At 41.4% G+C, this 288,358-nt stretch overlaps 13 protein-coding genes and 2 long non-coding RNA genes across 28 annotated transcripts; 7 read left to right on the forward strand and 8 right to left on the reverse strand.

The window, feature by feature from the left end:
- Positions 1 to 2,838: 2,838 nt before the first annotated feature.
- Positions 2,839 to 41,336, reverse strand: epha2b (eph receptor A2 b). Of its 4 annotated transcripts, none has more exons than XM_034590623.1 (18): positions 41,325 to 41,336; positions 24,978 to 25,111; positions 24,062 to 24,141; positions 21,903 to 22,551; positions 11,804 to 11,959; positions 10,880 to 11,218; positions 10,543 to 10,673; positions 9,985 to 10,156; positions 9,794 to 9,890; positions 9,083 to 9,138; positions 8,858 to 8,983; positions 8,027 to 8,212; positions 7,858 to 7,919; positions 7,491 to 7,700; positions 7,225 to 7,374; positions 6,913 to 7,106; positions 5,080 to 5,235; positions 2,839 to 3,704 (listed from the first exon to the last, which is right to left on the reverse strand). In XM_034590623.1, the coding sequence occupies exons 2-18, from the start codon at positions 25,060 to 25,062 to the stop codon at positions 3,596 to 3,598; spliced, it is 2,958 nt and encodes a 985-aa protein (XP_034446514.1). In that variant the 5' UTR covers positions 25,063 to 25,111; positions 41,325 to 41,336; the 3' UTR covers positions 2,839 to 3,595. The 4 variants fall into 4 exon arrangements, with proteins under 4 accessions (XP_034446514.1, XP_034446513.1, XP_034446512.1 ...); XM_034590622.1 differs by having other exon boundaries at positions 9,794 to 9,893; XM_034590621.1 differs by having other exon boundaries at positions 7,858 to 7,922; positions 9,794 to 9,893.
- A 3,904-nt stretch (positions 41,337 to 45,240) lies between these two features.
- Positions 45,241 to 72,277, reverse strand: spen (spen family transcriptional repressor). Of its 2 annotated transcripts, XR_004614372.1 has the most exons (16): positions 71,818 to 72,277; positions 69,067 to 69,387; positions 62,091 to 62,705; positions 58,014 to 58,171; positions 57,654 to 57,854; positions 57,412 to 57,563; positions 57,161 to 57,286; positions 56,936 to 57,049; positions 56,732 to 56,845; positions 56,543 to 56,643; positions 48,619 to 56,416; positions 48,129 to 48,473; positions 47,831 to 48,025; positions 47,439 to 47,597; positions 47,122 to 47,311; positions 45,241 to 47,081 (listed from the first exon to the last, which is right to left on the reverse strand). XR_004614372.1 is itself a non-coding variant. In XM_034590006.1 (15 exons), the coding sequence occupies exons 1-15, from the start codon at positions 71,898 to 71,900 to the stop codon at positions 47,180 to 47,182; spliced, it is 10,614 nt and encodes a 3,537-aa protein (XP_034445897.1). In that variant the 5' UTR covers positions 71,901 to 72,277; the 3' UTR covers positions 45,241 to 47,179. The 2 variants fall into 2 exon arrangements, 1 of the variants encoding a protein (XP_034445897.1); XM_034590006.1 differs by having other exon boundaries at positions 45,241 to 47,311.
- A 2,245-nt stretch (positions 72,278 to 74,522) lies between these two features.
- tmem82 (transmembrane protein 82) lies at positions 74,523 to 79,372 on the reverse strand. Its single transcript, XM_034590884.1, has 6 exons — positions 78,509 to 79,372; positions 78,336 to 78,408; positions 77,984 to 78,179; positions 77,382 to 77,796; positions 76,994 to 77,181; positions 74,523 to 76,436 (listed from the first exon to the last, which is right to left on the reverse strand). Exons 1-6 carry the CDS (start codon positions 78,600 to 78,602, stop codon positions 76,431 to 76,433), a joined length of 972 nt encoding a protein of 323 aa, XP_034446775.1. The 5' UTR covers positions 78,603 to 79,372; the 3' UTR covers positions 74,523 to 76,430.
- An 884-nt stretch (positions 79,373 to 80,256) lies between these two features.
- On the forward strand, positions 80,257 to 81,940 carry LOC117764462. Its single transcript, XR_004614392.1, has 3 exons — positions 80,257 to 80,706; positions 81,109 to 81,273; positions 81,591 to 81,940. It is a non-coding gene; the product is annotated as an uncharacterized LOC117764462 (long non-coding RNA).
- A 998-nt stretch (positions 81,941 to 82,938) lies between these two features.
- Positions 82,939 to 86,947, reverse strand: mad2l2 (mitotic arrest deficient 2 like 2). Of its 2 annotated transcripts, XM_034590259.1 has the most exons (8): positions 86,489 to 86,921; positions 86,108 to 86,226; positions 85,942 to 86,013; positions 85,758 to 85,858; positions 85,541 to 85,635; positions 84,851 to 84,924; positions 84,608 to 84,700; positions 82,939 to 83,852 (listed from the first exon to the last, which is right to left on the reverse strand). In XM_034590259.1, exons 1-8 carry the CDS (start codon positions 86,526 to 86,528, stop codon positions 83,814 to 83,816), a joined length of 633 nt encoding a protein of 210 aa, XP_034446150.1. In that variant the 5' UTR covers positions 86,529 to 86,921; the 3' UTR covers positions 82,939 to 83,813. The 2 variants fall into 2 exon arrangements, with proteins under 2 accessions (XP_034446150.1, XP_034446149.1); XM_034590258.1 differs by lacking the exons at positions 82,939 to 83,852; positions 84,608 to 84,700; positions 84,851 to 84,924 and adding an exon at positions 84,961 to 85,395 and having other exon boundaries at positions 85,454 to 85,635; positions 86,489 to 86,947.
- Positions 86,948 to 88,118: 1,171 nt separating this feature from the next.
- Positions 88,119 to 91,464, forward strand: LOC117764926 (DIS3-like exonuclease 2). The gene is given in 2 exon segments (XM_034591093.1): positions 88,119 to 88,174; positions 88,176 to 91,464. Coding segments are annotated over 2 exon segments (3,045 nt in total). The 3' UTR covers positions 91,165 to 91,464.
- Positions 91,465 to 93,337: 1,873 nt separating this feature from the next.
- On the forward strand, positions 93,338 to 100,369 carry LOC117764460 (solute carrier family 25 member 45). 2 transcript variants are annotated; one of them, XM_034590257.1, is made up of 7 exons: positions 93,338 to 93,344; positions 95,853 to 95,909; positions 96,010 to 96,053; positions 96,137 to 96,208; positions 96,317 to 96,499; positions 98,850 to 99,084; positions 99,953 to 100,369. In XM_034590257.1, exons 2-7 carry the CDS (start codon positions 95,873 to 95,875, stop codon positions 100,231 to 100,233), a joined length of 852 nt encoding a protein of 283 aa, XP_034446148.1. In that variant the 5' UTR covers positions 93,338 to 93,344; positions 95,853 to 95,872; the 3' UTR covers positions 100,234 to 100,369. The 2 variants fall into 2 exon arrangements, with proteins under 2 accessions (XP_034446148.1, XP_034446147.1); XM_034590256.1 differs by lacking the exon at positions 93,338 to 93,344 and adding an exon at positions 94,276 to 94,294.
- Positions 100,370 to 101,625: 1,256 nt separating this feature from the next.
- LOC117764463 lies at positions 101,626 to 102,528 on the forward strand. The gene is made up of 2 exons (XR_004614393.1): positions 101,626 to 101,948; positions 101,984 to 102,528. It is a non-coding gene; the product is annotated as an uncharacterized LOC117764463 (long non-coding RNA).
- A 198-nt stretch (positions 102,529 to 102,726) lies between these two features.
- On the reverse strand, positions 102,727 to 110,677 carry LOC117764459 (solute carrier family 35 member E2A-like). Of its 4 annotated transcripts, none has more exons than XM_034590251.1 (9): positions 110,376 to 110,677; positions 107,916 to 108,359; positions 107,201 to 107,336; positions 106,920 to 107,047; positions 105,755 to 105,875; positions 105,629 to 105,682; positions 105,475 to 105,547; positions 105,138 to 105,283; positions 102,727 to 103,915 (listed from the first exon to the last, which is right to left on the reverse strand). In XM_034590251.1, the coding sequence occupies exons 2-9, from the start codon at positions 108,193 to 108,195 to the stop codon at positions 103,672 to 103,674; spliced, it is 1,182 nt and encodes a 393-aa protein (XP_034446142.1). In that variant the 5' UTR covers positions 108,196 to 108,359; positions 110,376 to 110,677; the 3' UTR covers positions 102,727 to 103,671. The 4 variants fall into 4 exon arrangements, with proteins under 4 accessions (XP_034446142.1, XP_034446144.1, XP_034446143.1 ...); XM_034590253.1 differs by having other exon boundaries at positions 107,916 to 108,379; XM_034590252.1 differs by having other exon boundaries at positions 107,916 to 108,382.
- A 2,122-nt stretch (positions 110,678 to 112,799) lies between these two features.
- Positions 112,800 to 121,999, forward strand: LOC117764054. Its single transcript, XM_034589478.1, has 9 exons — positions 112,800 to 112,981; positions 114,858 to 114,954; positions 116,122 to 116,296; positions 117,448 to 117,593; positions 119,178 to 119,354; positions 119,996 to 120,112; positions 120,233 to 120,319; positions 121,228 to 121,375; positions 121,616 to 121,999. Exons 1-9 carry the CDS (start codon positions 112,968 to 112,970, stop codon positions 121,633 to 121,635), a joined length of 981 nt encoding a protein of 326 aa, XP_034445369.1. The 5' UTR covers positions 112,800 to 112,967; the 3' UTR covers positions 121,636 to 121,999.
- An 840-nt stretch (positions 122,000 to 122,839) lies between these two features.
- On the reverse strand, positions 122,840 to 145,033 carry nadka (NAD kinase a). 2 transcript variants are annotated; one of them, XM_034589473.1, is made up of 12 exons: positions 144,884 to 145,033; positions 143,946 to 144,111; positions 140,036 to 140,119; positions 131,349 to 131,478; positions 130,190 to 130,298; positions 129,964 to 130,049; positions 129,612 to 129,714; positions 129,340 to 129,482; positions 127,602 to 127,701; positions 126,822 to 126,979; positions 126,394 to 126,476; positions 122,840 to 125,372 (listed from the first exon to the last, which is right to left on the reverse strand). In XM_034589473.1, the coding sequence occupies exons 2-12, from the start codon at positions 144,095 to 144,097 to the stop codon at positions 125,225 to 125,227; spliced, it is 1,296 nt and encodes a 431-aa protein (XP_034445364.1). In that variant the 5' UTR covers positions 144,098 to 144,111; positions 144,884 to 145,033; the 3' UTR covers positions 122,840 to 125,224. The 2 variants fall into 2 exon arrangements, with proteins under 2 accessions (XP_034445364.1, XP_034445365.1); XM_034589474.1 differs by lacking the exons at positions 140,036 to 140,119; positions 143,946 to 144,111; positions 144,884 to 145,033 and adding exons at positions 135,974 to 136,004; positions 136,204 to 136,345.
- Positions 145,034 to 146,010: 977 nt separating this feature from the next.
- On the reverse strand, positions 146,011 to 180,557 carry LOC117764053 (guanine nucleotide-binding protein G(I)/G(S)/G(T) subunit beta-1). 2 transcript variants are annotated; one of them, XM_034589475.1, is made up of 11 exons: positions 180,042 to 180,557; positions 158,874 to 158,980; positions 157,709 to 157,747; positions 157,330 to 157,436; positions 155,460 to 155,523; positions 154,675 to 154,837; positions 153,291 to 153,357; positions 152,165 to 152,366; positions 151,442 to 151,658; positions 148,871 to 148,986; positions 146,011 to 148,217 (listed from the first exon to the last, which is right to left on the reverse strand). In XM_034589475.1, the coding sequence occupies exons 2-10, from the start codon at positions 158,928 to 158,930 to the stop codon at positions 148,880 to 148,882; spliced, it is 1,023 nt and encodes a 340-aa protein (XP_034445366.1). In that variant the 5' UTR covers positions 158,931 to 158,980; positions 180,042 to 180,557; the 3' UTR covers positions 146,011 to 148,217; positions 148,871 to 148,879. The 2 variants fall into 2 exon arrangements, with proteins under 2 accessions (XP_034445366.1, XP_034445367.1); XM_034589476.1 differs by having other exon boundaries at positions 148,843 to 148,986; positions 180,042 to 180,441.
- A 6,500-nt stretch (positions 180,558 to 187,057) lies between these two features.
- On the reverse strand, positions 187,058 to 239,030 carry cfap74 (cilia and flagella associated protein 74). Of its 3 annotated transcripts, none has more exons than XM_034591099.1 (38): positions 238,965 to 239,030; positions 238,766 to 238,829; positions 238,318 to 238,464; positions 237,366 to 237,464; positions 237,159 to 237,263; positions 236,650 to 236,823; positions 236,317 to 236,427; positions 235,198 to 235,300; positions 234,292 to 234,449; positions 233,897 to 234,101; positions 233,634 to 233,786; positions 231,347 to 231,505; positions 231,026 to 231,144; positions 220,866 to 220,932; positions 220,331 to 220,420; positions 219,779 to 219,964; positions 219,454 to 219,568; positions 217,756 to 217,862; positions 216,248 to 216,370; positions 216,019 to 216,140; positions 208,073 to 208,201; positions 202,432 to 202,519; positions 200,138 to 200,311; positions 199,645 to 199,778; positions 199,196 to 199,472; positions 196,538 to 196,672; positions 196,215 to 196,348; positions 195,596 to 195,730; positions 193,928 to 194,037; positions 193,763 to 193,818; positions 193,072 to 193,191; positions 192,670 to 192,825; positions 192,399 to 192,537; positions 191,776 to 191,930; positions 191,333 to 191,465; positions 189,834 to 189,961; positions 189,126 to 189,260; positions 187,058 to 188,581 (listed from the first exon to the last, which is right to left on the reverse strand). In XM_034591099.1, the coding sequence occupies exons 1-38, from the start codon at positions 238,972 to 238,974 to the stop codon at positions 188,477 to 188,479; spliced, it is 4,860 nt and encodes a 1,619-aa protein (XP_034446990.1). In that variant the 5' UTR covers positions 238,975 to 239,030; the 3' UTR covers positions 187,058 to 188,476. The 3 variants fall into 3 exon arrangements, with proteins under 3 accessions (XP_034446990.1, XP_034446991.1, XP_034446989.1); XM_034591100.1 differs by having other exon boundaries at positions 219,460 to 219,568; positions 233,634 to 233,789; XM_034591098.1 differs by having other exon boundaries at positions 233,634 to 233,789.
- Positions 239,031 to 244,136: 5,106 nt separating this feature from the next.
- Positions 244,137 to 266,541, forward strand: gabrd (gamma-aminobutyric acid type A receptor subunit delta). The gene is made up of 9 exons (XM_034590477.1): positions 244,137 to 244,567; positions 255,041 to 255,156; positions 257,224 to 257,291; positions 258,634 to 258,854; positions 260,036 to 260,118; positions 260,264 to 260,401; positions 262,451 to 262,606; positions 263,947 to 264,158; positions 265,579 to 266,541. Exons 1-9 carry the CDS (start codon positions 244,500 to 244,502, stop codon positions 265,900 to 265,902), a joined length of 1,386 nt encoding a protein of 461 aa, XP_034446368.1. The 5' UTR covers positions 244,137 to 244,499; the 3' UTR covers positions 265,903 to 266,541.
- A 5,035-nt stretch (positions 266,542 to 271,576) lies between these two features.
- Positions 271,577 to 276,012, forward strand: LOC117764583 (transmembrane protein 26). Its single transcript, XM_034590479.1, has 3 exons — positions 271,577 to 271,812; positions 274,072 to 274,216; positions 274,868 to 276,012. Exons 1-3 carry the CDS (start codon positions 271,619 to 271,621, stop codon positions 275,597 to 275,599), a joined length of 1,071 nt encoding a protein of 356 aa, XP_034446370.1. The 5' UTR covers positions 271,577 to 271,618; the 3' UTR covers positions 275,600 to 276,012.
- Positions 276,013 to 288,358: the final 12,346 nt, after the last annotated feature.

The raw sequence follows: 288,358 nt of genomic DNA on the forward strand, positions 1-288,358 counted from the left end.
ACCACATCTTAACCATAGCGTTGTCACATTGTAAGAGGGTTATTTATTTATTTTTCTACGGGGATGTTTAACAGTTTATCTGTAGCGTATCTCCTGCCACGGATTTGCTTCTTGAGTTGGAGGTCTTGTTGATTGTTTTGCATCGAGGTCAAACTGACCGCTGACTCACACTCTAGTGTGTAAAGAAGAATTTAAGAATTAAAGGGCCATTCCAGTGTATTATAACCTGTGTATGATTTGTATCAATTTTAATTGTACAGTACATGATTGTACTGAGAACCAACAACACAGAATAAACCAAGAGATTAGCTAAACGTTGGATGCTAGATATTGGCAATAATCATTATTGCATGAGAACAAATATGTGTGCACCATGTCACAGATTACCCAATGAGTTCATCTGTAAATTTGAATAGATGTTTACCACAGATAGTTTGAATAATCTGTGGATTTATATGTAACTCATTTGACCCGCTCATTAATCATTCATCACTTACAGGAGCTGATATTGTGCACGCTGGCTCACTGTCACACTGGCATTAGCAACACCAGTGCTTTACAGTGACAATTATAGTATGAAAGGTCAATCATGACCAAAACTATAAAAGTAAAACAAACATCATAAACCATAATTAATCTTTACTGTGGGCAAAATACAGACAATTATTTTATAACCGCAGATCGACATTGAGGTTTTTGAAGCAGTTGGAAAGCATGATCAGTGAAGCTCGACATGCGACACCATAATGACGTAATGTCTGGGAAATTAAATAACATTTCTTGTCCCTATTTTCCTTCTCATTAGTCCAAAGTAAAGGGTCTTTAGTAAGAGAGAAATTCGGACCTCAGTGTTTGATAGAGCAGAGGAGTTCATGAGAGAGGAACATCTGATATCACGCTGGAGGTCATTTCCCAGGGCAAGAGGTGTCTAATGGCAGATCAGTGTGATCTCTGTTTAACCAAGACAAACTCAAAGTCAAAGTCAGAATTTTAGATTTTCAAGTTTACTTTTATCTCATAGTTTAATATTTGTTTGATTCAATTTGAACCCAAAAAGCATGTAATCCATATTGTAAAGCAGATAATGTGTACAGTACAGTGTGTGTGTGGTCATGAAGCTCTTGCGTGTTTTTACAGGTTCTAACAGTGGATTCAGCAGCATTACGGGGATATCCAGGTGGAAGTATAAACATCCTGGCACCGTTTAAACAAACATGAGCTTATCTATGGTCTGTTCTGTGTCAATCATACAGCAAGACATTTCATGTAAGGCTTTATTGCTCAACAAATGCACCAAAGGCAATGTCAGGTGAATAACTCTGCAATAAACGGACATTTAAGATTTTTTTTTTATTATTATTATTATTATTAAGAATGAGAGAGAGAGCAACCTTCAGTTATAATCCCAGCTCAGTGTTTATCAGGATAAATAAATAAAAGTAAAAAATAAATAGACTATTAAATACAGTATAAAACAACAGGGGAAAAAAAAAAAGTTTGCTCTTTGATGAGGGAACTCTCAAAATGTTTGGAAAGACAGCAGAAGTAAGAGACATCTCTTTGGAGGAAGGTGATGGGAACAACATAAAAAAATATTCAGTTTGGTTATATGGCAAATAGTGAAATCATACAAAATGTACAAAGTGTAATTGCAACCAGTAAAGCAGAAAACAAAATCCCTTTTCCGAAGATGGGTCTATCAGCTACAATAGAATCAAAGATACAATTGAAAACAAATTAAAAATTCAAGTAAAGGAAGGTGCACATCAGTAACACAACGATTTGCAGTCATCAATTAAGAGAAGGGGGGGAGGGGGGGTTGAGTTGTGTGTGGGAGCAGACTCCTGCTCCCACACACACACTCCTCAAAATGTCTTCAAATGTCTACAAACAAGTCAAAATGCTTTATTGTCAAAGCTTATAGAGACAATTTCTGTTTAGTTTCATCCACTCACCAGAAAAGATGAGAAGCTTCTAAAACATTAACATTGAAATTGCAAAACCAAACTATTATTAAGTATGAAATCATTTCAACCACAACAAAACTCATTGTGATTTTTTTTTTCTTTTTATACTGGAGGTAAACTTCCCCATCTGCCTCTTCATTACCGGCATGCCAACACATGTGCTGCACTCTAATTGAAACTTGTTGAATTTCGCACTTCAGCTGCTCTCAGACAAGCACTGAACTCCTGATAATCTCCGGACATTCGCTGGAGGGGCTGTATGTGAGAAGTTTCTCCTGCCAGCCCCCTAGTAAAACCTTTGGATAATGTCTGAAAAACCCGATGTGAGAAAACAGCAGGAGATCCTCAGGAGGATTCACCATGAGCGAGTGGGGGGGGGGGGGGTGATGACGTTTCTAGCACGCGACAGATGCAAAAATGAAAAACAAAAAGAATACAAATATCTCAGGATAAAAAAGCGGTGGCACGCAGAAGACGCCGACGAAGAGGTCAAGAGTTTTTGGTTATAAGAGACGACGTCGGTGTTGATGTGTTGTGAACAAAAACACGTGATTTCCGACGTTACCTCCTGCCACCTGCTGCACCAGCCCTCACCTCCAGAGTTCCTGTGTTGTAGTGAGCACGTCTGAGCCGAGAACCTCCTGCTGCGTTGATCATGTTTAAAAGTCAAACTCCGGAGAAAGTCTGCATCCCATTGTGAGGACATTCTCTGGAGTTCATGTCTGAAAACAGCTTTTGATACCATTCCTGTAGTTCAGGAGTTTTTTTTGTCATTTTTCTTGCAATTCTGAGACAAAAAGAAAAGAGATCATGAAATTCTTGATCCAAGTGCTACATTATAAGTTCATAATCGCAATGTTTTTTTTTTGGGGGGGGGGGTGTTTACCCAAACACAAAGAAAAAAGGAAACAGTGAATCTGTACAAAAAGAGTACCTCATATATATTCTAACACCACTTATATGATTATAGCGTGATTATAGCTTAATTTCTGCACAGAGCCAGTAGAAGGTCCAGAAACAACCAGGTCGGTCTGTGTTCACACACCTAACGACACCGTCTCTTTAAATCTGGGCCAACTCAAGCTCATTCGCAGCCCTCCTGGCGCTCCGTCCGCATTGGTCCAACGGGAAAGGGACCAAAAAGGGCCAATTAAAGGGAGACGCCATGACATCAGCACTGACCACAGACTGAGCCGGGGCTGGATTCCACTGCACCCCTATTATCACACTGACTGCGCTTCCCTTGTTTGTTAGACACTGGAGGGAACGAGCTCAGGGTCTAGTCCTGTAGCTGAGGCTGTTCCCACAACTGGATTGATGATTGAAAAAATAATAAATTCATTTGCACTGAATTGTATCTGTACAGAAGACATGGGTAATAAAAATAGATATCTAAATATACAGAGTCTAATCGAGTCATCTACTGCCGTTGTATAATTTGCTCCATTCCCATGTGGACAAGATGAAGAAATCATAAAATCAGTCTGATTCAGTCGGCCCCAGAGGATGGGCTGATATCCTCGGTTTTGCCGATCCAGCGCCGTCCCTGCAGAGTCGCTCCAGCTCAGCTTAGAGTTCAAAGGGCTGCCTGCTTCAGTGCCCGATTTTAATTCCCTTCGCCGACACGATCACACTGCAAACACGCTCAGGGTGCTCGTCTGGTCCTTTAAACCCAATATGCTGTAGGCAATTCTCTTCAAATGGCCAGGAAGCCTCACCCCGATGTTCTTAATATCCCTGTGAAAGAGAGACATGACAGTACATAAGCATTGCTGCATGTGGATTTACAGTTTGGACTCGCTCCAACACATCACACACATCCTTCCTGTAATCACAGACAGTTTGATAAATGCTACACGCCGAACAAGTTTGATCGCTGAACCAGGTTGGCTGGGTGGGGTGTCTTCCATTTTAGAAATCTGCCATGGTTTTAATTTATCTTCGCAATTAAAGGTTAATACTGAGGGTTTTACTCTTCACAAGCACATGATGCAAACCTGCAGAAGCCCTGCAACACAGCCGTCCAACGTCAAAGCTTTAATTACAGCCTTAATTACTTAACGAGGATTCTCCCAGTTGACCATGAATCACTTGTCTGGCAAGCAGAGGGTGGGCTGTAAATAACTGCTGGTTTCTCAAGAGTGCTACCAGATGCCCTGAGATGGAAAAAATGGGGCCATGAAATCACACCCTTCTGTATGACAAATACTTCAAAAGGGTTTGTCGTCTGCTTTGCAGTCTGCCCATCTTCCCAAATCATGAGCAAGACCAACGGAGATACGTATACCATGGTGGCGGAGAAAGTAGGGGGGGGTTCCTTTTGGCTGGTCATGCGGTTAGGAAAAGCTCTGGTGCTCATTATTGCCCCAAACAACCTTATATCATGTGCTTCACTGAACCCTTTTTTTCCAAAAGGTTGAGCCCATTTTACTAAATTGCCCGCTTAGCGCTCCCACACATCTGAGAAGAACCATTTGCCTTAAACTATCCCTGTGATAGGGTCAGGGGGTACACTCGGAGTGCACCTCCTCAATCTTTCTACGAGAACAAATGTGACGACTGTGCAGCTTCAAATCTCATCCATCTATTTCAGTTTCCTAATCTCCTCTAGTTGCTCTTGCTCCGAAAAGGTTATTCTCTCCTCCTCCCTCCCTCCTTTAATGTTGGAGAAGCCACAAAAGGCCTTTGCCCTAAACAGCCGAACCCGGTGGTTTTTTCGGGGCTCCAGCAGAAGTGCTGCCCAGGGCTGCGAGTGTGTGTGGGTGAAGGGAGGGATGAGAGAAAGAATGGAGAGAGGAAAGAAGAATAAGGACTGCGGCGACCACAAGCCACCACCACCAGCCGACCACAAATGAGCCCACTCCTTCTCCTTCCCTCTATTGCTTTTTCCATCTCAAACATTTCTCAAGTTGTAGCTGGGGTTAGAGATCATATTGTGCACAAACTATTCTGCTGGCTGTTAAAAAGAAACAATCTTAGGAAAACAAATATATCAACTAGAAGCAGGAAGTTCATTACAGAATTCATTGTGTGTTTGCCAAAAACCTTAGTAACAAGTAAGTTCAGTAAATAGATCTAAGCTATTTAAAAAAGAAAATCATATCCCACGTACTCGTTCTTCATCTGGAGGACCTGGTCCATGGTGACAATCCCAGCGCACGTGAAGTTCTCACTGTACTGGTTCATCTTGATGGACTCCAGCCATTCAGACACCGACCTGAAGGGGGAGCCGTCCGAACCGCTGGTGCTGGGCAGGCGGATGGATACACTGCAAGCAAACAGAAGTAGATCCAAATAGTAGATTCGAATGATAATAATAAACAGGCTTTCCCACAACAAAGGCGGTTGACTGAGGACTGTAATTACTTTTCAGGAAATAAGATGAGGGAAAAACCAGTTGGAGCAGTCGGGAAAGGGGCCGATTAAGATACGAGCATGACAGCTCTTTGTTCTTTCTCACTGCTTCTGGCTTTAATGCTCCCTCACAAAAGAGAAAATATGTATTTGTACATACAATCCAAAACAACGGAACTTTATGTTCCTCCAGGAGTTCACACATATTTCTTTCATCAGCCTGGCAGGCATCAGGTGTCAGTTTGTCCTTTCAATGGTTTAACTAGACCTTCTTAAGGCTATTCCGCTTTCTTCCCCAAAACGACCCTTGACACGCCCCGCACTGTTTTTAGGTTAAAGTAAATGGGAAACTGCTGCCAGGGATGTTTTAAGTTTGTTTGAGCAAATCTGCAGTCAGTCCACATACATTAAATCCAAGTCACTCAATAAGTGTAAGTCAAGGGGCACGTTAGGAATGACAAGTCCAATACAAATCAAATCCAGGTCAAGTCTCAATTTCGATTCAATCGGTTGAATAAGGCTGCATCCACTATGTCGACTATGTTTTCATTTGTATCGGTGTTTTCTAACTTTAATGATCTCTGTCCACACAAGTGTCATGACTCTGTTTCAGTTTTATCCCCGTCCATACTAACACAGCTGAAAGTCATCGTTTCTAAAAAATCTGGTTTCTGCCCGTCCAAACTAAAACGCAGCCCGGGAGTTTTCAAACTAAAACAGGGTTCATTAAAGTTTCCAAACTTTTGAGATTTAGCTGCTCCATAACTAGTAGTAGTGTGGATGGCAGGCGTATCTGTAACAGAGTTGATGTGTTTTCAAACAAAAATGTAGTGGTGTGGATGTAGCATAAGTTGTAAGTTACTTTCATATCAGTGGAGATTAAGAGTCATTTCTCAAAGTGTTGGTGGCCTGGTCTTAAAATAACCTCTTTTGTTCAAGCAAGTCCAAAGGCACAAATCTTTCAAAGCAAATAAAAAATAATCTGTTGACCTTTATAAGGACTTTTATAGTTTGGACATTTTTACTGTTAATAGCGTTTTCATAGAAAGCTGCTCAGGCTCAGTCCTTTTAGAGCAAAGGCCTAATATTTAAATATTGAATGTGTGTAGTTACGCAAGGCCTGTTGACACTGTATTATTATTTGTGTTCCAGGATTTTCAAGGTGATAGTTAATCACTTCATGAGGTCAATTCATTACATAGTCTCCAATCACATTTTTCAAGTTTTCATCTTTGTGACTGAAGTCTGACTCAGAGTCAACGTCTACAGCTCAGGCTGCAAACAGAATGTGGCCATCATTAGCATTACTGCTCTTTCTTTGTTTAGCTTATAGAGCTCTCTCCAAAGCTGAGAAAGTTCCCCTTCCTCGTGGCATTCACATCACCAACCAGATGCAAAACTCACTGAAACTCACAGAGTTCTGAAGAGAGGTGGGACTAAACATGAAATCTGTATTAGTTGTATTGGAAACATTGTGGTAACGCGGCTGTTTCCAAAAAGTGGATGCTGATAGTGGCAGCAGCTACCGTAGCATTAGTACTAGAGAAATATGCATTTCAAGCCCTTAGTCTGGTATGAAAATAAATCTTACCGTGGGTCAAAGTCCGCGATGGTTTTCAGGGAGTCTGGGCTCCGCAGCAGCTTGTCCAGCAGGCTGACAATGTCTCCGAAACGTGGCCTCTTGGAGCGGTCCTGCAGCCAACACTGCAGCATCAGCTGGTAAACGGCTGAGGGGCAGTCCATAGGCGCCGGCAGCCTAAAGGCCTCGTTGATAGCTTTCATGACCTGCAAGCAGTTTATCAGGCGACTGATTAGATCCTCTGTCACTGATAGGGGGCTATCAGTGACAGAGGATCTATGTTGACGTTTGGCTCTAACAGCTACAACCTCAGAGGAAACTCACCTCATGGTTACTCATGTCCCAGTAAGGCCGTTCGCCAAAAGCCATGACCTCCCACATGACAATGCCAAAGCTCCACACATCACTAGCTGAGGTGAACTTCCTGTACGCTATTGCCTCTGGAGCAGTCCAGCGAATGGGGATCTTGCCTCCCTGTTGAAGAAAAATGCTTCAAGTTAGAGACAGAGAAAAAAAGAGTAACTCATACCCTTCCCGCTAGGAGGTGACTGAGGTGGGTATTTTTACCAACAGGGATTATATCTACTTACACTTGTGGTGTACGTCCCCTCAGGGTCGTCCTCCAGCACCCGGGACAGGCCGAAGTCTGACACTTTACACTCCAGGGTGTTGTTGACGAGGATGTTGCGGGCAGCCAGGTCCCGGTGGACGTAGCTCATGTCAGAGAGGTACTTCATGCCTGCAGCAATGCCACGTAGCATGCCCACAAGCTGGAAGGAGGAAATCTCGCCATCGTGGTCCTGACGGGAGAAAACAAACACAAATTAATTTTAGTTAGTCACCAAATTAAAAAGAAACAGAAATATGATAGTTTAACATAAAATGACAGATGTAAATCCTGGCAATAGTCACAGTAGAGAAATTTCCATCAACAAAACTGGTATATGTTGAACTTACTTTCAGGTACCTGTCCAGTGCTCCATTCTCCATGTATTCAGTCACGATCATGGCATGTTTAACTGCACACACACAAAAAAAAGCTAAATACTTGCCCAAACTGGCCAGAAATGGAGAGAAATTTGTAAAAATATGTGTCAAAAGTTGCGAAACTCACAGAAATCCTTACATTTGGTGACCACCCCCTCCAATCGAATAATGTTCTGGTGGGAAAACTGTCCCATGATGGAGGCCTCGCTCAGAAAGTCCTGCCTCTGCTTCTCCGTGTAGCCCGGCTTCAGGGTCTTGATAGCCACCGCCACCTCTTTCCTCCCCGGCACCTTCAGAATACCACGGTACACCTCTCCAAACTCCCCTGCAGGGGAAAAAAACCCATCAGGAAATTGATATCAGATGAATGTGCGTTTGATTTTCCTTGTTAGGTTTCCAGCTGAGTGATGAGAAGGAAGTTTTGCCCGGGGCGCTCCTGCAGAGGTGTGTCCTGGCTGCATGTTGAGAGACCGAGACTATGTTGTGTAATTGGTGGATGGCCTGTGGTGTGGGATCATGGGAATCAGCTGTCACGTGAGGAGAAATGGGGGGATACGCGGCCGTGGGAATCAAGGGGGGGTGGATGTTGAAAAAAGACGGCGGGTTCAAAGGGTAAAGGTGGTCGCGCTTGAATAAACGTATCATGTATGAAAGATATGTAGGGCCCAGGAAGGTGCTCTGATATCCTTCCAAAAATACAGTCTCTGCTACACTCTCTTTTGTGTAATTGTCAACCTGTGCCAAAACACATAGATCCAACTGCCAAGAGTTGCAACACAACAAAATGTCTCAACTTGTTGTGCGAGAGCTCAGCCAGATAGACGATAATCTGGCAGTTAACTACTGTCAGTCAGCTGCTTGAGCTGTGGAAAAGGCTCAATATAAACAGCGAACCTGGGGATTGGAAAAATCTATCAACATCTCGGAGTTAAGCCCCTCAGCAGATTGTCTCCGCAGGGTTGTCACTCACCAGCTCCAATGACTTTCTGTTTGGTTATGTGGCTGGGTTGGATTTCAGTAGCAAACTTCAGCACGGCTATGTTGGGGTCCTCGTATGTGTGTGGATCCACGTAGGTCTTCAGAGGCTTCAATTGCTCTGCGAGAAAAAGAAAGAGGATTTGTTGAAAACCAATGATTAATATAAATAAATGAAGTAATGTGAAATAGAGAAAGGACATAGATTTTTGTTCTCTACCTGAGCTGGAGAAGTAGGTGTCCTCTGGTCCTTGTCTGGTGTGAGAGTTTCTTTTCCTGAATAAAGAAATAAAACCCACATGCAAATGAATATTCCACTTTCGAACAACATTTTTATCCGTATCATCTGCCCTCTTTGATATCGATAGCACATAGCAACCTTTGTAACAGTTTTTCTAGGTGTACTAAGATCCCGTCACTGGTGCAATGCGTCCATTCAGAGAGAAGCGGCCCTTTGATAAAGGCTGACGATAGACTGTGTTTGCCAAGCTGACTGAAAGACAGACAAGCAGGCGGGAGGGAGGTGGACGGACTGGCCACACACTGCTGAGTACAGGCCCAGGTCACCTTTACAAAGTGCCTGAAGTCTGCTGCAGAAAGAAGCAAGCGCCTCTTATCACCGACAATGTACCACTCTGGACCAATTTCCTTTTAAAAGCCCCGACACTCACTAAAATGTAATCACTGAGCAATGACAAGGCTCATTCAACGCAAATTCTCCCCCAGTGAGTGCTGGGACACAGACACAGACACAGATAAAGGGGGAAGAGAAAGGTAGCTAAAGGAAGAGAGAAGGAGAGAATGAATGCAACGGCCATTTGGCGGCCCCACAAAGGAAGGGCAGAAGAATGAGAGAGGAAGCCGGTAAATGAGGGTGTATGCCAACTGATTAACAGGACGGAGGGAGAAGGAGAGGGAGAGCAGCACTGACCGTCTGCGTAGGAACAGGACCACGACCACTATGAACAACATGGCCGCTCCTCCAACTGCTGCAGCCAAAACCACTGCTGTGTTCGGGTTAGGGTGTCCTGCTGAGGTAAACAAAGCGTAGGCGCACATCAGAGAAATCCTCCACTGAACAACACCAGCAGAGCTTCATCTACAGTGGTTTTTCCTCTGTACCTTCAGAGGAGGTCTCAAACTGTTCCTCGATGCTGGAGGCTCCGGCGCTGCCGTCGCTGCTGAGGGCCTGCACCCTGAACAGGTATGCTGTGCCGGGGGCCAGTTCGCTGATCTGTACAGAGTTCTTCTCCAGCATGTGCACGACGTAGGTAGTCACATCCAGGTTGTCACCCTAGGAGACCGAGGAAGAGGCATCAGAGAGTTTGAGTGTTATTGTTGAAGATGGAAGCCACATATTTAATTTTCAGCATGTGATTAGTGTCATTAGTGTTCCTCAAACAGTTCTACAATATCACTTTCTATTGTTCGTGTGCTGGATGTTTTATAATTCAGCTCTTATAAAGCATTACAGCAAAGAAACAAATGTGCTTTTACTTTGTAGACAACTTGCTAAAGAGGAAACTATTCTATAAAACCTGCTGCCATGATAGAGATCAGCACCAACGACACTCGGTGATGATAATTGTTTGTAAACATTTGTGGAATTAGTAGGTAGATTTCACATCAAAGCTCTAACTTGAAACATTTGCCTGGATCTGTTTTTCATGTTCAATATACCTTCTTGCGATAGGTCAGTTCATAGCGGATGGGCTGAGGCTGGATCCGTGGCCGGGGTGATACGTCCCAGGAGAGGGACAAGCTGGTGGGGGTCCTATCAACCAGTCTCATAGAGGTTAACTTGGGAGGATCTGAAAACAGAGAGCAGTGGATGCTTCAGTATCTTTGGGAAATGAAAACGTCAAAAGATACAGCAGAAATTATGCAATCTGCCCTTTCTGTTCTCACTCCTGCAGCATGATTCGACTAGTAAAGCTGCCGCTGCCTCACAGATAGCATCTGTCATTACTGCAGCACCGATATCATCACTCCACTGCCTCATATCAGCAGCACTCACCTGTGTAGTGCAGAAATGTAGTCAGGGCGCTGGTTGATGGTGGCTGACTGGCGGACAGCGTCACGCCACTGTGTGCCTCCACGGTGAAGGTGTAGTTGAGGTGAGCATCCAGCTCGCTCACTGAAACCTTGGTGTCAGTCAGGCCCACGTTAGTGGGCTCATAGCGGATTTTCTCTCCGCAGGGCTGGCACAGTATGCCGTCGCAGCGCTGGCATTCAACGCTGTAGGTGACGTCAGTTCGCCCTCCGGTGTCTTCTGGTGGACTCCAAGAGAGGAGGAGTTTTCCTGCTGAGAGCTGGGTGGTGGTGGCCACGAGGTCCCGCGGGGCAGAGGGAACACCTGATTGAAAAATATATCAAGAGTAGAACCAAAGACAAATAAGGGTTGTTCCTTTTTCACACGACATTACAGTCTAAATAAACATCCTTTGAATTTTAAAAGGAAGTCACACAATCATGAGATTAAAACCTTTAAACCGTATACTAATATTTGGAGGGAATACAAGTGCAACAAGAATAGAATATTTAATCCCTGCTCATCCTACACAAGTCAAACAAAAGTCACTTCCTGTGCCAAATTTCTGTATTTACAATGTGACACTCAGGTGTGACAATGATAGCATATGACGCTCAAGCCCCTTTTCACTGGTTAAACACTAACACCCGATAACACCTGGTTTTTGTCTGCAATGGGAATGGATTCAGTTGGAATTTGCTCCTGGGTCATATGTTTTAATCAGCTCCAATCAGCAGTGATGGAAATGTGACATCCGGACGAATCCGCTAATTTGGCATGGCAGCGAGAAGGTGAGAGTAATGAGTTAGTCGCCTTTTTAGTGGGTTTAATTGTGTTTAAAAAACCTCCGTATACCCTCAATGTTTTCTTAACACAAGCTTCTCATATAAGATCAATGGGTCTCATTACCTGAGCAGGGTCCAGTAGGGGGATCGGTTGGGGCTCTGTAGAATCCATCCTTGCAGGGACAGAACAAAGCCCCGGAGTCAAGCCTCTGGGTGTTGGTAGGACACTGTTCACACTTGTCACTGAGAGCATCGGCTTTGAAGAAGCCAGGCTGACATTCTGCAAAGACAAGAAAAAACATTTACATAAGCAGGAGAACAAGCACACCAGTGACTTCAGGCAACATCCTGTATGATGCAGCACATAGGCAGTTCATTCGAGTGATAAAGATCGGTACTGGTGTGAACTCTTCACCTTGTGAGCCGGACAACGACGATGAGTGGATGTGTTATTATGTCAAGGCTAAAGGTCAGATTTGGACGAGTCACAGAGATATGGGAGAGAAAACAGAGGCATGGCTCTGCACAGTGTTGACTCTACTCTTTAAAACACTGTCCATCGCAGCTAAGACGCCGCTCACATGAGCCCAGCCCTAAAAGTAAAACACATACTCCTTGCGTCGCTGGCACTCCTACTCTTTACTTTTTCAACCAACAACTCCTCTCTGCTGTTGCTTTCCGATTGTCTGTCTCTCTCTGTCTCTCTCTCTCTCTCTCAACAAACACAACCAGTCGTCCCACATTCCACAACAGCAGGTCAGTCTTCAATGTAGTGAGACAATCGAAAATAACGACAACCTAAGTCAAAGAAAGCGCCAAGAATTAGAAGAGAAACAGCTTTATGCAGAGCTTCTGTTTGCACTCAACAGGCTATTGCATTTTTTTCCCCTCAAACCCCCACATGCAGACTTTTGAAACCGTATCGCCGAGATAGGATGACATCTAATTTCACACGTCCAACACAGGATAAAGAAATGCAGGTAGAGGATCCAGCTGTGTGTAGCAGTGGTGAAATCTGAACTTAATACGGTGTGAAATTTCTGAGAGGGCGCGCCATGAAGGAGAGTGAAAATGAGACGGCCCCTGCTTTAAGTCCGCAAGAGCATTCCAACGGCTGCTGCTCATGTCCTCACACCATCACACATTCATCCACATACACACACACTCATGCGTGCACTGCACACATGCAGGCACGAGCATATGTAGGCACAAAATACACATACATGTATGCAAAGCACACCCATGGACACATGGGTAAATCAGAAGAAGGATTATGCCCGCTGCCTGTCACCTGTTCATGTCCCTCTTCCATGTCGATTCAGCCCAGCACACACTCACACACACTCACACACACACATATACAGTGTGCATATACGGTATACAGACATCTTTCCTTCCGTCCCTCCAAGTCATTTGCTTGCCATGTTTAAAAAGCTCATGATAGATGATGATCATAAGATGTTGACAATGCCAATGAGGAACAGCATTTAGGTGCAAGGAAGATATAGAGAAAAAAAGAGAAAAGAGAGAAAAGAATTAAAGAATACAAGTGGAGATGTTCATGGCGCATGAGTGATCAGACTAGGCAGGAGGAGGACATGATAGCCCATTGAAATGAAGGTTGCAAAGCCAGAGACTGGAGTGCATGCCAGTGACCAGAGGAAGCAAGGAAACATAAAGTCAAAGGCAAACACAGAGTTTTAATGTCAGATTCCAGCTGAGGAGAGGAGACAGAGGAGATTTAAGAAGTGGAGCCAAGGACGAAGATAATATCAGATTCACTTAGAGATACTGTCTTGGTCTATGGCTGCGTTTCAATGCACTTCAGCTGAGTGAAGTTGGTTCTGGAAGCCTCCAGTGACCACACACACAAGACACAAAGCACACGGCTCCCACTCCGTTTAAATCATATCAAGGGGATTTACTCGACTGGCCATGAGGTTTACTTCGCCTGAGATCAGCTTTTTTTCCATCATTGTGGCTGAGCTGTGGCGGAGCTGCTGTGAAGAGTTGTGCATTAACTGAGGAGCATGACAACAATGGTGGAGAGAAAACACACTCAGCATGTGAAGAATTTGTAAGTTTGTCCAATAGGCTCGCATGTTACTCAATCCTCCCCTTCAACACAACATCTTTTCTCTTTCGCTGCCAGCTGTTTCACCAAAAACTACTGCTACTCATTAACGCGCACGAGGCCGAGGATGGGCGAGGCAGAGGAGAGGTGGTGTGAGGGGACAGAAGGTTCAAGAAAGAAAGACAGGAATACTGTATCCTGCTGGGGGCTGAAGAAAAGACGGGAGGAAGAAAAGAGACAGGCTAGGGTGAACTCCTCTATTGAGAAGGGGGAACAGCTGCTGCCCCAAACCCAGATTCATACCCCGACCTCTCCTCCTCGTAATCCCCAAATTCCTTCCTCCCCTCCTTTCTCTCCTCCCAGTCCTCACTAAAAAGGCTCCCAGCTAACCCATTAACATTGCTATTCACCACTGACCAGCAGGCAAGGAGAATGCCACGCCATTCAAGTGCTGAAAGAAAAAACATACACACACAAGCATTGCAGATGGGAATAACCGAGATGCCACATGGCAACTGAATAGAGGAGGACTAGCCTCTTTTTGGCGCTACAGTGCCGGCTGCAATGCATCGTGGTCAGGCCTGCGGAGATGATGGCCTTACACTGCGAGCTGCCTCTATAATCAAGATGCATTCCAGTGCACACCACCCAACAGGAGGCCTGTCGCAGAGCGGCTCCAGTGCAGCTTCATTTTCAGCCTGCTTCTGTGTCGTTTGTATATCTCTAATGCCTGACTCACAGGGACAGTAAATTCAGATGACTCTCTGCCGAGGTATTTAACAAGAGGATTCTTCGACAAAAGAGCAAAGACTAGTGAAAGGAAAACTTCCTGGTTCCATGGGCAAGGTGGAGGGGGACTTGTTGAATTGTTGCTGGACACAACAGGAAGCAGGAAGCATGAGGCTGACGCAGCCTTCCTTCCTAAAGCAGCCAATCAAAGCATGGAAACACAGGGGAGCGTGACCAAGAGAAGAACCAGCGCTGAGACCACCAGAGTCCAGCGACAGAATAATAACCTAAAAGGAAGCCAAAACGTGTTGATCCAACATGAACGAGGGCTTTAAACCTGGGAGGGTGGGCTGTTAAAGATTAATCCTCCCTCTCATAAACAAATGTCTCTCAGCCTCTTCTAAGTCGAGACATCTGACAAACATAGACCAGCCACTTTCCCCCTCCCTATTGCTACAAAGCAAGGAACTGTTTGTCATTTGAGAGGCCCCTGTGCACCTTGAGTGGCTCTGTGTTTGTTTATTGAGAGTGTGTGCAGGGGCCTGTTACATTCTGGGAGCCTGAGTGGCTCTGGAGTGGGGGGCGCCCAAGGGCCCCCCCTGGTTTGTCGGCAGGAGTTAAGATGGATGAGATGGCGACAGTGATGAATGTACGGTCGGATAGATGGATGAATGGGTAACATGGGGGCTTGACAACAGAAATCGGCCTCAGGACTGGAAAGGTAAGTGGTATAGGGGGCCCCCACACAATCAAGTCCGGCGCTGGGCTTCTAAGAGACAGAAAGGTCATGTCTGCCTCAGGGTAGTTGTGAGTTAAACTGTGCATGGCTTACAGGGAGTCAGTGGCCAAGTAAAACAAACACATGCTCGCAGTGATGAGGAGGAGGAAGAAAGAGTTGCAGCAGCAGTCGGTGGCCTGTCTCGGTGGGAAGGAGGTTAAATTCAGAAGTATGGCCAGTGAACAATAAAAACATGTTGGAAAAATAAATCCATACAAAATACAGGCAATATCTTGATCCTTATCAGTGCAGCTCCACAAATATATTCTGGAGGAGAGCGAGTCCTTTCTCCATCTGCCGCCTCAACTACTTCACCTCTCCTCCCCATCCCCCCTTTGTCTTTCCCGAGGTGCTCAGACCCGTAATTGCAATATGTCATGTCATTTTGTTTGTATGCACGGTGACAACGTGTCATTAGCATTTTGGGGGAGTTGGAAGGTCTGTGGAACAAAGGGGGTCTCTGATGGGGGAGGTGAGCCAGAAACATGAGCCAGGGGTCACTGAGGTAGACAGGAAGGGAGGGGTGGAGTGGTGGGCAGCAAAGGTGTAGGGGCTGATGAAAGTGTGCGCATGTGGGGGGGGGTTGTGGGGGACATTAGTCAAAAGGATTAGCTGACCAATGGAGCAGCTGTAAGGGCATTACATCTGTTTTACAATTGCACTCAGGCTTTCATCTGGGGTTGTTAACAAACGTAATAAATTCCCTGAATCCCCCCGTCTCCTTTCACTAGCTCTGTCCACCCAGACCCACAGACAGAAGAGGAATACTGTGACTGTGAGGCACAAGGCACACTCAACAATAAAGTGAAATAAAGCAGAGGCACTGAGGAAACAAATCCTGGCTGACATAAAAGTCACAGACTGTTTCCAGAGTTTCCTCAGCTGCACAACAGCCATGGTCATTTGGTCACGTTTCTCCGTGTCGCTGGTCAAATCCAGACGGCCAGGTGGGAAACACAACACCAGTTTTACTGCACCGCTCTGAGCCAACAGCTCACACACTGGAAGCCAGTCCACTTCCTGGTTAGGGGAAGTGGGACAAAATGGGACCAAATGCACTAATAAACGGAATGACTTATCAGGCTGGACAACAAAATGAAAAGTGGCTGAGCGATGCCGCCGAGTGCTGAGCGACAATGGAAAGCCCTGAGCCAACGGGTTGGGGAGTCACCGAGGGATTAGGTGACCTCCGGTTTCCGCCGCGGGCTCGTCCTGTTAGCAGTGAAGGGTGGGTGGGTTGGTGGGGGAGTGTTACTGACTGACATGGTGGAAGGAAAGTGCTGACCTCACACACCAGCAGTACAATACAATGCGCTTAACATTGCCCTGGACTCCCCCCTTCCACCACCACCACAACACACACACAAAGATACACACAACCTCCAGGCTCAGGAATGTCATCAAGAGGAAATATGTCCCAACTTCCCCACCACAACCAACACACATGCTGAACAGCCGAGAATGGCTGAGGCTCAGTTATGTGACTAATGGCAGCTATGAAATCAGTAGACTGTACTTGAACTCAAACAAACAAAAAAAAACAGGAGAATATTTAGGCAGACATTTAATGAAGTATTTATAGTTATATTTTGTTATTGTATAATCACCTAAAACTGAGAATCATTATGTTCTCTGGATGACACTAAAATCTACACACTGAACCTTTAAGTTCCTTCCCTAAACAAATGACAACCATCTATCAAGCTAACAAAATCACCATCTGTGGGTTTGAGTTATTATGTCGGCCTCCACCCTAAAAATGGCCGATCCAGCAAAAATGTGCAGTACATCCAATGATAACATAGACAGATTTTACATAATAGTTGTCACCGACTGGTTTCTCTGCTTTCTGACACATCAAAGGCTTGAACCCTCAGACTGATCAACACTTCATAAACCACAAACAGTACAAACCCTCAAATCCACAATAAAGCGCTACAGAGGCCTGCAGCTCTCCTTTCTGCTGCATTTCCTGTCATCTTCCTCACAGTAACTGCCAGTGCTCTGTTCACTAAATATGTGACCCAACAAGACGGTGCACGACACCACTTGAAAGCACCTTCAGCGTCCCCCCATTAAACCAACTCCCACAAGTTCAGCATGCTAGCAGACGTTACCTTGGCACAACATCTGAGAGATCCACAAATTCAAAGTAATCACCATGGCTCTCCAGAGCCGATCAAGAAAAAGGAGAGGTTATATCCAGCCCGCGCATCTAAATGAGCAGCGCTATCCGACCTACACCTTTATTTTACATTTCAGAGTCCGGCAACAGAGGCCACGAGCCCAGGGAATTCGAGCAGAAAATTTCAATGTGGGGATTATCCCACAGGAGTGAGATGATTCCATTATGTGAAATCTACCCTAAGCCAACTAAATCAAATCCCTGAGATGCTGAGGTGTGGTGCTATGTTCACATAGCTTTGTATACTCCCCATCAGATAAGCTGAAATTGCACAAGTCCTGGGTCTTAAAGGGTCTGGGGATATTATGATGAACCAGCTTGCTCCAGGTACGAGCAGAGTTAAAGACTGTTCAGCATGTAACACCTGATCTCTGCTTTTGTACGATGTACATTTCCAACAGAACAGTCAGCAGTCAGCAATCCAAATCCCCAAAATACAGCAACAAAAACAGAAACCTTACATTTCACCTTCATTAAATGTGTATGCATTTACAACTATGTGAAAAAGGGCAGTTTTTTCTGTCCCTCTGCTAAACCCTCTGATTGGCAGAATTGTTCAAATTTAGCCTGTATTTATATTTACAAGTCAGGAGTGGAGAAAGGTATTCATGAGAGAGCAAGACAAGAACCGTATACAGTCTAAATAGTTCCATCTGGGCCGTGTGAAACGGGATGTTTAAACTCTATTGGTGTCATATTCATGACCTGTGCCAAAAATACAGCCAAAAATAACAGTCGCTCTGTGATTTCATAGACAACAAGATCACAACAAATGAGGAAAAAACGTATTGTTTGTACTTGGTACAGCTTGCGCTACAAGCTCTCGGGTGCATTGCATTTATGGTCATGGGAATTATGTCTTGAGATAAGAAACTCTCAAATAAATACAAGACAAGAGGAAAACTGAGGCCAAAGCAGAAAGACTCTTCAGGGAGGATGTTGAGAGAGATGCAGGGAACGGCACAAAGGCAAAAAAGCAAGCAGAACCAGTAGTTACTTTGCTTAAAAAGCACAAACACACCCAAGTCAATTACTACCCATACAAATCACTCACCACAGCGCGCACTCACACAGCTGTAACTTAGTCACCAACTGTCACACATCAGCTGGGATGAGTTTGGAGACACGGTCATAGAGGGAGGGGGGGGGGACTCGGGAAAATCGTTTACTGGAACCTCTTTGGCGAAAGAAATAATAACTTTACTGGAACTCAGTGGACAGTTGTTCCACCAAGACGCCATTTTCTCCAAGACACCAAAACTGCCTTGAGCGGTCAAAATATTCCACACAGTGTCTCCCTTTTTAAATACAGCCTTGTGGAGACCATAATGTGGGATTAAGCCCTATTTGTCGAGGCTTTAGTGTGGCTGACGAGGTGTGGACCTGGACGGTTACACACAATCCCGAGGACCAGCCGGGGCAGCCAGTGGTCCTTTGTGGGGGTGACACAAGTATGCTGTTCTATTGTGCCAGGGAGGATTATGGGTAAGGAAGGGCGTGATAGGCAGTGGAGGAAAACTGTCTTAGTGTCAACAGTGAGACACAAGTGGAAACACAGCCAGAATTAAATGGCAACCACCTAATTGCAAAACAAAGTTCCAATGTTTTTTTTCCTGAATTTAAAAAGAGAAAAAAAAAGGGAGATTAAAGGCAATCTTTTATTTCTGTTGGTAACACTAATTAATTTACTCACGTACCGCACCTTAATATATTTTTAGGTGTGTAAGTATTTTTACTTAGTTAAACTTCTGAACACTTCTTTCACTAGAGAAAGAGGGTGTTGTCTTTGAATTTCATCGGAACCTAAAAAGAAGCTGGTAATGTATCAGAGAGGGTTTGTGGGAAAAAAGCAAATACACATCAAAATGAGTGCAGAGAAGAAGAGAGATGAATAAAAGCTTTAAAGAACACACACAAAAAACCAGTCACCAGTCTTATGACGATCATGGTAACAAACATAAATCTTGACAGCGGTTTTCAACGGACCTTCTCTACTTCACAGTCATTTTACAGTTGATGCTGATGTATTTTGAGGACAAAAATAATTCTCCTTTACAGATGTCTGCAGTGCTCACATTAAAAACAAAGGCCTGGTCTGTGCCTTGCTTCAGACCGATTTGATTTACAACGAGCTCATAAAAGCTTTTACATTTGCTTCTCTAAACACTCTGGTGGGTCTGTAGGGCACAGGAAGTGATGTGTTTTATCTTTAGAGTCTGCTGGACCGAAAGAAGGACTCTATAGTTAGTATATGAGCACAGTTGGCCTCAGAGAGAGGAGTGCCTCATGCCACCTACAGATACCTCAACGGGGCAGCTTAAGGAAAAACAGAGACTGGAAACACACTTTGACGGACGAGTGATCTCCAAGCCAAAAACACCAGAGCAGTGAGTGCTGATGACGAGACGAAGACGAGAACCAGATAAAGTCACAGATTTCTGCTTTAACAAGTCCTGTGGGGCCGAGGAGCCATAAAACTGAGCGATCACATCACTGAACATGGAAACTTTCAAACCAAGTAAGAACAGAAAGCACCACAAGTCAAGTTTTGCGGTTTCTCCCTCAACAGCGCGCAGCACAGGGAAGGAGTAGGGAGAATGATTAACTGTGTCTGTATTAGATTCCATCTAAAGCCTTTTTGAGCCGTACAACTCAAACCTGCACTGCAGCCCTATGATTCATGTCCACCTTCCTACACAACTGCCCTCATGCATCTCAGACCCAACATTTGACTTCATCTAGTCATCCACTGGAGAGGGGGGGGTTCTTTGTTCAGTACATTTGATGTGAGGCCTGATGTGGTGCTGCTCTTCCTCCCCTGGGAATTCCACAGGACTGGAGTAATGCTGGGAGGCTCCTCCTCGGCAAACTGATCAGGAATGTACCGACCAAGTGGGAGAGGAGGTGGAGGTGGGCTCCTCCAGCCTCGCACGGGAAACACAGCTCTTCATTGTTCACCCTACCTTTACATTCCATTCCTCACCTCTCTCTGTTTCAGAAAGAAATCACACCCCTCCACTAAACACAACCTCTCGATCGCTTTTGTGTGACTCTTCTCTCTCACCCCTTCCTGCCTCTCCTACTTCTCCGCCTCCTCCCCAATCATCTCACCTGGCACTTTCCCGCAGCTAGAAATGAAGTAGTGACAGAAAACTTCATCACTTTAAATCAGCCTGTTGCCAGTTGAGGGGAAAGCAAAACCAGTATGAGCAGGCTGCATGTGAGTTTGCAACTGTAGTCCGAGGTGAGTGTGCCAGGGTGTGATTACGAGTATTCATACCTGTATAAGTGTGTTTCAGGTCATGTGTGCATGTGTGTGAGTACAAATGAGTGTGCCAAATAAAAGCAGCATGAGTGCTTTGGGCTGTTCTGTCATGGAACAGATCTCAACAGGTCCTTGCATGCCAGCCTGTTGTATGTTCACATGCACTGCTTGAGTCACACAATACACCCCATAGCTGAGGCTCAGTAAGTTTGTGAAAGCAGACAGGGAAGAGGGAGAGAAGACGGACATGTCGTTGGCAAGCCCGATCACATGAAGAGGGCCTCTGAGGCTTCCTCCTGCCTGCACACCCCCCCCACCCAACCAGCGTTTAAGATGCTAATCCATCACAGTACAGTAGCCTCCCGACTTCTTTCATCACTTTCAGTCACACTGACAGCCCTTCCCACAACAATGAAAGCCTTTTTTTTGCACGGCTTAAAATACAACTACGCCAAAACTACAAAGTCAAAAGGATTGAGTGATGGCTACATGCTGCAGCACACCCATAGCCATGTGAGATAAGACAATGAGAGAGCAGGAAATCACCTGATGCAACAGGCTGTGAGTTATGTACTGGGTGTTGCAACAGGTGAAGTGTTACAGCCTGACTTCCTGTTCAATGAACAACTTCTTAAATGGTTTCAAGTTATGATTGTTGCCAAAATAAAAGATTATAAAGATTTCTCCATATCCTGTGCTAACAGATTGCTTTTTTGATCTAATCAGAGAAGAAAACTAAATTTAGTTTTTTAAGAGAGGGTACAACCTAAATTTGAGCCCAGTAAATGCAGTAGCATTTAATAGTACAAGCAAATTGTGCTTGAAAAAAACCTCTCCACTGAGCACCTGAAACTCAAAAGCGCATTTCCTAATTTTATAGGTTTCGGTTCAAGGTCAGGGACGATGCCGTGACATGTACTAGTAGGCCTAAACATTCCTTCCATCACAGAGGGGCCGTGTCAGCCAAGGGGAGAATTCCATTGAACAATGATAATAACACCTATGATAAATATCCGCAAACTGCCATTCAAGCTTGTTTGACAACCTACGACCAACAAATTTAGGTAAAAAGGTGACCAATGCCAAATTGTCAATTTAAAAAAATTACATTCTCATAACTTAATCCTGGATTTACATAAACATAAGATGATGTGTCTGGTGGCAAAAAGACCAAATATGCAACGGCCCTTACCTTGACACGTATTTTTGATCTCTTCATAGCCTGGTCTGCACTGACACTGTCCAACTGGCACCACCCACTCCCCATCCACGGTGCAGTAGATGCGAGGCAGCTCCTCACTGACTGCGTTATCCACACAGACCCCGCTCACTTCCTTAAGAGCCGGGTTTTCACCTCCTGCCACGGTCTCAGGGAATGTCGCAAGGCTCTTCACTGTGGATGCACAAGTTTTGTAGTAGACTCTGACAGAGAGGAGAGCAACGCAGGCTCCAATGTCTTGAAAAGCCAAGTAGAAGCCTTTTCGAGACAGGTTTTCCACCACTTTCGTCTCTGTGTTGATGCGTAGTTCGTTTTTGCCAGTGATCTCATCGGGAGCAATGGTGGCCACTTTCTTAAACTGGCCCTTCCGGAAGGTAGTGCCCACATCTGCATCCGACTCAGATGTGAAGAGGTTGAAGGTTTCTTTGCAGGTCAGTGAGGCACCGTCGAAAGAGTTGCAGTCACGCACAATAAACTGGATTTCAACAAAAACCCGTGAAGCCGATGGGCGCCTCTGGATGAAGGTGGTGCGCAGCCAATTGTCCTGCTCACGTTCCCCAACATTGCAGATGGAGTAGGTATAAAGCTGGGAGCCGTTCAGAGCCCTCTGGACGACCTCCCACTGAAACAAACCACAAAAATCAACAAGTTTAGAGGTAGGAACAGTGACCCCTGGGGAGCCCCTAAGAAAGCTGGGCTGAACCAGAGCTATAAGGGAGGCAAAAATAAAAAAGGACCAAAGCAGTTCACATGCGAGTTCCACCACTGTAATCTAAACCTGGAAACAAAAACAGTCTGCATGAAGGGACACCCACGGCTCCACACATTGCTTAATTGCTCCCCCTGAATATTTTAGTAGCCCTTCAATGCAATAACACATTTCTGCAACATGGAGAACCCCATTTTATTAGCATTTACAGCATGGACTGAGTGTGAGAAAGCATATCTGACATTGCAAAGATACCAAATTATTTCCTTCGCATGCCATTGCTAATGTTGGCATCTTCCCCAAGTGTTAAAGCTCGCAGACTAAATAATAGGACAGATATTTCTAAAACAAAAAACCACCGTGTCTTTTAACATAACCTTGGCTCTTGAGGAACAACTGTGGCAGTGGCAGAGCCTTTGCTTTTAATCAAAGAAATGTGCTTTGTTGGCTGAGTGTGTGGCTCTGCATATAAACTTGATGTACAACAGCAGGACCAACACCTATATTAAACAGCTGGTGAACTTTTTATGAGGGGCCTTTAAAACTTAAAATAATAATTGTCATAAGTGATGGTAGTTACATGAGTATACATCACTGTAAAATATGTTTCCAGTGAACTTTTAAAAATTACAACAACACACCATGCTTAAGTGAAACTTGGGTTTTAAGTGATTATTTAGGCAGAGAAACCTCTTTGAGAAAAGTAGGGTGAGCCACTGTAAACAGCACCTCTGCACATGCTTCAGAGTCATCAGCATGTGAAATGAGGTTATTTACATCAAATTTGCATGAGCCCGACCGGGCAGTTTCTTAGAAACCACAACACAGATGAAGTCACACAAGCCCTCTGTATACTGAGAGATAGCCACAGTGTTAGGTTGTATTATTATCAAGACACATCTGTGAACATAGAGGTTTTACCATGGTTTAAGGAAAAGGTAGCTCTGGCTGATTAACGCTGTCTAAAACCCCTCCCCCTCTGAAAAGAGGTACCACATGCTGCAAACTTTAAAAGTTAATTGCCCTCTAACATACAATTCTAGAGCTGAAGCCTTGAAACCACAAGAAGCCACAAGTATTTCCAGTTCAGCGCTAGCAGCTATTCTGTCTGCCTAAGGTTTGGTGCAGTCCAGACATGCTCTGCAGGCAACTCCTAATAGGATCCAACAATTCCCTCTCACATCCAGACCCAAGCAACCATTAGGCTCTAATTGCCAGATTTGATAGAAACCTGACGGGTACACACACACACACACAAGGTCCACTGACCAGCCGATCGCACAAGTCAATCAGTGAATATTTTACTGGAGGCTTTCTGCTTAGCCGGATTTTTCCTGCACATTTTCTTCATGCACATTCATCCTAAGGCAAATTCCAAGTGAAAAGTGGGAGCTGGAGGAGGAGGGGACGGAGCAATACTCACCCCGGGTTTGTCTCCCTGGCCTAAGGGCCATGTCAGCCAGCCCAGTTCACCTTCTGTTGCCCTCATATCCAATAGAACCTCTGTGGGGACATGAAGACACCGTCAGTACTTGAGGATAAACATTTAATCTCATGAACAAAGATCATCCAAATCTAGGGCAGTTTATTTCAACAATAAATACGTTTATGTATTTATAGTTCATTGTACAGATAAAGACATGTACTTTTTACAGTGAATTCAAGTTTGTTGCACAATCACCCTAAAGCTGAAAATATGTAATAACTACTTCACAAGGCTGTCTAACACGGACAGGTTTTTAGTTTGAAAAAAGGGTTTTGAAACTCTGAACTCTTGCTGTAGACGTATATGTAGTTTTAGCTTTATTTGGCAAATGCAGCCTCATGACTTACAGTTAAACTTATATATTTATATGTATAATTATTTCCTTACTTATACATGTGCATTACTTATACCCGGCTATACTTTAATCAGGTTACATTTTGTTTAGGTTATGTAGGTATATGGGTGTTAAATAATGTAAAAATAAAATTGAACACCGTATATCCAAAGCTCATACGAGGACACAATCTGATCCACAACTTTCAACAAACTTTCTCCAGAACAATTCACCTGCTGGTGTTGGAAAGCTCGGAGGAGCGCACATGCAGACGACACTCTCAAATCAATAGATTATCAATAAGTAAATGAAGGACAACTATAGAAACACTCGTAAACGTGAACAGTGTTGTCGTAGAAAAAGACTTTGAGACGCAATGTGACTGTCACAAGAGCAGGAGACAATGTTTCCTGGTTGGAGAGTGTTCCTTGGGCAGTTTACTCCGCATGGCACGCGTGCTCACAGCCCTTCAGGTTGAAGTTAAAGAACTTTCTTTGAAAACGAATCAAACGTACTCACCCTCTTTAGACTGCAATGTGATCAGTATACCGTTAATGAGTACATAAGAAAATAATAAAGGTCTGACTCCTCCAAAGAAATCCATTTGGGAAACTTTTCCTGTTTCTCTCTCTCTCACTCTCTCTCTCACTCTTCTCCTGGGCTTGGCTGGGACTGCTCTGAGCCGAGCGCTGCGCTGCTGCTCATTCACAAACGAGCTGCACGTCACGGACTCCGCCTGCTGGAATGTGTGTGTGCGTGTGTGTGCGTGCGTGTGCGTGTGTGTATGTGTGTGTGTGTGCGTGCGTGTACGTATGTGTGTGTGTGTGTGTGTCAGGATCGGGGGTGGAGGAGTGGGGGTGGTGGTGGCACATGAGAAACTTTTGCAGCCTTCAGGGACCGTCGGAAATTCGGGCTTTAAGGCACATAAGGTGTTGCGCGCATGTCCACAAATCGAAAAGCTCGAAACTCCAGGTAAAGACTGATTCGTGCAATCTATTCTCATGTCCACATTTCCTCGTTTCGTTTGTCCATTATTGTGTTGATAGATATAACTAATGTATGTGATCTGAAACAAACCATAGAAACTGCAGCACTTTGTTGCCCACCAAACTGATTCTTTTTAGTTTGAGCTATTTACTGGTCACTAGCCTACACTTGTGCATTAAGGAGGTGGAATAACATGGTAAGTGATTGAATTGATAAATAAAGAGATAAGTAAATCTTTGAGATACCCAAAGGACATTTGCAAATATTGGTTGCACCTATGAGAAATAATTTACTGTTTAATTTCATACATTAGACAAACAATGTCAAACATTTAATTTAAAAACATGATCTGTGATGGACAAAAGTAATTACCAATGACAAAACTCATTAAATGTAGGCCTCATCTGCATTGGAGGGCACAGTGACACAGAGAAGTGAATATAGCAGGTCAAAGTTCACCAAAGTTCACACGAAGCCACCCTGCGATTTGCCTTCACGGCAGGAAGTGAATGTTCTAATCGCCTCCTGGTTCTCACTGATTTGAAAATGAAATGATTGTGAAGTTTCGCCCCTTTAACAATCGCTCATATGTGACCGGGACTATATAGATAACATTTGAATAAGCAGGTGACCAGCGCACAGTAGTCAGTGGGTTGGGCAGTGTGCCTTCAGTCTGTGGACTGAGTGGAACATGTCTTCTTCTACATCCTCTGATAAACTACAGCAGTGGTCGACAACTGGATTAAATCGCAGGTCAGAATCGCTGCCAGATCATTTTGATAATCTTATTGTTTCTATTTTACCATATTGGACTGACAAAGACATTTATGGCTGCTGCGGGTGCTGATCTCCATCATGGCAACAACATTCACAAAATCTCTTCTTTAGCAAATTTTCTTCAAAGTAAAAGTAAACGTTTTGTTGCTGAAATGTTTTATATCAAGTTGAATTACAGAACTTTTATTTTGAAATATTATCAACTTGGGTCTGCAGATTGTGTCGATTGCTTAACAGACCTCTGAACTAGTCAACTTGCAATGTATAAAAAAATAAAATTAAGAAAATCATTCAAACTTATTTAAAAACCACACACGTGAACAGTAATAAAGCAAATTCTGTTTCATGTTGTGAAAAACATTGACTCTAAAATGTGCTTGAGTTTTCCAACTTCACTCTGCTCACACAACATCCAGCAAACAAACAATAGCGACAGTATACAATTTACTTAAAGGTGGTTCCAGTTTTTCCTACCTGGCCATGAAGCTGCCTGCAGGGCACAAGAATCATTTGCATGGGGATATTGATTTTGAATTGTTTGCCACACTGAATGGGCCCGAGGTGGGAAAAAATGGAGCGTGAGCCGCTTTACTTGACACCTCTTTGTTCTGAGCATCCCCACATACAGAGGTGGAGTCATTGTGACAAGCGGAGAGAGATGTATTCATATCAACATAATAGCTACTCTGAATACCAGAATTCAAGAGTACAGCTGGCCCACTGAAAGGCCTTCATAATTTATGGGAAATATCCCAAATATGTTGCACCCTGCCAACCGTGCAGATAGACGATGGTCGAGTCATGGACAAAAAATGTTTAATCTAGTTATTCAGTCTCAGGAGGGCATGTGGGAGCAGGAGAAGGGAGTTCACTGTGAATATGGGGAATTAAAAAACTCCTTCACCTAGCAACTGGTGCTGAGTGGAATTCTCTGTCCAGCTTTATCGGACTTACTTTCATTGTCTGTTGCCCAGTGTTACTATGGTTAAATGTTGAGCAACTGCTATGGGAACGATAGGGAGGCGCTGTGCTTTACATGTTGCTTCCCACTCCACGCCTCCGTCCTGTATTCCATTGAATTCAGTGCTCTAGGCTGTGGGTTGAACCTGGTTCCTAATGGTGTTTACCTTTGAGAACCAGCCTTGTCTCCACAATAGATGATTACAATACAGTGTGTCATTGATTGGACGTGGCTCTCGCTCGCTCAAACACCCACATGCATTGTCGTTGACACACCTGTGGCGCTGACACTGCGGGAAAAGAGTTGGGCTTCTGCTGGTCGAGGCCGTGTCCCAGACCACCCCCCTCATGAGCCCATCCTCCCATACCTCCTCCTCCTCCTCCTCCTCCTCCCCCCCCCATGCCTTCTGGGGGCTCCAGTTTCACAAAAGCAAACCGCAGAAGAACGCTAGGGCTCAGTGTGAGCTTTTGAACCCCTAAAATTCAACCACTCTCCCGCCCACTCTTGCCTCCACAGCCACCCCAAAGCTTCAATTATATACTCCCCTGTGAACGTGCACATTGGCAGCTGTGGACACCACGGACACATATTGGTCCTTATTATACAACTTTCTAGTGCGCTTGGAGATTGCTTGGTGGCGTAATGTGCAGTTGGTGCCCACGAAATTGGTACATGTACCTCTATAAAGAGCCATGCATGCACACTCTGATGATGAAATTTACCCCACTGCGACCCGAGTGGACGTGGAAAGTATAACACTAGCGTAATTTGCCCTTTACCCTCTCACAGCTCAGGCCTTAATATACAAGTATATATATACGGAGTTCCCTTTTCACATATGAAAAATGCAGCATGAGATTCTCCACTCAGACGCGTTCACAACAACACAGTAATCTCCACCACATCCAGGTGAGGGGTGGTGCAGCATGCAGGAGAAAGCATGTATAAATTCTGTAGCTGAGATCATGTGTCTTTGATTACAGCTCATTGACCGGCGTCAGCCCTCCTCAACAAATGCTCCAGAATCTCGTCTTTCCAACTTAACATATTTTTTGAGTGTCCTCTACGTTTATAGCACTTATTTTTTATCCTGAGATATTTCTATTCAGTTTTTTCCGTTTTACGTCCGTTGCATGTTAGAAATGTCCAATTGCTGTTAGTGAATGCTCTGAAGCTCCTGCTGTATTCTCACATGGACATTATTCAAAGTTTTTATTAGGGGACTCTGAGCTTCTGGCCCCATACACACCTGGTATTAACATGTAGTTTTTGTGATCCCATCCCAAGCGGACAGCTCAAAGAACAGGTGTGAACACACTCAGATCGGATAGCGATCCCGTCACACGAGACCACATTCAGAGGTGGTTTGGGCCACATGTGTCCACATTATTTTAGCAGTGTGAACACAAATCTTTCCTGTGCTACATATGAAGAACCGCCTACTCAGCTGACATCATCTGAGCCGCTGCAGTTTCACTACGATTCTAACAGATCTTTTTTCTTCTCGTTGATTTGTTTGTTACCACCGCCTCGATATCAACACTGATCACCACATAAAGATCAATACTTTCATTAAATTGGTAAAATCTTTCTTCACAGGTGCATGTGATTCATTCAGAGTCTCTCTCTGACTTGTCTCACGCCGACACACACACACACACACACACACACACACACACACACACACACACACACACACACACACACACACACACACACACACAGTGACATCGAACACATCTGTAAACTCAGACTAACCCAAAACAAAACCTTGTTTGGTCTTAACTAACACAAATCACGTACGTGTTAATTTGCACGTAAAGTGAGAACCGATCACAAGTGGTCACAGGAGACACATCCAGGACGAATCTTAATGCCAGTTGTGAACACACATACTTAACGCTGGCCACTTAAGATGGGATCTCTCAGGACGGATGTTAATACCAGGTGTGTACGAGGCCTCTGACTATGTGATTTGCATTCTCCCCCCACGAGAATATGGGGGGTTCAGTGCATGTCTATGCTACACTGTGCTACGATTGAACCTTGTAGCGTAGTGGACGCGCAGAACAGCACTGACACAACAAATTGGAGGATACATGGACATCTGCACAGAGCCTCATGTGCAACCCTCAGCAACTTGCAAATGAATAAAGCATAACTCTAACTCCACTGCTTGTTCTCAGTAACGAGCAGGAGTCGGATGGGTCTAGGAACTGGGATGAGTGGAGTTAGGAGAAGACAGGTAGAGCAGGGAACAGAAGAAAGCTTTGATATCGTCCCTCTTCCATGTTGATATGAAATGATAAGATGTGCCTGAGGGGCCACATTATCTGAGCTGGCGAGCCTGTTGAATATGCATTGTTCTTTGTAGTGCAGCACTAAAAGCTAATGCAGGATGTAAACTGAGAACTAAAGTGGATTGGGGTGTGTGTGTGCGGTTGAGAGTTGAGGGTTGGGGGTGGTGGTGGGTAGATTGGGGTTATGTGTGCGTGTGTGTGTTTGTGTGTGTTGGGGATGGGTGCTGGGAGGGCTGCCAAGCACAGGTGTAAGGCAACTACAGCAGCAATGGCGGATGGGCAAACAGCAGTGCCATTGTTTCAACAGACACACACACACACAAATACAAAGTGCAGCAAGTGTGGCCCATGCAGGCCAGCATGTGTGAGAACAGGATACAGGCTCATCTGTTAGTCTGATTAGCTTCCATCTCCTGCACTAAACCCACCCCTCACACACACACACACACACACATCTACCAACAAAACAACACCTGATCCCGTTGATCCAGCTATGTTCAGTCTTGAAAAAGTAGTTCCATGTGCCTCGTCAGATCTACTGCCACCTGATGAGGGTGATGGTGAATTAAGAAGCAGGATCAAGGAACAACAGGCTGTTTGTGTGAATAAATTACTGGAGAGGAATGATCTCAAACACGATGAATTCACATTTATGTGGCCTTCAATAGCCCGAAACCACACAGTGCTTGAAAGTTTTCATCAGTCACTCTAGAAGCTGCACACATGACGGCTGGATTTTCACAAATCAACATGCAGGGGGACATGTGTGAGTTGTATATGTTATGCATACGGATGTGTATGTGGTAATGAGCAAATGTTGGTGGTAATGTGGCACTGGTGTGTGTGTTGAGGTGAGAGGCCTCGAAGCCTGAGGGCATGTGTGACCTACGTGTTGAGTTGTAATGTAAATCATCCATGTGTGGTTGGCTTCAGTGTGGTCATTTGTATTTCAAACAATGAGAGAGGCTGATGTTGAAGGGAAACACTCAGTGACAGCTAATGCTGAAATCAATCTCCCACACGTTCAAAGTTTAGCCCGTGAGTCCTTTTCATGGTCAACCCTTCTGGCACTTTGATTACTGAGCGGTTTACATTAAATTAAAACTCAGTTGTTGTGCCCAGTTTCCAAATTCAAAAGATGATTTTTTAATGTTATTGTATATTTTCTTTTACAAGCACTCGTCAAATTGTAGGATACACGTTCTCAATAAGTTGCTCATATTACTCTAACAATCAGGTTAAAGAAGGACTCCAGTGATTTAGCACTGATTCTACCTACTTATTCCACAAACGTCTGCTGTCTGTATGTGGAACACTACTGGCAGCCTGTGGCAAACAATATCTGCCCTGCCAGATCATTTTGATAATCTGATTATTTTAATTTCACAATATTGGACTGACACAGACATTCACGGATTTCACGTGTGCCGCTCTCTGTCATGTCATCAACATTCATACAATCACTTCCTCTTTAGCAAGTTGTCAACAAAGTAAAAGCACAATGGTCGTTTTGTTGTTGTAATGCTTTACACTTTTATTTTGAAATGTTGTGAACTGCACCATAGACGGTTTATAAAAAGCTCTGCACACAATGTCCAGCTCACAAACAATAAAAAAGTGACAGTATATTGTAGAACTGTTTAAGGAGGACTCACTAATGACAAGGAATAACCATGAAATAGCTCCAGAGTATTAACACAGGCAGGATTAGAACATGCTCTAGTTTCCATTGATTGAGAAACATGCAAGAGGCTGCGAGGTCACAAGAGGTTTCATCACAATGTAGCTGACAGAGCCCACCATATCCTGACTTTTAGTCTATAGTGTCTATAGGTCAACCTCCAGAAAAACACGAAGCTCACATCACTCCCCTTTTAACCTCTCCAGAGTCACATTTGACTGTTTTCATAGTAGCCTACAGCTCATGGCAAGCATACTAAACTTAATGTGCATAATGGTTTGAGTTCCCCTTTACTGGAAATATGGTCTTGTGATTATTTTTGTTGGCCATAGGCCTCGACAGTATTTATGTACAGCGGTCTTCTGAATGTGATTTGGCGAGTCAGGCGTCATTAAACATGACTATTTTTACAAGTTTCAAGTGTAAGTGTGGTGTGTTTGTGTGAGTCAAATGTTAATGCAATGCTGACTTGTAAAAGAATAAACTAAATCCTCAGGATGGTACAAGCCCAAGCTTCAGCTGCAGGTTGAGACGGTTGAGACTTAAAACTTGCAACGTGCAAAGGAAAAGAACTGTATAATCCATCCAACCATACATACATACATACATACATACATACATACATACATACATACATACATACATACATATATACATACATACATACTTACTGTACATACATGGTCAGTCTATCAAAGGGTTACTATAATGTCACTGACCTGAAAACAACAAGCTTGAGTTTCTTCTTTCTTTTTTTAACCCACTGCTGTTCAGACGACCTACTTATTGAATGTAATGATTAATGGTTTGTCTGACAGAAGGAAACACATAGAGTGTAACTTATCCAGAGACTTTATTTGAGGCAATTTACCACATCCTCACTCAAATAAATGTTAGCAGAGAGTACTCATAACAACTAAGATAACCCAGAGTTTTAGAAGTTGATAATGGAGCTTTTGGCTGCTAATACGGAAAACTGCACTGTTGTGTTGAATTTAAGCAGCAGTGATTACAGACTTTGACCTGACCATCCAAAGATGTTTGCATTTTTTTAAGTTACCCACAAACGTCTCCATTATTTATTATCTCTGAAACTCTCAGATTGAGGTTAAAATAAGTATTTGTGATATACAGCAATTCATAACTCACAGAACTTTCCTGTGTGTCTATATATTGGGGACACGAGTCAAACCGGAGTGACAGATGTTCCCATTTGTTAACCCAAGTATAATGACCTACTCCTTAAGGCACATTCTTCCTCTCCTCCATCCATATCGTGTGACTGCCAGCGGAAAGGCCATTGTAGATGTGTAAGGAAGCGCAGAGGGAAGAGCGAAAAGAGTCACAGCTCAGAATAAAGTTGTGGTGGATTCCTGAAGGGCTGAGGAGCGAGGTCGTCCTCCGGGCTCTGACTGACACCACCCCCACCCCCACCCTTAAGGCTCCTCAGAGACTCCATTCAAAACCACCTGTTGATTCAGTTCCAGATGACCCCGCTGGGCTCACTGATATCAGATGAGCTGGGGAGAGGGAGGAAATGGAACAGGAGGGTTTGGATAAGGGGGAAAATTAGCTTTTTATGGTTATCCATGCATGCCGTCATGTTTTTGAGTCTGGGTCATCGGTTCTGCCCTGTTTGTCAAAGTCAGAGGCCAAATTCTGAGCAAAAAGTAAAGTAGAAAAGGTGGAAGTATTAAACGTGATATTAAGCAAAACAAAATTTAAGATTAATTGCGAAGTGAATATAATGGGTCAAAGTTCTTCAAAGTCCATGTGAAGCCACGCCGCGGATTTGCTTCGCCACAGTAAGTGAATGAACAGGAAACATTTGCGTATAAGTAACGGGGCCCTACTCGCGTGTAACACAACACAATAACTCGCTTTGTGTTTGGCGTGAACACAGCATGAGTCTACAGTGTAGCAGGAGAACCCAGAGGAAACCCATACAGACTCATGGAGAACATGCAGACTCCTCACAGAAAGACCCCAACTAAGCTGAGAACCTTCTTGCAGTGAGGCGACAGACCTAACCACTGCCATCACGCTGTACTTAACCTTCACTATGTTTGATTAGTTTTAATAAGTGTTATATTTACTATAGTCACTATTTTTGTTCATAATTTTAACATGCTACCATTTTCTTATCAGCACAAAACATAAACAGCAGCCAAAATATGAAAGAGAGCTATGAAGAAGGGAAAGCTAAAACAAGAATACACAAGTATGAGCATGGCAGTGTTTATTTTACCTTTAGTTATATTTTGTTATGGTGTGCAAAGGCATCATAATATACAAAATATGTGAAGAAATTCATGCAGGGGAAAGCCTTGAATTTATGTTGAATCGGCGATCCCATCAGGTGGTTTATCACACCAGCATGTTTTGGTTTTAGTTTCCTCCCAGAGCGACGTGTCTGGGATACCTCCAGAGAGAGGCTAATGCCCAAACCACTTCAAATGGGATCGTTCAATATGAAGGAGCAGCAAGCAACCCCCCCAGCCATATGTTTGAGGTTCTCACCCTACAGACACCCTGTAAAGAAAACTAATGTTGGCCACTCGTAACCACGGTATCATTCTTTCTATCGGTCACGACCCAAAGCTCACGACCACAGCTTGGATTGTAAATCAACTGGTAATTTGAGAGCCTTCGACCTTGTGCACCAATCTCGCTCCATAGCTTGCAGCAAGGCCCACAAACCCCAGTGTGCGAGTGTACTTTCAGCTGAACTTCCAATAGTTCAATGAAAAACTCTAAAAACTGCTTTTTCTGGTCTAGCTGAGTATAATCCGCGGTCCATCTGTGAGGAAGCTGCCTAATAACGGCACCTCAGATGTGAAATCGGCGGTAGGTAAGTTTAAAGAGCAACGGTAAGATAAACACTCGCAGTTTCCGTTCCCCTCCTCCCTCCGCTCAACCCGCCAGTAGCAATTAGCAGCAGGTGATTGACAACACAGACTCCAGCTTCCATGCTGCACTGATCCGACTTGGTCTGATGCCCGAGCTGCAGACTCAGGTTGAAAGCAAACAGGACTGACGATTATGCCAAGATTCTGACATATTCCACCGCTTATTTATGTTCACACATTTGCTGAGCTCACGAAAAATATCCACGTGTAAACCCTCTATACCCACAGGTGCTTTACCTCGTCAGCGAAAAATGTTTCATTCTGCATGTTTTTTGATTATTTAAACAGTTGGTCAGCCATGAGTCATTTTAAAATCAACTCGACGCAGTCCTCGGTTGATGTGTCGACGATGATGCATTCATCATTTCCTTTTGTTTGTGACCCGGTCTCGCTCATGAATCTCCGTCATGGCTGCAGCTTGTCTCCACTGCTGCTAAAACCTTGAAGTCTGATGTCGTGCTGGCACTTGCGTTGTCCGTCACGCTCTCTTTATTATTATATCTTCATTATCTCACGGTTGTAGCCGTCATCGCTGCTAGGGCCTGGGATATGTGAGAACTTTTGGAGCAGCACCCGCCCACAATAGGCCCTGATGTCACCTCTACAGCAGCACCTGTCCTGGTTTTTGGAGCCCATATCCCCTCAGCGGTTTGTGGTTTGCTGAGGTAGGCATGTCTGGCACGTCCAACTCTGACTCCTGGTAATGGAGGGCTGTTATATGCCAATGAAAGTGTTGGGACAGCTGTGTGTGTGTGTGTGTGTGTGTGTGTGTGTGTGTGTGTGTGTGTGTGTGTGTGTGTGTGTGTGTGTGTGTGTGGTTGAGTATGTGTGTGTGTGTGTCCTCACATGCAAATCAAGCAGATCTTGAAAACACTGGGTTGCTAATAAACAAAATGCAGGATTGTCGAGACAGTAAAGATCAACCAACAATATGATTGTCAGTCAAATATTGTACTTTATACATTTTTGAGGTGCTTGTACTCAGTGGTTAAATTTAATAAAGTACATTTACTTTGTTACTATACTTAGTAGTAGTACAGTAGATATATTTTCAGGTTTACTCCGATACATATATCAGTAAATATCTGTACTTTCTACTCCACTACATTTTAAAAAGCATTTCGTTACACTTTCACATTGTTTCTTTATATTTTCTAAAGTAATCAATAATGAGCGGGGGAATTAGTCCACTGATCTACTGAGGTAACATTAGTCCCCGCCTCCTGCAGCAGCAGTATCACTGGTGAAGAAAAAACATCTGGAGTGGGTTCAGAAGAGGTTGAGACACAGCCATTAATTAAAATGAGAATGTAAGTATAGCATCATCTGCAGCTCTCTTTGTTAAGAGGAGGCTTAAACTGCAACTTGTGGGTAGGAATTTGTTTATTGCAACAAACTTATCAGAATAATTGCAATATTTATATAGAAGTTGTGTCATCAGTTAATGCAGAGTGAGGATGGGCTTCCTTATCAGTTCAGACACATGGAGCAGGGAGAGGCTCCCTCCTCAGTCCAGACGTCAAGTCAGGGTGAACTGCATATTCAAGGTTAAATATGTATGCCATCGATAATAGCATACATCTGTTCATATCAGGACACACATCAATTCTCACACACTATAGAGTTTGTGTTATTCTTGTATTAAATACTATAAACACAATATGCCCCAATGACGTAGTTGACCCTTGCATCATTTTGCTTTTAATACTTAAAGTATATTTCAAAGCAAGTAGGTACTTTCTTACTTTTGGTCAAGAAGAAAAGTTAATGTGGTACTTAAAATACTTACTTACTTAAAAAAATAATTTTAGTCTGTTATATACATTGACAAATTAGTTTTTTAAATGATTGTGAAAGGCACCTGCACTTGTTTCTCGATCAAGTCAAATCACATTCAGACCTCTTTTGGTATTAACATTGGTACTGAGGGATCCAATCACAAGTGGTCTCAGGTCTGAATACATCCAAATGCGATTACTCAGATGACATTTGGAGGTGGTCTGGGACGTGTATGTCCAAATTCTTTACACCGTGTGAAATATCTATGACACATCTGTAAACTCAGACTGGGCAAAACCAACATCAGTGGGTCTTCGCAACCACAAATGACGTGCGTGTTTGCTTATAGAATAAGAAAGTTAGATCTGATCACAGGAGACTAATTCAGGATTGGATCTCTCAGGACGGATGTTAATACCAGGTCTGAATGGGGCCTAATTTATGCATCCGGCACGTTTGTGATTCAGCCAATAAAAAACAGGAGACTTTTTTAAAAAAAGGAAAAGGATGTAGCAGGTGACAGGGACATGGGGAAGTGTGTGTGTGTGGGGGGGGGGTGGTACAACAATAGCCCCATACCTCAGCCATCTGGGGGTGAGAGAGGCTTTACTTCCTTTAAAGTAAAGACATCGAAATGCTTGAGGTACTTCTCACAACTGGTGATTGGAATAAATGCATTTGTTGGATTATATGTTTGTTGAAGAACTGGTCAGGTTTACAGGGGATTAATTCTAAGAGGCTGATCCCTGTCCAGCTTTGATCAGTGGTAGTAGCAGCACGGCAGCAGTAGTAGAAACACAGCAACAGTTGTGGTGGTGGTTGTAAAAGTATCCCCGGTCCCACAGCAGAGATGTTTTGTCTCATTGTGTAAGCTCTGTTTCGGTTTCCACATTGCAAGCACAGAATTCTTGCGGTAAACACGAAATACTTGTGATGTTTTTCAGTCTCATTTCTGTCATGAAAATGGTTTTAAAAAATTTGAAGAATACCAGCACAAAATATTCGGAAAGTACCCACCCGCACGAATCCTCCTAGGCTGACACACCTAGGTGTACCAACCATACTTACAAAACTGTACAAAACAAAAAAAAGAGAAAGAGAAAACTTTGCAGCGGCAGATGAGGTGATATTGCAAGGTGAGGCATGTATGTGTGTGGGCAGATGTAAAATGCCAGCATAAGAGATGGTATCGCATCGCTACCTTGTTCACAGAGCAACTAGAGGTGGTGCCATGCAACTGCTGCATTCACCGGAAAGGTATATAAAACCTCAGGGTCGTTTAACCTCTCGCCACCATAAACACACCTAAAATGACCCTCCAGATGGTAAATTGCTATAAACACACACGTTCACTTTCACTTGTGGCACTGTCACAAGAGGCTGCTGCATTGCAGTGTTTAGACAGCCTCCCTGCAGCTGTTACATCCATACTTTCAAGTGTGTGAATGCAGAGTGTGTGTGCATGCTTGCACGTGTCTGTGTGTGTTTGTGTGTGTGTGTGTGTGAGCACTAACAGGCAGGTGCAATCACGTACCTACTCGCTCCTTTGCCATATGAGCGAGTCACCAGTCATGAGTGCTGTGGGAGCTGCTGGTGCTAGTGAGTGTGGTGAAGGTGGTGCAGCAGAGCGATGTGTATGACAGCTGTTTGTGGAATGGCAGTTCATTTCCATGCCTGTCTGTCAGAGCCGCTTTGCCGAGAGCCTGTTCTCGCTTGTTGATCCCTTTTCAACAAACACCAAATACCACAGCAAGTCTCTCTCTGCACCTGTGAGGCCGATCAGCTCTGCCTCCACATGGGAGTGAGACGGGAATACAAGAGAAAATAAGCCTCATAATGACGGTGAATTTTTGACATGCATAGTTTCGTTCTCAGTAAGTCCAGCCCACACATGTTCCCAAGTGGATCTGTCCAGTCTCACCAGCCCAAACCACAAAGTGAACAGAGTTCAGACACATTTCCAATTACCTCCATAACTTGATTTCCCTGTACAATCAAATTTCTTGAGTCTATGCAGGCTGTCGACTCTCCATATCTTCCCACAGACTGAACAGGAATCTACAAACACACTGCAGGGGCCTGCACAAAATATGATGTCAATCTGTCAAATAAATGTTGAGACTTTTTGCTGTATAAATGAAAACTTTGACCTCCTGAGGTCATTGGTGACCGTGGATGTTTGTACAAAACGTCATATTAATCCAACTGATGGCTGTTGAGATACTGTCTCTCAGGAGCAAAGTTTTGAACATGGAGCTGCATGGTTATGCATGGCTGCATTTACATCCACCAAGGAGATTATATGTTTTGTCTGCCTTTGTTTGTTTGTTATTAGGAGGATTACACAAAAAATACTCAAAACTAAATATTGTGGAAGGATGGGGTACTACCCAAAAAAGAAGCCATTACAGTTGAATGAGTAAGCCAAGCTTAACTAAGCTTAACTAAGGTGAGGATCTGGACAAAGTTTCACCCTGCAGGCATTGTTTTCACTTTCTTGAACATTTTCCCACATTTTCCCACATTTGTCAGACAAAAATTCATGGATCTTGATGGAAATAATCTAACGCCTTAGGGGACTAATATTTATGGGTGTGTGCAATATGGTGCAGATCCAAATAAAAATCCAGATCTAGTGAATTTAAAAGTAGTTTCATAAGGAGAGTGTTGGGCCTTGGCTGAGCTTTACACTCTACTGAGAGCCATACTTATAGGTTTTACTCTAGTTCAGAGATAAATATTGTACCTTTTAGTCAATTCAGTTCAATTTCATTTGTATAGCGCCAACTCACAACATGCACAATCAGCATTTTGCATAATGAGATCGAGACCATACAATATTATAGAGGAACCCAACAGTTCCTACAATGAGCAAACACTAAGTGACTGTGGGGAGAAAATAACGGACAGAAACTTCGAGCAGAACCAGAGTCTGTGTGGGCGGCCGTCTGCCTCGACCGGTTAGGGTGAACAGGGGGAGAGAGAAGAGACCCAGACCAGGAACACTGCATTTATTCTAAACCTATAATAGAAAATATCATCAACAAATACTAATACTATTTAGTATGATATAATGTTAATATTAGCTCTATCCTTACCAGCTGTAGCGTTAAAGTCATGGTTACATACATTTTTATGAGCCGCAACAACTGGTTGGGCGACAGAATTATTTTTATTTATTTATTCATGTATTTATTTCACACAATGTATAGACAAAACTGTGGAAAAATAAATACAATAAAAGAATTGATAATGACAATATTTGGCCAACCTACATAAGGTTTTATTTACTGTTAATTTTATGATCTTTTTGATACATTTTTGTTTTGTTTTTTATCTCTGCTTTGTAAGGTGACCTTTAGTGCTGTGAAAGGCACCTATAAATAAAATGTATCATTATTACTATTAATATTATTATTAAATCTCAATTAATGGTAATAATAAAACATATTTCATTGCATACCCTTATGAGCTGTAGCCATGCAGATAGCTTCGGTCTTATCTGCTGAGATACCACTTTCTGAGATTTCTGCCACTACCAAAATACAATAGAAGTTAACGGAGGAGTATTTGCAATGATCAAAACATTTAGGATTGATGGGGTGAAACCAGCAGCAACTGGATACTCCTTCAATCATAGCCTGAGATACTTTCTTGGAGCTTTTATTTAACTGCACAAGGCGTATGAGGTGAAGCGGTGTCCATGACAGCTCCAGAGTGAGACATGAGTCGTTTAAAGCTTTATGTGCAAAACGATAATGATAAGAAAATTGGGACTTTTCAAAATAGGTTTCAGCAGTGAGAAATGGTTGGGAGCCAGCAGCTGTGAACCATTAGTGGTGCAGCACCTGAAGGCAGCTCCGCTCTGACCTCAGCTTTTGGCCATGGTGCTGGCTGCTTGATTGGCCTAAATGTAATTCTGGTGTCACGTACAATCAGCTCTCCTCCATGCAGAGGACGCTTTATGCACATGTGTAGAAATGAGATCTTTGACCTCTCCTCTCCCTTTGCTTCCTCTCTCATAAAACATCATAGAGGGGCTCGGCTGGTAAAATATAAATGTGCGTGCAGCTCGCTGACGTCGTCTGGCAGCATTTTTAAGTGTTGACATGCTTTAAAACAAGTTGCATCTTGATGGCAGCTTTTAGGACCATCAAGATTCCTTGCATCAGATAAATGGTTTGCCTTTTAAAACCAGTGTACTCTGAAATGTTACTTTGATTGCACAGGAATTCCAACTGTATATTGCTCCTTTTCTACCTGGTCACTCGAAGCCACTTTCGACTGCTTATTTGTCTGAAAAATGTGGAGTGAAGTGGACAAGACTCTTCCAACAAATGTGAAACAGTTCTCTTTTCAAAAACACATGTTTAAGAGCAACTTCACAAGAGAGAAATAAACTGAGTCTGGGAAAGAAGAGAAACCTTAACCAACCTCCTCTAAGAATGCAGAACGGCCAAATATTACTATTGTCAGAGGCACAGCTTTCCGGTTTACACAACTTAAAAGGCTCCAGAGTCTCTCACCAAGACATAAATCCATGTGAAACTAGACTTTGGTAATTGCCTAAATCTCTGGTGAGGCCACAGTTTTCCATAAATCATAACATGGCTGAGGTTTGAGGGCAGCAGTGCTATTCTTGTAAACAGCTTATAGATTGTTAGTGCCCTGGATGCTTCAGCAGAGGAGACTCAGAAACCAGCAAATAACAGAGAGAACAATTAGCTGCATGCGCGCGCACACGCATGCACGCACGCACACACACACGTACACAAACGCACACAGTCATGGCACCATAACCTCAGAGGATATAACATTGACTTACAGAGACACTTATTTAAACCTTGACCATAGCTACTTGCCAAACCTAATCTAAACCTAAACCTAATCTATTCTTAATCTTACCCTTAACCTAAATCTATATTTAAAAGAAAACCTAAACTTAAAGCTAACCTTGTTCTAGAGCCAAACCTAACCTTAGCCTAACCTTAACTTAAACCTTAACCTTACCTAAACCTAACCTTAAATGGAACCTAACACAACCTCTCCTCAGGCAAAATCGCAACCTAAAACTAAGCCTAAGCCTAAACCTTGATCTAAACCAAGGCTGGTGCTATGGCCTTTAAAACTTGAATTCTTTACCTAAGTTTATAGAGGGATTTCAAGCATATAAGCATGGTTATAATAAGAGACTGACTAAATGTTTATCTCAACACCCACAGTCCCCCCGTGCCTGTCCCTCATAGTGCTTGTTTGGGGTGTTGCATTTTTTGTTACCTTAAAATTCAATTTACATTATGTAGACCTGCTTTCTGTCCCCATAAGGAATACAAGTCCCCATAATGTGACTGTGTTAACAGATATACTAGGTCCCCACAACATGACTAATACCTGGACTGCACACCCAAGCGCACACACACACACACACACACACACACACACACACACACACACACACACACACACACACACACACACACACACACTGCTGAGGAGTCCTGGCTGTCCTCTTTAAATTACTTCCTTTGTGTTTTTTTATCTCTTCACTATTTCCCCTTGAGTGTTTTCCAGTATTAAAAAATACCAACCCTATAATTTTCTCTGCTAGTGATTTCAGCGCCGAGCAGGCAGAGCCTGCTGAACAATCAACACACCCTGACTGGCATAATAGGTATTTGTACTCCCCCCACCCCACCGCTGCATGGAAAACCTTTTATTCAGAATGAGTCCAGGCACATGCACACTGTTTGCAAACCTGCAAGCACCTCATGAGAACTGAATCCAGTTTTGCTGTGCAAGCACATTCTCAAGTCTTTCACACTTATTCACAACTGGCTGACAGATTGGGTTCTGGAGGCAAGAGAGTGGTTAAAACCCAGAATAGATGGAGGTTGAAAAAAAGACAACAACACACAAGCCTGTCTTTTATTTTCCCTGAAACGTGAAAGAACCACAAATCAACGTCGCATCTCCCTGGAGCCAGATCATGACCCAAAAGCCTGCCGCTCCTGGGAGGCAAGGAATGGAACAAACACACGATGTAATATGTGGACCATAGTACTATATTTAACTACTTTAACTACCAATAGCAGCCAATGTTGACTTAACATGTTCATGCCTATTGTATTTGATTGTTTTATTTTAAAATGCTTTTTTGCATGATCTGAAGCATGTGTGTAAACGTCCTGATAAGGAAAATCTGCACTTGCATATTATGAAAAAAAACAAGGCAGATGGGAAATTGAATATGAAATCTCGTGCATTACATCCGAGATATCAGATTGCAACTAGGACACGGAGCCATGATGTCACAGAAGGGCGTTGTGTTTATGGGGCTTGAGTCACCAGGGTGAGCCCATATAGCTGCAGTGCTGCCTGTCCACACCTATGTGTGTACTGTGACCCCCATCAGTCACTTGATCTGGTTCCCACTGTAAAGTGGACCGATCGCATTATTGCATTTCATTCAGAGGTGTTTGCCTGATTCTGACCTTTCATATCCGTCCCGGAGGAGTGCTCTCACTTTACGTGGGCAGGTATTATAAGTCAGCTGTGTGTCACACTGTTTGCACGACAACTTGTTTACAGGGTTACAAGATGGATTGGAAGTTGAAGTTGAGAGTTACAGAAATCATAAACCGTGGAAATGATGCAGGGAGAGCGCCTTGTAAACATTTTCTAAATGACCTGATAGAGCCTGTGTATTTATCTACACGACCTTTGCCTCGTGTTCCTCCAGTAACGCTCTGGTTAAACACTTAAACACTAAACCAGCATTTTATCAATCTCATTCCAAGCTTTCTCTACAACTTGTGGTCACACAACTTCTCTTAGTTCAGTTTAATAAAGTTTAGTTTATCTTAGCTTAGCTTAGTTAAGCTTGGCTTACTTTACGTTTTGCTTAGTGTAGCTTAGCTTATATTAGGTTGGCTTAATTTATCTTAGTTTAGTTCATCTTAGCTTATGTTAGCATAGCATAGCTTAGTTTAGCTTAGCTTAGCTTTAATGCATATATGTGTGTTTGTGTTTGCTTGTGAAAAATTGAATTCCAGAGCTCTTATCAGTGGTGGATCTTGGATTTTTGTCAGGGGCCATAAAGGGGCCACAGTTTACACAACTTGTACAAATCCTGATGAAGTCTAAAGTACACACATCATTGAATAGATTTAGAAAATTCTTCCTTGTTCATGCACATTGAGTACTTCAGAATAATTTTTAAATGTTTTTATTCTGAACAAATTTACGTTATAAATGCTGTTTCTACCACCTTCAACAGGGATTGGTGATTAGTTCGGCTGTTGGATGCACAGTAATCAAAGTAGTACATTTCATAAAGCTTCTTTTTCTGTTGGTTTCTGTTCTCTCATGTAAGCATAATTTACACAAACACCAGCATGAAATGTCGGGAGTCCGATGCCAAAACAGACACAAACAGCAAAACAAGCACTTATCAGACTCTGAAAAACCAAACTGTGAATGTTCAACATTCTTTTCATTTTCGAGCTAAAGCTGGATTTTCCAAAATGTCATCTTGTGGCGAAGAATCTAAGAGGGGAATAGCTCAGAAGTAAGAATGAGGTCTACTTTAAGAATGAGGGCACACGACTCCTCCTCGACTCGGCTTCTTCGCCCAAGGGCAGAGCCTGTAATCTTAGTAGAACTGTGAATCAGGAGAAGAGTGGGGCAACATCGTAAAGGAAGTATCTTGAATTTCCTCCTTGTCTTGCCTTTCCACCATCGTGTCCCGATCTGATTTGCTTCTTCCCACGCTGCAAAAAAGTACGTCAATTAACATTCCAAGACTGGTCCCTTCAGGGTAATCATTAACGCCTCTCCTCTCCTGCATGGTCACACTGCTTTCTCTCTACTGTAGGCATAATGACAGGACAGTGGAAATGTAAGTAAATCATGGCTGTGACCCTCCTTACCCTCCTCAGGGGGCTCGGTCAGCAGCTCCGGCTGCTGCAGCTGGTGTTTCTCAGTGTCATCCCTGACCTGCTGCTTCAGACTTGTGGGTTAATGATGAAAAATTACAGCCCATTATGCATTGCAAGCATATGTTTAGTTAGAAAAAAATCACAACTTCTTGGCTGAGAAGTTTTCTAAGATCTAAAAGTCATACATTGCCTCTGAATCCCTGCAGGCCTCCCCCCGGGATTATCTGTCACCCACTGTGCTCTTGAATTTGACGGGTGCAGCCGGAAACCTTAATGTTGAAGCCGCAGTCTTAAAATTCCCAAAACCGTGGAGCTGTTTGCCTCTGGGATGAGTCTATAACTGCAGCTTTGACAACCACGTTGCTCATGTGCCTTACTCCACAGCCATTTTAATACCGATCTAAAAACTGAGCAGCTAGGATCTATAATTTGTCTCTGGCATTCGTGGTTTGTCATTTCATGATATTTGACACAGTGCCGGAGTGTGTGGGTGCATAGACTATATATATAAAAGTATATGTAAACACCTGTAATGCTTATTTATGGTAGAATGCTTAAAGATGTAATAAATAATAAGAATAAGAATATAAAAGGGTGGAGCGACCCAAGTATGCTCCCATCAGTATGCAGTAGACCTATGCAAATAATTATTCCTAACCCAGACAGACATGTCAAGACAAGATCCCCCACAATTCCTTGTGCGGCAGACCAGAATTAAACCCAGGTCGTGTCTTGCAAATGAACACAATAGAAGTTGACCAAACACAAAGATCTCATTTGCTTATATGTATTTTAGAGATCAAAGTAAAGTATCTCTGTTTCATAGGTGCATTTTTTCCATGCGATACCAACTTTGCTCCAGGTTATACACAGTCATATCATGACAACACATTTCACAGAACCACCTATTTTCACGGTGATCTGAAAATACAACTGACTTCTCTGGTAGGCTGATCCCCTCTGAGTCCTGGCCGTGGAGTTATAGTCATTTGCTGACATCTTCTGACGGCAGAATGGACTGCAGCACTGACTGTGATGACCATTGATCAAATGTACAGCTCTGATGGAAGTACTTTCACTAGTATAAGTGTTGCAACTCTTAGAAAGTGTTTTTTTAATGAGCATCATTGAAACTATTTGATTCCATGTGCTGAAATTTAAAATTAGAAGGCAAAGTATAGTAATATAGTAATATATAAGTGAGGTAATATCCCAAGTGATATTAGGAAAAGCAATTAAAAGTGATATAGTAATAAGTTACAAATGTATACAAGGCAGAGGATTACAATTTTAAAAAAAACTGACTGCTACGTAAATATTCTTAGGTAATCAGTTATGAAAAACAATGTCATATATTATTTAACATTATATCTATTAACCTGGACACATCCCACCTCACCAGTCTGCATCAACATGATGCAAGTTTAGTTTCTAAAGAAAAGACACAGAACCAGAGTGACTGACCATTTAATGATCTTCAGAAGTAAGTTAAACAACAATTTATTTTACAGTTTAAAATGTCCTCATGGAGGAACAGCAAAATACACTCAAAATGAAGATTGATCAAAAGACAGTTTTCATATTAATCACCGTTTTAAGTTTTTTTTTTGTATTTTTCTTTTCATTTGTTTATCAAAAATTATAAGTGCCTTCAACATAACAATGAGTATTCAGCTTGCAGTCATAGAAATATTTACACCACAAAAAACTGACAAGCACGGTTTTACTTTCAGCATCGGTTTCACACACCTCATCTCCCGTCTCTTTCAGACTGCTTTGTTTTGTTGCACAAAACAAAAATAAGGACCCTGAAGAAAGACAATTATAACGGGGAAAATACACAAGAGCACATATTAAGGACGTTAGTATTTACAGCTCGGCTCAAGGAGACAGTTCAGGGAAGGGATGGAGGCAGATGATCAAAACATCCAATAGCGGCATGATGTCAAGTTCAAGTCACATTCTTTGCCTTTATGATTTCACCATGATTTGAAAATAAAGCATGCTCTATAGAACATCTGCCATGAAGTCACGGCGTAAATGACCTCAGGGTGCAGAGAATGATTTCCAGACAGCAGGGGGCAGTAGAGGACCACTTCACAGAGAAGGAAAACAGGAATTTAAACACAAAAAGCAACCCCCGACAATACAATGGTTCCTTCAAAATGAGGATACAATTTCAAAAATGTAAAAGCGCTGCCGTAACAGAGTCAGGTTGATGAACAATACCAAAAAAAGGAATCAAGTCTGCCCTCTGAGTGGCAAAATACAAAGTCACATATGAAAATAGGTTCTGAACAAATTTAGTTTTAGATACATTGTGTTTTGAGCGTTTGCAAAAGATATTTTGGCACATAAGTAATTTTTTTTTTTTTTTGCGAATATCACTCCTGGATCCTAAATAGATCCCTTCCACCAGTCCCCTCCATGCCCTTGCAAGAGAGCGAGAGAAAGAAAGAAAGAAAGAAAGAAAGAAAGAAAGAAAGAAAGAATCAAGAAAAAATCAAGAAAAAAACACAGAAAGAAAACATTAAGATTTGATGATCTGTTTTGTAAAATATTTCACTTGGTCTCTCGACATTGCTTCAGTCTTTAAATATTTATAATATTTACAGTTTCACAATTGTCCACAATACCCTTAGGCGTAAAGAAAATGCAAACAAAAATAAACAAATTAAATATTCTTTTTATAGTCCCCTGTTGAGGCATTGAGTGTAAACTGTACAACTCTAAACATCCCCTCATGAGTTCCTGGGGGAGGGAACACGTCATGATGGAGAGTCGAGTCCGGAAATGAAGTAGAAGTTGGCTGATGGTGAAGGAGCAAACGCAGTATGACTGATCAGGCCCAAAAGATTCCTGATCATTTTCCAGGCAACGATTTCTCTTTTATCTTGCGCTAGCATGGCTGATTACAAGAGTACTTCCATAACATGTATCATATTATACTCAAATCTGTACAGTTCCCAATTTTTGTCCCTAACATAGTGCAATGACTTCTCACATAGTCTTTAAAAAAAAAACAATCACTTTTATGAAGGTAAAAAATATCCCATAAGAAGGTCTCAATCCATAGCTTTATGAATGCCATGAATTAGAAAAGGCTATGCACAACACCTCCAAAAAGTCAAAATTGAAATGAGTAATCAAAAATGATCGTCGAAAATCCCCATTTGACCCTTCATATCCTCAAGGTATAGTTTTGGGAATTCAACGTCACTGGGCGATTTAAGGACTCGGTGAAGTGAAGGAGAAAAGTTGAGTGCATGCTAAATTGGATTTTTTTTATAACTCAAACTCATAAAAGTATGAGGCAATTCCAGTTTTACAAAACTGGATGAATCCAAAAGGGCTGGTGTTGGCTTTGTTCAGGAAAAAAACTGGAGGTAATCAAACGGAGGCAATGACAATCATAAGGTGAGGGGAAATGCTGGAGATGCTGTTGAGAAGATCTGGTGCCAGGTGAGAGAGGTGGATCTCAGAGAATTCACACGGCGGGAAAATCTGCACCACATAAGCTGGCTGTGAATCCAAAGATAAAGACATTATGATGAGAGGGGGAACAACTTCTCATGATACAGAATGTCATTATGAAATAGTTTAAAACAAAAACAAAAAGGGAAAGAGAAAAGCTGAAACCACGACAGACCTGATTAGAGCCAGGGTTGGGCACATTGATGATTCCAGCTGCCTGTTTGGCTTGCAGGTAGGTGATGAAGCCACTTTTCAAAGCTTGAGTTTGACCAAGGACGTCTTCTTGGTCTCGACCACAGGGTAGCGCCAGTAACAAACAATAGTCATTCTCCACCTGTCATGAATGAAAGTCTTTATCGTAAAACATTAAAAAAAAAAAAAAACTAAAGAGTTTGAAATATTTGCAATGGAAAGGAAGGATAAGCCACAGTAAGCTGTTAGATGAAAAACTGCAGGTGACATCTCCAAAAACCACAAAAAAAAAAAGAAATAAAGTACTGCCAATTATTTCCTGACTTCCTTTACAATAGTTGGTTTTGATGTACCGCTCAAAACCAGAATACTCACTGTCATTCGGCGTGCCACACTGTCCAACTGGGAAGCCTCGAGCCTCATTCTCTGCACAATTCTGAGAAGAGAACCTCCCTCTGGGGGCGGCAAAGAGCGCTGGGCCAGGATGGTGTTGCCAGAGACAAAGTGCAACTGGACAGCAGCCTGGTCGTTCTTCAGTGCCAACAGGCCTTGCCATACAATAGGATATTTCTGAAGAAAAAATATATAAAAACGTTTTTGTCTCTGTGGTATTGTTTCGGAATGGAAATGCATTCCATGTATTATGACAACACTGATTCCTCTGTCTTCCTACCGTCATAAGCTGCACCATGTCGATGGATTGGTGTCCTGAATGTTCCAGCTTAACATCGGGCCGTGACTGCAGTACACTTGATGGGGGTGCTGCTGGCTGAGGGGTTGGTAAGAAGGCTGGGGGGCCTTTTTGAAGAGACAGATCTGGCTTGTGAGTAAGACTCATGGGGGAAGTCATGGGAGACTGGTATGAGGGTGAGACCGTATCCCCTGATATTCTGGAAATATGGGAGAGGTCCGTAGAGGTAGCATGGCGAAGATGAGGACTCTCAGGCTTGGGATCACCTCCTCCCCCATGTGCCTGAGATATTTTTCCCCTGTGACCCAGGTCAGGTTCCGGAGATACCTGATAAATAAAATACATATCAAATCAATAGAAATATGCACACGGTGTATTATCTATCACTTGAGAATGCAATTATACATAATACATAAGAAAAATGTTGAAATATTTGCACAAAAGTAAAGATAATAAAAGCATATCAAGTGACCTGTGAAGATGTAATCCCTTGATTAGCCAGGTTGTGTCCCGATGACGGATGTCGTGGGAACTGAGATGGGAAGCCTCGCATGTCCCGATAGACGGAAAAGGAGCCTGCACCTCCAGGAGGCATCAGCTGAACCCCATGAGGGTGAGGAGACACCATGACAGGACTGGATGTATGAACTCCCCGGATTCTACTTTCATTGGAGGGTGGATGTATCAGCTTTCCTTCGATTGGTTTGAGACATTCTTTTGCGGAAAGTTCAATGGCCTTCCCCACTAAAGGACTCTTTGAAGGCACAGAGATGTTGCTTAAAGATGCACCAGTCTCTGAGGTTCGTGACTGTCTTGCATCTACAGCGGCCTGCTCTCCCCGCTGCTGGTGCATGAAGATGCGCTGGTGCATGTCTCTGTACTGGTCCATACGTATACTCGAGTGCAGCCCTCTGCGATCACTGTGAATCATCATTACATCTGACTGGAGCTGGGGTACTGATGGTCTACTTAGGGCTTGGTTAAAGTGTCTGGAGTCTTCTTCAGTTACACTGCTGCTGCCGCCACCTGACACTGACCCCTTAGGACTTGAATGAGACTGTAGTACCATTTCACGGATCACATTAGGCTGTGGTGTGTTTGAGCGCTGAGGAGGCCCTTGATGGGGTGAAGACAGGGCATCACCACGCCTTCCATAGTTTATCCCAGACATTGGTGGGGTGTTCATCCTGGCTTCATGAGTCATAGACTGTGTGACACTGTGAGGTTGAATTATGACAGAGGAATGTTCTGAATGTGTGTGATGTATACTTGAATGATATGTAGACATTTGTGGCATCCCATGACCCAGAACAACTGAGGTTCCAATGGGAGAACCACTCGGAGCACAGGCTTTTGCAAAGGGTGAGTGAACAGCTGTTCGTGGAGACTGGGGTTCTTGCTTGAGGTGTAGAGCAGACCGATCAGTTGGGATGCCAGGGCTGGGGCTCATGCGGGTTCCAGATAGCGATGGGTGGTGTGGACTCATTACTGGACTGAGGTTAGAATGCTGAACAGCTTTGCCAATGTCCATCTTTTTTGGGAGAGGTTCTGTCCCTGCTCTCTTGCCATGCTGCTGCTGTATCACAGCTTGGCTGTACATTAATACTTGAGGAGAACTCACTGGCTGTTGGTACATCTTCACCACACCACCGTGGGATGCTGTGTGATATGGAGCATCAGATTTGTCACAGCCGTGACTCTCCTGTTTGGTACTGGAAATTACAGGTTGAGAATTATAGGATTGGCCAGTCAAGAGGACCCCTGTGTGCCCATAAGCTGAAAGAGGTGGAGCTGCTTTCGGGTTAGGTGACTGGGATGATGTGATGAGTGGCTCTTGCTTTATCTGAGATTTGGACACAGATTGCTGAAACTCTATGTCACCAGCACTCGCTTGAGGGATTTGACTAATTTTGGCTCTCATCCTGTGAGGCCCCTCAGTTTTCTGACCTGAATAACTCAGAACAACAACACCCTCTGATGTATTGACCCTTAGGCCAGGACTGGAGCCTGTACTGTAGGGAGTAGTCTCGACAACCGAGCGCCCTCTACTCCCATCTTCTACTATATCCATGCCATGGTAGCGATTATTCTCATTGGAGTTTGACCTAAATTTTTGCTTGGGAATAGATAAGCCAATGCTTCTGTTACTTAGTGAAATTCGTGGAGTTTCCTCTGTATCATAAGGCATTGGAATCCGACTTATTACTGATGTAGCAGGAGAAATGACTGTATGCTGGGTCTTCTCTCCACAGTTCTGCTGGGACTCTGTCAGAGGAGATGGTTTGTGGTGTGTGGGCTGGATGGGGAAAGGCGGCCTCTCTTCTGGATGTAACTGTCTTGAACCCACTACATCCGGGCGATTTTCATTCTCTGACATACGCAAAGGATCTGACAGTGTAGATGTCACCATCGTGGTAGGTATAGAGTTGCTGTTTGATGCAGATACATATTTGGGTTCCATTAGAATTTTTCTTAAGGTACTAGAACTAGGGTCAATATCTGAAGCCTTGGTGTCAGGGGGCATTGGGGGATTTGTTGAAGGGGTTCCACTTAGCGTAGTCGGTAATGGTACAGAGGAAGTTACCACTGTAACTTGACATGAGGGTGCAACATGGATTCTACTTTCTTCCTTTCTCTGAGGCCAGTCAGGCAAAAATGGCATTTTGGCTGGCCGCATTAGGGGTACGCTGAACTGGGATACAACCTGTGGGCGAGCAGAGGCAAGAGTAGGTGTAGATGGCTCTGATGCTTGAGGATGTTTTTTGCAACTGGAGATGTTGCTTGTGCCTGAATGGAAGGCAGATTCTTTGGGTACAGGCTGTTCAACCTCAGGCTGTTCTGCCTCTTTGGGCGTGTCAACAGTTATAGAACTTGTAACGTCACGCCTACAAGTTGCAACAGCAGTGACCACAGACGTTGCTACTGTTGCCCCTGCTGTAACAGTAACTGCTTTTGAATTAATGGTTTCTGGGTCTTCTGGGATAGACTCTGGTAACTTGACTGGAGAGGGCTCTGGTTTTGAAACTTCTTCAGCAATATCCCCTTTCTTGTTAGCTGCACCTTTACGATTTCTTGTCTTCTTTGGGGTTTTTGCTCTAACTTTTCCTGTTTTCTTGGGTGTTTCAAGTAGAGGGAGGTGTTCAGCTGCCTTAACCTCTGTCATTGGCCCCTTTGGGCTGGGTGTTAGAGGACCATCATCTGAGTCTGCTGCAAGAATATTGTTTATCACCATGTGTGTTTCAGGTTCCATAATCTCATTAGAGGAGGGGGATGTTAAAGATTCAGGGGTGGGAATAATAGCAGTGTAAGTAGGAGGAGCTGTAAACCCATCCGCATCTGCACATTCTTCTGCTGTAATGGAATCAATAGCTGCAGCAAGTTCGGTTTCACTTGCAGGAATTGCTCGTTTTTCTTCCTCAACCTCACCTTCCGGCTCCACCACGATAGGAGGCAATATGGCAGGTTGTTCTGTAGGTGGTTCCTTGTATGGCCGAGGAGGTTGCTCAACTGTAAGTTTGGCAATATTTTCCACTGCCTGCTCTAGCTCCATCTGCCGGGCTAAGAGAGCAGCTGGATCAGGAGGAAATTCCGACTCTGATAGTGTATCTTCATTTTCCTGTACATCAACCTCATTTGATTCTTCTGGAAAGTCTGTTGCCTTTGTTTCCTCATTCTCTTTTACCACCATTTTAGTTTTTGTAATAACAGGAGTTTCAAATGTCCCTGGAACATCGTCCTCTGAACGAAGTAAACCTTTTACATCATCAACGCTTACACGGATCTCAAGATTTTTTAAGCTGTGTGATTTATCTTCAGTGAGCTGCTTGGTATTTCTTTTCAACCTTGGTGTTTTCATTTTGGCACTCTTTACAGGTTGTCTTCTCTCTGAGGAGCTGGTGTCTACCTTCTCATCATCAGTAGATTTCTTTCCATCAGAATCTTTTAGATCTTTTTCCTTTCTGTGAATTGGTGGACTTACATTTTCTGTTCTTTCAGGTAACTCTATAAAGAGGTCTGGTTCATCTTTAGGCTTAACCTCTGACTCATCATAACTTGCTAGATAATCTTGGTCAGCTAGCACTGTAGCGCTGTCAGGTTTGTCTACTCTGGTTCCTTTCTTGTTAACGGAAGCAGATGAGGTTAGATGTGATTGTTGCACCTTCTGGGTGCGGGGTGAACGCCATCCTTCAGAGGCTTTAACAACCTCTATTGTACTTGACGCCTCTTTAATTTCTGCATCTTCTTCCATCAATTTTTGCTGATCACCTTTTACTGGTGATGCATCCTCACTTCGTTTGATGCCTCTCTTAGGTGGACGGCCTCGCCTGGTATTGGTAGCTGGAATTTGAACATCTTGCTGTATTGGTTCTTTGTCAGTGCTCCGTTTACGCATGGAGCGTGCTGACTCAACTACCTCTTTACCAGCTTGGTCATCTTCATGTAGAGTGGCATAGACTGACCTTACATTCCTACGACGTGTCCTCCCGTGAATCAAACTTGACTCTATGTTCTGCTCGGAGTCTGATGCATAGATTGGGGATTTGGACGTGGTTTTAGACTCAAAAGATGCTTTTGGCGCTTCTGCTCGAGGAGATGAGGCTCTTTTGAGTTTTTCTCGGTCAATCCTTTCACTCTTTCGTGTTGCAGGTTTCTCAGTGGCAACATTTTGGGAAGGCTGTGAGCTACGCAGTACCGATAGTGGTTTTGCCCTTTTACTCTTGGGCTGCCTGCGATTTGGTGATGGTTTTATTGCAGCCTCTAGTTCTGGCATACATACTTCACTATCCGTCTCACTCTTCTGAGATTCCTCAAAGCCCTTTGTTTTCAGATTTTCTCCTTTAGGTTCTGTTTCAATTTCAGGTTTTTCTTCAATCTTTGGGTATGAGTCAGAGTACCCTAATTCTGCAGCCTCTCTTTCAAACCCACTTAGGGAACCACCAGGAGTTGGCGGCCTATCTTCCACAAGAGCATTATGTTCCACTGCCAAACTATCCACATTTTTTACTTTAGGTTCATTTAACTCTACTTTTATTTCCTGTTCCTTTTCTGGTTCTAAAAGGGCATGTGGAGGGGTTATGGTTAGCTTAGGAGCAACTAGCTTAAAGTCTTCAAAAGGAAAAGAATGAGGAGGAGACACCTCAAGAATTGGCTCCACTTTTTCTTCTTTGACAATTGGCATGGGTTGATCTGAGGATGCAGTAAACAACTCTCTCTTTTCTGGAGACATTTCTTTTGGGGAAGGAACAAATGGTGAAACAGACAAGGTTAATCGGGGGCTGGCAGATTTGACATCAACCTTTAGTACAGGCTCAGATTCCTTATCAGACAGCACATTTTCACAATTCTCCACTTGGTCCGTTTTAAGCTCTACTTCTGAATCAAGCTCTGTGTCAGTTAGGGTTTGGTCCTTGTCCTTTTGTTGCTGAAGCTCCAAAAACCTACTATGGAAAAGCACAATCGGCTCTTGTGGGATGTCACCTCCCCCAGTTTCAGGCTGTGGCTCAGTTGCACTTGGCTTACCAAAAGGCCGCCCAGTTCCACTTTCTACATCTTGGTCTTTACGTTCAAGATGCTGCAAACGGCGGGAATCTTGTTCAAAGATTGAGCTGTGCAGGAAGCGAGAGGCAAACAGTTCTTGACGCTCTTGATCCTGTGGCTTCAGTTCCTCTTTTTTATCGTGCAGCTTTTCCACAGAGTCAGTACGAATCTTCTTCTTTTTCATATACCAAGAAGGAATAGGTCGAGGTGCTAACTCTACCTTGCCCTTATCTGAACAGCTGTGGGAGGTCGGAAAGCGCGAGGGAAGAAAGGACCAGTTATCTTCCCTGGAGGAATACAGTGTCTTGGCTCTTTCAAGGAGTGCTTTTGTATCAGGAGTTATAGTTTTGTCTAATGCAAAAGAATAAAATTTATTCTTTTCCAAGGAGCCAGAAAGTTTCATGTCTGACATTCTCTCGTCACGTTCCCTGAGGATATAAGACAAGGAGCTATTGGACTTGGGAGATGTGTGTTTGTTTTCTACATCATCATCTGAATCAGACTGCACTTCACCGGGTTCTAAATCCTGCCCAAGGCGTTTGCAGATACTTTCCTGTTTTGCAATATCACTTGGGAAAGTCATTTCCATTCTAAGTGAATCAGACTTGATTCTTCTTTCCCAACATTGCATTAACTCCTCATCACATCCAAGCAAGGTAGTCTTAAGTTTTGGGAGCTCAGGGTCAGAAGAACGAAAATGTCTGGCTGGCAAGCTCAAACTGTGTTTTATTGACTCTGTGTGTGAAAATGTATCATCTACTTTTGGAGAAGATTTTCTTTCTTTGTTAATAGGGATGGTCTCATCTTCGTCCTTTGTAGAAAAGTTCCCAGTCTCTGTTGAGGATGTCATACTTGGATAAATGACCTCATTCAACTTTTGTGAACTTGTAAAACTACACTCACTTTTTGGAATCACTATTTCAAAGTTGAAGTTCTCCAGTTTCTTTCGTTTAGACGAGGAGAAGTCATCATTGGCCAAATCCTGATTTGGTTTTCCGAAATCCTGCATGACACAATCCTTTTCAAAGTCGGGAGTCTCATTGCTTGGTGGGTTTTCAAACTTGACTAACTTATCAGGATCACCAAGCTTGGGTCGAATCCATCGACTCTGTTCAATTTGTTTTATGCAAATATTAGTCTGGTCATTGTGCAAAAAGTGTTCATCTCCGTCATCAGAGTCTGTGCACTTTCCTCTTCCTTGTTCATGTTCAAACAAACCCTGTTTCTCTTCTTTCAATTCATCCAGACTGCCATCATCTGATATTTTTGTGAGATTGGAGGTGTTTTCACTTTTTGAGCCCTCTACATCCATTTTAAGGAAGGCAGAATCTAATTTATCTGTTGAATCCCCAGACATCTCCCTAAACTGTGATGGCCGTTCCAAAGACAGGCTTACAGAGGTACTTTCACAGTCTTGTCCATCCTTAGGACTATTAACTGGGACCATCCGCATACATTTATCCTTGTGGTGTTCCTTTTTGTGCATCCCTTTAATCAAAAGGTTCTTATCCAAATCTGTCTCCTTTGCATTGTTCCATAGTTTTTGAAGTCCAGGTCTGCCAAGTTCATCCTCACTAGTTCTCTTTTGTCGATCAGTTTTCCCAGACTCTTCAAAGCGCCTTTTCCTTGCAGCTAAACGGTCAATATCCACAGAAATACCACTATCAGATCCCATTTCAGATTTTCCGAGTTTCTTGGATTTGACTTTAGCATCCTTATCAACAACCTCCACTAAACTGTGCATATTCTTGTCTCTGGGCACCTTTCCATGCTTAGAGATATCGCTTTTCAATGGTTCTGAGCGGAATGGAGGACTCCTCTGGTCAGCTGAAGGTGATGCCAATCTAGGACTATCACTCCCACCTCTCTGTATCGGTTTTTCTTGGATGGCATGACCAATCAATTTTCCTTCTTTTTCTTTGACACGTGTTAGCTGCACAACACAAGGCAGAAGGTCTAACCTTCCTTTGCTCAAGCTTTCCTTTGGAATTTTACTGTTTTTACTTCGAATGACAGACTCAGGGCTAATATCTCTTTCCAGCTCAGGTTCTGTCTCACATGCTTGGATAATAGGTGATGCAACTTTGAGCTTCTTAAGCCTCTGTTTCTCACTTTTGTCCTTGTCACTACGATCCTTACATCCAGCCCGCTTCTCCTTATCAACCAAATTCCCTCTTTCAACTTCAAAAAGACGGTCCTTTTCAGGTTTGTCAGATTTGTTATACCTTTCAGAGCGTGCTTTTTCAAGTTTTTCAAATCTTGGTGGAGAGATTGAACTGCAGCTTCCACTTCTGTCAGAAGATCGACAACAAATACGACGGTCTGAATCACTTGGTATCCTCTCAGAGAGCGAAGGAGATGCAGTGGGGCTAGCAGGACGACGAGTGGCAAGGTGTGATGGGCTTTGGCTACGCTCTATGGTCCTCCTCCCATGATCACGTCCCCGATCTGTTTCAAAGCGCTCCCTCTCTCTTTCACGTTCCCGTTGCAAATAGCTGTATTTGCGGATGTCCTGCTCATAAGGGTCGGTTCTGTATTCCCGATACTCCCGTGGGTCTTCAAAGTATTGTGGATCATAGTAATCTCCCTGGTATGGGTCCCATTCAGTGTAAAACTCCCGACTTCTAGCAGGATATTTACGACGTGGATCTTCAGTATATGTTCCTGGTGTCCGTACATTTTCAAAATATGGTCTTTCTGTTGGAAATTCATATTGAGTTCGTCGGTCATCCCTGTTAAAACAAACACAGAAGAGCAAGCTGTAATTTCATCATACTTTGGAATCAATCACTTTTGAGCTTATATTACTGCAGGATTTAAGCTAAATTATAATTATTCCTTAAGAGATCTACACAAACCTTCTTTCAGTGAGAAGGTCATAAAAGTCTCGAATATCCTGGCCAGACGACTGCATTGAACGGTAGAAAGCCATCTGACTTTCCTGATTGGCAAAGTCAACCTAAAAAAAAAAAAAAAGAATGGTAAGTTATGCTTTTTTCAGTCTTTCAGTCTTTCAACGTGTCAGACAAAAGATATGTTTCACTTGCCTTGATTTTACTGCCCCCTATCTTCCAACCCTTTGTGTCTTTGACAGCGGCTTGTGCATACTCAATGTTGTTGTACAGGATAAGGGCCATTCCTTTCATTCGGTCAAATACAACCTGTGGAAGACAGAGGAAAACATGAGGAGTCACAAGGTGTCAAAAATTCAACAATGGGAAACTATGAGGGGAGGAAATAAAGAGACGAACCTTGACAACATGTCCATAGCGGCAGAAATGTCGAGTGAGAAACTGCTCAGTTGTATTTGACGCTAATCCATCCAACCAAACACACGTTGTAGGCATACTCTTTCCAAAGCCCAGCTGAAAATGTTAGATTAAAAAATTGCACTCAACTCAAAGATTTCAACAGTTCAAACTAATTGTACTTAAGAATGTGGTAGTAGTTCAAAACATTTGAAAGAGTATTTTCACCTTTAGCCTGTTGTTACCAAGGTACTCCCCATCCATCTTCTTTATGGCCTTGCAGACACTTGCAATGTCACAGTACTGTAAAAACGCATACTGTGGGGCTCCATTCACCTTCTTAATATCAATATCCTTTGAAAAGACAATGAAAACATAAATATGTTGTATAAATATTGTGAACAAAAATCATCTCAAAATGTGCAGCATGGTAACCACTGCATAAGAAAGGATTTCTCAACCACTTCACATTAACTTACCACTATTTCTCCAAAGCGTTGAAAGATGTTAAGCAGGTCATGGTAAGTGGTGGTCTTCTCCAGGTTTCCGATGAATAATGTCCGTGTGGCCTTTGGATGAAACTCGTCTATCCTCTCGTCCAATGGCCGAAACTCGTTTTCACTTTCCGTCTCTGAAAAGAAAGTCATCCCATTGTATCCTCGTGCATTTGTCAATCGTCATTTTTTTATGGTGGCAGGACATTTTAAGATTTAAAACTTACCGGGTCCATTCCATGCTGTGACTTCAATTTGCATGCCAAAAAAAAGCTTTCCCTTTGATGCTCCAAGTGCTTTCTCTTGGTCCTCTTCTTGGCGGAAAAATACAAGCCCATACCGATCCTCTGAAGCTCCATGGATTTGTACAGATGTGACCTTTCCATGTTTCTTAAATTCATGGAACAAACCATCCTTCAGGCTTGTATCTATAGTAAATACATCAAATGTTTTATTAAGTAAGCGTACTAAAAAGTTACATATAAATATTTGTATATAATACACAATATATTAGATTTTTTATAAAATGTGTCAATATTTGAGGGCTATATAGAAACTGCACACCATAGGGGAACCTCATAACTAACCTGTAGAGCGTACAGGAAGATTTTGGACCTTGATGCCAAAGCTTTTACGTGGTTCATCCTTGTCAAGGGAGGATAGAGGAAGTGCTGAGGGCGCAGGAACAGCTGCAGACTGCACTGAACGTGCCGGAGAGTCATCACTTGAACTACTGCTGGAATCACTGTGGTAAAGAGAAAGATAGGGAAAACACTGACTTAAAGATAAAAGGGAGGTTTATCTGTGTTACTCTAACTGGCTATAATGACAATAACAAGTCATTCATATTTTCACCTCAATACCATAAATTAAGAAAATTTGGCATTTTGCAGTAGTACACTTTAAGAGCTACACATTCTGCCTCTGAGAAATTACAAAAATTCAAAAGCAGTGATTAGTTAGTTAGGATTAGTTCACTTATTTTACTGAACATGCTATAGTTTGCACATGTTAGATTTAATATACATAGTATTCTTCTTTCAAATCCTTTCTCTTTTTCACATTTTGCATGTTACAGCCTTATGCTAAAACAGTTTAAATATTTTTTCCCCTCATCAATATACTCTCAATATCCCATAATGAAAATGCTAAATCATAATTTTAATTTTTCTTTTTACAAATTCAAGAAGGAAAAATGGAAACATCACATTTAAATTTAGCTTGGGTGCCTCCTCATTTCTCTTTATCATCTTTAAAATGTTTATACATCTTGATTGGAGTCCACCTGTGGTAAATTAATTTGACAGACATGATTTAGAAAGGCACACACTTATAAAGGTCTCACAGCTGACAATACATATTAGAGCAAACGCCTTGAGGTTGAAGGAGCTGCCTGCAGAGCTCAGAGACAGGATTGTGTCGTGGCACAGATCAGAGGAAGGCTACAAAGAAATTCTACATTGAAGGTTTTCACAGGAGCACAGCAGCTTCCGTAATTATTAACTAGAATTAGTATGGAGCAACCACTCTTCTCCTGAGAGAGCTAGCTGTCTGCCCAAACTGAGCAATCGGAGGAGAAGAGCCTTGGTGAGAAAGGTGACCAGAAACCCAATGTGCCTTCTGGCAGAGCTCCAGAGATCCCGTTTGGAGAAACTTCCAGAAGGACAACCATCACTGCGGCACTAATCTTATGTCAGAGAGGCCAAACAGAATCCTCTCTCCAGTGAAATACACATGAAAGCATCACAGTGATCTCAGACAGTGAGATGTAATGATCATCATCTGCCCAATACCATCCCAATGCTGAAGCCTGCTGGTGGTAGCATCATTCTGTGGGGGAGTTTGGTCAGGGTGGAGGGAAAGCTGAACAGAACTAAGTACAGAGATATCCTAAACAAAAACCTGGTCCACAGTTCTCTGGACATCAGACTGGACTAAAGGTTCACATTTCAACCGGACAATGAGCCAAGACCATGTAGGACTGGCTTAGGGACAACTCTGTAAATGTCCTTGTGTGGCTCAGCCAGAGCCTTGACTTGAGCCCAATCAAACATCCCTGGAGAGACCTGAGAAAAGGCTCATCCAACCTGACAATGCTCGAAAGGATCTGCAGACAAGGATGGCAGAAAGTCCACACATCCAGGTGTGCAAAGCTGTTCACATCATATTCCAGAAGATTTGAGGCTGTAATTGCTACCAAACGTTCATCAACTAAGTACAGGTTAAAGTGTCTGAATACAGTTTTTCCTTTCTAATACATTGGCAATTTTGTTTGGCTTTGTCATTACGGGATAAATAACAAAATGTGAAAAAGGTTACAGGGTCTGTATGCAGTGTACTGTACATAGTCATACATTTGCATCGAAGCTCACGCAAAACATGTATTTCTATTCTTTCAAAACTGCAATACGTCTCAGCTGAAATGGAAAAAAACACCCCCTTTTTCCTCCCCACTCCTTATTTACATGATGCATCCAACTATGAGCGTAAAAAGATGGATTTGTCAGTGGAAAACTCATGGCTGCCTCGTGCACCTTTTTTGTCAAACCATTCCCAGGCCTGTCTCAGCTTTCTAGGCCCTCTGCTGTTTGTTTCCCTCTCACTTTCTCCTCCTGTGCTCAGACACTCCCGGAAGTGCTGCTGACGGAGCCTGGCCTGTGGGAGTGGGCAGGCAGCCAGCACTGGCCAGAAATTTCCAGTTCCAACTGGATCTCACGGAGGGGGGGAGCCATTGCCCATTCAGAGAGGTAGGCAGTGAGAAAAAAATACCAGCCGTCTCCTGAAATTCCCCCCGCAGCACTCCCTCGACAAACCACATGTGTCGCTACCTCTTTATATACAGTCTATGGTCGTTCTATGTCCATCAGAGGTCTGGACTCTTTCCAAAGGTGAGGCAGTATAACAAAAAACAAACAGTGTGACCTCATTTGCATTTGATCCTAAACTTCTGGTATTTATTCCCTGTTTGTACAATTATTAATAATAAAAATCTCAAACCAACTAATAAAATTTAATAAACGACCAACTCCAACACAAACATCATTACAACAAATGTTGCAACACTCATTAATAAAGTGTTGTGCTGCAACGCTGTTTACCCTGAGACTCAAACACTTCACCCACCACTCTATCTGCACAGTGGTGAGTGGATAATGAGTGAATTTTGAGAGAACTATCCCTTTAAATACTTCCAGGGTTACTTGAGAGCAGTAAAATGGACATTAGCTAAATCCCAAGTACAAACAGCGGGATGAATGGAAATGATTCAGATCAAACACCAAAAGTGTAATCAAAACCGTTACATGCAACAAAGGTCATTTTGCAGGCTTTGATTCCCATCAGCAATCAAACACTCAGGCGAGTGAATACAGATCAGTCATTTTAAAAGTTCACTAATGATCACACAGAAATGGGCAGAGTCGATATTCGCACACTTATCACCTCAAAATTTACACATTTACACATGTGCTGCTTGATTGGAACCCTTATAATCAACCTTGGTGGTGCCCTCGCCCATATCAGGATTGCTTTAAATTCTCAAGAAATTTGGGCGTGAAAGAAAGATAGCAGACAGCAATAATTTTCCCTGTCATGGTGTGTCTTCTCAATATTTTTTCTAACGTGCAGACACTTGCATGCAATTGGTGTTGCCTGCAGGGTGGAGCATGGAGGTATGTTCAAATGTTGGATTCAGAAAAAGCAAGTCTGCCGTTGCAGCAGTCACAATGAATGTGGACTTTTGCAATACGCAGTGCTGGCTGTTTTACTTTAAATCTCCAGCACAGTATTAAAAGTCAATTCCATTCATCATTCTTACATTTACAACTATAGCCACCTAAGGAACTGACATAATGACACAGCATTTCTAGTATTAGGAGTTATGACATGTTGCAACGGTTGATATTTAAAAAAGCCACAGCTTCTGCAAAGAAAGTTGTTGTGCAACAAACTGTTCTTAATGAGAGCCCTCACTACCCAGACATTAGATGCACAGCCTAGTCGTAGCTTGTTGGCAAAAGTGGTGCAGTTGCAATATTCAATAGAGCCAGTATAATCGTACGTGCATGTTGGGGACAGGGCATTATTACGTATTAAATCAAACTGGATCCACAGGATGGCATGTTTACCAACACTTAGATGGTGTATGAGTTGTTCCATTGCAATTAAAAAAAAAAAATTATATTGTGACATCTGGAGCAGTCCACATGAACACAACTCTGAAGAAAACTTAAATAAAATGATCTCTGAGATGTTATTTAAACTTTTTACACTGGATTTATTCAGCTCAAGAATTGATATAACAATAATTGATTGGTATAACTGTATTGTATAAAAGCAGGAGATGCACCTCAACCATGTATTACTACTACTATTATGATGCATTATTAAAAAACAAGTTCCCATCCTGCTACCACTACGCCCTGGACTCAGGTAAGCAGGAGAAAATGATGGATGGACGACATTAATAATCTCCTGAACTGGTCCAATGAACTTCACTCCAATGATCATGCCCTCATTTGTCATTTTAAGCAGCGTTCAGTGTTCAGACTTCTCTCTTAAAATACTTACTGTTTCCAGCTGCTGTTCAAGATTAGTCTGCACCCAAGTAAACATCATCCCAACACACGGGAGTAAATATCGACACTGAGATTAGTTTCACTCACCTGCCACTCGTGCTGCTGCTGGTGCTGCTGACTGAGTCCGAACTGGAGGAGCGACTGTGAGAGCCCGACCCACTGTGGGAGCGTGGAGGACGGGTGGCCTGACTCGCCAGTCTCTGAGGAGAAGGGTTTCGCGAGTGCGTTGAGTGCGGAGACCGGCTGCGACTGGGGCGGTACGAGCGCTCCCCACGCCGACCCCTGTCCTCCCGGTAAAGGTCCCTGTGAACCACACTGGCCAAAGTAAAAGGTTCCCTGGTACGAGGCTCATAGCGAGCCTCGGGCGTCTCAAAGCGACAAGGGCTCCTGCTGTGGGATCGGTAGAAGCCGACAACGCTGGATGTAGATCCTCCGCTTCCTCCTGCCGTGGCCCCTGTTGAACCACTTGTTCCTGTGTTGCCAGCAACAGCACTGACGATAGTTCCACTGACACCTGACGACACGGTTGTAGCGCTTCCACTGGAGGTACCAGACCCAGTCCCTGCTGTGCTTAGAGTCCTGTCTCTTGCATCACGGTAATAGTCTGTGTCGTAGTGCCGCTGGCGGTCGAACGTGCTTCCAGGGCGCTCGTGATGGCCGTAGGCACTGTGATCATACACCCGCTCCCGACTTTCAGCAGTCCTAACAAACAAAAAGAGAGGACAACAGCACATTACACTTCCATCTAAGCCGCTTAAGAAAGGTGCCAGCATAAGACAGTAGATAAACCAAAATTTCAGGTGTCTCTGGTGGGATCGCCTTATTAGACACATGGGAAGAAGGGGCACTAAAGCTTTTTGAGGAGGGTAGTTTTAAAACATCTTTAAAAAAAGAGATCTTTACCTGCTTACAAACTGATCTACAAGGGGATTTAAATAATTGACTGTTTAAGACAACTGAGCATCAGGCCTCACATGTTTTCTTAGACTAAATGTTTGTGTCAAGATTAGAAGTATCAGATCCTTGTTCCACCAAACCAGGCACTTGTTTTTACAATAAAAAACTGATTTGAGGTGTTGACATGAGCTTCAAGCAGTTTCTGTTTAAAATGATTCTCTTTGAACACTTGAGACGTGTTTTTATTCAACTTCTTCTCAGTTCAAGCGTCAAACAAATGCTTAGTATTTCCTATTGTAAAACGCCACACTTTATTGAAAATACATATCAGGAGACATTTTAAACATACGCCACGCATTCAGAAATCCGCAGCTCATTTCAAGGTTTAATTGCAGGATATAACAGACGTGTACGAAGACTACTTGTAATAAAGGGAATTAAATGGGAGTTTTTGACTTTATAGATTGTCAAGTTGTTTTGGTCTTGTAACATCTGGCAACTCGAACAAAAGCCACTTTTGGAGGCGTTTCATCTGAGGGGCTTTGTTGAAGGTTTTTGGAGGTGACTTGTGACAAGTCTTTTGTTTACGATGCTACACGATTTGACACCACTTGTTCTCCTGAAGAAAGAAAAAAAACAAGCTCTCCAAAGCATCTTGTATGAAGATGCACATTAAAAACTGTGCAAATAAGGACATTGTGTTCAGACCTGTGCTCCCTCTCTCTGAATAAAGCAATCACACTTTAATTTGGGAATACAACTGCTGTGTCATTACAGCAGTCATACTACCAAACTCCCTGTAATGAGCGGGACAGGACAGCAATTACCACTGTTTGAATTCAGATCAAATTATAATCAGCAAATTGGTCGTGATGTTCCAACACAGGATTGGATATGTTTTAATATAACATCAGTTACAAAAGCTCATTATACTGGCGATTAATATAAGACTATTTTAATCTTGACCACTTCAAACAAGAGGAGGAAAATGCTATAGTTCCAGATTTTAATTGGACAACAAACCTCAACTGTCAATGACATTTATTAAGGATTTACCACAAAGGCACACAGTATAATCATACTCGTGTGACACTGTAATACATTTGAGATTATATATATTTATATAATGTTTGTATATATGTTGGTACAAATGTGCTATATTGGACGTAGGTCTGGGGGCAGTCTAGTTAATAAAATAAGTTAGTAAAATGAATATGCCTAAATAATCATGGAAATTAAAACTGTCCAGATGACAAATCATACAAGTAAATTAGTGTTTAAACCACAAATGATGCAACATGTTTGAGAAAACCAAGCGTTGTGCATGACGTCTTGTTGGAATAGTGTCGTAATGCTCACATCACCTAACTGCCACATTCTCAGTTTGAGTCTGGGCAGAGACAAAGGTCTCATGTTCGTGGTACTGACATTTTTCAGGCCTTCATCATCTCCTTCTCTCACCCTTAAATATTTTCTGCAAATGTACACTGGCTATGATCCCGTTTTGACATGGCAGTCTTAAAGAATGTCCTAAAGACAAAATCTGTTGTGCAAGATTTCAACTAAAACAATATACTCCGTCTCTGTTCAGCTTGATAATGATCATCGAGTATGAGAAAAGACATCTGAGAGTCATGAAAAAGTGTCTTAACTGATTCTTTGGATATGATTCATGATTTCCCTTGATGATAACTAATATAAGCACTTAAATCCTCAGGAAATTTTATGATTTAGATGATCAGAGGTGATTGTTGTGACTACATCTGTGTAAGGATGTGTTTCTGAATTCCGCTCGCTTGCCGCCTTCAAGCTGCTGAACTGTCTAACGCCAACAAAGATCTGTAAGAACAAATAAAAGACATTTGTAACAAGGATCTGAAACGGTTTATTTTATTAGAGACCTGGCAGCAGCTTTTGTTTTATTAATACAAGTGCAAATGAGGGCACAATGTGTTGTGTTCTGAATCTCAAGCAAATGTTGGTAATTAGTTCGTTCAGCAACACAGCACACGTTTATAGTCTCTCTTTTGCACAGTCTTTATTTTTTATGACTTTACAAATTTAGGCTTAAATATGCGTAATGTGGCGTGTCCTCTATACAAATGATCAGCTAGTTATTTAGGATGTTGTAATGTCAACCGTTTGATTGGGAATCTGATCGTCACACAAAAGCACAACTATGAACTACTTGGATATCTTCTAGTGCATTTGCCACGCCTTCTAATCACACATGTGAGGATCCAAAATATGTGCGTTTCCGCAGCCAGCGCCGTTCCTGAGGTGAGCTGCCTGCATTTCAATCTGAGCTTTAGAAACCAACATGTGTCGCACCAGGTGCTGCTGACAGAGGGCCGCTGCCATTTCTCTGAAGATATACGACACAAGCCTCCTCCTCTGCATCACTGATGCCCTGTGATGTCCTGAAAGGCCATTTGATCACCCACAGGGAAAAAACTAAACTAGAATTCCCAACCTGACCTTTTACTCCTGACAAAAAAACATGATGCGTATATTCACACTCACATTTCCCTGCCAATCTTGTCAGGACTTTAATAGACTGCGCTCATCATCAAGATTAAGCTCCTGTAACAAATAATGGACCCTTTAACCTCTTTCCCCGCTTTTTCTTTTTATTTGATCTCTTTCAAAGATACATACATACGAGCAAAAAACAAAGCCCCCACTAAATAACCATTACTGACTGGATTTAAGGGTTTGCAGGATTGGTCACTGTGCAGGAACAAAAGACTGGATAAACACACTCTTGCGGATGTTAAGATAAATTAGTTTAGGCGACTCGCACCATGTCTGTATTTCACTATACATTAAGTACAGCAGGTCAGGAGCTTATTTGATTTTATCATCTGTGTGCAGGATTCATGAATAACATCTATGGAATAACAATGTCTGCTGTGAAATTGATGGATTACCTTGACCCCTAGATGCTCTCGAAAATGCTAATTTGCTGGTGCAGGCTCGCTGTTCAATAGATAGCCTTCAATTTCACTTTAGACAAAACAGCTTCTACATTATTCATGGGGCTTAAAAATAATTCAGTTGGACTTTTTTTGGCAGAATTTCCATCAGTGTTTGATTATTAGTCCGCTCCAGTGCATGCTAAGCACATCAACTGTTTTGGGATTACGTGAACGGCATAATTATAAGGATGCATTCCACCAGCGTGCCAAAAAGGCGTCTTATGTGGAGGCTCAGTCATGTGGGAGCAAAACATGTGTTTCAATTTAAATCAACATTCCCAAAAGTGTTAGATTCAGTTTTATTGTTAAAAATCCTTCTGCCGTGCAAACTAACAGTTGAACTGTGCAGCTGTGGAGGGTCCGGTCGTCGTCGCAGGCTAAAGCACAAACTGTGGAGCTCAGGTTTGGCAGTATGAATAAAATCTTCTCTCACAGTGCATGTGATTTATATCATATTGCTGAGATGGACTGTGATATAGAACTAGAAACTCAACATAGAAAAAAACATTGTATTAATTAATTCAGTAAATTAAATATCTGACAAATCAAGGTGATGCATAAAACTGATGCAGCAATCTGTAAACTGGGTGTTGTCATTAATCAGTTCTGCCCATTGATTTGCAACAGAAATTAAAAAAGGGATAGAGACCAAAGATAAATGGTTTAGGAAAAATCTCGGACGGCAAACCAACTCAAGGTAATGATCATGTTAATGGCCGACCCTAAAAGCAGCTGCGACATCCTCTGTGTGAATCAAATCAGGAACCTCAGACGGATGTTACATTTTCTATATGCCACTATCCTGCATAGAAATTAAAAGCTACAGAAATGTTGAAGATATCAGGACTGGAATTACTGATTATTTTCATTATTGTTGAAAATACATATTATATTTTCAGTCAAGAAAATGTTTTTGTTTCACCAGTTTTTACAATGAACCTTTTTCACGTTTGTCGTTTTTGCTTGATAAAATCATTAATTCATTATTTATTGTTTTGTTAAATCTCATTGGTTTAAAAAAAAAATACATATGGAATTTTATTTTTTTATGCATTTGTATTTTTCTGAACTTGGAATAGTTTTTTCTCTTATTCTAAATGATTGCACAGCACATATCAATGCACATATTGGAAAAATGGATGTGACGTGTCTTTGAAACTTTGGATTTTTTGCACAACTCAATTCTTATGTATTATTAAGAACATGTTGGGTATCAATAGAGTTTTTCTTTTCTCAACAACTTCAATGTGGATCTATTCATCATAAGGAGAACAGGGGACAGGATCTGAAGGTGGGGTCAGGTGAGAGGAAGAGATAGGAAAACGTCATAAAAGGTAAGGTACAGATTCCTGCATTTAGACACAGGCAGTAATAATAGTTTTTGTAGCAGCTACTTCGGTTAGTGGGGGGAAATGGAGTGAGACAGGGGTTCAAACTAGGGGGTTAGAGAGGACAGCTAAAATACGCAGGGCAGGACATACCAACCTTTTGAGAGAGTGGTAACTTGACCTATAATTCCAAATACAATCTAGGGAGATAGAACTTTGTGAGCAGAAAAAATGGGCAAAAATGTTGAGTGGAGGGGAAAAATATGGAAGCAAAATCGTTCACAGAGAAAAAACGTAATCCTCATCGTTCGTTCAGACCTCACGTGTATAGATGAGCTGGAGTGTCTGTTTTAATGAAGAAAAAAAACAAAAAAAGCAAGCTTGGCCTTGTATGAATCCAGGTTGGGATTTTCTGTGTGCTGGAAAATGTCTGTTTTAGTCAATATATCCATCCAAACATGTGGGGGAAAAAAAACAATCAGCGTTTCACTTGAGTCCAGTCAAATAAATACGATATCCAGGAGTCCATCTTTAGTAAATACAGCAGTATTGATCCCCCAACAGCAATTAGAGATGTGATGTTAAAAAGAAGTCTTGCATCTTTATTTGCGTAGTCCTGCACATTCCGGTTCGGTCACAATGTGCACGGCAGTAGTAGTCCAATCCTTTTGTAGAAGGGGGTGAGATTAGGTGTGTCTCTTAATGGTAATCCAGATTTTTTTCCCTCCGTATCACTGTATTAATTCCCAGGCTGGAGGACATTCAGTTTTGAAGCTCTTGGACGCTCATGTCTGTTGTCGATCCGTGATCTCCTTTACAGGTAGAAGAGCCTGCACGCAGTCCAAACATGGGCTGAGTCGACGAGAAACGCAGTTCACACGCACAACTCAGTTCTCTGATTCTGTGCGATTGTATCCAAGGTTCAGTTATAGTTCCACATTCAGGAAAGAAGAGATAATCCACAGACATGAGTTGAGGTTATCTCCCAACAGTAAGGATGGCACAACTTTCCAGTCACACTTTCCAGCATTCTTCCTCCAACTGTACGATCCATAGAGTCCATCTTGGTCCTCAGCACATCTGCGAGTCTCAGTTGTTGAAAAATTGAAAAAAATAATCTCCACAAAAATAAGGCAGATGAAAAAAACAGTCATTTGCTCACTTGTTCAGTCACCTCTGCTGACTTGGATCGCCAGCAGAGGTCTCCCAGCACTCAACTTGTAATGCCCTGATCTCAGACATAATCCCAAATTAAAACAAAAAACAAACAAAAAGAACAAAGTACCAAGAAAACCAACCATACCTTTAGCATGATAGCATATCCTTTAGGTGTGTGGCCAGTGGTAATCCAACAGGAGGGAATAAACATCCTGTGTAAGTTATCCACATGACTCCACATTAGACTAATCCAGACAATGGTGTCTTAAATATATATAATGTGTGCTCTGGGTTGTTTTATTATATGAGGAAAAAAAGGTGACATTAATCCATCGAGCAGGGCATGTAACTCCAGATTAGGGAAATCCCAGGGATGGCAGTTGGACCACTCTCTCTCTTTTTCTCTCTCTCTCCAATAATCCTGGGAAATTTTACGATATCCAATCTTTGCCCCGTATTCTCCGCAAATGATATATCCACATCACAGAGATGTTTAAACTCACAAAGATAATCCCCAACAGCCATTTAGACTACTGACTATGCGTTAAACACATGTGTACATCAATTCTGGAGCATGAACTTGTTTCCTCCCCTTTAACCCACAAACAAGTAAATAAATAGATGGTGGAAAGATGCTTGGAGGTGATGTGTTTACCAGAAACCACGGCTCCCCCTGGCTTCAGAGAAACTTTGTCCACTTACCCGTCTAGCCTGCGTTCATAGCGTCCATCTCTGCTGTGGAGCGACGTGGGGGGCACATAAATGGCCCCCCCTGCCGCCCTTGTGAACCCTGATACATCCCGTCCACGAGAGCCTAAGGACAGACTATCGTCCAGCCCCCTCGCGGCACTAGGAATTGTGCCTGGTTCATTGTAATCAGTGCGCAGGTCTCTGTCCCCCATCTTGTTGATGGCATTGTGAGCCTTCTGAGCACTTTTAATGTCCACAAAATCCACAAAGGCTGCGACTCCACCTTCTGAACCCCGCTTTGGCAGGACCTTGACACTCTCCACACGTCCATATCTGAAAGAAAGCAAAGGAAACACTATGTGATCACCAGGCTTTTGACAAACAGCGTTCATATTTTATTCCTTTTTTGTTATTATACTGATAAAACATCCTCAGAGTGCACTGTGCTAAATTCAGTTATATATGAAGAGAGAGAGAGAGAGAGAGAGAGAGAGAGAGAGAGAGAGAGAGAGAGAGAGAGAGAAAAAGAGAGGGTGGGGGTGGGGGGGTTAGGGGTGGGAGGAGGTGAGGTGGCTTTGCTGTTCCTATTTTCTTCTCTGTGGTATTTTCTTCTGCGAGGCAAGGTAACCCAGCAACTGGCCTTGAATCCTCTGCACGTTGCATGTTAATCAATGCATAGATTTTCCAGTATTAGCATGTTTTGTAGGAGGAGGGTGCTCACACAGGCTTGTCGCTCATGGATGGAAACGCACACGAATGAGGTTTGAGATTACATGAGCTGATTTGCAGCAGAAAGGTTTAAATAAATAAGATAAAGCAGGTGTATAGTTTTTTTTTTTTCTGTTTCACTATAAGACAATAAACCATACTAGGTATAAAAAATAAACAAATATGAAATGAATTCCCTCAAATTGAGTTTTGAATGTGAGGGCAAGCAAACCGTTGTTTATTCAATAAACCTATAAACAGCTAAATGCGTGGTAATAAGTGATGTTTGGATTGACTGATTCCACTGAATGTAGGAGCCAGTGCAGGATTACAAAGCCTGCTATCATCTCCATGCGCTCAGTGTTCCTCCTCCTCCCTCCGAGCATCTGCGGGGAGCGTGTTTCTCCGTCCGACAGGAGACAGTAGGGTGCCCATAAATTTATTGGCATGCCAGCTTCCCAACATCGAACAAGCCTCCGACGCCATTTTAGAAAGGCTGCTCTCACTGCTTACTCATTCTGCCGCCCCCCATCTTCAGTGACTTATATCTCACATCGGGGGCTGTCATGCACCTGCATGCGCGGACTACCTCTGCTTTACACGCCGGAGAGCTGAGGCTGGAAAAACAGCACAAGCCAGCGGCGGACACACTTCTCCCCCCCCCCCCCCAGCAAGGCTGTCAGTCAGCACCATTACCTCCCACAACAAAAATATAACCCGTTCAGAGCAAGAGCTGATGTGAATAAAGGTGGATCATCATCATCGTGTGATCCCCGCAAGGCTGCGTGGATCGGACATGTTTGTCGTCCCGCCGCTGCAGAGCAAAGCACCACAACCTCATCAGTTTGTGTTTAGGGACAAATGCACTTATGTCACAGGGTTGTGTGCTTTAGCAGCTTCTGTGCCGCTGTGGTGACGCATACATGGTTAAAATAAGCTCCGCTCTTATAGGTGCACTGATGTTTTTCAGCAGGCTGCTCTCCAGCACATATTGACGGAGACAGAGGCGGGCTGCTGCTTCCTTGACAGCCGAGGAGAGAGCAGCGAGAGCGGCCACACAATCGTGACAGAGACCCGCAGAAAAAAAATAGATACTATTTCCTCCATCAGGAAGAGGACCAGGGGATAAAATCCTGCACAGGGCTGCGTGTCTGCTCCAGCCAGAACCAATTAAAAAAACAAAAAAAAACAATGAGTGAGGATCATAATTAGAATATCGACATGTTGTCTGGTTTCCCTTCAGGCTGCAGCTCAGAGGAGCAGCGTGGCCACAATGAGCCAAACAACCATTTTCTCTCTGCGCACAGAGTAAACAGCAGCGGTACAATGTGGCACATCTGAGTGAGCACGCAGCGTTCAATCACAGCCCAGCCTGCGGCTCCGAGGCAGCGTGAGGTCCGCCGTCCCCTCCGAGCTCCCTCCATCCTCGCACTAATACAACAAAAACCATGCAGCTGCAACAGTGACAGGCAGGTACGTGCTGGTGCTGGTGCAGATCCACACACACACACACACACACACACACACACAGTGCACACGCTCGTTCAGGAGCAGTGACCTGACTAACTCGCAGAGTCAAGTGAACACGCACTGCTGTCTGCCACACATGCACGCTGCCCCGTGCTGCAAGAATCGTGAGGGAAAATAAAAAGGCTGGTGCCGCGCAGATGAAGTTTGTTTACACTGGCTGTGGAGGGGACCTGCTACCAGGAGGAGAGCCGTGCCGCTCCGAGCTCCTGATCGTGGTGCTGGGAGAAGTGAAGAAAGCCCAGGTGAAGTTACCACGGAGGCTACAAGTTCGTGCATGGTGTCGAAATGGCAGAACCATATGTCTGCTGGCTGAAGCGTGCTGCTGGCCGCTCGCTTTATGAGTGGGCTCGAATGCAGCACAGGAGCTGACAGCTGCTGCCAAACGGGACTTTGCTACGGGGGGGGGGGTGGGGGGGGAAACCTCCTGCTTCATCAACTACAGTGTGACACAACAGAGATGCTGGCCGTGCAGCCGTCCTTACATTGCAAAACACACGCACACACAGACGTCGCTCAGGAACTCACCGCTTGAAGTGCTCAATGATTTTCTCCTCTCGCACATTTTCGGGTAAATTTCCCACCCATAGATGCCTGGTTTCCCGGACCATACTGTGAGCTCCTGCTCCCCGACCATACACAGCGCCTCGCTATGTCTGTCTCCTCGCGTGCAGATCGGCAGAGGTCTGCAAACCAAACGCCTGACAAGAAAGGAAAGCAAAACGAGAAACACGCTCCGGTCGCTGTGGCCCAATGTAAACCATTAGTCCCCCCGCACGCTGCTTGATACCGTTCACTGCTGGAAGCGCGATCTTGCACCTCATGAACGCGCTCCGGACTGTTCCCGTGACTAGGCGCGTCCCTGACACCATGCGACCTTTGGATGTCGAAAGAAAGCATGAAGCTTCCTAAAAAGATGCAGCAACTTCGCTCGTAATGAGGGGCACACAGCGCAGGCGTGGCTTTGTGTGTGAACTTCTTTACTCTCTCTCTCTCTCTCTCTCTCTCTCCGATGAGCTAGTCGTCCCACCGTGCGCATGCGTGAGAAAACCCCTGGTTGAATGTTGGTGCTTTGACATCTGAGAAGCTTTGACTCTCGGGAGGATCCCATCATCAGTAGGGGACGGCAGGGTGAAGCACTCAGCATGAACTATCCCTTTAGAATGGTTTATTGTTTTAATCAAGTGAAATAAAGGTCCATATGTTCAATCAAACAACACAGTAACGTTCCAGATTTCTCGAGGAATATCAATCACTAATCGCTCAGGCTAAATACTCACAGGGTGTAATTGGTCTAATTGTCTCCTGTGAACCTGAACACAATAGCTAGTTTGAGGAATGGATGGATTGACTAATTGCTGACGACCATCACTAATTGCTTTATTTATCCACATAACATTTAGCATCATTAAAGCGTGCCTACGTGCAGAGATTCAGTCATACAGGGTTTGACGGTTTGAGTTGAGCCCCCTCCATTTAACAAAAGGTCGTGTCAGCAAAGACTTTGTTACAGAAACATAAACCAAAAGAGAACTAAGTTTGTGTTGTAAGTGATTGAATGTTAATGATTACAACATCTGGCCCTTTGATGAGCTTCAGTGAAGCATTGGGCCATGACATGAGTGAGAATCCATCAAATATCACTCTCAATTTTTTCCCCTGAGGTTGGTAGAGAAACTTTTATTCTGTTGATCTTCATAACAGAATAAACCCCAGTCTAAACTCACTATTTTGAAATTCAAGAGATTTTTATATACAATTAACAGGAATTGTATATAAATGGATGGCAAATAAAAGGAAGAGTCCAGAGAAACACAATAAATGTAAACATTTCAAAACGTATTGGTTTGAGGGGTATAAAAATAATGTGAATCTTCTGCTACAGCTCTTATATTCATCAGATCTCAACCCAACTGAGAAACCATAGTGACAATTTGATTAGAAAGAGCTCACCATTATCATGATGCCCAAAACACTAATGGGCAATATATTTTGGAAGAATGCTGTTCATCCCTCAGGCAGAGTTCATACTCAAGAATTGTTTTATGGAGTCAATTGAAGCCGTTACTGAGACACTTTGAAAAAATGTTCCCTTTACTTTGTCCCATATGTGTATAATAGTAGACAGCTTACTGAAGCCTGTAAAAGACTTTAAACAGTATATCACCAAAACTGATCCATGCAAACTAAAGTGTCAGAGATCCAGTTCAGAAGACAAATTCTCAAAAAGTAGGAAGTAACCGTGGGATTGATATGTATGTGAGAAAAAAAAGCATTAAATCATAAAATAAAAATTATCAGTGAACTGATTTGAAATATTCCGATAAAGAAACCATGAAACAGTAAATGTGAGAACAGAAAGGATCTTTTATATATATATATATATATACAGTATATAACATGTATGCTTCTACATGGCTCAGTATTTATCTGCTGACGGCACTATGCTTGAAACACTGTTGGTCTGTCAAGGCAAATAAATATTTGACTAATTTACTTGTATAACTACTCATGGGTGGCAAAATGGCAAAGGGGCTATTTAGTGAAGAACTTTGACCTGGTCGCAGCTCGGTTTTAAGCTAATGAGTAACATGAGGAAATAGGGCCCAAGTCCTAAGGTACAAGAGAGCATGTTGATAAGCTCTGATGAGAGATAGGCTTAAGTAAACCTGCACTTTCACTTGAAACATTATCCCTTTACGTTTTTATGATACATACCTAACGTCTGGATCATTAAAAACATGTCAGCCTCATTCAAACAGTGGATAAACCGAGTTTTAGTTCAATAATTGCTAAGAGAATATTGTCTATACTCATACTGGAGCTGATTCTAATGTTTAGCCTTCATAAAGTGACAACTAAATGAAAGTTTAGTAAAGAAACCCTGTGTTACCACACTCTTCTGCTTTTGTTGCTATATTAAGCAGGCATATTAAAGGCAGGAGTGCGCATGCGTCAAACTGCGGTAACAGGGGACGAGCTAACCCGCAGTGCGCATGCGCCCCGCGTGCCTATCACATGAGAACAGACAGTGTGAAACCTCCGGAGGAGACGACAGCCGCGGAGCAGCCATTACTGGGGACACCTCCACCATGACCGGCCGCTCATGGAGAGCGTCCTCATGTGGGATTCTACTCATCAATCTAACTAACCTTAATAAACCGGCGGGAGTACAATGATCTGTTTGGGTGGATCGACTAGACACCAAATCTAAATGTTCCAGACCTGCTGGATTTATCCTGGAAGCTGGACCCGCCATTGTGTCCACTGTCATTTCACAAGCTTTACGGGATGAAGGGACTGATATCAAACCATCTCCATCACAAACCCTCTCATGGAATATGTTTCTGTCCGCTCTCAATAAAGACTAATGGGCATAAGACCGGCGTCAGTGTGTGGATAGAACCGGCCCCGGGTGTTTCATTGTTGCAAGAATCCATCAAAGAATATATCAAAGACGCGTCTGTAAATGACTAATGTTCCCTCATTAAAAACATTGGCGCGGGTCGAAAAACAGTCCGTGTCAATAGATACCGCCTGCTCCTTCACAAACGGTCTTTGTTCGACGGATCAAAGGTCAGAGCTAAAGCGAAGTAACCGAGCCTTTTCTTTGTCTAACGCCATTTTGTGGGACTTTTTATGCACTAACGTTGTCGTCAGCCATTTTGCTTCTTTCTTCTCTGCGAGCGGACGAGACACGGGGGGAAAAACAATGACATGATATTAACGTGGGAAAGAGCAAACGATAGAATAATAAAAAAAAAATAAAGACGTGTACCCACCGTGCAAGCTGTCAGTTATGGAGTCAATAAGTGACCACATAAAAGAGGACATGTCCGTGCTGGGGATGTTTGTGACAAACGTGTAAAATGTACTATTTTCTGCGATCAGTTCATTTATGTGCTATAATAGATAATACTAGTTATTTGTATTGTTAAACCCGGATTTGGGCTGTGTGAACGTCATGAAATACCAGCTTTTGATTTTATAAAAACATTCAGTTATTATAAAGAATAATTTCAGCAATCTTATTGAACTTAAATCTGGGGTTTTATACGTCTTGCATTCTTATGTGTAATCTACTAGATTTGTATCTTAAATTTCAATCTGGATGAAATACATTTTATTTTCTCTTTTCATTTGCAGAATAGATTTGTCCTTTTTAAGCCAGCACAAATGCATTAAATGTATACATACACAGTGAATAATGGTTTTACATTTTATACATTCAATATTATTTCTTCATATGCATTTGTGGAGACATATTTGTCTTTATAGTAAATATGTTCCTTCCATTGTTGAAAATATTAGAAAATGTAATTAAATATTAGAAAATTAAATGAATTCTTAAGCTGAAAGTCTTTTATTATTATTATTTCTTACAGCAGATCAATTAGTGGGTAAATAAGAATTAGCTCATCGGATACAGTTGATTATAGCAACAGCTGTGGGCCTTTAAACCTCGATTATTTCTACCTTTGTCTCTCAGATGGTCATGGAAAAGAATACAAACTTGTTTTAGACCCAAACAAGGACAATATTTAATAGTGGATCTTGCCAGGAGTTGGTGGCTAAAATACCTCCAAGATTACTGTGCTAGTTTCTCCAAGAGGTCATGCAGAGTCATAGAATAACAATAACACAGAGTTTGTGTCGGTGAAACGACCAGAAAGGAAATGAGATTTATAAGGTAATAACAGTCAAGAACATCAAGTAAAGCAATCTCCAAAACCTATTGAGAAAAGTTATACGTGGCTGAATATACTGAGGCTACCACAACAATTTCACATTGAGGCAACGAAAGCTGTTCAACCAAATCAAAATAAATATATAACATGCTTCTGTTCTGGGTTCTTCTTAATCTAATATCAAGACTGAGCTGCAAACTACTGTACTAAGTTTGAGTTTAAGAAACATCACACATTGAAAATGCACCTCTTGGCATTTTAGTGAAAAATATTACATTCACAGTATAAAAGCATGAATCGCTTGTGTTGCCCTAATAATACAGAGACTAAATCAGTCAGTTAGAAGTGCTGTTAGTTGTAAAAGTCACTTGTGGCTTTCTCCCACGCTCCTTCTCTTGAGCCCGAGGTCTTCTCCAATGCTCTCTTTCGACGTCATCTGAATAATCCTCTGCATCATATCTGCACACAACAAACACGACAGATGAAATGTGTGACACAAGAAGATAGGAGAGCTTACAACGAAGCTGCAGCTGCAGGACGAGCTTAGACCACAGATAGTCTGGATATCTACTAACACAGCTACTGTATGATATCGTTTTCTGTAATATTATACTGAACTTAAGTCTGGAGTCTTAACTTTCCTAAATTGGTGTCTGTTAATTGATTTGTGTCTTACATTTTCCTTTTCCTTTGCGGAATAGATTAAACCTACTCTTTAAACCAACATCAACTTTTTTATGCTTCAGCTGCATGTTGTAATTTGAAACTGTACTATTTAATCATTCTACCTCAGTGATAGTGAAAGTAGGCCCAGTGTTCTGAATGAGAGACTATTTTGACCTGAATCTGTCTTGGGGGTCTTAAACCTTGTCCACCTGGGATACAAGTTTGAGAAGTTCAGTCTCATCTTGGGACCCAGTCTAATGAACACAGCGGTACTCTGTCCCAGTTTGTGAGTCTCGGCGGACAGAGAGTGCTTGTGGCCCCGTGTGCTGCTTCCAGGGAGACTCACTGACCTGTGAGGATGCTGCATCCAGCAGATCCATAGTGGGGATTAGACAGCTGGCCTCGCCCAGGAAACACATTAGGATGTGGAGCACGTCAGCCCAGCGTCCAACCGTCAGCATCAGGACCATCAAGCCCCCGAGACGCACCATCACTGTGTTCAGCACAACCTCGCTGCCAGACGCACCCTGCTGCGCGTCTGCAGAACCCAGAACGCAGCACGATGGGGAAATATTTGGTGAAAATGCAGGATGGGCTTGTACGACAGGTAAAAATCCTGGATGCCTAAATTTATTACATTTGCATTGATGATCAGATAAGTACTGGGGGAAGCAACACACCACGAGCATTGCGCCACAATGTTTAAAATACATGTGCATGTTTCTCTCTGTTCCTCACCCTGCATGTACACCACCAACAGTGTGTAACAGATAGTCAGTGGTGTCCAGAACCTGAGGGCCTCTGTTGCAGACAGGAAGTGTTGATTGATGATTGATACAGAGGCCACCGCAGCCACGGTGAAGATGAGGATCATTGTCCTGCACAGCATGGGCAGCAGGAACTGGCCCGATGAGAGGAGGCTGATGCAAACGCCACAGTAGCGCTGCGAGCTGTGGAGTTTGTACAGAGCCATGACATGGTACATCATGCGGGTGGCCTGCCGAGCCAGGAACCAGCTGAGTGCCGCTGCCAGGAGCAGACATAGCCAGCGCTGGGACGCCCCCTCGTGGAGAAAGTGCAGACTGCAGCTTAGGGCACAGCCCACTGAGAACTGGCTTTGAACCAACACTTGCTGCAAACATGTCCTGTACTCCTGAGGGAAAAAAGGGGCACATGAAGAGGAATGATGGATGAATGGAAACAGAGAATAGCCTGGATGTTGTAAACAAGCATCATGAGTCATTGTGACTTGATCAAATCCAGAGAAGAGAACATGCAACAAGGGATTCAAGTGATACATTTGAGTATCAGGCATATTTTCTATCAAATAAATGTCTTACTCGTCCAGATGTGACCAATCCAGACACAGTCCGAAGACAAAATTCTAACACCACCAAGGACGCCACACGGGAGCCCACAATGGACAGTATCCCAGTCACAATGAAAAACTGGAGCATCCCAGTAAGTCCAGTTTTAGTTCTCCTCTCACGACAAGGTGTCCTCCTCTTCCTTCCTTCATCACTTTCATCACTCGAGCTGTGGGTTGTGAAAAATGGAAACAGTGTGAGCCAGCATTGAATAAAATAAATACAAATTTGATGAAACAGTGACACTTACAGACGAGTCAGATTATATATTTTAACACCAAATTCATCTTCAAGTACAGCTCTATTGAAAAGGCAATTTCCTCACCTCTCTTCCACTAAAAACAAGTGTACTCTCATCAAGGAGCACAGCACAGAGATCCCACATGCACCTACCAGTCCTGCAGGGCACACAACAATATTCAGCCACATATATGTGCAGTTTAGAAACAGCCTGTCGCCATGTTGACATCATAGGAAATAGATGGACGAGGAGCTCACCTTGAAGTAAACTATCCACTGGGTTTGTATCTAGCATCAACCATCCCGGTAGGAAGTAGGAAGTTGGTAGAAACGACTTGATAAATGATAACATCGTACAACCCTTGACTCAAAAGAAGATCATTTCTTTTAAAGGCCACACGTAGCACAAGAATCCAGATTTGACAAGAATCTAAGCAATCGCACACTCAGGAAGCATATTTGGTGGTTGCTCCAGATCGGGTTACACCAACATGGAGTCTCAGCTCAGCTCTTCCTGTATTTTTTTTCCCTCAAAGTTGAGCCTGTTCTATGTCCTGTATCAAAGGTCATCTGAGCGTCCGTGGTGCAGAGGCCCTCAGCAGCCTGAGTCACAACAAGATAATGAGGCTGTTGCACAATGGGGAAAAAACTTTACACTCTGAAATGACGGCAGTGTTAGTTGTCCCGTCTTGTGGTCCACAAGCTACGGTATAACAATTGCTCTGAAGAGAATGTCCTCATCTCATAGACATTTATGAAAAAATCATATTTTACCCAGAGCAGCATTTTCAAGTCCAGTTTATTTACAGAGCCTGGAACCTCGAGGGGCTTATGGTCTATACAACATGGTACACCCTGTATTCTTACATAAAACACAAACACAGGAAATGAGTGCAGATTTACATGCGATACTGTGGGGGACTTTTGAGAAGTAGCAGTTATAGAGTGAAGGACAAACAGCACGAGAATATTAATTAAATGAAAAACATATATGCAGCAGTTGAAGAGTTTTTAAATTTGTGTATTAAATCAAAGCATTTTAAGCAAAGGTTGTAACTTTGCTTTCTATTATATTTAGAGACATACACAGCAACATAGGTACTCTTTATTGTTATTGTTTATTGTATATGTTTATTGTTGTGTGGCCTGTGTGGTTCATACCACTGGTAACATTCACCTCGTGCTAGGGCTGGGCGACAAAACATTATCAATAATTATCGCACAGTAATTCTTAACACATGTTCAATACATGTCAATATAATGCTCATACATTGTGCAAGTACAGTGAGGACATATAACACATAAATACCTCAGATTTATAAAGTGTTTGTCATTCTCTGCTGATAACGAAGTGCTCCACTCAGGAGCAAAAACTCCTTAAACCTAACAGAAATAATAATATGATATTTATTGTGATAATTATCGGTATTAACTATAGGAATATTTGTTATTTTGATATAATTTTTGGTCAAATCACTCCAGGTCAACCTGGTGCCCAGGTGGAGGGTCTTCACAGTAAATATCAGACAGGGAAAAGTGTGGCGTAGCAGTGTTCAGTGTCTGAAGCTGATTGTCCACTAGGGGGCCGAACTGTACAAGATGTAGACAGTTAAAGGTTCAGTGCACTAAACCTTACACATGTGTAAGATTTACACTTGTGTAACATGTGTAAGATAAATCTTACACAAGATAAATCTTACACACGATAAATCTTACACATGTGTAAGATTTAGGTGAAAGGGATCTATTGGCAGAAATTGAATATAAAATAATCCTAGTGATGTTTTCACTTGTGTGTTTCATCTAAATTATTATTAAAGTATGAATGGTTTCTTTACCCTTTATATTTACACTGGGAGTGGGCCCTCTCTACGAGGCCCGCCATGTTTTTTACAGTGTCCAAAGTGTACAAACTAAACACCTTTTGATTTTTATGACAACTGAAGCTACCACAGGCTCTCTCTCTGTTTGGAAGGGGGGGTGAGGTGAGGGGTATTTAGCTGCAACATGCACAAGGAACCAGGTTTACCACTTTAAAGGACCCAAATGTTGCATTTTAAGATCAGTGAGTCTTCACCTAATAAATAAAAATAGCAGAAAAAACCGTTGACACAACAAAGTTATATTATATTTGACCAAATCATCTTTTTATTCATTTAACAAAGCATATTTGCTTTACAGTCCACTATCTGCACAGGAAATGATGAAACTGGAGACTAACCACTGATTGAATTGCTCTTTATCACTGAGTAGGAGTCATATAAGCCGGTGGAAGACAACAGTTGGAAAACAACCAATCAATTTATGACAGAGTGACCTCAGTAAACACATGTACTGAGGCCAAGGTCTCTTACCGAGCTGGAGGAATGGCTCCAACAGTCTCAGTGTCTGTCGTGGTTTTAAAAGAGCTGGAGACCAAAGCTTTGTGTGCAGAGCGTGGACTGTTTCTGACTCAGGTGAGTACAAACTCAGTTTATTTTCATGTGGGGACATGAACTGAATTCTTCTTTGAGTGGGAATCATCAAATCGCTGCCTTTTGAATCTGATTATTTCCGTCACATGGTCTGATTAAACAATTAAATACGGACTGACATGATTTTCTCTAAATATTGTAAATGTAAAAGGTAATAAACACATGTGATAGAACTTTAAATACAATATAATGTATATTAAGATTATTTTAAAAGTTGTAATATGTTGCCTTTATTTTGTAAAATTACACAATATTAGAATTAAATATTCAGCTTTCCTTGTTGTAACGATGCCTTAAAAACACTTTATGTTCTGCAGAGTTGTCGATGTTTTGTTGCACACAGTCGACTCGTCATCCTCACTGTGTCAGAGTTCATGTGTCCAGGCTGAGCAGTGAAGCAGTGAGTGAACAGTGATTCCAGCATCAACCTCTGAGGAGAGGAAGGATGTCCCACATGGACTCCAACAGAGCCGGCAGTGTGCAGTATGATCGCTGGAACGAGGACAACGTCAACATGAATGTGGAGGCATCACAGTCCACTGGGATGAGGTGAAACATGAGGAGGTCTGACATAAAGATCCAAAAGTATTGTGACGATGCCATCAAGGAGCTGATAGGAAGATGTGTGAGATCAAAGTCACAGTACCTCTGATAGAAGAGGGCAATGATGTAATTTCATCCATCAGTTTGTCTGTTTTTCTCCCTTTTCAATGTCCCCCAAATCCTCCAGTTGTATTTTGATCACTAATAACTGTTCTTGTTTCAAAGGGTTTTTCATCTTTTCATAAAATGTGAATCTACAAACAAATTACAATCAAAGTCATCTCTGTTGGACCTGACCACCTCCTTTTCTCCTGAATCAGCAGGATCTACAACAGAGTGTGTGTCGGCAGCACTGGGGTAGCAGTGAAGACAGCAGGAGCTCTGGCTGCACTGGTGTCCATCTACATCATAGGATACACGACAGGATACTACATCCATAGGTGCTGATGGTGGAGCTCAACCTGGAGAGAAAACTGAAAGCCTGTTTCATAGATCATTTTTATACAAAACTCCATTGAGCATGCTCTCAACTCATATTCTGAAGGAAAAACAAATGAATTTGTTGGTTATTTTCATAAAATCTTACAGAAGTAAAACTCCAGTTTATGATGGAATTTGTTTGATTCCGGAATCATGTGTCATTGTTTTTGATACATGAAAACTGAAAGTTGTATTAAAGTCTGTTTATTTATTTCATCTAAATAATATCTGTTGTTTTGTTGCCTCGTCGAGGAAGAGTTGAATATAGAAATGAAAAAGTGTCAAAGTGTGTCTTTCAGGCACATCAATATCTGGTTTGGTTCAGGTGATATAAAGCAAACAAAGTGAGAGAAACAATAATATAACTTTTCCAAACAGCCTCTACATCATTGCTATGGTCGTCATGTCCTTCCTCTCTAAGTTGTTTTGCTTTAGTCACTGTAATGGTTAATACGGTCTATTTTTACTGTAGCCTGTAACCTTCTTGTTACATCCTCTTTCTGGCAAACAGAGACACACAGACCCATTTGGCCATTAAGTTCATCCAAGATGTTTCCTCAAAATGTAGAGGAAGCTCTGGGCCTGATTTGACACTCGTATTAGATCCTGCTTAGTTTTTAACAACTCGACCTTTACATGACCAACCTGAGTGTCCCAGTCTGAATCCTGTCCACCATTAGCAACTGTGTCAAACAAAGACGACAGCAAATATTGCTTAAAATAAAAATGGTAATTACTGGATTCAGTGATGAAATAAAACAGCAACTGTGAATCAGTTTGATGTGGTCTCATGAAAGAGATGAAGTTGATAGTGTTACTTTGTCAATGGCTGGTTCTTGTATTCATGGAGTTATTAGGTTAAGATATTATCTTATTTGTGTAACTGTGAGATTGTTTGTATTTTAATTTAGAAAGTAAACACTCTGATGACCGACAGGAAATCTTTCTGTGTAAAAGCTTGTTTCCTTTAAAAAAAAAAAAAACACTAAGAACCCATTCAGCCAGCAGTGGGAGCACTGGATTTATTAAATCAATGAGTGTTTTTCTTTTAATGTGTGATGCTGCTGGAGTTATTAGGACTTGCAGCCATCTACCTAAAGCATTATTTCATATAGATGAATGAATGAAGCCTCTAACCAAGAATCATTCTACTTCAATATTTGCATAGTGAGACATACAAAGAGATTTTTTGTGCTGATGCTTCAAAAAAGATTGAATTACAATTTAATAATATTTTACATTTTGCATTAATCAACAATGGTATCAGTGGTAAAAATGAAATGCAAAACACAACTCTGCAATAGTCATGTAAAAATGGAACGGAACATTACAAATGGGTACAAATGTACAAGTGAAACCACACAGAGATCCTTTCGTTCTAATGAAGCCCACAATAAACTTTCATCCTGCAGTTTTAGCACAGCATGCATGATGCCACTGTAGACAACATGCAGAGAACTGCTGTGGCTCAATATGAAACCATCCTTCAAGGACTGAGATGACTTGACCTCTGACCTCCTAGAGGATGTGACAAGGCTACTTCTTCTCAGTGAGCATTTGCAAAAGAAAATGCCTACAAAGAACAATGAGTAGTGGATATTTTTACATTTAAAACACTGCTGAACCCGGGGTTAATCTGATACAAGTGGGATTTAAAGTGAGACTGATGTTCTCCCCAAGGATTCAATGTCCTCTGGAAGGTTGTTGTCATGGTGCAACTACATTTCAATCTTGATGATCACGTCACTTTAAAGATCTGCAGTCAAAACATTAAAACGCACAATACATGACAACAAGAACAGAAGCACATCCATCTATACGTGTATGGTATGTTCCTCAATCACAGACAAATGAAACAGCCCAACCCAAACTGCAGCTTTACACACTTCACAAACACATTCCCACAGGAATATCCCACTCTTAAGAATCCCATGTGTTCAACACATCCTCGTCTTTCTTTCAAGCTGTTGCAGCTCTGATAGGCTGCATTATGTACTTAGCTCATGATTCAGTGTTGTCACAGAGAGGCTTCTGCAGCACTATCTGAGTTTCTACAGAGTGTGGACCTATGTTTTCTGGGCTCTCTCCTCCACGTAGAGCTGCATCTGTGAAAGAAAAAGAACAAACAGATATCCGTAAGTGTGGGAGCATTTGAAAACAATTCAACAAAACATAAATCACAGAATTTGAGGTCAAACTGTTAATCTGAGCAAGATAATTAAAACTCCACTTGAGTGTCTGTAGCCGTTTTCAGACATGACCTCCAGAGGATGTCCAGAAATGAGTCGGTACTTTTCCACGTTCACACGTGTACAATGGAGAAGGAGGTTCTCTGGTCAGATATGACCTCAACAACACAGACATCTCTGGAGGACGAGGAGCGGTGCGGCAGACAGGAGGCAAAACGCAATGTAAAAACTCCACTGCAGAGATCATGTTTTTGTTTGCAGCACATTGACATCCGGCGTCTGGCTTTATCACCAGAGGCTCTCTTCACATCTGCGTCGCTATCTTCTACGTGTATGACATTGCTTTTTTATCCTGAGATATTTGTATTCTTTTGGGTTTTGTTATTTTTTGCTTTCGTGGCATGTTAGAACGACATCAACACACCCACTTGCTCGCAGTGAATCCTGCAGAGGATCTACTGCCATTTCCTCACATCAGCTCCTTCGGACATTCTGAAGAGTTTTCATCACGGGGCTGGCTGGAGAAAGTCCACGGAAAGTCCGAAAGCTCTAACACGGACATGTGCACTCACACATATAGCATTTTCTGAAGGATCTCTGAGTTCGGTGCATTTCTGGAAGACAAGATGCTGTTTTTTTTCTTTGAACTGATGAGAAAGATGTTTGCTCACTTTTACTATGTCAGATGTCATGGTCTTCAGTGGGATGAGTCTCGGCTCCTGCATGTGGACTTCTTGTTCATCAGCAACTATCCACGGGAAATCCTGAGGGGGAAATGCACAAACATAAAACAGCAAATGCATGTGATTATTCTGTGTTTACGAATAATTTGATTTGTTTAGAATTCTACCAAGAAATAAACACGCTGCATCATGTTTTAATCTGTGTTGATGCAGTGGTTTTAAAAAACTCACCTTGATGACTTGAACCTTCTCCATGTTGCGTGTGGCAGCATCTCTGGTGTGTACTAGTACTGTAAATGAACACCCTGTGACAAAAAAATAAATCACATTATTAAATCTATGATTTGTATCTATTCCCTTATGGATATTATTTACATGTCATATAATCTGTCACAGAGGCTTTGCGACCACAATCTTAATTATCTCCTAAGAATTCTTCTCTCTAGTTGCTCAACTTTTCATTTGCTCAAAGGCACCTTCTGTAATTTTAGTGAGCCTACTGCTTATAAAGAGCTGGATAGAGTCATGTTCTTGACTCAGGAGATTATTATACCCTGAACTAAACCTTGCAGGCTTACACTTCCTCTCAAGTTACACCCAAATCCTGTCTCCTTGTCTAAGACATACAGAGGAGTATGTCTCCCTCGCTGAGGACTCGTATGCAGTGAGAGCACAGGCAGCAGGTTGCTTGGTTACTGATAAACAGGTGCACCAGTGAATGATTTCATGTGGAGAGGATGTCAATGAATAAAATAAAAAGTACTTTACAAACAAATTACAAACACAACCTTTAAGTTATGAACTGAATTGGATTAGTTGTTAGCATAAAATAATCAAATGCATCGTCAGTTAAACAGAATCTTTTATAAATATTTAAGAGTGTGTGTTTGCAGTGTATTTCTAAATGAATAATGCTTTTACCTGGCGGGTTATTATTTAAAACAGCGTCACACACACTGATCTTCAGGATGAATGCCCTCAGCAGCTGCTCCACATGTGAAAGTAAAGTGTCAGAGCTGCAAAGCAAAAGGAGAGTTAAGGCCCCCGATCACAAAACAAGCATGTCGATGTTTCAGCAATATATAAGGATAGAGATCTATATTAATTTCTGAATAAACACATGAATAAAAGTAAAAACCTGATGGACAGCAGTGTAGGTTGGGAGATCTCAAACACAAATCTCTCCACTGGATGATGCTCTTTGTCCATGATGACCACCACCACCTTCTCTGCATCGTTCTGGGAGGAAAGTGGACGATTTTAAACAGAGGGGGAACACACGTTACCAAATATGAACCGGTCTGCTTCAGGTCGTGTCTTACCTTTTCAATCAGCGGCTTTACGCAGTGCAGCGTGTCTTGGATATACTGATTCAGCTCCGGGTGACATGACATCTACAGATAAACACACCAAAGACACAAGATATAACTAAATGCGACTTCCAACAATATGTGAGCATGTAATAATCACATCTAAAAGTATCTGTACCTGCACAGGCACGTTGTATTTCTTTCTCTTCTGAAATATGCCAGAGGGATAAACTTCTCGGACGTACAGGATGAGGTGAATAGCGACCTCCAGGAACTCACACAGGATGTCAGCGACCACTGGAACGAGACCAAGCCATGGGGACATGAACTATCTCATTCAGTGTCCCTGCTCTCGTATTGACAGACTCAGAACAACTAATCAGCTCTAGAGTGTTTACTTATAATGACAAGAAAAGGGGGGTCGACAGCATGTAGGTGAAACTTTACAGAAATACAGCACTGATTAGTTTCATGCTAAGACCCTCACGTGTTGGTGAACGAGGAGGTGTATCGTATCGAGGCATTGCCAGAGGAGTACATTTGACCACTTCACGCTTACCTTGTCCAAAGTTGAGATCCTGTCTTGTTAGAGTTGTCATGTTGTCTTCCTCGCAAACGGTCGAATGAAACAAACACAAGCTAATTTCCCCAGCAGGCTATCGTTAGCAGCCTGTCAAGCCTTCATCTTCTGTTTTTGTTTGTTCGATGTCCGACTGGACGACGTCAGCCCGAGGGAGAGCCGCGCTGAACTGTGGAGTTTAAACAAAGATGCTATGGAAACACTGAGGCGGATTTACAAAAGAATGAAAGTATAATATAGTTCACGACCAGTGTTCCAGTTTAGCTGGGGATCTTGGTAACTGGTGATTTGTTGTCTTTATTCCAGATGTTGTCGGTCGGTTGCAGACACGGTCGCAGATTCGTCATTTTAAAAAGCGCCTGTGTGTGAAGTGCGGTGGTCTACTGAAGGTGCCGTTGAAATAAACATCAAACAAAAAAAAACCCATCACGAGTTAATGTAATGTGTCCGTATCAACATCACGTTGAGACAACGATATAAATCATATGGGTAAAAAAATTAATATAGTACAAAAAACTTGAACGGGATTCAGAACGACATGGCAAAGCAGTATTAGCTTCAGGCCTGATGACGATGTCATTACGCCACCGAGCCGCTGGAAGTTCGGTGCGCTTCATCAGAATGAACCGTGTTTCACTCTGTCAGCTGTGTAACACCAGATGTTGTTTAAGGAAACGCCCATTCTATCTGGTGATAGTCCGAACACAGAATAAACGCTACAGACTTAACAACAGGCTTCACAAACTGATGACCATCGTTCACAACATGGGTTAAAAAAATGACCCATATTCATTTCCTGTGTTATGTCATGCATGGCTGGGTGTTTCTTTGCTATATTAATTTATCGCTTATTCATCCTTCTTCATTTAGGAGAAGGCTCCTTTGATGACATAGAAGTCTCATCTTCTACATCATCGAAGGAGCCAATGAAGATGAGTCTTCTATATCATCAGAGGAGCCATCTCCATTTAGGAGAGCTGGATTCCAAGACACACCCACAACTTCAGCTTTATCCTGTGGAACAAAGTCTAGGTCCTCAGCTTCAGAGATTTCAGACTCAGAATCAAGACCAAGAATTGCCTCCTCATTTTCCTCATCCTCATATGGCATCTTTATGAACATGTCAACCGTAAGCAACTTACCAACCATAAGTCTGAAATGATTGCGACCAGCCATACTAACTCTCTGGATAAAGAAAATCAAAAGCATATTTTCAAATGCATATCAATCTGTCTATTAAGTATATACTGTTATATTTTGAGTTTTATTTTGTTGATCTAGCTTTGGTTAGCTAGCCAGAAAAGAAGCCAGCTAGCTAACAGCTAGTTAGTATTGTACATATTTGTTATTCTCACTAGTAATGGATTGTAAAATAAGACTTACATGCATCAGATGTGCAAAAGCAGCTGTGTGAAATGAAGGGTAGGTGTTCTGTAGTGAATACAAACTGTATGGGTCATTTTGGACCCATGTGTGTAAAAGTGAAAATAATACAACAAGACATATATAGAACAAAAGTGTCTGACATGAGGATGCTGCGTGCTCATAGCCTGTACAATATGCATAGAGTTACTTAGCTTCCAGCTAACAAACACAATGTTCACCAAGCATGCTAACAGTACACGTGCAACACCGCAGCAGCAAGTTCAATTTGTATCTGGACCAATGCAAAGGACTTGTCATTTCAAAGGGAAGGAAATTTGCCAAGCACGCTGGTCAAAGCCCAGAGTGACAGGCTGAACATAACACAGCACAAAAGGGACCAATTGCTTAATGATTTATCTGATTCAAGTGACTTCTCCCCCTCATCTTTGAAGGGTAAAGGAGAGGAAAGTTCACTGGCTCTGCACATGGAGAGGCTGAGCAGTCGCACTGCGCCGCAGGACTGTGAAAGGCAGCAAGACGTCACTGACAGGCAGCGACGGAGACAGAGGAGGGACACCCCCACCAGCCAAGACGGAGACATTGAGTCTAGAGAGGAGTTCAGCTCTGTCACACTTAATGATTCCTACAAACAACAGAAGCAGCAGACGAAAAATAAGGACTCCTTGGCCTCTAAAGAGCCCAACTTTGATGGACGTCCCCAGTCCCCAAAGAAAGCCGGCACAAGTGGACAGGAACAAGAGAAGATGAAGAAAAAGAATCTGCCCCAGCATGCAGAAGAAGAGAAGAGCCCAGAGGTGCCTGGAACTATTACTCAAATGTCAAGGCCCAAGTCTCCTTATGGTAAAGACAAGAAAACGCAGCGAATTCAAGCTTCAACTACCAATTCTCCGGCAGACAAAAGCAAAAAGAGAGGAAAAGGATCCAAGAAACAAGTGTTTGACTCTTACATGACAGCTGAGGACGTTTCCCATGGCCTGAAGAGAGGAGAGCTTATTCAAGGACAACTAAGAATCAACCCTAAGAAGTACCAGGATGCTTACATCCCATCTCCTAATGACATGCGGGATATATTTCTGGATGGGATTGTAGCTCGCAACAGAGCGCTGAACGGAGATGTTGTGGTGATACAAGTCCTGCCTCGAGAGCAGTGGAAGGTTGTGAGGTCAGATACTGACTGTGAGGGCGCCAGTGAGTCAGAGACGCAGAGAAAACATCTGGTGAAAACACCCCAGAAGAAGAAAGAGCACACCCCCAGGCCTGATGCTACTGTGGGCAATTGCTGTAGGGACCAGGATGAACTCTTAAGCAAGGTTCAGAATATCACCCTCACTGACACAGATCCATCAACCCCTTGGTCCAACGGGGAAATACTCCAAAAGACTGCTAATGTGGTCTACATTGTTGAGAAGAAACACTCCAGAGCAGCGACAGGCTTCATCAAGTTCCGACCAGACAAGCCCTTTGTCATGTTTGCCCCCGTGGACCACCGGGTGCCTCGCATTAACGTTCCCCTGGTTGACTGCCCTGCCGACTTTAGTTCCCGCTCGGGTGACTACATTAACACGTTGTTCATCTGTCGCATCACCAACTGGTCAGCCGACAGCAACTTTGCAGAAGGACGACTGGCTAAGACTCTGGGTCAAGCTGGAGAAATCGAACCAGAGACAGAGGGCATCCTGACGGAGTATGATGTGGATTCTTCTGAGTTCTCAGATAGCGTGTTGGACTGCCTGCCCAAGAACCTGCCCTGGACCATCCCACCTGAGGAGATGACGAAGAGGAGAGACCTGAGGAACGAGTGTATCTTCACAATCGACCCTTCCACTGCCAGAGATTTGGATGATGCTCTTTCCTGTAAACAACTCCCAGATGGAAACTTTGAGATGGGAGTTCACATTGCTGACGTGAGCTATTTTGTGGAGGAGGACAATGCTCTGGATGCCATTGCCAGCCAAAGAGCAACTAGTGTGTACCTTGTTCAGAAGGTGATCCCCATGTTACCGCCGTTGCTCTGTGAGGAGCTGTGCAGTCTCAACCCTCTCACCGACAGACTTACTTTCTCTGTCATTTGGAAAATTACACCCGAGGGGAAGATCCTGAGTGAGTGGTTTGGCCGCTCAGTGATGCGCTCCTGTGTGAAATTGAGTTATGACCATGCTCAGAGCATGATCGAGGCCCCTGAGAAATTGTTCTCCGCTGGGGAGCTGCCACCTGTGGACCCTGTGCACCCCATCGATGAGATCCACCAGGCTGTGCTCAACCTGCACTCTATTGCCAAGAACCTCCGAGCTCAACGCTTCTCAGGCGGATCCCTCAGGCTAGACCAGATGAAACTTTCTTTCACTCTGGATAGAGAGACCATGATGCCTCAGGGCTGCTATGTTTATCAGTACAGAGACAGCAACAAGTTGGTGGAAGAGTTCATGCTGCTGGCGAACATTGCCACCGCCCACCACATCTACCGCAAATTTCCTGAGCTGGCCCTGCTCAGACGCCACCCTCCACCAAATGCCAAGATGGTGGATGAGCTGCAGGAGCTGTGTGACCAGTTGGGCATCGACCTTGACCTGTCGTCTGCAGGAGCATTGCATAGGAGCCTCAATACTACTCTTGGTGATGATGAGTACTCCAGTGCCAGAAAAGAAGTCCTCACCCACATGTGCACCAGACCCATGCAGATGGCGTTGTACTTCTGCACAGGCGTAGTGAAGGATGAGCCGCTATTTAAGCACTACGCCCTCAACGTTCCTTTCTACACACACTTCACCTCACCCATCAGGCGCTATGCTGACATCATTGTGCACCGGCTGCTGGCTGCTTCCCTGAAGTGTGGGCCTCACTTAGGGCTGTCAACAGAGGAAGTGGGAAAACAGGCATCGCACTGTAATGACAAGAGGACGGCATCAAAGCGAGTCCAGGAGCTCAGCTCGGGGCTCTTCTTTGGAGTTTTTTTAAAGGAGTGTGGCCCCCTGGACTCTGAGGCCATGGTGATGAGGGTGTTGGATCAGTCGTTTGATGTGCTGGTTCTCCGCTACGGAGTACAGAAACGCATCTACTGCAAGGCTGTTGCGGGCCTGGCCTCATTTCACCATCGTAAGGTGGGAAAGAAATCTGAGCTGACCCTGATCTGGACACCAGACGACTTAGAGAAACCTCCAGTGGAGCAGATCATTTCACTCTTCACTCTGGTGGAGGTGCAGCTACAAGACAACAGCGCTCCGATGAAATACAGCGCAGTGCTCAAGAGGCCCGATGACAACGCACCATAAATACAGGGATGTGCCCTGGTGCACAGAAACACTTACACAGAAGTTTGGGATTGCACTTTTTCTTTTGTTGATTCATAGACTTCACATGTAGTTTAGAAACAGTATTACTGTGTGGGCAGGGATGTCACAGATCAGATCAGAGTCTGATTTAATTGGAAGTTCCTACTGAGTTTCTGTCTCAATGTAAACAACCAACCCAGTGCAAGTCAAGTTTTAACCCACAGATAACTGGAACCTTCAGACTCTTTTATCCACACTGACCGCCAGCATCTGCAGTTGTGGAAACAAAACAGTGTCTGTCATGAGGATGCTGCGCTCATCGCCTTCCCAAGGGAATCCAGGGCAAAGAGAGCACCACTTAACATAGTGTTCAACATACTTATATATAGAACTATGACAAAACATAATGCTGAAAACTCAACAAGAAGAAAGAAACAAAAGACCCGTAACACAGAAAGTGGCGATCCCCCTCTTCAAAATAAAAGTGTCTACTTTAGTAGCTGTGGGAATTTCCTTTTAAAATCAAGTCTGCTGACTTTATCCAGCAGCGACAGGAGGACACATGAAGCTCAACACATCCAATAAAAGCACGTTCACCAACTTTACTCACAAAAACACCGCACAGGCTTCCACCTCGTTGATGTGAGGGATGTTTTCATATGACACGTGTTTGGTGTGTGTGCATTGTAATGATCACCAGCGTCACACAAAATCACTTTGCGTGGAGCTGGCCACGCGTGTGTATTCTTCATAACTCCCTGTGAACGATGGTCATCAGTTTGTGAAGCCTGTTATTAAGTCTGCAGTGTTTATTCTGTGTTCGGACTATCACCAGATAACATGGGCGTTTCCTAACATCTGGTGTTATACAGCTGACAGAGTAAAACACGCTTAATTTAGGTAAAGTGCACCGGACGTCTCAGCTATGGCAAGCCGTTTGAGCATTTATTCCATATCCTTGATATCAAATGTCAGTCCCCTCCACTAGTTCGGTCTTTGTCAGCACTAGTTGGACATTTGGTCGCACTAGTTCAGCATCTTACTGTACTAGTTGAACAAAAAATCTTACTAGTCACTCTTTTTCAGCAACTAGTGGCACTTTTGTTCAACTTGTTACAGCAGAAACTGTACTAGTAACACTGTGCGCCGCACTAGTAGCACCAAAGTCCCTACTAGTTGGCTTATTGCCGCACTAGTGGCCCTCTGGACCGAACTAGTAATGCTGAAAGTGTTACTAGCTAACTAGTGAGCTGCAAAAGCTCTGACATGTAAGCTAGTCAAACATGGATTCAGCTCACTAGTAAACTAGTGGCCTACAATTTTCTGCACTAGTTGAACTAGTGGGAGCCAAAATGCACACTAGTAAGCTAGTGCAGGCAAAAATACCCACTAGTTTACTAGTAAAAGCCTATTTTGACCTTACTAGTAAACTAGTAAGGCTCAAAATGTGTACTAGTTAACTAGTGGGGTCGAAATACCCACTAGTTTACTAGTAAACGCCTATTTTGACCTTACTAGCAAACTAGTGAGGTGCAAAATGTTTACTAGTTTGCTAGTGGGGTTGAAATGTGCACTAGTTTACTAGTTGAAGTGTCTTTTGACTTTACTAGTTGAACTAGTGAGGCTAAAAGGGTTTACTAGTAAGCTAGTGACAGCGAAAATGCCTACTAGCTTACTAGTGGCACTTGTTGCATTAGAAGCTAATGAGGGGCATAAATTGAAGCTTCCTATTGGCTCTCCAGCAAGAGCTCCACCCAGCAGGCTGGCGGTTCACAACAGTGAAATCTCATCAGGCTTTATAGGGTTACATTTTTGCTGGGTGGAGCTCTTGCTGGAGAGCCAATAGGAAGATTCCTATTGACGAATCTGCGACCGAGTCTGCAACTAACCGACAACATCTGGTATAGGCAGCAAATCACCAGTTGCCAAGATCCCCAGTTAAACCGGAACACCGGAGGTGACGCCGCTCGCCGTTGTTAAGATACCGCCGCGACGTCGCGCATCTCTGTGTCGTCACTCGTTGTTTACAAGCAGTTCGCCGTCCACTCGTGATGACGTGCTATTCCATGATTCTGCAGATGTCTAATTTGCGTAAGAAAGGAGAACAAACCATTACATTAATGTCGTCTTTTTCCCTTTTCCTTTAGGTAAAAATTCGTGTCATACAAGGGGCCCCCATTGTAAGTATCTATTTATTCATTTTTGTATTCATTTTGGAGCAAAGGTTTTATATTTAATTAATTTAACAAACCTTTTTTTTCCTAACTTTTTTCACATCACTAACTTTATTTTACATTTAATCTTACAATACTTCAATTTGTTTCTTCGTACAATGCAACCATGCTTTACACCATGCTTTATCTCATATTATATTCAGCAGCAGAACAATGCCCTGTGTTTAAAACCCCAAACTCATTTCTACTCTTGTGTTGATGACAGCTCAAAACGATTTACAGGACAGGTTTTTGCCATGCATCCAATTTGGGGGTCAGTATCTTGCTCAAGGACACTTTGGCACGCAGATGGGGAAGACTCTTTGTGAATAATTAAATACTTTTTTGTGCTACAGTTCATTGTTTTCTTTGAACGGTTTATATGGTTATTGTAGTGATATTATTTTTTCCTCTGATTCTATTTGGAAACTGTCCGTATGTTTATTTTGTTTTTTTCTTTGTTTATGATGGTAAATTTTATGTTGTCTCTCTCTGTCTCTCTCTCTCTCTCTCTCTCTCTCTCTCTCTCTCTCTCTCTCTCTCTCTCTCTCTCTCTCACACACACTCACAAACACACGTCACGTGACGGCTCTCTGGTTACGTCACTCCTCTCACCTGATCACCGTTACAGGATAACTAAAAATGATTATTGGTAAAGGTACATAGCGTCGCGTCTGTTGCGTGGATCCATCCATCAAGTCTAACGACCCTCAGACCACCGGGGTACATGTTCTTCTCCTGACCGACTGTTCTCCACTGCTCCTCGGGTTCAGACTGCATGTTGCACCGGATGATGCAGTGAGCAGCTCTGGAGAAATGATCATGTTTATTTCACTGCAATTACCTCCTGGGTCAGTAGAAGATCTGGATAACGAAGCAAGAGTCAAAGCAGCTCGAGTAAGATCAGTGAAAATCATGTGAGTCCCACCTCAGCATTAAATCAGACTCACCCGGGAAAGAAACTGTGAAAATGTGATGTTTCCTAGGTTTTTCTTTTTACTTTGAAATTGTACATCAGATTGTCCTGATATTGTCCGAGTGAGACTCTGAGGTGGTGAGATGTCATTATGAAGTGAAATATGTCTGTGGAAACCGGTATTTTATTTTTGATATCAATCTGAATTTAGAGGCAGTATGAAATAAGTCTGTGGAAACAGGAAGTTTCTCAATGACCATCTTTTGTTTTGTTGCTTAAATTCAGATTTTTTCTTCATTGTAATATTTTACTTATTAATTACACAGTATCAATTATCAATTAGTTGATTTATTTTATATCTCAACATTACCTTCCTTCATTCACAGACTGTACAAGTGTCACGTCCCATTTAAGGGAAGGTCCCCTTTTATTTTGAAATCACTCTTAACATGCTCGCCCTTAACGTAATGTTTTGAGAAATTGCGCACCGCGGAATGGGGGGGGGGGGGGGGGGGGGGGGGGCTAGTTTGGCCGTGTGTTTCGGGGGGAAGCTGTCTTAACCGTAGTCGGGAGAATCTTTTATAAAATACTAAAGTATGTTTCTCATGGTGGCCATCCATCCATCCATCCAATAGTCGCATCCATCCAATAATAAATCTTTGTTTGCATGTAGCTTAATGCTAGAGACAAGTCTGGAAACATTTTTTGAAAATCCTGTGAAAATGAAATGCCACAAGTCATATGATGGGGCCTAGTAGGATTATCAGAAGTATGGAGTGTTGTGTGACAGTTTAGCAGGATTATTTATGCATTCACACTGGGCCTTAATTTGACATAAACATAAACCTTACTCATATCCATAGGTGCAGCTGGCAAATGTGGCACAGAAGGAAGAGACTCATTTACTAACTTTTGTGAAAATGAATATATGTAGAGCATAAACATATTATATTAGGAACATTTAAATGTTCCACACCAAAAGCCCACATTTCATGTTTTTTCCATGTATTTTTAAATCAATGACGTGTTTTTGTTTTATTTAAAAAAAAGTGTCATGTCATGTAGCAATTTAGTAGTTTGATAAACCTTTTTTAAAATAAAGGTGACAAAAGATTATAACAGACAACACATGAAAGGCTGTTGGTGGTTCAATCCCCGGTACCTCCAGTCAGTCCAAGTGTCCTTGAGCAAGATTCTGAACAGCTTAAGGCTGTGTGGTGTGTCATTTTTAAAAAGCACTGCAAAGAATGTGTGCGTGAATGGGTTAATGCGACTTGTACTGTAAAGTGTTTTGAGTGGTTGATAAGACTGGAAAAGGTCTATATAAAAACAGTATATTTAACACGTCGACCGATTCACTTGAAGCGGGCCCCACCAAGGGGCCCCCAGATTTATGTACAACAGTTGATGTTTACGGCAGCCTCGGCCCCATTATGGTCAGTCATATATTAACCGCTCTTGGTTGTGACACAACTGACAGTTTGCGTTATAGCAGCTGTAAAGCACTCTCCTCAGGGATTATCTTTACCCCTGGTCAATCACACTGGTTTTCTCTGCAGGTTGTGAAGTTGTGGAAGTCATGCCTTTTGTGGAGTTCATAGCTGGGAGCATTTCAGGTACAACGAAATTGATTAAATACAGTACTATTTGTATAATAGTATTATAGTTGTATACATGTGCAGAAATAACATTTGCTTGCTGATTATTGTATTGTAGGTGCACTGGGACTGGCACTTGGACATCCATTAGACACTGTGAAGGTTGGATAACACACTTTAATTCATAAACATGATGAATTGCATAAAACCAGCTTTTTTTCTGACACATTATGTTTTATTTGTAGGTGCGTCTGCAGGCCCAGTCCATGTATAAAGGGATACTTCACTGTGTGGCTAAAACATACTCTCATGAAGGGGTAAAGGCCACACACTTTTCAACTGTTTCACAACATATCACCGCCTAAATAGCACCAGCCTCCACATATTGATGCTCACTTACTATATTCATTTGTTTTTTACATCAGCTCCATGGTTTCTTCAAGGGCATGGCATTTCCGGTGCTGACCACCGGCATCATCAACTCCATTGTTTTTGGCTCTTACTCTAACGCCTTAGATTACCTTACTCAGTCTCAGCGCGGTGACCGTAGCAAACCGGCCTCGGCTGCACACGTCTTCACTGCTGGCTGCTTCTCAGGTCTGATGCAGGTAAGAACACATGATGTTCGCTGGCTGCTTTCATCCAAAGCACCTGGAAGGACAATGGCTGAAGATATTACTGGCATGACGGCTGTAGGGCTCCACAGTATTATAGAACTGACCATTCCCAGACTGTGAAAATTCTCCATTCATAGAGGCAGCAGTAAATTACTGCTAGTTTCATTTAGCATGTGTGTGTTCCACAGCTGCTAAAGAGTAGGTGAAGGGGTTGTGGGTAAATAAGATTTAATCTGGCCCCTTGAGGTCCTAGTGTTCACTACAACCCATAGAAGAAGTGTTGGTCAGAATCAGAGACTGTACATAAAGATGCACTACACTTCCTCCCACTATCAAGAAATGAAGCTCAAATATCTGCGTAGTAGTAGCGACACTCCACAAAATCGCAAGTCAGTCTCATCTGTACAAACCAAACCTATCTGAAAAATCTTCTCTCGTTTATCTCCAGAGGGTGATTGAGATGCTTTGGCTTCACTTTGAAGGAGCTGGCACATCGTCCATCTTTATATAAAGTCTATGGTCAGAACAGGGTTGAGAATGTGAAGTGTTGTGCAGCAGGTGCTGAGGAGAGGCAAAAGGCTCATGAAAACCACAAGTGTAGCGATCAACTATGTTAAAGGGATAGTTCACCCAAAAATGAAACTTCACTCATTATCTACACACCACTGTGCCGATGGAGGGGTCGGTCAAGTGTTTGAGTCCACGAAACACTTTAGGAGTTTCAGGGGGGAAAAGCTTGCAACGCAGCGCCAAATCCAATACAAGTGAAGTAAATGAAAAGTAAAAGAAAAGAAAAAAACATTAAATGCCTCCATACTGCTTGTGTGGTGTCATCCAAGTGTCCGTAAACCCCAACATTCATATTCTTCTTGAAACAGCATTATTTACACCATGTTTTGAGCCTAAGTGTCCTCTGCTGTCCTCCTCTGGAGCCGCGTTTATGCATTGAAACTGTTTTGTGTCCTCAAACACTTGAGCCACCCCTCCATCGGCATAGTGGTGAGTAGATAATGAGTGAATTAAAATTTTTGGGTGAACTATCCCTTTAAGTGGGCAGCTGTTAAAGTGTGGGCCATCCACTAACCAGAAGGCTGGTGGTTTGATAACTGTACTGTGAAGCACTTTCAGTGGTCATCAAGACTATAAAAAGGGTTATATAAATAAATACAATTTAAGGTTGATAGTTATTGTTTTCAAGTGGTAATTTACCCTGGTTCTCATGTTCAGGCTGAAACAATAGTTCAAAAATTCCTCGTCATTGACACAAGTGTTAGTCAAAGTTAAATGTGTAACTAATTTGGAAGGCGACGGTCAGGGACTCATAAACATCAACAGGACTGATCCAGAGATAAGCATGAACACCATACCATTGTCAATAATAAACCCAACCTTTAGTCTTGTACATTCATTAACAGGGACCAAGGTAATTAATCCTAATTAAAAAATGAATCCTGCCTAGCTGGTACCGGAGGAAAGTTTAGCAGGTCATTGAACTCATTAGGAATCATCCTCAGTGGATCAGGAATACTGTCTGATGTCAGTCAGTATCTTATCCGACCACCAGGAGGCTTCCAAGAGGCTCCTCTGTACCAAGAGCTGACTGGAAATGTTCACAAAGGAACAGAGAGAGCTCTTCAGCAAAGAGAAAAGAAGCACCTGAGCCTGTTGTTACTGAAGATGATGTGTTTCATGAATGGGGGGATTGCACGATAGATGTCTCCTCTTCATAAGTTAACTCCTTGTAAAATAGCAGCAACAAAAATAGGTTTTGGTGTAATCATTGTAGCAGAGAAACATTTTCTGAGATCACATGCTTTGAGATAAAATGAGCCATAGACATTAGTGACAGAGTCACCAAGTAGCCAAAGCTACTATTATCAGAGGATAACAAAATTCAATTAACTTTTATTACAGGAATCATAACTTCTGCCTGGACACTCGCTGACAGTATCAAGTCATAGGTAGGGATCAAATAACCGTTGTAATGTAGTTACAGTCACAGCCCTATCATACAGTAAGTTCACTCTCACCAACCACACTGGACAGTTTTATTCAGATGGTGAAAACCTGTCTGACCTACAAGGAGCAAGCATGTGGGACTCAATTGCAGCCATGCGGATCAAATTCCACTGTCAAACAAAAGAACAGGGTGGGATAAAGGGTGGAAACATTTTGGGTTTGTCCAAAACAACACGCTGGAGCACAGGAAATCTGCAAGTGCACAGTTTGAGCACAAGCTGAGCCTATGTAAGCTCAAGCAAAAATACTGTCTAAAATAAAAACAAATCCTCATTGCTTTTAATTTAGGTGGACTGACCCTTTTAATAATGTCTTGTTTCAGGTGTTTGTTTGTGCACCTATCGACCTGGTGAAGGTGCGTCTGCAGGGTCAAACATCTGCTCACCGATACCGTGGACCCATTCACTGTGTTTCCGTCATCCTGAAGGAGGAAGGACCCAGAGGTCTGTTCAGAGGAGGGCTGGCCCTCGCCCTGAGGGATGTACCTTGCTACGGACTCTACTTTTTGCCCTATGAAGTCACTCGAATGGCTCTGACAGAGAGCGGCAAAGAATCAGGTCAGCTCCAGAGAGATCGACTCAACAGCACTAAACCTAATGGAGCACTAACACACATAAGTTTGTGGTTTTACTGCTTTGCTTTGTTTGCTTGCGTTTGCTTGTGTTGTGTATGCAATACAAATAGAGATTCTGCCTGACAGCAAATGTCAGAATGAGCCTGGAGAGAGGAGGAGGAGCTGATGAACCTGGAGTGTGTTTATCTGGTTGTGGACCTTGCTTTCAGCATTGCATAGACAGCCAGCGTGGCACATTATCACCAAAGCTGTCTATGTTATCTGTCCTGAGCATAAAAGTGTGATTGGTTGTTGTCGCCATGACGTTCGCACCAGCACCAAGGTTCAGGCAGGCGACCTACCCACTGTTAAGTGTTAAAGCAGCGTGTGCATGTGAGTGCTCTGTCATTGAACTTGTCACCAGGGTAGTCTGTGAGGTACGGTGGCCCATTACTGTCAGGAAAAAAAGTTAGAAATCATCAAAACAAAGAATACCCTCAAATAAAATGATGAGATACTAAAAGACTAAGTGAATGACTATCTGTCAAATTGAGTAAAAAATATATTATACTTTTGATATAAGTGTTGTAGTTTTGAAGAAATAAATCTCATCATTTTAAAATGTCTTCCTTTTGTACTTTTCTTTTTTTTCCTCTACCTTTCATCTTTTGGGGTTTCTTGGTAGAAAAGTGCTTCCATAAAAGACATCAAAGATATTTTAAATAAGCCAAATATAACAACATATAACAACTACAGAACAATGTTAAGATTTTCAGTAGCTCTCCCAAATGTTATTTAATCTCTACTGTTAAGTTTCACATTTCACACATGACTTTAGATTTACACTAAGTCCTTAACTTTTCTGTCATCAGATACGTTTGCAATATTGATGGCCGGTGGCACGGCAGGAGTGGTGACCTGGGTCTTTGCCACGCCCATGGACGTGGTGAAAGCCCGACTCCAGATGTCAGGGGCCGGCGGACGGGTATACAGCGGAGTCCTTCACTGCCTGAGAGTGAGCGTGAGAGAGGAGGGAGCCAGGGTCCTTTTCAAAGGCCTACTACTGAACAGCCTGAGGGCCTTTCCCGTCAACGCCGTCACCTTCCTAAGCTACGAGAGTCTGATGAAGATGTTCTGTCCACCAGCGAGATGACGAGATGTCTAACAGTGACAAACTGTTTGTCCTGCAAACTGAAAAATCTTCTGTCCAGTCGGACTCTGGTGTCTGGAACACAGTGGACAATGTTTAGGTGCTAGCTGTTAAAATTAAACTAAACTGTCGTTAGACCTCTTTGTCCTCTTTAATAATATCATAAGTGGAGGAGGCTCCTCAGCCCTGATCAGGTGGTGGGGGGAGTCGAAATTGTTGAGATTCAACTAAATTAAAGTGACAACTGAAACATCTCCATGACAACTGAGCCAACTCATCTGCTTATGAAGGCCATGGCTTGTGGCTCAAAAAACTATCTAGTTCAAGGACATTGACTTAAAGCAGCGACAATCAAGATTCAAATGACTGAGTTTAATGTGAATAGGGTTTCTCATAACGACAGCTTTAGAGAATTTTAGTTTATAATCTTAACTTTTGATTTTGATTAATTCCCAATACTCACATTAGCATGGTTACACCATTTGCCTGGTGCCAAAAAGCTCCTCAAAAGTGAAGCCAAAGTGTTTAGCTCGCCTCCTGGTGGCTGGTTGTATTATATGTCAGAAATTCCACCACCTCCATATAAGATGTGACATATCAAAGTACGCAACAAATACATTCTCTCAAAGATGGCTTCTGTCATTGTAGGTAGTTCTTATCACGATGATGTTTGTTCAAGTGTTTTTCTGGTAAGTTTGGTTTAAATTAATTCTTTGATGCTATAAAAACAGAGTGAATGATTGTGTCACGAATGGTCGAGCACTTGTATCGGCAAGACCGAAATATCCGGCATCCCAAATTGCTACTGCGCAGATTCTGGCTCTAATAGTGATTGATAGTGGGAGGAAGTGGAGACGCGTTGTCCATCTTCATATACACAACAGTCTATGGTTTATGGCTTGCTGTCGTTGCAGGTCGAAGAATTCCTGTTCAAAATACCATTTTCAATGTCCACAATGAACCTTCAAGAGGAAACGTCTTGTTTACATGTGCAAATGTAGGATAACTATGATAAAGGATAAGTAAGATATTTCCAAAAACTAGTATACTGGTCTGCTTGTAAATCAGTGAGGCAAAATGAGATCACTCTCAATACTGGTCGACCACTCAAAATACAAAATATTATTCTCTCTACAAAGTCCACCACCATTACATCCTCACTCAGGAGTAACATCACTGAATATTTTTACGTCTGATTTGCATGATCCCAAATATAGAGTTCAAATCTGTTCTGTCCATTTCTACGCTTACCATCTGTGAACCTTTAATGAGGCGGCTGTGGCTGAGGGTTAGAGTTGTTGTCCTGCAACCAGAAGGTCGGCGGTTCAATCCTCAGTCTTCCCCATCTGCATGCTGGGCAAGATACTGAACCTCTAAATGGTCCCTTTGGATAAAAGTGTCCGCCAAATGACATGTAATGATACTAACACACAAACTACCTGACTTTGACCCTTGTGGCAGCACTTCAAAGACTAAATAATGGAAGATGAGTGTACAAAGATGTTTGTATGGTATCAGCATTAAATAATTTTATAAGCATTTTACTGAGAAACACTCAGACAATGAGAGGAAACATGTAGAATGAATGTGTTTATTATGTAAATTCATAAAATGTTCAAATCAGAAAAGAATGAACAAGTTTTGCTGAGGCACAAAAAGTAAAGCAAACGTAAAACACTTGATAAAAATGCATTTGAAAAGACAAAACATGTAAGTATGTGACAATGATTACAACAGATGTGTCCTATCAGAGACCTGATGAACTTTGTCACTCACTAACGAATCAAGTAAAAGATAAACTGAAAGAGGCCTGAACACATGAGCAGAGCAGCAGACTAGAAGCTGTTTGATTGAAGCTGCCATCTCAGAATAACATTATCATGATTGGATTATTAGCATCCTGCAGTTTATTTTTGGCAAGATGATAAAAGTGGCACTAATGTGTTGTAGAAGAACACAAAGGGAGGCGCTGGTAACACCTGGTGAATGTGAACTTTAATTATGTCATTTCAGCTCTTATCCTGAAATCCTGAACGTTAAAAGTAGGCCACGCGATAGCACATAGAAATATGTTTTACATTAAATTAAAAGGGGCATAAAGCTTTTTAAGAAAACCGGTTTCCTACAACTTAGTTTTATATTTGTTTACGATAACACAGCAATCACCTGAGATATTGGTACAATGTGACATCAGTCAACAGGATTTACTTTGTCTGGAGGTAAAACGAATGAGCACATTTGTTACGTTGCTATTAATCTCTCTTTGCACAAGGAGCAAACAACTGTAAAAGGGAAGGTCAAAAACCAAACCAGGGAGTTTTTTTTGTAAGCACATTCATTAATTTACTGATCAGTGTTGCCAGGGATGCCGTCCCAGCATGAACTGGGGGTTAGTTAGATTACAAAGAAAAAAAATAAGAATAAAATACAAGCACATAACATTTCCTAAAAGATGATAAGCATTTCTAGAATGCAGAATGAGGCTGTTCCACATTTGGCTTTTTAAAAAGTTGCCGTCAGCCAGGCTAAGTTTTGGCTCAACAAACCTCCAAACAGCCTCACATCTCAGGCACTTGTGCCCTGTTCACCTCTCAAACATTACATTGTATGATACAGTGTCGGTTACACCGTCACAACAGTAAAATCTTACAGCTTCGATGCTCCTTAGATATTCACTATAGCACACTGTACATTCAGCAGCTGCTGTACCACAGATGAGATCAAAAGTCAGCTCGCACTGGAATTGTAAAACGAAAATCTTCAGAGAACCCTGAGCTTCCTCATTTTACAGGACTAGTGTTGACATGGTCAGACCAGTGACCTGAACCAAGCCACACACCAAAGTCTTCTTCAAGCAATAAGACATGACATTGACACTGAATATAAAAAAACTTGAGTGGTTTTTCTTAAAAGCAATTTTACGAAACTATTGCACCTTAAAAAAATATTATAAATCATTTTGATGGTTCACTGACTGACAATAGGTTGGTTTATCTTTCATTGCATTACTTCGGTTACCGGCATAGGATCTTCTGTGACGGTAAATAAAAACAGTCAGTGGCTTAAACTGCCGGGAACAGGCGCAGCTGGTTTAACAGGAAAGCTGAACTATACAGCAGTTAAAATGTCTTTGACAGAATAAATTTCCAACGTTCAGTGTGCACCGCCATGTTTCAACAGTAGCCAGTGAGGGGAGGGGTAGGGGGCAGTTGTTTGCAGTATGCAACTTAACTGCTAGATGCCACTAAAAGCTGCACACTGAAACTTTTAGCTGCATGGACTTTCAGCCCAATGGAATCAATCACGTCTTGATGCCTAGCAAAGGTGGCATATTGTTGCTTCTCTTTTGTAAATATCCAGTCATCCCGCCTGGACAGCCACAGGCAAGCAAACAGATCATTGTTCATAATTTGATCCCATCTCAAGCAGCATGTCTGTCTTTCAAGTGCCGAAATCTTTGTGAGACTGAGCAGCGAGGAAGTCCCGGTCGTCCAGTAGTGGTTTCTGGTTCTGCTCGGCAGCCATCGCCTGTAAGCTCCGTCTCTGGATCTGTCTGGCCTTGTTGTAAAAGAAGACCCCGATGAACACGAAGACGGTGCCAGCGGCGTTGGCGATTGTGATCTTGTTACTGAACACGATGATGCTCAGCCACACTGAGAGGGCGTGCTTGACAGTACTGGCAACACTGATGGAGGAAGAAAGTATAAGCGTTGTTACTATTGTCGTTAAGATCAAATCAAGTCAGTTCCTGGTCTCAGTAAGATCATCGTCTGTTATGGGAAACATGGTTTCGATGCTTCCTTCACTCCCATTTTAAACTAGTTAATCTAACAGTAATTACCTCCTTCTGAGGTCAGTGAGCAAGCGTACAGTTCTTCAATTATGGGGCTGCAACTCACACATTAGGTAAGAAGCCAGAGATGTTTAGATACTGTTTGACTGCATATTAGAGCGGGAGCTTCCAAATTCCAGTGCTGTGGACCCCTCCTAAAAGCTAATCAAGACGTACGCCCCCAGATGCTGCTTATCTAACGCATTGTGAGGCTTAAGCTGCTTTCAGACATGCACTGTACTCTGGAGATTCTCCGAAGGGGCTGTATGTGAGAACACAAATGCGAGTGTCTCCAGCCAGTTCCCTGGTAAAAACTCTGCAGAATGTCTAAAGGAGCCGATGTGAGAAACATGTGATCTCCACAGCGCAAATAATATATATTACGTTCTGCAAGAAGAATCTCCTTCTGCATGTATAAAAGGCAAACTCCAGAGAAGGTTCAGACCCAATACTGCAGACATCCTCCAGACCTCATCCTCCAGACATTCTTGCTGAATAAGAATTATTCGAGTAGTAGCTTTTGTTGCTAATCATTGGATTGCCTTGTTTAAAAACGTGATGATGCTCAGACGAGCTCTGGAGAATTATTATGTTAATTCCATGTGAATTTATTGACATTTATTTCTGATGAACAAGTTGCAAATAATTCAAGATATTTGTAATATCTCTTTATCTCTGTCTCTCTATTTATGCCCCCTTTCAACATTGAAATTAAAAACATGAAAAAAAATACTGTCATAATTATTATCTCTACCACGACCAGTAACACTGAAAACAATAACAACAATAAAACAATTTAGGCACATTGAAAGGCTAATGAATAAAAGACCTGTAAAAAGACTTGATGTATAAAATCGTCACAGTTCCCCTTTAAGACAAAGATAAGCTGAGGGTGTACATTGTGCATGGCAGAAATCTGCAGCCACAGCTTGTTGGTACCTAAAAAACCTCACCCTGAACTCTGCTGTACTGGAGATAAAGTGATCATACTCGGCATAATACAGGGGCCAGTAGTGTAGTATTACCTGTAGCTGGTACAAAGGAGTGGTTACACAGGTTTGCACACGTTTCCTACCTAAAGGTAACAGGGGAAATCCGACCCATGAGAGCATAGGCGGTGACGCTCTGCAGGTGGAACAGGCCGCCGTCAAATAGCAGCAACAGGACAATGTCTTGACTGAAGATAAAGCTTCGCCCAGTCTTCCCAAGCACTGGAAGGTCCTGAAAACACAGACACACCCTGTGCCATTTACACTCATACAACAGCATTGACCTGTACTCCTGCCACATGCAGGACTGTCAATCAATCCCACAATTGACTTAATTATAATTTGTACAGTAATTACACTGGTTTAGCCCTGCAAATAATTTAGTGCATTAATAATTGTCACAACATTTCCATGTGCACCTACCAGGAGGAACACCCAGGCAGGTATAAGCATGATGACTGCTGCTGCACTGGTGTAGAACTGCAGCTCTGGAGGGCTAAAATACATTAATGAGTATCTATTTCTACAGAAAGGTGTCATTATACATTTATAAATGGAAAGTATCACAGTCTTTTACCTGAACTTGTATGTGTCTCCGCTGAGCAGCTTTTTGGAGAACACGTTCTGTAAACTGAGATCAGATAGAACCGGTTAAATAAATTATCAAACTGCTGTGGCGTGGCTGTGTGGTTATCAGCAGTACCAGTCCATGACGTTGGTGGAGAGCGCGGCGGAGAAGCCAAGCATGTTGAAGTTGATCTCTGTGGCTGTGCACAGGGCCAGGCCGGCCATGACAGGGAACAAGGACAGGTTCACCCACAGCCCTGTAGTTTGCAAAACAAACAGCATTCACAATGAATAGGGTGAGAACTCTTAAATACCACATCACTCATTACCTCATTTCACGGAGTGCTTCTGGTATTATTACACGTGGTATTCAAGCGTCTGTTCCAGTTAGAGAACTGGCTCCAAAGTGTATGCCTTGGATTGTATTTTTTTAAGCTGGAGATTTAATTATTTGAAAAAGAATTGATGCTGTACAAATATTGTGCAATTTCTTCCACAGCTAAGAGAATACAAATTCACAGCACAATCACTAAATTTGTCGTGAAAGCTTTGCATCCCATTCTAAATAGCAGAATAACCTGAATTATGGAGGATCACTTGCTTTCCAGGAAGTTAGTTATGTGTCACTTATGTCATCACAACATAGTGGAAAAAGTGTGTTCTTGCTGAGGGGGAAACATTCTTGTAAACACAGCTCAGAAAACGTTTGTCGGCCACCTGCAGCGTGTTGAGGAGTTAAACTGGAGATAAACGGAGTGTTTCGTTCCACAAAGTATTAAGTGAAGGATTGCTACTCTGTTATCTTACAATGATATCATACCAGTTAAGCAGTGAAAGGTAAAGTAGATGTTGCAGCAGAACATAAGAGTGATCTGCCTGTCAGGTGTGATTATGTTATTGACATTCCATTTTAAAGTTGTATTTCACACATTGTGTATTATATATTGTTGCAGATCCAGCAGCATCATGGATCGTGGTGGCAGCTGATGGTGGATTATGATTTCAACTAGATTGCTTAGATATACAATATGCCCACTCACATGTACTCCTGTCAGACATGTTCTTTTATAGAAATACTTTAAACATTAATAAACCTCTCCATTTATGTCTTTTCTCATGAATATTGTTATTTTGTTTTATCTGAATTTGTGTATATAAGCTATATATGGGATATACATGACACCTTGGTTAAAATACATCAACAGATACCATCCTTGACAGATGGTATTACCAGATTTCTTGAACTCATACAGACATACACAGATTAGTGTACCACTAAATCATGCGTCATCAGTGTCTACCTGTGTACTCCCCGAGGATCAGCCGGGACATGATGACAGTGAAGATGGGCGCTGAGCTCTTCACCGTCTCTGCAAACGACACTGCCACATTCTTCAGGCTCACCAGGCCCAGAACCACTGAGGTGAACCTGACCAAGAACCGGCGAATTTGAAAAAGCCATGATTACGTTTCCACTACTTTCTTATACATAAATACTTTCTAGTGGTTATTTAGACACGCATAAATATAAGAAACATGTGTCTTTGAAGTAATCCTGCAGTTTGTAGAAAGATGAGCTCACCTTATGAGTCCAACAAATAACATGATCATGATGAAGTTGGGAGGGTACTCGGTTCTGGACTTGTGCTGGTACAGGCAACAGGGGACATACATCTTCAGGCAGCCAATGACCGTGGTGGACACCATCTGAACAGCACCTGGGGAGCGTGAGAGAGACACAGTAGAGCTACAGCAGCCAACCCCTGCAACGTGAATGTCAAACAAGCTTCTTGTCAAACAACTGAAACTAATTCACTATCACCTTGTTCTTCCCGAAGACAACGCTCACAGGCTCATTCTAATTATAGGAAGTATCTGCAGCTCTGTTTTTTAGACTCAGCCTTTTATTGCCATTTATTAAAGTCAGTGATAATTATCCTGCAGTGACACATAAATGATTGAGGTAGTAAATCCACCATTTTAAACAATGTAATATTATATTTAAGCGTAAAAGTTAAACTGTTTAAGGCTGTAAGATTCTGAGTAAATACAGTGAGCAAACTTTTGGCATGTGGCAGAAAGTCTGCTTTTTGAGGTGTCCCTGAAGGCACCAGTTGTGCAGACGATTTGTCTCGAGCAGGTTTCACGTCTCCGCATGTTGTTTTACAAACCTCGTCAGTCTGAACACTCGTGGCATGCCTCAGTTATGATCATCATGCATAAGCATGTTTCATTATACTGCATTAATTCTAGTAAATATCAATATGAAAAGTAGCAGAAATATAGTTTGTCCTTACCCAGCATGCTGGGCTCCCCCTCCAACAATGACAGGATGTATTTGTTGAGGAACAGGGTGCAGAAGCTGAAGAAGTACCAGAGGCCCAGGTAGGTGAGCGAGCGCCAGTTCCACACCCCAGACTCAGCCTCGATAACTGTGGTCTCTGTGACTGTGATCTTCAGGACATGTTCCCCTGGCAGGCTCTCGCTGCGGGCCAGCACCACTCGCTCCTGCCGGGTGTGGAACGGCGACAGGAGGCGCCACAGCGGATGCCTGGCAGACTGCCTGCTGCAGGGCATCCTGCTGCGTGCTACCTGAGGGCCCTCAGGGGCCCTACAGGTGGGTGATAAGATGAGGAGCTGATTAAGTGGGGTTTTTTAAAGGTTAGTCCATCTTCTGATTGGTGCAGCAGGAGATGATGATGATGGGAGTGCTTCAGGGACTGGTTCTGCTTCTGCTGCAGCTGGAAATAATAAAACACATCTGCTGTGAGGTGAGAGGAAAACACAGGGGTGAAAATCAGGAACTTTGCAAAGCAGTTTATAATTATTACAGTTCTGTTAATATGATGTGTTTTGTCTGATATTTCACATACAATCACAGTCACAATTTGTTTTAATGATTAACACTGTATTTGTTTTTTAACAATAAGATAAGATGAGATAAGGCATATCGTGACTATAGCAATGTCCCCACCTTTCATGCTCTGCTGAGGAATGTATTGCATTACTTTATGTATATGTTAACTGACTCAAAAAAGGTCATCATAAGAGCCTTAACTGAGACAACAATGAATGACACAAGGTCTTGTTGTGTCACTCAAGAAGTGACTAATCTTGTTTTGACCTGCGAGTCAGAAATAAAGCTTATAAGCATATTTTAAATTCTTTTTTTAAGCTGGAGATTTAATTATTTGAAAAAGAATTGATGCTGTACAAATATTGTGCAATTTCTTCCACAGCTAAGAGAATACAAATTCACAGCACAATCACTAAATTTGTCGTGAAAGCTTTGCATCCCATTCTAAATAGCAGAATAACCTGAATTATGGAGGATCACTTGCTTTCCAGGAAGTTAGTTATGTGTCACTTATCTCATCACAACATAGTGGAAAAAGTGTGTTCTTGCTGAGGGGGAAACATTCTTGTAAACACAGCTCAGAAAACGTTTGTCGGCCACCTGCAGCGTGTTGAGGAGTGTTTCGTTCCACAAAGTATTAAGTGAAGGATTGCTACTCTGTTATCTTACAATGATATCATACCAGTTAAGCAGTGAAAGGTAAAGTAGATGTTGCAGCAGAACATAAGAGTGATCTGCCTGTCAAGTGTGATTATGTTATTGACATTCCATTTTAAAGTTGTATTTCACACATTGTGTATTATATATTGTTGCAGATCCAGCAGCATCATGGATCGTGGTGGCAGCTGATGGTGGATTATGATTTCAACTAGATTGCTTAGATATACAATATGCCCACTCACATGTACTCCTGTCAGACATGTTCTTTTATAGAAATACTTTTGTGCACCCACAATACTTTGATTAACACATATGAACTGCATAGAAACACAGCAGTGTGGCAGAGAGAAACTGAGGATTTGGCTGAGATCAGAGACAAAGGAGAACCTCCACTAATGCTCACACAGGTTACGTTTCCTTTGAATGCAAACACTGTGAAGTCTGCTCCAGCCACAGGTTCAGTGTGGTTAGCCTCTACCAGGAGGTACCAGCCTCATACTAGGTAAGTAGGTAGGTAAGGAAGTAAATACTGTAGATAGGTAAGTAAGATAAGGAGGTAAGTAAGTAGGTAAGCAAGGAAGTAAGCCAGTAAGGATATAGATAGGTAAGATTAGATGTAGGTAAGTAAGGAGGTAAGCCAGTAAGTAAATAGATAGGTAGGTAAGTAAGTAGGTAGTTACAGTAAGCCAGTAGGTAAGCCAGTAAGTAACCAAACTGTCAGCTGTCTGTATTTAAGGGTTCAGTGTGTAAAATTTAGTGACATCTAGTGGTGATGTCCCTCCAAACATGAGAGAGAACCTGTTGTAGCCTTCAGCTGTCATAAATACTCAAAAGGTTTTTGGTTTGTCCAGTTTGGGCTACTGTAAATAACATGGCGACCTCCATAGGGAGGACCCGTGATGTAAATATAAAGTATTTAAATATAAATGGTTCATTCCAGGGTAAAGAAAACAACAATTCATACAATTTAGATGATTAAACACTAGTGAAAACATCACTACCTATCATTACCTAAATCTTACACACTGGACCTTAAATACACTCAAACTGCACAGAAACTCAGCAGCGGGACAGAGAGACTGATGAAACAGATCAGAGACCAGATTTCAACACAAACCTCCAGTCACACAAATCTGTGCTGCCTCGACAACTCCGGCTCCGTGTCAGTCACAGCTGTTTTTTTTAATACAGTCACTGAGGTTGGCTCCAGCCTCAGTGACTCCGACATTCACACTCTTACCTGTGTGTTTGTGTGTGTGTGCGCTTCAGCCTGCAGCGGAAACAAAGTGTGTGAGTGGACGAGGCGGCGGGTTGGAGGCAGGAGGGAGATGGTGTCAAAAAGGCGGAAGTTGCACGTTTACGCTCGCTGCCCGCTGCTTGTTAGAGGCGGCGGTGGCAGCGGCGGCCCGGCACACAGAGAGGAAGCTACCGAGCCGGGAGTGATGTCCGCCATGTTCCACAGCACAGAGAGGAGACTACACGTGCAGCGTCTCCTCTGCTGGTAAACACATCACTGCTGCTGTCAGAGCGCTGCTCTCAAGCTAGCGAGAAACTACCTCAGAGTAACAACACCAACCTTTCACAATAAAAGCCCCACTCCTGAATTACTTTCAGCACTAACCCAGAGGCTGGATGTTTTAAGTACTTTTTATTAGTATTTATTTCCCCTTATCATTAATACGTTTATATTATTATTTTAACCAACCGGAATAAACCCGGATTTTAAATAAATATGCTTTTAATTTTAAGATAAAATCATCTTATTTCCGGTAAGACATCTTTGAACTTGACGCAGCTGCCACGAGACAAATTGGTGATGCTGTAAATGATGCGTTCATTGTCTTCAGGTTAATTAGGTTATTCAGGTGTGACATGGACATTTTAATTTAAAATTGTTAATTAAATGTACGATTAAAAAAATCACATTGTAATGTTGAACCCAATGTTGGAAGAAGGAGACATGACTCGAAATCTTCACCTGTTTGTATTTTAATCATCCAAAACTGCAGGATTATTAAATTCAGAGACAACTGTGATGTCCCCAATCTAAAGAATTTAACAGAATTATCATTATATGCTTGTGTTTCTACTGGGATGGTTCGGTTCCGTCGGTCGATCTGTGTGATACTGGACTCAGCACAAAGATCACAGATCACAGATCAATAGAATCTATATTAGCTGATCAGACATCGCTGAACCCTCGCTTCCTCCTCATCCTTCCATTTGAGTGCATCCATCATGCAGCACACTCAGTGTTACAAGATATTATTCAAAAATATTAATGACTCAGCTCTGTAACTCCGCTGTTGAAATCTGAATGTAATTTGGTGTAAGTTTTTATATATATTTTGCAATTAAAAGGTTCATATGGAACACATATGTTGCGCGAACACAACTAAAGCTATTGGTTTTAATGTCAATGATGAAGTGGATCAATATTCTGGCTTCAGTTCCCCCCCTCACGTTTGCATCGCCACTTTCCCGTCTCCAAAACGTTCGTAAGCATGGGTCAGAGTTTGCGTGGAAATGGGCAAATTTTCCCATCAAGTTTGTTTTTATAAATCCCAACATTTGTGTGAGAGGTGGCATACGTACGTTTCAGGCTCCGTTTTGTGCCGATGCAACGGTTATAATTGATCCCGTGTGAACAGCCAGGCGGCTGCGCGCTTGAGAACGGCGCTTCCGCGTCCGGTGTAAACCCGGCGTAACGAGTGGGGGGGCTCTGTGTGTTTGTGCCAGTGTTACAGTAGCGCTGAACACTGCGGAAGTCCTCCACACTGCTGGCTGTGTGGCGTTGACACAAATTCCAGCTCACGCACGGGAGAGCGAGCGGCCGCGCCCGAGCAACTGCTGCAGCCTCCAAGTCCCAACGATCCAGACAAATGCCACATGTGAGTGAATCACGGGCTGACCAGCGGAGAAATGCTCGTCCCGTGTGAGCAGCCAGGCGGCTGTGCTGCCTCGCAGCCTCGCTGCGTCCGGTGTAAACCCGGCGTAACAAGTGTGGGGGGACGGGGGGCCAAGACCATGTAGGGAGACTTCCAGTGCCTTGTTACGACACAAAACCCAGGAAGCTCAATCGAGTCGCTCAAGCATGACGTTTCTGACTTAGAGGAACCATAACAAAACGCGCGAGTGTTTTTTTCCCAGAGTTTTTGGGTTGGTAGACATGCCAGATACCCACATTAACCTGTAGAAGCACTAACAAAGTGGAATTTGCATGCTATGTCCCCTTTAACATATTTTTTCAATGATGAAGTTTCTATGAAAAAAAAAAGAATACAAATCTCTTAGGATGAAAAAGAGGAACCTTACACTGACAAAGATTCCACAACAACGCGATTTTAGTGATTCTGGCCGACGCCAGAACACAATGGGATTTCCGCAGCATAATGTATATGTCATGACCTGCTTCCTGCTCCCAGACACCTCCCTCCCCTGGATGCTCCGGAGATGCTCCTGTTATCGGACCCAGAAAACCAACCAAACCTTACATTCATTTCCTGGAGTTCATGTCTGAAAAGTCAAATATAGAAGAGGTGGAGGCTCTTGGACCTCTCAGCGCTCAGGGGCCCTCAGGATTGAAATATCACTGATCACACTCTCTGGTCCTGCAGGGGGCAGCAGCGCTTTACAGCAGCGGAGGGAAAAGAGCAGGAACAAAACAGAGAACAACAGAAGCAGAAGAAGAGAAGCTGTTCCATCCTGTTTACATTGGAGTGCAGTCAGCTGGAGGTGGACACAGACAGGGAGACAGACAGAGACACAGACAGAGACACAGACAGACAGTAAGAATGTGAGACAGGAACGTGAGCTCCTGCTCCACAAGGAAATGGACGAGATCAGGTCAGCAGCTTCTGTTCAACTCTTATCGATGTTCATTTTCAGTCATGGCACTCGGTCGTCTGCGTCGTGAGAAGAGGCGCAGACTGTGTTCACAGATGTTTCTCAGTTTCTCGACGTGTTACAAGTCACCACAGACTCGAACATTTCAAACTACAGCTCAGAATAAGATGAAGTGTGAACAGGGTGTGTTTACATATGAGGACTGAGTTCATATAAAGTGTCTGCTTGTTCTTCTAACACTCCCCAAGTTGCCTGTGCAGCTCTAAACCTGACAGGAACTATTGAAACTACACATTTGTGTAAATACGAGTTAGTTTAGTTAGTTTGTTGTTTATTTGTTCTTGTTTAGTGGGTTTAACTTGTGTCTTGTCTTATCTGTAGGTCTTTTTGTCGTATCCCCCTTGTATTCAAAAATATAAATATAATATGGGTGAGATATTATTAAGAATAGTAGATCAATAATAAACAATGGCCACATGACTCAATCCCGCAGATAAAATATTCTAATATATATAATATAAGTTTCTTTTTATTTACAGCTCAGGATTTCCCTCAGAGGCATGTCCTGATTTGTCTTTTATTTTGATATACCACTTATCCCGTGTGTCTGAGCAGAACAGAGGAGCAGTAATAGCACAGAGGCTTGCTGGCCGCTCAGTCATGTGCTTGCTGCAGTCATGTGGAGGGTTTTATTCTGCCTCCCTGCTCAGCACAGTTGAATGTGAAATCCCCCACAGTTTCCTGCCTGACTCTGTTGGATGGGTTTGGATGTCTCTTTGCAGCCTCCTCTGCTCTGTGGGCACCGGCTTACTTTCATTTTCACATCCTCATGTTCGTTTCTTCACTTCATCTTCATGTGACTTTATTCTGATCAAATCTGACAGTGCATGTTTGGATCAGCCAGTTTTTTGCATGTTCATGCCGACTCAAGCGGAGATCTTTCAAATGTTTAAAGGCTCCGTTAATGCTGTTGCACGTGCTTTTTATTGCTGAAAAGATCAGTCACATTTTAGCCTTAAGCGTGTTGAGTCACCTTCCCAAATTTCCCAACTCACCACAAACTGACTGTCCAGGGCTCATCCTCGCTCATCTGTTGTTGTTCATTATCTACCTGCTTAAACAAGTAGTAGATCCACACCCACACTGTTGTGGTTCCACAGTAGGATCAGTTTCTCTTATTGTCCTTACCAAGTCGTTCTGTTGTTTCCCTCAGGCTCAGTTTGACCCTCACATAGACAACAGGCTCAGTCTTCAGTGTGGACTCTATCTGACATCGTACACACACACACACACACACACACACACACACACACACACACACACACACACACACACACACACACACACACACACACACACACACACACACACACACACACACACCATTTCAGGAGCTATTGTTTCAAATTGTTTCAGTTTCAAAAGTACATGATTGTACTTCGTAGGCCTCTTTCATACAGAGACATTTCGACCTGTTGCAGTAAGAAGCACTGGTGTAAATAAGAAAATAAATTAACAAAAAAACACACTGTCACACTGTCATGTCTGACTGGGACACTTGAATAAAACAGAACCATTGTTAACGTCTTACTAACGCTTCAGATTTTCTTCAGTATCTTCATTTCTCATTAAAGTTTCTGTCTTTTTCAGCAGGGGAAATTAACTTCTGAAAATACCTTATTCTGGAGATAAGATAAAACAACCTTTTATTAGTCCCAAAGTTTGCAAGTAGTTTGGGTCCAGTTTTCTTTTCTTATCTGAAAATCTGGGCTACAACAGATACTTTAGTTGCCACAATGAACATATTCAGCTTCATTCCTGCATGTATAACATAAGATAAACTGCATGTGTGTATTTTATTTCATTTACACTGCAGTCCTCTGTTGGGCAACGAACCCCAGGAGAGGCCAGACCTTCTGTCTCCGAACCTGCGGCCGAGACACCAGCAACTGATCCCAACGCCATGTGGACCGGTGAGACGCTCCACCCGGCATCCCAGTGTCATGACAACACCATGCTGAAACATCCCGGTGTCTGCCGTTTCAACTTCAGCTTTATTTACACAGAGTAATGAAGCAGAGGGAAAAGTATGACAGGAAAAAAACTGAGATTCTGCAGTAATATATAAAATCTAAATCATCTTTCAATAAATTCTGTATCTCATGAAATACAAGGGCTAACCCGGCCGCTACCAAGTACTGATCAGTGCATTTAAAAAAAATACCGTAACCTATTTAAACCGCTGTATGCTGCTAACCCTGTATGGGAGTATGTATGACTTGGCTCAGGTTGAATACTGTAGAACATCTTTTATTATCTAGTATGACAGTCAGAGCTGCAAAGGAACACAAAGAAATACATCTAGGCGTACACAACAACTGCTTCCTTTTAAATAGCTCGAAACTGAGGACTTGCATATAGTACATGTCCCATGACCAAATTGCTGGTATTTTTGTTAACTCTGGCCAACGCTGCACTTCCTGAAATCAGCTGCTCTAAAAACAGAGTACTTGGGAGTGGCAGTACAACCGAGCTGCTTTTTGTGAGCAGTGACGAAAAAGTGCTAAAGACATCAAAGGGGATCAATTTGCGTCCTCACTGATGCCCGGCCCGACGGTTTCATATTTCTGATGGATTAGAATGATCCATTAGGAGACATTTTATGTTTTTTATTTATTATATATTATGATATATTATAATGATGTAGTCATTACAGTATACATGTACTTCACGTGAAACTAAGAACCCTTGTGTTTTCGTTACATTGGAACGAGCCCTCCAATTCAACAGAAGCTGTTCTGCTTCGTCTTCCACAGAGGCCGCCATGTTGTATTTTTACAGTAGCCCACAATGGACAAGTTCAATTTTGTTATTGTATATTGACTGAAGACCATCACAGGTTCTTTAAAACATTAGGAAGAGGAGGATGAGGCAGACTTCACTGCCAGAATCCAGTGAATCCTCCACACTGAACCTTTTAGAAATCCTGTTCTCTCCGCCCAACTGTGTTTATAATTCATACTTCTGCTGTCTTCAGTTGTGAAATCAGTCTTTTACTTGCTTAACGTGCTAGTTTGGGCGACAGTTGGATGACAAGTATTTTCACAATCCTCGTTCTCTCCATCTCCACCCTCCTGCAGATAAAGCCATGGTCGGAGCTGTCCTGTCTGCTGAAGCTTTACTTCTGTTTCACCATAGCGTCTCTGCTGGCGCTGCTCGGCCTCACGCTGACCAGCGTCTACAAGCAGCGCACAAAATCGGACGTGTCTGATGAGGACAACTTCACCGTGTCTCTCATCCAGCTGGTGGGAATACGTGAGTAACGTCTCTTTGTGTCAGGTCAAGGTTACACAAGGTTTGCTTGTGTAATCATGTGATGAAGGAGAAGAGGACAGTGGTGTTACCGTCCACTCTGTGTCGAAAGATCCCATGATGCACGCTGTGGGCGTTTCTGGAGATTCATTTCCCTCGGATGGCTTTACTGCCTCATCTGTAAACTTGAAGTCTGCTGGAGACTGATGTTTTTTACTCTCCAGTGTTTTGCGTTGCTCAATGATGGACCGTCAAACCTCTTTAATATTCAATGTAGCGCTGCAACTAACTATTATTTTGCAAATCTATCACTATCGTTATAGATTATTTTCTCATTTGGTCTATAAAGTATTAAAACTGCAAATTACAATCAAGTTCAAAGAGCCCGAGGCGACGTCTTCAAATCTTTTGTTTTATTTTAGCTGTTTGGCGAAAACCAAAATATAGTTATTAAAAACTAAGAAGCACAGTATTATCTTAAGAAGAAGAGCAAGAAGCTTAAACTACTGAAATATTTGCTTAAGGAAAATTATTCAAACAAGTAAACAAATACTAAAATTTGATAGATATTCTGTCGATCCATTAACAGAATAATTGACTGTCATCAGACTCATGAGTGGGAGAGATGAGGGTGGAGTTAAGAGTAGAAATGTCATCGCTTGTGCCCGCAGCCTGACGACAGCACAGGATGAGATGCATGTACACATGTGCACGAGCTTCCATGTGATAAAGAGGAGTTTGCATGGTTACCGATGGTTACGGGATTGTCCATGTTAACATGATAATCTGGTTTCAGAAACCTGGAGTCAGTCCCATGAAACAAGTTGAGTAGTTGTAGCAGTAGCCACAGTTTTAGGATTAGGGTGCCGGCATGAGGCCGGGTCGCCTTGTGCCGTGCCATGATTGTCCTCCCTCCCCGCTCCCCCGCTGACCTCCACTCACTTTGCACTTCAACAATAAGCAATAAGTTTTTGTGTTGAATGACTTTTAGATCAGTAGGGGGAGTAATTGTTAGCTGCAGACCAACACATACACCATACACACACAGCAAATGGAGCAAATGCAGTTGACACAGTATCAGGATCCTAATCAGAGGTGACGGGTTGGATGAGAACATTAACTGTGTGTGATCATTAGTGTTGTGTCTCCTGCAGTGTTCTGCATCTACTACATCAGCCGTGGCGTGCTGCAGGAGAACAGACAGGAGCTGGTGGTGTTCGTGCTCAGCGTGTTGATCGTCATGATCCGATCGGTGGTCAACTTCTCTGTGTTGGGGTCAAAGAGCAAGCAGGAGCTGCTGGTAGGTCGCCCTCTGCTGGACATAATTAGGATTAAAAAATACTGACACTAAATTCTTTCTTAAAGAATACATTTTCTTTGATAGATTTATTTTTATAATAGTTTAATCCTCCAGACTTCCCCGAGCACAAATGTCCGAGTGAGAGCCTCCAGAGTGTCTGCTGACTTTCTCTCCAGTATAAAAGTTCAGAAAGTTCAGTGTCCCAGTAATCGTGTTTGATATCAGTGACAGAGACGTGATGTTTTATGATGATCATGCCTAGGTTTTCTGTTAGAGAATATACATATCCTATATATTTTAAATGTGTCTCTAAATGTTTTTATTTTAAATCAGTAAAGAAAAAATCATAATTTTTGAAAGCAATAATAACAAAATGTTATTTTGCTATTTCCTTCTATATATATGTTACATTGGCAATAAGAGCCGACGCCGGTGATGATGTGCAGTGAACAAAAACACGCGAACACGTTACATCCTGCCTCTGCCTGCTGCACCAACCCTCACCTGAATCTTATGTACACTGCTGTATCATTAATACACTGACCCAGTAATCATGTTTGGTGTCAGTGACAGAGACGGGATATTTTATGATGCTTGTGTCAAGGTTCTATTTTAGAGAATTTATATCCACAATCCTTAAATGTGGTTCTTTCTCACCAAAAAGATGCAGAGAAGTTAGAAAATATTTTCATAATTTTAATTAAAAATACCTGCAAGTACAACTTTAGAAGCGCTCACCCTAAATTCTTCTTTTGAGATCTTATTTCTGCAGTTTTCTTCTCGGGCTTCACACAAGCTCAACAACGTCAGCCTGTCTTTTTGACAGAGGTTGTTTGGGCTGGCCACTGTTTTGTTCCAAGTGGAAATGATTCCAGTCAAATATAAAATCAACATCAGTAACTTTGTAAAACACATGAGTGCTGACACTCACTTCTAAAACTAATAGTAGTTTTAGTGTTACACCAGGTCCTTACTGGGTTTAAGAGAGAAACCACCGACATCGGAATTATTACAGGAGGAAAAGATTAGCTCTGATACATTAACCTCACTGACACACAGGGATTCACACCAGCTGATGATTCCTCCCACTTCAGTCCTGTTGAAGGAATTCATGGTTCCACCACTTGGTGTCACTGTTGTTGAAGTTTTCAGTCACTGATACTGTCTAGAGCAGTGGTTCTCAACCTTTTTCAGTGATGTACCCCCTGTGAAATATTTTTTCAGCCAAGTACCCCCTAACCAGAGCAAAAATTTAATATTTATTAAATAACTATTTTTAAAGGATTTTTGAATGGATGCTAATTTTAAATCTATTAAAAAAAAATCTCACGTACCCCCTGGAGTGCCTTCACGTACCCCCTGGAGTGCCTTCACGTACCCCCTGGAGTACACGTATCCCCATTTGAGAACCACTGGTCTAGAGGGACAGATGGAGAGACAGGCAGGCAGACAGATAGACAGACAGACAAATTGATAGGGGGATGGACTGGCAGACACAAAGACAGACAGATTGATTGATCAGTGTAACATCACATCACGTCGCATCCAAACGGAGTGACCAGCTGGGTTGTGTGTGCGTTGCAGGTGCGTTTCGTGTGCATCATGTGTCTGGGCATTGTGCATGTCTTCTGCACGTCGCTGCTCATCCAGAGGCCCAACATGATGGCGTTCCGTGTGGGCGGGGCCTTGGAGAGTCTGCAGGAGCAGTACTTCCTGCTCAACCTGTGCTTCTCCATGGTGACCTTTGACCTGCAGGCTCAGGTACACGCACACATTCCTCTTTGCAAACACGTCAACACTGCCGAGGCAGTGGGGACAACACTGTGATAAGACATAAACGTTGATTTTGTTGTAGTAAATTAAAGGTTTGTGACTGAACTTTAACGGTGTGTTGCTTTTTATTTGTGGGTCTGGTGCGTCAATGATTTTTCCAGGTTAAGTAAAGGTTAAATAACATAATAAATAAATGTTTTTGTGTGGTAAATAGTCTGTAATCAGTCTGTTGAGCTGGTTTTTCCTCCTCCAGGCTGAGTCAGAGATGAACCCGTCTGTGTCAGAGCAGCAGTGAGACCTGCTGCATGTGGCTGGAGTTGTTACGATCAGGGTGTCGACAGAGAGAACAACACGAGGGCAAGTTTTTCTGGTCAGGTCAGATGCCTCGCACTCAGAGCTCAGCTCGTGTTGTGCTTACATTCAGGTCAGGGGTGTTGCTGCTGCTGCTGCTGGAGGAGGAACTGGCGTCTGTCTCTCCTGCGTCTGTTGATCATTAGTTGGTACAAAATGGCCACTGTGCATAAAAGCCTGGGTGTGTGTTTGAAAGAGAAATGACTGCCGACGCCAGTATCTCGCTGTCAGGGACCTGCTGATGGCTTCATTAGTAATGTGTTGTTGTTGTGTTTCAGCTGTGTCTGTGTATCCTCATCACAACGTTGGACTCGGCCATGTCTGCTCGCAACACCATCATCCTGGGAGTTGGAGTGGTCTGGGCCTGCGTCACCGCTGCTGTAGGCGCCGTCGCAGTGAGTTCTCTTTACTCATCGTCTGTTCACACGATGAGAGAGAAGTCCAAACTATTATTATTAAAATGTTACACAGTAAATTCAGAAAGAATCTGAGCATGTGTACACATTGTTTTGCAGGTTTTGAAGGAAGCCAAGGTTCTGGTTTGGGTTTTCATGCTGCAGAACCTTCCTCAAGTCGCCTTCTTTGTTTACCTGATGTACATGGTGAGGTGAAAAGGACTTGTCCTTCATTAATGTCCATGTTTACATTCCTCTGCTACAGTGTGAAGGGAACCGGTTGAAATTAAAACTGGTGTGTGTTTCTGAGGAGCTGCAGAAGAGCAGCGTCAATTTATTTTAAAATGCACTTGCAATTCACAACTGTGACTTTACTACTGACCTCACACCTCCACCAAGCAAGTGATGTTTTGTTGTTGGTTGGTTTGTATGTTTATTTGTTTATTTTACAAGATTCCACAAGATTCCACAAGATTCCACTGAACAGTCTGCCATGACACTTGGTGGAAGGATGCAGGGTGGGTCAGGGAAGAAGACATTACATTTAGGTGTGGGTACAGATCAGGGGATCAAGGAATTTCTTTTTCACTTTCTCTAACATTGCGAGATTTAGTTTTTCAACGTTTTCACCATTTTCCTTGGTGGAGGGAAATGGTAAATGCTCTGTCGAGTGCTTTATGACTTGTGGGTGAACGTGAGTTTTACTGTAAAGTGCTCTGAGTTGTCGATAAGACTAAGAAAAGTGAAAGTACATGTTTTATTTAGATAAAAAAAATGCTTTTTTTCCCTTGAAGGCAGATTGTTTCCCCATTTACAGCTAAACGTCGTCATGAAAATAACTAGAAACTAAGTAGTAAGTGTCAAATGAACAGTAGAGTATTTTATTTTAGCAGAGATATAAATTTACATGTAACATAAATATTGTACCGCAAGTTCCAAGTACCTCAAAATCATACTGAAGCACATAACTTGAGTAAATACATTTTCTACCACTGTAAAATGCCACTAAAACGCAAAAAACTCCTGAAATAAGGTTTAAAACAAGTCACTGAAAAATAATTTGAACTTTATGAAATGGATTGCTGCAGGAAATTGATGGTGTGCTTTAATTCCAGGTGGGAGAGAAATGGTTTGAGGACAAGACGTACACGCTGGAGGCCGCCGCCGTCACTGGAGCTTTGATCTCACTGGTGATTAAAGTGGTTTTAATCTGGGGCCTCGTCAGACTCGTGCACAGCTTCGGTCAAGGTCTGAGGGAGAGAAGTGAGTCCGACACCCCTTTTTTATTTTTGTCCTTCAGGAGTTTCTCTGAGTCGGAGACAAAACGAACACAACATCAGGGGAATAGTTAACTTCACAGCAGCACAGAGGTTCCTCAGCTACCTCTGTCTTCATGTTGTGAACTTGAGCTGTGCACATCACTGACCTTCATGCTTCTTATGTCGGCTGGAAAGCAGCAGAAAACCAGAGTGTTGGTGTTAATTGTTTTTTTTTCATTTGCAGTGTTTGCACCCAGCAAGTGAGAAAAACACCCAGTGGTCGAGGAGGAGAATGTCAGCTGAGGACATGACATCTGGAAGCATCAGCTCTGCAGATTTTTATTCAACATTAACTCCAACCAAATAATCAGTCATTTTATAATCTAATTGTATTTTTCAGCCTAATGTGCAGATCTAACTGTATTTAGCTAACATCTCTTTTGTCACTGTGCCTGTTGTATGTACACGATGTAAAACCCCACACGTCAGCTCTAAGACTGCAAACGGTTTTGTATGAAGCTACTTGTTTGTAGCTTGGACTCAGAATGGTTTTTAACTTTTTTATAGAGCTGCTTTTAGACATTACATTACATTTCATTTAGCTGACGCTTTTATCCAAAGCGACTTACAATAAGTGCATTGAACCATGAGGGTACAAACCCAGAACAAGAAGAATCAAGTAGGTAAACTTTTCTTGTACATGCACCGAACTCTGGATAACCTCCGGACATTCTCCGGAGTGGCTGTATGTGAGAACGCTAATGTCCGAGTGAGAGCCTCCCGACCTTCTCCAAAGTTTCTCCTCCCAGCCCCCTGGTAAACACTCCGGAGGATTCACCGCGAGCCAGTGGGTATGTTGATGACGTTTCTCACACGCGACAGACACAAAACTGATTTAAAAAAGCCAAAAAGAAAATAGAGAGCTTTTGGTGTAAGAACCGACGCGGGTGACGATGTAAACAAAACCAGATGATCTCTACTTCCTGCTGCCCCGCCCCTCCCCTGAACTCCGGAGGTTTCTGTGTTGTTAACGTGTGAAAGGTAAAGTCATTGCGTGGAGCTCCTGCAGAGTTCATGTCTGAAAACAGCTTATGCGCTGAAGCCAAAGTTGCTTTTTTAAATTGCAGCGTAAATCTTGTGAATCTACACACTGGAATTTTTTATTGATTTATTTTATTCTATTGTTTTTTCTAAACTTTCTTCTGCACCTTAACAAACTGAAAGTGTTTTTTATTCAAGGTTCTTAATAAAATATAAAAAAAACATGATTGTTGTTTGGATTTATTGCTGTAGCAAGTTATTTGGCCGTAAGAGTTTTACAAACTTACTCAGAAACAACCAACATCCAGCTAAGTTCTTTTATTTTGAATATTATTTAAATTCTCCTCAACTTAGTGGACAGAGCCAACAAACTGACTGACACGAGCCCAAGGACCGGGATGGATTCAGGTGAGAAACAGCACGGAATACAACTTTCTCTCTGTTGTATTCAAGTGCTCTGTAAAGTAAAATAGCAGAGTTCATATTAGAAACATTCACGAACCGACTGATACAAAAGAGGCTCTTAGAGTTACAGAAGTGAAAAGCACTTTCAGAGAAGAGTTGCCAGAGCTGAGAAGAACCAGAAGTTTCACTGGGACCAAACAGATCAGAGCAGCGTTGGAATCAGACCGGGTCGTGAGGCAGTTTCCACTCTCACACATTAAATCAACTTCATGTGAAAACCAGACTGTTAGAGTAACTTTGGCTTTATTTGATTATCTCAGTACTTGACGGTACAACAAGTACTTTTCTGACCAATTACAAATGGCAGAAAAATGTAGTTATCGAATCAAAACTTGTCTTCATCGACAAAGAATTAACAACTAAATACCTTAATGTAAAAAAAAAAAAAGAAGGTACCAAATAGATTTATTTTCCGCAAAGACACATTGTAAACTGGTTAATAAACATCTTATTGAAACATGGCTGTATGTACAGGAGTTAAAGGAATGATTGCCTTTCAGAGCTCACTTGGTCCGCTGGATAGTTTCAACAGGTCGACTCCACAGTTTCATCTTTTTAACCAAACACATTATGTTGAGCCAATTGACTATATACTGGTAAATATATATATTAACATCTACACATGATATCTGAAAAGATATGAAAGGTAGGCCACCTCAGCTGAGGCAGACATGTAGCAAACTGAGAAGCAAGGATGCACCAAAGTCTGTTATGATCAGTCCCTGGACAAACACACAACACCACCCACAGCCCACAGACATCAGTCTATAAAAACTACACAGAGATCAGCTATGGCTTTAAAAGACATTTTTAAAAATGTTAAAAAGATGCTGAAGACACCTGAACTATTGTCTCTTTGCCTGGAATGAGTCTCACTCAACAATTCGTCCAACACACTCAGCACACGGCTGCAGAGCCGAGACGCTGAGGAACAGACGACACAAAAACAAGCATCAGAGAGAAAATGTACAAATCTGTGCACGTGTGATTCTTAAAAAATTACCATGATGTAAACCTTGAAAAATTATATTTCTATACATTAATGATACCAGTGTTTAAGGCACAGTCTGTACAGTTGGGCCACGATTGGCAAGTAGATGTGTGAATCAGGATGAACCTACACAATCAGTTTTTCCTGATTTGATGAACAGAAAACAGGTTTTAACTGATTCTTTCTAGAGAATTTTCCACAAAAGTGAAACTCGTCCTTCACCTCTACTGAGAGAACATCCTGTTGTTGTGGCTGTGTCCCTGTCGTCTGTCTCAAAGATTAAAAAGTGCAAGAGCAGACTTGATAACGCCCCTCAGGAGCATCGTAGTAACTCTCATCGATAACTGTCACGGTGTGTTGCAGTCCAGGATCATCCCAGACTCTTACATTTACCCTTTTTCGTGAAAACTTCGTCCACAAACTGCATTTTGACAAGTTACATTAGAAAAAAGGCAAAACGTTTTCAAAACAGAGGACTGGGGACAATCCTGGACCGACAGTGATTCCAAACTCCATTCAAAAAAATCAACAATTTGAATGAGCTCACACATCAGATCCTGAGCCTTTAGGGAATTTGACAGACTCCTCATTACCGCTGCGTATTTCTAACATACACCTCAGGCTGTGCAATCCTGAGTCTCTGACTTTCAATGTTCAGATTTGGTTACTATGGAGCCCCAAAGAGTTCAAGAAATTGTTTTTTAAAATAGTTTTGTAAATTAATAAAACATTTTAAAAATGAATTGTTATATTATATTTTACTTCATAATTTTTACTTTCATGAAGTTTGTATTAAATTTTTGCTTCAGAGATTTCCCAAATTCTTTTCTTCGGCACTCACTTGAAAGTCACTTTTCAAGACAACCAAGTTGCAGTTTCAGCCAATCACAAGCCTCGGATCTCAGCCTCAACATCGCAATTAGCACACACCTACATTATAATTTACATTATACATGGTGAAACAAACAAGAATGCTGGAAGAATATTTGATAATACAGTAATGATCTTGAATTATTTCAGTTTATCCATGATTATTTATTTTTAAAATGCCTTATTTATTTAGTTTGAACGATTTTCACTGAAAACTTTGGGGTTTTCATAGTTTTCCTGTTTTTCTCACACTTTCATTCTGCCACACTTCAACATGAACCACAGTCAAAGCTCTTTTTGACCCATTATTATAACACAATATTTTATGGAGTCATATTAATTCAAATGAGGGGCGATGTCGTAGTGACTCTTTTTGAATTGAGTTTGGTGAGACTTTTAAAACGGCACAGAGCGCGGTCGAGTTAAGACCAGGACTTTGGAGTCACGGAGACCTTGGAAAAGACCCTGAAGATCACGGAGCAGGCCTCAGAACTCCTCGTCCTCCGAGCTGAGGTGGTTCTGCTTCTTCCTCACGTTCCAGTGTAAACACTGTGCCAGGCTCTCGAACCAGTCGTTGACCGGGTCCCGGAAACAGATGGAGGGAACAGGGAAGCAGGAAGTGGTGATGGTAATACTGGAAGAGGGATGGAAAAAAAAAAAAGAGTATAAAAGTGTGAGGTGGCCTTTGTGTTGCAAAGGCCAAACCCAAAGGAAAGTACAGGTATTCGTAATCATGAGAACAAAGGAGGAGGTGTCGACACCAGATGCAGCAACACAACTTCCTCCTGTAGAAACACTGGTTGTTTGTTGAAATATGCTTCAATAACTCTAAATGAAGGGCAGACGTATTACAAGAAGCAGGAATGTGATTATCTGTGGATGAGTTTCATAAAGGAAGAAACAGGATCTGGCTTCAGCCACTCGGCCTTTAGCCCGCTAAGCAGGTTGATGAGGTTACGTAACAAAGCCTGCAAGTGCTGAGGGATTTAAACTTATTATCCATATCAACATATCCATTATCCATTTTGCTCCTTTACTCTTCTTCAACTATTATATCTAGAGATATTCCAATACAGATACCAGCATCTGAAATGCCTCCGATTCTGCCGGAAATACCGGGTCAGACATCAGCGAATACACAAATCTATGTATTGATCCGATACCACGTTAGAGTATGTTAGTTTTACCAGGATAAAACTGAAACTTTCTTTTCCCACAAATCACTTCTTCTTCACCGCTCCAAAACAGCAGTTGCTTTGTACTGTCAGTGGCAAGTCCTGTTTTTAGAGCGGTGAAGAAGACATGATTGTTGGTAGTGTGGAATTAGACAGAGCTAGCTAATATGTCCGATATTTGCTAATATCTCATTTGTAATTCTTGTGTTTTCCTGGATTTATTAGTGTTGTTTTTCAGTTGCGCCTGTCGAACTAGATAATTTCAGAAGTTCTGTGAGATTCATTCTCTGTATATGTTTTTCAAAGGGTTTAACCTGGGCCACACCAAACAACAATGATGGCAATCATTACTACTTTTACTACCATACAGGGTTAGTAGCAAACGGCTCTTAAAATAGGTGTTTCATAATCTGAAAGGAACAATGGCTACTATTATGTCAGTTGTTCAGTGTTTATATGGAGTGGTGTATGTGGACTAACCTGTCTCCATGGCAGATCTCTTGTCTCTTCCTTCCATCAAATGACACCCAGGCTGTGTTTCTGGCCTCACGAGACAACATGATCTACATTACAAATAAAGAGACAAGCACATATTGTGATTTGTCCAGAAAATGTTCTGCTGCATTCTTACAGCGGCGCACTCGAAAATTGTCCAAACATTTTATTAGGGCTGGAAAGGTTCTGGAAAGTGTCTGAAGCATCTGACTCAGAAATTATAAGTTCTCACATACAGCCCCCCCAGAAAATTTCAGGAAAACATCCGGACCCAAGTCTGAAAGCAGCTAAGGCATATATGCAGCATCTTCATCTAAATGTTACTATAAATGCTAATTGTTAAGGAAGAAACGCCACAAATTGAGATTTCAGTGAAAACAGATACACCTCCATGACTCAGTGGGTGTACATACCTTGAGTTCCACCCCTGCCGGCACCACGATGGGTCTGAAGGAGAGCGAGTGGGGGCAGATGGGGGTGATCATGATGGCTGGGACATTGGGATGGATCATGGAGGCTCCGGCTGCCACAGCATACGCTGTACTTCCTGTAGGTGTAGATACTATCACACCTGAGGACACACATACAAAAACTGTATGAAGACACAATATCACGAGTAGAGGCATCAAAAGCGTTATTGTGAGTAACATTTCACAATAAAAGTAATTTATATTATTATAAATACTTTTATTTGTTAGTATCAGTGTCAACTTAAGAGTTCCAAAATATCACTATTACTATAGTAAGTCTTGGGTATGACTACTACTTACTTTTGTTACTTATTAACACATAACAAATTATATTAACAATCTGCAGTCGCTTCTGTAAAATATATTCAGAGCAGAGTCGAGCTACAACCAAAACTAATTGTTCTGTTAATCCGTTGATTATTTCTTTAAGTGACAGATTCATTGTTTAGTCCATAAACGTAAAAATGTACTCTTTTTTTCTCCCGTGAATCTTTTGTGTGCTTTAAATTTCTTGCTGAAGGTTTTTCTTGATTTTTTCTGGTTCAGAGACTAAACTCTTTCTCCATACTGTGAATCCATATCTGGTTTAGAGTCAGATTTCTTTTCGGAAAGTACATGCTTGACATCCTTAAAAAACATACAACACTGATCTGATCTCTGTGTCTGAGGCGTTTACATCGTCTCAGACCCCTGAACTGAAAGACAGATGATCGGCCCACTCACCATCTGCCTGCACTGTAGTAATGAGGTGTCCGTCCAGGAAGAGGTCGACATTGGAGAGATAGGAGGAAGGTCCTCTGTCCACCACCACCTCGTTTAGTACCTGACACACACACAGAAAACACCATATTCATGTATTTACTTTTGCAGAAACCAGTCTACTCCAGTGTCTATATTACGTTTAATCATATGGTTCCAAAATGGTTTGTTTGAGAGAAATGTACAATATTATTATTGCAATACTAGTATACTAGTACAGGGGTCCAGAGGGCAACCATTCAAATCTGTGACGTGCGACTAAAAAGGTTCCTTTGTCAAAAAGTAAATTATTTACCCTTAAAAATACTTTTTTAAACGTTGTCAGCTGGTGGGAATTCATATTGTGTGACACATCGAAGACCTTGCTTGAAAGCCAGTGTGAAGGAGAGCAACTTAAAAAAGAGAGAAACGATGGATGATAACAAGGGTTTTGCATGAGAATGTGAGAATACAGATGTGCCTTGCAATTTTGGCTTTGCCTTTAATGTTCCTTGGGCAGAAAAAGTTTGAAAACCACTGAATAATCTCAAAACACATTCAGTGATACTTCAGGTCACACTCAGTGAGCTTTCACACCTACTTTGTTTGGTTCGGACCTTTTAAATAAACAGGTGTGAAAGGTGCAACATGGTCCAGACGAAGGGACCAAAATACGGTCTGGACCAAAGAGGTGGTCTCGGCCTGGATTAAATGAACCTTGGTCTGGATCGTTTCTAGCATTAAAAGAATATTTTGGATAGTTTGGACCAATTGCTGTGAGTTGAGACGACATTAAATTGAAGAAAAAGCAGTGGAAGAAGCTAAGAGGATTGCTCGAATTGTTTGAAAGATTAGGATGTTAATATTTGGCATTCAGACCAGTGTGGAGTACTGCGCTTAAAGTTTGTGATGCTGGTAGTAAAACCATAATGATATGAACCGGTTTATCCATTTAGGCATATCAAACAGATGTCAGACAAACAACACAATTAATGTCAAGTATAGACAGGCACAGTCAACGCAGGTGATAATGACAGGACGTACTTATTTGTCACACAAAGGTCTTTAGTCCGCTCCCTAAATTACATCATGAAACCTAAACTAACTGGATCAGATGTTAATAACCTTAACCTTGGTTCAGACCATTATCCAGACTTTCAGGTGTGAATTAACATTAATCACCCTCAGCCTCATTTAAATCATGGCTGAATCATCTGTCGCTTCTTCTGTCATGAAAGTTACTGCCTGTAAAACAATATTGATCATTTTCTGTAAAACTCATCCCTGTGATCTGACCTTCCTGATCTCCACATTACAAACCTAAGTCTTTCTTTAGGACATGACCTGCGGGTAAAATCCGGAGAATTGGCTACGGAGCTTCCCCCGCTCATACATGAACAATACAGGTTCTCTGCTCTAATCAGCTCTTATCACCACAGCAGAAACTGCTGAGTGTCTCACTCGGACATTTGCGTTCACACATGCACCTCCCCCGGAGCAAATAGAGAGGAACTGCAGAGTTCAGTGAATGTTCCAAAGCAGCTCTAATGACTGTTTGCTCATGTAGGTCTTGAACAACAGTTTTAAAGCCCACAGGTGAATAGTCGGCACAGAAAATATTTGTGTTTTTACTGTTGTTGTTACCGTGGATGTTATCTGCCTCCAACCACTCCACTTAGTGGTGGTTTGTAAATCCTCCAACATGAACGGATGAACATATTACCTGATACTGAATGGCTTTGCGGCTACTTTCAATGTCCCCATTGGTCAGGATGATGCCCTTTTCGTCCACTCTGGCCTTCTTTTCCCAGTTCTCTTTAAGCACCTTCACTTTCAAGCGACTTCGCAGGACAAGGGCAGCGTTTCCTGTAAAGAATACACATGTATTGATATGGTGTTTCCTCTGTAAAGGAAAACTGGAGCACAACAAAAACGTTGTAGAAGCTGAGCAGGCGGTTTAATGTTGAAGAAAGATGGAGGCTGAAGATTCATTACCTTCAATAATTTGGGTGACCTGAGACTGGTAGCTGTCGAATTTAAAAGGTGTCAGGAAGCCAAGGGAGCCCAGGTGGAAGGCCATAACTGGTGGAACGCTCTCCTTCAAATAACAGAGGAACAGAGATTTATTTATACAGCACCTTAAAAACAACAGGAGTTGAGCTAAAGGGCTTTACAATCATGGCAAAGGAAGGCAACACAAGCATGGATAAAATGTAAGGACAGTAAACTGCTTAGAGTATAAGAAGTTAAGTATATATATTAAGTAGTATAAGAATAAAAAGTTACTTTATACCAGTAAATGTGCAAAACCACGTGAGATGTTTTTTAAGTGTCAGCTGTTGAATACCTGGAAAAGCGAAGATGCATACAGCAACGTTCCATCTCCACCAAGACAGATGATGAAGTCTACACGGTTTGAGATGTCGTCAAGATCTTGGAAAGAAAACCCAAAAAACAGAGTCTATAAATCATTTAAATATCTTATATAAAACTACATATTTTTGTTCATATACAGTGTTATATATGTGTTAATCACAACATTAATCACAACATAGACAGGCTGGTTTTCATACCCTCTCTAAAAGTGCAGAATTTCTTGGTAATGGCCCCAAAGTTTTCATCTCCTGAAATGGCCGGGTCATCCAGAACTTTCTTTTCTACGTAAACAATCATGTCTTTCACCTGGAACAACACAAAATGATACAAGGTTAGTGACATCCTCTGCAGCAATTTATTTTTATCAATATCTATATCCATGTCAAGAATAAAGTGGTCGGTTGACCTAATGTCCTTTTAAACCCAGAATATTTACAGTTAACTCTCAGTGGATGACAGATATTTTATCCATAATAGCACATATATGGTTAAGTCTCCGGTGTAATCAAGTCTTAGCAGCGCAGATGGGAAAAGAAAATATTGTTGTAGTACGAGTGTATTCAGGAGATTTGGTCAGTTGCAAGCACAGAATTTGGCCGGATTTCAACATAACGCCCGGGACACACCGGAGGCAGAAGCGCAGCGCAGCGTCAATTCTCGTGCAAGCAGCCGCCTGGCTGTTCACACTGGAAGTGCATTTCTCCACGCTGGTCAGCCCGCGATTCTGCTTTTTCTGCTACTTTGTAATCTGTTCAATGTCGGGGTTCGGGGGTAAATGATGATGGTCTTCACAAGTGACTGACCTACGCAAGCCTATAGCCACCCCACCCCCACGTCTCTCTCTCTGTCTGTCTGCTTGTGTGTGTCTGTCTGTTTAGACACAACTGACAAATGTTTGGAATAAGAACATAATTTAAAAAAACAATTACAGTGGATGGGCAGATGGGGAAATTTCATCATGTAGGGGGAAAAAAATCTGGGAAATTGAAACTGAGAACAGCAGGAAAATCAAAAGTATTGGATGCATATTTGATCATTTGTATCATATATAATATATCATTAATATCGTTTAAAATATTTTTTTTGTCTGTTTTCTGGCCCAATTGCTCGCGGCGAGCGAAAAAAGGAAAACAGATGCCGAAACAACCGATGCAGATCGCGAGCCGGCCGCAGCACTTCACTGCCGGTGTGAAACGCCCAATTGCTTAACATGGGCGACGAAAGGAAGTGGACAGCTTTTTTTGGTGCTTCTCAAGCATCCGCCTGCGGTGTGGCCCCCGGCGTAAGGTTCATTAGCTTGATCCCACAAACACTGCCTGTGTTGACTGTTAAAGGTAGAACAGTACGTGGTCATACCTCTGTGAGGAATATGCAGAGCTCTTTGAAAGGCTGAAGCAGACTGGCATCTCGGATCTTCTTGATGACAAGGACACTTTTTGGTGGCTTGTTCCACGTCAGTCTCTGGCTGGCGGGGTCCTGAATGTGCCTGAACACACAAGCACATAAAACAAACATTTTTTCAATGAAGGGTAAAACAGACTCAACAGTCAAGTCATGATTCTCCAGGAGAACAAAAACCCATCCAATTCAAAGTAAGACCTGAGCCTTGAGCCTCAGATTTCTGCTGATGTAAGATCTGTCATAACCAGGCCTGCTTAGTCCCGATCCAATTAGAGACATCGGCTTAAAGTCTAGCTCTGTTTCCACATAGTGTACTGTATGGCTGACCCCCATGTGTCAGCTGCAGGGCTGTCACCTTAACTCCGGACAGACACTGTGGGATATTAATAGCACAACGTAAAATGTTTTAAAAGACCTCAGCGAAAGGCAAGATAAAAATGTGAGAGAAATACATAAACCAAATGCATTCTGGGATGGACAGGGAGCCACAGGTTTGGAGGGCAAAGGTTAACAACACCATAAACACAGAAGTCTGTGGACTTAAGCTAGTTATGGCTTAGTCTTACATACAGTGTAAGATAGTTACAGATTGTACTAAAGTCTGAGTCTGCTTCACAAGGGTTTATTTGTGTGATGTCTGATAACAGCTTGGGAGCAGGAGTTTCCTAAATAAACAGAAATAATCATTCACACATATTTATATTGGTTCATTGTCAGTATCCGTTATTGCACGTGTGTCACAATAAAACAACTGTAGTGATGCAAAGATTAGTCTAAACAAGAAGAAAAAAGGTCATTATAATAGACGTGGGTCACATCTGGTGTCCGGGTCGTATACAATCTCTGAGACAGTTCGACTTGGCCTGCGAGACAGCAAATAAATAAAAGGTTCTCATAGCAGTAATTAAGTAAAAACAGGAGACTAATATGTCCTTTGGGTTGGTCTTTTCTGGTTGTATGTCTGTCAGGTCATGTCAGGGTGAAGAAAATAACTTTAGCTGTTACACGTCATCGCTGACAAGCATCATAGTGACTGTCAAGAAAAGAGAAGTAGGAGCAAAAGGTCGCCCTTTCCAAGATAAATTAACAAATGATTATTCTTTGGTGAAGTCAAAGACAACTCAGTCATTTCACTGTGATGAAAACGTGCAACTGTGTCATTAGAGCTGGAAACATGCAGATAAACTGGATGAGTTGTAAGGACAAATGAAGAATGTTAATTTGAACAAAGTTCATTCTTTTTGGTGGAGTGCCCAACAAGCAGCTTTCACAAGACCACAATCTGACAGAGACAAAGTTACACAGGCAAGTTCTGTGTTGAGCAAGCTGACAGCTAAGAAGACGAAACCTCATTCAGAAGGAGAATTTGTAACTGAGTAAATTGTTGTGACAGTGGAGCTGCTTGATCCAAAGAACCATCACAGAGCGTAATACTGATATGGCACTAGATAGTGAAAACACAGAGAGAGATGCTTGAAGAAATTACCGGCTTTTCTCTCTGGCCTGCGATGAAATAATAGATGTAACAAATACCAGTGTGGGATCAGTGCAAAGTTTAATATGAATAAGGAATTACTGCCTTTGCAAAACATGCATGGCACTACCAAATTGTTTGAGCTAATTGTTTTGACAATGACCATGTTTTAAATATTTATCATTTGAACACAGATGCCACAGATGCAGCCCCAGTCATGGCTGGTCCATAAAACAAATTAACTGGATTGGAGTGATAGAAAATGGCTGTCATCTGGCCTTCATGGTGGACATCACTAGAACGCGACCATTATATCAGTCGACCAATTATACCAGCCAGTAATGGACTAGATCGTTGGTAATTGAATATATCAGCACACATTAGACATCATATCCACAGATACAAAAACGTGTTTTGCAGATACTGCAGAAAAAATATCATTAAGAAATGGTGAATAGATTCATCTCAAACAAAGAGGAAAAAATACTTTGTACCAAAATGTTATACTAGCCAATTTTCATTTGTCATCATTTGTAGGTAAACAGAAACAACAAAATGAAAAGCAAACCACATCATCTACACAACAAATGGAACAACAACCAACAATCTACCAACATATATGTGCATATTGTACACGAGCGCGCCTGTGTGTATAATATTAAGACAATGAGCTTCTCAGCTCTATGATTTCAAATATAAAATAATTTAATGAAATATTTTGATGAGAAATTAAAGCTGTGACACGTACAACTTGCATTTTCCTTCACAGCGAGAACAAAATCCTGCAATGACATCAGAACATACTAGTGAGTTTGCGAAAACACGTGCAGGCATTTGTCGAGAGGATCAGTGGAATGTGAAGTAAACAAAAAGACCTGATTGTGGTTGTTAAGCTATTAAACTTCTAATCAGCTGTTGAATCAGACAAACTACAACAAAGTCACTGAGCTGCAAAGCAACAACCAGCTCAAAGCTACAGTAGGTGCAACAACTTGAACTTACATTCTAAGGTTTTCTAACCCTTTTTCCCATTCTGCTGATATGTGCTGGTGTTTGTAACAAGACTGACAAAAACCTGGATAACCACCTGTGAATAGCATCATCATGGTCATCATCTCTACCATCTAACATCACATGCTTCATTAAAGAGAAGTAGTTCCAGCCATCTCAGAGAGATTAGTGTGATCTATGATTTTAATAATTTAGTTTGGACCTAAATCATGTAAACAATTTTGAACAGGCCCCCGATAGGTAAAGTTCCCTAACCCTGAAATACATTAAACTCCCCTCATTCATTTGTGAGGAGGAAATCCAAGAAAATCACCAGCTATAGCAAACACAACATCATCTTGGTCACTTCAATGAAAGTAATTGATTTACCAATTTACTGTACTAAATCTCAACTAGCATAAGAGAGCCTCTACCTCCGCCAAGGCCCAACAGTCCCCTTTATGAAACAACATATAAATTCACTTGATCAGGATTGTTCCTGGGATCTGCATCAAAGTGAACACACACATAAATATCAGTCCTCTTAACATATCTGATTCTTTTCATCAAGACCCAGAATCAATGAAAATTTAGAAAAATGCCCAATCTTGCAATTATAAAAAAACATCTATGTGTACATTTTTGCAGGGTTTGTGGAGCATCACTTCTCTTTTCTTCTCTGTCAAAGATCTGTCCATCTTGTACTTTAACATGTTATTTTGCTGTCTCAATAAATCTCGATAGCCCTGGCGATAGACTCAAAAGACTCGGTTCTCAACACCACATTTGTTCCCTTTGTTGTGTGTGCCAGCCCAGGGAGAAACAATGCGCACGCTGTATGTGTGTGTGTGTTTGTGCGTGTGTGTTTGTGTGTGAAAGCTGCATTCCTGTCATGTCAGTTTTACTGGGACGACTGACAAGTCATAAGTTTTGTGTTGTCTCTTCTCGCCATGACTATTGCGGTATTTTGTCCACTTCGGCTGGTTATATTACCATATCTCCACTCCTTGATAGTCCATGGTAAATAAATAATTGAATTATCTGACAAACTCGTTGAGCGCAACAACATGAAAGTTGTGATGACTTTTTAGCGACAGAAAATAATCCCTCCCTCTCTAACGTCTTCTGATCTGACCTGCAGTGTAGTGACAAGTCGGTGCAGGTTTCCTCTCCACTTGAGCACTCTAAGCTGTGAATGTATCCTTTCAAATTAGAGACTCAAGTTTTTGAAATAAAAACCTGCAGAGTCCAGAGAACCTTATTTCACGACATTCAACTCAGATAAAAACTACATGAACAAAAACAACTTTGTCGTCCCAGCAAACAAACCGCATAAGGAAGCCCTTGTCACATATCCTGTTCTTGTTTTTTATCTTTGTTCACTGAAACAGTATAATATCGCCACAAAATATCTACATGTATGCAATCAAGCAGAAAAACGCCACAAACTAAAGCTTTAGATGATGCCACAGATGATTTACAAAAGTAGGCATCAGGTTGTATTGTATCTAGAAGTTAGGACCGTTTTAAAGTTGGGGGCATACACATCTCCCAAATCGACTGAAAGACTCAAACTTGGTTGAATACAAACGGTAACTGAAACTGTGAGAGGCCGATTCCCAAATACAGGAGACAAACATTAGCATTTGAAAAGGCAACGACCTGTGATCTATTCAACGTTTTCTCCTCTGACCACCTCAAAGCCTCCGCAGCCGGATCACAGATCACACAGAACCAGACTGTTGCGACAGACAAAATGTGAAAACATGCAAACACCGCTTCTAAAGTCTTACAACAACCAAATCATGATATGTATATAAAATTTAAAAAATCCACCTTGCTCCCACCTGCAAACTCAGAGACATATATACCATTATAAATGAATATAAGCATTTAAAATACATTAATAGACCTGCTTGTTAACCATCTTAATATTTCATTAAAAAAACAGCCCAAAGAAGGAAAACAACATTCTGTACTCTGTTCAAACTTTGGTAGCACACTCTAGTTGCCAGTAATCCTTGCACTGTCTGTGTGTGCCAGTTAATATTTCACCTATGAAACAAGTTCACTGTGTTGAGAAAGATTCATGGAAGATGGACGACACTGCTCTCACCATTTCCACACTTTGTTGTCACTGTGGTTCGCAGACAAGTCCTGCAGTAGGCACTGGTTGAACTTCATGAATGCACACATGAAACACAGATGCGACTTCGGGTTTCACTCAGTGGGAGTCTCGGTCAAAACTACGCATCGTGCCTTTAACAAGTTCCTGGAGCGCATCTCATTGTAGAGCAGCTGCAGCAGTGCAGTCCCTTTCCTTGTTGCCTCCAAGCTGTGACTGTGACAGGCAGAGTGAGTCTCTCTGTGCAGCGTGGTCAGGTTCCAGTGTCAGCTTCATAACCCTCAGGCTGGATTCCCTGTGTTTATATCCGTTCCCATCAGGACTCAACACTAAACCTTCCCGGTGCAGTGCGCTGCTGAGTTAAAGCTCTCACTCATCTTAAGGTTGACCTTATCCCAGCCTCCGCCCCCTCTGCTGATCTGAACACGCCCACTCTGGGGGAAGGGCTTTCCTCATTGCTAAGGTGTGATTCCGTGAAGCAACAAGGATGACACGGCTGTTCCTAAAACTACTTTATCCATCGTGATGAAAGGTATTGTACCTCAGTGAGTGATGTATTGTTCAAAAAGTATTCTGGGTAGGTCTTGGTAAGTATCTGCCAGTTACATAATAATGTCAATGATTACACTGACTGACTGTACACAGACAAACGTGGCCCTGAGCTTCAGGTCATTTTCTGAACAGTTTTCAGGAAGAGACACTGACATCTGGGGACCTGTAGGAGGGGGAAGTCCAGGGTGACAACATGAATATGTGACTAAATGATGTAACTATATATTAAGGGAATACAACAGGATGTGATTGAGCTTCCTGGTGTTTCTTTACTGTGATCCTGATGTTTTATTTACTTTATCTGGAACATGAAGTTTAGTAGCTGTATAATGTTAATAAAGCCCCTTTTTCACTGGTCACGAACACTAACATCTGGCCATAGTCTTCAATTGGAATGGATACAATCAGCATTGACTTCCGGGTCAAATGACTCTGCAGTAGATACTACTTTGGCAAGACAGCGAGATGCATTTGTGACTCCATATGTTGAGCAAACTTGTCTCTCTCGCTCTTGTGCACTCTTGCAGGGGGAGGTACATAGAAACAGCTGTTTGTTGCAGTGCCCAGTATCAGTCGCAGTTACATTGTCCAGTGTGTGTGTGTGTGTGTGTGTGTGTGTGTGTGTGTGTGTGTGTGTGTGTGTGTGTGTGTGTGTGTGTGTGTGTGTGTGTGTGTGTGTGTGTGTGTGTGTGTGTGTGTGTGTGTGTGTGTGTGTGTGTGTGTGTGTGTGTGTGTGTGTGTGTGTGTAGAAAGAGTTGGTTGTATGGAGAAGACGCAGATGTGAAACAGGGAAGGGAGAAATAAACTTAACATTGCCCTGACATTGGCCTATAGGCGATCAGTCTGATCAAGTCGATAGTCGATCACTTAGATCCTCGTCTCCTATGACAACACTGACAGTCAGAGCATTTCTTTATATAGCAGACAAAATAAAAGAGTATGTGGTGTCCTAACAGTGATTGCTTGGTTCTGTTGAGTCCAGGGTGTGTTCAGGGCGTCGGTGAAAGGTACAAATCTCTCTCTGAAGTTGAAAAACAATTGCTTTCCAACAATAATGCCCCCAGATATACTAAAAACAACAACAACCACACCCTTCAACAAAGAAAGAATAATCGCCAATGACAGTTTCTACTCTGAAAAGTTGAAACAGAAACTACTTTACTTTGATATTTGGTGCCATGTCACCTCTTTCTTTGCTTCATGCACTAAAACACCATGGGTGTTGCATGCCAGCGAGAGACATGCGTAGTTTCTCTGTGGCTAGGTCTTCCCTGAAGCACTTTCATTTAGGAATAAGTATAGCCTGGTTTACTAATTTTAACCTGTCTAGAAGCTTTGAGGAAGATAATCCGTCAACTACTGTCACCTAAAGACAAACAGCCACTTATGTGACAACGGGAGTCAAAGGTCAGTAGTCTGACGAGGCTTTAACTGGAAAACATGAAGAGTCTTTCATATCTCAGCCAACTGATTGATTATGTAGATCTGCCAGGATGGTGCTGATAAAGCTCCAATAATTTGAGGCCCATGTTGGATTGTATGAAATATCAAAACAACTGTAGATTACAAGTAGCTAAAATGCATGAAATGATCCTACACCTCTGTTACTGAATGTTAGGAGATTTATGAAGGTATTTTGCAGGGTTATTGTAATAAATGAATTTACATTAGATCTAAAAGGATCAGTCAGTTGTTCGCTCCACACTGTACTTACCTCCACTAGTGTTTTCCTCTGTGTTTGTTTGTTTGTTAGCAGGAGATGGATTAGCACAAAACTTGGGGCAGGATGTGATTTGTTGCAGATCTAAATAAAAATCTGGATCTAGTGAATTTAAATGTGGTTTCATAGGGGGACGGTTGGGCCTTGGTGGAGGCATGTGAGTGCCCTTTAAATCAAAAAAAAATCTATGTACTGCATTTCACCACTAAGCGTCACACTTTACTCAGCTTCCACTTATTCGGCGTCAAATCTGAAATGTTACCATATTGGAGAAATTTTAGTTTTGTCTCGGACGAAGTCTGTCATGTGTCCTCTTATTCTCACCCCCAAAAAACACATGAACTTTCTAGTAAACAGACTTTCCTCCTCCCTCATCTGATTTTCGTGTTGCCTCAGCTTGGCGGTAAGTTGCACACGACTCGTCAGAGGCTAATGATTTTTTTAGTCAGTTAATAAACAAATACAATGTTGATCACAATGTTATGTTGCTTACTGCTAATTAAACCAAGTTGGATTTAGCTCCATGATGGTGGGAGTGCGGGTCGCTGATGTTAGCTACTTTTTCGATTTACCAGAACCTGTCATGATGACAGATGTCCGTTCTGTCAGTTCATATCAAAATATTTGGTTTAAGCTCCTTGATTTAAGCTCCTACACCGAACTATACAGATTTTATTTTTATTAAAGTTTTTGATGTCATCTTGATCCTTGGAGGTAGTTTTGGAAAAAGCTAGTAAGTGAACCTTGAGTTAAGACTGTGTTGCCAAACTATGAATGAACATTCAACCTTTAATATATTTGTGGGTCAAACCAAATATTGTTTTTACTTTTATAGCTCAAACAATTGGTTGAGAAAATAGTCGACAGATAATGACAACTGTCAGTTCATACGGTTGTGTCCACAATGCGTATATAACTAACACGCTAACCTACCACTCATGTACAACTGAGTGGAAATCAACGAAAAAATCATGTTAGAAATAATGTATGTTCTTTTGAGAGTTCAGAGGATATTATGTGTGCTGGTTTATCAGTTAGCTATAATATAAAAATACAAAGATCACCACACATGAGTCCCACAGCTACGAAAGCCAGGTAATATGTCGTGCACACAAATGCGCACACACACACATTCTTGTTTTCTGGCTCTGTTGTTTTGGTTCAGATTTACAGAACAGAAAAAAACAACAAGGTCAAACATTTCAACTTTCAGCTTTAATTTGAGGCTACTAACACACACTTCAGATGAATATTCTTGGCATTGGGGGCCTTTTAGATACATTTGTCAGATTTAAGGGGACAAATAAATAATTTAACAAATAGCAAATAGAGATTATCTGGTTGTGTCACCACAGTCTGAAGTGTCCTTCACTGTGACATCAGCAGACACTTGCATGCTGTGTCAGGACTTTACTACAATACTGGTATGGGAATCTTCTTTAGTTCCCATACCATTCTTTAGTTTAGGAGGCAACATGATTTCTCAAGTGTTAAATGTTGGGAAAAATCAAAACCATTCAATAACTTATAAAACTTAAAACAGTTTTATAAATCTGAACCATGTTTTTGCGTATGACATTTTCGGTGCGCACGTACACTTTTAGTATTAATCCTAAAGGCCCCTGCTGTTGACATCAGGAACTAAAGGTTTTGGTATGGCACAGACTAAACTCTCACAACAATGCAAAATCATACATTGAGTCATGACTGCAACACATTAAAACACATCTGTAGAAACAGTTTATATATTGTTTTTGTTAAGTAATTTTTGTCCAACTTACATGACTGTGTGTGGATTCTGGAGCATGCATGCCTTTGGGCCAAACGTAGTCACAGGGCTTGGTCCATGAAGTGACTGAGCTCTCCTAAAAGACACAACGGAATGACAGACATACAGGTTTAACTTACAGAAGTTGCTGGACAAGTATGCAAATGAAGACCAACATTTATTTAAGAAAAACACAGTGACTTTAAAGTGGATGTTATTTTAAAAAAGTGAAAGTTCAATTTTATTTCAGGTGCAATGTGTAAGATAGCGACTGTGTTCACTGTGAGCTGCACAGTTGCTGTCTGCATCCTTATTGGCTGATTTCCATTTCTAAAATTCCCACATTTTTAAAAAGAAAAAAAGAGAAGTGAAGAGATGAGTCCATACGCTGAGAGTTGGTAACCCTGGTTACCCAGCTATAACAAAACCACCAGTCTAACATTAGAATGTGATCAACTGTGTAGCCTTCTGTGACCTTTCATAGTGAACAACAGGTCTGGGATTAGACACTGTACCAGACTGTATTACACAATAGTCAGCAAATGGTAATAATACATTGTGAAATATTGAAGAACAAACACTTCTATCTGTCCTACCTGCGGAGCAAACACTGCGTCTGTCAATGATGAAACAAACCCCAACAGTTTTAATAACCATTAACACAATCGGATCACAAGTCTGCTACCCTGGAGTCATGTCCACAGGAGGGCTGCTCTGTGTCACAGGTCACTGACACCGAGCTGTCAGGCAAAACAAAATGGCTGACTACGACTACAGAAGCTTTTGCGCCGCATCACAACACCGACAAATCCTCTTAGCAGTCTGATTCTGTGAATTCACCATCTGCTGTGTGCAGGTCCTTAGAGCTGCATTCGTCAATATCTTCATATTAACAGTGAAGGAAATGAATGAGACTGGACAAAAATAAAATGTTAATAAAGGCTGTATGCAACTGTTGACTGTTGACTCCTCAGTTATAAAACAAGACAGGTTTGTGCTGTGTGTGTGTGTGTGTGTTGACTTCATTCACTAAAAACAGCATTAGAGTAACCTTGACTGATCAGTAGTTTAAGAATAATAATCATGGATATCTAGATTTATACAAAGAAAAATAACGATCTGTAATCGCACCAGGGCAATTCAACTAGAAATATAATATAGAGTGCATTTATCACCTGACAGTCTCTCAACATCTCCCTTATGTGCTTTAAATTGCTAAATTAATACTGGTACTGTTACAGTTGTAGAGAATTAAGCTCTAACTGGACCCAGTGTCACTCCTTGGTTTTCCTCGTAAAAACATTACTAATGTACATTATAGAAAACCGTTCAATGTCCTGACATTCTGTGCAAGGACAAATACTTTGCTTCAGTGGACTTCCTGTAGGGCTCCTACCATCTCTGGATGGAATAAGATAATAATGGATCACATCCCACTGGACACCATGACTTGTCTAGTGCACTCTCAGACTGATAACTTCATCTTGACTTTCTATGTACAGTGCCTTGAGATAATGTTTATTATGATTTTGCGCTATTCAAATAAAATAAAAATGAATCCACATGTGTAAAGGTGAATGTATCTGCCATTCTGTTGAGGGTTTTCATGTTAAGCAGGTGAGATTGCAATGATGTGGTAGCCTACTTGAAATGCTTTCCAATGTCTGACAGATGTGCCTTTATTTATACATTATTATTATTATTTCTCCTTGATTACCTGTGCTGGGCTGTTCTAACCCTTAGATTGTTGTCATCACTTTATGTGTTTGTAAAAAACAACAATAAACATGAAGAAAAGAAATATAAAATCAGCACTGGTAATGGTAATCATAGCCTCTGCATTTGTCAAATATTATATTTACTAATAGAAAATGTATTTAGTAGATCTAGCATGATTATTTGTTGCTAATTAATCATACCGTTGTTCATTTAAATCTTTAATCACATGACAGAAAACATCACATTTTATGTGTGAGTAAATGGCTAATCATGGGACAATTCGAAATAGATTGAAAATAGATGACAGTCATAATAATTTCTCGTGTCACCATCACTCAGAGATGATTGAATTACGTTAAATGTTAAACTCCAAATAATAATGATCAACTCGTCTTAATCTCTGTTTCTTCTTTAGGAGTTTTAACTGTTCATAAGTCTGCTCTATTGAGAATTCATTAACTTTATATTCAGATTTCAGCCAACCCTTTCTGTCAAATGTCACAACAACAAGAAGTGTCATAAACAAAGGAGGAAAAACTTAACACAACATTATTTGTGGGCGTGTGTTTCAACATCCTGGACAAATGTAACCTCTGGGTGACTGTTTAGTTCCCCATTTCCTCATCGGTAATGGGGACAGAGCAGAGTGGTGGTTTATCGACGTCGTTGACAAAGGTGCCTGTTCTTTTACTTCTCTTTGTAAGAAACTATCAGTGTTGCCAACCACACGCAGAGTGAACAAACATTTCACCCTCAAAGTTTCTACTTCCTTGAAGTGATTTCTGAAGTTAATTAACTACAGACCTGTCTCTCTTCTTCCCTTTCTTTCCAAAGCTCTCGAGCTATCTTTAATCAATTCTCTTCTTGATCCTCACCAGTCTGGTTTCAAGGCAGGCCACTCAACTGAGACCGCCCTCCTCGCTGTCTCTGTCAACCTTGACGAGAATGAACTACTTTTACTTCCAGGGAAAGGCTCTCCCACCCATGACCTGAATTACCTTTGACAACTCCATGGTAGTCCACACCCAGATTGCTAGGAACCTGAGTGTGTCACTCGACAGCAAACTCTTTCACAGACACATCATATCATATCGGTTTCAGCGTTTGTGTTTATCAATATGAAAATCGAAATTTCAGAGAATAAAGGCATTTATGTTTGTTTACATTTTACATAAAAGAGTCTATATTTGGTTGTATTTATATTTTCTTATTATTTACATTTATTTATAATAAAGTTTAAGTTGAAATGACAAAATATAGAGCATCAATAATATTTCGTTGTCATAAGAGTTTGATAGTGACATCTTTCGTAAAATATATACATCGGCTGATACATCAATAATACTTTGTTTTAACTCCCTTTTATCTGCCACCCAAAATCTGTATTGGTTGGGTTCTACTCTGGAGTCATCTCATCTAATCTAATCTTGTTTGACGAGTGCGTGGTGATGAAGTCATTTTTATCCCGTCAACACATAATGCAAAACTGACATGACCACTTGGTTTGGTACACAACTGAAGACATGTCCCTAACATCAACTGGTGGTAGGCATTAATTAGTGCGGTAGAACGTACAAGGGATATTCTCCATCTTGTCCTACGTTCTAAAACGTTTAGTTTAAAAAGGCATAGAGGTAATGATGTCTGATCTACTGAGCGGGCTTTCATAGTGCTGCCATACAAGCCAGTAAGATTTACCTTTAGCCTCAGTGTACCCTCAAGTTCGGCCTGTATCATTGATTACAAGGCCAAAACACTTGATGAGGCTAAGGTGCACAACTCAAGGTATGTCCCTAACATCCGCTGGTGGCCACTAACACTTGCTAACATCTACTGGTAGTTAACTAGTAGTAACTTAAATTGTGCAGAAGACCATCAAATGTACAAGGCGTATTCACCATCTTGTCCTATTTTCTAAAATGGATATTAAACCATGGTACTGAAATGTAAACGCAGACATGTTTGCTGTAAGATTAATTCACATTAAGTCCATAAGTAGATTTGGCTGAAGGCTGATTCCAAATCTACCAGTGAGACCAGACTCAAACGTAAAAATGTCCATGTTGTCCTGGTTCAGATCATGCTCTCGGTAAGGATGGATATAGTAACCTGTAGTTATCTTGTATTACTACATGTCTGACCTCAAACGCTTAAACACAATAACAGGTTTATCACCGTGTGTGGAACGCCCTCCCAAAACCCACCTGTGGTCAGAGGAGCTGCTGGCTGACGAGGTGCTCAGGCTGCGGGCCTTCCTGTTGCGTCGAGCCAGATTGCGGCGGGCGACCTCCCCTCCATCACAGGTGGAGCAGCAGTACGGAGGAGTTTCCACTCGCACCTCCTCGCCACTATCCATTACAGACCACCGGGCTACCAGTGAACAGATAGGACACGTCGATGAATCATAAAAGCTGGAGTTAAATGTGAACAGGCCAACAATCATTTGTCACGTTAGTTCCACAAAGAGATCACCCTCATCAGAACTTCTTTGCATACAAGAAAAGCTGTTCCAAACTCCATGGGGAAAAAAAGGACAATTGAATTGATGCTTCATGAACACAGATATATAACAGAATAGTATTTCACATGCAGCATACATCAATAAACAGGAGTTAGTCTTTTATTCAGCAGTTGTACTATTCACATATTGATACACATTTTTAACACTAATATCCGTGTGATGACTCTGCTGTATGACAGAGACACAGTTCTGTATTCAACAAGTATGTGTCAATGACAAATGAAGTTCTGCCCAATTTTTTGACCAACTTGTGGCGCATAAGTGTAAAGCAGCACATTGGCGGAGTTGTTTTAATGTCAGGTAAATGATATGAATGTTTTAACAAGTTCCATCGCGTGAGGTTACCGCATGTTAACTAGCTGGATAACTAACTAACTAGCTTAATCTTGTACTAATCGTGTCATGGCTAACGGAGGCTAGCAGCCTGGAATTACGTAGCTTTGTAAACATATTCATTTGTCCATCAGTCAAACTATTGCTAAACGTTAGCAAAACACAAGAGCTCACTCGACACAGTTACCTAATAGCGTTAAGCTAGTTAGCGAGCTAAGCTGCTAGTTAGCGGCGTACAGCAGCACAAAGCACCTTTATCACCCACTGCCAACAATGTCTGTTACCCACAACGTCACGGCGAGACCACACGAAGCTGGAGCAAAGCGCAGCACGATCACAGCGTCGCCATCAGCAGACAAGGAGGTTACACCATCTTAACGCAGAGCTGTCAACAGTCGGCGCTCCACTTCCTGACACCGGCCCACCAATCACAGCGCCGCTGACCGCCGACGTCATGTTGGACAACCTCACCGAGCTGGGCAAAACAAAAAGATGGAAGTTTTTTAGGAGAAATGCGAACACGTCAATTTACAGAACGGCGCATTTATGATTCTAACAAGTGATGACAGATGTGATCTTATGTATAAATTAGTATCATTAATAACAACCACTCGTTGTTCATTGTTTGTCACTGACATGCACGTTTAAGTGCAGAGGAATGAGGTGATTGAAATCTGACAGAACCTGGCATAGTACAAAACTGTAATCAATAATCGAACCATCGATAACTATTTCAGATAAGCTTGGTGATTTATCAACATTTAACCAATGAGTCCACCATGGTGACACTTTGTGCAGGTTCTGATTTAGGGAGGGCAGTTCTTTTCTTTCCCTTCATTTTTGAAAATGCTGGGCCACATGAGTTTTTGATGTGATCATTTAACACAGTTTAAATACCATGTTATGTGTTAACCAAATAAGGACCAGACACTATTATTATTGGGGAGTACTATGTGATAATTAAATGTGAAGTTTAAAAAAAAAAAAAAAAAGTCAATTCTTTTCATGAGTATGGTACAATCAACTCCACATAAATATACATTTTAAATTTGGTTTCATCATTAAAATTTCCCTTGGTACCTGTCTTGATTAGAGGGCGAAAAAGGCAGTGGATGATTTCCAACTGAAGAACATTAATCCAGATACACTGGGTTTGACAGGGTTCAGCATTAAGATGGTCACTGGCCTGAGTCTCTGTCCTGGCAGAGAAAATAGACATCTCTAGACATCTAAATGCTTCATGGCGACCTTGATGCAAAGGGAAACACTGCGAACGACTGCACAGAGGAGTCAGGCTGATTCAACGGTGGATAAGAAATTGTTTATTTGACTTGAACATAATTACAAGGAAACAGTCTGCAACATTCTAGCTTCAGTGGGAACCGCTCTAAGTGAATCACACTCAACACAGTAGGTCATCTCAAACTGCTTTTTATTACATCTTAAATAACAGTACATTTTAATATAGTTTCTATCTTGCATCCAGCTTTCGGTTGTACACTGACTGACTTTAAAATTAAATACAAAAGGTGAAAAGGGAACAGTGGGGGTGCAGAGCTCTACAGTTATTTGATGGAGAAAGAGAGAAAAGGAAAGGGAATTTTAATAAATTTTTAATATTTTTTATTTGTTTTATTTTTTGCCAACTCCAGGCCTAACGCACAATTACAGCACATTTTTTGTACAGAATGTCCCAGAGAAAAAACAGAATGGAAAAAAATGTCACTACTGCTAAAGAAAGAGCGTCTCTGTTTACAAGGAGAAGGGAACAACAGAAAATTCTGCCATTCAATTGCTGCAAGATTTTTTAATTTTTTTTTATTAAAGGACAGAAAAAAACCTGTTATAAAATGTTTTTCTTGTAAGTGGAATTTTGTTTGCTACAGTAGGAATGAAAATTTATTTGTTCCATTTGAGATTGTGTATGTTTAAGGTGAATGAATGTACGTATGCATGTGTGTACAATTTAAACATTGACGTTACTTCTTAATTTGTGGAATCCCTCCCAAGTATGGACCAAGTAACCGTTTATGTTGCAGGGTTTGCTTCTCAAGTGCATAGCTTTGACATTTTAGTTGAATCATGTATGCACGGAGTAGCCAAAAAAAAAAAAAAACAAAAACAAAAAAAAAAAAAAAAAAAAAAAAGAAAAGAAAAGAAAAGAAAAGAAAAAAAAAAATCAACAAAAGAAAAATATAAATACCATTGTATTGATATATTCAACAGGTTATTTTCTTAAAGAAAAACATCTAAGGACTCAATTTCATATGCACCTTTTTAAGCAATTCTACAGCATGCGATTCTAAGAGATAACCCACCCATGGCAGACAACCAAAATCTTTTTTTTCTCGTTTTTAACTTAAAAAGTTTCAATATCATTATTTTCAAACATTGATTTATACAACATGTCATTCACAGAGTAGTAACTGCATTTCCAAGCACGGAATGGGCACCTCTGTTAAAAGAGAAACGTCCGGATTGCAACCGGGCGAAAGTGGAGGTACTACCGACCCGACCAAATCACATCACCGGTCCCAACCACGGGCAACAGAAACCAGGAAAACTAAACTAAATCAAGGGAGAAAAAAAATGAATAATTAAGGGGGCAGGGTGGATTATGATCCAATGGGTTAATCTTCATTTAATTATTCTACACTGTCGCCAGACAAAAAGGTGTAAGAATGGTTAAAATGGTTTGTATTTTTTTTTTGTAGTTTTTCGTTTTAAAAACGAGCATTCATTATCATAAACAGCATGTGCTTGGTTAGTTAACTTTTTTTTCCTTTAGACATTATTCTATATATGCAAAGTTTAATTTTTGTGCAAACAAAGATTTGTGGACTACACTGGAAAAAAGAAACAGTAAAAGTATCATGGGACTAAATATACAGAAGGGCCAGAAGTGGCTTGAGGACTCCCTGTTTGAAGCTCAATTCTCTCGCTTTGTTCTCCAGTGGGATAAAGCTGGATTTAAAATGACATGATCTGGAGGTTCTTTTACTTTTCAACTTAAAACATTCTCTAAAATGTGTAAAGACTAAGAAATAAAACAAAGCTTTGATCCTTATTTTAAACATTAACTGACAGTTCACTGATCTACGCCTCTTTAACAAAAAATAATCATGAAAATAACAAACAAAAATAAACATGGACAAAAAGCTATTAAGAGTTAGATCACTGTCATGTAATAACCTTCACTCAGACCTGACCTGTGTATAATGAGGACGCAGGGCATGTTTGCTTGGTGGCGGCAGCGGTGGTGGGGTGTTTGTTTTTTCACTTACTACAATATCAGACCATGGTCATGGGAGGAATGCACAATTTCCCCCTCCATTCCATTTAGAAACCACTTAATTCCTCAACTTTTTTTTGTTTGTTTGTTTGTTTTTTTGTAGCTGAATGAGTGACAGACAATTGTGCTCTTTTAAATGAGAAGGAGAGAGAGAGAGATAGAGAGAGAGAGATAGAGAGAGAGATAGAGAGAATTTTTGCCCTTGATAGTTTTTTGGGGTGTTTGGAGTCAGTATCATGGTGTTTTTTTTGAAAAGATTGGATATGCAATAAAATTGAACATTGTGATGTTGGAATGGTCTTCCACTCAAATTTGGAGTCCGGATGCCACCTGGAAAAGCAAAGAAAAAAAAACTATTAAAATATTATTACAATTATTCAGCAAATATAATTTATTCACCAGACAACTGTAAAACTGTTCAATCGTACATTGATCATGTTTGCAGTCAAGCTTGGTTGAGACAATAATTCTGAAACGATATTTGGGGTTGGGTTGGGTTACATTGGCTGGGCTAGCTACCAGATTTTTTACTCTGCATGTGCCTGTAATCGGGAAAACTCAGTTACGGTTGTCCATATGTGAATAAACCTTACAAATATTCACAAACTGTAGGAAAATGCTTATATATTTATTTCAGTCATGTTGAAAATGTAGAATTTCATCTTCAGTGTCACGTTATTTTGAGATTTGAGAAAAGATCAGACAGAAACTGTCACTGCAAATTACATCTAACTGGATCAAAACCACTTAAAATCCAGTGAAATTCAACACAAGGCCGCTCAGGTAATATAATTCCACTATATTTGCAGTTGTGACATTATGCTTTAGGTTTGGTTTCACTTCATGATTAATTTGTTGCACCTTCATTCCCAACCCCCAGATGGCAGTAAATGAAAACTCTATTTGAGGCTCCGTGCTTAAACCGTTTCTCTGACAGCCGGACGCTGTTGCTCACCATAAAACCGTCCTCTCGGCACACTCACCTTCAGACTCTAGTTCCAGATCTTGAGGAAGCTGTCCCAGGACCCTGTTGCCACTGCCATGCCGTCGTCAGTCACACCCAAGCAGCTCACCCGGTTATCGTGACCGGCCAGGACACCTACAGAGACAGCAGAGTCTGAGTGACAGCGACACGTAACACACACACACACACACACACACACACACATTAAAAAAAAAAAAAACATTTCTATATTAATGTCTTGTTTGTGGAAACACTAGGTAAATATAGACTTTGTGAGGATCAGGACACTCAGAGTTCTGACAATGACCAGCCTGACATGTTTTAGTTGTTTGTTTAAAATCAAAAAGAGTCACATGGCACCGTAGAAGCTTTTGGACAATTATTCCAGTCTTATATTGACCCAATATGCTGATAATCTATATCCACCCGCTGATGGATAAAGTGAGTGTGTGTGTATTGTATTGTATTTGAAATAGGTAGCTCCGATGCGGGCCTCCTCTGATCCCTATCCCACAAAGCAGTCAATAGCTGTAAAGTATTCATGCCTCCACAGGGGCTCCTCACTGCTGGAGCAGGTGAGGCTTGCTGTTCGCCCAGACGTATATTCATGCCTTTCATACTCTGCTGAAATAAACAATTGCAAACTTCTGTGTCAAAATTGGACTCTAGAGAAGTAGATTGGTTTGTCAAAAAATGAGGGTTGACACTTGTACAGAGGACGGTCCTCATCTAGTCTGCTATAGTTTGCACTGTCACATCTGAAGACACCTAACTACCAAAATGTATCGTACAATACAGCTGACACAAATTCATACAACCATCACCTGTGTATTTATTCCACGAGTGACCATCTGCTATTTGGTAAAAGGTCAACGCAAGTGGTGTTATTAGAGTTGTGTGTCGGACCTGTTGGGTTTCTCTATAATGCTGTTCCTTGAGATGTGATTTAGCGCTATACAAATAAAATTGAATTGAATTCTGCTAGTAGACACATTTTCAAGTCCAGACACATACATGTGGATTATGGTCTGAATTTAAGATGTTAACCTCTACTTTCACAAGCCTTGCAGGTCTGGTGCTGAGAGAACGGTGCTGGAGTTGTGCCTTTTGCTTAATGCGTGATGTTTGATTTGCAACTAAATCTGTGCTAGTATGAGCACCGAGAAGCTAACTTCTGTGTAATTACACCACTAAAATTTCCTCCACTGTCTTTCCCAGTGTTTTTCAGAGTTGCCTTCGAGCAAGCAGTCGTCCACATGTCATGTGAGTTTTTTAAAGAGGCATAAAGCGGCAACTTGTGAAGCTGCCAGGCAAGAGTTGTTGTGTGATTGTCTCTCCGATCGCAGCCTTGGAGCCCTGCAGCTCCTTCAGAGACTCCACAGACCTCCTGCTGGTCGGCTGTATCCTGTTGCATATTCAGGGTCTTGAAAGATTTTCTTGTATCCTTTCCCTGATGGGTAATGCTCAGTCTACTTCTCACAATTTAGTTTGGAAATTTTCTGCTGCCTTCATGATTTTCTAACAGGAAACTGTTTAACACTCCAAATACTGAAAGTCATACATAATGACAAAGTCCAGGGAAAGACATTGTAGAAAACAAGATCTGCAGATTAGAATTAATTAACTTTTTACAATTACAGTGAGCCTGTCAAAAACAACTCAACCATATCAACTCTAGTTCAGGTTGACACCTCTGTACGACAGAATAAAACAATTTCCTTAACAATAAAACCAAATCCACATAACTACATTTCATTTTTGTCACATTACCCAAACAGCAGTATGAATAGGGCTATTCAACCTTTTTGTATTATATATTTTGTCAAACTGATAAATGGTTGGTTTTTCAATCTGTTGCAATGAATAAATAATAATTGCCTCCACCACAGAGGTCGTTTTCGTTTGTTAGTTAGCAGGATTACACAAAAACCGGACAGGTAACCATGAAACTTGGTGGAAGGATGTGGCATCGGTCAGAAAGAACCCATTCAAATTTGGTGAAGATCTGGATCAGAGGGCGGGTCCAGGATTTTTTTGTTCAACTCTGATAGAGATGGTTTTTCAAAATTTCATTGATTTCTCAAAATATTATTCATGGAACTTTAATTCTAAACTTTAATGACATTAAAAACAGCTCTACAGCAAACTATTCTAAACTGTTCACCATTGTATAGTATTATAGTAGCATATATTAAAGCAGTAAAGCATATATCTTCTTAAGGCATTGCTTAACTTTAACCAAAAGAGACGGTGGTAGGATGAGAATGAAACCCTGGTCAATTTCTGTACGACCACAATGACAAAAATCCTCCGTTTCTACCCACACACCTAGTCCACAATTCTTAGCTGACAGTGAAAATTGTGATTACTGTTGGTTAAGCAGTAAGATGAAAGTGTTAGCACTGTCATGAAGCAAGTAACAAAATAATTTCATATCTTTGTTGGTTTGAAGGAGGGTGGATTTTTGTTTGAGATGAGGCTAATTCACCTAAAACATGTCTCATATCAAGGTTCTATCATATATGTTTGGAAGTCTGTCAGGGCAGCACATTCCTTTAGCTCGGCTCTTCAGCCCTGTGTGGTGGCTTACCTGCACGGTCGGCCTTCAAAGTGTCCCAGACGTTGCAGTTGAAATCGTCGTAGCCGGCCAGCAGTAGGCGGCCACTCTTTGAGAATGCCACGGAGGTGATACCGCAGATGATGTTGTCATGTGAGTAAACCATCAGCTCCTGGTCAGCACGCAGGTCAAACAGCCGGCAGGTAGCATCGTCTGAGCCTGTGGCAAAGGCGTTGCCATTGGGGAAGAACTGCAACAAAGGTCAAGGTAGATGTTTTAGTTGTCGATACTTGCATGTCATCACATATAAATACTTTACCTTAAAATGATTGTAAAATATTGCACACATGTCTTTATTGAGTCACTTTGATTATCCTGAGGTTATTTTAAAGGTATTAATCAATTTTAAGTACATGAATTAGTATTTCAGGAACAATTCTCTAGTATACACTACTGTGAACTCCTCTGTAACATAGATTTTTCTGCAGAAAACTTTAATTCAAATGCATTTAAGGAATTTGGTGTCAGCTACGCAAGAAAAAGAGAGAAAAACACTGAAATGCAGTGGAGCAGTCATCAACACCTGACTCAAACAATCTGGATCTTTATTTACAATTTGTTGATAAAACTTGTGAATTTACTTGGACATGCCCTCAATAACCTAGTTGCTCTGACAGACTGGATTTGGATGTGTCTTGAATGTCTAGAAACTTGAGACCTTGATATGTGTGAGTTTGTGCATGTGTGTGGCCTTACGCAGATGGCGTTGATGTCTGACTCGTGGCCAGTGAAGGTCTGTCGGCACATTCCTTCTCTGATGTCCCAGAGCTTGGCAGAGGCATCGCAAGCTCCAGACACAAACAGCCTGGTGTCGGGTGCCAGAGAGAGACTCATGACATCACCGGTGTGACCAGCAAATGTAGTTGTCTGCTGACCAGTCTCAATGTCCCACAGAGCGCTGGAGGAAAACAAAACGAACATCATCAAATTTCAGCGGACACATAAAAGTCTACACCTGGAGTCGTTCAAGAGGGAAACTGAAACTCTATTAAGTCATTCTAATCCAGGAGGTTACAACATTTGGGGTTTAAAATTTTCTTAAACAAGGTAAAAAGGCATCTCTATGGCAGACAATGTTAGCTGATATTGCTGTTATGTTTCAAAAAATATTGTTGACAGCCATAGAAACCTACAAAGGGATGAATAACATATATAATAATAGACGTGCAACTAATACTACATTTAACGGCTCCAGAGTGCGCGACCATAGTAGTCACACATGCAGCCAGAAATCTATCAAGGGCAGCTAAAATATTTCCATTGGTTTCAACAGATTGCCTGACATTTAACACGTCTGTCAATCTGTGTGAAGTGTTAATTCCTTTTCCCACCTGCTTAAAAAAACAAGGCATGGGTATGTGTGTGAAACTGCGCCCTGTGCTTCACCTCAAACAACATCACAACCTTAATACATATGGGTAATTTCAAATTAAGGGAAGTATTGACTTATATCGACACTATTTTGTTGGAGCCGTTAACCTCCACGACACACTCCTTTTTTTTAAAGATGTAAAAATCCAAAAAGGGCAAATCTTTTAAAATGTTCTTATAAAATCCATGTTATATTATTATATCAAGGCCAGAATACTGTTTTAAGCCAAGAATTACTTGTCTAATTTCTGTGGTTAAGATATAATAAACACCTAAAATGTAGCACCAGAAGAATCTTTTGGGGTGCTCTTAAATCAAAAAGATGGGCTGATTAGTGCTGGAGCTTACAGCGTTAAAATGTAGGACAAAACCCTATTAAAGAGTAATTTCTGGGGTCCAAATATGTGGTGGTGTTATATGAAACTGAACTGGGTGCAGTATCACAACTCACCAGGTGGTGTCTCCAGAGCTGGTGACAATCTGGTTGTCATCCAGGAAGCGACAGCAGGACAGGTAACCTGTAAGGAATCAAACACATTGATGATGGACCATCTTTTCTGTAATATTCAGAGGCACAGGCTTAATTTCCTCACTGTCTGCACAGAGAGAGAAATCTTACTCCAAAACATCATCACTCGCTCTGTTTCTCTAAATGTGGTGGAGATGAATCGACTAACTCGCTGCCAGAAACAGAAAAAAGCTGTAAGACATCTAATTCCTTTCTTGCTTCCATGGTTCATCTTTTACTAGCAGGCTGAGCGTGTGTACCCCTCCCTAGAGTGAGGGAACTAGAACTAAAATGCTGACACACTTCCTGCATCATGTGACACTGATCAGATGAATGCTCCTTGTCTACAGGCTCAATACTTTCATTAGTGTGAGCTGGGCTACGGCTCAACCAGCTCCTGTTTTATAAAGAGACAGACGCACCATGTGACTGGCATCTTTTAGATGTGAAAATAATCAAGGTTACACAAGCACATGAGGTGGACAATGGGAAAAAAAGAACACACTGCAGATCAGCTAATAATAGAACTGCTTACATTTGACTGGTTGTCTGGAGGAGGACTTAAAAATTAAAATGACAGTTAAATGCTCTCATCGGTCCGGGTAATGTGTCCCATTCTTATTACCTGACAAAAGCCAAAATCACTATTTTGCCAAATCAGCTGTTATTTGGTCTCGTCTCCACCCAAAGAAAGACACGTAAAAAGTGTGAAATGCAAGCTTCATATAGGTTGAGCGCTCCGTCGTGCCATTTTGTACCTCTCGTGGACCTGTCTTGTCGTAGTGCACATGATCACACTGAAACTAAAAGTACTTCTTACTTTCAACGACCAAGATAAAGTGTGCAGATCTTAGAGTACACTCAACATTAGTTTCTGAAATCAATCGAATAAAAATTCAAACAAACGTCTTAAACATCTTTATGTTTGAGTGACCAATCTGGAGAAATCAGTATTCCTCAATGGAGGATTGGGGCTTGTGTTTTTTTGCTGCTGACTTAGGACCTTCCTCTCCAGTCTGTGATGCCTGAAGCTGGACATTGCCTCCTGAAATTTCGCTATTAGTATAGATTATTCTTTATTCTCATAAACTTTCTGGATTCATGCATTAATTAAACGAAACTCTGTGAAACAAGGAACAAAAATATGTGATTTATTTCCCCATGATTTGCAGAATCTTTTTGAACTGGAGACTTCTGAGGGAAACGCAGGAGATATTGAATACATCGGTACAAATGTGAACTATTGACAGATTGATCTGTCCTTTAAAAAATCCTGAATGTGACTGATGGTGAAAGGGTCACATGCTAATGGATGTGTGCAGCTTACCTGTGTGCCCAGCCAGCTCACGGCTGACACGCACATTTCCCTCACGGGTCTTCAGGTTGTAGATGGAGCAGATGTTGTCCAGGCCTCCACAGGCGACGTAGTTCCCAGAGGGGGCATAGGCGCACGTCATCACCCAGGAGGAGCGCAACGGGATGGCGTGGACCTGGAAGAGAGGAGGAAGATTTAATATTAGATAGTATGCAGTGACAGATGGGAGAGAGAGAGAGTGTGACAAAGTCTGTCCGCAATATTAACTTAACCTTTCAAGGGCACAATGGCCACTATAAATAGCATTACCTGGCACACTCAAACTTGTTTTATACTGAAGTCAGCATTTAATCGAACTAAAACCAGCAGCCAGGAATGTGGGAGTAATGGTTAATTCTGATTAACTGGTAAAATGATGGTTCACCAGAGAACAATTTACCAAACCAAGTGGAAATATGTTGAAAGTCAACCACAATACACTACAATCAATACACACTTGCAATGTTTAGACCATATAAAGTCAAATCTTGTATTTCCAGTGGGTTTCACTTTTTTCAATGTGTTACTTGTACCAGCGCAAATATGTTTGGTAAGATTTACGATTGATTTTAACATTATAATAATTTAAACCTAAACTGGTTTTGCTTTTCGGTTCCAGAACCATCTCCCTTTGGACAAGCTGAGCAATTAAATTACAGTGCATGCAGCATTTTTCCTATTTAAGTGAAAGAAAAGCATACACACATTGCAGGCCACCGCAGTTGTTTCAGTTCACTGGGATGTGTTTTTTATATTACCTTGTTTGTGGTGTAGCTGTCCCAGATGATAAGTTTTCCATCCTGAGAGGCGCTGACCAAAAGCCTGATGAAAAGAAAGAGAAGACAGCTCAAATTATATATTTCAGATGACTAGTTCGTTCAAACCTCAGGAAAAGTTTCATCTCAGTTTGAAACAGCAGAAAAGAATGACAGCATGTAGTTAGTGTCTGATTAATGCCCACTTCACTATATTAGACAAAACACATTAGTTTTTCATCATATTCTGTTATGGATATGTTCTGGTAAACAGCTTTATTTCAAAGCTGATGGTTCATCAACATCACAGTATTACAAAGGATGGAGAGTGCTAATCCTGAAAACAAATGATCCAGAGAGATGAGGCACACAAATTACTTTCAAGAGCTTTTTTCCCCCCTTTCAATATTTATTTGCCTCAAAACAGCCAGGACTGCACAATACGGGCAGTTATTCTTACAGGGCTCAGTACAACCCCTGTTTTTGCTTTCTAGAGCAGACTCTCAGGTACCTGTGGCTACACTATCTGGGTGAATCCAACAAGAGTAACCACAGTAACGGTCCCAATGCACTAAGGGAAAGGAAGGAGTGAACACACCAATGTCTGGTGGGACTACGCACATCTTAACTACCAGGCTGCCAGGAACCCGCTCACATGTGCTCACTTTAGCAGGATAATAGGCCACTGAGAGAAAGGTTTGTGCTGGAAATTTCAATATGGAAGAAAATCAAGTTTCATCTTTTGCAGCCTTTAAGTAAACTTAGATTAGACCCTACATTAACGTCTGGTGCAATACTCTGCGAGCTGTTCGCAGAGGGGATGCCATGCTAAAAAGATTAATTCAAATCGATAGTTCTTGTTTCATTCATTTGACAACATGACCTTAAAAAAGTAAGTTTGGGCAACCAACAATAAACAGTTTAACTATCGTATAACAACTACAATCAGTGTCATACACACATTTTAAGATATATATTTGTGTAGTTGTGGGGTCCTCCCTCAATATTTTACTTCATATAGGAAAGGCTATTGAGGGAAAGTGGAACTAACTGATGGGGTTCTTTCTCAAAGTGGAAACACATCCCAGTCCAATTCAAGTTGTGTCTCCGCTGTGGCTAAAAATATCTGACTTAGCCTAGACAACATGAAGGGTCAAAACATCTTTGTGTGACCTTCTTTCTGGGTGGCTGAATCTCAGCAGGTAGTCTAATAAATACCCCTACTCCTCTGAGAGGTGAAATATTAACAGAAGAAGCAAACAAACGAGAAGAATTGACAGTGGATGAAAAAAAGTGTTACAATTGTTTCTTAGGTATATGACTGAGAGAATGATGAGGTGACATAGCAGTTTGCAAAGGCCTCTCTGTGGACTGACACACACCAGGCACCACAGTGATTAAGTTGATGGTTGCTGAGGTGAGAGGTGCATACAACTCCAGGGAAAAGAGCTTTACGTGAAGCGAGGAGTGTTGCTTCATCTGCCTTGGCCATCAGCCTCAACACAACTCTGACAAAGGCTGACTCCATTTTGAGTATTTTCCCTACCCACATACCCCACCCCCAATGCACACAAACAGCAGATATAGACACACAACACACTCAAAGAGTAACTGGTGAATGCCTAATGTGCTTTCAACTATCTTCACCTTTTTTGCATGAGTACAAATATATTGGAGCACTGAGTATATGCTAATCAGACGATTTTGGACACATGTCAACAACAAAAAAACTGTAACTGAATGTCAAAGAGCGCTATTGTGGAAAGACGAGGACCCTCAGGAAAAGTAACAGGCACAAAGACAGTCAAGCACGGTTTTATATTAATATCCTGCATTTAGGGCAAAGGGAGATGGACTGTTGGGATGAGATTACCTCGAGTCAGTGCCCCAGTGCATGGCATAGATTTTAGCCAGATGCCCCCTCAATGTCCGTCTAGTGCGCATCTGAATTCGGCCAACAGGGTCGATGCTAGCTGTGATCTAAACAAGGTCAAAATCAGAAGGAAAAAAAGGTAAACCACAATAAATCTGCTGTTTGCATTCAAACTTCAGGTAGATTAGATTGATGTGCTGATGCATCTATTTGTTCAAGATTTAAAGATGACCTAAATGTAAGGAATGCAGGCTTCAAAGGATGTATTTCACTTCCCAACCTAACATAACAACTTGATATTAATATATTATATGTTACATCTTATCATAATGAAAGAATACACAATGAGTTAAGATCATGGCAAAAACATATGTCTTACCTGAGAAAGGGTAGCATCTGCACACGCTTTCCTGGCATCCTGAAACACAACAGACAAGTCAAATCTGGCATCTTAACATCAGTGAATCAATGAGGCCTCAGAAACCTGAAAACTTTATGATCAACCAATACACCAAGTTGTTTCAATGGCACAAACTACTGAAAAAGTAAAATTTTGGTAGTGGTTCTTGTATTCAAATTACAATAATGATTAATTTCATGTATAATATACTCCCAAACAGGCTGATATCATGTTGTAGTTGAAAGGCCAGTGGGATCTGCATCATATCACCATTAAAACATTTTCACCCTAACTAAGGATTCCTCTTTGTTGCATATCATATTAGAGATGTCAATGGGAATCATGTACAGGCATTTGCAGATTACTTTAATGTAACACTGCAACAATTCATAAAACAAATGTGAAGAGAACTTTAGTGGCTCATGATGGAATCCCAAAGCTGACTTTGGCAGGGCTCCAGAGTGCGACCATTTTGGTTGCACATGAGACCAACAATCTGTAAGTGTGACTAAAACATTTCCTTGGCTGCACCGGTGCACCTAACATCTAGCTGGACTGTCTCTGTATTTGATCGAAACGTGTCGCTTCCTCATCTCCTCTCCTCTGTGGAGTTAAAACTCACACATACAGGCCCTGGGCTGGCCCAACCCCTACTCACACACACTCACACAGCAGATATAACTGAGGAGAGGCGGTGAACGAGGCGGTAAATGTCGAACAGTGGTGACAAAAAGTATGAATACAAGATTTCCACTATGGACCGCCAATACAAACAGAATATCAACCCTGTTTCAGGATCAGAGGAGAAGCAGCTGTGGGTTTGTACCGTGTCAGTCTCCTGAACTCATTTTACACTTTAATAATAAACACCAACTGTTGAGCTATTTTTTTTAGCAGAGCCAGAGAGTCCATTTTATTTATTAATCTGGTTATGTTTGGTTTATTTTTTATTTATTTAGGATATTTTCAAATGTCAGACTAAATATTCTTTAGAATTAAGTTCACATTAACTGTAGTATCTTAATTATGTGATTAATGATGAAGAAGCAAAATAATCTTAATGAAAAGTAAGTTTTCATCAACACCGATGCGAAATAACGCAAAACTGAATTGTCAATTTGAAAAGAGGCAGTGAGGGACTTACTCTGATCTGGTTCTTGAGCTGCTCAGCCTCCTGGCGTAGCTGATCCAGTTCACTCATTTTCCTCTGCTAATGGTGTGCTTCGCTCCGCCGCCTAGACTCTTGCTGATCTGGAGACAAGGAATGAAATGCTCAACATACATCACACACATGTATCACTTCATGTACACAAAATGCACATTTCGGTATCTTACACAGTTTTTCTTTACTATGAATTATTATAGTCATATATCATATAAATTACATGGAGGCCAGTGGAAAAGGTGCAAAGATCATTTTTGCTCCTTCTTCCATAATGATTTTCATCAAAAATTCAGCTGTGGATCACAAAACAGCCGAACACTTTCTAAACAGCTCAAGACTTGTCCTTGCCAGCTTGAAACTGTTACCTAGCAACAAGCAATACCTTAGGCTTAAGATAAACATTTTGAGGAAGATGTTGAATTGGTTCTCTCTCCTGAACAGCAGCAAACCCTTGAGTAAACATCTTGCCACACTAAGCAGCTGATGACCATTCCTCAACAGCGCAGAAAAGGATAAATAATATAAAAAACATGTTTCAAAAATCCACTCAAACATACCCAGCTATTGACTAATTTCAGCAAGGATTAAGAGTCCAGATAACAAGAAAGTTGAGAGGTAGATCAAAAGGCTGGCTTTGGTTTCGTTGCACTACTGGAGCCCCAAACAGCTCAGTTGGGTAGGGTCTGTCGAAGCTGTCAATGCTCTGGCCTCTGGACTCTAAACTCTCCTCCAATGTCATCCCTGTAATCCTGGGACACAGTTGATTCAGCTCCTCCAGTAAAATCCGGTTAAGACAAAACCTGCTGATGATCCTAAAAGCAGTGGCTATCCCGCTGACCCCAATCCTCTGGTTGACACTCTTAGCCCTGACACTTTCACTCTCCATAGTCAGAAGACAAATTCTACTAAAAAGAAGAACACAAGTGAAACAATTATGAAGTCTAGCTTTCAGGATTTGAGGCATCCTTGACACTGATGAAAGTAGTAGATTTCACAGTCATTACTATTTCAAGTGTCCATATAAGCCAGAGCAAGTTATCAGCTAAAACTTTCCACTGAAAACAGTTGGCCCCAGGATGATTAATAATTTCAGTGGCCACATCCAGTTTAGGTCAATGATGAAACCATCTTCCTTTGATGCCTCCATCGATTACCCTCACAATCTGTTAAAGCTAAATTTGTTTACAGGAACCCGATCACTGCCCATCTAATGCCGGTCCAATCCAGTACCATATGAACTACAAACAAACCTTACCTCCCTGTTTCTCTCAGTTGCGCTAAAGACTCTTTGTGCTGGCGAGTGTCGAGACCATCTGAATGAACACCTTATCCTTCAAGCGCCCGACATCTCCGTAGCTACCTGTCACCTGATTGGCCAGTGCTGATAAATGGGTCTGCATCTAAGCAAGGCGCCTTAACCCCATAATCTCGGTGATACAAACGTCTCATGGTAATATCACAGGCTAATTCTTGTCTTCTCTGTATCAGCCGTCTGTGTAACAGGCAATAAACCCCAAACCATTTATGGGCGGGTCAGCAAAATGTAAACATTTGAAAAAGGTTTCACTGGCCCATATCATTTAGGCTAGGATGATTCAAACACTGCACTATATGAATAACTCAATGACACACTGAAGTCTTTTACAACAATCTAAGCAGAGCCTGGCTTGATATATTTATCGATTTTATATTATCCTCATTAAAAACATGCAATGGCCTCAAAAATACAGTATAGTTTTGTTCTCATTCCATTTATTTTTTTACTTTATTTGAATAATTATATTAAAATTATAATTTTAATGCCATTATTGCATGATACTGACACCATGAAGCTCACCATAGAGATTGTGAGGCATGGGAGTGAAATAGTAATATGAATTGTCATATATATATAGCATATTCAGGCATTACTGTTGAATTTAAATACTGTTTCATACTGTCAGTTCATTAGTGTACTTTGTAAGCGTTTGCCCAACTCTTCCCCAATCACACCTGGTCCCACTGTAGAGCTGTACCATGGTCCAGCAATGATGGGGATGGACTCTGCAGTCATACACCTTGCTGTCCTGGCTTCAAATGACAATGTGACAGAGTATGCAACCGGGATTATCTATCACAGGCCTTAATGGGTTTCCAACTTTTCTTTTAAAAAAAAGTGCTAAGGCAACTCTGGTCAAGTTGTCGGGAAGTGAATGATCACACAATCACTTGGTTTATTAAGTGGTCATTAGTAAATACATCACATCACTTAAAACAGAGTGGACTGCAGGATCTGGAAAAACTAAACAAAGTGAGGACAGATGAGCTCCACTCAGCTATGGCTCTTGCACAAATGACAAAAAGACTGAATGTGATATGAATTTGATCATGTGTATAACAGTGTTTAATTGAGAAGCTAAATGTAACCGACAAATATATTTAAAAAATGTTTTATCTCTAGTTTTCAAAACAATGTTGAAATGATAAATGCTGTTCTTACATGTAAATCAAAGCAACGCAATCTGTTGGTATTTAAAACATTTCCGATGTGTTGCTGTAAATGGGCTAGCTTTCATGTTTAATTTAAGGATCTATACATTTTTATTGGGTCCTTTTAGACACAGCCTCCCAGTTTTAGTTGATCAAATAAATGTCATACTTGAACTTCAAGCAATGCACAATTTTCCATTTACAGGGCTTGGCATCTTTAAATTTTTCTACTGCAGCCATTTTAATTTTCAACACAACTGGACTGAGAACAGGTGATCGAAGCAGCCCATCAGAAACATTCTACTGCGAAGTGTATTACAAAACATTCAGAAAATTGTATTTTCCTAACGCTTTGTATAAATTATAAATCTTTATCTTTTACCCATTAGCCTCTACTCAATAATAACATGGCCTCTAAGGCGCTAAAAAATTGTTACATCAGGTAAAATTTCAACAGATGAAATTTGAAATGATCCCTGACAAAAACATAAATATATACTAGTGATCAGTATTAGAGGTGTGATTCAGAGGACTATTTCTCTCTTGTGCTGGTGGTGGGAGTGTTGAAACCACTGGCAGCCCAACAGATAGAGCCTCGACTTCACTGCCTTCTCTTACTGCCAGCTATTTTTAGAGAGATGGTGGGGGAGGAGGGGGAGGAGTAAGAGGAGGAGGGGAGCAGACTTCACATTTTCCAGCCACTCCTATCAGCTCCGACATCTCGAGCACAACACAGTGAGGAGAGAGGAAGTGTAATTTGACTCCACACACACTAGCGAGTTTCATTCCTTCCTATACAGCAATGATGGTGCATGCGCCATGAAGTGGCTAAATTAGCTCTTTAATCAGCAAATACGTATTTCAGATGTTTCTTAATGCAGGGCACATTGTGTGAGCAAATAAAAACAAAAAAAATTTGGGATGGTAGAAAGCAAAGGTTTATATTTTAAAGCTTTTACACTGGTAAATTATATTCAATCTAAAATCAATTTAGAAGTGCAACTTACAGTAAGATGAAAAAAATGTCTATCATTCTTACTACAAACCTTAATGGCACAAATAATTGAAACTGGATTTCAGAGATTTCTTCAAATATTGAGATACCTGAAAATAGCTTAATGAAAAACAATATTAAGGGAAAAACAAAAGCTGTAGGGCATTAGGTGTGGGGGGATATAAATAATGGTATGGTTTAATGGGGTTTGGCAGCAGATTTTCAAGGTATAGGAGAGACTCCACCCTGATGACATAAGGAGTGGGCTAGGTAGTGAGATGTTCTGGTGCACAAGAGGATAGCGGCAAGAGAGGCAAGCTGGAGGACAGAGTCAGATTAAACTAATGAGAGTGAACAAGCAGAGGACAATTGGGAGGAGAGCTGCTAATTAACCCCTTGGTGAAGGGGAGCAAGGCTCTGTAAGCTTTCCAGCATTTTACACTGCACAGGAGGCCGACACTAACTTCATCCTGGGTTTCTTTGTGCTTTCAAAATATAGATTCTCTTACCTGGTTTTTAGTCAAACACGGTCTGTGCATAAAAAATATAGCATATATATACTTTTCTTTAAAGTTCAATAAATGTGTGACGTTTCCAAAGTCAATGAGTAATTGTGTTAAATAATCGTTATTACAATATTGACCAAAATAATAATGATTATGATTTGCCATAATCAAGCAGCTCTAACGCAATCAAGGTGCAAATGCACCTCTCTTTTAAAATGAATGGGAGATGGCACTCACCAAAACACACCCATGACTAAATAAGAGACTAAGTACAACCCCTTTCAACCATGTGTGCGATACAGCAGCTAAACGTGGATTTGAACAAGCCCTGTGCTTTAGACCTTACATTGCTAAAATATAGACCAATAAATGTCCATTACTGAGAATAATTCATAACTAAAAGTGATGCTTGATGAATAATTTTGGATAACCATTTCGCACTTTGTGGGCTACTTAGGATTTTTGTGGTACAACATTTGAGAACAGATTTGGACATTGATTACGATGGCAACAAGCGAGGAATTTGGGGATTCTGGCTGTCTGCTAAGAACTGCAAGAGGGTATGCACACGGGTAGAGGAGAAACTACAAGTGTTTTGCAAAGTTCTTCAGGACAGTAAAAACTGAATTTTCTGGCGATGCTTTAATGCACCGAGATTTCACCAAGAAAACTAAAACATCAGTAAAATAAATACTACTGCTGACATCAAAATACCAAGTGTAGCTTAGAGAGAAGGACATCAGCCACAATTAGTCCTTCTTCCTGTGCTTCCTCTGCTGCTGCTGCTGTTATTCACTGCCTGCAGCAACCACTGATAGAGAAAGGGGGATTGTTTGTCTCCGCCAGTATCCAATTTTACAAGAATTGAAACTAGGATAACCAAGCTACATACAGACAGCTTTCTTTTTGAATGTGCCACTATTTTAACAAGTGCAATATGGTTGTCTTTAACAATTGATGACAAAGCAGACAGAGATGTTACTTTTCTACTTTTTTTACCAAGTCAACTTATGACATATGCTCAACTTCACCTGGTTCACTGTCTCTACTGCAGCCTCACTTCTCTGTTCCATTTGTGAATAACGTTAGGAGCTGAGCCCCGCCCTCTGTCAGACAGGCAGAGGAGGGGACAAAGAAACTCACATGATCATAAAGGAAACATGGTTAAAAAAAAAAAAAAGAGAGACTCCACATTAATTTCTTTTCATTCTTCTAGGACGCTGTGAAATAACACTGGGCACTTCACCCAAGTGTTATAATGGTTGGGAAGTCCCTGTTATATGTATTGCCCAGCTGTGGGACATAGACAGTCATGTATTGAGCACAAGTTAGTATTTGAAAGTTGGGGTAGAGATGGTGGGGTTAATCATTTACAGCCTCCTGCTTGGATACCAGCTGCCACACCCCTTGCCTTCATGAGGGTCGCATCATTCCAACTCACTTCTGAAGGACCTAATATTCTAGTGCTTCAGAGTGCCATTTAGTTTGTGGCTGATTTCCCACTCCTGGAAAGTACAGTATAAAGGGTACAGCAGGATATCGATGGGACTGGTCTTTGTTGCACGTCAGCCAGTAGCCGGCTGTGGCAGTGACTCAACTATTGATCATCTGTGTCAGCATGCTGCCTCCGCCTTAATACGAGAGCGCAGCCTTTCTAAGCAGGCGTTTCCTTTTTAAGGGTGTTTCCCTAGCTGTGCTTGTCTTTCTCTCTTCCCGTTGTCAAAACATTAAGCGGATGTGGCGACAGTGCGCACACTTTACAAATATACTTGCTCTGTGGTTTCTGCTACAACCATTGCACTTACTGGAGTCCATCCAGGCTTTGAGCTATGCAATCAGCTGCATTACACTAACATGTTACACAGCACATCCTGACAGGCTGGCACATGTTAGCAGACAAATGTATGGATAAGAAATGAAGAGACATGAGATGAGGCTGGTCCGTCACACAAAATTAGGCCAGTCTAATTCAAGGTAGGCCTAGCTCCGGCAGTTAACTAGTAATCAAAACTGAGTGCCAGAAGCTGAGTGTACTGAGGATGCCATTGGACAGGTGACTTGGTGAGCCATTGGTATACTACTAAAGGACAGAGGGGACCAAAAGGTAAGCAACAGTAATCTAACCTGACACCTGTAAAAGCTGTTATATATATTACAATGTTGCACAGAACTGTTTAGCATGAATATGATTATGTTGAAAATGTGGTATTTAAAGTAGGACTTAGTCCCGATCCAATTTAATTGGGATTGGGCCTTAGATTTAAATCAGTGCATAATGTTTCTTTCAAAACAATCTACCACATTATTGCAGAATGTGTGAAAGAATGTGGCTGTGGTCATAGCACAAGATGTGTGAAACAATTAATCTGAAAGCTAAAAAATCACATCAATCAAAATCGTCTCCCCTGGCTGATGCTGTGAATATATACAAGTTCAGGAAAGAGAAACCTGACTTGTGAAAATTAGGTTACTGGATCCATTTCTGACTTAAACAAAGCACCGAAAGCTGTGTGTAAGAAACTGTTTTGTGTCTGTTGTTTTCAAAGCTAATTTTTAATTTAAATAGTAACACATGTTGCACCTAAGTCAATGTCAGAATTGTAATATTGCAGATGGCTATACAACCATTATTCCTAGCTTACAATGGGTCTACACTTACGGGTCCTAAGACAACTGGAATGGCTTTTAGAAAAGCACTCTGTCTGGAGAAAAGCCCCCTGATTTCTTCTTCTCCATGTTCATCCATCCATAGGAAGAAAACTCATTGCAATATTTACAACCATTATACTACTCCTGTGCTCTCTCTAGCTCACTTTGAGTGAGGCAAATCTCTTATTCGTCTCAGTACCTTAACTCTAAACACTAGTGTCAACCGCTGAGTATCAACAAATGTGAAATAAATATATATAACCATAAAAGCTAGCAGTTTATAAGAATAATCCATATGTCTTGGCATGTATAGGAGATTCTATTGGCTGATGATGATCCTTTCCATTCACCCTTTTTCCTAAGTAGACCACAACTTACTTAAAGTCAGTGCATATCTTACTCCTACGTTATTGTAGCCCTACTTTAGCACTAGCACTTATTCAATATAAAATATCTGAATGCAATTTGGGGTTGAGTAAATATTGGCAGAATATTCCCGATAAAAAAACCTTGTGCATTTTATTTTGACATTTTTGAATAGATATAATTTTGGATATTTTTTGGTAAAACAAAACAACTGCCAAATGATAGTAAGTACAAATTGTGCAAATGTTTCCCCCCCTATTTGGTCTGGTTGGTGGGTGAGGGTCCATCTAAGTGCTGCGGGGAAGTGATGCATGGTAAATGTAGCTGAAACACAATCAGGTCACAAAGAAGGCAGGAACAAGGGGGCTGATGATGCAGTAAGAGAGGACAGAAGGGGATGGCTCCTGGACATTTCTTAAAAGCCCCATCCAATCTCACTCACTTTGTCATATTCTCAACATATACATCCTCTCCATGCCTTGAATCCTTACTCTCCCTGTCTAGCTAGCATCGGTATGAGATTTTATAGAGAAATGTTTTCATCCTGGTGTGGCACAGTTTGAATACCAATACAATGACAATGGAATTTGCTCAGTATGCAGATGCTTTTAAATTGTTTATATTATTAAATGTTATAAACCAAACAGCCAACCAAGCTTAAACTGACTTATAATGCTTGATACATAGTTCTCATCATTTAGTCTCATCGTTTAGTCAGTAAAAGAAAACAATAAAAAACTGCCATCATTTTTTAGAATTCTTGTTTTGTCCAACAATCCAGTCAGACACACGTTTTACTACAGTCACCAAAAGGCATGTCTGGTTGCATTTTAGATTACAAACTATGAAGAGAGTGCACAGCTGGCAAAAGCAAAGCTTTTATGCAAAATGAAAGTGAAATACTTTCGAAATACTATATATCTCTGAAATCCTTCAACAAGGAGCTATTCAGATAAACAATCTACAAAAAGGTGTGATCCAAAACAAACCCCACTGGAGTTGAAATTTGCATTGAAGTTCTCCACAATAATAAGCGAGCCTGTCACAACTTTCCCATACAAGGACATATGACCATGCAGTGTTTTTAACTATGATGGCTTCAGAAGCCTTATTAAAACACTATAACCACTTTGTGTTTTTCTGACAGGCATATTTCAGTGTATGGGGCAGTAAATCATAGCATCACACATTGTTTTGGTGCATTCTCTTCTGATACATACTGTATTTATTTAATGTATAGCCCAACCACTGTAGTTGATTGCACAAAAGCTTTGTTAGACAATCACAGCAAAGTGTGTTTTCCTAAGGTATTAGTGATGTTTATATTAGGTATGTCTTATTTACACTAGCAACCTAGTGACTTGATTTAACGCAGCTGCATTACTGTACCAATGTAACAAAATAACTTTCATTTCAGAATTAAACATAATGCATATGGTTATATTAAAGTTAGGAAAGGCTGCAATTCTTTTTTATAATACAAATTACATCCATTTTATTGTCTTTCAAATGTATGTGTCACATGACTATTTTATTCCAACCATGTTTAAGTGAACACACCTGCAGTAACATTTTAGGCTAGTTTATTTAGTCGAAGATGGATAATAACCCTAATACTGCTGATCCCTCAGGCACATTCAATTCAGCAGTGACGGAAACTTTTGGTTATCCCTCGAGGTCATAACCAAACTGTGGCTCAAAGATCAACGTCTGAACTGAACCAACGATGTGGAGAATTGTTACACCTCTAGAAACGACAGATAATAGACATGGGGTCACATGGTGACACTAAGGTTCAGCAAGTATAGCTACAACTCAAGACAAGAAGCTAGAGGGGAAGAAGTGAAGCTGCAGATTCATCCCAACCAACAGTGTACTATGTGCGCACACAACCCATGTGCTCAGGCTGTCCACTTGGCACATACCAGTGGGCAGCCACAAGGAAGCTGGGAGGGTGAAGCCTTTTTAAAGTTCAGTTCAACTAATTTAGACATTTGCGCTCACACATGCGGTTCCTCTAGGAAATTTCAAGTAAAGTTCAGGGTTGCAGTGCATGTCTGAAAGCAGCTTTTGTCTGTCCCATTATGCACAGCCAAAAGATAAAAAACTGCTGTTTCGCCTCTCTGCTACTCACTGAACACAGTAGTCACAGAGAGAAGTGTGCCTTTCACATGTGGGGCACTACCATTGATCGTCTTCCATGGAAAGTAGTAAGGTTTTCCCCAAAAGGTTGTTGTTAGGCATTTAAAAATGTTTTTTAAAATGAGTCTAAAGATAGAAACAAAACGATTCACTTCAATTCATTTTGAAAGGGAAACCGCCAATGGACAAAATCCCCAAGCTCAGCCTACCGACCAATCAATCACAAATTTCTTGGCTGGTCAATGTTGTATCTTGATCACTCACTCACTCTCTAGCATTGTGGTTAAATGACAGGAATACTTAAATGGCTACACTCAGAACAAGTACCAACTCGACCAACTAGTTTTGCAACTTGCAATGAAGGGAAGAATGGTGGTAGATCTTTATGTGTACAACTATGTCACTGTAAAGTCATGAGCACTGCGCACATGAGCACTCTCCTAATGACATACAGTAGGCAATGAGCAAATTTGACAAACTGGATTTTTTTAAAAGTCTGAGAAGGTGGATTTCAAATCCTTATGGGTCTCAAGAAGAATGGCTGAACTGAAAATGAACAGCCTCAGGCTCCATAACCCATTTTGCTCCACTGAAAATGGAGCAAAATCCTGAGGCTACGAATGAGTATGCATAAGCTGACACAGTTCTGATCATGATGTTCTGCTCAGTTTATGAACACAATCCATCTGACAGAAACAAAGCAGTGCAGTGCAACAATCTTTTCTACTTTTACTTTTCCCTGAATAGTACATTTCCTTTTGGTGTAAAATCAAGTGAAATTGTTCCAAAGAGGTTTCATTATTCTTGTCAAATCGACATTTGGCCACTGAAACGTCCGTACCAGACAAACATGCTCGGAAGAATGACACATGCATTAACAAAATACCTGACATACATTTGCTTTGTAGGCTTTCAATTTGTGTGACATCATGCAGACCACTAAAGCCCCAGATCAGGAGAACTGAAGGGCTAGCATCAGAAAAAAAATACATTTTACAGGACACTTCAGAGCTGAATGCATGACACAAAAACCTTTCCACATCAGTGGACTTGAAGCCCAGGGCAATAAGTGTATTGTGAAACCCTTGCATTTCCTGGACAAAAGTCAAACTACCTAAAAGCTAAAAGGAAGCTACATACTGTCAATAACACAATACAGTTACATTGTGTGTTACTAAAAGTAGAATAAAACACATTTTCAGCCCTCTTATATTACCTAGACATAAACATTTTATTGGTTTAAGGTTAGGCATATTGGTGACTTTAAACTGCCCATATTGTTATAGTCGGCTTATAAATGGTTTGTATAAAGGTGTTACCATGACACATTCTGGCAGCCATTGTTGTGTTTTTCCCACCTACTGCCCATGTGAGGTGGGTGATGCCCGCGCCACACTGGATGCGGGACATCTGTGACGCTTTTCTTCTGCGTATCTCGATTGTTTGCCTGTCCCACCGGAAGCGGTTCAGCAGCAGTGTGTCTAATGTCAGCTGCCCTGCTCCTCTATGTTTTTACATTGGGGTTGCCTTGAGAATGGCAATACTGCGATGTCACTATAAATCAACATTTCGTTTTTATCCTTGACGAGTGATGCAAAATGGGAAGGTTTTTTATCTGTTGCGCATTGTCCCCTGGTTTTTTGCTCAGCATGTGTGCGTGAAAGAGAGAGAGAGGGCCTACTGCCCATCATCTGAAGTTCTTTCAACTTTTAAAGGTCCGGAGGCTGGACTGGTACCGGCCGGGTGGGGTTGAGAGACGAGTGCGATCCCGAATGACTCATACGGGGGAGGAAGTACGAAACAAGACATTTCAATAACATATTTCTTAGAATGGACTGAGTGAAAAAGTCCGCGGAGTGAGTTTTCATACTTTGAGGGTACCTACTGACCCCCTTCAAGTCATTACGGATAGTAATGACTTGCAGAAATATTTGACAGAGCATTAAAAGTGTAGTGAAATCATCGTTTATTCTGATGAGAACAGCATGCGGAACACAAAAACAAGCAGCAGCCGGTGTGCCAGGTCTTTTCTGTTAACATGGATGCGGAAATGAAAACTGAACCTTACCACGTCCAGTGTGGCCTGGGTGTTAGGCTCCAGCCTCTTGTGACCCTGCACAGGTTAAGCATGTACTCAAGTTCAGTACTGCTGCCTTGTATCAAACAATGATATGGTAAAAAAAATCCTTTACAGTTGACCAAAGCTTCTTTAAAAAAGTCCTAATCTGAAATACTGTAACTCAGTTAAATATAGCCAATATGCCAACAGGCTTGGGCTAGCCTTTAAACAATCTTAAAGCTAGATGTGGAATTTGGGTGAACTATCCATTTAACTGGGTACAATTATATATGTGTGGTCTCGCAATGTGGCTGCCTGCCGTGGGTAAAGTCTGATGATAGAGGGCATAACATCAATGCGACTGACAGAGTTTCAATGATTGATTAGTAAAACATTCCATGATGCAGTGCTCTTACTCGACGAGGTGCATTGTTGGTAGGAATAGAAGACACTGGCTATAATAAAGTGAAAGCAAACTGGCACAAACCCAAACGAGACAGAAAGAGTAAGAGATGGAGAACCTAGCACAAATAAAAACAACAAACATCTGATGTGATTCACTGTAAGCTGGTCTTGTAACACAATCGTATGACCATAACAAAAAAAAAAATGAAAAAGCAACTCTGAGCACAATGCTCAAGCTAAACGGATTCCATAGGCTAGCAGTAATGTTAGCCAACAAAAAAACTAAGAAAAAAAGGTTGCATACATTAACAAAGGTATGTTTTGTTCTTTGGACAATTGCACAACCAGCTTTTCATACAGGGAAATGAATGAGTTCGACTAAAAAAAGGAGAGAAAGGAGAGGAAAAAAAAGGAAAGGAAGGCTAGCCCAAAGCCAAAAGCATGACTTTATTGAAAACATAAAATACACTCCTTTGATTGGATTAATAATCATACCCCTCCCCCAGACCTTCTCTCCTAGCTTCCAAGAGAAGAACAAGTGTGTGTGTGAAGTCACATGACGGCCAGCCCACTCTTTTGCTCAAGTGACTATGGCCTTTCTTGCTTTAAAGAGGAAGAAATCTCACTAATATACTGGCAGTCTTCCCCTGTTATCTCAGGTTTCAGGTTTGGTCACATTTTCCCCATGGCACTCAAATGTAAGGGCCAGAATATAAATACAAAGAGAGGCGGTCTCTATTCAAAGCAGAGAAGACGATGACATGCACATACAAAGTACTGCTGGAGCTTGTGATGGGCTTTCGGCAGGGTTACACAGTGTCTGAGCGCTGACAGGCTTGTGTGTGGGTCATTAAGCCGCCCTGGATCCACTTAGTTTGACTATTCAAAACAGTGGACAGGACCTTTTAGCCAGTGGTGATAGCTATGGATACATGACAGCACCTACTGTCAAACTACACACAAATATACACAGGGAAAACCTTAGTTCGAATTTTCATTTTATTGTTGACCGTCGTAGTAGCTTTAATTTATTATCTAGGGCAGTAGGGCTCCATCTGATTGGCCAAATATCTAGCCATGCATAGTGTGAATGCATGGCACATGAAATACCATTTATCGCAATTCAATCTAGCACAATCAAACAGTTTTTAGCGATACGAATGTCTGCCATGTATTGCGATGACTGTAAATGAAGACGTGCATCTTCCGGTCTTGGGATAACAATCAAATCCCCGTTAGAATAAATGAATGGATTCAGAAAGTGAAACGCTAGAGTGCTTTGTTAATGTGTTGTTAATACATTAGTGACATAGACAGTTAAACATTGTGGTTGACAGCAGAAGAAACAGAAAAGTATCTTTCACCTGAATTTTAATATCTATCTGATGAAAGTTTGTCACAAATATAAATGGTTGCAATACTTTCTGTATGCGTTTCAAAATAAAAGCACTCCTGCGTTTCTGTTGACCCGAATCCATTCTTTTGTTTTAAATGTTTTTTTTTTATTGTGAAATATTAGCGGAAGATATAGAATATTTTCATACAAGGAAATAGTCATATTTATGGCCATATTCAAGGCAAAGCCTATAAAAACATTGTGCTGAGGTAGCAGAACTGGTAGATCTCGGCTTACGTTTGGAATTGTGAAAGTGATCTTGGGCTCGAAAAGGTTGATGACCACTGCTCGAAAGTTTATGAGACATGTTTAAACCTGCTATACAACACGAGATGAAACGTGAAGCGCAGTCAGGACATCAGGGTTAAAGTGACCAGAACCACCCGGAGTAATTAATAACTAAATGTGATTATCAGTTAACACACACACACACACGCAAGTTCTTCCCACAGATTATGACACAACGCAGTGTTTTAACTTCATTGTTGTAGAAGAAGCGATGCCCCATTTATCCAGGAACATAAATATGAATTTAGCGTTTTTTATAAAGATCAGTTCTACGTGTGAGTGATTAGATAACACAGGAGCAGTCTCTTGTTGACCAGCGCAGTGGTGCTGATTTGATTTATATCGCGATTTTGAAATCGATATCGACATATTATATATTATATAAATTATATGTATATTAGTGATATGATTTTTCCCCCCATATCTCCCAGTCCTACTATCAGAGCTTTAAATCATCCCCTGATGCAACGTCTGCTGGTGAGTTAAGGTTTAGGAACGAATTGTCTGTGTTTTCGATTAAAAAATGTAACATGCGATGAGTAAAGTATGCATGCGGTCACATGTTGTCTGTGCTACAAGTCATTTGTGCTGAAGATGCTTTTCTTATAGTGGGTTTATTGGCAAGGTAGCATCCACCGAAATGCCGGCAGTATACTCTATTAAAGATCTCAACTGCCACATATTCCACAAGTGAAATATAACTGCTTTGGATTTCAGTCACCACAGTGTTTTCAGAAGTATCACAAAACTTCGGACACATTCCTTCACTAGACTAATATACAATTGCAATTGATAAACACGTCTCACAATTAGCTGCACATTAAGGTTGCGATTAGACAATAATGACAAATAGCAGAGCTGTTATAAATAGCTGTTACCAGCCTCAATTATTACTAACTAGGCCCAATATCATTATTGCAATTTATGTGTTAAGTTTTGCAGTTCTCAGTATTTGTTACTCTCTGATCGATAATATTAAAACACAAAAATGTAAACACATGTGCATCTTTCAAGTAACTAAGAAAGGACAATTAGCCAGAATATTTGGAGCTGTACATATATACGAAAGAGATGGACATTAAAGGCAAATATATTAACTTAATATTTATTGCCATAGTTTCAGCAAGGTTTCCTGTGATTGGAACAAACTATAATGATCTTGTTCCTGTATTTTGAGGTTCTACTTTAAATGTGATCAAAGATTGTTTTTTTCCACCTGCAAAGCATTGGAAATATCAAACATCTGGGAACTATCACAGTAGGTGGGGGCAAGCAAGGTTTATTCTGGATATTTATTCTGACAATTGCCTTTAGTCCAACTTGTACCTGTTTTGACAGTACTCTTTGGGTGTTTCACTCTGTGGGATTATTTCCAGCATCAACCCTTTCACTGCAACTCAAACTGCACCTTGTTCTTGTGTAGAAGGAAATGCCTTGTGTTGTTGTGAGTGTACTGGCATTTGCACCCATATTTGAAAACCTTTGAGAATACGCTAAATTTGATTCTGAAAACAGGATACTGGAGCCTCAGCCTTCCACTGATATTTAGGGTTATAAATGACATGAAGACCTGCAACTGGTGATAACCGTGTGTGTGGTGTGTATACAACTAGCTAGACTGGTGATTGGTGCTACTGAATACAGGTAGATCAGCTGATGGTAGATCTTTTAATAACTTCCCTACATATCTAGTAAGCAAAGTATTGTTTAAAACACAACTAGATCGGCAGAGAGCAACGATTAGACAATACTTGGCCCCTCAGTTACACATGGATGTGCAACACACCCTGATGAAACCATTTCAGTTGTGTTCTGTAGAAGGCTTAGATAGTGAAGAGGATAGGGCATTTAGATTGCTTAACCACAATACACCAGACCTAAGAGGAGAGTAATGGAAGACATAATGCACAGGCCACCACTAATGTTCCACTTAAATTAAGATACAAGAATAAGCTACATGATGAATACAACAATGTGGATAAGTAGAGCCTTTCTTCAAAAGCACATAATGGATAAGTCAAGGACCAGGCATTAGCAGACATGCTGTTCTGAGTGTTCTTTCCGGCACTTGCACTAAAATGATGACATAAAGAACCAAACAGAGGTTTAACAGAAAACTGAGTTTTGAGCAACTTAAACTACAGTGGGATGACATACCACCAGTTTCCCTTAAAAGTCCCTGTCCTTTTTGTTTTTAAAAGGAATACAATGAAATCTCACTCCTAACATCCCTTGTAACAAGCACTTCACCTCTTGTATTACTGCCTCTGAAAGCTTGGATAAGGTCAGACTTAAAATAAAAAGAGGACACTGGGCCCAACGGGACTTTTTCGGGGTTCTATACGAATTGCTGTCATTTTGTTTATTCAGAGACTAAAGAAAATTACAAACATTTAACTTAACTTTTGCTTAATATTAGTTACCAAATCCAAATGTGTCAACACTGTTATTGATCCAAAAAATATTCAAAACTATGTGCACATGAAATACATTACTGTGTTGAAGGCATCATTACATTATACTTACATCCTATGTTCTCTACAACTTGGTATTGTCACATCCCTGCACATTGCCTGTTGACAGATTTCTTTGGTAACACACTGCTTCATGTGATGTGTCTGGGTATTGGATAAAACTATCACAGACATAGTACTATACTGTAATGAAACACAGTTTACGTTTATTCCAATATTTTTGTCCAGTATTGTTAATAGATTATACAAACAGTGACACCACTGGAGAGCTAGATGGAGTTCCTCGATACGTACATTTACTGTCAAAAACATCTCACTGCTGGACAATGTACTGACAACAAGTCAGGTCAAACAGAGGAAGTTTTATCAAACCAATCATGTAAAGGTTTTTTAGCAATCGACAGCCCACTTCCCTAGGTTGGCAGAGTGGGGTTGGTTGAATTAGCTACAGGCCACATGTTTTAGTAATAATAAAGTTGGACATAAATAAAAGAGTGCTACCTCTGAGGAAACCTAAAGTGTCCTAATATAAAATAAAAACCTTGAACGTTCTGGATTTAAACTAGCAAACAAGACATCAACTATATGGTGGTACTATGTTTACCTTCAGCCATACAGTTGATAAGATCTTCTTAAATGGTACTATGGTACTTACAGGACCATACATGATTTACTGATGGTGTAAATTAACCATGTCGAAAAACCAAAAAAGGCCAATAAAGACTGGACAGCTGAAGCCACAACATCTAATAACTGAGATGGAGTGAAAACAGTCTTCATAACCAGCTATTAGCTAGCAGTTACATATCCTTGCCTGTGATTTATGAAGCATGCTGCGACAAACTAGCATTATCACTGGTGGAGTTTTTTGCCTCAACCACGGACGGTTTTTGCCCCAACCACCCTAACCCACAAAACCATATATCAGCCTGACCGTGCACTACATCGATCACGACTGGAAGCTGCACAACTGCTGTCTTGAGAAAGGTTTCCTTCCCCGAGGATCACACGGGAGAAAATATTGCAGGTGGTTTAAGGAAGTTTCTTAAGTTGTGGAAGAGGACAGTGTGTGACAACAGACAGCAGGGCCAATGTTGTCAAAGCCATCGCTTTCAATAACTGGACCAGACTTTCATGCTTTGGCCATCGTTTGCACATTGCTATTGATAAGTTTCATTTACCTATTAAAAAAATCTAAACTTGTAAATTATTTTTATGAGAAATGTCTGTCTCTTTTCCCCAAAAATCAAGTAAGAACAGATTCAAAAATCACACTCCTCTCTAACCTAACCCCCCAGCCCCATGCCTATTTAAAATAGCAGGCAGTCCCATAACAATTATTGGCATGGGTCATATCGGCAATAATTCCTGCCTTTAGTTATTAAAATGTCCCTTTCCTTTTGTGAGTGTTTTCGGTGTGCTTTCATTTGTCTATTGCACGGATTAGACTATCTTGAATACTTGATTGTTGATTTAACCTGTTTTAAACCTGATGGAAAGCGCAGTCTCCACTGTGGGATGAATCTGTGATAAGAATATCCTAAAATGTGTTCGCAAGCACCTATAGCTCTGATCTGCTAAAAAGATCATCTGGCCACCCTAGTGTGTGCGTGAGGGGGAGAGAGGGTGTGTTTGAGAGACAGAGAGAGAGACCAACTGTCTTTCTTTATCTTCAGAGAGGAGTGTGAAGGTCCCCAGGATTGAGAGAGCAGTGAGAGTTGGAAAAAAGATTGTGGCTGCCTTTGCTCACAGCTGGAAGCGGCAGCGGGTGCTCCGGGATGCTCAAGTGGAAATAGGCCTACCTCAGCTCAAACTAGTCACAGAAAGACAAAAGATGATCCAGCGGCTGTTGGAACAAGAAAAGGCCAGCACACAGGTCTTGGCTGCAAACAGGTCTTGGCTGCAAACAGGTCAACCAGACACCTGGTGCTAACGGGGCAAGAAGGAAAAATGTCCTTCATTTAGTCTGCACTTATAAATGCTGCTGCCTGCAAGCTGCAATCAGCGCTAAAATGTTCAGTATTTTTTCTTCTATATGGTCATGCATATCGTTATCTTATCGCAAATTTCCTTGAAATATTGTGATAACATTTTTAGGCTATATTGCCCACCCCTAGTACTCGCATAGCCACAAACACCTTTCTGCCTTTAAAAGACTCATACTGGGCATATAGTTAAAGGCAGATCATTTCAGAGGTGAAGAAAAATCAGCCCTATCACTGACCAAAGCCATATAATCCCAAAGAGATATAATCCACAGACTAAGAATTTAATCCCATCCATGTCCCTCACTCACGGATTAAAAATAAATAAATAAATACATGAATGAGATGAAAATCCCTATTCAAAAACAGAAGTCTGCACAGAAAAACACAAGAGTTTTAAACACATGGTCATTATATGGTGGTGACACACATCCTACTGACAAGCTCTGCTGAGTGCAAACCCAGAGACACACATTACTGCCTTCAGACAGGCTCATCATACTCTACTTGTATCATTGCATAGCCATCAAGACTATTTTTCATGCTGGCCGTGCCCTCACGGTCCACCAGGGTAACAGTGTCAGTACATTGTGGGTCACATCCAGATCACATTATCTGCCAATAATGTTTTAGGCCGAGTTTGATGACTGAAGGTAGTTGGGTGAGCTTGGAGTTATAGTTCTCAAACAAAAGAGTATAAAACTTTAAACAAGCTCTGTCCTGCATTCTAAATGCAGTGGAATACAAAATCTAAAGCAGTTAGGCTAAAATCCTAAAGTGCTGGATCAGTTCACTCAAAGAAATTATTTGGCAAATAGCAGCACAATGTGAAATTACAGTGATAGTGAAACCAAGACAGTAGCTACTGTGAGTAAAAAGAGGATAAAAGAGAAAGAGATACTAGTATTTCGAGTTTGGGATCAAACTGTTGGGAAAAAAACACTAGACCTAGAACCTGGGCAAAAACTGTCAATATTGCATTTTAAATTAAGATACCTTTCTGTTAATCTGTTCAATAACATTTTAACTAGTAAAAGTTTTCCTGATGCTTCATTACAGATGCTTCAAATCAAGTTGTATATCAAAATCTTAGTCAAATGTTTATTTCTTATAAACCATACAAGCATTGATCATAGTTGCCATGTTTCCAGGTAATCAGGTTCATAGTCAAGATGTACAACACCCCTTCCCCACCATGTTGTCCTGTATTCAAGGTGCACACATTACATTCATCCGACAAGGAATACCATCCGATTTAAAATGTTTTAATACAAATACATTGTGTGCGTTTTTACGACAGGGAGAAATCAAAGAAATGCTTTTTGCCAAGCCTGAACCCATCCGATGCTCAGCAGCTGTCTCTCTCAGTCTGAGAAGAAGCGGTGATGAAAAAGGCTTTGAACGCCATCTTGTTCATTGCAGCTGCTTGGGCCCTGAATACAGGAACCCATTCATTCGAGGAGGCGGAGGGAGGGGGCACACTGGCAAAATGAATTCATCTTTGTGAGCCACTAAATACAAATAGTTCTTTTGAGAAACGGGGAAATTCTCCGGAAACGACTGGCAATCGGCTATTCCCAGAGATTAATTTTTTAGATGTTAAATCAGTAACTTCGACAGAGCGACAGGCTCCACATATCTTGCCTCGGAGGTGGCGGAGGCGCTCGGCTCGGCTTCCTGCGACAGCTCGCCTGGTTCGCTGCTAAACCATCTTTCGAAACGCCTACCACTAAATAAAAAGAAACCTTCAATCTCATCTCTTCTGTTGTAATGCTTGGCGGGGATTTGGTGCCTCGACGCGGGGTAAAGAGTGTCCGTACACAGGGCTGGAGGCTTGAAATACTACCGAGCAGCGCGGCACGGTGGGGCACAGCTTGTGTAGCTGCTAGCAGCTTGCCCTCCAATAGACCCGTGATCGAGATAAACAGATTGTCAAAATCCAATTAGACAATCTCGTTTTCACATCATTAAAAGGAGAAGTTCAGATTAAGGCCGGACTATGTGTACGCGAACCGACTCACAGTGTAACACCCGAGAAACTAAAATGGCTATTGTCGCTATCACGTCCACATCGGCGCTTATTGCCATTTCCCCCCCATGCGATCGTACAGCTGTTGGCACTTTGCATTACATTTCTGTTATTTGTACATGTTGTGTATTCCACGGAAACCCTGCGCTAACATGCTAGCCACTTCCTTTACATCCCAGTCAGTGTATGGCTGACTGCAGACCAAACGTGGGAATGTTAACACACATCAGTAGCTGTGGTATACAACAGCTTTAATCCATGGTGGTTTCATTTCACTGAGCTACACACTGTTGTCTCCACTGGCCCGTTTGAACGCGGTCTGTCACATTAGTATACACAGCTGAGCGGTTCCGCATTACGTTTATAGCTTTGCAAGGCAAATACCAGCGCGACAATGCACGAGTTTTACATAAAAGCGGCTCTCAACAACAACAACACCGTTCACATTCACTCGGGTTACAGGCAAATCGTTCTGGCTGCCATGTTCGGGATACACACACACCCAGATCAGCCACATACCAGGCGGCTCGGAGCGCAGGCTGTGGCCACTGCTGGCTAACTTGTGTGGACTGGCTACAGACTAGTGGGGGTGGTGGTGATTCTGTTGGTGAAGTGGCCATTTTTAGATTCCCTTCCTTGACAAATGCATGATGCTACAGATTTTTCCACAAGAGTGGAAGTAAATCTCGGTTCGAGGTTTTGTTTGACTTGTGCAAACGAAAGAAGTTGAGACTATTTAACCATGTTAATAAAGTCGCCCGAGGTTGGTCGACAACACACAGAGAAGCTAATGTAGACGCAATTAGCTTAACTGGAAATCATTTGCAATCTGTGGAGCACAGATGCGAAAAAATGTGGGCCGATTTACAGATCCAGAATAATGCTATTAATCTGGATTAATTTGGAGGATTATTTGAAAAGCCCACTGAGATGCTATTGGGATACATTTGCTGATAAATAAAAGCCGATGCTGTTTAACCCAGGCAGCTTGTTTCTTGTGAGAGGGAGAAAGATACCCGGACGTAGGAGAAGGGTGCTGGCTAACCTACCGAGCTGTCACCAACTAAAGGCTAAGTAACATTAGCGTTGGCCTCTAACTACCTGGTTGCCGGATGGAACCAGTAAATATACATTATTTCAATGTGTTTCTGGTTAAACCCCAGCTGGGTAAACGCATTGCGTTTAGTTTCTCCAACACTGGCCCACACCCACTCTCTTGGCAGCAACGACTAGCTAGCAGCGGGCTAACAGCGGCTAACTAACGGAGGAGCCTCTCAACCCAGTTTAACCCCTTTCGCTCATCCTCCTCTTGGCTCGACAGGCTAACCCACTGCACACACTTCTCGTTCTACAGCAAGAAATCAAACAGCAACGCGCGTCCTTACCCGCTTTCAGTCGAGGGTGTCCGTTGTTTATATCACATTGACTGGAAACAGCGAAATCGTGTCTCTCCTCTCTCCGCCCAGGCGCTCAGATTTAGCTCGCTCAGCTACCGAGGAGAGGCACTCCCCGAACCCAGTTTTTGACCCGCCGAGGGGGGGAGACACACCGGCACAGAGGCGCAGAGACGAGGCGGCGTTTCACCCAGAAAGGCGGCGTCGGAGTCCGGTCTGAGGGGGTTCTTCCGTGTCGACGCAAACTCCAACTCGAAGCAAAAAGAAAAATCCCTTCTCGTCTTTCCCACCGTCGTCGTCCCTCGCTTCTCTCCCTTCACGCCAGGACCTCAGTCGCTTCTTCCTCCAGCCATCAAACAGCAGAGATGGGCGCGGTAACCCTGCACTCAGGTCTGGGAAACCCCACGTTACGCAGCGTCACAGCGCACGGCGGAGGGTCGGCGACCACTCGACACATCAGGAAACACTGCCATCTTTGGTCAGAGCTGCACCTGGAGCTCGCTCACCTGCACAGACACGGATCCGAACCTAGTTCACACCAAGAACCACAGACACGACCGTTGTCCCAGACAGTGGGTTAGAGGAACGGCATGTCGGCACACAGGACTGCTTCTGAAACATGCACAGTTCGTCAGGTTCCTGGTGATACTGGGGATATGGGGATGGATATGCAGTGTACAATATTATCTCAGTGCACACACTGTATACTCTTTAATGCCAAATACATGTAACCCTGGTATCTTAAAGGTTCCGTGTGTAAGATTTAGGTGAAAGGGATCTATTGGCAGAAATTGAGTATAACAACATCCTAGTGATGTTTTCACTCATGTTTCATTAAAATTGTATGAATTGTCGTTTTCTTCACCCTAGAATGAGCCCTTTATATTTAAATACTTTATGTTTACATCAGGAGCGGGTCCTCTCTTTTACAGTAGCCCAAACTGGACAAACTAAAGACCTTTTGAGGTTTTATGACAACTGAAGGCTACCACAGGTTCTCTTTCATGTTTGGAAGGGGGGTGTGAGGTGAGGGGTGTTCAGCTGTAACATGCAAATTCATCACTAGATGTTACTAAATACTACACACTGAACCTTTAATAGTATGCATATAGATGGTGCACACTGAGACTATTTTCCCATCAAGTGGTCTCAGACTTGTTTGGACCCCACAGCAAATGGCCCGAGTGTGACTTTGCGTGTCTGTCGTATAAACATTGTTGTAGAGCACAACAACCGCCACAAGCAAATAGCTGTCTCATTTGAAATCCAAATGAGACTGAGCCACAAATTTAACTGCTGAAGTGCAGGTACTTCCCTGCTGTCACGCACGGCTAAACACACATCTAAATCCAACTGACAGATTAGAATAGATAGAGTAATGTGTTTTCAGAGACTAAATGTGTTTTTGTTGTTTTACTATGAAGAAAAAATATTAAATAATTGCAAGAATGTATTCTGATGGAAATTCCTACAAGAAAAAAAAAAATCAGTGGTGGTGGAACAAAATATAGATACAGCAATATATCGTCATCCTGACTCACAAGGTCCGATGATCGATTGTCGACCCGTGGCCTCCTACTAATTTCTATATCCAGTGGGACAATGTGAGGCTACTTTCCCTTGAAGATGCCTCAGACTTTTGGACCCCACAGCAAATGGCCCCAACGTGACTTTGTGACCTTTGTGTCTGTCATTAAACATGTGGGAGAACTCCAGGGAAATGGGACTTTTATTTCAGCACAACCATCGCCACAAGCAAATAACTGTCTCATTTGCAATTCAAACTGAGCCAAAAATGAACTACAGAAGTGACTGCACTGCCACCATGCACGGCTAATTCCAAATCTAAATCCAAGTTACATACACTCAGTGTACAGTGTAATGTATGCTTTTAGAGACTATGCGTGAACTTGTAGTTTCACCATGAAGAATGAAAATTAAAGAATTGCAAGAATTTATTCTGATTTAAATTTCTATTAAAAGAATTTGAATTTGAATATCACAGTAACAATTGTTTATTGTCATTATAACAACTGTATATTTTAATTATTACTATTGTGAATCTGCCATCACTTTAATGATGTCTCTAAAAGCTCAGGGAGATGGACGACTGTTCTCTGATGCAGAGAAATATTTAACTGTCTCTCTGTTCCACTGTGGATCCAATTCAAAGCCCTTCTCCTCCCTCAAAAATCCACCTGCTCCTCAGTGGCTGACCTCCTGCCACCTCCATTCAGGGCCAAGCACCGGACCTGGGACGACAGAGCTTTCCCCACAGCTGCCCCCTGCCTCTTGAACTTTCTCCCCAAACACATCCCAGACCGCACTGACCTGCCCACCTTCAGAACCGGACTTAAACCCACCTCTTCAGAACAGTTTCTTAATGTATGATTAATTATGTTTATTTTATATTTTTTGCAGTTATTTGCTTTCGGTTTTTAACCTGTGTAAAGTGTCTTTGAGCATTGTTAAAAGCTCTCTATAAATAAAATGTTTTATTATTATCATCATTATTATTCAGAAGAAAAAACATCAAACACACCCATCAGTAGGGGTGGGACAAAATATCGTTACGGCCATGTATCGTGTATCGTGTTGTTGGTTATACTGCAATTCCCACCTCTACCCATCAGTAGAAAGCTGCAGACCATTTCCCCTACAATGATGAGTTTGATAATCAATGATGAATAATTTATGCAGATCCATTAGTGACAGTCATCAATCTGCCACCAGAAAATGTATCAATATAAGCTGACAATTGACGTTTCTGTTGATATTCTCTGGACCTTTACTAACCAATGTCTCTGAGCTCTAGTTCAAGCTAAGAAATGAGTGGCATTATCTCCAGTAGTCTAGGTAGATTGCTCAGAGGAGGCGTTAATGCCCAGCGGCTTAGGGCGTTACTTGGAGACAACATGGAACACTTTGGCGTCCTCGGGGACAACAAAGTGTGTGTGGACTTGGTCCGATGGGGGAAGACGGCAGCAGCATCAGCTCTGGTTTGTTTGAAGACGGCTCCTAAGAGAGCACTGTCCACTGTGGCCCGGCATTTGGGGATGCACTGTTTGTGCCAGATCTGTTATTGCTGTTGTCTCTTCACATTCACAGTTTAAATGGGACATGAGATGCCATTTTACTGTTTGAAATTAAACATAATCCTTTATCAGAATGATGTGATGAGGAAGAAATTATGTCAAAAATAAGATGAGAAGACATATGTCATTATTATCCAACAATATAGTCTAACGTGTGTGTGTTCCTGCCAGATCTGTAAGGCTCAAACATGTAGGAGGAAGCTGGCCCGCTATCCTGTATGAACAGTCCTCTGCTGTTTGATGGTCAGCTCTGTAACCACACATTAGTGCACCTATAAGAAGAGCACTAACCATAGTAACTGTGCAGAACCGTGTTGAAGTGTGCGTGCGTGTGTGAGACAGTGTAAACCCACTAAAACTCACTGGCCAACATTTCGCTTATTGTTGACTTTAACTTATTATTTTCGTGGTTTAGAGGCCATAATTACACATCCTCTATTGAATCAACTTAAAAAACAGAGGCAAATAAATACAGGACGAGCTGAATGTTCTGGGTGTGACTTTCCACCGGGACTCATCTGCCCAGGTTAATGCAGCTGAGATTTAGTTGCCCCTGGATACGCCCCTGCCTGTCTGCATACATGTGTTGTGAAGCTTCTTTAGCGGGGACTCAGACCACCCAGGGGACAAAGCTTATTCTCTGTATTCAGCCATTAGAGCAGAAAGAGAACAGTCCACACCTCCATGTGCGATCTGTGCCTAACTGAGCTGACTGATTTAGTTATTTTACATCGAATAAGCCATGTGATCATTATGAAGCAAATTACCCTAAAATGAGGAAAGCTCATTAATTTATTTTCCAATAAGAAACATTAGTTTATTCTTTTTATAGGCTTCATCACTTACTATAGATAATAACAAACCCATCAGCTAATTAAAACTCTGCAAGTAAAATGGCTGTAATGGTGTTTACCCCTAATTATTTGTGTCACAATGTATCAATTCACATAGCTGCAAATAATGTCTGCTCGGTGTTCAAATGCAGTATAAATTAAATGTATTGGCTTACATGAGAAACATTTTAGTCAAGTTTATTTGTAGCACACTTGAAAACAACCGCAGTTTACCAAAGTGCTGAACATTGAAAGAAGACGATGCGAAATATAAGAAAAGAGTAAAAAACAATACCATAGACTAGCATAAAATAAAATAAAATAAAAATGCGATGATTTGGATAAAAACAACTTAAGGACACTCATGTGGACAGAAGGGCAGCACTTGATTGTAAACAGTAGACTGTTCCCAAGCTTTTCATGAGTATGAGATTTAGTAAAGTCACCTTCCCTGGCTGCTCATATGCTGACAGACGAAACAGGCAGACAGACACGCACACACCACTGAGTGGAGCGTGGACCGTAAGTAGCACTATCTCACAGTATTAGCGAGAGATCAGAGGAGAAATCAGATTAGAAAAAGGGGCAAAATGGCAACACAAATATTACCTAATATGATCTCGTACGTTTCATAAAACGAGTGACATTACACGAGGCTAAGCTCATAATGACCTTGCTTTTAATAGGCAGGTTGGGGTACAGTAATCTGATTTAGCATAATCTCCTACAATCTCTGATAAATGCTTACAGCATGTATCTCTCAGAGAGGTCAGACCCTATTGGTCGGTTTCGACGCATTAGTGACATCTGCTGTTACACACACACACACACAAAGCCTCGTTCTCGTACAGAAGGACACTCTTCAGAGTGTAAAGAATTTAATGATGTACGTTTAACAGATTAATACTGGGGATGAAAAGAATTACAGTTTTATAAAAATTCAAATAAATATGTGTTTAGGAGTAAAATCATAATCAAAATAGGATTAAAAACTGGTGTACTGCTTGTACGCTATAGTTTGTATACAGCGTAGACAGTACTAACCCCCGACAGCCATGAGTCTGTGGTAGCACCTAAAGTCACACAACGCCATAAAGATTGAAAGAAAAGAAAGCAGTTGAACCTTCTTAGCTAAAAAAGTATGGATAGACAGTTGAAGTAGATATCTAAAAGTATATTGAATAATCATCTCAAATATTTAGTTTTATATTTGGTTTGTTAGATTTTAGATTTTTTTTCCCCATTTCACACTCTTAATCATATTCCATGAATGAAAAAGGTGCAGGAAGAAGTAAAATGTTATGTCAACCTGCCACTTTCATATGAATTACAACACACATACAGATGGCCATTCCTTTTTATTTATTTCCATTTCACAAATCACATAAACAAATCAATCATTCATTAATCAATAGCCATCATCATAACATAAATAAACATATTGTGTCATTATTTTCTATCTTGAATCAAATAATATTGAAGCAACATTTTAAATCATTGTCAAGAGAATTGCACATTTTCCCTTCATAAACAGAAATACACACAGTGGACAGATGGACTTTTGAGATTACACATCCTTCTATGATTCTCATCATTCAATATTAATATAAACAGCGTGTGTCGGTGTTCACGTAGCAGTCCCTTTCTGGCTTAACATATAACCAACAATATTTTTTACGTCAACTGAATCTTTATGTTTCAACACGTGATTTGATGAACAGTCTGTTAGTATGTTCTCTTACATTGACCTTGTTTATAAGGCGTATTGCTGTTTTTCTATAATACATGGGTTTAATATTAGTTTTCTATGTGTTGCCCCATACCTCTGTGCCATAGCAAAACTATGGAAGAATAAGTGAACAATACATAATATGAAGTGAAACAATGTATGTGGTTTTCCGAGTAAGTTGGTCGTCCATTATAACACCCAAAAACTTTCAGTATGGACTCCATCTATAACCATCCTTATTTTGATCATCAAAAATCATACATTTAATTTCCATTTAATTTCCTTAGAATTTCCAATTCAGAAATAATTTACTTTCATCAAACCACACTTACATTTTACCATTTCACAAACAGCAATGTCTGTAACTGTTCTAAAATCAACCCTGAACAAAAAACATTTGATTTATCTGCAAACAGAAGGAAGTGTAATACTGTGGATACATCAATAATAATGTTAAAATAATGTTGTTGTTCTCAAAAGAACTTCTTAACCATCTCTAAACAGATTTCATAATCTTGTAATTTACTAGTGACAAACAGTTGTCAATCGTATCAAATGCATTCTTTAAATCAGTAAACACCCCGCCCGTGTATTGCTTTCATCCTTTGACTTGTGTGATTACTTCTATTAATTCAAACAGTTAAACGAACCAACTAAAATCAATGCACGAACAGCTCAAATAGTGAGTTCAAGTTAAAGATAAACAGTTGAAATAATTCGGTAAATGGTTGAAATAGCTTAAAGTAATGGGTTCATTCTGACTGAAACCCTGATAATTCAAGTGTGTGGGGGAAAAAGGTGTTGTAATAGTAAACACTTAGTGAAAGTTCTCCCCGTGAAATCAATGGAAAAGAACCCACTTGGAACGTGACATACGCAGTTAATGAAGGGAACCAGTACATGAGTTCATGTGGTGCAGGAGAACTACTGTTCTGTGTCACATTGATCCATTCATCTGTGATTGACAAACAGACCTAAGGAGGTTAAACTCTAACTTATGTTGGCTTGTTTTCAATTCAGATATTTAAAGTTACATTTTTAAATTCAAATTTACCATGATGACAAAAAAAGAGTTTGAAACATAAATCGGTCGGTTGTATAGAATTGTGTATTTTGCAATTAAAATCCATTCATTACCCATGAATGGATAAAGATGAAATATTGTGTTTGTTAAAGAGTATTTTCCACAAACTTGTTACAAACTGAAAGACAATAGATATCTTCATTCATTAAAAAATATTATATTGTTTTTTCCATGAGAATAATAAAACAATTGGACACAAGATAGCAGAGCATTTTTAATCTTTTAGTGTTACCCAGTGTTTGCAAAGATTTTGTGTCAGCTGATGAGTGGATAAAACACATTAGAGGAAACAACAAGTTCTGCAAATCATACAGTTTTGATAATTATGCACTTTCCTAGATGATTATTCAAAAAACTTTGATTATTTGACATTTACCACTTTAAATTCCAGGATTTATCAGAAACTCCATAACCACTGTTGGACATGGTGGGTATTTGGGCCTCCCAGTGGCAGGAACCTGTAAGTGCATATATCTGGTGCTGCTCTGTGCTCTCTCCAGGTCCTCTGGATGTGAGGGATTATAATATTCTATTCTCTCCATAGTGTCCTAAAATCAGTTGGAAACTGTTCTGATCTCCACTAATAGTCAGACATTGACCAGTAGGTTTAATCCACAAGAAGAGGCTTCAGTGTGATGTGAGAGAATATTTACTGTGTAACAGTTTCTGAAAACCTTAAAACTGATCATCTACTTTAAACCGTTTAAAGCTTTATTTAAGCTGACACTTCTATAATGCTAAGATGGTCCTTCACTGCCTTTTCCCTTTTAAAAACATTTGACGAGTGGAATACTTTCGTTTGGGTGATTTATATAGAACATGCAGAGAAAACTGGAAAGTCGATGAGCTAACTTACATGTCATGTACTTATTTGGTGCATAATCAAAGTGCAAACATTAATACAATATAGCTGATATGTAAACGATAATTATAAGTGTCTGCCTACTACAATAGCTACTGGCTCCAGATTGCTGCTGATACAAACTGACCAGTACGTCAGTGAAGGCTTGATCAACAGGCTACAATATCATTTGCTTTTATAATGAATGAATGAATGAATCTGCATTAATTCACATTTTAGTTCATAGACGACACCTTGTCTGACCTCAGTCTGAACTCTGTCTCCTTTCACTTCATGTGTACAGTACTAGCAAAGTTACAGTATGCACTTTACACATCTGCTGACACACATTTAACCAGGGGTCTAGTGGGCATCACATGCTCCCTCTGGTGGCGGAATTAGGTTCATTCAGTCAAGTGCGTGAAGTGGTGAAAAGTAATTTAAAGCTCTGCTCCTCTAACATCTGAAGCATCTGGTCTGTAAGAAAACTTGCAAAAATGTCAAAAACCTAAAGCTTTGTCCTGAAGTGGAGCGTCGGGATCACCACGGCTTTACAGTAATTCAGCATTTTAATCATCTACATTTCTAGTAACTGTATCTTCTACTTTGTGTTGCTGTCAAGTATAACACAATGAGGATCTAGTGTACACTGTGACTGTGTGGTAGAATGAAATGGTTCAAATAAAACTCTCAGACAATTCTTACTACCTTTAATTTTTTATTTATGTCAAACAGGGAATTCATACACGCACTGAATATACAGTATATGGCATATCTGTGTATAGTTTCAGTGTGTGTGTGTGACCAGATCTCCCCAGTGGCCGTCATCCAGGTACAGCAGAGGTCAGTCAGCAGTGTGGGAGACCGAAGCCATCAAGGTGACTCTGTAAACATGCTTCTCATCCCCCTTAACAGTAAGAGGCACACATGTCTGCACCACCTCATAGGGCTGAATGGTGTTGCACGTGCGCACACACACACACACACACACACACACACACACACACACACACACACACACACACACACACACACACACACACACACACACACACACACAAACAATTGGTGAGTGGAGAGTATGCACAAACAAATAGTGAAGTAAAAGGTAAAACATCTTGACACAGGATTTAGAAGGTTGATGATTTACACATTTTATACTTTTATAGTTTACTATAAAATGAGCAAAATTAGGAGTTTCCACAATCTTTGTCAGGAAGGAAAAAGCTGAGCTAAGACTTTTCAGACTTTAATCATTTTTTTTGGGACCTGATTTTTACCTAAAGATGCTTTGACTATTTTAATCATCGATTCAATTCATCATCAAGCTCCTTGATCCATTTGTCATGTGACAAGACTAAAACACAATCACACTTTTTAACATTTCATTTGCAGCAGGTATGAAGTCCACATTTTGCCATCAAATCCCAACTGACACAGTTTAAACTTTTTACAGTAAATACTGCAGGAAAGGAAAGTGGTCTCTTCCTCACCTTGTGTCCACTGTGAGGGATCCACGTGACCCTGATGGTGCGTGTGTGGCCTGCCTCCACTGTGCCTTTGCTGGGCTCCATACTGAAGCCCTGTTGCTGAAGGGACGCCACATTATCCAGGTAAAACTCACCACTCTGCAAAAAAAATGGTACAATGACCTAAGAGACATACAATGAAACAACCTAGGGGCAGTTGAACAATGAAGAAATTAACAAACAGAATAATAAGGATATAAAATAATAGTGATGGTAAATTCTGTTAAAGGGTCAGTGTGTAGAATGTAGTGAGTGAAGTTGCATGTTGCAGCTGAACACCCCTCACCTCACCCTCCCCTTCCAAACATGAAAGACAACCTGTGGTAGCCTTCAGTTGTCATAAAAACTCAAAAGGGGTTTAGTTTGTCCAGTTTTGGCTCCTGTAAATAAAATGGCGGCCTCCATAGAGAGGACCCGCTCCAAATGTAAATATAAAGTATTTAAATATAAAGGGCTCATTCTAGAGTAAAACAAACAAAAGGGTTAGATTGATTAAACACTAGTGAAAACATCGCTACGATTATTGTATATTTAATTTCTGCCAAAAGATCCTTTTCCCCTAAATCTTACACACTGAACCTTCAAATTTGTATGATGTTTATTCCAGCCTGAAATAAGCTATCAACCCTCCTACATGTCAGTTCACTGTGGTTCCTCATGCAGTCACAGTACCTTCTTACTGGAGCGGATGCAGCCCACCTGCAGCTCCCTGACTGCAGGCGTGATGGCCCCCCCGCTGCAGCGTGCCCGTAGGGTCACCAGCACCGTGATGCGGGGTTCTGACCTCCCCTCTGAGTCTTCTAGACAGAAAGAGGGTCATGTCAGCAGTTTTACCACATTTAAGTCGTACAGACTTTAACTTCTCTTGGATGGAGCTTTCTGGCACAGTTCATTTGAATCCCAGTTAAACATTTAAAAAAAAGCAAATGACCTGATTTATAACTTTGAATGCAGTGCTAGTGGCTCGGCTCTAGTGATCTGTGAGTGAATCTGTCAGTCCATATTTTTGTCCACAACTGATCAACTACTAGATGGGAATTGGTTGAATTTTGACACAGACTTTCTACACAGCGCTATCATCAGGTCAAAATTATAATTTGTCTAAACACTTTGCTTTAAATATTTCAAGAGCCAAGATAAACTAAGCTAACCATGTTAAACATTACATCCTAAGTAGTAACATGTCGGCATGCTAGTGTTAGCATTTAGCTTACAGCACCACTGTGCTTGAACATGGCTTCACTACTGTGTTCGATGACATCCCTTACTTTAAACTTTACATTACATAGATACCTAAATATAAATGTTTGCTGTTTTTGAAAGCATGTTGTACATTTTCAGACAGAGGGCAGATATAAGCCCACATGGTTATGCAACTGTAATATCACACAATTATAATGTGACATTAACTTGGATTAATGCCCACCTCATGTTCAGTATGAGCATGTTTCAAGAGTCTGATTGGTTTTATACTGTAGGGAAATGAATGAAAGCAACAGTCTGCGTAACTGGAAAATGGTCAGCAAAAACATCAAGGATACAAAGCGTATAGTGAAGGAGAAATAAAACACATTGTCCTAAAATATCATCTTTCTTTAAAAAACTGCAAATATGCAAACTTCAACGATGCTAGTTTTGCTGGGTGTCATTAACATTCAACATTACATGTTCTTTCCTGCAGGAACCTTGTGTCTGTGACACAATCAGCAGAGATCTAACGTCTCATATCAATTATTATTGATGTGATTTTAATGCACCAACCAACATCTGTCTGATTTAGCAAAACTCACAGTAGCCTTGTGAAGCAGGTGTGCCTATTCTCACACATGGCCTCTGTGGTGGAATATTATCTGACTGCTGGTGATGAGCCTATGTGCTGTCAGCATGCTACGATTAGCATATATTACTACTTCTCAGGTTCTGGCCTTGCTTGCATAAATCATGGAATGTGTCAGGGAGTTATTCGTCATCTTCATAGCGCCAGTGTCTTTACTTCCCCGCCTGACTTTCCCGTCTTGTTGAAGAGTCAATGACTGAGATAACTGAGGTGCTGAGGTTGAAGCTAGAATCGATTTTTCACAGATCATTTCCAGAGCTCGTTCAAACTGACTCTGTGTTCCAGTAAAACATCAGCAGAGGGGAAGAAGTTAGGGAGATGGAGGCTTTGCTACCTGTGGGCTGAGCTTGACTGGGTATCAGTGGAAGGAGGAGGGGTTCGAAGGGCACGTTCAGGACATCTCCTCCGTGTAGATACATGTTGTGGGAGGAGGCGGCCCCCGTCAGATCCATCACACACACTTCACTCTGAGAGGCAGAAATGACACAGTGGTGAGGTTGTGATATCATGAAGACCAGAGAGAGTAGAGAACATACAGGTGCACTTAGTACAAGATGGTACCGAGCAGACAGCCTGGGCCAAGTGATGACTTTTACAACCAGTGATGAAGGCCAAGTTCAAGTTGTGTAAAGAAATGCAATAAAGGCTTAAACGGTGTGTGTGTGTGTGTGTGTGTGTGTGTGTGTGTGTGTGTGTGTGTGTGTGTGTGTGTGTGTGTGTGTGTGTGTGTGTGTGTGTGTGTGTGTGTGTGTGTGTGTGTGTGTTATTATTACCGACCTTATTCATGAGCTGTATGGTGAGTTCGTCAGAATATTTGACAGACTGGTGGTCAGGCTGGAAGGTGACGGTGATGTCCTGGCTCTGTCCTGGAGCAATGCTGCCCTTTACTGGACCTGCACTAAACACACTCCGCCCACTGTAGTTCTGGGTTCCTGTATAACATACAAAAGATACATTGTCATCACTATGTCTACTGGTGTTATGTCAGCTAATAGTACGGCTGTTACAATGAATAGTATTTTTGTACACAAAAAACCTTTTCAGTTTTAATTAATGTGACCAAAGATACATACTGAGTGGAAGATTTTACAGTTGGAAAATCATCTCACTGACCTACTGACATATACACTGATACTATCTGCAATAAACTGGCACTAACCAATATATCGGCCTGGATGGCTTGACTGGTCAACTTAAAATTGTACTAACCATGTAAATCATGTAAATCATGTAAATGGCAGCTTGTTATGCTATAGAAACATACAGTATAAGCAGTACAATAAGTACAGTATAGCTAAATGCTTTTTAATCATTTTAATGCTATTTGTACCACACAAACTGACTGTATCGGTATAGTACATTACATTACAATATTAGCGTACAGCTTCATTTCATCTTACCCACAATGGGCCGGACCTCAGAGTCTGTGTAGTCACCCAGCATGACGGCGACAATTTCAGCGGCACTCTGAGGCCTGGGGGGAGACAGACTGGCAAGCAGCACCCTGAAACCCACCTCCACCGCAGAGTTGTTCTGCAACTGCAGACAAAACCAAGCTTAACGTTGTTACCAAGGATGCAAAGTGATGCCATGCAATCAATGCATATTAACAGTCAACACACTCGCAGTTCTGTTATCAATCATGTTCTCACACTCCTACTCTCGACTGACCTTTACGACCTGTGAGGTGCTCTCCTTCTCCAACACACAGCCGAAGTCGAAAAGACCTCCAGGGTGGGACGAGGTGACATCGGGGACCACGCCCTCCCCACGCAGCGTCACCTCCAGGCTCATTCTATGGTCACAGATGTCCAGAGTCTCACAGTACTAGAGAATAGTGGAGGGTGGGAGGGTAGGGTCTTAATATTCACTATGGTATTACTGACTTTCTTTTGAGACGTGCAATGACAAATCGGTGGACTAACATGGGACCTAGTACTAATTTAGAATAATTAACTTGTTGACGTCTGGGTCATTCATTATTGTTGAGAAGTGTGACACACTGGTGATATATGTGTAATGTTTGTTAGAATCCAGCAATAAACCAGTGCTTCATAATGAATTCCAACCCACCGTTTTCTCCTGATCTGGACTGAAGGCAAACAACAGAGTGTGTTTTCCTCCTGGTCTAATGCATCTGAGAGCATTGAGGAGAGAAATCGGTCCATGTATGTCCAGCAGTGACGTCCTCAGCTTGTAAATGGTCAAAGAAAAGAGCTGTGAAGGGTCATCATTATTATTTATTAATATTGACCTGTGCCAAGGAGGTTCTGTTTCCGCCCCTGTGCGTTTGTTTGCTTGTTTGTTAGGTGGTTTGTTTGTCAGCTGGATTGAACATACTGTAACAAACTGTGTGTGATGGTGAATACTTACAGTTAAGTAAGAAAACATCTTTTGATAAACTTTTTTGATTTTTCAGTGAACGGATCCTCTTATATATTGAAGACGCACCACAAACCTCACACTACATTCTATCTGCAGACAGATGTTTTAAAACTTTCACTTGTTGCTTGAAGTCATTCATGTATTTGGCATAACCTCTTTGAAATAGTGAAACTGTGAAAGACAAATGTGTGACCACAACAAGAAGTCATTATGATCAGGAAACAACCCTGTTTTAGGGAAGTAGATAAAATGTTAGAGCAGAAGTCTGATATAAAATAACAGTATCTGAGATTAAGGCTAAAATGAAGCAGACATGTAAATTGAATTAGCAGATGTTAAATCTATTAGCACTTGAGCTCTGGTTCTGCAGAAAGGATACGTCCAGAGGTTCATTGGAAATGTTCTGAACTGTGAACTTCTTAAACACCCTCTGTCCTAAAAGCAGAAGACAAAAATACAAAAAGGTGTTGGAGGTGTTTTCGAAAGTGAACATTTATAGTGTGTGAACAACCACTGAGTCACACAAACATTCAGAATGACTCACCCACTGCCACCTGATGGAAGTCTATGATGGAGTGTCCGTTGCTGGAAATCACCAATAGAGAGGGCTTGACAGCAGGACACTGCAGCTTCAAGTAGAGCGTGTTGAAGGCACTGAGGAGATGTTGGGACATGACAAGCTATGAAATCAGGAAGGTGGATAATAGCTCACACTTCACTCAAGCAGTTTGAGTCGGGAGAATTCTTGTTTTCATGCTGATGGATACAGAATCATATAATTGATTTGGGTAAAAGGTTTTTGCAATTAAACTTAATCAGAAGTTGTTGGGAACATATGTTTGGTGAGCTCGGAGTGGAAAATCAGGTATGAATTCATACAGCACAACATACGAATAAAACTATCATGTGTAATATGCCCCCTGGCAACCAATATTAAAACAACAGCTTAAAATCTAGGTGTCACATTCGATTCCCAACTGAATTTTAAAACACACACTAATGAGATGCTACTTCCATCTACGAAATATTTCCAAAATTAAATCAGTTCTATCTCTCCCTGACATAGAAAAGCTAATACATGCCTCTGTCTTTCCCCCTCTGGACTATTGCACTTTATACCTTAGTAACTCGTTTGCAGCTTGTTCAAAATGCTGCTGCTCATAGTTTAACTAAAACAAACCGTAGGTCTCATATCACACCAATCCTTGCGTCCCTTCACTGGTTGCCTGTTAAATTCAGGTTTGTTTTTAAGATTCTTTAATAACTTTCAAAGCTCAACATGGGCTGGCTCCTACTTTCATTTCCGTACAATCCCAGTCGCACCCTGAGATCGGCCGGCCTGTCCTTGTTAGCTGTCCCGAGGTCAAGGCTGGCTACTCAGGGTGACGGGGCTTTCTCTGTCAGGGCCTGAGGCTCTGGAACTCCCTGCCTGACCAGATTAGACTTGTCAACTCACTTCCGATCTTTAAATCACTGCTCACAACTTATTTTTTATAGGAAAGCTTTTTTAACATGATATTTGTAACTCTGGTGCTACTGTGTTGTTTTACTCTTTATTCCTTTTGCCTCACTTTTATTGCAACTACATTTGGTGTAGTTTCTTAAATAGGACATCTTCTGACTCTGCTGCCTATGAGAGTAGGTATTAGTTTAGTTTAAAAAGGCATAGAGGTAATGACGTCTGATCTACTGAGCGAGCCACATGGCTTTCATAGCAGCCAGTAGCCAGTCAGATTTACATTCAGCCTCAGCGTACCCTCAGGTACGGCTATAACCTTATTGCGATAAAAAGGCTGAAACACCTGATTATCCCAGGGTACAAATGAAGATTATTATTATTATTTTCATTATAACAACCAGTCTGACAGACCTCAAATGTGATGGTTACACAACTGTTCCTGGTCTCTCTCTCTTGGTGAATGAGGCCCATTGATACCAGTTTCATATCTGTACAGCATGTTTGAAGCTACAGCCACCAGCTTCGCAATAAGACTGACAACAACTTTCCTTCCTCTTGTATGAAAAAACACCTCCCACTAAAGCTCACCAAGTCACATTATTATATCTTGTATATCTGTCTTATTGTTGTTTATTTTGAACAATAATGTGTTCAAAACAACATGTTGTCTATTCCTGACTATTCTCGGTCAAGTTCTGAAACTTCCCTGGGCTGACATGTTTCCTATGTACGGGGGTGGACTCCATGTGTTACCTCCATGTCGGTGGGGCCTGTCTGTCATCGTCAGGAGGGTCTCCATCTGATATGAAGCAGGGAACGATGAAGTCGCTCCAGCGCTGAGTTACGGAGCCCAGCAGGGAAGCCCTGGCCTGCTCATACTGCTCTGACCTAGAAGTAAAAGACCCCACACATTTAAATAAATCAACAAGCGCTCCTTAAATTTTGCACAATGAAATCCTTTTCATCGAGGTTTTGCAGCTCAGCTGAGACACTGCAGTGTTTATGGTGTGATCAGTGCAAACCAAGAGAAGAGGGCATGCTGATGAAACCACTTATGCTTTGGCAGAAGAGAGACTGTACAAGTAAAAGCTTTGTGTGTAATGTATATTTCAGTGTTGTTGGATTTTAGACTTCTAACCAAGTTATTAATTGGGTATAGCCTACTTACAGAGACGGGCCTTCGGGGAGCATGTGAAAGATATTTCCTTAAGAATAATTTATTCTCTATATGCAGACCTAATCTTTGATTTTTGGCAATAGAATATTTATTTATGATTTTTTACTTCACAGGCATTTCCCTTCAGCAAACTAGACATGTTTTCCAAATAAAGTTTGATAAAAAGTGAGGACTAAGAAAAAAGAAAACTCCTACCCTGGCTGTATGTCGACAGGATATGGTGATTCTGATTGTTGGTCTTTCTTTGGCTCATCTGGCATCTTGCTGTGCTTTAGACTTGCAGGTGATTTTTTTCCTTTGACGGGTTCCACTGGGATCTCCTTTTTGGTCTTACATCACAAACATAAACATAACTGATGGGTTCATGCGACGGTTAAAATCCATGTGCAAGTGTGGTTATGAAAGAGATTTTGAAAAAATCTGCAAGCTGGGGAAGGGTGTCCACATTTAAAACTCTCTCACCAGCAGAGGGGGTCAGTAGAGTGGATGAGTGTGTGTGTGTGTGTGTGTGAAGTTACCTCCTGTTCAGAGAGTCTCTTCATCGCCAGCTCCTTCTCGCGGAGCACCTTGGCTCGCTGGACAACACGCTGCGCCTCTTCTGTGATCTCTTGCTCCAACATTCTGGGTCTGAACGTCACCTGAACCTTGCATCTCTGGTGAGGGGAGAGATGGTCGCATGTAAGGGATCACTGACCTCTTTAAGACCGAAAGCTACCTGAAGGGTAGAGAATCGTAAGGAGGGATACTTTCAATATATATAATGTCCCAGACTATCAAATATGAACGTACTCAGCGTGCTGTGGTTTTGTAAAAATGTGTTGCCTGCCGACTATGATACAACTTTTAAAATCACTTTAAAAAAAATGTGCTTCATATTTATATTCCTGGATAAACGGTGCATCACTTCTTCTGCAACAATTAAGTTAAAAAACGGTGTTGCATCATTATCTGCTGGAAGAACTGTTCTGTCTGCAGGAGTTTGTTTGTGTGTCTGCCCGTCTCTGTCCCTCTTCACACAAACTGACCATCCCATGTATTTAGACAGTAATCGATCCGGATCGTTCCGGTCACTTTAACCCTGATGTGCGTGTCACGTCTAGTCTCATGTTGTGTGTGGCAGGTGAACTGCGTGTGGACAAAATTTTTAAATACACGTCTCATAAATTCTCAAGCTAATAAAACAAACACAAATTAAATCTCAGTACTTTTCAGGTCCTAATTACTTCGGATTAGTGTTGGTGTTTATTGTGCAAAGTGAGCGCAGGTCAGAGGGAGGACTTGCGGCAGGGTAATACAGCACGGTACAAGGATACCAATGTGTGTCTGCCCCAATCAGGAAGCAGCAACGGGCCGCCACTGCAAAATAAACGTAGTGGAAACCCTGCCTACCTTATATTGAACATAGTACGTGACAAATAATTCCAAAAATATTTTTTCCAGAGACCCCCCCCAGAATTTTTCTATTGAGGCGTTCAGAGACCCCCATATTTTGCACCCAGCCCTCAACCTAATCTTAACATTAAGCTTGACGGTACTAACCACGCAACACCATACAGCAAAGCTTAATTAAAAAAAAAAATCTGTCTGATGTTAAACTTATTTTAGAATTCTAAAAAAAGAAAAATGTATGCTATTTTTTACTGAGCTCTTCTGGTGACTATGATGCTAATTTTAGAACTGCCTTAAGGGAACTCATTGGCTGCCTTTTAGCGACCAGGTGCTTGCGGGCATCGTGTTGGCTCCCACTGATGTGATTAATCTCTCACACTAATTGTTTCGAGGACGTGGTGATCAGTATTTTGTTTTGTGTTGTACACATTTTCAGGAAACTGAAGAATGACATTCAGATTGTAGTATTCTTACACCCTCGGGATTTTAATCTCTACTCTGATCCATTCTTCGAATTCTAAATTACTTTTTGGGCAGTGTGTGTTCCAGGGTTTCTCATATAACGTGAACCACATCAAGAGGATTGAGATTTATAATCCCCCTGTCACACAGTCGCAGAGTATTTACTGGATTTCTCCCTGTGGGCCTCTGTTATCAGTTTGGAAATACGAATACAATCGATAAATCTTTTCTATAAACATGGTATAGAGACTTCAAATACAATTCAGAGCCAGTAAACTGCAAAGATGTCTGATGAATATAACATTTTGATTCAGTATTTTTCTTATTGTGTTCTGTACTCATTGATATTGATGCACAGACGATGCAAAGGAATGAGAACTTGTTCACTTCCATCAGGCGTCCAGTAGAGTGCGGTGTTACACTATGAAATCCTCTGTTGTGAGTCAGTCGCAGCTGTGACGCTTGTTTGTCTCACTGTAATGATTTACAACCCTATTGAGTTAAACTGAGCAGCAACATTTTCCCTCTGAGATCTGTGAGTTTTGTGATTGTTACATATTTGTGGCAAATTGTCATAAAAGGACATTACCAGATTACTTCATAGTCCAAGGTTTAGTTTGCCTACATGGTCAAATAATAGGTTGTGTTTCTTTTGTTAGGACATGATTTTTTTCCAGGTGAAAAATACAATGTAGAAAACACAAATCAGGAGATCAAGCTCCTCAGGATTAATCAGACAGCAGGTGATAAGGAGGGAGCTGAATTAAGATCAGGACTAAAATATCTTCAGTTTACTGAGATAGAGCTTAACACAGTCTTTGTTAAAGGGGAAGAGCAGCAACTTAATATTGCTCTTCCATAAAGCTGGACACTTTAAACAAAGACTGGTCAAACATGTCCTGATTCTCACTCAGGGTCTCTGGATCAGGATGCTTGATCTACCTACATCTCCTATTATGCAACCACTAGTGTGAATAGTATGAATAGAAATATTAACTGATGTCATGGTCTTCATCAGCTGATGAGTTGGGTTAAAAACTTCAAAATAAGCTTATCGGAGGATCTCGAATCACGACTTCTTTGAAAAATAGCCAACAGTATCTTTTTAAACCCCACCTGCCCTCCACTTTCTGATGTGTTACAAAACAATGCAGATTTCCTCATCAGGGTTGTGTCCTTAGACCTGTTGAAGCTTCTCAAGAGCCACAAAGGGGAATTCAGAGTTGTTTTTTCCTTCCTCAGGACGAGCAATCTGCTATTTAGTTGTAAAATCTGTGGAGTGCCCCTTTAACATCGAGGTAAACACAAGATGGGTTTTACTCCACCTGTCCGGGGAGCAGGCGTCCTACTGAAGGTGTGATGCTGATGTCCGAGTCCTTGGGTAGGGTGAAGGAGAACAGCCTGGGTCCTTCAGGAGTCGTGACGTCCTTGACCACTGGCGTTACTGGTTGTTTGGACTGGTTACGGTTGGCGTGAGGGTTTGTGAGGTAAATTATGGCTTGGGAGTTGCCACATAACGCCGTGGCTCTAAACTGGATCAGAGAATGGGAGAGCTCAAGGGGAGGGCGGACACCCACTGCTCGGCAAGACAGCAGGAAATCTCTGATGCAAAAGGAAAAGAAAATGTTTAGTAATTAATTTACAAACATATCATTTAATCAATTAATAAATCAGACAGCAATCAAACCAGATTTCCTCATTCCATAAATCAATGTGCCATAAAAGATATCCATATATATCATTAAATTTTTTTTATTTAGGATTACAAGTGAACCTGTTTATTTCAGTCTTGCAGGTGAGCTGGAAGTTGTACTCTCTGGCTTCGTTGGCACTGAAAATCAGATCAATGTCCAGGGTTTCTTGTGGGAGCAGAGTACCAAAGCCATCATTGGGCTGGACCTCAATAAACTGTAATGTGGGAAAACACAAACAAACAGCTCAAATTCAAAGGGTAATGCTTAAGACTTTTTATGAAATCAGACGACAATGTTGTTGTCGGGGATTTTACCTCATTGTCAACAACCTTACTGTTAATTGATCACTGTTAGCATATAGCATCACAGCTGCAAATGAGACAAAACTAGTGACAGGATGGGTGAAGCTAGCACTGAACATACTCTTGACTCGTCTCCACTTTGCTGTTTTCAGTGAATAGTGTCTGGATTCAGGTTGCTGAACTGCATAAATACATTAACATTTAACCCAGGAAGAGAAATTCATACAACTGCAAACTGAAATCATAGAAGCTCATGTTATTCACGCAGTACCTCTGGAACTCCCAGGAAGCCAAACTCCTGTGGCAGCAGGGACAGGTTGGAGAGGCGGACGCGGCTCCTGACCGAATGGAAAACGGAACAGTAGCCAAAGTCCACCTCAGTGGGCTCGAACTGCAGGTCTGTGCAAGTCACCACTGCCTGCACCGTGAAATGGACAGGCTGCACCTGAACACACAAACATGGAGCATCTTTACAGACCTGCATTTAATGTGGATTCTCTTTATTTCGTCCAACCAACATGAGAACTTGTGTAAATCAGGATGTTTTGAATTACGCTGCATAACATGGTTCCGGTGTCTGTTCTGAAATCTGCTGTGCACTGGTATCATATTTAAAATCTTAATTATACATTTTCACATCATTCAGACTGAAGGAAAAAAACTGAAAGGAGAACAAAGAACATGGCACGAGGATGAGCTGATGCTCCTTTTGTCAAAAATTAAGACTTTTTACGTCCGTGATTTCACAAATATATGCACTTTAAATGTATTTAAAAAGCAATATCAATGTTTAAGACAAGGCCAGTTTAGTCATCCTCCATCATTGAGTGGTTGGTACGCAAGAGTGTGTGTGTGTGTGTGTGTGTGTGTGTGTGTGTGTGTGTGTGTGTGTGTGTGTGTGTGTGTGTGTGTGTGTGTGTGTGTGTGTGTTAGGTTTGGTCCCTGGAAGATTTGTTCAGGATCACCAGGTTAATTTACTCCTTTGGGTAAATCATATATTGATAGAAAACTAAATAATCTTATGATTTTGTGAGCAGTGCCTCATTTAGTCAAGATGACGTCTTCTAGAGTCATGTCAGTGCTCAGCAGATGACCTTGTTTACTGGTGTCTGCACCATTGCTGCTGTGTTGTCTGGTGACCATACAACAGTGGGTGTGTGTGTGTATGTTTGCACTTGGTTAAATGCCAGGAGCTCAGGGCCTGGGGTAGGGGTGACAGCTTTAGTGCTCCACAGGAGCATCCTGGCCCATTCTTTTGGCTCCCCCACCCAGCCCCACACTCCCCTCCCCTCCCTCTCCTCATCCTCGTAGGGAAAGGGAAAAGGGGGTGGACAGGGGGCGAGTCGGTGACAATATGGCACGAAGATGCACCAGATTTAAATTTACTGAGAAAGAGTACTGGCATTGATGCAACACAAATGTTTAAGCAGCTGCTGTGTGTGTTTTTTAATAAAAGCTGCAGCTGACAAGTTAAAGGAATTCGGCTGCTGTCAGGATTTGATTTTCCACTTCAAGGATTTCTGAATTGATTGTTTTCATATTTCAAAATACAAGCTGCACCCTGAAGAAGATATTTTGATTTGTAGCTGTTGAGAGGAACAACGATGATGGCAGTATACAGCAACTGGTGTAAAGAGGTGACTTCTTGTCGCAGTTGGAAACAAAAGACAGAAAAAGACTGAAGCCGAAGCTCTCAAATTCATCCAAGATTAACCCAAAATCTCAAAGTGAATTAATTTAGACTGCAGTTAGGGTTACCAGTTTTCTAGAAAGCATGATCGTTACCACGGTAACAGGTCATTGGTCGACTGTTTCATACGAAAATGAACCTCGGGAGCTGTGAATTAACTTCTCTACAAACATTTGCATGTGATAAATGATTTTTTACTATAGAGTTAGAGAATTTCTGAAGCACAAACCATTTTTTGTACAACTTCTTTCAGCAGGAAACTTTGATGCCCATAAAAAATAACTAAGTATTAGTTATGTAAGACTTTATCTTCCAGGAACCACCTGTCTGGGAAATACAAATTATTTCTAATCCGGACTATTGAGTATCATGTCTTCTTTATCTGAGGGGACTCCATTGCCTGGCATTGACCAATAATGATACAGGCAATATGTGAAGGCATTATGAAATCGTATCCCTCATTCCGTAAGAGCTTAGCATGAAAGGCATGACATTTAGTAAAAACAACAGAACAATAGGAATGCATTTTAACATGTAACATGTCTGCGATGGAATAAGAGAATAACACACACTGTACATTCCTTCACAGTTCCCTCCCATCTTTTGAGCTTCTGGAGACATTTTCAGTAAAACAATGTGAAATGACCCTTACGCTCTGCTTATTGACGCCCATGGACTAACTGGGCCTCGGAGGTGGGAGATAATTTTAGCTTGTTACCAGCTAAATATGTTGCAACCTTCAGTGGGTTTGTTTCTGTGAGGGACAAAGTAGGACACAAGCCCTGTACGGCAGGATAGGTACACTGTTTACAGGATCACAGAGAGCTGTACTGTAAAATACACTGACTGTACACAGTGTAGAGTACGATACATACCTGGCCTGCTACTTGCACTGTCATTGGAACCTCCAGGACTCCTGTATCACTGTCAAAGTACTTCGTGGCATCTTTGGACAAGGAAAGTCTGTGAGAGAGGAAAAAAAAACAGATAATGTAAGAGCATGCACCATTATGCAAAGTGGCACTTTCTCAAGAACACTGCTTCATCTTAACATCATGTACAGAGGAGAGCAAAGACGACCAATTAGAGGTTGAAAACAAATCAGAATCAGATCAGAATTATTTTTATTGCCAAGTATATTTACATATACAGGAAATTGCCTTGGTGTAAACAAGTCATTTCAAAGGTTTCTAATATTCTTTTTCAATAAGTCAGATACAGGCAGTCAAAAGCTAGGAGCCACTGTCAAGCTTTTCAAAGAAAGATAAAGACGCAGACCCTGAACACCCATTACTTTACTTTAACCCACGACTGTAGGATCGGCTTGCCAGGGAAAGCAGGAGAGAGATGTGGAGTGCGCCTCCACACTAGTGTAGGTTGTAGCCATGGTGATGGCAGAGACGTAAGTATGATTCAAAGAGGCCCGGTAGTCATGCACAGGCTTATGTAAAAACTCCAGTTTCTCAGTATCGTCCAGTGTTCAGAGCTGCTTACGTGATAATATAACCAGTATACATGGTCTGTATGTATGTGTAGCCTATTATCATGTAAACATTGGTCAAACTGGTCAAATGCAGTTTGTGGTAGAAATCCACCCCCTCCTCTCGCGCTCCCACTTTCCCTCCATCCTTCTCGTTTTTTTCTCCCTGCTACTCCCTCCTCTGTTTCTCTCTTATCAGCTGTCTTCTCTGTCTTTCTCTCTTCACGCTCTTAATGCTGGCTGAAGGTTTGAGAGCTAATACCGTAAATGTCAGTGGTTTTAAAGCTCTCCAGTTGTCAACGTGTTTTCTTTTTTTCAAAGCGCAACAACCGAGCCTCGCCTTCAACAGATCTGTCAGCTTCAGGTTCAAGGACAGGTTTGCCTCCGCGTTTCCCAGGCCTCGTTTCTGCAGACGACTGTAAACACGCCGCCCTGCTCCGACACCCTCAAAGACTCAAAGCTTGATTGGCCACTTCCTCACAAATTAAATCTCTGCTTTTAAGAAGACGAGTAATGGAAAAAAAGTGTTTGTTTCCCTCTGCAGCTTGACCAATGAGCACAGAGGGTGTATTTAAGGACCCACTCTTGTTCTGCCTGCTAATAGAATCGCTGCTGGAGAGTCACTCTTGAATTAGCTTGGCAGGGCAGAGTGGAAAAGCCTGGTGGGACGTCGACGGGCCATATGCTCGGGAGAATTTTGCGGATGGATGGGGTTTCAGATTTGTCGGAGTCCTGCACAGATTTACTTGTGTGCTCGTCCTCTCCGTTGCCAGATTACCCACAGCCTCATCCAAAAGTAATTCTCCTCCGTGCTCTTTAATGATACTTCTGACATCAGTGGAGGACATAGTAAAATGGAAATAGTTGTTCTAGTCAGAGAGCTGTGACGTGTAAAGGATTTGACCAAGAACTATTGAAATATTTGGGCAGATCAACCTTATCTACACTTCCATCTGTTAAAAAAGAGAAGTGATAATCACGATGAGCACATATAATCCATGAGAGCACCCAAAGGACATTTTTTTATCAGATTAGGAAGCGTTTGATGTGGGTAAAGTAGCAGGTTTAGTACTTCAGGTAGATGCGAGCCAAAAAGGTACAAAAAATAACATATACATATTTACATATATATCAAAATCCTTTCCAATATGGGCTCCAGCTTGAATTTCACCTCACCAATAAATCATCAATCATTAAAGTTTCAGGCGCTGGCGTGAGTGGTGATCTAGAAGTGACAGCACCGGAAGAGCCGCCGGTTTAATCTGTGGTAAATCATCCCTGTAATCTCCCTCTTATCAGCTGGAACCGCTGGGCCGGGAAACACAGCTCGCTCTCCAGAGATTACACCTAAACTGTTCATTCAAGCCATCCTATTCTAATGATCTAGTCATCAGGTTTACACAGCAAAATAAGACACAAATTGTCCTCTTGTCGTTTTCAAATCTGTTAAACTGAAATTCTCCACATGCAGGACGTATTTCTTAACGCTGGAAGGCCGGTTTATGGTTGTATAAACTACTAAACTAGGAAAATGTTCAAAAGCCAAGTTAGCCTGGTCACATAGGTAACATAGCTCATACTAATGCTAATGAGCCATGATGCTAATTCTATCACCTTGTTTTTCAGTGCAGTGCAATAATTTAAATAGGTCTGGTGTGATTTACGGCAATAACAGAGAAATACAGATTTCCTAACCTGTCAGATTTAGTCACTTATCATTAAAAACATTAACCACTCCAGGATATAGCTTATGTGTCCACCAATGTTTCCTACACTTAAACTGAAAATGAAAAAAATAAACAATATCATGTTGTAAATAGAAACACAATTAAACACAATGAACATGAGTCCAATGTCAGGTCTTCCTCTGAGTGTAACTAAGCAACATCCCTCTTTGCTGCACAAGATCACAAACCTGTGTGAACCACTGGCCTCGATACTATGGAGGGGATTATGTAGAGAATGGAACAATAGCTGTGGATATGTGAGGGAAACATGTGGGCCGTATGGTGACAAATAAAAGTGGAGGAAGACAGAAGGCAGAGACGGATGAAGCGAAGGAAAGACAGGAGGTTGTGGGCAGGCTGAGCGCAATCCTCCACAGTAGGAAGCAAGAATGTGCCCACCCTCTGCTGAGGAGCCAGAGGAGGGAAGGCAAGAGGCAAACACCTGTGTGAAGACTGAAAGCTGTGAGTCATTTCAGAACAGAGATTTAACGTGTGAGTGTGTCTGTGGATGACACCCAGTGAGAGGGAAAGCAGGGCTGCTAATGAGGATTTTGGACATTCAATCCCAGGCTCTGACTAGGGAGACTTGGCCGTGCCATTTTAAATGACACACTGCTGCTGCTGCTGCTGCTGCTGCTGCATTAAAAAATAGCAAACCTTCCAAAATTCAACAGATTGGAAGGCGAATTCCAACCGTGACAGAGATGACACAGAGGGCGACACATCTTCCTGACATGTATGGTTTGTGCATGATTTGTATGGATCTCCTGCTGTGGGTGAGACAAATCTTTGGAGGCTTTGGGCGAGATAAATCCCTGTAAATCTTTAGAAAGTAATCCAACAAAACTGATCACTGTTTTGAGCTATCTATGTTAAATATATCTGCTATTTCCAGAATCATCAAAGAGTCATCTGATCTGTAAAAGAAAGATTCCAACCTCTGCACAATACAAATCTCTTTGTTCATTTCCCAAGTTGTGTTTTTTCCCCCTATCTTTATTTGAAATCATATATGCATATTTCCAAAAGTGAAAAATGGCTAAAGAAATAAAAGTAAAGACAAGAATAGAGGAGATGTTTCATGACTATGAACTCATTCCCTGGACTTTGGCTCCTGATTAAGGAGAGTTTTGGTTTTGATCATCGAGTTTTCACTCTGTTTCAGTATCTCAGTCATTAACTCTGTGTGCTGATGATGTTAATATAATCACAGACAAACCCGGTGGCTCAAACTACAAAAGTAAAGAATAACAAACTGGAGCCATCCTTTGAGAAGAACACTGTTGTAAATGAGAGCACAGGGAACTGGGTCTGGTGTCTGAGGTTATGTAAGCAGAATCAGGGCCAGCCATATAAGCAGCGGTTGGATGGTGGATGCATGGAGGGATGAGAGCAGTTTGAGAATAACAGAGAGAGGCAGAATAGATTTAGTCAGAGGCACGGTGGAAAAGCACAGAGACAGAGAACAGTGGAGATTGAGAAAACCAAAAGGGTATAATTAATCAAAGAGGTGAGGGGCCAAGAAAAAAAAAAGAAGTACGTGAGAGAGAGAGAGGGAGAGAAGTGAAAGAGAGAGGGACGGAGAGTGTGATAAAGTGTGAAGAGTGTGATACGGAGGGAGTAGGGAGGGGGTGGTAGCTGTGTTAGTGCTCGTGAGCGTGGCACCATCTTAGCAGCAGCACGAGTAATGCTGTCCTCTAATCCTTGCATTAAAACCTCTGCCGATTCACTAAGGCAGATTACTGGCATTTCCCCACCATCTCCTCCTGCCCCCATGACTGAACGATGACCCCTGCATTCCTCCGAACTTTTGTCAAGTACGAAAAAAAAAACCATCCTTCTGTTTGTATTTTTTTTTTCCTCATCAGCTATCAATACACAAAGTTGCTGAACTGTGGAGGGAAAAAAACTGGAGGGTGGGCAGAGGAATACTAGCGCCCACGCTGAGTTTTTGCATACTGCACGCCTCTCACATCTGCCCTGGGGGTCCCCGGTCGGCTCTCCTGGCAGTTCAACTCCTGCCTCTCCTGCTGTCTAAATATAGAGCTGATATTATTGTAGAAAGAATTACCATGTCCTTCAAAGTCATTCTGAACCATTATCAGAAGCCTTTGTGCCGCTGCACTCAGAGAACAGGCATTGTGGAGCAACTCTTTTTCTACCGGCTGGCTGATTGTGGTCATTTGTGACTCTGTGAGACTCCACAGCTTTCTTTTGTCAAAAAGAGAAGCTATCATATAAACAGCGCAGTATCCTAGTCAATGATTTCTGAACAGATTTAGTCAGCTGATATTCTATTTTAATACCATTTGGATAGCTACTTGCTCATCGCTCTTGAGATATTTTGCACTTTCATGCAATTTATGGCAAGCTATGGGTTAACCTTTAGATGATATGAATGCAGGGGCCTCCTTAAAAATACAATTCTGTGGTACGACTGAATTAAAAAAAAAAATTATGCTACTATAGTGCTTGTCGTTAAAACAATATCAATAATTATAATATATAATTTTCATCAATAGCAATTTTGGGGCATATCAACCAGCCTTATGCTGGTGCATACAGATCTCATCAAATGTAGTAAATTATTATAAGGTTTTCTATATCTAATAATTCCAGAAATCTCTGTCTGGCTGTCTGTATGTGGAACACATATCTCAGACAACCCTTATCTCATCGCCTTCACACTTGGCATATGTATTATTAAAGGCCCTAGGAAGTGCAGGGGTGCTATTTGGACATGCAATGTTCTATATTGATCAACTTTAAATAAACGTTGACTAGCGCTGTGTTGTAGCGGCAGCCGGGACTCGACGTAAGTGATGTTGTCGATCCTGACAACAGTGCGTTCATGAACACGGCAAAGATAACTGATTCTCTGGGGTTCTGTGTAATGAGTTGAGCTTCACTGAACTTTGAAACAGGTGAGCAGCTCTTTGTGCCGCAGTGGTGCTGCAGCTTCAGGGTTTAACTTACTGCAGGTCACTTTTACAGTTTCAGAAAGAAAGCTGCAACCAGCACAACACATGCAAAGCAAACAGAATTGTCTGTACTGTAATCGTGTATTGTTAATTGTGTGCTGCGGACACCTCTAAAGAAACTAAAGAACCAGGTCCACAGATGCCTGAAAATGCAGAGGATAGAACGCCACAACCTCCTGACTCAATACATAGGATTCTCCTTAGGATAGACACAGTTTTCACTTTGAGGGAAGGTGGATAGAATCTTAACACGCTGACAGTCCAAAACAAGATTATCAATGCTCCAGTGATTCCATTATCATTGAATCCTCTGTGTGTCCTTCCTCACCTCGGCAGGAACTTCAGCTGGGCATTAAAACTTGATTGAGCCTGGATGAAGCCGGTCTTTGGTAAGAGCTTCATGTGTTTCCTCATTTCCGGGCACACGTCAAAAGTCACCTTCAACGCAGTGCTGGCTCTGAAAGGACAAGGTTTCATTGGCATTAAGCGAACACATCAGGTGCATGAATCTAAAGACAAAGGTGATGTATAGAGATAGGATTATGCACAGGTGGTAGCACACAGGGATTTATATACAGGGACATTGTAAAATATAAAGGGGCAGACATCACTTCCACCTAGTCTGTAGGAGATATGCCACAGCTCCTTGCTTGAGATGACAATACTACACCAAGATGGTCTCTTTATTAGAGCTGCAACTAATTATTATTTTTATAGGAAGTAATTTGCTGATACATTTTCCAAAGAATCAATACCCTTAAGTCCACACTCAAATATAATGTCCACACACAAAAGCAACATATTTTATCATATGAGAAGAGATCAGAGTCATTTTGCCATTTTTTCTTGAACAGTAACATAAACAATTAATTAATTATCAACATAATTTATTAATATAATTCAAATATTATACATTTTATGTTAACTGAAATATCTTTACTCTTGTTTTTGCCTTAAACCTTTTTAGACAAGTGGAAAAAGCCATTGCCACGTAACAGTGATTGGTTAAATGATTGTTAAAACACACCCTCAATTTCCAATCCAAAAATGGTAAATTTAGCTATTCATAGTGGACAATTCTGCAAAACATTCAAACATTTAAAACATATTTGAAAATGTAATAATAATAAATGATTTATTCATACAGTGTCTCCAAAATGTAAAATACAACATGTTTAAGTTTATAGAAAGATAGTTAAATTCCAAATGTTTAACTCATTTGAATTCCTTTTCAACCTCCTTTGTTTTGCTAATCAGCAGTAAAGCACTTTGAATTGCATTTCATTTGTTTAAAGGTGTTATGATGAGGTATGATTAGAATTATCTACAGCTCCCACTGAGGTTCAGGACTGATACTGCAGCCAGCCACCACAGGGTGATCAAGACGCTTTGGCTTCACCTTTGACACCGCTGCCATGTTGTCCATTTTTATATACAGTCAATAATAGGGACAAACCCACTCTGTCCATCCGGGTACTACATGCCCATCCACTAAAATGACCTCTACACACTAACTTTTTCCCTTTAAGGATGACCTTCTTCCCTGCCTTGCACTGACATCCTGTATCCTGCAGTATTGTTGGAGACTGAGCTGGACCAATCAGATTGATTCTTCACAGAGAGCAGACTGTATAATGAGTTCCCTGGAAGGGTAATTTGATGACCTACAGTTTTTTAGGTCCTCAGGCAAAATCCTCTCCCCTGGCTCTTTGATACAAGAGAATAACTCAAAAGTATCATTGGTATGCCTGTTCCCATTGACAATTGGAGCTGCAGGTTTTTCTTTTCAGGTGATATAAACAAGAGAAACAACAATAAATAGATATTTTAGGTGCTTTGCCCAATACACATCCTCTAATCTAACCTCTAATCCCTCGAGGACTCGGCGAGGACAAACAAAATACTTTTGTTTGAGTGACACCTACAGAAATGGCCTTGTATTGAGTGATGTACAGAACACCACGTCCGTATCACTCAGCTGACCCATTTTCCAGGAGCTCCAACAGATGGTTGCGCCTGTGGCTACAAGCCTCAGTAATAGCTGAGGTTTGTGATATAAATGGCTCCTCACCTTGGGAATTCCACAGCCCACACTTACACACCTTCCTAAAACAATGACGGCACAAACACACTGAGGAAAAAAACTCTCTGTTGGCTGCAGGTGATGTGCATGTACAGCAATAACCTTTTGTTGTGCCTGCTCATGTCTTCGAGAACGCAAAGGTAAGAAACGAGCAAACTGAGGCCACACAGAATGAGGAACCCTTCATTTTTTCAATTCCCCTCTAAACTTAAATGACCCACTCTGATGGGGGTTAAACAGATGGTTGTTTCCCTGAGGCGAGGACTCTCAGGGACACTCGGGGGATATTAAAAGCTTTCTTTATTCCAGCCAAATTATAACCTTCAAATCACTCTTGGGGGGGAATATTCATGAATACATAATCATTTAGGGTAATTAGGATTTTTAATTAACAGGGGTATTTAGCTGATCCTGTCTTTTTTATTGGCTGCCTGCGTGACCAGTTTGTTTCTGAAGGAATATTTTGTTATTTACAGATAAGTTCATGGCAGCTCACACTGTGACACTGGTGAGTTTACCTTTACAGTTAAAGTTGTCTTTCCTTTGTGCATAAATTTACATGATAAAACAAATTCAGGGAAGCAATGTGGTAGATATGCTTCTAAAATGTATCCTGAAAGAAGAGTTTATTATTTAATTCAACTATAGGAAAATATTGGCACATGTCTATGTTCAAGTGACAATGAAAAACAATGTGATTACAACCCATAAGACATAAGTCTGCGTATGGAGGGGACGAGGTGGATGCATGGGTCAAAGAAAAGTAAGGTCAGGACAACTCATCTAAAAGTCATTTTTAACCATTTCCACGATTGTTACATAAGCCTAACTATGTAACCATGACGATCAAGGTCCCCTAACTTTAAGAAAGTTGTAATTTTAATCTAAATCATGGTCGTTCTCTAACCTAATCAAATTGCTATAACGTCTTTGTGCCCACACCTAACCAGGTCATATCAGAAAACACTGTCATTCTAGGAGGCCTGAGCAAATTTTATATTTTGTTGTTAAATTTAAAGGACTTGTTGGATGAGGAAGAACTTGACACCTTTAAGATGCATTGGAACACTGACTGAGAGCCAGGTCCTATTGTCTAATATTAGTGGCTGACCTTTGTGATACCCTTGTTGCTAAATGGGAAGAAATAACAACAGTCAGGGTTGAAAATCTTGTGGAAACAAGCTCCTTAAGGGGTGGAGACTATTGCAGCGGCAGATAAATGCTTGTGAGTGCAATCTGTGCAGTACATTGTGTTCTGGCTATCCAGCTACAGCGGGTACAAATGTTTCTCTGGGTTTGATTTAATTTGCCATTTCTGCAGCTTACATCCCTCACAGCCACATCTCTCACTCTTCCATGTGCTGCTTGTAAAACTAACTTCCTCACAGTGAATGCACACCCTAAATATATTTTAGTCATTTATTTTCAATTAAATAACTCTCTGGAACTTGAGCATGACGTGGTTCCCGGGCTAGTTTGAGGCACTTTAGTGTAACAGACATTTATCTGACTGGGAGCCACTGCTGCATGTCAAAGCCCTTCTTCTCCTCGTGTTTCCTGTCTTGTACCTCTGTTGACTGCTAAAGGCAAAACGCCTACAGATAATCTTGTAAAAAAAAAAAAAGAGATACAAAAGTTCAAGGGTTCTATTTTTCAAACTATAGAAGAAGAAATGCACAAAACAGCTTGTTCTCAAGTGAGACTAATAATTTGACAAAGTCACTGTGTAGAGACTATATTAAGAATCATGCGAGTAACAAGGAGAATTAGCATGAACATCATCTTTTACTGTTTGTGTAACAGTCCTGAACAGCCGACACGTGTCAAAGCAACACTGATGACACTCATGTTGAGTCTGCATGCGGAGCTGAGTAAGTGAGTGCCTGGCCTGTGTTTGCCCACAGCTACAGCAGAGCCTCTGCCCTCTTTTGAAAGGGCCAGGTGGCTGCGCTTGCTTACTCTGCATGTATACTCCAAAGCCTCATGGGATACCAAGTCTTCGCAGCAAGGGTTCTAGGCAGCCGCCCCGACAATGCAGCATTGTCAGCTTCATACTAAAATGATTCATCTTGCTGGAAGAGCAGGGTTCTTTCTACTTTCTTATCATCTATATGTTTCTTTTCTTCAAGCCAAAGAACACGGGACACATGCTGGACTCAGACAAGGTGCAGTGGGGATATTAGAAATGCGGTAAACAGAGAAACCGAGAACAGACGGCTTTATGAAAATGCTCCGTCGTGTTTGTTTGTGGCGGTTTTGAGTTTGGGCAGGAACGCCGGACTCCCCAGCAGGTGCCAGTGGAGGTGGGTTGGAAATGAATAAATAAATAATAAAAACTGTTCCCAAAAAGAAAAGAAAATATCTGCCAACCGAGTTCAGAATCAGCCAATCACTGGCGCTCACGGGCTTAAGTCAGACACTGCACATTTTAGAGCCTCTTACGAATTCTTTCAGTTAGTGGGAGTGATAGTCAAATCACTGGCTCGCAGACAAGAGAGACATATTCAATAATGCGTGTGCTGCCCTCTTAAAAAACGAAGGAGGACTTGTGGGATAGGATCTGCTCATCCACTCAAAGGAAAAAGTGACAAACATGTGCAATGAAAGCCGCGGCTCTCTTATTGTTTCCCTGCCAAGTTATTTTGTGATGGAATTACTATCTTGGAGGTGGAGTGACATATTGCACGGTTTGCTGGTGCAAGCTTTAGCATTTTTTTTTTTTTTCCCAACGTCAAAGCTTCTGTTCACGCTGATGCTGTCATCGTCATGTTGTCACATGTGCTGCTTCGCCAGCGCACCAGATGGCAGTTGTCACATATACCCCACCCCCACGCATGCACACCCTCCCCCACATGATGTGACACAATGACTGGCTAGGTGGTGGACCACACGCCTGTAAATGTCCCCCCCACCCCGGCGTGTTCTTAACCTCCCGTGTGCCTCGTAATACATCACATCCATAATCATAAAGGATTTACTTTTGCTCTATATGCTATTGTATGGGCCAAAGAGGATTGTGGGGATGTGGGCTTATACTGCTTAGCCCCTCACATCATCCTCTCTTTAGGAATATTTATCAGCTAATACATCTCTCTTTTATTATGTTGGCACATTTGTTGAACATCTCAATACGTCACTTGGTTCCCTAGCGTACTGAGGCGGAGAGTTTTGTGCTGGCTGAAAACTAAGCTGGCTCTGTCAATTTTAAGGGATTTCCATGAGCCGTTTTTTCTGTGAAAATTGCTGCTTTGGCAGAGACTCAGTATGTTAGGGGAGTTTTAGTTTTGCATTCAGCAGATAAGCTGGCGTGCTAAGTCAGCAGTCCATGCTTTTCACACTCTTACTCCAAGGACGTTTTCCCTGCATGACAACAAACAAAATGGAAATATGACATGTACCACTCACTTCTGCAGGGGGTTTAAACAGCCTCTCAAATAATGACAGGATGAGATTTACTGTAGTTCATTGTAATAACTAATATAAACTACACTAATGCTGTAACGATGAAAGTGAAATAGTTCATTGTTAAGATTGTATTGCTTCTAATTCGTTAAATTTAAACAGTATGAAGATTTTATTGCTTTGACTTTTTAGATTGATTGTTACAGATTGTTATGTGAGTATAAAGACAGATGAAGAAGTGGCAATTCATATTAAATAGTCTATCATTAGCTTATATTGAACACTGTCTAATGCAGACCTGCTAGACAGGAGCATAATAGATCATGTTTAATTCCGTTTGTTGTGGATTTGTGTTCACTTATAGGAACTTGATAAATAATATAGATACAGTATGTGTCTAATAATTTCTGAAATCTCTCTCTGTCTGTTTGTGGTTCACTCGAGGTATGTGTAATGTTACAGGCCCAAGGCAGTGCAGTGTTGAATTTGGTGCGATTTGGACACGTTCAATTTGAATACAATTTGAATAAACAGGAGACCGGCGCTCTATAGCAGCAGCGGCGGCTGGCAGTCATCAATGTAAGTGACTTTACTGATCACGACAACAGTGATACACAACAAGTGATTCTCCAGTTCAGGGTTCCATATACTGAGTTGAGCTTCACTGAACTTTAAAGAGAACAGCTCTTTGTGCAGCAGTGGTGGTGCAGCTTCAGGGTTCTGTGGGCCGAGTCCAGCAGAACCCGGGCTTTACTTACTGCTGCTCAATTACTGCAGGTCGCTTTTACAGTTTCAGAAAGAAAACTGCAACCAGCATTACCACAGTCAGAGAGAACAGCCCATACCAAACAGACATGTTACTGGTACTGCAAGTTATGATAAAAGATATAATTACACAAGGTACAAACTAAGACAAAGAACATCTATGAATAACAATGATAAGTAAAGACGACTTTAAGTACTGTTGCTGTCATATATGCAGAACTCTGTCTGCTGGTATATTGGACTTTTCTTGAAGCAAAAGTTTACGTCTATTGATAAAACCATTATACAGCACTCTCAATACAAGCACTTTGTGAAGTTCATATTCGTGTTGTTTCTGACTTCTCCCTAGAGATGTATTAGTTCAAGACAGTCCACAGTAATTTTCATCTATCCCTCCTAATGAGCTTGGATTAATGAGTGCTGTTCCGCTTTGCCAAAGCAATTCATTTTATTTGGCATGTGCAGTCGTGACTTTCCAGACACTTCTCTTTTCCACATTATACATTTCTGTGACTGGAGGCTTCCACCAATTACACAGTCATCATTTGCCTTGTGTTGCCTTGACAAAACATATAAAAGTGGGGATTTTCATAATGACATTTTTAACTTGTTTGCGAAAAAACTCAACTTTCCAATGTAGCTGCATTTCCAATTGCACAATACATGAAAACGTTGCTTTGGCAGTTGATTTCCCCCATAGGTATAAAATATATGATAAATATGCACAGATTGTATACAAAATATTTTACCTGGAGACTTAGAACTTCAGAGAGGTCTGAATCGAAACTGTGGTGGGAACATTTTGATCTCATTTAAGTTAACTGCTCAGTAAAGGCTACAGCTGGTAAGGCTGAAGAGTACTGTGCTGTTTCCTTTGAGAAGAGACTGTATCTGTATCTCTGTGTGTGTGTGTGTGTGTGTGTGTGTGTGTGTGTGTGTGTGTGTGTGTGTGTGTGTGTGTGTGTGTGTGTGTGTGTGTGTGTGTGTGCGTGTGTTTGAGGACCATCTGCTCAAACTGTACATGAAAACACAGTTCACCCTGAACTGGCATAAACACTGAAACTGGTTTCAAAGAAGGTTTCCTACTGATTTCCTTGAGAGGAACATTTAAATGGTTATGTCTCGGAGAGTTTGTTTGGGTACAGCTGAGCTGAACATGAAAAATATCAAGTTTGCTTCGATACAGCCACTTGTAAAACTCTGTTTCTAGGTAACTAGGTAACTCACTAGGGGAATAGATCCCACTTTCTTTATGATTAACACTAAGTTACAGACCTTGTCCAAAAAATGTCCTAAAACTAACATTGAAACTAAGGGTCCAGTAAAATGAAGGGCTACCCTGAGGTCTAATGTTCCATGTCAACTGGCCTATAACATGCAAGATACTTAAAATTTGAAATTGCCAGTAATGCAGGCACATCCACTTGAAAAGAAGTGCAATACAATTACGTTTTTCACACATTGTTTTCTTCGTCCTCTTTCAAGCTGCAGGTGATTATTTAAAGTGACGCCAATGTGGTGATAGATGATCTGTTACTTTCCTTAATTTGGGTGTTTCATGTTCATGGACAAGACAAACGTGGAAACAGTTCAATGTAAAGAATAAAACAGCTGCAACCAACAGCTACTGTAAACTACTTTTACTGCATTAGAGGGGATGTATTTAGTGTATATTTAGTATTACAGAAAATGAGCTCACAATGTAGACAGTTAATGGTCTTTTAGCTTGTGTTTTCTGCAGCCTAATTTACTTCAAGCTTTTAAGACAAATGTATGTATTATTAAGTGAATTTCGTTATTAATAAATTGACCTCGAGGACTGTTAGTCAGTCACATAATCAGTGTATCCTCATTCTTTCATACTATAATGTGTTTTCATTGCAAACTGTGCAAGTCATATAAACACATTTTAAAATGCCACAATTCAGAAACTTAAAAAACATCATAGAGTCAGGATTAGTATGAGCTATATTTATATATATATATTTATAAAGATATCAGCCACCTGAGGCTTTGGATCCTACCTGCTGTGGACCGCGACAGTGTCTTGATAGAGGCGGTCGAACATGCAGATCTTCAGATCAACAGTGGGCCGAACCACCCATACAGGGATGCTGACTGCAGTCCCCCTCACATGGATAGGTATCTGTATCAACCAACATACGTATCATCAATCACAAATGATTTACATTAAATAACAATATTCACGGCTCCATTAACTGTCATGTGCAAGGTGATAAACAGGTGTCTTACTGGTTTGCTGGATTGGTTGGAGAACTTGATGTGGAAATCTAGTTTGGCCTCTCCTGGAACTGTTGGAGCGAAAACAACCTCTAGTTTGATGCTTTCAAAAGTTCCAATCTCCCCCTCTCTAACCTGAGGGCAGGCACAACACAGAGCAAGCAAACATTTGATTATTACATATTTTAACTTACAAAATATCTGTGAAAAATATTGTATTGTAATATATCAGAATGGTGGATGTATTGGTGATTGAATACATACAGGACAGAGTTAGTTTAACTTCATGACAAAAAAAAAATCTATGCACATAATGCTAAATTTACTCAGATATATAACTTCAAATGGAATGCCATCTAACTACAGTGAAAGGAAGTGTAGGTTATTCACCCTGCTACTTGGCATCGGGGGAAGTGAGAGGAATAATAAAAACCAAAAGAGAAGAGAAAGTCACGCAGCCACTAACTGAGTGAAACCACCATAGCTTGATGGATAATCCACCATTTAAGACACCAGCCTCCAACCACACAATGTGAAAGTATCAGTCAAAATGACAGTGTTCAAGCCATGGGCCTGCTGGCGCACGCAATACACACGGCCGTAACAAGCGCAGAGGGAGAGGCATTGCACCATTAGCCCCCCGCCAGAGAAGTAATGAACCCTGAACAACTCCAGAACTTCAGATGGGCCACAAGGCACACACAGCATCAGTGATAAAAACAGAGGGAGGCAGAGTCTTCAACAGACAGAGATAATTGTCTTATCAGAGACGGAGCAGGTGTCTCTCTGCGAATCCAGTTACACGGGGTCACATCCATTCATGGATCAATTCATTGATCGATGGTTCTGGTTTGAACTTGTCGGCCAGATGGGGCCTTTCCCGTGTCTGTGTGACTTTTCTCCAGTTATTGCAGCTTTATCCAACAGTCAATTGTTAATTGGAGAATGACCGTAGGCGTGAATGTGAGGATGAATGGTTGTTTGTCTCTGTGTGTCGGCCCTGTGATAGACTGGTGACCTGTCCAGGGTGTACCCCCGCCTCTTGCCCAATATCAGCTGGGATTGGCTCCAGTTCCCTTCGACCCTCACAGGATAAGCGGTGTAGAAAATGGATGAAATTAATAAGTTGAATTCCAACAGCACCCTATCCCACTTTATTTCATAGCATTTAATGGTGATCAAGAAATTCCGATCAGGAAGTGGTGAACCAACCAACTGACAAATCGACACAGTGACACAGCCATCCCTCGAGCCTAGCTGCTAGCACGGCTGCTTTGCACTCAACATTTTTTGTATGTCAACTCCACTGGCCTGATATAGGCTACAAGTGACTCATATGAGAATTTAACTCTAAAGGAAGCTCATAAACCAACTTTATTTTTACACCTAAAAGAGCCTTGCTATTATTTGTTATGAAATAAAGTTATTTACTAGCTTTAAACATACGAAACTCGCATTGATTACATCATTACAGCTGAAATCAACAGAGTGTTCACAGTATGACTTGTTACAATACTTACATTTCCTAGACTTATGTCACTGGTGTCTTCGTCTAGATTGAGTTCTGCATCAGTGGACACACACGCCTCAGGAAGAGCTTCCGGACCGACAGCTGAACCCTCTGACACTGACACACACACAATAAAAAACACACAGAACATCATAGGTCATTTCTACTGTTGATACGTTGTGCAGCCAACCTGCCATGAAGAGCTGCCAATTCACCAAATGCAACACAAAAACTCAACATGATGGTGGCACATGTGGGAGCTCTTAAGGCTTATCATAATCAGAAGTCTTTTCCTTGTGGCATTTTGAGCGCACACATCAAATTGTTTGTCAGTATGAGCAGATAACCCGTCAGAAACCTGACAGTTGGGTCAAGAGCTTTTATGAGCGAGAAGAAGAACATAACATTTATCGACAGATAATTGCATATATGTCAGCTAATGTAAGATTCAGTCCAAACAAATAACATCAGCAGACTGAAAATCTGGCCAAGAACACCATCTCTTAACGGCTGCAGATGAAAAATCCAGGCAGAGCCACTTCAACACAGTTTTTTTCCAAAGCTAGCAGAGCAGAAATAAAAGACTGAACGGCTTATCACAGCATCGGTGGAGGAAAGTGCTGAATACAGCGATGAAGACTTTAGATCTGAGGGAACATGAAGAGAAAAAGTCTCCTTGTCACCAGCTGTGAGAGCAAGGTGAACCCTCTGCTTTGTGTGTGTGTGTGTGTGTGTGTGTGTGTGTGTGTGTGTGTGTGTGTGTGTGTGTGTGTGTGTGTGTGTGTGTGTGTGTGTGTGTGTGTGTGTGTGTGTGCTTTTGCTTTCCCTCTTACAAGAACCAAATGTCCCAACAACTCTAGAAAGATGAGAAAAATCTGATACATGAGAAGATTTTTTTCAGTCCTCACTTGGACTGTTTATAAATAATGTTCAAATACATTTAATCTGCAGCCACAGCAGTACTTTGAGTTTCATGCAAATGTCAACATGTTAAGATGGTCACAATGAAAATGATAAATAAAAAAAAACGACTTTTGACCTGATGACACTAAATGACGTTTACTTTGGTGAAGACAAAGTTACGGGATCGCCAAATATAAAGAGATGGATCATGATGGGAACATGAATATCTGGACCACATTTCATGACAATCCATTCAATAGTTGTTGAGACATTTCACTTAAAACCCCACACCAACCTCCCAGTGTTCCTCTAGGAAAAGTCAGAGGATCACCAAGGTCAACAGGATTCATCATCTGGGAACCATGAATGTGTACAAGCGTTCATGGCAATCTATACAAAAGTTGCTGAGATGTATCTTAGTCAACTTTAGTGGTGAATGGGTCTTTCATTTTCATCCATAGACCTCTGCTGCTTGCATAGCTAGAAAAACTGCAAAATGTTCCCGAGAAGTGCAACTATTCCTCCAAAATAAATTGGTGAACAATATTAGTTTAGTCATATTGTGGATATTTTTAGACTTGGACCCTTTGCCCTTACTGTGACATTTGTCCATGGTTGTAATGTTTTGCAAGCAGGTACAAATGCCCAGTAGGATAAACAGAGTAGACTGTACCAAATTTGTCAGTACTAGATACATTCAGAGGGGTTGGATCTTTAAGATGTAAGTGCAGGTTCAGGTCCATGCAGAACTCTAGTTCAGGTACAAACTGGTGTTAGATAATGTTTTGTTAGATATGTATAATACCTTCACCTGGCTTCTCTTGCTGTGCTGCCTCACAGAGCTTCTGTCTCTCTTGCTTTGTTCGGATTTCTCCGGAGCTCTTTTGACTGCCACATGTTGTGTTTTGACTGCTTGTCTCCTGTCAGCCAACAACACAGCACATTATTTATAATTCACCCATGACGGTTTATTTAAGATGACTCTCTTTCGACGTGGCAATGTGAATTGTCTGTAGTCATTCTGTGTGGTGGGAATTCTCTCACTTTAAATTCCCTGATCTACTAATGAAATTTACTCCATGAGTTCATCGAAGAACAGAAACTGTTGTGATCCCAATAGACATTCTGACCTGGCATGTGTGGGCGGAGACCGGAGATGGCATCTGGACATGGTGAGATTCTGGACTGGGCCATGTGGTGGTGTCCAGGCTGAAGAGGGTGGCCAGAGCTCCCTTGTTGGACAAGGTGATAGTCCGTGAAATAGTCTGGCCCACCACGTGTGAACCGAAGTCAACTAACTGACTGTCAACCTCCAGCTAGAGAAAGAATATATTCATGTAATTAATCAGTAATCATGATAATAATTATGATAAATAGTGATAAGATGGCAGTTACACAGAATACAATTAAACAGACAGTCAGAGTAATAGAGCATAATCCTCATTCCTATTATTAATGCATTGTTAGCAACCTTAAAATCAAACTATACAGGCGGCTGGCCAAAAGAGTCATGTGACAAAACATTAACATGCATAAATATACAGATAGAAAGAACAATTCCTTTTCGAAGCACAAGAATGATTTGAGAAAATAGCAGGGCATGAAAATTACCCTGATAGTCATATGTCACGTTCAGTAATTTCCTCTAATTGTCTGTAGGTTGGCTACAGCACACGACTCACTTCACATTTCTTTATGGTGCACCTGACAGGCACAGAGAAGGGACCCGCTGCCGAGGAAAAATGGAGGTCTCCTTCCAGGTCCTCGTTGATCTGCAGGGATCAGATAATGGAACAATGGTTCGCTTCATAACAGCAGTGGCTACCTGACATTTAGTTCAGAATAAAGGTCGGATTTTAGATTAAACGTCAGACATTTGATCCTTAAACAAACGAGTGGAATGGCAGTGGGCAGAGAGTTGTGAAATGTGTGGCTAATAATAAAAGGTAAGCTGTCTGCACAAATCTATGGTTCATATGGAAGTTCATTCCCTCGAAGAATACCACAGAGGACATTTTGCACAAGGACACATAGACGTTAGGTAGTTAGATTTGATTATAATCACTTGTCCTATTTGTTATATAACCCTGTCTACACTCAGCTTTGACAAAATGCTGATATACAGATACATATTGCACATTCTGTAAGCTCGAAAGGCACTGAAGGAAAAATGACAGCTATGAGCATGTTGTGTACTGTGGTGATCATGTGACTAACCATAGGTTGGAAAACAGCCTGCATGTCACAGGACATCCCGACAGATAGAGAACCTGGAGGCTTGTAGCTGAAACACAAATCACAGGGAGTTATGATTACTACTGCAGTGCCGGTTCTAAACCAGCTTGTTAAAAATGAGCTCTTCTCTTGTTCTGTGTCAATGCTCCAGAGCTATACTTCAGGATTGTCATTAGTGAGACCTCTCACAGTTCTACAATATACTGTCACTTTCTACACTGTGTGCTGGACGTTGTGTGCAGAGCTTTTTGTGAACAATCGATGGTGCAGAGTGAAGATAGAAAACGTAATGTTCTTCACTTGGTTTAAATGTAATGAAGATTTCATTTTCAAAGTTTTTCATAAAATGAAAGTGATTTTGCTTCATTACTGTTCATGTATGTGGTTTTTATCCAAGTTTCAATGATTTCAATGATAACTGCTGTTATTTTTGATACATTGCATGTCGCTATTTCAAAGGTTTGTTAAGCACCTGACACAATCTTCGGACCCAACTTCACAACTTTTCAAAATAAAAGCTCTCAAATTCAGCTCAATATAAAGGATTGCAACAATGAAATGAACATTGTACTTTAACTTTGAAGACAAATTGCTAAACAGGAAATGATTATATGTGTTGTTACCATGACAGAGATCAGTACCCATGAATGTCTGTGTCAGTCTGATATGTTGAAATAAAAATAATGAAATTATCAAAATGATCTGGTGGCGATTTAGAACTGCAGTTTGAGCCAGTTGCCGACCACTGCAGTGGTTTATCTGAGGACGTAGAGGAAGAGATGTTCAACTGGGTGTGTCTCTGAAGGCATACTGCCCTGCCCCCACTGACAGCAACCGAGCGCTGTTTGTTCAAATTGTGAATATTGAACATATCAGTTTCCAATTGGCACCTCCTAGGGCAGTTTACAATACTGTGTGGAGCCGATTAGATGATCTGTTCACGAGATATCCCTTCCTTCCATACATACAGACAGACATTTGTGGAATTAGTTGGTTAATGGCAATTTGGATTTCAAACTGCTGCCCGGTTCTATGGCACAAAGACAAAAGTATCACTGCTCCGAGTAAAATATTAATAGACTGACTACGATGATTAACGGAATGTTAAATCAGCGAGTCTATGTAAGACCTCATGTGAACATTAACATTTTGATTATAGAGCATCTCAAACTGTACATGTCTCTGCAGCAGGAAATACGCTGCGTTCAAAAAAAGATCAAAATGCTTCAGTATGATGAATCTCCGGAGAGCAGGGTAGATAAAAGGTCAAACGTCAACTTGATGCTCAGGCACAGAAAACAAAGAAAAGAAAGAGCTGTTGTTCCACATGAAAACAATGCAGTGTGGAATAGAATGGTCTGGTGATATTTCACAGCCCTGGTCTTATTATATCGCACTGCATATCCAACCAGAATCCTAGAGTTTATTTCCAGACGAGAAAGAGAAACATGAGGACTGTGAGCTAGATTTCAAAGCAACATGTGTATCTCCCAGCACATGTTGATTCCTCTCTTGATGCTGCCCCGAGGAGCTTGACAACTTGCCGCTCTTCCACAGACACAAGAAGAGGGTCGATAAATATGAATATGGCAGGCAGCCAGCCAGAGAAGCAGGGAGGATTCTAAAAATTCAATACATAAACAGAAAGAAATGCAGCCAGGGGCAGTCAGCAGGCAGGAGCAACACTTACAGCATACTGTAACTAGTTTTTTATTAGCTACAGTATTTTATCATTATTTTACAGTTCAATCATGCAGGAGCTGGTTTCCATGCTTAGATAATTAGATATCTTGTGAGTAAAGCTGACAATGTTTGGCCTGAGGGTGGCACAAGACAAAAGTTCAGTTTTACTTTTATCACTTTTTTTTCAGCTTCTTTAACTCAGTGAAGAAGAAGACTGGGATAACATGGTTTTCTCTCTCTGGCTGACGAGCTCCAGTCGGTAGCAAAAATGCCGACAACAAAAAAAAAAGCGGAAATTGACAGCGTGTCTCCATAGCAATGCCGGCTTTTCAATGTCAGTCAAATACTAAAATTGGAAACGTCTCCCCAAGAGGCCTGAAGCTGACACTGTTTACAGAGATGTGCCCAAAAAAAAACTATTTCACCCTGCTCTGAAAAACTAGAAAAAGATGCCAAAGAGCTGCAGTTTGATACGTTGTATTTTAGAGTTCAAACTTGTGTACAGCCCCAAAGCATCTGTTACCAACTCTTTTATAAATGAGCTGCAATTGTGTTTTCATGAACACAAAAAATGTTGAATAACAACTCTAAACAGAAAACTCTAAAACCATCCATCCATCAGTTATTTGCCTTTATCTGCTTTCTCAGTTTTAATCCTATGTAAAGTGCCTTTGAGCATTGTTAAGAGCCACGCAAAAAAATACAATAAAATGTATTCTTCTTCTTCTTCTTCGTTATTGTTATAGCAATTAATAAGTGTATGTTACTGTATGAATGTGTGCGTGAATGGGTGAATGTAACTTGTACTGTAAAATGCTTTGAGTGGTCAATTAATATAATTTTCACATTTCCACAGGTTTCCATTTCCAAATAAGGAAGCTGAGACATGACTCAGCTGTGTAAAGTGGAAATGAAGTCTTGGTTTTTGCAGCTAAGAGCCGCTAAGGCAAACCCCCCCACTATAACTTCATTTACATGACATAGATGATTAATGAAAAGATGTAGGGATCATCGGTCCAACAAGGTGAAGTTAGCAAAAAAAGATTAGCCGTAGCCCTTTCTGAAACATGGTTTGAATAACCACGATGAACCCAAAAGATCATATCATCAGATTCCTCATAGATTTCTCAGTATTTTCACACACTTTACACAAAAATTCTCTGACAAACAGTAAAACTACAACATAATAAATCTGTGCATACTCTTCCCAGTGCAACTTAATAAACACTCTGTACTGTTCTCAGCACAAGTGGGCAAAGGTGCATTGGGTTTGACTTTAGCCAGTAGTTTGAAGTTGGTCCAGCTGTGAGGTAAAGAATCTGGAGCAGTCTGGCTGAAGCTGCCATCCAGTTCACCACTGTGACCTGGAAGCGCATGAAAGTGTTTGAATAAATCTGTTGATAATTATAAATGTCATGTTGTGCTTTTAATTGTATTTCTGGCTAATCCCCTTCCTTATTGGTGTCATTCGTCTTTCCCAGCGACTAGACAGGTGGTCTAAAAAGGCGTGAAGAAAATAGAACAGTTCACTTGGGATTAAACGCTGAGTGAGGCAGTGTTTGAAAAAGCCTGCTACAGCAGCCCTACATAAAAAGCTGCAAATGAGGCCATTCTGTACATCATGTCCATTGCAGTACACTGCAGCAGTGACTGGGCCGTGTGTTCTGTTTTGCATTCTGGATGCTCCCCATTGGCTTCTCCTAAAGTCAATCAATAAGCATCTTAAGTCTGTTACTCAGTTCAACTGAGCTTAAACACCCTCACACTCCCGAGAGCAATGCACAGTGAAGCATCACAACTCTGACAATCAGTGCGAACATTACTTGTATTATCTCGCTGTTGTAGTTATTTCACAAAATTGAAAACTTGTTCTTTTAACATATGATGGCTACAACAAAATGTAGATTTCTGTTTTTCAGTTTAAGGAACCATTTGAAAGCCAAGTCTAAGACGTTAATAACGGCAGCTTTATTGGATGCAAATCTTTGGTTTGGTTGTTTGGGCAGGTGAGAATGATCATATTGAATTCACCAAAAACCACAACGAAACCAAAATAAGACACTCATAGACACCAGGTCCCTAAATGTGCCTGATCTGTTTTCATCAAGGTCCATGAAAATGTTGAAAATGTCTCGCAATTTATAAGAAATTGGAAAAAAAATCCTACATCCACAAAAAACATTGAGTGGGTTCTTCCCTGAAGCATATCGTATCCTTCCACCAGGTCTAATGGAAATTAGATGGTTGTGTGTAAAAATCTTACTTACAAACAAACGGACCAACAAACAAATGGATGAGGGCTTTCGGCAGTTTTGACTGGTAGAGCATTTGACAGACTACCAGAGAAGATGAATAATACAAGCTCAGTTAAGTGCACCATGGTTTTCTGGTGTCAGACACAGAAACACATTTTACTTTGACAGATTTTAAGCTCTTAAGAAAATGGAAATGCCTTTACCAGTGGTCTTTAGCTGTCTGATTGCAGCAGGATCATACTACTTGTACGGCTGTCATTTCTATTTCACAGTCACAAAGTCAAACTTCGAAGATGGTTCAAAGCAAGATGAAATTGGAGGTGGCATACAGACTGAAAATGGGATAGCATGCAGTGTAGAATGTAGCAAGCACAGGAAGCTCGAGTGCAATGTCAATTCCAGAGACATATTTCCGTTTGTGGGATTATAACAGTTGTCATTGCTTACTCTCAACAATTGATTTGTGTTCATAAACATTTGTCATTTATGGTTTTGCATGAACTTTCTTGGCAACTGTTAAATAGATTACAGTAAAATATGGTGCAGACATTAATTTTCCCCACAGGATGAATTGTAATTACCTTGGACATTCCCTGACTAATCATGAAGAGCCATCATCAAGTCACTAAACTCTGGCATGTGAGCAGACTGTGATAACACTGTATTAGCACACTTGCATTAGCATTTTGTTCAACAGTAAGCAGTAAGAACAGGCCTTAGTCCAGCCTCACAGAGCTGCTAGTAAGGCATAGACCCTTTGTCTCGTAGGGTTCTGTCCCAGGCTATGGAGCGCCTGCTAATCAGTGTCTCCATTAACTCATGGTGACAGAAACCACAAAATAAAGAAAACCTGGAAATAGGAAATATAATAATTATATTTCCTATTTCCAGGTTTTCCCTTTGGGTTTATAATTATTTTCTCAAAAGAAAAGACAGGACATGCAATTTACAAAGCAGATGTGTTTTGTGGGGGTTTCCATCTTGCTTCATGGTAGCACAGGTACCAACTATGGTTATGAAATATCTAGTGCAGGAAAACTGGCACATGCTCCTACTATTGTCGAGCTGCTCATTAACAGGTGATAAATCAACTTTCTGCCAATGTGCACGTTCTTTCTGAATATCGGGGCTCATATTTGAATACGTATGTGTGGATTTCAGCTTTAGGTGGGTTTTGCATTAATCTGCTTCAGGTTGGGTCCCAAGGTCATGGAGACCTTTACAACTGTAAGCTGTAGCATGAACATCCAAATGAATTTCATTCAAAGACTTGAGGGTTCCTTTTGTATTTGAAGGCCCCTTAAACAGCTTTGTCATTAATTAACTCTTAACTGAAAAGATGTGTAAAAACGTATCCAGATAAACAGCTCCTATTGCCTTTGAGTCCCTCTGGCAACTAAAATGTATTCAAATAGTCCTTTATTCCACGTCTTATGACCCATTTGGATGTTTTTTTATTGATTTATGTTTGAGTTAGGGTTAGGGTTAGGTGTTAGGTGTGGAGCAAAGTGGTAGGTAAAGACTGACACTCCACACGGGACGTGGGGTCAACTCCCTTTTTCCAGGACAATTCGACACACCTGGTGGCAGCCCACACCAGAGAGGAGCACAACAGCAGCTGACGGCACGTGGTGACCCAACAGACCTCCAGTCAAGACATGTATCTAGAGACAGTATCCCAGAGCACGGACCCTTTTCCACTTCACTACCTCGTAATGCACGGGGACACTTCCCCATCACTTCTGAACTGAAACCATATGACAGCAACTGAGCTGTTTGAGCTCGGAGCCTGGTGTGGCTGGAAGGGACACCCAACAGACTGCGTCGTGGTTCACGGGCCTCTGGTGGAAGACATCGGGAAGTTCGGCTGAAAAGCGTGAGTAATCCGTAAAGTAAACTGCATACACAGCAGTGACTGAATTAAATGTTATCGGGTGAACGTGAAGGAGCTTGGGATGTGAATAGGTCTAGCTTTTAATAGTAACGGGCCAATTCAATTCATCTCGTAACACAAGTGTCATAGGTATTCTTAACTCCATAAAGTGACATCCGATCCCTAGATAGGCAAGGACAAGACCTCATTTTGTGTGGAATACAATCTTGTGTACATGCCTGTTTGACTAATTGCCCGTTATTGTTTTTATGTTCTATTCTATTGGACAGGTTGCAAAAGCAAACACTGCATCTTATCCTTGCTCCATTTTGGACCAACTTAATTTTTTTTAATGTGATTGCCCACTCAGATTTTTTCGACTACCACCATTTCTACTACAGTCTTAGGCTTTACCTTGCAGCTCATCTCAGGAACATACAGACCACAGAGTGGTATCTTCCTGTCATGAGCAATATAATGTGAGGAAGTGATACTAAAAGCACAGCTTCTATATGGCTTTTCACCAAGTCTGGCGAGCCTAGGCTGTTGTGGTTTTTGTCCCAGTAGTGAAAAGATACAGCAGAGCCCATTCTGGCACATAAGCGCCTACGCTGGGGAGGGGTAGCAGGATGGGAAACCATTTTTAGAAACTCAGGGGGCGTACAGGGAACCATGGGTTGTTGTGAATAAGCCCAGTGTGTTTCTGGTTCACGTATCTCTCTCCTGCTGTGTTTGATGTTTAATGTTTTTAGCTGGGTGAGCCGTGGAGGCTTTGGTCACGACTGATCTCAATATTGTAGGTTTTAACGTGTGAATAACCAGCAGGTTTTACACACGCCAGACACTGAGTCGTAAAAGGAGAGTGTGTGGATGGTACAGTGGCAGAAACAGGTGAGTCTGTCAGCATGTGTAAAGCATAAATAACTTCTGCATTTTGATGTATCCTCTCACCAAATGAGATTATTCCTACACTGCTTTGCCAATGATGCTGTTGCAATTATAGTTACATTGTTTACACTTTGCAGTAATACTGTGTAACTAATATATTTAATTTAAAGTATCTTTATTTCTTTTCTAATATTTATAGGTAGAAGAGGACCTGTTTCCTCTGTAGATAGGCTCATTCTAAGCTAATGAAAACGTGATTTGTAGTTTCAGGTGATTAAACATCAATGAAAACATAATTATAAATATTATATTACATTTCTGCCAATAGTTCCTCCTAACTCCTACACTGATTCTTTAAAGACAGTAAAAAGGGGCTCAGCTGCAGGGAACTCGGTGCTTCCACAGGGGGCTTTAATCATCTTTACATAAAACTCTGGCCACTGGTGGCAGCACAGAGCACACTGCTACTATGCAGGTCTCAAGTTGTGCATGAGAAAGAAACCCTGCACCATCTTTGATATGACATGATTTCTTCTGATTGAAGGTAGGGTTGGTAAGTTGTTTCCAAAATACTTTTTATTTTATTTGTTGAAATCCTCTTCACGTTCCGGTAGCCATTAATAAATAAAGTTGTCTGAAAAAAAGGCATCTTCAGCCGGAGACACATACATCGCTGAAGCAGAGACGTTAGTCAAGTTAGTGAGCGAGTCAGTTTTGCAGGCAGTGCCCCGTTCATGTGGGCGTGGCTTTGACGATAGGGCTGATGGGAGGTGCTGGGATGTAACGGTTGCATTTTTTAAGTGTAGTGTCCTTTTGCTTTTTTCCCCAGGATTACCAACCCTAGCTTTAAATGGTAAACAACTCTCCTTGTTGTCATGTTGATTGTTTTTTTTGCAATAGATGTTATATTTCCCCACATTATTAGTCATAAAAGCAATCGCCAACCATATGCTGAGTTCAGATTTACAACAGTCTTCCCATAGGAAATATTATGAGAAACTAAAATGTCCAAGTTTTTAGAGACAACCATTTAACAGCATGATTAATAGTGTCAGGACTGGCCAGCATGAAGCACTGATCATACCAGACCATGTACCAGCAGAACTACACTGCACAGAGAAAGTGTGTGTTTTCTAGGTTCGGAATTGACCTTTTCATTTGTGTGAAATGGATGGTGCTTTTAACTTTTTAGTATTATCTTTTTATTGTTATTATAATTTATCATCTTTTCCTTGCAACATCCACCATCAGGTTGCTTTAAAAAAAACTGGGGATCCACGGACAAGCCCTTGGCCAGACCATAAAAGAAATATCACACATTGCAGAACGCTGCAGCCAATGGCTCTGGATCAGGAGGAAAGATCCCAACAATCTTGTCCTACATTCTAAAATGGGACAGTGTTTAGTTTAAAAAGGGTAATGATGTCTGATCTACTGAGCGGGCCACATGCCTTTCATAGTACTGCCATACGAGCCAGTAGCCAGTCAGATTTACCTCAGCGTACTCTCAAGTTCGGCCTGTATCATTGATTACAAAGCCAAAACACTTGATGAGGCTAAGGTGCACAACTGAAGTTATGTCCCTAACAGCCGCTGGTGGCCACTAAAACCTGCTAACATCTACTGGTAGTTGGTAACTTAAACTGTGCAGAAGACCTTCAAATGTACAAGGGATATTCACCATCTTGTCCTATATTCTAAAAGTTATACAGCTGCACTGTAAATATCCTATCCTCCATATTTGTGGCAGTGAATAATGAGTCGAGGGAAAACAGGTGCAGCAGGAAACCAAATAACTTTCATGATGAAATAAGATTTTTTTCAACCTTGTACTAATCAATGTGGAAAAAGCAGGAAGCACCTGTTGTTGTTTATCTTCAGATTGATTTGATTAATACGGTTTTGAATTGAGTCTCGGAACAGTGTAACTACAGATAAAATACAGTATACATAATCTTGACTGGGCTGTGTTTCAGTGACATGAAAGGGAGATACAAGAGAGTGAGTGGGTATAATGCGCATGATACAGTATGTGTGCATTCACCCGTTTGGTACGGAAGTGCGTGTTTGCTACATGTGAGTTAAGAATAGTGGCTAGAAGGTGATATGTTCAGACAAGTGGTCGAGCACGAAGGCTCAAGAACAGCATCAGTATTTTCCCACTGCCCCTGCTGTAGCCTGGGAGACGGTTCCCTCAGTCAGGCAGAAAGAAGAGAGATGAAGAAACCACATCAAGTCATGGGGAAGCTGATGAGGAGGTGCCACACAGTGAGTGACCTGGAGAACAGTGCATCCCTGCTCGGCCTGTAGGCTGCTAGCAGGCTGAGAGTGAGGAGATGCAGCAGAGACTCGGTCTGACTCACAGAGACGAGTCTCAGAAGAGGAGAAGCAAGCGTGGTGATCTAAGCTGGCGTCCATATGTGGGAGGACAAGCTCTGCTTTCACATCCACTCCATCCGTCTTTTAAAATGACAATAAGTGGTTGTATTACATTCCTAAGTGTCGATACACAAGCGGACGTTTCCATGTGATAATTGAAGCGTGTGGCTTCATGGGAGCTTTAACATTTGTTGCGGTAAACATGTGTAGCTCAAGTGTTGTCACACCAGAAGAAGAATGTGCTATGTAAATATTTATGACCTATAGCTAGATAATCAAACACTACAATAAACAATGCGAGAAAATAATGTTGGGGATCAAAACCACCGACCTCAGGTTAGTGGACAGCCCGCCTCAGCCGCCCCACTATTGTTCGTTACCCTTTCAAAATGACTTTCTATTATCAAGCCCCTTCAGCAACTTTTTTTTCTCGTAGAAACACTTAGCGACAAATGCTAGCCACATCTTCGACAATCTTAAGCTACTTTCCATCTAAGAGTCACCGGTGTTGACCTGCGAGCAAGAGGCACAGCGTTCTCTGAGTTCATTCTGTTCCGGAGCCGCAGTTTGTGACCGAGACAGAGGCTGTGCACAGTGGGACAGACAAAAGCTGCTTTCATACATGCGCCGCAAACCTGAACTTTCCCTGATATTATGAGTATGTGTCAACACAAATGTTCAAATCAGTTGAACCAGACATCAAACTGACTTTACACAGCCAGTTCCCCAGTACAAAAGTCTGTATGGTGTCCAACTGAGTCGATGAGCAAACATCATGGAGGATTCATTTGTATTAGTGAGTTGCAACAATATGCTAATTAACACATTGCAGTTCCACAACAGTTTTCAAAGATGTTCTGAATTTCTCACATTGACCTTGCACTGTCCAGCCTTATACTCAGATTTGAACTAGTCTTGGTATTTATTAGATTAGTTTACTGTCAGTGGGGCATTAATGTAATAATAGACTGGAAATTCAAAAGTGACAGGGCCACTGACACTGCACCAAGGCAACAAGACGGTTTTATAGCAAACTGTTCACAGAGCCAATGTAAAAATCTTACTTGATAGAGATACAATCCTTCAGCTGAGCAGAGACCCCGACAAGCTTGCAGTGGTTCTTGATGTAGCTGGTGTTGGTCAGAACAAATTTCTTCTTGTACATTTTCCCCACTTCAAAGTCCTAAAAAAGACAATAAAAAATATTCTAAATCATTATGTTGCCTTTAAAATACACCAAACAAAGCTAAATAACCAAAACCTGACTGTTAACATAAATTTAAATGGAAAACTTGCACATAACACCTTCATCTATTGCATTAGAATTCCTCTGTTATAGTCTGAAGTCAGAAGTGTTGTTTTTAAAAAAGCCATTAGTGTGATACCTTGAAGAGGATGACCTCTGGTTTGCTGATGAATGAAGGCCCTTTCCACTTTTTTCCATGAACCTTTCCAGCAGGCACGTTGAGCTTTCCACTGGTCATTGCAGCTTCTTCCTGCTTCACTTCCGTTTGCACCAGTGCTGTCTTCTCATTGAGGAGTTTCTGTAACCACACAGTGGAGCAACGGCAAATAACAATCGTTATAATGAAACTGTCGAATTTCAGCAAAGTTCATGGCTCTTACATAAATACAGCACTAAAATGCCCGAAAATATTAAGGACACTCATGATCCTCTGAATAGCAAGGCTATTATGTGAGTAAGAACTGTGTGTAATATTCTATAACTGAAAGTAAATCTAAAAATTTACATAATGTTATTAAGCTGCTAGATAATGTAAGATCATAAATAATTCAACCTTAAATCATGTAATAAACCGAGGAGTCTTAGTTCACCGTTATATAGGAAGTAGGAGACCATTTTATTGCTTTACATGTGTATGAACATGTCGATTTATCTTTTACTTAAGTTAATTTTTTCCAATGTCACAGTCAATGACCGTATCCAAAACTAATATGTTATTTCAGTTTTATCAATGTCTTATCTCATCTGTATTAGATGGATAGATGGATAAATGTTAGCTGATAAGTAAAAATAATGACAAAGATTATACAGCACATATGTCACGCTTTCAGACAGTGTAGAATAAGAATGCAGAAACAGTTTTCCAAGATTAAATCTACTTAAGGAAATTGGCTACCTGTCAGTATCTACATGTGAAACTGTGTTTTTAAAGGTCCTATTTTACTTTTTATGGTTTTGGTCATTTTACCTCTGCTCTAATTTCCCCTGTGCTGTAGAGCACTTGAAGTGAATGAATCATCTTATTAGCTTTGCTACGTTGCCGTGCTCGTCTGGCCATTACTGTGTGGAGAAGTAGCCTTTTGATGAGAGCATCAGTACGATCTGTATGTTTGGAGGCGAGATCACTTCCACTCGACTTGTCACTCGCTCAGAGCTCTGAGCTGTAACACCGCCGCTCGCTCTCAGGCCTCAAAGGCCACCAGCACAATCCGAAGTGATGCCTGTCGCCTCACATTTCAAGGGTGTAGGGCCGGATGAGACAATAGAGCAGACTCACCTCAATGGCAGGGGGCTACAGACACTCCGGCCTCAATAGCCCTTCAGCAAGGCATGTGATTGATATGATAGTTAGAGAATAACAGTAGATCTGATCAAAACTTTTAACCTCCCCACACTTCTAGGGAAATATTTGAATTTTCTAGTCTACAGTTGTCCTCAGACTGAATTAGAAAATCTGTAATTGTTGCCTACAGGCACGGAGTGTATTGTTTGCTAACATGTTTGTATAAAGAGAAAAGATCAGTGTGATGCTTCTATTGTAACAAGAAAAATTGATCAATAGATGTTTTTAAGAATTTTACCAGATTCAAATAAAACATTTTGATATGTGTGTTAAAGGTAAGAAATTTCTGAAATAATAAAGATAGTTTTAATATGTTCTTGATTGGACATTTGAGGAACTGGAGCCAGGGAATATTTGACTTTTTTTTACTTGATTAAAGACTTAAAATATAGAAAATAGAACACTAAATTTATAACTACAGTTGTTGCCAGGGTTGATTGACTAACAATTTAATTGACTAGTTTCAGTATAAATCAGAGTCATTTGAAAGTGAAATTTGTCTAAATTCAAACATTGTTGGAACAACAGAAGAGCTAATATCTATGAATAGTACCAGTCCAAACACAATTCCCTCAGCACTGTGGTCTGATTGATGACCTGGCCGGGGTTTGGAAAGATTTGTGTTTCCTCTGTGACACATGGTGTCATGTTTTCACTTTCCACCTTCCAGCGATGAGCTTCACCGTGACCATGTAGATGATCAACCCCTCAAGATCCCATCCACCCTGCATGCATATGCCCCCACCACCCACTAGTAAGGCAGGAACATTTACATGATTCCTCAGGTAAATGTGTTTTCTACTCATACAACCTTGCACACTAATTTCCAATCAACCTGATTAAAAAGTGAACCAACCAGTTTTGACATTCACATAGACACTGCTAAATGTCAAATTAATACAAATATTGCCTTTCAGTGGAATTATTTATACATCATGTGTCAGATAGGAGATGTTTCTGCTAAAATATGCAATAAGCACAGCCATAAAGGAAATGATATGCCTGCAGTGAATGGGACAAGATTTATGAGGGTTTAATTTTAGCAACTTGCAGGGATTTGTGTGCGGCTGTTCTTTTATTGCACCTTGTACTTCTCGTCCCACAGCCCAGAACACTCAGGCTGAGCCAAGCTGTCAGCGAGACTCAGGTGGTCCACTTCCTGGCGCATGGTTTCCTCTGGGTCCTCATCATCAGAGGAAGCTGACGATGAGCTGCTGAGGCCACATGTCTCTCTCAACTGCTGGACAAATGCACAAAGATGTCTGGTCATAATTGTTCAGAATGCACTCAATATCTCTCCGGGCTTCACAAATGAAATGGCATCTTCAGATGTTAAGAACCACTCACAGCTGTGGCTCTCTCCTCTGTGGCTGGTGGGGGTCTGGGTTCCAGGTAGTTCCAGTCTCCTACCCTCCCCAGAGATGACAACTTGTCAGTGCTTGAGATATTAGGCAGTTTCGCCTGCTGCCTCGTTCTGCTCTTCACCAGCTGTTCCTTCTGGATGATTTTTTCGACAATCACCTTCTTTGACTTCTGTCTCTCTTCGAATTCCCTGAGAAGAGCAAATCAACAACACTGCATTTTACTGAAATGGGGTCATATATTCCACAGCGCAAAGCAAGAGAAAACACCCACACACTGCTGCATGGAGTGGGAGTGGAGGACATGCAAGTGGGAGAGGAGAGGCGAGGAGAGGAGAGGAGAGGAGAGGAGAGGAGATGAGAGGAGAGGAGATTACGCACTCTTGTTTTTGTTTTATCGTCTCTAGTTGTTTCTGTTGGTGCATATGCCTGAAACTGTTAATGCCTTGGAACTCCAGGGATTCTCGCAATTGTTTTTGTTGTTGTTCTTTCTCCTGGGCATTTGCTTTAGCTCTGCTTTGTTTGATCCGAAAGCTCTCCTAAAGAAACAACAGCAGAGTAATGAAAACACATCAGATTACCATATGCATTAAACTGATCATCTGAACGAGAAGAAAAGGATGTTACGAAAACAATAACATGCACAGGAGTACTGTCGATAATAGCATGCACAGTCCAGATCTGAATCTACCCATTGAAACACGAATACAAATGTTGTCAGAGGAGAATTTGAGGTACTTGAAATCAGTGTACACAGTTTGTGATGGCATGCTTTGGGAACGTACAGTGTATATCAGCAAACAAATGATGATACAGATGATACAGAAGTAGCTGACAATACCTATACTGACACTTCACCAGCACTATTAATACATATTAGTGATAATATCCAACTGAGATTAAAAATGTTTTAACATAACCTCTTATATGTTTACTAAGTGCTACTTATAATACCTATACTAATACTACTATGGATATCCTATACTTCAATAAGTTTTATACATACATGTGTGTATGGTTTTTTTATGCAGTCGGGTGCTTATTTTGCCTTTTTGGTGTCTTAGTATAAATCACGAGGTTAAATTGTATCACTGCATCTTTAAAGCTTTTTATGTAAATAATGTATCACTGTATAAATGTTGTGCTTAAAAGGTTATCCATGTAAGCACTTAAATGATCTTATATTGTACTATTCATATTGCAGCTACAGAAAAAGTGAATAATACATGGGACAACAGCCTGTGTATCATCATTACCGAATCAGTCTAGGTAGCTGCTGTTTCTTACTTGTGTGGCTGCTATGTTGGATTTCAGTGACTCGACAGCTTGTATCCTCTTCTCCTGTAACTGTCTGTTCTGTTCCTCCTTCTCTGCCTCCTCCTGATGCAGCCTGGACGAAACGGGGACAATCGCGAAGCATGCGAATGGTCAAATATACAAAATCTGCTATTTCTGCTTGAAACAAAAAATTCCAGAACCTGAACAATACAAAGATTAATCATAATAACTCACAGAGACCCACAGAGCTGTTACGTGATAAATATAACAAAGAAATACAAAAACTATCTTTTTAAACCATATAAGATTTCTGTTAAAACTGGATATATGTCTTCCTGTGATTGGCTGAAAGTTTTGGCTGTTACTAGGTAATGGCTTCTTTTACTTCTTTGAGCACAGAGATAATGTTAAACAAAGATAGTGTCCTAGTACATAAACAAACAACTATTCTCTTTTGCTTGTGGGCAGGTTGTCATGATCTAGGAGGATAATCAACTCAAAGCATTGGTTATTGAAAATTACACGTGCTGCGAGGGGGCAGAAAAAATTGATGCTTAGAATAAAAACTTCAGTGTTCAAGGTAATGAAGGATCACAACAGTCAGTGCACCAGTGTAGCTCACTCATGTACATTTTAATAGCTTTTGGACAACAATGGAGCTCAGGCATAGACAACAACTTGTTAGTGGGGTAAAAATAATTTGTTGTATTTTTGTCTTTTCATGGATTTCTGGCATTAAGAAAAAGAAAAATATATATATTTGCCATTCTTATCCTTGAAGATTCAGAGTGTGTACATTTTTGCTCAGTATTTTAGATTTCCAAAACGTTTGCTTCAAAAGGGCAAAACCTCATGTATATTGAAGGTTGTATGATTCCTACACAGATATAGGGATGTTTGTGAACTATAATGACAAATGAATCCCTGCATAGACCTGTTCACTTTCAGCTATAACGTTGCTGTGTGACTTTGAGCTCTTTCAAGTATTTTATCAGTCCTGCTCATAACATTTTGCCAGTAGTTGTACACATGATCAATTGGATGTGTCAAATCTCCAATGGGTGCTGTGTGATTCCTAATTCTCTTGTTCTAGTCTGAGTCCTGTTTATTGGCTTACGAGCTGATTACCTTTTAATGGTCTCTTTCAAGTACTTGGCTGTTATCTTGCAGTTCGCCTGGTGCTCTTCAATTTTCTTCTGACATTCACGCTCCTCTTTCTTCTTCATGATGACCTGTTTGCTATCAGAACACAATCACAGACACGTCATTTCGTTGCCCAAATAAAAAAAAAATTGTATGACTTAACAGGTGCATTATAAGTGGTTCCCCTAATCATATGTATTTTACCAACTTGTTTATATAGTGAGATCAATTACCAGTTGTCTAAACAGCATAAAAAAGCAGTACACAAAAAAAACAGATGTGTGTATATGAAGAAGGTTTTTGTTTTGTTTCCCCTACTCCTTGTGTTGCTGAATCTTGAGCTGAAGGTTCTGGGTTGCTTCTCTTTCCTGCCGCAGCCTTGTTGCTGCCTTCTGGACCTTAAGGTCCTGGAAGAGCAGCTCCTCCTCCTGCAGCTCCTGCCGGAGCGAAGAGAATCTGCTGAGCTCCACCTCCACCTCATTCAGCTCCCGTCTGAAGAGCCAGGACATAGGATGAGATAAAGTGTAGACAGAAGAGCAAGCAACAAATTCTGACCGGTGGTGTATATGTATTTGATCAGTCAGAAGAGAAGTAGACATGTGTTTTGAGAAATTAGCAAACTCAACAACAACAACAACTCCAAACTCAGGACAACACTGTAATGTGGATTCAACCTTTTGCCAGATGACTTTACATGTTTGTTTTCTGTGTCACTGTGTTTATGTAATGGTCCTATGAAATAGATAAATGAGGGGACTACTTTTTAATAATACTAATGCCCAGCAGAATAAGACCTTACTGTGAAACCATTTTTCTCTCTGACTCACTTTAGCTGCTTCAGCTCAGTGTTGATGCGGCCTTCCAGCTCCTCTTCACTCTGCAGCTTTTGACACAAATGCTTGTGCTGGGTTCGTAAACGAAACACTGCCACGCTACAGAATCAAAAAAAACAAGGAGTGGAGGGAAGAAACATCTCATATCCTGCATGGATATATAATAGAGGCCGGCCAATGTTTTGCCTATTTTAAACTCACCTGTTGTCTGCTGCTTTCTGTTGGTCTATCTCTTCCTCCAAAGTATCCCTCTGCTCCTCCAAACTTTTAACATTCTCACTACAGAGTTTCAGCTCTTCTCTGGAAAACAAACATAAGGTAAAAGAGAAAAAGTCTAAGTGTTTTCAAGGCTGTTAAAGTGTTCAGAGCATTAGGCTAATTGATTTCCTTGTGGCCATTGCAACAAACTGAGGGTAATTTTGTCGGCTAAAGCAATCTAATGAAGATTCGGTAAAAGCAGAGAGTGGACACATACACATGCACACACACACATCAACAGCTTTGAATTGCCCAGTGTTCTTTTTGCAGTCTAATGGTGTGAAACACAACAATCTGTGACTGGAGGGAAAACTGTCAAAGAAAATCATGGTACACTAAAAGCTGCCGACTGGTTAAAAGCCAGGTGTGCTTAGGTTCCATTAAACTCATGTTTGATCAGAGCGCAGTGCAGCTCGGAAATGACCTCTGATGCTTTGCACTAAAAGGAAAATGACAGCCATTTTTGTCGGGGACTGCATCACAGTTCATCGGCTGCTTAATGGCTCGACGTGCAGACAAATAAAGAGAGGGAAGAAAATTGTGGCGAGAGGACATTATTGGAAATGTTCTCTCTTCTGCTGAAATGATTTCCAGCAAATTGCTGAATCAATTGGTACAGAAATGATTGGCCCTGTAAAGACGGGCAAGAGAGGTAAGACCTGGGAGAGTGGAATAACACTGAAAGAAAAAGATATTTCCAGAAACTGAAAAGATTGGGAGAAAATGCATGTTTTTCCTGGCAATGCAACAAGCTGTGACAAAAAGACACCTGTGTTTCTTTGGTAGTCTTACAACTAAACAAATGCATAGTTTTCCATTACAAGTACAAGTGTCAGTCTATCTATGTTTAGGAGCTACTGTGGCTTTAGAAGTCTGCTGTGTGCCAGGTCCGGACCTGGTTTTCAGCACGCCATGCTCCTTCTGTCGGTGGAAAGAGTCCAGCTGGTCCAGGTTTCGCCTCAGCTTGAACATCCGTGCTGTCTCGTCATTACTCCTCTTCTGACCATAATCAGCCGCAGCCACAAGGTCACCATCGTCCTCTCTTTGGACAGATGCACAATGTTGTTTAGGAAAGGCTGCATATTTAAGTCCAACTTTGCATTTTGCACATAAATAGAATGATCCTACAATTATTCCTGAAAGTGTTTACTGGGATCTTGCCATGTAGAAAACATAAATTGAATATTTTGTATTTAAATATCGTTGTGAGAATCACAATGAGTTACAATGAATTGATGTTCTATGGAGGCTACGAACAAGGAGATGACATGGTTGATGCATAAACATGTACATGTCATTGTCGGAAAGAGAAATGATTCACAGAAAATCTAATAAATACTTACTCAGACAACTGTTCTAGCCAATCCAAATCAGGAGGAAGAGGAGGCTCCTGGTGTGAACCTTTATCTGAAATATATACCGACATTAAATAAGGATATTCCACTCTCTTTGAACTAAGCACATATGTTTATCAATAATAGTGAATTACAGAGAAGAATGTGTCTCCACAAGCATCGGGCTACAACAGGGACTGTCACTCACCTGACATCATGTGCAATAAGGGCAAGCTCAAATCGTGGCAGCGGTAGCTCGTAAGGCACTTCCGGTGTCAACAGAAACTGCCACTGATGTGTGAAGGCATTTAAACAGCGGCAGCTGCCTTTGTTGCGACACTATTTAGAGGCAGCTGTCTTTGTTGTCACACTGGCATCAAAAACTGGTTACATCACCTTGGCAGTCTTGACATGATTTGCCCAGAGACTCTTCTGTGGATCGGAAAGTACAACCGACTTACTCTTTGTAATATGAAACACTATAGGCTTACACCATGAAATTGTCTCTAACGCAGATAAATGGAAACTAACAATACATTCAAAAAACTGATTTGCAAATCTGCAGAAAAAGACCAGATACTGAATCAGATAAATGCACAATAGGCTACATAAATATACAGATGGAGATACCGGAATGTACAGATGGTAATACGGCGAAATGTAAAATAGCCTGCACGTATCCAACAGCAATATCACTTTATTTTAAATGCAGTTTAAAAAACACAATTACTAATCAATATCAGGGCCCAATACTTAAGAGAAGAAAATAACATCTTTACCTTGTTCTCCTTGATGTTTAGGGAAACCTAGTGTGGGTAGCCCGAACACTCGTCTACATTATGTGCTGACCAGTCAACTTATTTTTCCATGGAGGATGGATTTCTTTGGCTTTGAAAAAAATATTTTTATGTCATTTGTTCTGTGTCGCTGTTAGGAGTCTGAAGTGTGGCCCAGGCACATCCTATAAATGATCAGTAGACAAAAATAAAAGAATTAACATGGACCCATAAAATGCTTAATAAATCGTATTAAAGTTCAACTAAACCCCTAAAACATCTTTCAGATAAAAAACAATATATATGTGGATATTTAGTATAGAAAATATCTATTTGGGAATTTGTCTGTATTAAAATACAGCACATACGAGCACAGAAAGTAGAAAAGAATAAAACAGATGTGAAGGGATGACACCATAACTGTATGCAGTTATCAACCATCCAAGCCCGGAACAATAACAAGTCAGTAAACGTTCACAAACTGGCCCAAATCTCCCTGAATAAGTCCCAAACAGCGGTAGTTGCTCTCAGACAGTGTGGCAACAGAGACTAAGATGCCTCCAAACAAAGGTGGGAGCTGCCGCGGCCGGTGCCCTAATGCAGCCGGGCAGCAGTGTGATTTCAAGTTGGAGTTCTATGACACAAAACATAGGCAAAGAATAAACAGAATTTAAGCAGAATCGGTACAAATATGACAAAGAAACCAGCCATATAAACGAGCATGTTTCACAAGATAAGTGGAGAAATACAGATCAATTATTCTTGGTGCTCAGAGCAGTAACACGCTGATAAACACTCATAAACTACGTATAAATCTCAGGGAATAAGTCACAAACAGTGGTAACTGCCCCCAAACAGCTGTTGCACCTGACAGCTGCCTTTACAAATCAGTGGCAGGTTTTGTCCCCGGAAGTGCCTCTACGAGCTTGTCTCTCTCCACGTGATGATCAGCGCTGAGGTGCACATGATCCAACAGTCCACCACTGTGTGACACCACGTCACATGGACCTTCCGGGTCTGCACCGTCCATTTCACCTCATTAATGAACAGGCCAGCCTAACGACAATAAGGGAAACTGTGCTCAGTGTCCCGATAAACCTCTTCAATAACTTGTATTTGAATATTTGCCCATGTTCATTACTGTTGGCAACTTGAGTGTTTAAAAAGCTGATATCCCAATTTATAATATTCCTTGATAAATTAAATATATGCCGATTTAAAGCTGAGGTCTAACTGAATCGCATTATATGTTCAATTACATTTTGAGGTGTGCACGTAAGTAAATATAAGTAAGACAACGTACAATAACCAGAATTCTGAACAGAGTCTGGCGTGTCGTTTAAGTTCGCTACAGAAAAGTCGCTAGCTGGGCTCTGACAGCCAGTAAACACTAATGCTGAGTGTAAACTGTGTCCCATTTAAAACCAACACCTTCATTTAACAACACTGTTACGTGTGGTACCTGTGGTACGTGTGGTACCTGGCGCTGACGAGGATTTACTGCTCCTGCTACAAGTATCTGCACAAACCTTCTTCCTCGAACCGCAAACTTCATCCGTTTGTTACTGTTTCCATGGAGACGGAAAGCAAGGGGCGAGGCCTGAGCGTGAAACCAACTGATAGATAGATAGATGGACAGATGGATAGATAGATAGATAGATGGATAGATGGATATATGGATAGATAGATAGATAGATAGATAGATAGATAGATAGATAGATAGATAGATAGATAGATAGATGGATAGATGGATATATGGATATATAGATAGATAGATAGATAGATAGATAGATAGATGGACAGATGGACGGATGGATGGATAGATCGAATGTATGACAGCACCGTTTGATCCACAGTCTCTGAATCTACCCAGGAAGAGGTTAAAGGTGAATGGAAGCCATTAAAAATCACATTGCACACCAGTTAATGACAGACTTATTTGAATTGTGTGTTAAAGAAGGAATCCCCGGTGCCCCTCGTCATACTTCTAATGGCAGTGCAGAGTAAAAAATTTTATAATTCACACCATGCATAGTTGTCTTCATTTACACATCTCTTTTTGTTACTCTTCCAGCTGTTGTTTCCTTTCAGCAGTGCATCTATAATTCCCTTCACCATCACAGGTCTATTTCTTTGGACTGATATCAGTCAAACCACACGCAGCAGAAAATATCCCAGCTGGTTCAGAAACAATGAAGAATCTGTGTGTTATGCAAAATCTTTTGTCGAGCATGCCAGATTGAGGAGCCCTATCTGATTCAAACTGGAAAAAAGACGATTTCCAGTTGATCAGAGCTGCACTGGCACAATGAGCTTTTTACTTTCCAGAAGAGGAGCTGGGGGGTGATGTATGGGCTCTGCTGTACAACACATTGAAATCCTGTGATACAGGAATATCACCATGGGAGACTGAATAAATAAATAGTAGGAGTGTGTTTGTGTGTGTGTGATGTAGGAGGGGTGGGCCAGTTTTGTTGCAGAGAAAAAGGCAGAGCAAAGTAACTGCCAGGGAATCAAAGACCCCAGACATACAGTAAATCAACAGGATGAAAACAGAGGGAGCAGAGGGAGCGATGGAGACGTACATGAGGATGAAATGAATAAACAGAAAAAGAAAGAGTTTGTGTTTGAGTGACAGTGGACACTATCCCATTCAATGCGTTGCACCGTAGCCCGGTATCTTCATGTCAAATGAACCTGCAGCGGAGGGTCCGGTGGGAGGTGGAGCTGCTGGTTTGAATCCACTCACTGACTCCAGGCCTGTCTCTGCTCCCCAGGGGGAGGCAGCAGAAACCAGGGCAGGTGCACTGCTGCAGCTGCTCTCCCCGCAGCATGTAAAAGAGGTTAGACCTACTTTTAATGAGGAGAAATATAAAAGGCTGCAGATTTTGGCAGAATGACGGATACATTTCTTGTTATAATTTAAATATCCTGTGTTGAATCAGACTGGGTGGAGATTAAAGTGCTTATTGAGATTAGACCTCTGGGACCCACATAATACTTATATAATATAATAAATCCCTTGAGGATTCATTGAATGATTCCTCTGATATAGTCAGATGTGTTTGCAACCTTGTATCTGAAACATTGCTTCTTATATCTAGTGCCTTTTTTTAACTTCCTGCGGTCTGGAGATAATTTTGATGTAAAAGGCCCTAAATATAATACAATTAAACACTAAACTAGGTCACATTAAACTGACAGAACAAAGCATCTGGTCCCAAACTGCAGGTGTATCATTCAGCTTTGATATGCAAAGAGAGATCAATGATTACAATTATAAAATATTAGGACAAATGAAAATAAAATACTCAAGCATACATAGATTTAGGACTGTGCAAATGTACTTTACATTATGTATGGAGGTGACTAACTGGACTTTAGTTGCTTGCATATGATTATTTCAACAACTTTTCCATTCAGTGATAATGTATTTCTAACACAATCATAAAAAAAATGTGCATCCCCTGGTGCTTACTATAGTCTATGTGTTTTTAATAGTCCTACCATACATGGGTTTATATCTGCAGCACTAAAAAAATATTCCACACTTTCACTTTAGTGTCACCACCATGGCTCCTGTGTGTAGTGCTAAATGAACAGAGTGTTCCCAGCCTCGGTGCTTCGCCGCAATGTCACCTGGGATTGGCTCCAGCCCCTCAACCCCCAACCCCCTGCAACCCTAAATGGATAAGTGGTACAGATAATGGCTGGATGGATGAATGGGTGGATTTTGGGGACATTTGTATGTATTTTTGTGTCTTTTACTTGACAATAAGATGACAGAAAAGGGAGAGGGATGTCTGTGGAACATAGGCCTGATAAAGGTGGACTGGACACAGTGTCCTTAAGCTCTAGCCTATCAGCCACCCGTGTACCAGCTCACCATATTCTTCAATATGACATTTGTGTCAGGGGTGGTCTACCTCTACTTTGATATTCAAATTAATTTCCACTAGATTCCTGTAAGGACCCAACTCTGCACCACATGGACCCTGATGTTAAACAGTATGATCGGCATGTGTGCACTCAAACAGATGATATATAGTGTTGGCTTTGGAGCCTTCGGTGGAACCTTTATATAGTTCCTCATCTTCTCACACAAAATTAAAGCTCATTTCAACTCCACTGTTTAATCTTACTGAAGCTCACCATATACGCTAGACCTGGATGTGCTTGGATTAATTGACTTTACTTACTGAGGCCATGAGGGTAAACTACCGTCTGTCAGTTACTAATGGAGGAAGATCATCTGAACCAAATCAAGGGCTTGTGGTTTCCTCTTTCCACCTTCGTGTCCATCAGTGTTACAGCCTCTGCTGTCTGCTCTTGTTCCACCAGAGAGAGAGAGAGAGAGAGAGAGAGACCCAAGTTTATCACAGACACTGAGACATTAAATGAACTAATGGAGATTATTGAAATGTCTGAAACATTACATAATGAAGTCCTATGTTCGTGACAGCCTTCATGTGGCCAGATTGGATCTGACGTTCAGACGGAGGGATGGACAGATTAGTGAGTCTCTCTCTCTCTCTCTCTCTCTCTCTCTCTCTCTCTGTCTCTCGCTCTCGCGCTCTCTCTCTCTCTCTCTCTCACACACACACTCTCTCTCTCCTCTGTTGCTGGGGGACAAGCGGCGGCAGTGGATCGGTGCGTCTCAGCGGTGGAACCGGGAGTTTTTTCCCTTTCCCATAGGTGCGCTCTCTCTTTACGCGCGCGCGCTCCTGGACGCGAGGACTCGGGGAGCTGAACATGGGGTCACCATCATCTTCATCATCTTCCTCACGACCACCGTCCTCAGCATCTCCAGCGCAACACTTTACTTTATGCTCGGCGGCGCAGGATCACGAGACGCGCGCGCTCAAATAAAACTCCGTGGCTGTTGTTTTTTTCTCTCTCTCGTCGATTTCCAACCCTGGAAAGTTTCCTCCTGGTAAAACTGTCATCGACCATAACGCGCGTGTGGAATGGAGATCCCAACTTTCCTGCTGCCGAGTGTGGCTCTGATCATTTTCGGGGGGGAAATTTTCACCAGGTGAGATCAGCTTCGCTTTTCTTTACTTCTTGCAGGTATTCATTAGATCAGAGGAAGTTTGGATACAACATAAAGTCTAAGTGAGCTCAGCAATCAGTGTTATATCACGAGGAAAGCACTGTACCACCCACAGTATCCTCTATATGTGGATTGTATATTCTGTGCATTATGCATTAGACAAACACCCGGCATCACCATAGATCCAGTCATCCATTTGAAAAATAAAAAGAATAGATCTTCCTGCTTAAAAAAAACAACCAGTCAGTTTCCTTCTATCACCTCCTACTACATTAAACCTAAAGCTTGTGTACACGGAATTTACATCACTGTCACTCTTCACATGCTTATATAAAAATACTTCTCCACACCCACAACCTGAAGTCTGCTCCCTGCTCTGCTCTGCCTCAGGGCACATGGCTCTGATGACTCTATTTGCATAATGCATATGCATAAGGAGAGGGGATTTTTAAAATTATTATTAATATTAATGGAGGTGAGTGGGCGTCTCTTCGTGTGGCAGGTAATGTCACCCACCTCCAGGCCTGGTGGTTAGGGGTCAGATGGTGCTGCCATGATACACTCGGATTAGAACAGGCCTCCATGCATTTAGAGTGAAAAACAGCAGCTGTTTTTATGCTATAATATATATTTGTGCAGATGGACCTCTGACTCCAGTCGTACACAGTTTGCTAAAATTAGCCTCTAACAATGATCCGACCATCTCCTACCTAGAACGTAAAGTGAGGTGAGATATTCAAACAGTGAAAACAATGAGCCTCTTGATTTTGCAAAAAGCCTAAACCCAGTGCCATTTAAAGTGACTGTACAACCTTGGCGATTACACGGGTTTCTAGAATACAAAGCAGTGGGATTAAACCAGATGGGGAGTTTTAGCCCCTTTGAACTTTATAATTATCTTTTCAATAGAGTATATCCAACTGCCCGCTCTCAGAATGCCCTTGTGGACTTGCTCACGAGCTTTCACAGGCTTCCAGTTCTTGGGATAACCAGCATCAGCCGCTGAGCTCCGTGTTTCCCCCACAGCCCACGCGCCTCCACTGAAAAGGTCAAAGTGTGAAGCTATTAAAGCGTTGGGTGAAATTTGGGCAAATCACTTCTCTATTGTCCCTCTTGGCTGTTCACCAGTAGAGGGAGTAATAGCTATTGTAATTGGATTTTCCTGCCTCTAGACACTGCTGTTATTATTATTTTGTTCTCAGCACAATGGAGAATGTAGGCTTTTTTTTCTTGCACCTCATTATGTGTCAGCTCTTTCCTCTCTCTCTCTCTCTCTCTCTCTCTCTCTCTCTCTCTCTCTCTCTCTCTCTCTCACACACACACACACACACACACACACACACACACACACACACACACACACACACACATGCACGCTCACACAGTTTTGGCGTTAGTGGCTGAAAGTTGCAAACAGCTTCCTCTCCTCGCCCCATTCCCTCTCTCACTTACTTCTTTTTTCTCGTTCAGCTAAGTTGTGCCTTGCCACCTTTGGTGTGGCCTGAATTTTACTGCTTTTCTTTCCAGCTGAAGTGTCACACCCTTCATTTCCCCAACGCAATCTGCAACTTATTAAGAATAGGCCATACCTGCAACAGAGACAACAAGAAGCACAGAGCTGTAACATACTGCAGCCTAGCAGAGGGCAGACAGGCCTCAATCTGAATAGTGAGTGTCCATAATAATAATAATATGTTGTACACAGATTGATTGGCTTTCAGAAAGCAAATAATCCCATTGGTTGTTTTAACCTCATTGGTTGAAGGTTGATGATGATTTTGGCTTTATTATATTTGTTAACCAATAGTTTTCACCATGACAGACTTAAGTAACAATAAAGAGACTATTGATTAAAGACCGAAAAACTATTTGAAAATACACTGTACATACTCAAAAGCATAACAGAGAAAATGTGTATTACACCACGGTTGAAAATATTCCCAAGCAAATGCACAATTTACTGTTAGTTAGCTAGTGCCCAGCTGTTTAAGAGTGTGACTTAAACTTATATAAAAAATTAAAAATATGTATCTGTGAACATTTCTTAAAGATTTACATACTTGGTATGAACCAATGGATTTGGGGCTTAGAATCAGGGAGGATTTTGAGGGATTGAGACTTATGGTGGTCGCTTTATGGGATTTCTTGATACTCACCAACATATAGAATGAAACCAAAGCTGTGTCCCAACTCAGAGGCCTCCTCCTTCAGAAGATGTGGTCTACGTTTGCTGTTTAGACTGTGAAGGCCGAACCGATATGAGACGGTCTGGTCTACAGAGGATTTCTGTAATCTGTGTAACCAGCTTCTCCCGCTCTTACAGCTGTCGCCTAGCAACAGAGCTGCAGTTCAGAAAGTTTTAATGGCCCTTGGTTTTGATTTCGTTGGTCGAAATTGAAGCCTGATATTTAAAAGTGGAAGCATCGGATGTTTTGGCCTCATCGTTTGCTGGCACCATTATGTCATTGAAAAACAGTTTGTTATCAAAATGCAAAGAATCCTGGGATAGGTTGGCCCAGGAAGGATCCACCCTTTGGAGCCTTCGTTGTAAGATGGCCGTATTTGGAGGACCCTTCAAAATGGGACAGCCTAGTCGTGCCGCTGTGACGCAATCAGTCTTCAAATGCAGCTTCCAAAGAAGGCGGCCCCTGAATTGGGACACAGCTCAATCACATTGTAAAGCTCAGATTTAAATAACGACATTACAAATGTCTTTGGTTTCAAATGCAGTTGTTTTTACTTCATTATCTTGACGTTTCACGCTGGTTATATACCATCAAATCACAAATTAAAAACAAACGTACCACAAAGATGAGCAAACATTAGAACAAATTTTATTTTAATTTTAAGTCAATCCGTGTGAACGCTTTCATTTGGCCACACAGTGAGGTGAGAGAAAGGCAAACTCCTCTACTGGCAAGGGGAACGGAGTCAACCACCTTTTTTAGTGGGTTTACCCGCCTTAAAATAACCTGCATGTACCCACTAATATTGGTATAAAGTGGTATTAATGTTCAGGAAAGAAAAATGTGCACTCGAAACATCTATCACTGTGTTTGAAATTTACACCATTATAAATTTGTTTGTGAGTCATGGCAGGAGGGAGTTGTTTGACACGAATGTTGTGTCAGCTAGTTTCCAGGACAAGAGTACTGTCAGTTTCAGGGGCATCCATCCATCCATCCATCCATCCATCCATCCATCCATCCATCCATCCATCTTTCCATAGCACTTATCCTTTGAGGGTCGTGAGGGAGCTGGAGCCAATCCCAGCTGACATTGTGCAGGTACACCTTGGACAGGTCGCCAGCATATAGCAGGTCTTTCATAAAGAGACAAACAACCATTACCGTGGGCATTCTCTGCAAAATATAATAAAAATATATATGTACAAAATATAAACCTATGAAATATGATCTGCTGTCGATAGAGGATGCATGTACAGTGGTGTTAATCTGGTTTTGCATGGGAGCTGCAGTTGATGATGAATGCAAACAATTCCATCATATCTTACTGACCAGTTCTGCTGAGGATGGCCGTTGATCGTCCACAGCGGAAAGAGAAGCTCAGTAAATGTTTCAGCTTTTCAGAGACGGGCAGTGGAGGTCGGTTTGTAGACGTTTTGTTCTTACCAGGACACATGAGCGATGTCCTGAACGGGGTTTAGCAAGTTTTGACGTGATGCAGCAGGATTTAATCCCCAACATTTCATGATCTTTCTGGTCTGTCACGCTTGTCCTTACACCTGCATTCAGGTGACACACTCGTCTGGACTAATCCGTATGAGAGGCTGAGTCAGCGGATAAATCCCTCCTACTGTCCTGAGAGTACACTGTCCAATAACACAGTGACTTGATCATGTTCCACTGGCTGCATGAACGGCCTCTAATGCCTGACTCTGCTCGTGCTGAGGGGCGAGGTGGTGCAGGGTGATGTGCTACATGCAAACAGTGAAAAGAAACTGTTTATTCCAATCAGATAATTCAACAATCCGTTGAGTATCGTCACAAATGTTCAAATTATCACGACTTTATAAAAAGTGTTTTCTTTAGTTTAAATTGGGCCGTTTTCACAGTTTAAGGTCATTTTGACAAAACCATTATTGTTAAACTGTGATCTAGTTTAAAACTCCTGGGTCTCTACATGTGGACTGTGTGTGTTTTCTCCAGGTGCTCCGGCCCTCTCCCACAGTCCAAACACATGCAGATTGGGTTTTGGTGAATTGGAGACACTAAATTATCTGTAGGTGTGATTAGGTGAGGCTTTGGCCTTGACAGCAGTTTTGATCCAACATTCTTCCTTTCCAATTAATTAATTGATGAATTGATTGTAAATAGAACATCACGTGTAGCCAGGGTCCGAAGTGATGTCTTCATATCACTCGCTGTGTGTGACCAAGAGTCGGAAAGAAAGAAGGAAAGCTGGCACCAACAACTGATTGCTGTTTTTCATGAAAAAATATTAATATTAATTAATTGTCAATTTAATCATTCGACTGATTCAACAGAAATAATACTTTCAACAAGGGAGGACTCATTGTAAATTATTGAGTATCTTTCTATTTTTATTTCTATCGTTTTGTATTTATATTTTCGATTCTATAACATTTTATTGAATTACTGGGACTAGTCATTCCCTTAAAGTATAGAGTGTCACAATTTACCACCAAACAAACAAAAAATCTACAAAAAATGACATAACAGCTACAGGAGCTTTTAATGTTCCATGAGAAGAAATCATTCATTATATGACTCATAAAAACTGCAGTTCTTCATGTACTGTAAGTGTTAGTAGTATGGTATCATGCTCATATAATGTCATTATAGTATATGCTGAGTTGAGTGTAGTAAAGGAGCGCAGTGTGTGTGACTCTCATGCTGTCCATCCAGCTGTTCAACACCAAATGTCACCTTATTCAAATTTGTAGAAGCTTCTTCAGGCTCTTTAAAAACACAGAGGAGAGTCACTGACCTGAACACGAGCCCTGCAGCAATTTCTTCTGTTGTGTTCTCACGTGTTAAAAATCATTGGTGAAACAATACAGGCAGTCATTACCAGTCGGACAAGTCAAGTAAACCTTTCTATTAGAGTCTGACCGAGTAGAAAAGACCTTTCCTTCAAGAAAAAAAGCTCAAGACCTTCATGTAGATGAACTGGACTTGATGCACTGTGTCCGTTATCCACTTTAACAGCACTGTTTACATCACACAAAGCAAATTACAAAACACCTGAACCAGAATACAGGGAGATGTCACTTTAAAACACTTTTTAAATTGTGTCTCAGTTTATTCTAGTTTATTCTGTCTTACATAACATATTAACATAACATAACATAAACATAGCAAAACATAACATACGCTGTAACATAAACCTTATTTGTCTGCAGATTCCGACTGACCAAAGAAATTAAATTAAAGATAAAAGGTACAGATATGAACCATTGACCATCTTACAAAGGGTATTTTAATTCAGGGTCCTAAAATGAAAGTCTATATATAGACTATATATATATATATATAGTAACTAATAATTGCTGTCACTTCTCGCGACATTGGGACCAACCCTGGCAGCAGCACATTTACAAGGTAGTAAAAGTTAGTAGTGATTAAAAAACATTCACTGCGTATATATATTCATTTTAAACACTCATGGCACCTCAAGCGAGATCAATGTTTTTCAGATTATAGCATCTCAAAGCATAAAATTAAGTATGATGACAGGATGTGTTTACTTAAACACATCTCAGTCTTTTCTCAGCCTTAAAGACGCCACTGGTAACACTGGAATAATGTTTTGCCTGTATTTGTGCATGTGCCCACGGTTGTGCGTGACTCACACTTTCCTGCTGACTGAGGGACACTTGGTAGCAGTAACATGCCAAGAGATGTAACAATGTGCCAACAAAGGCAAAGACCGCCAGAAAGCAAGCAAACATGAACATGAGCAATGTAGGTTTACTTTTCATCCAAACATTAGCTTTGCAGTTTTTTGATAAAGAGGGTTTTGCTGTATTTTTACCTGGACTCAAGGATGCACATGTTGGGTTTTGGTGAGAAACAGTGAATGTAAGCATAACTGTTTTTACAAGAAAAATATTTTATCAAATGAAATGATTCATTTGGACAGATTCAGCAGCCAAATCTTATTTAGCTGTTATATTCAAATTCAAACTAAATATTGGATTTAAATGTGTTTTTCATTTTATTGCCTTAAAAGAATAGAGGAAAAACATCCAGAGCTACAAAGGCCACAAATAACCATTTTTAAAGGATTGTTTGTCCTTTTCTCATGGAGTAACTTTTAAGCTTTTAACACCACTCCCCGTTCTCCGTGTTGCTTATATGAAAAACACACGGCAGTGGGTTTAGTTGGACAGAGATACATGTGTGCTTGGACCTACAAAAACCAGGAAAAGATAAATACAAAAGTTAAACAACAATTCATTTTCATTTCATTTTATCAATTGACTGGAAATAATAATCACATTGAATGAATGAATTTTTTCACCTCTGGGATTACATATTTAATGTTTAATGTGAATGTAATGGAGTCAATAAAAAGATCTGTTTGAATGAAAAACAACCCAGGTCTTTCATTATCACTGTGAGCTAATGCAGTGCAAACACCAGTGCTTATTTATGTTTATTATGATTTGTCCAATTGGATTTTGATGAGACTGTGTTGCGTTGCTCATGTCGTGATGATTCCAGTAGAATAAATGAAACGGTGAATCACAGATTGACGATCAGGGGATCGACACTGTGCTGCTGTTCAGGTAACTAGGTAACTAGCTAGTTACCTGACCATGAGCACAGTGTCGATTTGTTAGTGTATGCTGCACATTACAATCACAAGAAAGACGCCATAAATTTGAGCGAGGCCGCCACTATTTGCCTTTGCTCTCCTCCTTCTTCTCTCCCCATCTGTTTAATGTTAGCTCTTAAACAGACGGGTACAGATCCAGACCTCGGGAGAGACGTTTAATGAAAATGAAAACATAGGAGGCAGAGCGGCATCTGTAAACACACTCTCTCTGCTCTTTGTCATGCATGGAGGGGTGAGAAAATAGAGAGGCGCCAATGTTTTGTGAATCTCCCCAGAGAGCAATCAAATTTTCAACCCCATCCATGTCTTTATCAAATTTACTCACAGAGCTGCCTGAGAGCTGCGTTTCTGCAACTGCCACGAGCTGCAACCAAGGTGAGGGCAGAAAGAAATAAAAAAACATTTCCCTCAAACACCAATTTAAGTCAGGGGAAATCAATCTGCTCGGTGGAGGGCAGCATTTAATTAAAACAATAATCGGTGACATATTAAATAAAAGCTCTTTTTGCTCGTATTCAGGAATTATTGATTTGGAAAAAAAATAGAAGAGGAGGGGAATTATTAATTAAGAGCTTTATTGTTTACAGCGTTTGCTTTGCAAAGCGTTTCCGATTCAAGCTCCTGCGGGGCACAGGAAGTGATGCTTCTGATACGTTTTGAAAACAATAGAAGAAGAGCTGTGCTGCCACTAACAGGGTCTGCAAAGAAAATCTAAATGCATCAAAAAGACCTTTAAATAAATATTATTTTGTGCTACTGCCATGAAATTCGTAGGAAAGAGACACTAAAGAAAAAGTCAAACAGGACAGGTCAGGGAAAGTATGAAAAATACTTCACAGTGAACCCATTCATCTGATCACCATAGACACAACAAGTAACGGTAAAATTAACATTAGATTAGATTAAATATGCTAATACAGTAGTATTTGCACTGTAATTGCCATCTAAAAGCCACAAACAAGCATTTTTTATTTATTTTTTCTCCTTACCCTATGCAGCTTCTGTTTTTCTAACAGCACTTGCCATTTCCCTTGTTCCCGATGAAAATCATAACTAAGTGAAGGTTATCACTTGAGAAGACACAGTCCAACAAGAAAGGATTGCATTCAAGGATTGCATTCCTAATGAAAGTATGACAAATACTTTAACGTCACAGTGAACCCATTAATCTGAGCACCACAGTCACAGCATATTTCAGTACAATTAATATTAGATTACACTTAATAGACTAATACAGTAGGATTCGCCCTGAGCAGACACACACACACACACACTTCCCCAGTGTCTCGTCGCTCTGTGTGAGCCGGCCTGTTCGACCTTGGTGTGTGAACGGATTTCTGGAAGGAAAAGCTCTTTACTTCCAATTTTAGAAACTGCCAATGAAGAGATCCAGGAGCCCACATAGTGATTAATTAATTCACTCAGTGCCCCCATTAATTTCAGACATGACAGTGATTGCCAGACTAAAAATACAGCACAGAAAGGATCCACTCAGGAAACGTTAGAAATGTGTGTTCTGTATAGAAGAGGATGTGCTTTTCCTGGCTTCTTGTTGTTGTTGTTGTGAAGGTCAGTTTTCTGTGTAGTGTGAGTGAGTCTAATGCTTTGCAATCTAGTAGGTCGACTTTCCTCAAATGTCAGCCTCATTTCAAAGGTCAATGAATGGCTTTTCATTGTTGGTCAAAAGAAAGGCCTTCGATCAAGCCGCCATGGGGTCCCTGTCCCTGGCACAGCCACCAGAGGCCGATGTGACGCTGAATGTCACGGAAACCTTCAGTTTCATTTAATTTCTTTGTTGCTCATCAGTCAACACTGGAGGACAGTATTGCCTCTAAAATGTAAGTAGCACAGTGTTTAACTGTGTTTTACTGAAAGTTAGGGTTGATAAAGCTTCTGCCTTAATAGAATGACCTCATATCACAGCGTTGCCACGCATGACGAGGTGCAGCCGTGTTGACATTAACTGTGGATCTGCATGCAGTCTGTTTACAGGCTCACTGTTTTAGAATGCAAAACTGCCACCTGGTGGTATCAGGGCTGTGCTGCTCTTCATTAATCCTGCACCAAGCCTGTGGATGTCAATGTGGGCTGCGGGACCTCCAGCAGTCCCTGAGGGCTCCAGGGGCCCTCAGGAGAGCCCCCTTTAAACCAGAAAATACCTTTGATCTCACTTAACTACTCCCCTTGTGAGAGGTTTGCGTAAATGGAAGATACGTAAGTGCTGTTTAAATGAATATGACACGCTCCCAAACCAGAGACAGTGATGTAAAAATGTGCTAACTTGTTCAGACTGGAAGTAGCCGTAATGAAAACCTATTTTAAGTCAAATGAAAAGGTGGTTTGAGGCCTCGTGGACTCCAGCGCAGCATGATGCTCAGTCTGAAGCCACACAGCTAGATTTGAATCTGCTGTCAGCTTCCTCATGGAGACACAACTGAAGAGAAATACGACAAACTGATGTGACGTCTGCACGATATTATAAGCAGAGATATTTGAAAGGAAATAGCTGATGGCTTTTTTTTTTGTGCTGAGGTTCAGTATCTTTGATCGTTTTCATGCAAAAATCTCAGAGAAAGAATCTTCACACACGCTGCTAATTCATCACAACATTTTCCGTCTGCTAATATTTTAGTGCACAGCATGTTCTTAGTATTCGTTATAGATGTAAAAGCACAGGGCTGAGATAAAGTAAAACATACAAACAGAGGGTATGAATAAATAAGTACATGCTTTCTTGAAGCACATAAATTATACATTTATTTGTACTGTTGTAAGTTAAGAGACTCTGTGTAATTTCAAAATGCAGTAATTATTCATTCAAAAGACTTAACATAAATATATAAAAGTAAAAAATCTAATCTACAGCAGTATTAATAAATACTGTTTTCTATGTGTAAAATAACACACTGGACTTCTAACTTTATATCATATTATTTGTGTGGTGATCACAGTAATATTTCAAATAGTTTTATATTGCTATTGTGTATGAAATAATCAAACAATACATTTTGTGTTCACTTCATTTTTGCAAAAGGCACATTGTTGAGAACATCCACAAATCAATAAATGATTAAATACACTTTAATGTGTTACTTCATAAGAAACGATTTGAGGTTCCATCTGGGTTCTTCACTCACCTTATTTTTCTTCTCAACTCTTTGCAGCATTTTAGTTTCTTTCAGCACATTGTTTTGGTTTTTGGCCTCTGCAAATTCCTCTCTTACCAACCTCATTCCCAGGCCAGCAGCAGGCAGCTGCTCTCTGTGAAGAAGCTCTCTTATCCTGCAGACAGATGAAATTAGCGATTAGCTGGTGAGCCTAGCAGAGCATTGAGCAGCCGGAGATATTTCTTATCTGCAGCTGGAGGCTAAAACAGAGCTATAACACAGGGTTAATATTGGGTTAATAGTTATACCTGTTAATTTACACAACTCCCAAAAAAATCCTGTGTGGTCGGAAGGGTTTGAGTTGAACCAGTAATATTCTACTCATGTCTCTTATTTAAAGTTCCTCTTTAAATCTTTGTATGTTAACGACTGTATCTGAGTCTCTGGCAGGTTTTCCTGTGGACACACCATGAGGCTGGACGACCCACTGAAGGCTCCTGTGTTTGCTGTTTGTCTCCTTTAGGGCCATGCTGAGTGACATTGGGGACTATGTAGGTACAGACATTGAAATATCCTGGTTACCTAATCTGGATGAATTAATGAAGGGCTATGCCAGAAATTTTCGCCCTGGGATAGGAGGTGAGTATGAGATCTACTGCTCGTGGCGTTGGGTTGCACTTCACCCCCTCACATTTACAGCCATCCTTAGCATGTTTCCATGTGCAACATTAGAACTAATCTGAATTTAGATCTGCATTTTCAGTCAAATGTTATAGACACAAAAAGAGCTTTGCTGAAGGGATTATTGAGGACGAGGCCCTTCAAGGACAAGATGGGTGTTGCAAACAATGTGCACAGCTCTGGAGACTTTGCTAAGAATGGCTGCAAGATGTGAAACATCCAATGACCACAGTGATAGATTTCTCAATCTCACAGCTTAACTCAGCTGAGCAAAAGGTGAAAATGTGGAACAGGAGCGCCGCTACCAAAGCACACACCACCATGTGCACCATACGCCTCCAGCGATTATCATAACGCACCATCGTGTGGTCACTACATCCCTATTGATGTACCATCGTAATGTGAAAATGAAAACAAAAGTGCTGTTATGACCATTGGGGAATCATGTCTGTAATTTGGGTTGTTCCCTACATTCAACTCATATCTCATGGCCTTTTTAATGTGGAGTCATGTTTGTGTCATAAAACATTAAATAAATATGAAACTTACAACATTACCAAAAAAAAGCAGATTCATTTGCAAATTAACTAACATTCACAAATATGGGTTGGGTTTCAGATACATAGGAGATGATCCAAAGTGCATATGCAAAAACACAAACTTTTATTTTAAAGAACAAATAATGCAGACAAGACATCTAAAATATCAAGCCTCAATTATCACCATCAGCATCAGCCCCCAAAATCCACACATATTTAAAATAAAATTCACATCCATGATATATGATATTGTCTTTTCTCCCAAACCTTCCAATAAGGAATTTGATTCAAAATATATTAACATTATATAACATTCATGTGGCCGATGCTTTTTCCGATTAGACTCATTATTAGGGTATTTAGCCTCCCTGAGCGTTTTCAGTGGCCCAGTATTAATACTTTTTAAAGAAGTGATACATCTACAGTGAAGATGTATGATTTGTGTGTGCTTTCGTAACTACAACTTAAGAAAGCACAAGCACACGACTACATCTTTACCACTTTCAACTCTCTTGACCACAATACATCAACAGGTGCTATCATCAAAATAAAGAAATGTTTGAAAAATAGAAATTTTTGTGAATGTTATTTGCAAATGCACTGTTTCTGCCTTTAAATGGCACACAAGACAATTGTGAATCTGACTGTGTTTGTGTAATTTACGTTGCATTAAAGTTTTATGAAACAAAATCAACACCACATTTACGTTGCAGTGCATTTAAGACTGTGCAATGCAGACTTTTCCATTCACTTTTGCATAACAAATGTGTTATGAATCTGGGCACCGCTACCGGAGGATACGTGGCATCAGGCGACTGATGATCCTCATCTAAACTCTCTCCTGCTGACCTTGGAATACAGTAAACCTGCCTGTTTAAATCACCTCACACTATACATCCAAAGGGGTATGGTGAATAGAACATCATAGCAGAAATGGTCGTGGGAAGGTGTTAAATGTTGGGGAGTGGTAATGTATGATTCCTCAATGTTCAGTATAAATAGCCTTTCTGTCTGTTCTGCATCAGCGAGCTCCCCTGTGGTTTCTGCCCTTGAGCATCCGATCACAGAGGCACACTCCATGCTAATCATATGGCAAACCGATGGGTGAAAACGCTACTGCGTGTGTGTGTGTGTGTGTGTGTGTGTGTGTGTGTGTGTGTGTGTGTGTGTGTGTGTGTGTGTGTGTGTGTGAGTGTTGGCAGAAGCTCACTCTGTGCGAGTCCATGAAAGCCCAGTTCTGTTTGTGAAAGCCCTCAGTGTGATGTGCCACTTAGCATGGTTAAACTGGGTAATGCTTAATCTCTATGCACTGTAGGGGTGTTTGAGACGTGGGAGAGTGGTGGGTGGGGGGGAAAACAGATGGGTGTTGGAGTGAGGATGGGAGGGACTGATGGACCCAGGGATGGTCTGTCTGTCCGTGTGTGTGTGTGTTTGAGACAGGCAGGGGGCAGGTTGGCCTTCTTTTCTCACTTCTCCCCCCCCGCAGGTCCCCCTGTGAACGTGGCCATGGCCATTGAGGTGGCCAGCATCGACCACATCTCTGAAGCCAACATGGTAACTTTCTTCTTCCTCGTTCAGTGAGATTCTCTATCATGACTCAATGTCTCTACTGCGGCAAAGATCAAAGATTTGCTATTTGCATAATCCTGATTCATCCCACTTGAGGGTTTGAAAGTGCTCAGTGTGAACATGTGTGACACGTTGGCTGACTTGCTGGATAATTTGATACTTTCATGGATTTTGCACAGTATGAACCGAATCTAGGGGGACGATCTTTTTTTTCTTGTCTAACATTCAAAAATGCGATCTGGAGATCTTGCAGCATTAGAGCACAGATATATATTAAAAATGTTACGGATGAGACAAACAAAAGATAAAATAAAACATTATAAAATGATTGAATTAGATGGTAAGGTCAGAACAAGGAGAAAGCACAGTGTCTTTAGGAGAGATGTCGAAGAGGACTTTGCCAGACGGACGTCCGGAGGAAACTTAAATAAATAGGGACATTTTATTCCAGTTCTTTCACAAATAGAACAGCAATAAGTTTAACTTACATGTACAGTACAAATGAATAGAATTAGTTTGTCCTCCACTCTAATTAATAATAATAATTATTCTATATAAATACTCAATTGGATGAAACAAATCAATGAATTACAATTATAATTAAAGGGATAATCCAGCAACTTTTGCACCCACGTAAATTAAAGTAGCTGTGACAGTTTAAAGAATAGTCAAGTTTCAAAAATACTGAATCCTTAACTTCCCAAAATGCAACAGTTTCTGTCAGAGTTGACAAAATTCCTCCAGAGTCATGAAATATCCCATCTACACCTGGAGTTAAAAAGCATGTTTGGTGATTGGATAGCAATCAGATTGAGTGACCGCATGAGGGTACAGGTGTAAATGTACACAAGATGACAGCTGTAACAAGCCGAACCACCTGGTCATGTGCAGGTCAGTACACAAGCAACCAAACAAACACATTAATGCAGCTTCATGGACTTCTTCTATTCTTCCTCTCTCCTGTGCAAACAAGACAAGGATGTAATGTCAGCTGGACAGAGACAAATATTAATACCAGGTCTAAATGCAATCAGGTTCAAATCATAACTACACACAGGCTCGATACGAAATACATTTTAAATCCAGGTGGAAATGGAGTCAAAGACATTGTTTCAATCTTTTCACAGGCTAAGAAGTGATGAATAAACTCGCCTTTATTTGTTAAATTGGTGGATTTTTTAAAGTTATATATTTATCTGCTTTTATCGTGACTGAGACTTGAGTCTATATTCAACCACAGATTTGCGCAAAGCCTGTTTTACAAAGTGCAGGCTTCAGCATTTTTATTCATGGGTGTTTGTGTGTGTGTGTGTGTTGTACCTGGCAGGATTACACCATGACTGTGTTCCTGCGGCAGAGCTGGCGCGATGACCGCCTGTCCTACAATCACACCAACAAGACGCTGGGGTTGGACAGTCGCTTCGTGGACAAGCTGTGGCTTCCCGACACCTTCATCGTCAACGCCAAATCCGCCTGGTTCCACGACGTGACCGTGGAGAACAAGCTAATCCGTCTGCAGCCCAACGGAGTCATTCTATACAGCAGCCGGTATGAGCAAACCAGACAGATTTACACCGATCAGACACAAAACCAGTGAGACTCTTTACCTCTAGCTGGGTGATATGACGTTGACAATTTTCTTCTATGAGCAACTTCTTTCCTCTATATTTTTAAATTGAAGATTTCAGAGATCTCAGACCTTTGAGGGCACAGCTTTCTTCCTTTTGCTGTCGTCAGTTATGAAAATCTCTCCTGGCCCACGCCGTGATCTGACAGTGAACTTTTCTCTGTGTTAACTTCTTAAACACATTCTGTGATCTGGTATGTGCTTGTGGTGAAGGTTAAGATAGAGCCAATAAGGTGAGCTATACAGAAGTGAATTACAAAAAGAGTCAACCAGGGATTTTTCCTAATGGGTCGGGAGAAACCATGAAATTTGATCCCGCAAAAAGTTTTTCGAATCGATTTCAGTTTTAAGACAATTGAATTTATAATTTGATTCAGCCTATATATAGACTGTGTATAAAGAGATGAATCATCCATTCATCTCCACTTCCTCCCACTATCCAGAAAATAAGCTAAAATATATCGGATACGAACGCTGCCATCTTGCGCCAATGACATCATCTGGAGCCTGAGCCTGCACTGCAGTGATCAGGGGATAGAGCCACTTCATCAGTTTCCTGTTGATACACACAGTTGACCAATGACAAGTCAGTCTCAGCTGTCAATCATGACATTTCAGCATCAAAAAGCTAACTAAAAAAGAACTAATTAAACATTTTTTGAAAAATTAACACTTGAACAAACATCACTGTGATGGGAACAACCTAAAATAACAGTTATTTAACATGTACTTAGTTTGGTCAATGTCCCATTCACCAACATGGAGGGGACAGGGTTCATGACCTATACGACAACCAGCCACCAGGGGGTGGCCAAGATTCTTTGGCTTCACTTTTGTTGTCCATCTGTTTCTACAGTCTATGATTCATTGGAACTGCTCTCATTATTTTAGTTTTTACACTTAACAGAGTGAGAACAGCAAAAGAGCTTGAAGAAACCAGAAGCTAAACAATATCTTGCTCCATATCTGCTGTGTTTGCTGATAAGTTCACTATTGAACTGTGTTAGATGATAATATGTCATTGCTGTGTTCATAACTTTTGGGAAACCATGTTCCTAAGGGAGAATTTTAGGTTTTGATGACTGAGCTGTTATGTTCCCAGAATCACTTCGACCGTGGCGTGTGACATGGACCTGACCAAGTACCCCATGGATGAACAGGAGTGTATGCTGGACCTGGAAAGTTGTAAGTTTAGGATGCACCCCACATTTTTTACTTGATTTACTGCTGGAATGTGTTGATCTCTGAGTACAGTGACCCATTAAAGGTAACAGTGCTACAGGCTCTTTCCATTCCTCAGTGTGAGAATAAAACTGTTGTTCCACTCCAGACGGTTACTCCTCAGAGGACATTGTGTACCACTGGTCGGAGAGTCAGAAACACATCCATGGCCTGGACAAACTGGAGCTCTCCCAGTTCACCATCACAGACTATCGCTTTGTCACTGAGATGATGAACTTCAAATCTGGTGAGCAATCGTTTTCTCTGTTTTTCTTCAGTTGTCACAGTTAGACTCGGGACAAGCACTGAGACACAGCTCCAGTGCATCTGAAATTAGTGAGGGGGTCAGAGGGGGATTTAAAAGTGATCCAAATAAAAGGTATCCATTCATATTCATTTGTAGCTGCTTTTATTTGGATCATAACATGCAAATACAGATAACTTCATGTCCGTCTGTGGAAAGAACACAAGTCACTTTGTGGAGCCTTGACATTACTTCTAAATCTAAGCCAAAGAAGCGTTTGCAGTTTAAAGCTAATGAAGCATGACATTTACATGATTATAGACAATACTATTGTTAAGTTTGCTTCCATGTTCCCATGTGTGTAAGTAACACGATTTAAGGATGCATTAAGTACATGAAAAGACATTACGACAGCCATTAAAAGAGTGTGTCCATCCCTAATGTGAATTCTGATGGAGATTAGATTAGATACCACAGTTGTAAACACACACACACACACACACACACACACACACACACACACACACACACACACACACACACACACACACACACACACACACACACACACACCTGCACAGACAGGTTGTCAGGCTTTTGAAGTTGGGTGTGAGTCAGACAGCAGGAGGGAGCTGGTGGCTTGAGGTACGGTAGGTTGGCAAACTTTGGCTGGAGTCCTAATGACAACTCTGCTGCTGCGGCAGCATTATAACTGTTGGATCTGAAAACTTTCAGTATTGTCCTTTTTGTCCAACGTACAACCGGTCGAATGCAGTCACTGCATAGGCAGGACTTTTTGTGTGAGCGAACCTTAATTTAAAACTCTGTTTCTGTGAGTGCAGTGCAGAACCATGCTCCACATGGCATCCATGCAAGCTCTTCAATTCAGACCATGCCAAAGCAATAACAAATAGCGTGCAGCTCGGGAGGCAATTTTCTGTCGGAAACTGAGCGAGTCTGAAAGAAAATGAACTGAGCCTGATCCAAACCTGACAGGCATTCTGTGTTTTCTGTCTGAATCTGACCATAGCCCAATTTTGTCTCCTGTTAAAGGCTTGTGTATTGTAAAAAATCAATTAGAAAGCCCAGCCAACATGGTTTAACCCGACCCAGACCCAAAATTATTTCCCAAATGTTTCTCTGAAATTTTACTGCGAGAACATTGAAGACATGCTGAAAATAATTGAGGCCTGTGATACATATTTTTGATTTACTTCTGTAAATAAACTTTATCACTTCAGTGCAGCCAGTTGCAGCAGTTTTATGAACTTTAAGTTTATCTATTTCATAAACTAGTATTTAATTAGAAAAATTTATAAAAAAGAAGCTATATGTCTATTATTTCCGAAAACATGCCAAACCGTGTCTTCAAAATTTAGGTGCTAGTCCGAACTGTGATTTCCGTGTACTGTGTTCCGCTGTTGTGAGGGCTGTGCTGCTGCAGGTGTTTGACTTTGGCCTCCCCAACCATTTTTGAACATTCATGTAACAATATTTGGACGATAGGCAAACTCTAGCACCCTGAAGTAGTCCAGCCGTGGTCAGGGGGATCCAAGCTCAGCTCCAGCACAGACTGACATGTCTCAGTTTTGATCACCATTTGAATCAGAGCACACCGTCGTGCAATGCACTCAGCATTTCCCACCCATCACACAATTAAATGCATTGCATGTTTTTGCACCCCATGGGATTGGGCCTGTATTTCTTCTGTGTTTTAGGCATTATGCACTATTTTTAGTTTTTGGACTTTTTTTGTTTTGTTTTATTATTTTTGTTACTTCAGGCACTTCTGTGGTTATATCTGATGCATAGAGGGAATGGATGAAGCCAGGCGTGCTGCTGAGCCAGGCAGGAGGTTTATGAGATGATAGGAGTTGCTGCTGTGAAGATACAGTCAGCAACATTACTTTATGTCTTACATCAGGAGGTTTTGCCACTAGGGGCACAAGCGAGCAGACAGACATTCTGTGATCTCAGCGTCTGTGAGAGAACAATGAGATATTTACCTAATGTGAAAATAGCTTCCTCACAGTGTTTGTTTTCTTTGTCCAGCTGGACGATTTCCGAGGCTCAGTCTTCGCTTCGAGCTGAGACGTAATCGTGGCGTCTACATCATCCAGTCATACATGCCTTCCATATTACTGGTTGCCATGTCTTGGGTATCCTTTTGGATCAGCCAAACAGCGGTCCCTGCCCGTGTATCCTTAGGTTTGTATGAGTTTGATGAAGCCTGTTTTAACTTTTTTGGAAAACAAAAGTGGTAAATGTGTTATTGTGGTGAGGTAGTGCATCTTGCTCATCTGCAGGATGTCGGTGACAAATATGCTATATTTACAGCCTTCCCTATAGTGGGGCTACAAGTGAACTGATCATCCTGGTGGTGGCGCCAAAGAGAAGACCATGTAGTTGCTAATTAAAAAATGTCTCTACTTTTTGGTACTTTGGTATAGATTAGTGCTTTGTCAGTGTCATCATATGAAAATGCTGTCGATGAAAACGCTATCATGATGCTAAACAGGTGTAAATATTTATGTTAGGTTTTCAATTTTAGTTTAGCATGTCAGCATTTGGAATTCCATAGACTGAATATGAAGATGGATTAAGTGTCTCCACTTCTTCCCACTATCCATAAATGATGCTAAAATATTCCAGGTAAGAACGCTGACATCTTGCACATTTAGAGCCAGAGTCTGCCCAGCAGCAATTGGTGTATGGTAGCAAGGTCCCGTCATTACATGGCCCCGACAAATCACGTGTCAGTCTCTAAACTAATTAAAACCAAACTTAATTTAACTAAAAAATTAACAGTTCAACAACCATCAGTGTGACAACAACCACCTAAACTGACGGAAAACATCTTTGAGAAAAATTTGTTTGGCGTATACTTTGACTTTTTAGTCTGGTTCGTGTCCCATCCATTAACATGGAGGAGGAGGGATTTACAATACATTTAACTTTATCAATCCCAAAGGCAATTTGGTTCAGGGAAATTAAAAGAAAAAACAAGATACATACTGTACATGCACTCATAAACATGCACTATCGAATAAAACAGCCCATTTATGAATCATGGGATTTATGACCTATACTGCAACCAGCCATCAGGTGGCAATAGAGACACTTTGGCTTCACCTTTTGGGCGCTGTCAGGTCGTCCATCTTTATTTTCAGTGTGTGTGCAGTAAGGAAAAAGCAAAGCTTTAACTGATGGGAATGTCAATAGTTTTGCAAACATAAAGTAGATTTTTACAATTCACTCTTAGGATGACATGAAAAGATGAACCACATTTTATGGCAGTTCATCCATCACCTAGGATTCTTCTTTCAGGAACCAATTAAAGTCTGCACAGAATTGTTGGCTAATCCACACAGTCGATATTGAAATGTTTACAAGGTAAATCCTTTAAGATGCTGCCTGTGATAATCCTGGACATCCACCTAATAGATATTTCAGTATGGACCATAGTGGCTGAAATTGCCATCCACAGAACTATACCGCTAACACACAAAAGCCTAACCTGTACATTGTTACTTTCCCTCTTTCTACAGGGATCACAACTGTTCTCACCATGACCACGCTGATGGTGAGCGCCCGCTCCTCCCTGCCACGAGCATCAGCCATCAAGGCGTTGGATGTCTACTTCTGGATCTGTTACGTGTTTGTGTTCGCGGCGCTCATAGAGTACGCCTTCGCGCACTACAACGCTGACTACCGACTGAAAGAGAAGGCCAAGGTGAAAGCCAACAAGCTCAGCTCTGAGGTGAGGACATCATTCCCATCATGTACTTCCATCAGCAGATAACAATGAGTGGCTGCAGGGGGTGTTGTGAGTAATGAGCGTGCCTCTCAAACACAGACATGTTCTGCACTTCGAGCCCCACTGCTGACAAGCATCAATCCCACTGACCTTCAACAAGACAATTCATTTCTGTAGAGCATGATGGGAAAATTTGCCCACAGGGAATAATAGTGATTGTCATCACACTGTCTGTTTCCCTTGTTTTAGATGCTCATCTTACTGGAGGTAACTTTAGAATAAGATCTGTCATGATTGTATTTTTCTTAAATAAAGAAATATTAAACAAAACATGATGAGATGCTGAAAACACAAGACAAATACAGACAAAGACAAGAAAGGATGAGTAAAGTGGGTGAAACTGAATGTGAATGTTGTGAGACTTAAATGTGAAGGGAGCCACTGTGCAGTGTTGATGTGAGTAAAACTGTAGTTACCAAAATTCCTGCAAAATCTCAAGCTATAATTAACCATAGTTATTTTTTAATTATCAAGACTGGACTCGAGCAATTCCTAATCTTGATTTTTTCAGACTTGGCTTTAGGCAGTTCTGTATTTTCATGTTTCATTATGGGGTCTTATGAAAAGTGTTGAGGGGCAAGTGGTTTATTGCACAAATGAAAAATGTAATACAATTCCAACTATGTAAGTACCTTGAAAGTTGTTCATGTAATTACGGTAAGATTGAGAGATGTTTTTAATGAAGAAAATAAAATAAGATGTTTTATTCTACGATGGAGTATTGGGGCGATAATGAAGAAAGGAATTCTAAGATTATGAGAACTACGTCATAATATTACAAATATAAAGTAGTAATATTATAAGAATCAAGTCATAATTGAGAAGAACATTTTTATATTACAAGAATAAAGTTATAATTTAATGAGAATTTAATTAATTAAAAAATTTTTTAGGTAATAAGCAGCAAGGAGAACTCATGCCCCACTTTCCACTCCTGGATCCAAAATCTTAAACTAATCTCATTGTCTCTTGAGAAATAAGGAATCGTTTCTTGCACAATCTTTTTAAAGTCCTGATACGAAGCCAAAACATTTATATTATGACTTTATTCTTGTAAAATTAGGACTTTTTAAAAAAATGTTCAGGTTTTACTTGTATTACTAAAACTTCATACTTGTCTTATTATGACTTCAGGTTGTTTTGCACTTTAAGTGACTCCAAATAAAACCTGTAAATTTGAGGGATATGGGATTCAAAACTAAATTTTCGCATTTATCTGTATTTTACACATCTAGTCCACTAGAGGGCAGATGGGCTAACTGTCACTTTTGCGTGTTATCTTATCAAATTCCTGAAATTTCGAATACCTGCTAGGTAACGCCTCAGAGAACACTTACCTGCTCTTCTCTCTATCTCCCCACAGTCCATTGTAAAGAACGGCAAACAGGCCATGGTTCTGTTCTCCCTGTCGGTAACTGGCATGAACCAGGGTGTGATGATCTCCAGCCGCCAAGGCCGGACCCAGCGCTCCAGCAGCGAAATCCCTGGGGAGGGCGGCTCAGAGGAAGCTGAGCCGAGGAGGAGACGGTCCAAGCAGCCAGAGGAGAGCGAGGAGGAGAAGAAGTGCTGCTCCAAGTGCGTCTGCAAGCCCATCGACGCCGACACCATCGACATCTACGCCAGGGCCGTGTTCCCTTTCACTTTCGCCGTGGTGAACGTGATCTACTGGGTGGCATACACCATGTGAGGAGCAGGCAGCAGGCCTGTGCGAGTGGCTGCCGTCCAAAGGCTGTATATAAGAAGCTGCTGGAGCTGTGCCACTTCAGTGCTGTCGGACTGGTGCAGCTGAAATATACTGCAGGCCTCAGTGGGGAAAAAAAACCTCAGAAGAAATGAGGTGTTACAACCTGTGAATGTGGATGTGTGGTAATTAATGGAAGTAGTGATGAGTTAGCAGAACTTCACATCTTTAAATACAAATGCAGAACTGTGACTCACGGAGGAAAAGGACGAGGTGTTGGAGATTCACACACTCAGTGACTGCAACAATCCAGATCTCCATGTCATCCTGTTATATGAGCTCTCTCAACACTGGACTCTACAGCAAAACATCCTGCTTGATCGCCCTGCAGCACCGACCACACGCTCACATCTCTAAGCATACGTTAGCTGAACTAACCTCGAAGCCACAATCTGGAGTGAACCGCCTGTTATCTCGAAAAAAAAAAGCAGAAACGCCGCCCAAACACGATGATAACACGATGAGGTGTACTACTACTATTCTGCATGGCTGATAACTCCCCCACCCTCGTCCCAGGACATCACCACCACCCCGCCCTTCTCTTTACTTCTTTCTTCTTTGGTCCTCCACCCATTTTTTTTTTTTTCAATTCATCTTTTGTTTAGGACACAGTCTGGAGTGTCTTTATCTCCTGCTGCCAGTTCTGCCTGTTTCCCCTCAATTAAAGGACTTCCTACACTACCTGTGTGTGTGTGTGTGTGTGTGTGTGTGTGTGTGTGTGTGTGTGTGTGTGTGTGTGTGTGTGTGTGTGTGTGTGTGTGTGTGTGGGTGGGTTTCCTGGCTTCTAATGGTCACTTGAACCTAAAATCCAAACAGTTGCTCGGTGTAATAAGTAATAAAAATGCTGAATCATTTCACTAAAACAAAAATATTGGCTGCAGTGAACAATTTGTTCAACACGTAGGCTAAAAAAAAGGCTCTAATTTGAGGGATTATTAATAATTGACTCGTATGTTCAGCCGACAGGGGCCAAGAATTGTGCTCTATTAATAATTTCACACTCTTGTCTGTCGTCTGAACTGAGAAATAGATTTTGGGAAACTGGGGGATGAGGAAGCACCACCGCTTCTGTCACATTTGTTCTTGTTAGAGTCAACATCACTGCATTATCACTTTGCTCTCAGGTCTTTTCTTACATCATTCTAATTCTAATCTTTAACTACTGTTTGAAATTAATATTGTGTTGTGCTATTCTAAGAACCTGTCAGTAGAGGTAGAGTGTGACCAGCAGGGGCACATGGAATGTAAAGGATTCATCCTCTGAGGACCATGAGGGTTCATTTCATAGCAATCTGGACACTCACCAGTTACAGTACAAGGTAAACTCTTTTGCCTGATGATGGTTTGAAAGAAGACGTCAGTGGGTCACCAACATTAGGACGAATTCTCTGGGGACCATAAATATCCACTATAAATTAAGACCTGGTCAATTTAAATAAAAAAATAATTAATTAAATTAACTTATCTCCAATTATCAATTTCAGTCCAGTTCTCAAAACTATTGGGTTGTAATCCCAACCATGTTGTAAGGCAACATTTAGACAAGGACAAATCTGAAAAAATCCAGAATTATATGTTGAGATATTAATGAATTAATATACAGTGGTAAGATCATGGTAAACGTCCTGCATGTAAGTTTTTCTATTAGATCTGGATCTTTCTGTGATGAAGAAAGGTTAGCTATGCCTGTTACTGGTCCGTTCCAATGGGTTTGAACAGATGTAGTCTGTATATAAAGACTGGACGATGCATCTTCACTTCTTCTCACCATCCAGAAATGAGGACCAAAAACATCCCAGATAGGAACGCTGCCATCTTGCACAGTCCAAGCAGCCAGAGGAGAGCGAGGAGGAGACGAGGTGCTGCTCTATGCGTCTGCAAGCCCATCGACGCCGACACCATCAACATATACACCAGGGCCGGGTTCCCTCTCACTTTCGCCGTGGTGAACGTGATCTACTGGGTGGCATACACCATGTGAGGAGCAGGCAGCAGGCCTGTGCCAGTGGCTGCCGTCCAAAGGCTGTATATAAGAACCTGCTGGAGCTGTGCCACTTCAGTGCTGTCGGACTGGTGCAGCTGAAATATACTGCAGGCCTCAGTGGGGAAAAAAACCCTCAGAAGAAATGAGGTGTTACAACCTGTGAATGTGGATGTGTGGTAATTAATGGAAGTAGTGATGAGTTAACATTTGGAGTCTGCGTCTGCTCCATAGCGATCGGGGATGGACGTTTAGATGTTTCACCCCTTTTTATAGAATGATATTACTAATCAAAATCAAATGTAACAGAAAAATTGACACGTGCAAACAACCAGTGTGATAAGAACTACCTAAAATTACAGAAACCATCTTTTAGAAAAAATGATTTGACGTGTACTTTGGGTACCGAGGGTATGATGTGAACTTGACTACGGGACAAATATTGAGAGAACATTGGACTTGGACTGATTTGTCAGCGGGACAGAAGAAAACCTCAGACTGAACACATATGTTTGCTAGATGTGTAAATCGCTCACTCATTCACATGTTTACAGCTTGTTACTAATGCACCCAAGAGGCCGAATAAATCTGATCGTGCAGGCCTTACTGACAGGGAGTCTAAAAACCCATCAGAAGAGCATGTTGGGACAACGTCACGGCTCCTCTGATCATCTCCTGACCAATGTTCAGGATTTACACACTGACCAACTAATAAAAAACCTCTTATCACTCCTCCGTGTTTGATTCACTCTAGCGGTTTAGTGGATTTATAGACTCGGCATTCGTGGGCAGCATTGACCCGCTCAGCGTCCTCATTCTGATGCAACAGCAGTCACATACCCACCCGCTGCAGTGATTGCTCAGGGGGCCGTCGGCATATCCTCTCCCCTCCTGCTGCTCCATGTTTATATGTGTTTCTGGCGGCCATGGGGAGCGAGACCGTTATCAGGGCCGGCAGTGCAGGGCCAGAGCAGGCATGGGTGGGAGCAGGGCAGGGCCGGGTGCTTTTTGAACAGGGAGAGCGGCGTGCCGGCTTCTCCCAGGGAGATAACTTTGTTCTGGGCCAGGAGAGGTGACATCATGACGGATGGCGATGAAGATGTGGGCGCAAGGGGGGCAGGAAGCGTTATCTCCTACAATGGCACCAAAGGGACGGAGACACACACAGATACACTCTGTGGAACGCACCAACGCTTACTGATAGTCTACTCCAGTGGAGTTGAACAACAGTCACTCACCCACTGAACACGCACACTCACACTCACACACACACACACACACACACACACACACACACACACACACACACACACACACACACACACACACACACACACACAACTTTTGCCTTCTCACCCAGTGGAGTCAAGGAGGTGGCTGTCATTTAAAAGGCAGAGACAGGCAGACACAGAGCAGGTCACTGTGTGTGACTGCTGTTGTGCTGTTGTCATTTTCTGCTACACAGCGTCAGAACCGTTGGGGAAACACAGCGAAGGAAACCGATCCCAGCGAGGAGTCCAGCTTATTCTGTAGGTCTGTACTGCATGCAGTCATACATATTGCATGAACTCTGTTTAAGGCAGATTGGTATTCACGATACCAGCACACAACACTCTCCCTGTTTTAGACACAGACCAGTTGCAGAGAGAGCTGAGTTCCATCAAAGAAGAGTTAGAGCAGGTTAAAGAGCGAGGCTTTCAGTCTGAATGAGACACACTTTACAACCTTAAATTTAATTTATGTAACTACTTACTTTATTTATGTTGAATACATCATGTACTAATGACTTTTAGCTCAATTACAAGCCTTTCAATAATAACACATTATGTATTAGTCAGGTTGTCAAAAATCTCTCCTCTGTTATGACACATACTCCTTTTTAGACCCATCTAATGTGTTTTTAACTGGATTTAAACCTGTCAGATTGTTGTCACAACCCTTTGTTGATGACCAATGACATTAACTAGAAAGTGAGATTTACCAATATTTTTGGTTATTATGGTCTATGTTCTTTTGTAGGTTCATAAAATTCTTCTGTGTGTTTTTTTGAAGACACTTGACTCAGTAGCATTGTTGGTGTCCTCTAGCACAGTTTTTTCATGATGGATACTGTATATCTGATGTACAAATCATTCGTGGATGATTCACTGACTCAGGGTTTCTGCAAGTTTCAACAAGTACAATTTAAAACTGTTCACACCATAATGAATAATTTAAGACCTATATCAAGTACGACAGATTTGAAGGAATATCAGAGTCGCAGAATCACTTACACTTCCCCATAATGAAGAGAAGGTGAAGTAGCCTGGTGGAGAATAACCCTGAAAAATGCTACGATATCTCACAAACGGCAGGCAGAGACAGTAGATATATATAATATTTCTCACAGCCAAGGAGTTAGCAGTTCCACATTGGTCTTGTTTGTAGTTTTATTACAGCCAGCTAATATCTGTAAATTGAGAAAGAACTACAAAACACAGAAATGTTACAAACCTCATGCAGAACATTCTCTTGAATAACAAAAACTCGTAATTTACCGTTCATAAAATTAATATTTACCTAAAAGTCCTACAGACCGAATGCATTACATTTTAACATTTTTGAGACTTTTTAATGCTTAAAATTCAGAGGATTGAGTTTTAGACTTTTGTTGTAGACTTTTTTAAACCTTGAAGAAAAGCCTGATAACTACAAGAGCTGCGTTATTACAAAGTGGCATTGGCATGTGTTTTATTTATTTTGGGTGGATAACTTCAGACAGGAAACCTGGTGAGGGAGAGCGGGGTATGACTTTCAACAAAAGTTCCTGGCTGGAGTCAAACTGGGTTTTATAGTGTGCACCGGAACCACCAGGAGACCAGGGTGCCCCGTCATTTAACACTCTTTTCAAGGCATCAAAATAATCCGCAGAGATCCAGAGATCACATTAAAGCAAATGCATGCAAAGCCTCATGGAGTCCTTTCATATTGACTGCAGATCAATTTGTCTAACTCTTGCTAACTAATCACTGCTTACTTTGAATTCCCCCCAAAGCTTAGAAAGCTTTTATCTCGCTGGCTAATTGACAGCGAGGACTGTTTTCACACTGACACCATGCAGCAGCTATTGATATAATGACGGCTGAACTGTGGGGTTTGATGTGTGACGATGCAGGCGGTTACACACGGTAAGTGTTTACAAATTTTTCACGGTCGGTTGGGCTTTTGGCCGCCCTGCACTGACGCTCCTCCTGAGTTTATTCCTTAAATTTAGTGCAAAATGCATCAAATGAAGTGTCCTTTGGCACGTTTCCATTCGCACTGCTGGACATTAAGTTTATTACAGGATTATATAATAAAAAATAAAAAAAAAATAGATTAAATCCAATACAACATAAACCACTTTATTGTTGTGACCTCTGAGACTTTGTTTACCAAAGTTTGAAGTGTAAAATATTTCTGCGTAAGCTTCAGCAACAACGATCTGTTGAAAGACACACAAATATGTTCCTCTATTAACATTCTGTGTATCAGTGGGCATCAGTGGCTCAGTCAATCTCTAACAAGAAAAGACATAACTACGTGAGAAATACACCCGCACCTTTTTGTTTTTATTTAAAAAAAAAATGCTCATAAAGAGTGTCATAAAACCTAAAAATGCACCATAAAGCTGTCTTCTGTACAGGTTTTCTGTGGCGAACGATGTGTCGGCTCTTGAACATCCTGTTGGCTTTGCTGAGTCGCTTCCTGTTTGCGGTCCACGGGGTGGTGACGGTGTGGCGCGTGGTGGCCGTTAAAGGGGAGCCACTCTATTGGCTGCTGCTGACGGGCGTGGCCCTGCTGGGTGTGGAAATGGCTGTCACTCTGAAGTGCACCCGTAACGCAGAGTGGAAATGGTAACGTGCACGCAGGAAAACCCAACATTCAACCTATATTCACACAATGCACAGGGTTTACATCTGGTTCAGGCTGATATTGGACTTTTATTACAGATCACAGTTGCACTGCTAAAGGCAAAACTTTTAGAATTAAGTTGTACTAATTATCAGATTACACAAGGCGGAATTATTATTAGTGGTAGTACAATAGTATTAGTTGTAGTGAGGGAGTATTCCTTTGAGTTATTTGACCTTTGAATTATCATCTGAACTTTTACCAATTCCCAGTAAAGCTGACATGTTGACAGAATGGTTAGGTCCTCGCCATAGTCTGTTTATACAGATGGATGATGCGTTTGCCCTTCCTCCAGTTAAAAAAAGATCAAGCCAGAGTCTGTGCAGTCGTGATTGTATTGTTATCAAGGTACCGCCGATACACACACTCGACCAATCACGAGTCAGTCTTAGCTGTCAATCAGGACATTTCTGTTTTTATAGCATCAAATAACGGAAAACTGAACCCTTGATAAATAGCATAAGAACCGCCTAAAATTACGTCTTAGAAAAAAATAGTTTGTTGTTTGGCCTGTATCCATCTACTAACACGGAGGAGATGGTGGTTCTAGGACCGGTACTGAATCCAGCCACCAGGGGGCAATCAAGATGTTTTGGCTTCATTTCTCGGGAGCAGTCATGTTGTCCATCTTTAGATACAGTTGTGTGTCAATTTTGCTTCAGGTATGTGGCCCCCAAAAAAACAATAATTTGACCTGCTGGTGGTGCAATTGTAAAAAGTGAGGAATACCAGAGTGAGTGTGTTTTCATCTTCTGGAGATAGATGGATGTCTTTACTGAATTTCATAAAAATACATGTAATAGCGGTAGAGATATTTCAGTGTGACAGGCAGCACAATGTAAATGAGATAATACTGTTCGTGGAGGAGCAGTTGATACCTGAGTGGCAGCTAATGGGGATCAGAATAAAGATTTGTTAGATCCACTCTATCTGACCTACGTCACTGTAACTGAATTACAGGGCTACTCTGGAAGTATGCATCATTTTTCACAGGCTGAGTTTCCCTTCTATAATATACTGTAGTACTGCACCATTACAAAGGCACAAAAAATGATATCCGACCCCTACCATCCTGCTCAACACCTGGTTGAACTCTTACCCTCTAACAGATCTTCGCCCACCCAGTTATCCTCCCACAGCCATAAGGACTCTGACGTCTCTGTAACAATCATAATGTAAATGCACTCTAAACACTCTGCACTAGTATGTAACTGTATGTTATTTAAAATGTCGATAAGAGCTGTTCAATGTTGTACCGCAAAAGTTGCTGGATAGACAACAAGAAATAACAAATTCTTATAATAAGTGTGAAAGGTTCTCTCTCCTGCTTTATTTGGGATTAAAGTTAAATTACATGTATGTATAAACTGCACTTCTTTTTTTTTGAAGATGGTGACATGAGGGTGGAGGTGTTGTGTGAAGCTGGACTTTGTTAAAATGTCTTGTGTGTGTGTGTGGCGTAAACGACATCTGAACTTGTAACTGTGCGAGCACTTTACAACCCATCTGCCCCGGGCGGCGAGAGTCAGCCCGAGTGAGGCCTGTGATATTATTATTCCCCCGCTTTTATATTCTCAGTGATCCTCTGCGGCTGCGTCTCGCTTTCAGTGTCTATCAACAACAAATCTATCCCTCTGCTGTGTTATTACTGTCTTCCAGCGAGCTGATGTTCTGAGCCCGCTCTCACGTCTCTGTCACAGCCTCTCTGATCCAATCAAGGAGAAATCGTCTCCTGCTGGCTCCAGTCGCTTCTGACCAGCTCACTTTTTTCCCCTCTTCTTTTTAAAATGACTAAACATAAACTGACATCAACCTTTAAAATGTGAGCCTCAAAAAGGACACGGGCGTTTGGTGTCACACCTCATTCAACAGCGAGAGCGGCGTCGCATTCAAAAGCTGTAGCTCTCCAGTTTGTAGGCAGTGAACATCCTCAGACACGGGCTTTCTTCAGGCCTCTCTCTTTCTCACTGAGTCTTACTTTGAAGTTTCTCTCCTCCAAGAAGGCTTTGCACTGTCAAGTGGGATTTGCATATATGATGAGAATAATTGCCTGTCTGAAATGCAATGCTTCTTTTAGGGGTAAAAGACCTGGGGGGGGGGGTAAAAATAAATAAATAAATACATAAAAAAAAAGTGTCACTAAAAATAACCCAACCCCACCTTTCCCCTCCCTCCCTCCCTCCATCCCCCTCCTCTTTCAGGTTCTCCCCCATGGTTTTCCTCTACCTCAGCACCGTCATTCCATCCATTTGGTTTCTGGAGCTGAGCCTGCTGCAGTCCAAGCTGCCCGTCAACAATTCCTCAGGCCCTGAGCTTCATTTGCTGGCTCACATCCCGATCACAGCGGTAGGCATGCCGCCACAACACCGCCCACTGCGCCTCACCCTCCTGCACAGCCACATTAAAAGGGGGACACCTGATATCTGATAAGATTTGAATCAGGCAAAGGGGGCGGGTGGCTAAACTATTAGATGCAGGAAATTCGTAATAGACACGTTCAGATGAGGTCCAGATAACTCTGTGCTTGAAGAAAAACTCTCAGATCTCTCTCCTTCTGGGATGGCTTCAGCGCCGTTTCTTTCATGTAGGATTTGGGAGCTTTTTTGCCCCTTGGCTGTGCTCGAGGCTGGGTGGCAGCTTCTGAGGACGCACTGTTTTTCCGAAAAGTTGTGAAACGTTAACGGGCGCTGTCAAGACGAACTCGACGAACCCTGACACAACAAACAGCTGACTCACAAGCCATGAGAATCATATCCACACCAGAGAGGACGTGTCTTGTTGTGCGGATGATTCCCAGTGTGTTCCAGTGACGACATTTTCACCCACCATGATTTACTGTTGTAATATATTCACAAACAGCTGATCAGAAACAAAGTAAAACAGCAGAGGAACCCAGGGAAAGGGAAAATTAAACTCTCTGATTATATTTCAAATTGGATTTTCTCATTTGACAAATGCTTTGAATCTGACCAGATGCTGCTGTTTCTTTGACCCCAGGGCATCGTGGAGCTGGAGCCGGAGAACTGGGTGGCCGGCCTGGAGCAAACCATGCTCATCGTGCTGGTTCTGGGTCGCTGGCTGATGCCCAAGGGCGACATGTCCCGGGACCAGCTGTCCCAGCTCCTCATGGTCTACGTTGGACTGGGCGCCGACATCCTGGACATCTTCGACACCTTTAAAGAGCCGGAAGTCAAAACAAACCGGGCGGTCGTCATCACCGGCCTGGCCCTCTTCTCGTGGGCGCTCATGCAGTTTCCTCTGGTTCTCACTCAGACACAACCCCTGAAGGGTGAGTCTCCTCAGAGGAGCCCTGGTGGTCTCCTCTGCTGCACTGGAGCTCCACCCTCGTCCGCCTCCTGCTGCTCTAGCGAAGTGTGGAGCTTGCTGCTCACAGTGGGACTCCAAGACGGCCCCTTCCTGGTTTACCGGCTCTACCTCATGGTTCAGGAGCAGGTGCTCAACCAGCTCATGATCTTCTTCACCTGCAAGAACATCGTCATCGTCCTGCTGGAGCTTTACCGAATCTTTGTGGTGCAGTGCGAGCAGCGGGCGGAGGAGTGGGGTTTGGAGAGGTGCACTGCTCTGGTGCTTTGGTGTGGAACCCAGCGGCGCGGGGAGGAGAAGCAAGAGGACGTGGGGAGGGAGGAGTGGTGTGGAGAGCAGAGCTGTCATACAGACACAGAGGGGGGCGCCGACAGGGAGGAAGATCAGAAAGGTGTCCATGTCTAGAAAGGCTCAAAATGCCGTGAGGCATGACATTGGCCCTCAGGTGGGGTGGGGTGGCAAGGATAGCGGGAGGTCTGCGGCTTTTACACACCAAGAGAAAAGTCGAACCCATCTGTCATCTCTTGTATCCAAGCCTCATCCAGGGAGACAGTGTCAGTCCTCTGGAGGGGCAGTGACTAGAAATAGACCACAGGAGAAGAGAGTACGTCCCCACTGAGAAGATCAGACATGAATTTATGCAGCTTTCTTTGATACAACCTTTCAAAAAAGTCCGTCAGAGGAGGAACCTCCACTGAATAAAACTACTTCAACAAGTTTAACATGAGCTGTCAGTTTGTCTCATATAAGAATGAACAGAGCTGTTTGCTTTACAGTTCAACAAATTCATTGTAATCAGCGGCTATGATTAAATTATGTTTCTGATAAAATGACGGCTTTCACAGGAAACAGTATTAAATGATAGGAATCAGTACAGCAGTTTAAGATGATGATAACATGTTTTGTTTTAATTAATAATCATTTTCCAATAAAGATGCTAGAGAAAAGCATGTGGTGCACATTTCTTCCTCTGATCACCATGAGATGGCAGTGTTGCCAAGTCAACCAAAGCGGCGCACGCTAAAACATGCAGTGTTTACTTGAGTGGAACATGCATGTCATGTTACATCGGGGGAATAAACCTGTGAAAGAGCAGCACAGTAACAGAGGCAGAGCTGGACTTGGTTTTTTTCCGCTGGGTTTTAGGTCTGAACATCTCCTCTCTTTGAACATCTCCCTGTGTGAGTCATGTGATGAATTAATTTAAAAGATTTAGTCACCTTCGGGCTGAGGCTGACTAATTAACAGTCTGATGTAGTCAATGTAGAGACACCTCACACAGTATAACAAGTAGGAGGCGAGTGAAGAGGTTCGCTTCATTCGTCAAGGTTCATTTTCCTCTCGAGCACAATCAGCCCATGGAAGCCTGTTTGAGAGCTCAGTGCATTTTTATTATGTCTGAAAAAGCACACTCGTGATTATGTGGGAGTTGTTCAAGTTCGACGCAATTTGCTCTCATTCCCTCTCTTGTGAGAGATGGAAGGCGCTTTTGAGATATTCCTCTGCAGCCCATAAAGGCGAGAGGCTCTTGAGAGCCAATAAAGACAGAGAAATGTTTGAGCAGGAGCTCGGGGGTCTCAAGGTGTGAGCCACTTCACTGGCGGGGACAAACAGCTGTAGCGCGGTCCAACCGCTCACCACCACCACCTCTTCCCCTCCCCGCGCTGCAGACAATACCTCTCCTGTCAAACAAGGGCCGGGACGGGGCCCTTCCTGCATTTATGGATGACCCTCTTGTTCCGTGTCTCTTATACACTGTGTCGGGGCAGCCTGTGAATGTAGAGCGGCAACAGCAGAGCAGTGAGTGGCAATTCAATCAAAGGCCTTTCGAGCGCTGCCGTGTATCTGTGTCCATCAAATCCCTGCACTTCACCTGGCCTGCAAGCTGATGATGGGAGCCGAGGCCCCGAACAAGTTCAGAGCCTTGTTTTTTCAATAGGCTTTTGAAAAGAGAAAGATGGAGACACACAGACTGGAGAAGAGGAGATAAGAGAGCACTTGTGTGTTTTCCTCCTTTTGTTCCATGTGCTTGAAAATAAAATGCATAGAACATGAGCTGGATTTCCTAAATTAATGACTGTAGGCTTCTTACAGAGCGTTTTACTGGAAAGCACTACTGTATCTCCTCTGTTTCATCTTTCTGGGAGCGATTCACTCTAAATTATTGATGGAACAGACAACTTTTAAGAGTAAAAGAGAGTCTACACTGAAACAACTTAATTCTTACACAATGCTAACTATAGAGCTACATAATAACCCGTTTACCAAGTCACTCCCAGGGAAATGACATCACGCGGAGTCAAATATGAGAGCGCAACCTCTCCTCCCCAGCACCTGAGTTCTGGGAGAATCCGATATTCCTGTGACAATGTGATGTGGGCAATACAATAGGGTGATGAAAGCGGCGCTTGCTTGTGAAGAGAGTCCTTTTCCACTTCAGATTAACTGCATGCTTTAACAAGATTGTGTGGGCATGTGGGAGGATGGGGATGTCAGCTGATCCATGCGCTGCCCTACATAGATAGAGAGAGAGAAAGAGAGCGTGGAACCTCAACGCCTGCAACTCCCCAGCACATGCATATATACATATATCAAGTATATATATATAAAAAGATATAAAACTCAAGTGTAGAATATCTGTCGTTTCTAAGAGTGATGCTGCCTTCAGGTGCTCCTTAAATCTCTGACATGCAAGTCTCCTGATTGGATCGATTCATTCAGCCCCACAGGAAGCAAGTGACAGTCTTTCAAACACGAGCATGTAACTGAGGACAACGTGGAGTGACTGATCACTGACATTTCATTTGGTTGGAGTGATGAGAGTGTTAGTCACTGAGGGTACTCAACCAGCAGCACTTACATCTTTTTAGTTCCAGTACGTGGCCATTAAATCCTCCAGATTTTGATTGAAAGTTGCTTTGATAAAACTAAGAGATTGAAGTTTAGACACCCTGCTTTAGATGAGCAACCACCAGATGCAACGTGTATTTTCTTTGAAAAAAAAAAAAAAGTACTACTTTTTGTAGTTGTAGCTTTGGGTTAAACCACTGGCTTTTACCAAATGGTAATTTGAGTAACCACACAATTATATATGATACAAGATATGTTCATATACATGGGGATAAAGCAACAGAGTCAACTGAAAAATGCAAAATTATTAACAGAAGTGGGAAGTACAAATACTTCATTACTGTACTGAAGTCGATTTTTTAGGTATCTGTACGATATAAATTTTTCCCGACAACTTTTTACTTTTACTCCCTACATTTTAACACAAATATCTACACTTTCTACACATTTTAAAACAGGCTTGTTATTTTCTTTATAATCAATTTGAGGGGAATTATCCATTTTTTATTTTGCATCAGCGAGTGGGGGATTGTTGACGCTTCTAACAAGCAAAAAACGGCTGCATGACCCCTCTCCTGAATAATAATAACTTTATTTGTTTAGCACATCTAAACAAGGTTACAAAGCGCTTCACAAAATCCACGGCAAAAATTATTGAATAAAATAAAAGGTATTCAATTCAATTCACTTTTAAGTGCCAAATCATAACATATTAAGGTGGAGACCTTAAAATGAATAATGCAGAGGATTTGTTGCTGTTGTCAACGCTTCTGTGCAGAGAACCTCCTGCTGTGTTGTGCATGTGTGAAAAACAAACTGTCAGAATTACTATTGCAACAACACATCATCAGTAGGGTAAAACTAACCTGTCTCACGACGGTCTATAATGGATTTATAACAGTTTGGATAATGTCCAGACCCAATTCCCTGAACTTTATCCACAAGTCATGTCTGAAAACGGATACTTAAAAAGTCAGTTTGAAGCTATGAGGTGGACGTTGTGTCAGCATTGTTATGTAAAGCAGCTGTTTCCATGGTCAAGGATAGATGTTCTCTTTGAATGGAACAATTTATCAAATTGCCACAAACCAACAGTCACATGTTGAACTTGAGGCTGTGAGACTGAGACCAGCCTGATATCATGGCTGCTGTTTCTTGTTTCAAAAATGTAATCAGCACAGAAAACGTTGTAATAGCAGAATAAAAAGAATCAAGCATAGTTAATGTTTTTATTTATTCAAAAACATTGTGCCAACATTTTATAGTACTCATAATTTTGGCACAATATTTTTTTAATAAATAAAAAGGTCTGAGTCTCCCGAGGAATTTATTTGTAAGCCAAAATGAACTGTGTGATGTGAAACAACTCACTCTGAAGTACATACTTCTCCATTACAGGCTCTATTAAGCAATCAGGCTTCTAACTAGCTGCCTAAAAAAGCTTGCATATTTTGACATTCTGTGTGTTCCAATTTATTATTGGTCTCATAAACATAGTATTGATTATTCCAATGGAACCTGAAGGCTGCAAAAGTCTTAATGAAAGGAGAGACGCAGATAGAGACAGACACAGAAAGAGGTAAAGTCGGAGAGAGATGCATTCAACCTGAGCAGGTGCTTTCCCTGTGACAGCATGAGGCGTTTTCACCACATGCCACAATTTCCCTATTTTGTGTCAACTAATCAGGAAGTCCAAACACGCCACGGTGCGCCTCATCAGCCTGCAGTCTCACAGATAAACCCGTCAACACGCAGCTGAAATGTTACAGCAAGAGGGTGAGAGTGAAAACAAAGGCAAACTTCAAATGAGCTCCACAACTTTCTGACAGGCAGTTGAGGATCCACCTCACACCGCCTCATGTAACACCACGGATGGTAAAATAATGAGCTTTACTTCACTGGTTGTGAATCGGGGATGCTACAGTACAATGTACGTTGTTCTTGTTTTCACATATAATATGATGTAGCGGTGCTGTGAAAGCCACAAGTTAAGCCATATTAATTATACACTTTTTGTACGATTACGTCCTCTTGTCTCATGTTTCAAAATAAGAGCCTTAGCCTCGAAAAGGGTCACTTCGGGATCTCGACAGAGACTCGAAACGATAGAATTGTGTGTCCCATCCCTACTCTGGTTGCGTACGATCATTTATTTTCCTCAAAATACGATCATTTTCAGCTTCTGGTACGATACCTCAACATTTCCCATCTGGCAACGCTGACTGGGGTGTGAAGGAGCAGTGGGAGTGAGTTCTCTGAACTGTCATAAATAGTAAATGCTAATGGTACATTAATCCTTTTTCTTGGAGCGATTTTTAATAAAAAATGGTGAAACATCACCTGTTACAGATAATGTGATCATTCATCTGCCGTCTATTATTGAGGGAGGACGACCTGAAAAAAAGGCCTCAGGTAATGTCTACCACCACCACTTTTTTAGAATGTAACAACTACTCTCAGCCACTGTATGTGCTAACACCCGGATCTTACAGGACATTATACCCACAATCATTTCACAGGAGTGCTCCAAATCCTAAGTGCTGCACCACGGACTACAACTAACCCAAAGAAGATAACAAAATAATCAAAAGGCAAAGAACCACGTGAACATCAGTGAGAGATTACGCGAGTTGCCTCTATACCGCGCTGAGGGCTGCAGCGACCACACACCGGGACAAAATGCTCTCTGAGCAGCCAGTCACTAATACCAGTGGAGCAGTGGTGACAATACACCAGTGTCTGTCTGTCTGCTTCTTCAATGACAGACAGACACTCACTGTCGCAGCTGTTTCTGGTCCTTAAAAGTGTAGTTTGTGTAAATAAATGGTAAATGGTCTGTATTTATACAGCACTTTTCTAGTCTTTATAACCACGGAAAGTGCTTTACAGTACAGTTATTGCCATTCATCCATTTACGCACACATTCATACAGTGCATCTATGTGCAGCACTTCCTCTATGAGAAAGGGAAATTCTGGGGTTCAGTTTCTTGCCCAAGGACAACTTCTGCATGCGGAATGGGGAAGACTGGGATCGGTCCGCCGTCCTGCTTAGAGGATGACCGCTCTCTCCCCCGAGACACATATAAATACAGAGGGTGTATTTTGTCGACAGTTACTGCTCATGTTTGTAGTGGCTAATTCCAACTTGTTGAGATCAGTGGTGCACCTTGGCCATGTACTTGCATGAATGTGGTGCATGAATGTGGTGCATGAAGGTGGTGAAGCTTCTGAAGGAGCAGCAAGTGTTTTTCTTTTCAAACATCAACAGTCATTCCCCAGAATCACTAACTCCACCTTCAGGGCCTAAAATAGCTTAATTTCACTATCATTCCTCAGGCCAGTGGAGACCATCATATCCCAGGAAGACCGTGTGGTCTTCCCTCAGACTGTGGCACATGCCCAAGAATCACTTGTGTCAAAATTAAAGCCATGTAAGCTAGCTCCTCTTAATAAGGAGCAGGAGAGCTCCTGAGGCGCTCAGACGTCCTGCAGAGAAAAGTAATTTCATCCACTTTTTCAGAGGATAATATGTGTGAACTCCTCTGCAGCAACGGAACTGAGGGTTCAAGGAAGCTGTTAGCCAAACATCTGGCCATAACTCACGTATTTGACAGTGACTGTGACTTCATCCCAGTCTCATCACACTCTGCAGCTAATCGCAAACAGCCGAGCTTTGAGATAAATGGTAACATCAGCATGCTCACAGCCCGCTCGGTCTCCTTGACTTTTACCTCATGGCAGAACTAGACAAAACATTAGAGGGATCACATTAATCATTAATATTCATCCTCTGAGTACCATGGATATCGTCGCCAAATTTCACAGCAATCCTTCCCCTTGTGTGAGGCTTACGGTGTTGCCAGGGGACGAGTTTGGGGATCACTGAAGAAAGTAGGATTCATCCTCTCGGGACCATGAATGTCTCAAAAACAACAAAATCTTATGGCCATCAAGTAGTTTTTGAGGAAGGTCCACCAAACAGCTAGACTGATCAACAGACAGTATGAGACTGTCATCCCAAGAACCTGGATGTTGGCATGGCTAATGGAGTGGAAAGCGGATATAGTGATCAACCGTTTATATGGATCAAAAAGCTTGGGTCGGAATCGAGCCTATACAAGGGCTGTTTAAATAATTCTGTTAACGTGATCATGAGTCCTCGTACAGTGTTCATTTTGGGTCTTTTGAAACATGTTTTTACCACTGTTAGTAATTTCCTGCTACTCTCTGTGTCTCTATCATTCGCACTGCGCACTGCCAAACTGAGCGAGCCCAACTTTCTCCTCCGGCCCTCCACACATTGTCTAAGTTCACAAAGTCTGTGGTTTTTATCCAGTCGGAGTTTACACGTTTGTCCGATGACACTGTTTGTGTGTGTGAGTCTGGTGTCGGTGTGTGTGTGTCCGCGGGTGAAAGAGAAAGAGAGCGAGTGGAGTCAGGACGAGCTGAATTAATGAAAGAATGCACGCAACTATGAAGAAAGATTTTACTCATTTAAGACAAGTATTGATCATGATGTGGTACTATTTTGTTGTGGCGTCATTTCAAACAAATGGATGTTTAAACTGAGAGACGTTAGCTTAGTCGGTGTCGGTTTCTGTGTGTCTGCTAGTCAGCGCAAGAGAGAGAGAGACAGAGAGAGAGAGAGAGAGAGAGAGCGAGAGAGAAAAGTGTGTGCGTCTGTACGCACACGTATAAACAAAATCTCTCGCAAACATCACTGTACCTTTCCTTCAAGTTCAGAGACTATCACACAGAAGCTATAGGCAATTCGTTTATAGTAATCAACCACTTATAGTGATGAATTTGGCGTGATCGCTATAAGTGGTTTCCACTGTATCACCCAAAATGCTCACAATGTAACCATGCAACTTTTGCTATCATAATCCACTAATAATCTGCATTCTTTTTATGTGTGCACCAAGTGAGGACTCTCCATCCATCCATCCATCTGGTTTATCCTTTGAGGGCCATATGATGACTGTTCTATACGGCTCTATTATTTTATTAAGTCAGTCCTGTCCTATTCTATTGTAGCTTGATTTAGAAACCTGAAACTGGCAGACAGGAATAAGCTTGGTTGGCTTTTCAGCAAAGATACTGCTAAATTCAGCTCTCTGTCCTCTACCGTCACGCTCAGGGAAGGTCCAAGCTATATTGCAGTGTATTGACGACCCCCTGCACAGGAAGTCTGTGCTTCTACCTTCAGGTAAATGATAGAGTTCCTACAGATGGAACTAAAAATAGTCTGTTGTCTGTACAGAAATTAATATGCTGAATCCACACAAATTATGCCACTAGTGCATATTTTTCTTGCATACTAAGCTTTGGCTGATCTTTGTCCCCTTATAAAGTGATATTTGTAAAATGAGTCATAATGGACTGCATTTCTGGTCCCTGTCATCTGTCAGGTATTTGTTTGTTATGTTGTATATGTGATATATGTATTTTTTAAAGTCGGACTGCAACCAAATTTCACTCAGATGGCATAAAAGATTTGACTCGACTTAACATTTACACAGAGAAGCTCCTTTGTGAGGAACAGGCAGAAGGTTTCTTTAAAAAACTCAGAAATATTTTGACAGAGTTTAACTGCGAGTATTAAGTAACTGAAAATCAGGGCGTCACCTCCATGCTGTCAATTAGATTAACGTCCAGCTAATTTCGGACCCAAAGATGAACCTAAGTTGTAAAAGAAAAAAACTTTTAGCTCTTCGGATGTTTCTCAACCTTATTTATATTCATTCCATTCTTCTCCAGTGTTAATTGGTTTTGTAAGCAACTTTAAGCAGAAATTAAAAAGTGGGCAGTGAATGTGAAATCCCTTTCTAAACAGAGCATACAGAATTCCAGCCCGCATGGCCCTTTTTGGAGATGAATGCTATGGCAGCTCGCAGTTTTGTCAGTCAATCTCAGGTCACAAAGGATGTATTGTTGAATTATTAATTGGTCGTCTCCTTTGCCATCCCCCTGTTCCTCTGAGCTGGGAGAGCTGCCACTTTCCCCCATTTCCAATCTACAACATGGCCTCTGGTCATAGAGGCCAAGGCTACGTCGGGACACCAGTTCCGCTGAGGAAACACAGTCGAGTGTCTGACTGGTCGACATAATCAGGACAGTTGAGAGCGTTCAACGAACAAACACATTTTTGAATTTAGTTCAAATGTTGTTTGAGCCATATGCCTTGTGATGTCCCCACATTGTGATGCTGGTGTCCCAATTCTGTCCTCCACGAAGGAGACTGTCGACTCCTGACCCATTTACACTACATTTTACCTATGTAGTCCACAAGTTCTTCTAGGCTGGAGGACTGGTATGGGATATTCATTGTGCATGACAATTTCAAAGAGCTCAGTATATAGTAGAGAAGAACTTTCATACTCGGAGGACTCAAAAACATGAGATGGGGCTTGGGATGGTTTCTGAAGAGATGTTATGAAGCCTTAAGGTTTGGTTTTACCAATTCAAGAAAATCGATAATTTGAGCAAAGAGCCAAAAGAAAAGTCAACAGCAACCAGCATGGATGACTGTGACAGGCTGACAGACCTGCCAATCAAACAACCACACCCCAAACACAATCTACTTCAAACATTAACGCCTCACTTTGACACAGTTTGGTTTCGTGTCTGTAATTCGGTTTAATATACTGCCTCCGCCCCCCCGTGTTTTCAACGCAGGGACATACATTGCTTTTACGGATGGATAGAGATGCAGCAGTAGGAGAAAGGTTAATTGTGTTGGTTTTCGCCATCAACTTTTGTAGAATATGTTCCAGGAGCAATATCAGGAAAATGGACAGTTATAGTGACATTTTTTATGTTGATTAAATTACTATCAATAAATCTATTGATATATTCCAATAAATGAAATTATATGAATGTGTTAATGAGCTCTCCAATTTAATTTAACTATTGTAATTCATTTGAATGCAAACTTTCAAAGTGCATACTCTGTCCGGAATGCAATTTACCAGTTTACCTGGGGGCTAATTCCACACCAAAAAATACCAGAGTGAGGGGGTTCCACAACGCATCTGCAGGTTGCCATGGGAACACCGTTAGTTGACTCGCATACAGACACAGGGCTATGTGGAAATAAGGCGTTAAGCCCCTATATGTTCCATTTCTTCTTAAAGATGAGGTAAAAATATTGACTGACATAAGAATGGAGATTAGGTTCTTGAATGAATGAATCCTTTGAACGCGATCACTGACAGACTAATTACTTCACTTACAGCACTAACAAATGAGTCGGCTACACTTAAAACTTTAAGTAACTCTGACCAGGTAAAGAAAATAAGTCAGTTCACATGTGCAGTCTCTTTTAAGACCAGTCAACTTATATGTGTGTTTATATGTGTTTCAGTTAATTCCACTAATTAGACCTGTTACCTCTTGACTTGGATTGATTTCCTTCCAGACCACACACCCCATTTTGAACCAGTCAGTTCCTAGCTGGAAATATAAATTTTAGGTTGTCAAGTGCGGACCATGAAAACATCAGTCACTTTGTTATAGTCTACTAGGAGGTAAGAAAGGATGAAGAAGGCCACAGTGGACGAGGCACAGGAGAAACTGTCAGGAAAAAAAGAGGACTGCTAGTATCTGTAATAACACAAACACTGGCAGGTAATCACTGTGATCCACCATCTTGCTTCTACTGTTTACTCCCTTTGTTCCTCATGCACAACCTTAATGAGGCATCCTTGATTACGATAGTTCCGCTCAGAGCTGGTGGAAACGCTGGGTGACACCCAGGATACCAAGGACCCTGAAGGCGACCTGTTCGAGAACCAGAGCTAATTTAGTGGAAAAAGGGGAGGATGTGTGAGACTGAATCCAGACAAAATGATGCTGGAGTGCTGGAGTTTATGAGGTCAGCAGCTTCGTTGAACTAATTAGAGTGATATGGTGTGATTTGTTCCAGCCTAACAGGTGAAACACAGTTAACAGGAGAGTCTGGGGGATGTCAATCAAATGGTCCGTACACACCAACACAGAAAAGGTCCTCTCTTACAGAATAAGTGGGAGCACCACAGACGTGCAGGTCCTTCACTGCATATTATGTTGAATATTTTAATTTATTGTATTTAAGCGATAGGAAACTGAAACTAGTGGCATTTTTGCTTCTTACTGAATCTAGTTTGAATCGAGAATCAACTGAAATGAGTCCAGTGACTAGTTTTTCATGGACACCAATATTCCGATATTAACCAAATTAAGCCAATAGTCTGCCATGTAAACAGCATTTTCTGATGAACTAATCCTGAATAAGATCATATTCAGAATGAGCAATAATCACAAGAAGACATATGGGGTTTCCGACCTTAGTCTCATTACATACAGGTGTATACGTCTTAATCACATTATATCTTCTTACTGGAGTTTTCACTGTATTTTGTGACATCGACATACGGCAGTTACCAACTGCTTGACCACACATGGCCTGGGTGTAAACATCATGCTTTTTGCAAAATTTGAAAGAAAACACAAAAAATGATGTATGGTAACATTATAAATTAAATCATTTCTGGTTGGGGTTTTGAAACGGGAGGAATAATGTCACAATACAATCTGGCTGTACTATGTAACATGTAAACAGTAATATGAATGGAATGTTTTATTAGGAACTAATGTCAACACTTATTTTGAATAAGGTCTGTAGTTGGAATATTGGTTTCCATGTAAACGTAGCAACTCTTTATATCATCCCTCTACAGCCTGATGAGACTAAATTGCCATTTTGTTCTCTGCCAGTATGTTTGCTGACTTCTGGTTGTAACGTCGCCCTTTCCAGGCAGGAGTGAGGATCTCTCCTGCCAATGTCATTTTCAGCAGAGACCAGAGATATGATTGATTTTAGACTTGTTATTTCTGTAAATCGACTTACAGCAGCCTCCACAATTGCCCCAGGGCCCGTCCACACCTTTTTCTGCCACTATTTGTTGTATGTACAGATAGGTGGCAGGCGGGCTGAGAAGAACCTGCAATAATTAACTGATTGTTTCAAAGCTGCTGGAAAACATCTGTCAGAGAACACAACAACAATCCTCTTTGAACTGCTGGGCAAATCGCAGGAATGGACATTTAGGAAATTCAAATTGAAAATGTAAGCATTCATGTTAAAGTGATTTTTATACTAAGGTTTTTAGTAAACTTATACTTTAATTTCACAAATAACAATATACTTCATTGTTTGGCTCATCAGCACCACATTATCATAAGGGTCAGTACTTTGAAAAGATGCAAGAAACTCTGTCTTTTCCAAAGAAACTGTCTTTTCTGATTCAAAGAAAGAACCACTCAGACTTGGAGGAATTTGCCCCTTTTGTGGAGGAAATGTTTGGCCGTGGTCGACTGTGAGGTCATCAATGGTTACATCTGCGAGCTATTTAAAACAGTTCCGTAGTTGCTCAAGAAACAATGAGATAGGTTGATTAATTATATTTTTGTTTACTTTTGCAACATTGTGACTTGTTTCACGTAAAAATATGACGTCATTCTCGTAATATAATGACTTTCTTCATTGTATTCCCATAACATTATGCAACCTCAATTTTCTTTTTCATCACTATGACCCGAATTCTGTGTCGTACTTTAATATCTCCTCAATGAAACTATTGACAATTGAGGAGTTTTCTCTCTCCACATATTTCTTCGAGCTGGATCAAGTGGGCATAATATAAAAAGTGTGTAATGCTGAAGGGACCAACTAAACTTCATTAAATGGCCGTCCTTGACAGCAAAGTGTTGGTGCAGTGTAAAGCAGATATAGAGGAAGATTATTATCCTTTGGACCCCTTCCTCACTCAGACATGGGAGTGGAGACATCATGTGAAAAGAAACTCAAAAAGCAAAAATGTCTCTAAAAGGATGTGAGGCTCTGACATGATCTGTTATGTGAACATGTAATGTGTCAAAGAAAAGGACTCAACAGTGAGAAAATGCTTTTGCTTCACTTTATGTGTGTCTTGATTGAGCTGACAGGCTTAGCTGAGGAAAGTGCCTCTGGCTTTAATGGCACCAATAGGCTACGGTGTTGTGGCTCTTGCTGTGTGTGTGTGTGTGTGTGTGTGTGTGTGTGTGTGTGTGTGTGTGTGTGTGTGTGTGTTTGTTGCCTCGCACTTATTAAAAGAGAGAAGGCAAATCGTCGCTGTACCCACTTGCAGATTGAAGCACTCTGTAACGGCAAAAATATTCCCCAAAGTGAGTCGCTATACCCAATGGAGGCATCCAAGATGTGAGTGTTTCCTCTAATGGCGGGACCAATGAGCTGTGTTACAGATATGCTGCAATATAGATGAGACATGCAA

Source organism: Hippoglossus hippoglossus, chromosome 7, assembly GCF_009819705.1.
Source record: "Hippoglossus hippoglossus isolate fHipHip1 chromosome 7, fHipHip1.pri, whole genome shotgun sequence".
Classification (NCBI taxonomy): Eukaryota; Metazoa; Chordata; class Actinopteri; order Pleuronectiformes; family Pleuronectidae; genus Hippoglossus; species Hippoglossus hippoglossus.

What these genes read in the sequence shown, in the direction of transcription:
- LOC117764053 (XM_034589475.1), bottom strand. Translation starts at nt 158,930, where the DNA reads ATGAGTGAACTGGATCAGCTACGCCAGGAGGCTGAGCAGCTCAAGAAC. An exon ending in CACTGGGGCACTGACTCGAG is followed by an intron (nt 155,524 to 157,329) that starts GTAATCTCATCC and finishes TCTTTTCATCAG; the next exon opens with GCTTTTGGTCAGCGCCTCTC. An exon ending in CAGACATCAACGCCATCTGC is followed by an intron (nt 151,659 to 152,164) that starts GTAAGGCCACAC and finishes CCTTTGTTGCAG; the next exon opens with TTCTTCCCCAATGGCAACGC.
- mad2l2 (XM_034590258.1), bottom strand. Translation starts at nt 86,528, where the DNA reads ATGACAACTCTAACAAGACAGGATCTCAACTTTGGACAAG. An exon ending in GGATCTCAACTTTGGACAAG is followed by an intron (nt 86,227 to 86,488) that starts GTAAGCGTGAAG and finishes GTCTCGTTCCAG; the next exon opens with TGGTCGCTGACATCCTGTGT. An exon ending in AATACAACGTGCCTGTGCAG is followed by an intron (nt 86,014 to 86,107) that starts GTACAGATACTT and finishes GTTTATCTGTAG; the next exon opens with ATGTCATGTCACCCGGAGCT.
- LOC117764054 (XM_034589478.1), top strand. An exon ending in CCTTTGACCTGCAGGCTCAG is followed by an intron (nt 119,355 to 119,995) that starts GTACACGCACAC and finishes GTTGTGTTTCAG; the next exon opens with CTGTGTCTGTGTATCCTCAT. An exon ending in TCAAGGTCTGAGGGAGAGAA is followed by an intron (nt 121,376 to 121,615) that starts GTGAGTCCGACA and finishes TTTCATTTGCAG; the next exon opens with TGTTTGCACCCAGCAAGTGA.
- spen (XM_034590006.1), bottom strand. Translation starts at nt 71,900, where the DNA reads ATGGTCCGGGAAACCAGGCATCTATGGGTGGGAAATTTACCCGAAAAT. An exon ending in TCTTCCTGTACGCTCTACAG is followed by an intron (nt 57,855 to 58,013) that starts GTTAGTTATGAG and finishes TATTTACTATAG; the next exon opens with ATACAAGCCTGAAGGATGGT. An exon ending in ACATGGTGCAGCTTATGACG is followed by an intron (nt 48,026 to 48,128) that starts GTAGGAAGACAG and finishes TTTTTTCTTCAG; the next exon opens with AAATATCCTATTGTATGGCA.
- LOC117764459 (XM_034590251.1), bottom strand. Translation starts at nt 108,195, where the DNA reads ATGCCCTGCAGCAGGCAGTCTGCCAGGCATCCGCTGTGGCGCCTCCTG. An exon ending in GATCCTCGGGGAGTACACAG is followed by an intron (nt 105,876 to 106,919) that starts GTAGACACTGAT and finishes TGCAAACTACAG; the next exon opens with GGCTGTGGGTGAACCTGTCC. An exon ending in TCCACCAACGTCATGGACTG is followed by an intron (nt 105,683 to 105,754) that starts GTACTGCTGATA and finishes ATCTGATCTCAG; the next exon opens with TTTACAGAACGTGTTCTCCA.
- nadka (XM_034589473.1), bottom strand. Translation starts at nt 144,097, where the DNA reads ATGGATAGTGGCGAGGAGGTGCGAGTGGAAACTCCTCCGTACTGCTGC. An exon ending in GGTCACCCAAATTATTGAAG is followed by an intron (nt 129,483 to 129,611) that starts GTAATGAATCTT and finishes TATTCTTTACAG; the next exon opens with GAAACGCTGCCCTTGTCCTG. An exon ending in GAGATCTGCCATGGAGACAG is followed by an intron (nt 125,373 to 126,393) that starts GTTAGTCCACAT and finishes TCCCTCTTCCAG; the next exon opens with TATTACCATCACCACTTCCT.
- epha2b (XM_034590620.1), bottom strand. Translation starts at nt 25,062, where the DNA reads ATGGATTTCTTTGGAGGAGTCAGACCTTTATTATTTTCTTATGTACTC. An exon ending in TACATTTCTGCACTACACAG is followed by an intron (nt 10,674 to 10,879) that starts GTGAGTGCTGCT and finishes CTCTGTTTTCAG; the next exon opens with ATCCTCCCAAGTTAACCTCT. An exon ending in AGGGGACGTACACCACAAGT is followed by an intron (nt 7,375 to 7,490) that starts GTAAGTAGATAT and finishes TTTCTTCAACAG; the next exon opens with GGAGGCAAGATCCCCATTCG.
- LOC117764583 (XM_034590479.1), top strand. Translation starts at nt 271,619, where the DNA reads ATGTGTCGGCTCTTGAACATCCTGTTGGCTTTGCTGAGTCGCTTCCTG. An exon ending in CGTAACGCAGAGTGGAAATG is followed by an intron (nt 271,813 to 274,071) that starts GTAACGTGCACG and finishes CTCCTCTTTCAG; the next exon opens with GTTCTCCCCCATGGTTTTCC. An exon ending in CTCACATCCCGATCACAGCG is followed by an intron (nt 274,217 to 274,867) that starts GTAGGCATGCCG and finishes CTTTGACCCCAG; the next exon opens with GGCATCGTGGAGCTGGAGCC.
- LOC117764460 (XM_034590257.1), top strand. Translation starts at nt 95,873, where the DNA reads ATGCCTTTTGTGGAGTTCATAGCTGGGAGCATTTCAG. An exon ending in CATAGCTGGGAGCATTTCAG is followed by an intron (nt 95,910 to 96,009) that starts GTACAACGAAAT and finishes ATTGTATTGTAG; the next exon opens with GTGCACTGGGACTGGCACTT. An exon ending in ATCCATTAGACACTGTGAAG is followed by an intron (nt 96,054 to 96,136) that starts GTTGGATAACAC and finishes TTTTATTTGTAG; the next exon opens with GTGCGTCTGCAGGCCCAGTC.
- tmem82 (XM_034590884.1), bottom strand. Translation starts at nt 78,602, where the DNA reads ATGTTATCATTTATCAAGTCGTTTCTACCAACTTCCTACTTCCTACCG. An exon ending in TTGTTTTTAGTGGAAGAGAG is followed by an intron (nt 78,180 to 78,335) that starts GTGAGGAAATTG and finishes CACAACCCACAG; the next exon opens with CTCGAGTGATGAAAGTGATG. An exon ending in GTTGGTGGTGTACATGCAGG is followed by an intron (nt 77,182 to 77,381) that starts GTGAGGAACAGA and finishes TGGGTTCTGCAG; the next exon opens with ACGCGCAGCAGGGTGCGTCT.
- cfap74 (XM_034591098.1), bottom strand. An exon ending in CAGAGGAGAGAGCCACAGCT is followed by an intron (nt 233,790 to 233,896) that starts GTGAGTGGTTCT and finishes GCATTTGTCCAG; the next exon opens with CAGTTGAGAGAGACATGTGG. An exon ending in GCACCATAAAGAAATGTGAA is followed by an intron (nt 219,965 to 220,330) that starts GTGAGTCGTGTG and finishes TTCTTTCTCTAG; the next exon opens with CTGGAGGTTGACAGTCAGTT.
- gabrd (XM_034590477.1), top strand. Translation starts at nt 244,500, where the DNA reads ATGGAGATCCCAACTTTCCTGCTGCCGAGTGTGGCTCTGATCATTTTC. An exon ending in TTTTCGCCCTGGGATAGGAG is followed by an intron (nt 255,157 to 257,223) that starts GTGAGTATGAGA and finishes CCCCCCCCGCAG; the next exon opens with GTCCCCCTGTGAACGTGGCC. An exon ending in CCCTGCCCGTGTATCCTTAG is followed by an intron (nt 262,607 to 263,946) that starts GTTTGTATGAGT and finishes CTCTTTCTACAG; the next exon opens with GGATCACAACTGTTCTCACC.